The sequence below is a fragment of the Carica papaya genome, chromosome 3 (assembly GCF_054855325.1).
Source record: "Carica papaya isolate Zhongbai chromosome 3, ASM5485532v1, whole genome shotgun sequence".
Taxonomy (NCBI): domain Eukaryota; kingdom Viridiplantae; phylum Streptophyta; class Magnoliopsida; order Brassicales; family Caricaceae; genus Carica; species Carica papaya.
Window position 1 is genome coordinate 6139482 of NC_142311.1, and position 288358 is coordinate 6427839.

A 288358-nucleotide genomic window follows, 5' to 3' on the forward strand; every position below is an offset into this window, starting at 1 on the left:
GAATTCAGCCAAACTTGCATCGGTCCCTGCGATAAAACAACCCTAGGGCCCTCGGTGGGCAAAAAAATCACGAAAAATTGAGACTTACCGGCGGCGGTGCTCTCGGGTGCGGCGGCTCCTTCGGTGTGAGTCGCGTTTTGATGTTTGGCTCCGATCAACCTGTAAAGAAAAAAACGGTGATCACAGTGGTATAAAATTTGCATCGAACGGAGGCTTGGAAGTGCCTCATCGAAGGCAAAAACAGAGGGGAGTTGCGGCGACGCCGCACTAGCGGCTAGGGTTTTGTGGTCACGTGTGGGTGAGGTTATTTATACCTTTTGCCTTTTAATCTCAACCATCTATCAAGATTAAATATGGACCATCCGATTGCGATTTAATTGGGATTAAATCTGGACCGTCCATCGCGATGCGATCTGGGCCGTCCGTGCCTGATTGAATCTGGGCCGTCCTTATACGTAAATCTGGGCCGTCCGTGCGCGTGGGAATGGATCTGGATCATCCGATCGCGCGCATGCAGATCGCCCCCGTGGCCCGTCCCGTGTCAGTGTTTTTTTGCTACGCGGTGTGTTCTGGTTGGCCGGGGCTACTGACGTGGCTGCTGAAATGGCACAATTTTACTAAATTACATTTTGATCCCCTGGTTTCTGATTTTCTTTTCAAAAACACCCCCATAATCCAAATTTTCACATTTTTTTCTCAAAATCAATTTCAATTAAATCGAAATAATATTTTTACCTAATTTTATCATTATTATTATTTTTATTTTTATTAATTTAAATTAAATTAAATTAAAATCTAAGAAATTCAAATACAAAAAAAAAGAAAAATAAATAAAAATAAAAATAATATAAAAAAATATTTTGGGTGTGACATAATAAATGATTAATTATAATTTTAATTAGATTATGGGTGTTTTTATATTTCCCAAATTAATAAAATTAACTTTAATTAATGCACTTAAAACATATTGAATTGGGACATCAGCTGGTACCTCCGCTGTCAAGGTCAAAGTCAATGCTCTGTTTTGTTCCCAAGCTCCAATATGTGATTAAAAAAAAAAACAAAAGAAAACGAAATAAAAGCTTATTAAAAACAAGTTGTTTCTTCTGAATTTATAAAATTGACTCTTAGTTTATAGTCAAGTAACAGTTTAATATTCTTCTAGCTACATGTTAGTTGGTTCCAAATTATTTTATTATATGTATTTTGTTAAATCACATTGGGTCAACCCAAAGTACTAATTACTTAAATATATATATGTGACATCTCATATATATATATATATATATATAAATGTACGTAGGCACCAATATAAAGTTAACTTCTTATACATTGAATACAAGCATTTGAAACTTCTAAAAATATATATTCTGTGTAATTTTATCAATACATGTAAAAAAAAAAAAAACAGGACATCTTCATAACATAATAATATAATTTAAAGTATTGAACCAATTGACGGGGCCAAAAAAAAGTTCTAAAAAATTATTGACCACTCAAAAATCTAGTCATTTTTTATGTACCAATTTTGAAATGTCTCAATGGCCCTGTCTTAATGAAACAATTAAACAGCTAAACAAATGACAAGTTGTATTTTATGACTAGAAAAAATTATTAAAAAATATTAATAATTTTTAAATACCTATTATAAATACAATTAAAATTTTTATACACAATCATTTACATCTTAACATAGTAAACATATTTGTTGATAATTTTTTAGTAAATTTTAAATATTAAATAAATTCTTGGACCTAACAAAATCGAACCTATAAAACTTGTGGTGAGAATTTTTTAAAAATATTCTTTAAATTTTATTAAAATTTATAATTTTTAAAAATATTTATAATAAATAAATTTCAAGTAAATTATGCAACATATCTCATTTTGTATGCTGTATATTATTTTATAGTATCATATTATTTTATATTATATTTGATTTATTTTGTTTATAGTTTATCACATTATGTAAGTTGATAATTTTTATATTTTATTATTTACTTATTTGTAATCATATTTTATTTGTGTATTTATTTAATAATTTTTTTACAAAATATATTATATAGAAGTGTTTAAATTTCAATTTGAACTAATAAACACCCATTTGTATAATTTTTTTAATTAAATAAAAATAAATATATTTCAAATTCCTTTACACGATTTATGAAAATATAATATGTTCATAAATATAAAATGTATTTAAATAAATATAATTTTAAAAAATAATATAAAATTTTCATGAACACATTAAAAATTTATATATTTTATTAATTACAAAAAATTTAATATTATAAACGATAGTACAACATACAATTTTTGAATTGTAACCCAAAAAAAAAAAAGACATGCAATGCGTTAAACGGATTCGGTAGGAACTGTAAATTTTTAAAAAATTAATTGAATTTGAATACAGTTCACTTGAACTTCTACAAGCTCAAACACTAGACACGAAGCGCTCAGTCAGTTTCTCCAGTGCTGTAGTGTATATATACATCACCGTCATAGTGTCACTCTATAATGGTGACAAACAATAGCATTTGATTTTTCTTTATCCAGTTCTCGTTTGTACCTTTAATCATTTCTGTTCCTGCATACTGGCGGGAATAAGAAGCGAACGAACATCTCAAAACCCTGGATAAGAAACCCTAGAAATCTCTGTCTCTCGTGTAAATGATACATAATTTAATGAGAATAAGTAAAAAAAATTGAAGAGATTTCCTTCGTATAACACACAGAATGTACTGGTTAACTTCCAGAAACGTGGTCGTTGCCTTACCCAGGTGGCGTTCCCTTGCTCTGCTGGTTCGTCCGCGCATATCTGTTCGCGGATACTCGTCATTCGTTCCCTCTCCATATCTACCGTAATCCTTCTCTTTTTCTACTCTGCTCATACAAGAGTATACATGCGTGTCTGGATATCTGTGTATAAATATGCTCTGTATTTATAATGCATGCTGTAATACCTCGTCTCTAATCTCTGACTTCATTAATTTTTTGTTCTCGGTTTTCTTAGTTCCTTTCACAGTGAGAGCGGGAGTGAACTTGTTAAATGTGGTTATTATTCCATATTTAGTTGTTGATGTCCTACTTTGTAGTACTAATAGCTGCAGGCACTCTGAAAGGATTTATTGTTTCAAAGATAGGAAGATTTTGAAAGGAACCACAAAGGCTAGGAAACTTAAAGCATCAAATGATATTTTAGATGATAAAGATCTTGCCCACTTAGCATGGTGGAAGGAGGTATGCTAGTTAATATGCCGACAAGTTTTTGTGTAGTTACTCTCTAGATTCTCGTCTTAATCTTTAAATTTAATTTCAATCTGGAAGTCTTATATTTGCCATTTTTCTCTTTGGGTTTCTAGAGGTTGCAGATGTGCAGGAAACCTTCAACTGTTCAACTGGTTAAAAGGCTTGTCTATTCAAATTTGCTTGGTTTGGATGTAAATCTGAAAAGTGGGAGGTGAGATCATTTTTGTCTTGGGACAATTCTTCTTGTGAAAGCTTGTTTTTTCCTTTTCTCAAAAGCTGGATTTGTTAACTTTTTTCCCCTGATTTTGAACTCAAGATGTTTAATATTATCCTGTCTTAATCCATTTGTTTAAATGCCTCTAGAGGCACTTAATTATATGCAGTGTTGTTATGGGCATTGTTCAAGGTTCCAAGTTTTGTTTCTTTGCCATCTTCTTTGCTGCGTAATAGAGCATAGCTACATGAAGTTCTTGTATGAGTATTGTTCTTGCCTTTTGGGGATTCTGGCACTGTATGACAGTTAACCAAAACTGTCAGGTTCATCAGTCACAGAATCACTCTGAATGTCCCATAGAATTCGGCAGACAATTGAAGGCTTTTTCTGGCTGCTATTGGACTTTGCCAATAAGGTTGGAGTTTTAGGAGGACAAAGTCATCAACTTTAAATCTCTTTTTAGGACAATATGAATCTGCGTACTGCTTGAATTTGTTCTCTGCAGCCAGTATATATTCCTTCAACATCTTTGTCATCTTCTTCTTTTATCTAAAAAAATTTCTCCAGTTTACGAGGCAGTGTGTACATCATCTAATTGTCCAAAAAGTGGGGTGGTGAACAGCCATTAAGGCTTTGAAGGAGACATTCTAAAACTTGGGTGGTGAGTGCAATTGTACCAACATTTTGCCAAAGCTCAACAATTTTGCCCACAAGTGAGGTTTTTTGAAGGTTATACATCTCAAATAATTCTCCTCGCACTAGTTAAGTCTCTATATTTGACCATCCACCTGTGGGTGTTTAAGACGTGCCTACCTAAAGTTGAGTCCCCAACAACTTAACAAATTCGTTCTAGATTAGGTTTGTAAAATTGTCCCGATTATAGACTATATAGAGAGGCATAACATGTAGCTGATAAATGTTATCTAAAAACAACTTGGCTATCTTAACAGCACCAAAAGGATGAGTCAAGGTCATGAAGAGACTATAGTTGGCAGACTTATCCACCACAACCAAATAGTACCTTTACATTAAGATTTAGGTTGTTGTTTCATGAAATCCATAGACATACGAACTCAAGTTTGATTACGTATTGATAATAGTTTCAACATTCTGGGAGAATAGATGTTTCTTAAGTTGTATATTTGACAAGTATCACATGTAGAACTGTTCCATGACTTAAAAGAAGTGCTATTTGATTTGGTGACAGGTGTTAAGAATGATTGATTGTGTATTTTATTGAATATTACAACCTAATATATATAGGTTTCTGTTGACTAGCATAGTTTATTATTTAATTATTTTAATTTATTATTGTAATGTAATCAGGATTCTATGAGAGTAATTATCTCATATAATTAAAATTTTATTAGAATAAGAATTTTTCTATTAGTAGATTAGGAATTCTATAAATATTATAAGTGTAACAACATAAAGGGTGTGAGAAAATAAAATTAATATTTTTTCTCTCCAAAAACAATATAGTATCAGAGTCAAATAAAATTATTTTAGAGTTCTAATTTCAGGATTTTTTTAAATTCTAAAATAGCACAATATATTGGGTTGGTACCCATTTATCTATATTTACTTTCATTACCACCCCAGACAGATCCAGAGAGAGAATCGGTGGCCGCGTCTCACCAAAAGACCAACCAGCAGCGGTTGCTAATCAGTTTCTGCTTTCCGGCTTCAACTTCCTGGTTGCCAATCAACTTGCTTCGGTTCTGCCTTCCACCAGATCGCTTCACCTCCATTCCAGATCTGGTTGGGTAACAAGACAGCTGATCCCGCCCAACCAGGCAGAGGAAGACGGCTTTGCGCGCGACGGAGAGGCAGATCGGTGCGGACGGGTGTCAGATTTGGTCTGTTTGGAGAGCGAAGGAGCTGCACACGGCTGAAAAAGAAGGCAGAGTCGTGCGCAACCTGTTCTGCGTGCGACATAGATGAAGATCGGCGCGCGACGGCCAGATTAGAGCGTCAGCACATCGGGTCTGTCCGGGAAAGAGGAGTTACGTGTTTTTTCCGGTGCGATTTCATCAGATCCATGTCAGATCTGATAGGCGTAAGCTTTTGTGCTGATTCCCAGAATATTTCGGTGGCACATGGTGGCCGGCGGTGTGTGAGAGTTCCTATAGTGCTCCAGTTGAGCCCGAGCCGTTTTTTAGCCGAGCCGAGCCAAGCCAAACTGTTGCCTGACAGATCTGATTCTAGTTTGCAGCACTTTTTTTGACATTGGAAAACTTTAAGATGACTCTTCAAAACTTTGTTTACAAGTTAAACATGTGTAATATCCCTGCACCAACTTGACAGGGAGTGTTGACTAGCATAATTTATTATTTAATTATTTTAATTCATTATGATGATGTAATTAGGATTTTATGAGAGTAATTATTTTATATAATTAGAATTTTATTAGAATAAGAATTTTCCTATCAATAGGTTAAGAAATCTATATATACCCTATATGTAACAACATAAAGGGTGTGAAAAAATAAAATTAATACTTTTTCTCTCCAAAATAAACAGTTTCTAAATAGACAATTAATTATGTAGGATGTATTTTATCCTTATATTCTTTAACTTAATTTATGTAAAATACACTACCTTTAAGCTTTATCTCAAGCTGGGAAATAGATATTGTCTATCCCCACTTGCCAATGATAGTTTGGAGTGTTGAACTACTCAACTATTTAGTTAACACATCTGCTAGATATGAACTGGTAGACATGTATGGAGTACATATTAGGTCAATTTTAAGTTTCTCTTTAATAAAGTATATGTCAGCTCAAATATATTTGGTCCGGTCATGTTGTACCGAATTATGTGCAACACTTATAGTTGACTTGTTGTTACATATAGGTGCATAGAGTTGTCACACATAATTCTCAAATCTTCTAAAATTCTTCTTATCCATAGTAATTTATATACTTCTTGGATCATTGCTCGAACATTTGATTTTGCACTGGATTTAGCTACTACATTTTGTTTTTTACTCCTCAAGGTAACTAGGTTACTCTCAAAGAAAGTACAGTAACTTGAGGTATATCTTCTCTCTACCATTGATCTTGCATAATCTACATTCGTATAAACTTCTAGACGCAACTTATCTCTCTTCCTGAACAAGTTAATGCAATACTGTGTGGGCTATTTGTAACGCACTTCGTCTATTTAAAAAAAAAAAATTGTAAACGTACTTCTTTAGGGTTGTGCATGAGTTGACTTATAACACTTACTGTATAAGCGATGTCTGGTCTTGTGTAAGACATGCATATCAGTCTTCCAATTAATCTTTAGTACATCTTCTTATCCACTGGTGTATTTTTTTATCCTACTCCCAATTTATGATTAGGCTCAATAGGAATACTAGTTAGTTTACATGCTAGCTTGCTAGTATCTTTTAATAAGTAATGAATATACTTCTATTGAGAGATAAAGATTCCGAATTTTAAGTGGATTGACTTCAATTCCAAGAAAATATTTTAACTTACCTAACCCTTTAATTTCAAATTCTCTTGCCAAATATTGCTTTAGCATCAATTTTTTTCTCATCATTTCTTATTACAAAATACTATCAACATATATTAGGAAAATTGTAACTCCCTTATCTCTGAGTGCTTGATGAACATAGTGTAATCTTTTGAGCTTGCTTATATCCTAAGCTTATCATCATTCTTGCCAATCTGCCAAACCTTACTCTTGACAATTGTTTGAGTCTATAGAGTGCTTTCTTCAATTTATACACTTTGTTTGATCCTATTTTTCTGCAAAAGCTGGTGAAATCTCCATGTGGATATTTTTTTCTTCCAAGTTTTCATGCAGGAATATGTTTTTCACATCGAATTGTTGTAGTGCCAATCAAAGTAGGCAGGTAAGGGTAACACAATACGCATTGTGTTCATCTTGGCTATTGGTGTCAATATTTTTTGATAATCTATCTCATAAATATGTTTATAGCTCTTTCCATCAGTCTTATTTTATATCTCTCGATTGTCCAATCTGCCTTGTATTTGATTGTAAAAACCCACTTGCATCCTACATTTTCTTTTTCCTTTGAGTAAGTCCACTACTTCTCATGTTTGGTTTTTGTCTAGTGTATGCATCTCTACTTTCGTAGTACTTTTTCGTTTTCCATAAGAAATGTCTTAAATACGGTGCTAGAAATAGACTCAACATTCAAAATTGTAAGGAAATTTTATGGTACTGTGAGCACTTATCAAATGACACAAATTGTGAGATAAGGTAAAGAGGAAGTTTATTGCATTTCATGGTATCTTTATGAAATTAAGTAGGTATATCATTATTAAACTGTATAGGTTTTGTGGGACTTACCTCAGTTTTAGAATCAAAGTCGGATACTTGGATAGGCTTAGACTCAGAACTTGGATTTTTCCTCCTCATACGCACTTGAGTGAACCTAGGGTCGGGTATGGTCTCTTGAGTGCGTGAGTTTTCTGGTGGGTCCTAAGACTTTCTTGTAGTACTGGTACTTGGGTGTGTGACAAAAACCATAAGATAAAGTCAGTGAAAAAATTTATATTCTTATCTTTCAATATAGGCAACCCTAAGGATATGGTGAGTTGAAATATGATTTTTGTTCAATGACGGTAACATTTGCAGATATATAATTTTTGTGTAGGTGGATGATATCATTTATATCCCTTTTGAGAGGAGTACACCACAAACACATATTTCAAGGTTCAGGGATCAAGTTTCTTTTTTTGATGGAATAAGTATTGTAGAAATATTGTTTATTTATTGTGTAAACTCTGGATATAGAATGAGGATATATATGAGTTGAATTCCTAAATTATAGTTGCAAATTATGCACTCAATATCTTTAGGTATTAAAGAAGGAAACAACAACTAATTAAGAGATATTCTCTTTTCTTTATAATTAGAAACTGATCATTACTGAATCCCACTAATTTTTACATTTAATCATACTCTCCCTCAAGTTGGGTGGTAGATGTTAAACATTCCCAACTTGCTCTTCATATTTTCGTAGCTTGCTTTTGAAAGTGTCTTTGTCAAAATATATGCTATTTGGCGGCTAGATGGAGTATACATGAGTCTGACTGTTCTTCTTTCAAGTTTCTCTTTGATGAAGTGACAGTCTATCTCTATGTGTTTCGTTCAGTCATGTTGAATAAGATTCTTTGCAGTACTTATGACAGCTTTATGATCACATAAAATTGTTGTAGTGGGATTTAATGTAATTCCAAGTTCTTTGAGTATTCTTTGGAGCAATTGCCTTGAATTCTTCCTCTGCACTACTTCTTGCCACTATGGACTGCTTTTTGCTTCACCAAGTTACCAAGTTTCCCTACATATAAGAACACTACTCGGTAGTTGATCTTCGATCAGTTAAGGATCCTGCCCAATCCGCATAAGTGAATACCTCAACTTCCCTACTTGAGGTTTTTTTTAAAGTAAAGCCCTCTACTCGGACTTTTCTTGAGATACTGTAAAATTCTGTATACAGCCTTCATGTGTCTGTTAGTTGGATTGTTCATGTAGGGACTTACCATGCTAACAGAGAAACCAATATCATGCCTTGTGTGAGTTAAGTAGATCAACTTTCCCTCTAATCTTTGGTACCTGTCTTTATCAGTCGGAGGACTTCAGTATCTTCATTAATCTTGTCCACATGGTCCATAGGCATGTTTACTGGCTTATATCCTAGCATTCCAGTTTCTTGGAGCATATCAAGGACATACTTTCTTTGTGTGACCAAATTCCCTCTTTGGTTCGGCCAACTTCCATGTCGAGAAAGTATCTGAGTTGTCCAAGATCTTTGATTTTAAATTTTCTTGTTAGCAATTTCTTGAGATTCTCTATCCCTTTTTTATTGTTTTATGTGATTATAATATCATCAACATAAACAATGAATAAAACCAATTTACTTTCTTCGGAATGCTTTACAAACAATGTGCGATTTGCTTGACATTGGGTGAATCCATGCTTTTTTACAATTTTGGTTAGTCGATCAAACCAGACCCTAGGTGACTGTCTTAGGCCGCATAAAGACTTTCTCAACTTGCACACTTTTCTTGCATTTTCTGGTGTTTCCATACCAAGTAGAATTTTCATGTAGACTTCCTCTTCTGGTTCTCCATTTAGGAATGCATTTTTGACATCAAGTTGGTGAAGATTCTAATCCAAGTTTACTGCTACTGATAGTAACATTCTAATGGAGTTGAGTTTTGTTATTGGTGCACATATTTCTTTATAATCAATCCCATATGATTGAGTGAACCCCTTAGCTACTAGTCGTGCTTTGTACCTATTTTTGCTTCCATCCGGATTATGCTTTATGGTGAATATCCATTTGCATCCAATAAGTCTCTTATCCTCTGGCAGTTCCGAGAATTCCTGTATCTCATTTTTCTCAAAGTCTTGTATTTCTTCTTGAACAGCAGATTTCCATTCGGGTTGTTGAAGTGCTTCTTGGATGTTGGATTAGATACGATTGTCTTCGAGGAAAGTAATGAATGCCTGAAAATTTTGTGAAAGTTTTCTATAATACACATGATTACTGATTGGATGCGTAGTACAAGATCTTACTCCTTTCCTTAAAGCAATAGGTTGATTAAGATCATCCGGGTCCTTACTGGAGTTTAGATCATGAATCATGTTACCTTGTTGTAAATCTAGGTTGCTTGAATCTTGGTCCAATTCTTGGTTTTGTTAAGGTGGTGTGCTGTCCTCTTGCTCCTTTTGAGGAGGTTTTGTAACGGTCCGAACCCCAATGTCGTTGGGTACGGACGTTAACATAATATTTCTAACTAGTAGAACAAATAAATATTAAATATGCACTGAAACTACCCTTTAATACATATCTCTTGTGACTGGATAATTATTTGTTTATAAATAATTGAGAAATTTAAATTAATTTACAATATTAAAATAAAACTAATAAAGTTTTTTTCGTCATCTTCCATTGATCTTGAACTTATTTCTCATATTCTCTAACTTGGATGAAAGTGAATTGGGGTGAGATTCACGAGTTCAGTAAGAAAAAAGATTTTATAACGGAGACTTACATACATTCATTCACGTAATATATAAAATGGAATAATATTTATAATCAAGAAAATGTCAAATAAAGTATCTCAATCAAAATACACAGCAAAACAAATTATATCACGAAGCATATTCTAATCCTCGCTCTTCTGATCTAATTCTTCTTTTTATTGTAAATCACATTTATACTCGGATATCACATCTACACTTGAAATATCACAATACACTTAGATATCATATTTAAGGTTTCATCGCGCGATGCCGTTTATATCTTTATTGAGGAGAAGCGAAAAGGATCCCCCAATCGCATGGATAGGACACACAATCTCACATTAGCCACAACAGTTACGTTTGCTATATGAACCACACACTCACAAATATCTATCCACGTTTGGAATAGGTTTCAAACACTCTCCATGTGTAGGTTCACCATACCCCCTGAACTTCAGCCACACACGCACCCTCCCCTTCTCGATTAAGACTAAACAAGTAGGTATTTAGGATCTTTACGCTCTACACTCTTTCTGAATCTCTTTCATTTTTAATTCACTTATTTCATCCTAAGGTTTTAATTTCTATGCATAATTAAACACAAATACACACACACAGACACACACATATAGACACACGTGATACACGATATCATCACGCACATCAGTGCTATATATTTCAAATCACTTTCTGAATCATCTTGTAGCAGATCACACAACAAGCACCAGATATTCAGATTTTTCGCACAACTATACTAGATCACATAGCAAGTACAATGCACCGTACATCTGCACCAGATCACATAACAAGTGCAGTGCACCCAAATTCTACATGTACACACACTGATTATACATTTGACATGTATAACATATGTACACATATTAATACATACATATATATTACAATACATACATGTATTGTCACTACATGTCTCAAACATAATATATGTTTATATTTACACAAACAATCTTTACCGATACACATACACGTTCGTACTTAAACACATATACACAATCACACACAACATACCATACATTTACAAAAACATGTAATTTATGTATTCGTACGGAATACACACATTCTTACCTATGGTATGATCAAGAAAGTTTTAGGAATCCTTTTTGACTCGATCTATAATTCTCTTGGAAATTCGGATATCATTTGGATAATTTTTCTCGTTTATAATAGAAAACACATATTAAATTATGAATAATTTTGAAAATTATATTACGTGAAATGAAGAATGGATTTTACCTTGGAACACGCGGTCCCGGTCGCCAATGTCACCGAAAATGCCAGACACTGATGATCGAATCAGCGCGCGTTGTTGCATGCGGCGCACCAACATCATATTTGGTCGCACCCTTTCATTTTTCTTAATTTTTTTTCTCTTTTCTTTTCTTTCGTTTTTTTCTTTTATTCCTTTTTTTTTCTTTTTTTTTCCTTCCTTTTTCCTTTTTTTTTTCTTTTTCCTTCCTCTTCCTCGTGGCCTTTCCCTCTCCTCTTCTTTTTCCTTTTTCTTTTTTTTTCTTCCTCTTCTTTTTCTTCTCTTCTTTTTTTTTCCTTTCTTCTCTTCTTCTTCTTCTTCTTTTTTCTTTTCCTTTCTTCTTCTTCTTCTTCTTTTTCTTTCTCTCTCTACCCCATCGCGTCTGTTCTCTCTTGCTCTTCTTTCTTTCTCCTTCGGTTGCAGCGCCGCGCAACACCACGCGACTTATCTCTCTCGGCCATCGATGCCGCTAGATCATTTTCCTCCTCTCACAGTCGCGTCTCTCTCTCTCCTCGTTCTCTCCTCTCTTTCTCACTCTACCTGACCATGATTCTTCTCTCCCATCTTCTCCTATTTTTTCTTCCTTCTTTCTTTTTCTGGTAATTAATTATATATATACATATATTTATATATTATATATATGGCCACGTGTTTCCTTCTTCTGCTCCCAGAGTACACTTTGGGTTCTTTACTTATTTATTTTTGTTTAATTATATATATATATATACACATATATGTATATATATATATACTCTACATGTTTTGCTTTTTTTTTTTCCTTTTTTCTTTTGTACCCAGATGGACACCAGCTGGGTATTACAGGTTTCTCTCTCATTGAATAGACCATTACCTCTTTATTGCCTTGTGTAGTTGATTCGGAAGTGATAGGAGGAAAATTATTTTCAAGATTTTCAGGGATAAGAAGAGTAGTTTGTGGAGGCAGTGATAATCTCGAAGGAGAGGTGGTGTTGGTTTTGACTTCCCAAACATGGAATTCATTTGTGGAGCAGTTCTCTCTTTAAATTGCTTTTTTGGGAAAGAAGGGTTGATTTTCAAAAAAGGTGACATCCATGGAGGTGTAAAATTTCTTAGTTGTAGGAGAGTAACATTTGTATCCTTTTTAGTTTGATAAGTTACCTAAACAGATGCATTTAGTAGCTTTTGGATTGAGTTTACTACGTTGGGACTTATGAATGTGAACAAATGCAGTACACCCGAATACCTTGACTTAGATAGATGAGTTTATTCGAATGGATGGATATGTAATGAGAAGAACTTGAGATAGAGTTTTGAATTTGAGGATTTTAAAGGGCATTCTGTTGATCAAATAGGTTGCTGTAGGTACTGCTTCATTCTAGAATTGTTTTGGCACGTTTGAAGCTATCATGAGTGACCTTGTCACTTCCATTAAATGTTTATTTTTCTTTTCTGCAACTCCATTTTGCTGTGGAGTATCAATGCACGAAATTTGATGAACGATACCATTTTCCAACAGATATGACTCGAGCATGAGGTGTTAGTATTCTCGAGCATTGTCTGTTCAAAGGACTTGAATTTTTGCCTGGAATTGTACCTGAATCATCTTGTTAAAGTTTTCAAATGTTTCTTTTATTTCTGATTTCTCTTTCATGACCAATACCTAAGTTACTCGTGTATGGTCATCAACAAAGGTGACAAACCACCTAGAACTGGTAAACTTGTTGATTTTGGAGGCTCCCCAAACATCACTGTGTACAAGAAAATGGATGAGATGATTTGTAAGGTTGAGTGGAATAGGAATTGCAGATGTGTTTGGACAACTGACATATTTCGTATTGAAATTTTTTAGAACTTTTATTGAATAATGATGGATATAATTTTTCTAGATACAAGAAGTTTGGTTGGCCTAATCGATCGTGTCATAACATAACAACACTATCTGATTGGGTGCTAGGGCTGTCAACTACACAAGTGGTTTTCATTGATAGTTTTTGAATGTCCTCAACTCTTAAGAGATAAAGTCCAACGCACACCTCAGCATTACCAATCCTCTTTCTAGAGTTCAGGTCTTGAAATTCACACATGTGTGGAAGAAATTTAGTAACACAATTAAGATCCTGTGTTAGTTTACTTATAAATAAAAGTTGGAATCCAATTTCGGTACATAGAATACAGAGTGAAGGGTAATATCCTTAGAAATAATGACAGAACTTGTACCAACTACCCTTAAAAGGGTTCCATCGGCAATTCGAATAGAGAAATTATTATGGCAGAGTGTATATTTATGAAAAACCATGAGGTTTCTGGTCATGTGATCTGATGCTCCGGAATCCACTATCCATGTAGTGTGATTTTCCTGTCTAATGTTGAGGGCATGAGAAAAAAATATCTTTCTAGGCTACATATGCAGTACTACTAGTTGCTCCGGAGGATTGTAGAGTCTGTTGGAACATTTTTTGCAGCGCCTCCAGTTGTTCTTTGCTAAATGGACTAGAATTTGTGCCTGCTGCAGTACCACTTGAGCTCATGTTAGGTTTGTCTTCTTCAGCTATAGCAGTGTAGCCTCGACCTCCTTGGTTTTGTTGTGATCGAGAAGGTTTCCAACTAGCAAGTTTACCGTGTAGATGCCAGCAAGTTTCTTTTGTGTGTCCAGGTTTCTTGCAATGGTTGCATCATGAATGATTCTTCTTTATTTGGTTGTTATTGTTGAATTGAGTTCCTTGTATAGCTAGAGCTGAGTTCTCAAATTTTTTTGAAGAGTTTTGTATTCCCAACATAACTTTTTATCTGTTTTCTTCTCTGCGAATTTAAGAAAACTTTTCTCTAACATTAGGTAATGACTTAATACTTAAAACTCTTCCATGTATCTCATCCAGATTCTTATTGAGGCCAAGTAATAATTTGTAGATATGTTCCTTTTCAACAATCTTCTTGTACAGGAGTTGATCTTCGAGACACCTCCACACCACTTCTTCATAAACATCAAGTTGTTGCCAATATTTTTTAAGGATGTTAAAATATTCAGTAATAGTTGAATCTCCTTGCCGAATGTCATGGAGAATGATCTTGATTTCGAAAATCGCAGAAGTATTGTCGATGTTGGAGTTGGTCTTTCTGGCTACATCGCATATCTCTTTTGCTGTGCCATAATACATGAAGTTTTCTCCTATGTCATTGATCATAGAATTAATTAGCCAAGATATCACCATACTATTTTTGAGTTTGGTTCGGTGTCATGCATCATTTTCCTTTGGCTGAGCAGCGACTCCCGTAAGGTACCCTTCTTTGCTTTTACCGCAGATGAATAATCAGACATACTGTGTCCATTGAACAAAATTTTGCCCATTGAGTTTATAACCGGGTATGGGAAGAATGATGCCTTATGTGACGCTGGTATTGTCGGAGTGGACTGCTTCAGGTCCGAAGGTTACCTTCAAGATTGAACCTTCCGTTCTACTTGCCATGAGTGAGAGAAAATTTCTTCCCTTCCTCTTTTTTTTTTTTAGTGGTTCAGATCTACAACTCTGATACTATGTAGAAATATTATTTATTTCTTGTGTAAATTCTGGATACAAAATGAGAGTATATATACAAATTGAAATTCTAATAGTCGCAAGTTATGCAATAAATATTTATAGGTATTACAAAAGGAAATAACAACTAATTAAAAGATATTCTCTCTTAAAATCAGAAACTAATCGTGACTAAATCCCACTAGTTTTGACATTTAATTGTGATCTTATGTTTTCATAATCTGAATCCTACTGATCTTGGCATTTAATCATAATTCCATATTTCCACAAGTATGAATGGAGGCTACATATCCAAACATTCGACGGATAAGATGGTTTGTGACACTTCTAGATAAAACTTGGAGAGTGCTTCTAAGTCTCCAAGTTTTGATCCAGTACCCAGGAGATGAATGGTTCCTTTTGAGGGTTGTCAGAGTTAATTGAGATTAGCTCAAATAATCTTTGCCTATGAAGTGATAAGCAGTTGGGCAGAGGTGCCCGGACGACTGAGCAAAGGTGCGGCAAAGGAGCTGCGACTGGCTTTGCGCGACAGAGGACCTTGGTATAGGCAATCCCACAGCCAAGGCAGAGGTACGAGGTGCATAGGAGCTGCAACTGGCTGTGCACGTGGCTGTTTATGTGTGACAGAGGAGGCTGGGTGCATTGTTGAGCTGAACAGAAGATGTAAAAGTGTGGTTCTGGCGGCTAGTGGTTGAGTGACTCCTTCTGGCTGCTTTTAGCTGTGTGCGTTGAGGGTTAGGGCTGGCTATGAAGGACAACTTTTGATGGAGATTCCCAGTTTTGTGGTGGCCGACAACTGCAGTGTGGTGGCAGAAATGAAGGCTGACCTCCCTTAGGGTTTTCTTGTTTTGGCAATGAAAGCCAAATTGAGTTTATTAAAGATTTAGGTTTTTTGAATCTAGGGCTTTAACTACCATGCTAAGAATAGTTAATTGTATATTTCATTGAATATCACGGAACTATATACAACTCGTATAGAATAGAAAGAAAATAGATAATTAATTACATATAATACATTTTACCCATTTATTATTTAACCTAATTTATATAAAATACACTCTCTTTAGTGATAGGTTCCTTTAATGCCTGAATGACTCTTCCGAGCTGAGTCATGGCAAGATGGCAAAAGTTGTTGCCTCAATTATAATTTTTTCTCAGTATACACTCTGCCTTTATACCTCAGTATCCCTTTAGAAAGAGAGTAAGGAGGCTTGGACCCGGGGCTAATAGATAGAGCAGTGATTAAATGTTCTACCATTTCATCCTCTTCATAGCTGTCGGAAATTTCTAGGATCCAACTCAAAATGCTTTTGGAAACCACCAATCTCATTTCTCCTTCTCCCTTTGCTATTTGATTCTCTTCTTTTAGACAATGCAACAACAACATTGTTCTCTATCCTCTTCTTGTACTAGACCTTGTAATCCAATCCCATGGATTTAATGATACCTCTCTGCTAGACTAAGGAGTGAACCTGCTAGTCTAATAAAACTTGATGCTTTGTTGGTCTATTCGGATCACAGAGGTTGAGTTTTCCAAATAATGCCTCTATTTGATATAAAGTATGGCCACAATATCTTTTCCCTTAATTGATAATGCCTGATTTCTTTCACTAAGAGCCTTGCTAATGTAAGCTATACACCTCCCATCTACTTTGATACTGCTCCAATGTTCATGCCACACATTTGCCTCCAACACAGATAGTAGATTCTCCAATTTAGGTGATACTAGCACCAGAGTGGAAAATACAACTTTTTTAAACCTTTCAATGCTAGTTAGCTTCCTCTGCTTTTCTGAACCGCCCACCTTCACAAATTTTCTATAATATCTTATTAACCCAAGGAAAGCTCGAAGAGCTTTCATATTAAAAGGCCTAGGCTGAGAAGTCACTACAAATTTTCTATAATATCTTATTAACCCAAGGAAAGCTCGAAGAGCTTTCATATTAAAAGGCCTAGGCTGAGAAGTCACTGGCTTCAGCTTACTTGGCTATGTACTGACTTTTTTGGCTTTGATTATATACCTTCAATACTCAATTTTGTGATTACGCAGAGGTACACTTGACTGTGTTGCAACAGTTGCATGGACTTTAACACCTCTAGTACTAGTATCTCTAAATAGAACTCCATGAAATGCATTGGCCAAGATCTCATCAAAGAATATAGTTGCAGATTTTTTCAAATAGGACTTGGAAATGTGAATTCTTTGGTTAGCCCAAAAGGCATAACCTTGAGTTCATAATGTCCCGATCTTGAATGCTGTTTTGAACATATCCCTCAGTTTCACATGGATCAAATGGTATTGATCTATGATCAATCTTGACAAAAATTATAGCTCTATTCTGTTCATAAAATAGATCATCAATAATGGTATATGACTTGAAAATGTGAATTCTCAATGGTGATGTATTGTGTGCCCTATAATCAACACAAAATCAGAGATCATGTTTTTGACCTGCACTCCCTAATCTGCATCGAACCTGATTCAATCCCTTTTTTTTTTGTTAAATGATGGTTTGGATCAAAGTGAGTTTGGATTGGCGGATAAATAGGTGCTGAGCAGGGTAGGTTCGGGTTTGGGTTATCAAAATCCACATGAACCCTACCCGGTATATATATATAAATATTTAAATACAAATCATTATATATATATTTGTATGTATATTTATTTAAAAATTGCATATTTGTATGTATATTAATATTAATATAATATTATGATCTAGTCGGATATGGGTTGGATAACCCGCAAACTGACTCGGTTGAAAAATAAAAAAATTATATAAACTTGCTTTGGTTCGGTGCGGGTTTGGGTTCATATTTTTAGAAGTGAGTCGGGTTTGGGTATGGTGAAACTTTTTAGAAAACCTACTATGATTTGGTTAGATGATAGAGGTCTCCAATATTTAGCATTCAGATGATTTGGTTCTCATTTTTAACTTTTGAAAGTGACAGTAACTGTAGGCTCTCAAGTTGTTCGAGGAGGAATACTATGGTTATGAGACCTTGCAGGTGGTAGCTTTTGGGGAGTGCTTGAAGCACTCTGACAAATTTTTCGAAGAGCTTTCTTAGAGTGATTCCTCAGCTTCTGCTGATGATGTTCAACTGATAACTTACTTTATTGAACATAATGGCCTCATGTGCAATAATGCACTGGGATGTTCAGGCATTCTTTCAGAATAATTCATTGATAGTTCCTCTACCATACTTCTCAAGGCCTCCCCCCAAAAAAAAACTATACCATAACAGTGTAGTTCAATAAGCTTGAAAGTGTAGTTGAATGGATCTCCCTGCATTTCCTAGTTCAATCCAACAAATTTCAGCTTACTGTGTGGCCATTTGCCGCCGTTGTTATATGGTTTTGTTTCAACTAATCTTCCATAAATTTGCCTTGGCATCCTTTCATTTATAGAAGTATGTGACCTCTGACTATTAATCAAAACGATGACGGGTTTGTGTTTAATAAAATCTTTTATCTGGATAATTTTAGCTTCATTATGCCCCTTCATTGCAATGACATTGTACTTTTGTCCTCAGCTGCAATTAAAATTTCACTAACAAACACAATAATCTTTCAAGTCATAAAGTGATAAATAAGATATCATTCATATGAGAATTGATTAGAATTTAGGATTATCTTAATTATACTATTATAGTTATTTGAGATACTGAATTCTAGGGTGTTTTGCTAAAAAGTAAATTAGAACATAAACCGGGAAATATTGACTACACTAATTATGCAACTTTTTTAGTTGAAATTCCACTGAAGAAAATATGTCAATTTCACCTATGCCTGGACTGCAAAGAGTACTGAAAGCATGTGTTTAACTTTTATAATTCATGCGATGGTAGAACTCCCAATTGCACAATGATCTATGTTTTCCGTCTAATTAACATCTCAATATTCCTCAACTTGTAAATACTATATTTTCAGACCTATTTTATGTTAATTCATACTGAGATTATTAAGTTAGGTGGAATCCTTTAATGTTAAATCTCTTACTCGATTACAATTTAAACTGATCACACAAATTTCCTAAGTTCCTTCTCTGTTAGTATTATTCCATTCATGGTATAGTATTATTCCATTCATGGTATATTTTATATGTCACTTAAATAGTTTTCCCATTCAAGGATCAATCTAGCATTGAAAAGCTTATTTACGCATAGCTTTCTATTGACACATCACTATGAGCATATACACAATCAAATAACTAAAAATCATTAAAAACAACAGAATATATCCATCATTTACGATAATAAATTAACCTTTAGTCAATTGATTAAAACTTAAAGCATAGGGTTTAGATTCATCTATGCCTTACACAACAAATTACTCCATACTACAATTTAACAAACCAAGCGCGAAATGAATGAGTGCGCCATTGGTGCATTGCTCTGGCAAGTTTCTGCAATCGATTATCTCTTTAGCCACAAAATTCACTACTCATTTCCCCTCTCCCTTTCAACTTGTGTGTTTCACCTTTTTTCTCTTTGGTGAATGATCAAAGCATGACAACAGAGTAAGAAAACTGTCCAATACTCCAACCAACTAATCCATTAATCACATATTTGTTCCAGAGGAGCATCCTTCTTGATCGATATCTCAGCTTATTAAGTCTTGATGAAGACATGCCATGTAGAGAGTTTGACATAAAAATTTCTTTTTGGGGCAAATACTGTATCATTAATTGTTTTCAAGAAGAAAACTAGGGGATCTTGTCTCCAAATACCATCAATAGGATGTCACTGAAAATAAACATCTGCGCCTTAATAGATTTTTGTTTATTGCAGTCTAAAGGAAGGAACGTTGAATTGGGAGATGTTGCAGTTCAAGTCAAGGTTTCCACGTGAAGTCTTACTCTGCAGAGTATGTCACAAATCTTGTTTTTTTGGTCTTATTAATGTCTTTTTTAGGTCATTGTATAAAAGTTTATGCTCCTCAACCAATGTTTGGATCATCTAGAAGGAAAAAACAGAAGTTTTTGAAGGCATTTGTTCTTGTTCGGTAGCATTAGAGATTACTAGTTGTTGACTATGTATACCATGTTTAAGTTTTGACCTCCCCTTGATGGAGGAAACGTTATTGACTTTGCTTGGTACTTTTATGAGAAAAAGGTTCTTGAAAAAACTTCTTTGAGTTGCAGTTATTAAAAGCTTCTTTTTGCAAAAAAATAGTCAGTATTATATAAATTTGTTTGATAAAGTATCATGCAAAATATTTGTGTTTGGTAACAATACATGTGAAAGTATAATGGTAGTAAGATTAATATAAATGTATTGTATTTAAGGAGAACTTTTACTCTTTGAGAAGTTGAGATATATTTAGAAAAATTGTAGAAAAATTGTATGCTTTTATTGAGTAATCTGATTTGTAGTTGCTTACCTTGAAAGCAAATTTTGTTGCTTTGATGAAGCAATCATGTGATTGCTTTTCTAGAGCAGCCAGATTTGCCTTTTCCAACTGAAATTTTTTTGGAAAAAGGATTAAAAGTGCATCAATAAATACAAAATCTTTGAAAGCAAGATAGTCCTTGAAAGAATAAAAAACAACTCAAAAAGCTTTACCAAATGGAGCCATTGTTTAATTCTCTTTTCTAAATTCCCTTGTACATCAGTGGTGGCGCCTCCTTAGTGCCTTATGAGTGTGCTTCTTTTTCTTCTAATTCCTCTTTGAAAATCACAGGTTTATTTCAGCCACTTTTTTCGTCATAAGAACATTTCGCTTCACTTTTGGACTTCATTCTCAAACACACTGGTTTGTTTCTTTATCATCTTTATGTGAATGATGATTTGTTGCAGTTGATTTGTGGTTGCAGGTTGGCGATTTTTATGAAGCTATTGGCATAGATGCTTGCGTTCTTGTTGAATATGCTGGTTTAAATCCCTTTGGTGGTTTGCGATCAGAGAGTATTCCTAGAGCTGGCTGTCCTGTCATGGTATTAGACTCAAAATGTCCACTTTATTCTTCTTTAGGTTTACTTTATTTTGCATTTTGTGTTCAAGGGTTTTGCGCCTTTGAGTGTTTAAGAATTGGCTTAGCAACCATGCAAGTGCAATAATTGTGTCCTCATTTTTGTTTAATGTTCATTTTAACTTTTGTTGTGAGTTATCTACATTGATCCCATTTGTCACCCAGCAAGGTCCTCATGTTTCTTGAAATTTCCGTTTCTTTAGACACTTAAATTACATAGAGACCTTTGATTTAATGGCTTTATTTGCCATGCTTGAGTCCTTTTCCTTGAGCTTTTTGACCTGGAATCCTGGTTGCACAATTTTCTCTACTTACTCCTTTTGGAAGGTGAAAATTCCCTCAAAGAGAGTCTTTATGTGGACCGCAATACTTAATACTAATAACTTGCTTAAGAGGCAACAAAGCTATTTTATATGTGATGTGCTATAGGGATTTGGAGATTAATAGTCATTTGCTTTTGCATTATAAGGTGCCTTCTCGGATTTGAATTTATTTACCCCCTTAGACTTGTATTTGCTTGCTTGCTTTGGGTGAGAGTTGGAATTGCCGACTGAGTGTTGAGGGGTTCCTATCTTATCTTTGAGGGGTTATGTTAAGAATAAAGGGCTTAAAATGCTTTATAGAGGGGAAATCTTTGGTAGGCTTTGGAGTCTCTGTCTAGGCATAATGCTATAATTTTTTATCAATATGTTGTCAGGAACCTGTGACACATACTCACCGTAACTTAGAAAATCAAAGGAAAAGATGAAGAGTTAGATAGAAAAGAGAGATAGAATGCTGAGAAAGACATAGAAAGAGAGTGAGAGACTGTAGTGAGAGGTGAGAAAGAAGAACACTGAGAGAGAGTAAAAAAGTGAGACTGAATATTGTATGAAAAGAGACTTGATAGATTACTTGCCATTTTCAAATTTACAATGAGAGGCTTAAATACATGAAGAGATACATGAAACCATTTCCACATATCACCAATCGACCAGCATGGAAGCCGAAGGGATACAGAGACACCTGAGGTTCACCGAATGAAGGTGGAAGAAGAGTCGGGTTCTAAGAACTAAGGTTTTGGGTGGGTTAAATACCCCTCTAGTGATCATGACATGTATCTTCCATAATTCCATGGATGCAAACCACGTAGCCCTCATTCTTTTTGGGCAAGAAGCCGATTAGCTTCTCTACCTCGACGCATGTAAACCTTTACGGGTTTGAATTGCTTGCATACGGTTTCATTCTTCTCCTTTTGCTCTCTTGCAGATCCCATGTTCCTCTACTCATTTTCTTCTGTCTGCAATCGGTTCTCAACAATTCCCTCCATTTGTGAATTAACACTGCCATCAAAGTTAAGGTAAGGAAACTGTTGGGATATATAAGCGACATTCTCCCTCGTTCTTTCTTTTGCTCCTCTCCATTTGATCAGCCACTGTTCTTCAATCTTGCCCGGCCAACTTTGCAGGATTACATGATTCTTAGTAAATAATTCCAAACTTATTGTAAGAGTGTGGGATCCATTACATTCATCATAATGAATAGTGCTTTCAACTTCAGAGTCTTCTATAACATGATTACCATATTCATCAAATATCTCCCCCATCAATGGTTTAACCGCAACAACCCAAAAGCTAGTGATTCTTTAGTGTTGGTGACCGACAAAAAGATTCCAGTTTAATTTCACAGGGAATGGAAACTGAGACCAACTCATCTTCTTGTTATATCACCAAGGTTGCAGCATGACTTGGTCGGATCTTTATCTAAGTCTTTGCTACGAATTAGTATACTCTTGATTATTACAGTTGATTTCTCATATGAAAGCTTAGCCTTCACTTTGTCTATCTCAAGACATAAACTCTTCTTTGTAATAACTTTGGTTCTTCTTGTAGTGGCGGATGATGCTCGTTCTTGGGCATTATGAGAGTTAGTAAGATAGGTTCTTATAGTCTTTTTCACCTTAGCATGCTAGACTTCAGTTATAGTCTCTAGACCTCTTGATATAACACTACAAATGTGGCAAACATAACCTAGATCATCTTCCAAGACAAACGAATGATCACAATCCTCTCCATCCGCGTGCATTTCTTCATCAGTTGAAGGATCTTCAACAATGTCTTTGAGAGTATGTTGTAGTCTTTTTATGATCTATAATTTTCCTCTCTCCAGTTGGTAATAATGTCTTAGTGGGAACATGCTTTATTCATGTCTTGCAACTTTGCTCCCGAATGAAGAAGGAAAATGTATGAACATCAATTTCTTCAAATTACTTTAGGAACCTACCCCCAATGCAAGCTTCTTTCTGAATCTTTATATTTTACCCATCATGACATCCTCTTCCTCTTAAAGATCCTACACGCCCTAAAATGCCATGCTTTTTCCTGTCCCGAGGGTATATGACAAGAACCTATTCAATATCACAAGAACTAATCCTCATGTCGAGGTTATCATGCTGCCATCAAATCCTTTTTTAATACCCTCTTTTTGGTTGTGAGAAATTTATTTGTCCTCCAAATTTATGATCTTCGATGTTTATATATTTCTCTTTTTCAACTGATTTACTATATGAGTTTTTTCCTTTTTCTTCTGGAATATTAAACTCTTGAGGGTATTTCGTGTATCTCCTATTCCAGATTTTAGCATTTTTTCTTCAAAAATTAGAATATTGATTTTCGGGATGGTTTCTAGTTAGGTTACCCTTCAACCCTGGGCCACTACTGGCCCTAACTTCTCTAAACTTAGGGTTTGGCAACATTCCTCTATGTATATTCAAAACAAATGCAGAGGAACTTACTTTTGTGGGTGTTTCGCTTAGCCGCTCGCCACCTTACAATAGTTTGTTGAGTTGCTCCAACTGTATTATGTTCCCTGATTAAGGATCGAGTCACCGAGCAATTAACAATAAAGTTGTCTTCTATTAAAGCGTTAACACCCTTATTCTTATTGCGAGAACGACTTTTTTTGTGAAAATAAATTACAGCTCATCAAAGGGAGCTACTACCTTGGATCTCGTTAAAGAGAGCTCCAACCTTGTAGTTTAAAATAATATTCTGATTTGTCTTTATTCATATCAAGCATACCCTTTTATATAGAGGTTATAATTCTTATTTAGAAATGTTAATTTAATTTGAAATCTAAATCTAATTAGAAATATTTTATTAAGATATTTTAAATCCTACGCTATTTAGCAATCAAGTACTAATAGAAAATATATATATTATTTAGGAATTTAATACTAATTAGGATTTCAATTATTTAGAAATCTAATACTAATTAGAATTCTATATGTAATTAAATGTCAATTTTCTATTCTTGCTGTGCCTTCTATATTTGCATTCATAACATTACTCCACCCTAATTTTCAAGCTTGTCCTCGACCTTGAATTGTGGATGTAGTTGCCTTGTTGGTATTTTTTTGTTGCTCAGAACCAGCGTCGCGTTCAATCTCGAGGAAAACAATTGTTTACATTGGTGATCCGGAACAAATGATTCATCGCAGTTATAACACAACCCATTCAGTCTCCTTTATGTCATCTCTGTTCTTGTTAGTTTCTTTATAAATGGAGAGGAAGTGCTATCAGATTGTGTCGTGAAATTGCTGTCCTGTGGTGTTTTCTGAACTGAATTGTTAGGCTTGGTAATGGATTGAAAATGATTATTATAATTGTGTTATGTCATACCCCACAATTGTTGTTTCCTTTCAAAAGCTTTGGCCATGCTCATTGTATGCATAAGAATGGTGGGTGATTGCATCTCGACTTCTACCCTGATTGAATCTACTAGACCCGCAGTAAACATGTCAACTTGCTAGTCTTGCCGTAATTTATGGGCACAGACAAAGAGTCTCTGAAGCTGTCATATATAGTCATCCACTGTGTTTGTTTGTTTTAGGTTGATTAGCTTTTCTAATGAATTGTTTTGCTGCGGTGGACCAAACTACAATGTACATAGTTCAACAAATTGACCCCATGACATCCCTGTCTCCTCATGTTGCAGTTTGTAGTACCAAAGTTGTGCATCGCCTAACAAGTGAAAGACTGCTAATCTAGCCTTATCGTTGTTAGCCGTTCTTTGATCAATAAAAAATTGTTCGCAATGATGGAGCCAAGCTAACGGGTTGTCTGATCTATCGTAGGTAGGAAAATCAAGTTTTGTATAATAAGGAATCCATCCGTTGTTATGGGAATTGATCCTGGATTCTTCGTGCCCTGGTTTAGTGTGTCACCTATCTCTCCTTGATTTTGATTTGAACTACTGTTGTCAGTTTTTACGTTATCAATTTTTTCTTTTTTTTGGAATGGAGCGGTTCGGCTGAGAAGAAGTTATAATTGTTGCGTGATTTGACGCAAACTTTCTTTTGTTGGAGTTTCAGAAGCCATCATATGAGATTTTAGATTCCGCAACTCTTAACATAAGCTTTGGTCGCCTATGGTGCCTTGCTCTGATACCAAATTATTATGTTTTCTGATTCAGAATCGAGTCACCGAGGGTTAACAATAAAATTGTCTTTTAGTAAAAGGTTAACATCTTTGTTCTTATTAGGAGAGCGACCTGTTTTGTAAAAATAAATTATAACTCATCAAAGAGAGTTGCTAACTTGAATCTTGTTAAAGAGAGTTCCAATTTTATAGTTTAAAATAATATTTTGACTTATTTTTATTAATATCAAGCATACCCATTTATGCAGAGATTACAATTCTTATTTAGGAATGCTAATTTAATTTGAAATTTAAATCTAATTAGCAATATTTTACTAAAATATTAGAAACCTTACATTGTTTGGAATTAAGTACTAATTGAAAAAATATATATATATTATTTAGAAATTTAATACTAATTAGAAATTTAACTATTTAACATTCTAATACTAATTAGGATTTCATGTTTAATTGAACGTTAATTTTCTATTTTTGTTGCGTTTTCTATATTCGCATCAATAACAAACTGCTGATGGAAAAGGGCCATCTTTTGGTCAATTAAGGATTGGGTTTGTTGCTGGGAATGATACACCTCGGACATTAAATTCGAGAGCCGCTGGTCCACTTTACACACATTTTCTGGTAGGGTTTACACTTTCTAAGGTTCAGGCCTCACAACTTTTCCTTTGTTCTTTATCATAACCACGAAACTTGGAAGGGTCTCCTTGGAATCAATTTGCTCTGATTTCAAGTTGTTAAGAACCCATGACATGTACTCGCAGTAACTAAGAAAATCAAAGGGAAAGAATAAATTAGATAGAAAAGAGAAACAAAATGTTGAGAAGGACAGAGAAGGAGAGTGAGAGAGAGAGAGACCATAGAGAGAGGTGAGAAAGAAGAAAACCGAGAGAGAGTAAGAAAGAGAGACTGAAGTTTGTATGAAAAGATACTTGATAGGTTACTTGCGATTTTCAAGTTTAGAATGAAAGGCTTAAATACATAAAAAGATACATGAACCATTTCCATAGATTGCCAAATGGCCACCATGGAAGCCGAAGAGATAGAGAAACCCAAGGTTCACCAAATGAAGGTGGAAGAAGAATCAACTTTTGAGAACTATGGTTTTGAGGAGGTTAAGTACTTCTCTAGTGATCATGACACGTGTCTCCCAGGATTCTATGGATGCAAGCCACGTAGCTTTCATTTTTTTTTTGGGGCGGGGGGGGGGGGGGGGGGGGGGGGGGGCGAAGCCAATTTGCTTCTCTGCCCCGAGGCATGTAAACCCTTACGGGTTTGGATTCCCTGTGTTCGGTTTCATTCTTCTCCTTCTTCTCCCCTTCCAATCCTGTGTTCCCGTGCTTGTTTTCTTCTCTCTGCAATCAGTTCTCAATATGTGTTAATACTGCATAAGTTGCTTGAGATAGAATGATTTGGGATAGTACCCATTAAACATGCTAGGATGCGGGCTTCTTTTAGCAGTTTGTCTTGTCTATTTTTGGTAAGGAATTAGAAGGTTTTCTTACATTAAATTTGGTCGTCCTTTCCACTTTACTTTAATTTCTTTATGGTTTTATTTCTTTTCTCTTTTTGCTTGTGGAGAATACTTTATCTCCTATTTCTTTCTTTGTTAAATATCCTCTATTTGTGTTATCTCTCTCTCTTAATAATAATCTTCATCTTTTGAGGAAAAAACTTTCAACATTGCACTCATTTTCTTTAGCAGCTGAACAATTGCAGAGGGTATTTCTTCAAGGATGTTTAGCCAACTAACATAACAAGAACCTTAATGCGTGGACTAAATTGCCTAATTTGCTATTGGTTAATTCTCGTATTCCTTATTTAGGTGTCCTTAAAGTTCCTAAACTCATGTCAATGAAGAAACTATTGTGATTTTATGCCATATCGAAAGGGCATCCATAACTGCATTTTCAGTATTCTTTTTTCCTGTTTATTTTGAGCTTTTTTCTCACTTCATGTTCTCTTTAACATCATCTTTTGGAGAGGGTTTATCTTCATTTACCTTTTCAACAGGAAGTACATCTTGGTAATGATTCCTGGAAGTAATTGATTTGTGATTTTAAATGGTCAAGATGACTTCAATATTGTACATGCTTTCTTTTTCCTCTCTGCAATATTTTCTGTAAACGTACTTAGTTGATTATAGTTGAAAATGTTTGTCTGTTCTCTTTGATATTTAGTGCTTATTGGGTTTTGATTAAATGTCTTTTTGTAGAATCTTCGACAAACTTTGGATGATCTGACACGTAATGGCTATTCAGTGGTAAGTACAATAATAATTGAAAATGTGACAATTATGTAATCAATTGTGCATATATGCATGTGCATGTGCTAACATGCACTTGTAATGCATCATGTTTCTTCTTATTTCTCTTCACAGTGTATTTCGTTCGATATGTACATGAGATCAAGACTTTTGGCCTTTGCATTTCTGGTCATTGAAATTCTTACTGTCTGTTTGCTCATACAATTTATTGGTAATTGGAAAGAACACTTAGGTGACGGGTCATTCTTTGTTGAGTTGTAAACCGTAACCAACAACTGGAAGATCATTCGTGGAAATCTTTGGCCTTGAAAGAGGCCTTTCTTCTGTCTACTCTATTGCTAGGTTTAGAGAGGGAAGAGTTTTAGATTTTTTTTGAGGTGTACAATAGTGGAATTCTTTGAAGTTCCCTCTCTTTTGAAACCTTAAGGATTGGGAGATAAATAACTTAATTTCATGTCTTGTCAAGATAGATCTTACTCGTAACCAGTTAGATTTCACTAATATTCTTGTTTTGCTCTTTATGGATGGAGGGTTTTATCGTCAGATCCTATTATACAACCACCTGATGTTGCTGGATGAGATCTTGGATTGTTTACCTTGGAGACAAGAATGGAAAACTATAATAGCATAGAGATTTCTTTTACTTGGGAGGAAATATGGGGAAATTGTAACTATTAACCATCTTATGAGAAAAGGTGGAATTTCAGTAAATGAGTGTTCTCGTGGCATACTCAAAGTGAATAATCTTCTTCTATGATATCCTCAATTGGGAAGGCTTTCGGATTTTCTTTTCATGTCTTGAACCTCAGTTGGATTGTTAATGTCTAGGAATGGTTATTTCCATTGTCATTGCAGTCCAAATATGATGAATATTATCTTTCATGTCTATGCCATGCATGTGCTTTGTCTACATCATAAAGTTGAGAGAAGACTCAAATGTATCATTGTTATTACTATATTTAAAATGGAGACAAAAAAAGTGGAAAAATGGCCTTATATTGAGGCTCTTTCTTTAGAGATCCAAAAAAAAATGTTTCTTTTTGTGAGTAGTAAGTATTGCACCTACACTTTTTATCACCTTTGCTTAAAAATCCTAATTGGAAAAGAAAACCACATGGAGGCACAGGGTCATGGTGAAGAACTGAAAGTAACATGATGTAAATGTTTTAGCATATAGTTCACAAACTATTTCTTTTTTACCATTACATTTTTCTTGGTTGTGGGCTTCTTTCGTGTATTTACTTATGGACAAGCACATATCACGGTTGGCTATTTTGTTGATACATATATTTCCAATCTTTTTAGTGCATAGTGGAGGAGGTTCAGGGTCCAACACAAGCTCGTGCGCGTAAAGGTCGATTTATATCTGGGTAATCAAATGCCTTGACTCCTTTTTAATTTCTTTGTTGTTCTAACATGTTAATGTCTTGTGTTCTTCTAGTTGAATGTTAGTAAAGTGCTTCCTTGTCACATGGAAAAAGGACAAAGTTTCTCATTGGGTGAAGTTATGTTCTTGATAATTGTGCACAAAGTTCTTTGTTGATACTTCTATATAACAAAGATTGGTAATATATAGGTTTTTTTTTTGAAATAAAAAGTAGGATGTATATATATTAACAAGGTACCAAAGCGGAGGTACCACCCATTTATAAAAAATTTACAAAAGAGTTAGTGTATTAATGACATCTTCAAAATCCTTAATTCTAATTTTATCATAACCTAACAAAATGGTTTCAAAATAATGCATCCATCTATCCCTTAATCTATACAGCTCACAATCTTTACTCTCAAAAGCTCTAACATTAATCTTTCTCCAAAGAATCTGAAAAATAGTCAATGGAACTAGATTAGCAATGTTCCTTTTTATACTTAATCTTTCCCATCTTACGAACTGAACCTGCCATTACCCAATTGACTTCCAGTAGGCCGTACACCGTGCACCATAAGTTGTACGCAGTAGATGATTACAAGATTCATCAGCCTTCAAGCAGAGATAACAACCATTAATAAAAATCTGACATCTTTTTTTAAGTTTATCAATAGTAAGAATCTTCTCCCAACATGCCTCCCATGCAAAAAAAAGCAACCCACGGAGGTACCTTGATTTTCTAGATTTGCTTATGAGGAAAATTCAAAGAGCCTTCTGCAGTGCCATCCACCAAAAATCTATAATAAGAACTGACAGTGAAAACCTCTTTCTTTTCTAAATTCCAGACCAGTTGATCAGATGAAGGGTTAACCTACTGTGAAGCTAAGGTCTTAAACATGTCCTCCTATTCACTGATTTTTCAGTCATTTAAATTTCTTACCACATTGATCGACCATTCAATATTCTCATTAATTATCCAATATGCATCTTCAATCAACAAATTCCTGAATCGAGCAATGCCAAAAATTCTCGAAAATCTTCTCTTGAGACATCCCTCGTTAAGCCAATTATCGAGCCATAATATAATCTTATTACCTCTACCGAGTTTCCAATGGGTACTTAGTTTGAACTGTGACCATTATATTAAGATTTTCCTCCACCAAACTATGCCCATCCACGTTAGAAGGTCTAATGCCCCCACTGGCTAGATTGGGATCTCCCCATCGAGAATCCACAATCTTTCTCCACAATCTATTCTTCTCAGTCATGTACCTCCAAAGCCATTTATCTTGGAGAGCTTCATTCATTTTCATCTTGGATTTAATGCCAAGGCCACCAAGCATGATGGTTTTTTAATGCCCCCCCAAATTCACCAAATGATACTTATGTTTCCTATCATCATTCCCCCAAAGAAATCAACATTGAATTGTTTTCAATTTCTTTGCAATTTTTACGAGAATTGTAAGAGTTGAAAGGTAGTAAATGAGGAGGTCGGCCATTGTGCTTTTGATTAAAGTAAATCTGCCACCCTTAGAAAAGAAGTTACGCTTTCAACCTGCAAGCTTTTTTCGAAACAGCTCAAGGACCGGTTTCCAAGATGTAAGCTCTTTATATTTGGCAAGCAAATCCCAAGATATTTAATAGGGAGCATAATTGCTTTACACCTCAACATATTAGCAAACATACCTGCATCCTTATTGCCACCAATTCTAACAAATTTTGATTTGTCAAGATTGATTTTTAGATCAAACACAACCTGGAAGCATAATAGAACATATTTTAGGTTCAACAAATTCCTCACATCAGGCTGGCAAAAAATTAGCGTGTCATCAACAAAAAATAGGTGAGAAACCTCAGTACAATGATTCTGTCTACCCGCCAAGACCTCTTTCACAAGCTGGAGGTCAATAGTCTTGCATAACCACCCGTTAAAGGCCTTCATAACGATGATAAATAACAAGTGAGACAGTGGATCACCCTGTCTTAATCCTCTGGTAGCATTAAAAAACTCAGATGGTCCACCATTTACCAAGACCGCAAAAGAGGCGATGGACATGCGCAATTTCATCTAGCCCTGCTATTTCTGCCAAAAACCCATTCTTTTTAACATATATTTAACGAAATTCCAACTCACATGACCATAAGCTTTCTCCATATCCAACTTACATACCAAACCATCATTTTCCCTAGCCATCAGGTCATCAACAGTTTCATTTGCAGCCATCATAGCGTTCAACATTTGTCTGCCTTCGACAAAAGCATGTTGGCACTCCCCAATAACCTCCCCAAGCACCCTAGAAAAGCTTTTAGCCAACACCTTAGCTATAAGCTTATATATGCATCCTAACAAACTAATAGGTCTGAGTTCTTTGAACTTTCTAGGGCTTCTCTTTTTAGGGATAAAGACAATAAAGGTGGAATTGAGAAATTTAACAAATTTATCCGAATTGTGCAATTCCTTAAAGAGATCCATCACATCATCTCCATTAATTACTAGAAAGTCGTAAGAAACTTCATATTGAATCCATCGGGGCCAGGGGCCTTATTGTCATTGCATGATTTTAGACAGTCCGTCACTTCATCCTCAGAAAAAATGGCTTCCAACAACAGGTTGCTACCCTCGGATACATTTTTAAATTGTAAGCCATCTAGATTAGGCCAATGGCAAGCCTCATCTTCATAAAGTTTGGAGAAATGACATCTAGCCGCCTCCCTTAGCTCAACATCACCCGTGACCTTATCATCGCACCAGATTTCATCAATAAAGTTGCAACCTCTCATGTGGGGAGCTAGAACATTAAAATATTTGGCATTGCAGTCACCTCCAGAGAGCCACCTTTCCCTAAACTTTTGTCTCCAAGTGATTTCCTCTGCCTTCAGGAATGAAGCCAACTGTAACTTCAATGCACCCCTCTTATCACGCTTCTCACTGTTCAACCCATTTGTCTCATCTCTAGAATCTAGGTCATTGATCTTGGACATGATTGGATCATATTTAGATTTTTCCTTCTCCCGCTCCACCTTGGTCCAAATCTTGATTTCCTTCTTTAACTCCTTCAGCTTATAAGCTATTCTGTAACTGGTGCAACCATAGATTGCACAGCTCCTCTATTTATCTTCTACCAAAACCTTGAAATTCTCATCTTTTAGCCACTTATTGTCCAATTTAAAGGGGACTGGACCCATTGGATGCTCTCTGTCACAAGGCAAATTGGGAGGTGATCCGAAGTGTGGCGAGACAACATTTTTTGTTGAACACCAATAAATTGTACCAAAAAACTGACTGATATAAAAAATATGTCGATCATTAATCTACTCTTTTAGTTGGACCAAGTCTACTCTCCACTTAAAAGTGGAAGATTAATTACACTCATCTTATCCATCACATCTTTGAACTCTTCAACTTTTGCAACCAAAAAAATACTGCCACTCCGCTCCCCCCTTCTCATAACCATATTGAAGTCACCTCCTACAATCTAGTTCGCCCCCCCCCTTCCTTCCCAACCATTTAGCCCTACATTCTTCCAATTCACCCTAAAGTAGCTCTTTCTCCTCTCTACTTTCCCTACAATAGACACCTGAGAAAGCCCATACAAACCCCCCTATTGTTCTTAAAAAGACTGGATAATGTGCACTCCCCTTTTACCACCTCCTCACAAGTCACATAATCTTCCCTCCGTAAAATGACCAGCCCACCAGCCGAGCCCTTGGTGGGAATAACATGCCACCCCATATTCTTTATGCCCCATAGAATTTTAAGCACCTTCTCAGAGCAGATTTTCAGTTTCGTTTTTTGCAGGCATACAACAAGTTTCCATTTTTGGAGATACCCCCTTATGATAAACATTTTACATTGGTTATTAATACTCCTTACATTTCAAAAAATTATTTTTTCAATCATTGACACAACAATTTCATCCTCCCTGAAGCCTTAACTTCCTTCCTTCTGCTGTCATAATTAATGGTAGACTCTAGCCTTTTCAACTCTCTCGGTATGCCACCACTCTGTTTTTTCTTCCATTTGATACAAAATCTCTATTTCTTTTTTTCAATATTTTTTCAATTTCAAAAAAGAAAAGATAGGAAAGATTTTTCATACATTCAAGCGAGACACCCATCACCTTGTTGAACTTTTGAATGTTTTGCATGACCCAAAGGGAGCACCCATCCACTTCTTCGTCCACCACCTTGATGCCTTCAAGACTTAGTTGCAAGATCTCTTCTATTTCTAGATTAGACACTGAAGCAAGAGCTTGAACATCCTCATCGATCATCACCATCTCAAGCTTCTTTGCATGCTCCTCTTCACAATGCTCTTCGGTCTGAAAGTTCCCCTCATGCTCAAACTCATCCCTTGAAGAAAACACTGAGCAACAATCCTCCTCTTCACGGTTAATCGTACTCAACTGATCAATTTGAACATCACTCTCAGCTTCATCCGCATCGAAATCCTTCTCTTTCTGCTTGATTTTTGTCACTCCTTTTTTGTCTTTCGTCTCAAAAACCACAGGAAAAAAATCTCCACTTTCTTTTATCCCCGAAGTTTCACCACGGGTCGGGTTAAAGAAACTCGGTTCCCTCATTTCTCTTGGGTGTAGGTCCTTGGAATGATGCACCACCAGGCCTGGGTCCACAACCCATTTTTCTTTTCCTTTCCACTCGAATTTTTTTTTTCTTAGCGACTGATCCACTTCTTCTGTGTTTATTGCAGCCCAAATCAAGAACACTTCCATTTTCTTTCAGCCTAACTCTATTATTCACCTTTGAGAATTTAAAATTACCTTTATGCCCCTCTTCTTTTCGGATCTGATCCGCTGCGCTGACCCTACCCATATTGCCAGCAGGTTTGTTTTGCCCTACTTGATTCTTCCCTTCCTCCTCAGCTTGCAGAGCCGCTGCGTAGGTCTAAGTGTTGCCCACTTCAACCGTGAACTGAATCAACACTTCACAATGAGGACATCTGATTGAGACATTCCACGGCTTTTTTGGAAGACTCGAATGCAAAATGGGGGTGGAAGAAATGTCCTTACACTACTGGCTCCATTTCTAGGCACTTTGACTTGTCTGTTCGCAAGTTCAAAGACTGCCACCACTAATTTCCACCAACCTTTCCCCTAATATCTGCCAGGAAAGAAGATTCGTTTCACCTGGCGGTCGTTTTGTACCATTAGCGCTAGGTACTCACCCTTTCTGTTCTTCTCGAACGCAAGCCATAATTCATAGTTTCTCTTAACCAAGTGTTTAGCCGAAACCCTCGGCTTCCTTCACCAGCAGAACTCATCGAGCGCATCGAGAAACCACCTAAACTCATCTCTATTGAGGAAGATTGATCTTTTGAAACCTCAATCATTTTCACATATTCTCGAGCATTTTGCTTTGCGACCCTCACAGACCAAATGGAAAGATTTGCTTTCGATAGTAGGAATCCTTCTCCCGAATGTACTCATGAATAATCTTATGTGGTATACGGACTCCTAACTGAAAACCACTTCCCAGATTACACATGACTACTTAATTAACATCTTAGACTTTATTCTTCATGAATTTGAGTTTGGAAATTTGGCGCAATGATTTGTAAAAGATTAATGAGTTGTTTCTCCATGTGACTTAGTGAATTCAGCCCATTTGTTTCATGGCTCTTCAAGTTCGGCTCAAACCTTTCTTCTTCACTGATCCATTCTTGAACATAAGATTGAAAGGCTTGCTTGAGTTCTTGGCTTGTGACCTAGTGAGTGGCCCACATGACATAGTAATATCTGTCCCATATGGTTCATGTGCATCTTGAGTTGTATTCAAACTATGCACATCTCCTTGAACACGTGCTCCATTATGCTTTGTGTCTTGATCTCCATCAAAGTTACTCTAGGTCAAGCATTAATTTTCCTACTTAGGTAGCCTATTTACCTTAGGGGTAGGGTAATTCTGGTACAGGCGTGTTTATCCAGCTTATTACTCTAATTTTTATCCTTTTTATATTACCTAACAAGTTAATAAAGAGAATAGGGGGATAATAAGAAGATTTATTACTCTTTAGCCTCATTGCAATTTATTGGGTTTCCACTGGGCGGTGAGAGCTGAACTCTTTGCCTGAGAAGGGAGTACTTGTATTAACAAGAGTTATAGTCTAATTCCGCTTACTATTTTCTGGGTAATTTGGAAAGAAAAAAACAATAGAGCGTTTGAGGGTATCAAGGTGAATTTTGCTACTATCAAGGACAAATGGTTGCACTTTTTTGTTTCTATTATTTTAGAACACAACCTTGATAGCCTAGAGAATTTAGGATCCATTATAAATATTCTTATTGAATTGTAAATTTCCTCATTTTGTACATGGGTGGCACTCTCTTAACGCCTTTCAATTCATACCATACTTTTATCTCAAAAAAAATAAGAAGATTTATTCGGTTTACAGCCGGGAAGGAGAACAAAGGATCATCTAGTGAGTTGGGAGATGTGTTGTCAATCCAAAGGTTCAGGAGGGTTAGGGATTAAAAAACTTATATCTAAAAGCATATCACTATTGACTAAATGACTCTGGACTTCTCATAGGAACCAAATCTTTCTGTGGCTTAGGGTGTTAAACAACATCCACAGGTCCGATTCAGTTCTGTTCAAAACCCTACCCCTTTCTGTGCGCCGCTCAGGAGAGATGAACAGAAAAGAAGAAGACTGAAGATGATTTTATTCTGAATATCGATGATTACAACGCATAGAGAAGTGGTCCATTTGTAGGCAGTAAGTGAAAGAGGTGAACTGTTACACAGGTGAAAGCAGCCCGGATCTGGTGAACACAGCAGCGATCTCGCGATCATTCTGATCTTGTTAGGGTTTGATTCAGTCAAACTCTAACCCTAATCTTCCAAGAGGTTGTGTTAACGATTTTGTCCCTCCGTGGGTGTTTTTCCCTTTTCACCCCTCCTGTAGTGAGCGACTAAGGGTGACTTGACATGTATTATTTCCTAAATGTCTGTATAGAAGCACAAGTTTCTTGGTTGACAAAATATAAATTTTATCAAGATGAAAGGGCTTGTTCGTTTGTTTCCCTTCGACACAATTCTTGGTATTGGGAATTGAAAGTGAATGCTTAGTACGTTACTAAGTTTGTATATCATTGTGCAGTCTTTGTTCCTATTTTTCTTAGAACTCTTAACATCCATTGCTTGCTCTGACTTGTTTTTTTAAGTATTCAGGCATGCACATCCGGGGAGTCCTTATGTATTTGGGCTTGTTGGGGTTGATCACGATCTTGACTTTCCAGAACCAATGCCTGTAGTTGGTATGAAGAGTATGCATAATTTATATATATTATGTGTATATATATAGACATATGATGATTGTTTCAATAACCAGCCTTTAAAAGAGCAATGTGTATAAACTTTATTCAACATGTTCTGTTGGATTTCTTAATTATGCTCTCATTTTCGTATACAGCCCATGTTACTGACTGCAGTTGCCTTTTTGCATACTGGTTATATATTTGTTAGAGAATAGGAATATTTCCATTATAGTCTTTTTCTATATGCTTAAGAGTCCTATATAGATAGGTTCTATTGTGTTGATATCTTTCTCCAATTATAATTTTAGTTTTCTTTCCTTTTCCTTTTGATTTTTAAGCTTCTCTATAAAGGCGTGTACTATTTCTTCGACATAATAACAAGAACAATATTTCAGTTTATTCTTTTAGTAGTATTATATTTCACTAGGTATAATTTGATGTTTAGGGATTTTACTCATTGGTATCTAGCAAGTGCTCTTAGTTCTTGGATGGGTTGTTGTGACCTTTAGCCACCTACTGGGGTTTCATTTTTTTATCAAGAAAAAGCTACCAGCTTTAATATGTTGGGCTGTTTAAGATATCTTGACATGACTTTCTTTGTGGTGATAGCTTGCTGGTAATGCATCTGGCCATGTCAAAATTGGAAATAAACTGAAGATCCCCACTGTCACGTAGGCGCTTGTGGCCTGTGTTCATATAAAATATATGCTGACCTGGCAATTTCATATTCTATAAATAATAAATAATTTTGCTTTTAATAGTTTAAACTTTTAGAAAAATCAGTCATACGATCAAATTATTTCTCATAGAGCCAAGACATCTAGGAACAGATTTCTGATTGCTGCTCAAATTTGTTAGTTTTTTTGATAGAAAAAAATGTTATTAGGAATGAGAAGGAAATATTACAAATACAGTGGGTAAGATATCTTACCAAAAGGGATACTAGTAAAAACAGAATAGCATAAGAAACATAAATAACAATGCAGGGGACAAAATGGAGCCATGGGTGACCACATGATTTTTACTTCCCAATTCCTGTGGAGGACAGTAAGAGAGATGTCAGAGAAGTTTCCATGTACCTTGTCCCATAGGGAATGCAGAAAAGTCACCTCTCCTGTATTATATCATCTGTGGGAAGGATTGATTATCAAATATCCATGGTTTCTTTCTAACCTTGTCCATAGATCTGTGGGGACAAGGATTCTTGCCATAAAATAACAGATTGAATAATATTCTATGAGCTTACCAAATTGAAGAGTACATATTTTAGTTGCTAATATATATTGCACATCAACCAACTGGAAATCTAATTACATCAAATGGGCATATGATTCATATTTTGAAAAAATAACATAAGATTGAGTTTGGTCCAAATTCTAATTTCATGGAATTAGAATGAGAATACAATACAAATGTGATAGAAATTTGAATTGAAGATAGGAATAAAAAAATTCAGGGTTGTGGAATTGAAGGTAAAAGTGAAGTTTATTTAATCATGCATCAAATGTGCAAAGTATGACGATTGCCTTCTACACATTAAACTAATAAGATCTGGGAACTGATTTTGGATGTGATTGGTTAACATAAAGGAATATTTCATGTATAACACTAGTTCTATCTGATAGCTTACCAGTGAACTTCCCATGCATCAGTTGTCTTCTCTCCTCTTTTTCCTCGGCAAAAAGGTGTAATTGAGTGCAAAGGCTTTTTTTTTTTCTTCTTTCTCTTTGTGTGTCTTTGTATCTATCTATCTTTATATGCATGGAATTGTATTTTTTGGAATCATATTTAAGAGAAACTCCTGTGTTACGAGTGGTATTCTCTCTAATTAATTCTTTTCAAAATGACTTGCTACTTTCTGAAAATCATGGGAAGCGTTTAACAACTGGAAATCCTTGTGCAGAATTGGTACTGTTGTGAAGAATGCATATGTATGGACTTCCATTTACAAGAAAAAGTGATTTACAGCTGCTTTTCAATATGTTAATTGTACATTAAGCTCTTTTTTTTTGGATTAAAAAAGTTAATAAGCTTTGACTTTGTATAGGATAATTGGAGTTATTGATTTACTGGATATAAGTTCTTGTTATCTACCTTCCTTTTCCTATGGAATAATGTTGTCTTCCTTTCCTCTAACTACTGGTTATATCAATAGTTTGCTTTTATTGGTTGCTTATTCATGAATTTTGGTAGAATACAGCATCATCTTGTGCTTGATGTTATGATTTTTTTCGCATAAAAGAGAAGATACTATTTTTTTTTATAGAAAAAAGAAGAAACATTGGAAAATAGAAGATACAAATATGGAGGATTAGGTGATGGGGAAGGTATTATTAGAAAGCAGAAAGTTGTTGCAATAAGATGGAGAGAATAAGGTATCCTCCTGTAAAAACAGGTAATGAAAAAGAAACAATGGAGTAGTACTAAGACCAAATAGCGACTCAATCCCTGTGCAAGACAACCTTTGTTTCATTTGCTACTTGACTTAGATAATTTACTCATAAACAACACCGTATAATATCTGTACATCATTCCATTTGGATTATATACTTTGTTGGCATATACTACTAACTTCAACTTCATGTACTGAGCTAATTTTAGTGATACTGATAAGTTTTAACTTCTGTTAAATGTCTCTTGAATTTCTAGGAATATCTCGGTCAGCAAGTGGGTATTCTCTGACTTCAGTATTTGAGACTATGAAGACATATTCTTTAGAGGATGGTCTTACTGAAGAAGCGTTAGTTACGAAGCTTCGTACTTGTCAGTGCCACCATCTATTTCTGCATACATCCTTGAGACAAAATGCATCAGGTTTAAATGTTATCCTTGTTTATGTTTGATGCTTTGTTTTTTTTTTTTCAAATATCAGGAAGTAAGTCATCTAATCTGTATCACGGTTGTGTCCATAACTGGAGACATGGTATGCATTTGCCAAATATTTGTTGATAAGCTACAAAAAAAAAAAAAAATTAAACAAAGGGTGATGAAGCGGGTATGTAATTGTTGTACAGGGAATTTGCAGGTAGAACACCAAAAAAAGCGAAATAAACATAAAAGTGAGGTATACACAAGTGAAACATTGTAAAGAAAAATGCACATAAAAATAAAACACAAATCCTGGGGAGAACTAAGGGAACTATTTTTGTGAGGTATACGCAGGAGCCTCAATAGTCTATAGTAGAAATTCATTGATTCTACCTTCATCCATCCCCTCTTTGCGCTACTTCTTAATTTGGCCTTCTATACCTTCATATTTTGAACTTCTCTAAAGCTAGTCTTACCATCCATCATTACCTCTCTCCAACTTTTGTTGATCTTGTCATAGAAACCATTAACTTTTAACTATTTACCCTCGAACCTGAAGGGATAAGGATTCCAATTAATCCCATGGGAGACTAAGCAATTGAGGAAGTGACTAGAGATGGTTCGTTACATGAGTTTTTAGCACAAACAAGTTATTTGTAATTGGCAGGAAATCAACACCAAAACTTATCAATTCTTGAACAAACTGGGTTGGGTCTCTGATTGGATCAAGTCCATTTACCTCCCACTAGAGGTAAATTTAGTCGTTCAAGCCTGTCAATGGTCTTCTTAAGCTCTTTAGCACAATACCTCGAGAAATGTTGTTCGGATCTTTCTTATCTACTCAAACGATATTGAAATCCCTCTCCACAATCCATGAGAGGTCCCATTTTTGTGTACATACATCTAAATCCTTCAACAACCAACTCCTGTCTCTTCCTTCATCTCTGTTTTATCCACTAGTAAACACCCACCTTCACCCATTTATACGATTATCAAACAGGCACGAAATAGAGTATCCCTCCAACAATACTTTCTCACATTTAAGAACCACATTATTCCATAGAACCAGAATCCCTCGAGATAACCTCCTAGCTGGTAGGTCTTGCCAGCTGATCTCCTTAGTCTTCCAAAGGCTTCGAGTATCCTGTTTGAGATGAATTCCATTTTAGATTCTTGAAGGTAAATTATATTAGGTTTCCATCTATTCATATAAATTCTAATTACCTGTTTCTTTTTATGATCATTTATGCCCCTAACATTCTAAGAGATTATGCGACCAAACATGTATTAAGCATCCCCACACACCCTTTTTCCCTTCTTTTCCCCATTTCACGAATTGCCATGGTTGATACTTGATTGCAACCTTCTCAACTCCCTATAGCCTTCAATGCCAATCTGTTTTTAACTTTAGATTTTAACTTCTCCCCTCTCACCTTCTCTTTCTTTTTTTTCTCTATCTTTTTAAAAAGTGTCATAGCCTGCTCCTCTAAACCGTCGTAAGTGACCTTGAGCATGCTACTATTCAGCTGGATATTTTGGAGTACCCATCTAGAGTTTTTTTCTTCAATCAAGTCCCTGATTTTCTACCCCACCTCTTCCTCCACCATTACCTCCCCCAGCTCTGTTGTCCTTTCATCCCACCTAGCCGTTTCTACAGCCACTTCACATTCTAACAGGACAACCATTAGTGGCTAATGGAACCCCCTTCATCCTTCTTGTTCGCGTCATCCCAGTCAAAATGACTTCAGCTTCTACCACAGTCTCCTTGCCCAACCCTTCCTCTTCCTGAGCACTGCTAGTCTCCCCCTCTTCTCTGTTAACCTCTCCATCGCCAAACTTCATGATATGACCAAGCACATTAAATTGGATTGACACTTTATCAAAAAGAAGTTAGATAGTGGCTTGATCTATACGCCCTAGATGTCCACCAACTCTCAACTTGCTGATGTACTCATCAAAGGCTTGAGCAATTGAGGTATTTCTGACAATATATTAGTAAGTTGAGAATGGACAATATTTATTCAGTAGTTTGAAGGGGAGTGTTGGAAAGTAGTATCATGTATAGATACTTGTTTTCTTTTTTATGTATATTATTAGTCTCCTAAACAGAGAAGTAAATTAAATTAGTGTTTCCCAAGTGTAACTGAATCAAGATTTGTGATTAGATTATGATTTCCTTTCTTTTGTTCCTAAAGTTATATATGATGGACACTATTATTCAATAAAATCACAACATTTTATTTTTCTCACCCTTACTATTTGATTTTCAGTTATGAAGGTAAGGGTTGTACAGAATTAACATGAAAACCACGATTGTGTTTTCTGGTTATATGGAGTATAAGACATCTATGCCACAAATCCCTTATGATATTTTGTTACCATGCTGTTCCATCAACAAATGCCCTTTTATTTGTTCAATTAAAATGCAAAGTCTTTTGCAACTCTTCACTCTATTAGAGGTGTTTTTCCTAGGAACTTGCCGTTGGGGAGAATTTGGTGAAGGAGGTCTGTTGTGGGGAGAATGTAGTGCTAGAAATTTTGAGTGGATTGAGGGGAATCCTGTCACTGAACTTCTATTCAAGGTGCACATTTCAAAATGAGGTTGCATTGCTCACAGAATTAAGCTTGTGCTTTCTATCTGTATTTTTTGAAATATGTAGTCTTTATTCCTGCAATTTTCCAGGTGAAGGAACTCTATGGTCTTGATGATGAAGTTTCGTTTAGAAATGTTACTGTGCCTTCAGAAAACAGGCCACGTCCTTTGCACCTTGGAACAGCAACTCAAATTGGTTGGTTTTGTTTCCCTTAGACATTGATATTTAACTCTATGTATCATAAAGCCATAAGCATAACTGCTATGTGTGTGTGCTTGCAGGTGCCATTCCAACAGAAGGAATACCTTGTTTATTGAAGGTTTTGCTTCCCCAAAATTGCTCTGGCCTACCAGTACTGTAAGAGATCTTTTTAGCGGAAAATATATTTTTGCACTATGATGATTGAGTGAATTAATTTGTCCTTTGTCCTTTTCTTTTTTTGGTTTTCTAAAATTTCATTTAGTTATGACTCAACAAATCACAAGACATGATCCTTTTCATTTTTCCTTTTGATCTCTTGATATTCATCATGAAAATGCTAGTTATCTTTTTCTAATATTAATGCTACTTGTTAATATTGAAATGAAAGTGAAGAATGGGAGGAAACTTGGGGAATGGTTCTTTTTTTTTTTCTGCAATATAAGCAAACTGTTGAAATGTATTAAACAGGAGCATTAAGGGAATGATGGTTGAAGGACACTCACATGTGCATCAATAATCTTGTGTATGCGTCATGTGCAAACACAGATTTATCTTTATTTTGGCAAATTTGTGATTTTTTTTTTATTTGTACTGGCTGATGTAACCTTTTGAAGTAATCTCAAAGTTGCATCATGTAGCTTTTGAGGTCAAAATTATTTAGAGTTGTATATCAAAAAGTTTTCCTAACTATGAGTGGTTGCTGAAATAAAAGTGTAAACTACCATTGCTGTTTCCCCCTTTTTGATAGCAAAAGGAATATTGGGTTGTAAAAATATGGTCATTGAACTCTCCTTTCTCTTATTATCAGTCAGTTCTCCTAGAAGGCCATATAGAATCCAGATGGAAAATGCCGAAAGAAAAATATGGAATTTTTGCTCTTGGAGTATACTATTTATATTCTTTTATGTGAAAGTTCATGTGGTATGTGGTCAAATCGTGACATATAATGAGGTGTCATCAATCAGCATCAAATTAAAGAACTTGTATAATGCTCAAGCAATAGTATACAATTGTTTTTCTCTCTCACTCTCTTTCTTTTTTCTGTGTTAATCTTTAGGTATATTCGGGATCTTCTTCTCAATCCTCCGGCTTATGAGATTGCATTGACGATTCAAGGTGGCTTTGAAATATATGTCCTATTGATTCATCATTTGGTTTCGGGATCATAGAGTATTCATGATTTATTCAATATAACCTGTAAATTTAACAAAATTAAAATCTTATTGGCTTTGTTAGGAGTTGAATTTTCATACAGACATGATTATGTTATTTTAATTCTTTATGCATGTTGGCGACTTTTGGACCTCCAAGGGTCATGATAAGAATTTTGTCTTCCTTTCTAAAACTTAGCCCGCCTTTTTTTTTCCTCCTGTGGTCTAAGTAACATTTTGTTATGGTACTTTCTAAGCAACATTTAACAATGATACTTTTGTTAAAACTTGCAGCACCGGGATATAGACTTTCCATCATTAGTTAAATACTTTATAATTTTTAACAATTTCACCATGCTAGGAACATAATTTATTCATTGAAAAAGAGTCATTACTAATTTCACCAAAAGAAAAAAGACACTACTTTCACCATACAACTTTTTTCATTCTCATGAAAATCTGTTATGATCTTTTCTCTTTATGTCATACGAACAATAACTTTTCTTTTTCTCTACTCTTGGAAACATGATAATCTAGGTATTTATTAACATGTGAAACAATAATCAAGAAGTATATCTGTTAACTAGGGAGGATCAAGATGATCATCATCTAAGTATGGATTTTAAATTCACTGTCACAGAGTGTGCAATCAATGTTTCTGGTTTCTTTTTTCATCAATTAGCAAATAATTAATACACACTGAGAGGAGCAAGAGAGGAAGCTACAAATGGCAGGGTTGTATAACAGAAAATGCCACTAGTTTTCATCTTCATTAAGAATTAGCTATTTCATGATTTTTGGATATCATATATGGTTCTTTTCTTTTGTTTTCCCTTTGATCCATAAAATAGTTTTTGCTCAAATTTTGCAATATGGTGTATTTTTTTGTGCAGCTACATGCAAACTCATGAGCAAAGTGAAGTGCTCAATTCCGGAGTTTACTTGTGTTTCATCTGCAAAGGTTATATTCCAATTGCTTTATGAATATTTTACTCGCTAAAAAACTATGCATCTAAAGTATTGTTTCTTTGTTTTTGTGCCTGAATTTGCTCTGAAAGTAATATTTCTTTGTTTTTGTGTCTGAATTTGTTTTGTAGTTGCAAAAGGAATCATTTTTAGAAGACTGTTGCTAAGTATATCTTTAATGTTTATAGTAACAAATGCATTCATGAAAAAAAAGTGTAATATTCCTGAATTTGTTTTAGTTCAAGTATTGCTGGATGGCTCCACTTTATCACCTGTTCCTATTGTGGACAAAGGTAGAGATAAAACAAATGAATGTGACAAAGGAAAGTGTTTACCAAGAGACTCCTAAACATTGCGCTGGCATATGGAAAGCTATTTGTATCATCCTCTGGTGATCGACATCATGACATATCGCTATCTCCCTTCTGCTTCTCACACAGATGATGCTCCTCCACCATTGCCTTTCCAGACCCATCTTCCTGTTATGCTCTGCAAACAGAAATTGAAAACCCTTCCACATTTCATTAATTTCCTCCTGCAATGCTCTTCTTGGCCGATCTCCTCATAGCTCCCTTCTTGCTCTAACTCCATAGTCAAAGGAAGAAGCTTATGTTGCCGAACTGTCATCTTCAGATTCCATCTCATCACTCTCTTCTTCCCCCATTCTGGAGTTAAAGGAAATCACATGTTTCTCTCTTCTCTCCATCTTTGTGTGAACCTAGGCCCTTAAGGTTCATCCTGTTTTTGATTCGTTTCCCATAGCCGTGTGGTTTGTGAGTAGATGATGGTTTGGCTTGGAGACCAGCAACTTTCTGTGTGAAGGAGGCAGTTAGAGATGATTGTGATTCAGCAATGATGATGGACTTCAGCTGTCCCTAAACCATGCGTGGCTGAGCCACAGTTTCGCTTGCATTGCCAGTTTCACTCCTCTGCTTCTGTTCCTCGTCGACCCATTCGGGTATCTCTTTCCTGGGTTGCCAAACCATTCTGCAGTGATTTCTCCTCTAGGCTCAATGGTGAGCAGCAATTGGGTTTCCGGCATTGGTAACTTTTGGGCCATGTAGGTGGCTGATTAAATGTGGGCTGTTTTTGGGCCCCAGGCTGAAAAGGGCAGCTTCCTTATCACTTCTTACCAAACTTTGCTGACTTGTTCCTGGGGCCCATAATACCCTTCTGTTTCCCAACTTATTGACAGTTAGTTGGAGATACAATTTTAAAAGTTGCTGATTTTTCTCCCAAAATCCTCCCCCACCAATCCTCCTGCTTGGAATCGCAGTAGATTTTCTGGCAATATTCCCACTCCTTTGAAAATTGAAAGAAATTGAACCTCTCCCTGATTGCCCCTCCCTGGCGTGGTGTAGCTGGCTACAGCTGTGTTAACAGCTGTTTTTTATTTCCTGAAACCTTCTTTTCTGTATGCTTTTCAGCAACTGGTGGCTCCCTGCTCCTTCCCCGACCAGTCCTCTCCAGATTCTCCAGTTCTGCCACCATTGCTTGCCATCCAGCTGCTCCTCTGTCCTCTGGAATGTAAACTCTATCGGGTATCTGGGCTCCCAAGTACCTGATCAGCAGCAGAATTCTACCCTCTTATTATGTTGTATTTCTGCAAAGAAGTATCCATTCTCCGCTCTACAAATTGGATATAGTAGATAATATGTTCATCCAATGAAGTAACTGTAATTGCATCCAAATTGGGCTTCCGGTGCGTAAGTTGAATATCAAACAATTGCTTTCCTACTCTTTCTTCAGTCCGCACTTGACCGGTCAGCACTTGCCCCTAATTCCGACTCACCCTGGACACCGTCCGCTCTATTTGGAAGTCCCTCCATAATCCTTCCTTAATTACCATTTTAGGCTGTCAGTAGGATTACTAGACAATAGTCAACTGAAACTATCAGTAGCTGTTGCTGTGATTATAGTAATTCATCTGGTATGAGGTGAAGATAACTTGCACATGAGATGTCTAGCTGTTGACGTTATTGTTTCCATTATTATCAAGCAATTTAACTTGCACATAAGATGTCTAGCAGTCAACATTACTGTTGCCATTATCTGGCAGTTTTATTTTTCCTGCAACTAACATATTCTGGTAAGAATCATTATTTTCTTTTCTAGCAGTCGACATTGCTGTTGCCATTATATCAGGCAGTTTTAATTGTCCTGCAAGTAACAGATTCTAGTAAGAATCATTATTTTCTTTTCTTTTTTAGAAAGAACAAACATGATATTACATCAAAATTTCTCTTTTCTATTCATATTCCCATGGTTGACATAAACCTTAGGCTATTAATTCATGCCTCCATATCTCATTACTAGGCATCTCTCTGTTTGTGCAGCTGGTGAAGCTACTTGAGCAGAGGGAGGCCAATCATGTGGAGTTCTGCAGAATTAAAAGTGTTCTTGATGAAATATTGCACATGTATAAGCAACCGGAGCTCAATGAAATTTTGAGATCATTGATGGACCCTACATGGGTGGCAACTGGCTTGAAAATTGATTTTGAGAAATTAGTAAGTGGTGACATGGTTTTATTTTGTATCATTTCATAGTTTGTTGAGTTCTTCATTTCCTTATTGACTTTAAAGGATTATACATTCTCCCTCACAAGATTAAGGAAAAAGAGCTTTGGTCTGCCGCGCTGCATGTGTAAGTTTTAAGCAAGTAGTCTTAGAGACATCGACACATATTATCTTAAATATTCTAGCATAGCTAGCCAGGAAGAAACGGTGAGAAAGTTCTAGCCAGAAATGTACTGCTAAGTATCAGTTCTCAGTGGCCCAGAACTCAGACTGGCTTTTATGTCTTATTTTTGCAATCATAAATCTGTGTAGCCCATAAATCTGTGTAGCTGTATCTAGATTGTAAATGTGATTAAACATATATTATTTTGAAGAACCCTGTGCTGAATATTGACTCCGAACATAGGTTAAGATTGGTGCTATATCTTTTCTAAATTTCCTTTTCATCCTCTAGGTCTTTCATCATCATTGCCTTAACTGATTGAATTTCACAATTTCCTTGTTATTTTGGTCTGTATTTGTCAGAGACTATTTGTTCAAAAGTGAGAGGAGGCCTGATGTACTTTTGTAGTTCCCAACAACATCATTGCTTCAAAATGTTTGATTTCATTTCTTTCTTGCTATGTACGGGAAGATGCTGTTTTTTAGCTTTTTATTAGCTTATACGGAACTCTCTCCTTCCATCATTAGATATGGTGTTTACCATGCTGTACAGAGAAGTAAATATATGCTATTCCACTTGTTTGTTGGTGTTTTCTGAAATTACTTCTATTAATATTTATTTCTTTCTCCATGATGATTTATAACTTCTGAATTAATTTAATTCTCTTAATTTACTCCAGGTTGAGGAATGTGAATGGGCTTCAGGTAGGATAGGCGAAATGATCATTGTAGATGATGATAGTGATCAAAAACTAAGCTCCTATGATAATATTCCAAATGAATTTTTTGAGGATATGGAGTCCTCGTGGAAAGGCCGTGTGAAGAGGATTCATATAGAGGAAGAATTTCTAGCTGTAGAACAGGCAGCTGGAGCCTTATCTTTAGCAGTAAGCTTCTGAAATTAAATTCTTTTTTTATTGCTTCTCAGTTCCATGCTTTAGTTGCATTGTGCAACATATCTTGGAGGACTCGGCTGTTTCTTAGGGTCCATTCTGTACATTTCACTTATAATTGAGTTTTCTTCAGTGTAGTAAACAATTTATTTGCTCTTCGGGTTTGTATGCTTGTTCTTGCATGCATCATTGTTTAGGTATACAATGTTTCTTCAGGTGCATGAGGATTTTCTCCCTATTATTTCAAGAATAAGGGCCATGACAGCACCACTTGGTGGCCCAAAGGGAGAAATATTATATGCCCGAGAGCATGAGGCTGTTTGGTTCAAGGGAAAACGGTTTGCCCCATCAGTATGGGCAGGTACTCCTGGGGAAGAACAAATTAAGCAACTTAGACCAGCTTTGGATTCAAAAGGTAGAAAGGTCGGAGAGGAATGGTTTAGCACTGTGAAAGTGGAGGATGCTTTAATGAGGTATGCTATTCAGTACAATGCTGTGGGAGTTTTTTATAATAATTTTTATGTTTCTTTTATAAGTATGTGATGTTTCTGCTGTTCTTGATGGTAGATTGACGTTTTAAAAAAGATATATAGATGTTTATATGGTAATGTCTTCAGCAATATTTTTTTTCTTACTATTCCAGGTACCATGAGGCAAGTGAAAAGGTAAAAGCAAGAGCATTGGAGCTGTTGAGAGGACTTTCGACTGAGTTGCAAACTAAGATCAATATTCTTGTTTTTGCTTCCATGCTGCTTGTCATTGCAAAAGCGTTATTTTCTCATGTGAGGTAAAAGATAAGTTATCACATTTCCTGAGAAGAATCTGTTATGCAAAATATGATCTTGTCTATTATGTAATTAACATGGCTCCTGTTAATTGATTAAGGTACATAAATTTTCTAGTTGTATATTTTCCATTTTCTGCTGCAAGCTCTAGTAGTATTGTTTCAGCTGAGAAAAGAACACTTTGGACTAAAGTGTTTGATACATTCAATTTATGTTTGGTTACTATTTCCACAGTGTAATGTTTGAGGCACACTAGCATTCAGGGGGAGAGACCATGAATAAGGGCAAAATCTGTGGAGAAAAATTGTATTTTTTATTGAATAGTTACAAAATATTATACACATATTTACGGTGTCATCATAGCTTCATAAAAGGAAACCTAATTATTTTGGAATCCCATGATAATGGGATATTCCACCACAATAGGATCCTAAAAAAATAATTTAGGTTCTATATATTACACAAAAGGAAAAAAAATATATGAACTTTCCTTTTCAAACACTCTCCCTCAAGGTGGTGCATATATGTTCTTCAATTCCTAGCTTGGTAACAATATTCTGAAACATTGGGCTACTCAGTCCTTTAGTAAGCACATCAATCAGTTAACCATGGGTTGGTCAAAATGGTGAATTGATCAGTCAGCTCTCCGATTTTTCTTTGATGATGTGTCTATCGACTTCAATGTACTTCATTCGGTCATATTGTGTTAGATTGTGGACTATGTTAATAACACACATTATCACAATAGAGTCTTTATGCACCATCCCATTTAACCTTCGAATCTTCAAGGATGATCTTTATCCATAGTAGTCCACAGAAGTTCTGAACCATTGCCCTAAATTATATTTCTACAGTTGACTGTGCTACCATATTTTTCTTTTTACCCTACAAGTTACCAGATTAACACCAAGAGAGATATATTATCTAGAGATTGGTCTAATACCAATGGTTGATCCTGCATAATCAACATCTGCGTAGACCTCAATAATTGGACCTTTGTTTCTTTTGAAAAGAATATCTTTCCCTGGTGTGCCTTTAAGGTAGCAATACTTGTTAGTTGCTTGTAAGTGGACTTCTCTTGGATTATGCATAAACTGGCTGATCACACTTAAAGCATAGATTATATCTGGTCGTGTCTGAGATAAATAAATAAGCTTTCCAACTAGATGTTGTACATTTCTTTGTCTATCTCTGCATCATCTTCTGCCTTTCCTAACTTTTGGATTTGAGTCCATTGGGTACTTGTTGGTTTGTAACCTGTCTTGTCTGTTTCTTTAAGCAGATTAGGAACATACTTCTGATGAGAGATGAAAATGCCCTGTTTAGAGTGAGTTATCTCAATGCCAAGAAAGTATTTTAACTTTATAGTGTCTTGATCTCGAACTCTTTGGCTAGACACTAATTTAGTCATTGTCTCTATGCATCATCATCTACTGTTACTATTATGTCCTCTACATAAACTGGGGAGTTATGACTTTTCCTGAAGATGAGTGCTTGATGAACAATTTATAATCTCCTTGTTCTGCTTGTATCCCGTTGCTATCATTACTCTTGCAAATTTGTCAAACCATGCTTGTGGTGATTGCTTAAGTCCGCAGAAGGCCTTCGTAAGTTTAGACACTGTATGACCACCTCTGTTTGTCCATCTGTCTGTAGGTGGTAGGCGTAGCTGAAAGCAAGCTTAGTTTTGGATAGGCCAAAAAGTTATTTCCAAACCAAACATGTGAAAGTGACATTTTCCTTGGTAACAATGGACTCAGAGAGTTGGTGTAGTTTCAAAACAGAGTCAAAGAATAGATGAGTCACATTTACAGCCTTGTAGCATGTGCCAAAGGAAGTAGCATACTTACAAAATGGATCAATCACTACCAGAAGAATTGTCTTCCTATGGGATGGGGGAAGTCCCTCGATGAAAGCCATTGTCTGCCCATATTTGAACTGTTACGGTCAAAGGTTTTAGTAAGCTGGTAGGTTGTAATTACTCAATTTTATTGTATTGGCACGCCAAACAAGTCTTCACAAGGTCTTGCACTTGTCACTTTTGGCCCTTCCAGTGGAAATTTCCTTACAATTCATTTTAGTGTTCCTTGATATCCTTCATGACCCTGGTTATGAAAAGGTTGGTAGGAGATAAACTCGCTTCTTTTAGAAAACCAATCTATCATTCACAGACCATAAATCCCGTCTCTTGTTTGGACCTTGTCTCTTATCTTTTATAAGGTTTGTGATGAAATAATTTCTTTTCTAACATCTTCAAGAATGTCCAATGGAGGCATTGCTATTACAGTGACCTTTGCTGCATCTTCGAACGAGAAAGGGCATCTGCTACAATATTTTTCTTAGCCGCATGGTATTGCATCGTGAAACCAGAGTCCATCAGTTTGCTCCATCAATGTTGTTGCGGTAAGGTGACAATTTGTTTGAATAGACATTTTAAACTATGACGGTCTGTTCTTATCACGAAATGTCTGCCCCAGAGATATAGCCATCAATGCCACACAACTTAAGCGAGACCCACCAACTCCTTTTCATATGCCAGAAATTTGTGGTGTCTTAATGCTAATACTTTGCTGAAGAAGACTATAGGTCACCTTCCTTGTTGCAAAACTGCTCCTATGCTATAATCCTAGGCATAACACTCCACAATGAAAGGTTTGACAAGTCAGGGAAGGCAAGAACCAAAGTCGAGGTTATAGCTTTCTTTAATTGTTTAAAGGTTGCAGATGCTTCTAGGGTCCGTAAATGAATTCTTGCAAAACATGCTACTAAGGGTCCTGCAATTACTCAATATTTTCTATGAATTTCCGGTAGTAACCGGTTAATCATAGGAATCCTTATTGACGTTTGGTAGTCATTGGTTTCGGCCATTGCAACTTATCTTAAAATTTTAAAGTGTCAGCTGCTGCCCCTTCTTAAGAATTGTCTGTCTGAGGTATGAGACCTGTGTTTGGCCATAAAAACACTTGGATTGCCTAAGGAATAGTCACTGCCTTTCCAATAGTGAGAAAACTGCTCTCAAGTTTCCCAAGTGTTCCATCAGTGTTTTTCTATAAATAAAGATATCACCAAATAAGATCAAGAAAACTTACAAAATTATAGCTGGAAAACTTTATTCATCAGAGCTTGGAGGATAAAAGTTGCATTAGTAAATCCAAATGACATGATCAAAAAATCTATAGTGGCCATGCCATGTGCGAAAGCCTTTTTATCAAATCATTAGAGTATATTTGAATTTGATGATAGCCTGAACAAAGGTCCAATTTAGAGAAGAACTTGGCTCCATGCAGTTCCTCAAGTAATTCAACAATCATTAATATTGGAAATTTATCCTTGATAATCTTTTGGTTCAAGGCTTGACAATCCACAAACAACCTCTATATTCAATCTGTCTTCTTTAAGGGAATACTGATTGACTAGGCCGGATAATTGTTTGTCCCATCATCTCGTCTATTTGCCAATCGATCTCATCTTTTTTAGATGTGGATAACAGTAGGATATAACCACCATCCGATTAGAATTGCCTTCCAACACAATTTTATGATTGCGGGTGGATTGTGGAGGTAACTTACTGGGTGTGCCAAATGGTCCAAAGCTCTGTCAGTAATTGTTGTAGGTCAATTTGTTGGCATTGAGCAAATGAGAGTGCTGCAACTCTCATGCCCCATTGGCATTTATGACATTGGATTCTCTGCAGTTCTATGAGGCCTCATTGCTGTTTAAAAGACATTTTCATGACAACAAAGTCCCACAGGCCACAGTGTTCAGAGGCAATTTACTCTGAGAACTGCCCCGAAACCACTCAAGGGGGAAACAAATTGATCTACACATAAAGAGGTGTTCTCTAGTGCAACTTTAAACTTTCCTATATAATCTCGGCCATTCTACTCGCTTTTCATTAGCCACCATTACTCAGAGATGTTCATGTGTCTCCATTTATAGAGAGAGTTGGTGGACTACTAACGTCAATGAAGCAATGGGTGCTATCAAAATCAACAAGGACTAGCATGGGAAGTCCAGTGATACTAACTTTAAACTTTCTCCTACAGGATGATCTCTTCTCCTTGATATGTACTTCTTTTGCTTCTTTTTTGGTCTTAAAGGAGGATACCTTATTCTCCATGCTTGTCTTCTTCTCCTTTTCCTAATAATAATTTTTTTTCTATTCAAAGAAAAAAAAATAACTATCTTGATAGTGTAACTTGAGTTTATTCAGATTAGTTTGGGTTTGCATCCACTTAAACAGATCATTTATGGTATTTATTTGGGGAATATCGTAACCCTATCTCCTGATGAGTTATTCATGGCCTGGTTCTATAAATTTATTATTTATGTGCTTTATGCTTTAAGTTGATGCTGTTGCAACTCAGGAGAGTGAATTGAGGCATTTACTAAAGATATAGATGCATCTAAATTGAACAAACTTGTGTGGTTAAGTATTTCCTATCCTTGGGCTGTCCAGGGCCTCAAGCCAAATCCATTTTATGTCATTGCCCTCCATATACGAGCTTTCCTGAAAATAATATCACTATCATCTTATTTAGTGGAGTTCTTTTAATTTTTTTGTAATTCTCTCTTCTTTAATTTGTAAAACTTCTTGTACTTGATGTCATATCTGGTCTAGATTAACAATAGCTCTTTACTGTTCTTTGAACAGTATTCTAATTTTGAGTGCCATTGGTGTTTTACAGTGAGGGAAGAAGAAGGAAATGGGTTTTTCCTACCCTTGCAGGGTTCAGTTTGTCTGAGGTAGTATATACCTAATCGATTTATACCTTATCTTGCTAATATGATTTATTTCCTTTTTTTTCAACAAAGTTAATTTTAGTCAAAAGTTTCACTTCCATTTTTTGCATAATTTTCTTAGGAGTACCCTCTATATTAGAATACGTAAATTGGATTTTGAATCCGTTGTTCAGAACTTCTATTTTGTCAATTTCCTATGAAATTTTAACTTTTTGCATTTTGCATTGGGTTGTTGTTTACGAAGATAAGATGAACAAAAAAATATACCAACTTTTTTACTGTATCAACTTTATTTTCGTTAGAAATTCTTGTATGGTCCAGCCCAGGCATGAGTTCTTGCATGTTTAATTATGTAAATCTAAATGGTTCAGTGAATCCATGTCTCATGCATCTTAGGGTTGTTGGGGTCCTGTTATTATATGTTTATTTGTATGTCTACTCATTTTGATGTGCCGAGTGCAGGATGCAAAATTATTAGAAGAAACCAGGATGAAGATAATTGGCTTATCACCTTACTGGTTTGATGAAGCAGAAGGCAGTGCTGTGCATAACACAGTCGATATGCAATCATTATTTCTTTTAACAGGACCTAATGGGGGTGGTAAATCAAGTTTTCTTCGATCAATTTGTGCTGTTTCATTACTTGGAATATGTGGATTTATGGTTCCTGCCAAGTCAGCCTTGATTCCCCCCTTTGATTCTATCATGCTTCACATGAAATCATATGATAGTCCCGCTGATGGAAAAAGCTCGTTTCAGGTAGGTTACTGTTGTTTTCTCCTTTATGCTAAGGTTCAACCGTGTATATATTCACATGGCACAAAGGGGCATCATTCTTTGCAAAAATATAATTTCATAGTTGTTAGACTTGGATTGGAGCTTGATCTAGTCTAGGCTCTGAATCATGGATCCATGAACTAAACAGTGAGTTAAGTAGTGAAACTGTAGGAATAATAGCCAATTATTTAAGTTAAATTTATTATTTTATTAATTAATATTTTTGGGGAAACATAATTAATATATGTATGTATTGTTTTCTTTTATAACAGATTGTAGCTCTAGAATTAGGTTAAGTTAGTCAGCTTCCTATTTTGTTAGGATGTCCCATAAATCATGGGATACAAAATATCAATTTCCTTTTCTGTAGTTAGGCTTACTGTATATATATGTAAGTTTTGTGTATTATGCATAATAATAAGACATCAAAATTTTCCACCTGATATCAGAGCTGGCCACCTTCATTTCCAGCTGCGCGCACAGACCAGCCACACACGGAGCAAATAAGGCTGTCTTGGAAACCCGAAATATATTACACTATCATCTACTAAATCTTCTTTGGAAACCTGAAGTATTTCATAAATTAACATTTTCCAAGTTCTCTCCTGGAAGGATTTAGCAAGATATCTTAGTCTCCGTCATTGTGATCACACCCTTCTTGTTTTTAATATATCTTTTTTCTATTAGAAAAGATATACTCCGCAATAAATTGAGATTGTTGGTACTTTATTTTTTCTATCTATTAGAGGATTTGAATCCTATTATATGTCGAAAGAAAAAGTAACAAAAACTTCAGTTCAACAACTTTCTTTGTTGTGCAATATGATCTTTACATTTGATTAATCTGGGTATTTATATTTGCTATTTAGTATGATAACTTTTGACTATTTAGTATGATTACTAAAACTTCATTTTTAATTTGAATTTGGCGAACATATTACTAAACCATTGCTTGTGATCCATATGAGAGAGTATTTTTACTTAGTGGTTTAAAAATACTTGAGACCAAAATGACGTACCATTTTCTAACCTACCTCCTTTCAAATGATACGTATGAGTCTTGACTTGTTCTGAGAATCTTTGCCTAATTTGGGATCGCTATGAACATGTGTTACATTTCCTTGTTTCCTTTGGAGATGCTTAAACTTGTAAACTGTACTGTTGTGGAGGTTAAACCATTTCATCAGTGTCTTTTCTCTTTTAAATTTTGGCTGCTATTAGAACCCTTTTTTGTTGTTTTTTTTCTCTTTCTTTCATGACGAGTTTAGTTTTGCAACTTGTCATTTCCAACAACCCCCAGTTCGATATTCTTTTTTTTTAAATGATTCAAGCTGCTTAGTCTCTGGTACAACATGCTGTTCCTTCACTTTCTCACATGCATTGTTTGTAGATTAGTCAAGTTTGTAATTAAATTACTTCTTCACAATGATGAAAAAGTATATAAACAGAAGTGCAGTGTAGCACAATTTCTACATTTATATTTTAATCATATAGTGAATACATTCAGAATTTCTTCAGTTGGATCATGCTTGCTTTAATATCTCAGGTAGAGATGTCCGAGATTCGATCTATTATCACTCAAGTGTCTTCAAGAAGCCTTGTACTTGTGGATGAAATTTGCAGAGGGACAGAAACAGCAAAGGGGACATGTATTGCTGGTAGCATTGTTGAGACTCTTGATAAAATTGGTTGTCTGGGTATTGTATCCACACACCTGCATGGAATTTTTGATTTGCCTCTTACTGTCCAGAATGTGGCACATAAAGCCATGGGAACGGAGTATGTTGATGGACATACCAAGCCAACTTGGAAATTGATAGATGGGATTTGCAAAGAAAGCCTCGCATTTGAAACAGCTAAAAAGGAAGGCATTTCTGAGGTGATAATCCAAAGAGCTGAAGACCTTTACATGTCAGTTTATGGGAAAGAAGCATTTTCTGGAAGAATCCGTACAGTGGAAAGTACAAGTGTTTGTGGCAGTGATAAGACCCTTCTCTTAAGTAGAACCAGAGCTGGATCTGTCTGCCAGGAGACTGAATCAAACACAGCCAAAACCTTACAGGAGATAGAGAATGCAATAACCATGATATGTCAAAAGAAGATGGTTGAGCTTTACAAACTTGAAAAAATGTCAGAACCTGCTGCTGTACACTGTTTTGCAATTGCTGCCAGGGAACAACCACCTCCATCGACAATAGGTGCTTCTTGTGTATATGTAATGTTGAGACCTGACAAGCGGCTATATGTTGGACAGGTACTTATTTGGAGAACGGACTCCCTTTCTTCTCTTTATTACACATTCCACCTCATCAGTAAGTCATAAAATTACATGAGCAACTATGCTTCCCAAATACAGAGATGAATGTATATTTCACTCATGTTAGTAAGATTGCTTCGTTAAACCTTTATACAGCATTTCATTTATTGTCATTGAAGCTGGCTTCATGTTTTTAACTCAAAACTTTGAGTGTTGTCATGACAGAGTGATGACCTTGAGGGCCGAGTTCGTGCACATCGATCAAAGGAAGGGATGCAGAGTGCCGCTTTCCTTTATTTTGTGGTTCCCGGCAAGAGCATGGCCTGCCAACTGGAAACTCTCCTCATCAACCAACTCCCTTATCAAGGCTACCTGCTAGCCAACTTAGCTGATGGTAAGCATAGGAACTTTGGCACATCCAACCTATCAGTGGATGTTATGAGTGTTCATTAATTCCCCTGTAACAGTTAACCCTATTTACCTAGAGGTTGAAGAAACCAAAACGGGCTACCATCCTCATAATTTTTAACATGTATATAATTCTTAGGTGAGTAGTAGTTAGTTAGTAAATTTAAATATCAAGTGAAGCAGCAATTTTGTTTTCGATGTCGTTGCTCCGATACAGTGTTTCAGCAGAAGGCAAAACTTGTTGTCCATGTAAATTAAGTTGTATTTGTTTTATAATCATTGGCATAATCAAGCTCTATCTGTAAATCCCACCTGCGTGTTTATACAGCAAATTGCCAATTGCAATCCCTGTATTCATTTTCAACTTAGCAGTACTAATTTCCAAAAGCTGTGATATATTCTCTTTTAAGGAATAAGTAGATTTGGTTTATCAAATTGAAAAAAAAAAATTATTAAAAGAAAGAATTTCAAATTGTTGGCTGCTATGATGTTTTTTTGCAAATAATCTGTGTTATTACATAAGGGTAATATTTTATGTTATGTGAGTAGATGTACAGCACATATTTAAACTTTGCTATATTTTTGAAGTATAAAACTATATAATTTAAATCTTGATGAAAAATGATGTCTTATTTAAAATTAAATTTTACTTAGTCCATTGAAAGTTGTATTATAAGTTATAAAATATAGTATATAGTTACATAAAATTAATATTTTACATATAAATAATCGTTCGTCACTAACATATTATATATTTATATTTCTTTATTTTTTTTATAAAATTAAAATTTATTTGATTATCAAAGTTGTATATATGCAATTTACCATATTTATGGTATAGCCACAAATATTATGAATTCTAGATTATAAATTCCATTATAAAAGCATTAAAGAATTGTATTATTATTTTTTTGAAACTTGCCTCTGTCACTTTGATTCTCCTATTTCACAAATTAGGCATATTTTTACGAGGTAGTTTTATTGTATTAACAATAACAAAAAAAAAAGTCTTAACATCAATGATTAAAATATAATTTTTGAACTATAGAATTAAAATTCTTTTCTAACTTATAGAAAAGCTTCAAAACGTTTTTCTTTATTTTTTTTATATATATAGTAAAAATTATTTTGTATTACTTGGTTAATTGAAAAATAATTTAAAACACATAATACTATTAAAATTAATAGAAAATTAAAAGTAATTTTTACAACATGCTTCTTCTATAACAAGCTTCGTATTCCAAATTCTCTTATTATTATCCATTTGATTTAAACAAAACAAATTAATTATTTTATTAAGTTTATTAATATCAAACTCTTTTAATTTACTTACAAATTAAAAACATAAGGAATTTTTATCAAAAATTTTAAAATCATATTATAACATTACAAATTAAAATAATTTTTTATATTTACAAATCAGTTTTAACAAAAAAAAAATAATTTAATACCTAATTTTAATATTACTACAAATTATCCTTGATCTAAAAGAATAATTTAGCCATAAGTGAAGATTATGTGATAACAATGTAGCGCCCGGATCGAGAAAAAAAAAAGCAAGCCACGTCGGCAGCCACGTCAGCAGGCCCGGTCAGCAGTCTCGGCCAACCGGGACCTGCCACGTGGCAAAACCACGTCGTTCCAAAAAGGGCCACGTTGGCGATCCGCGTGGGCGCGATCGGACGGCCCAGATCAAGCGTGCGATCGGACGGTCCAGATTTAAACGCACGGACGGCCCAGATTTAATAAAAAACGGACGGCCCAGATTAAAACAAAATGGACGGCTGAGATCAAAAGGCAAGGGGTTATAAATAGAACTCCCACACTAGACCACAAACCCTAGCCGCCTGCCGCTCGCCGGAGAAGACGAACCAGAAGCCGGCCGCCGCCACCCGCCGCCGCACCGGAGGAACTTCCGACCGCCGATCGAGGTAAATTTCGTACCCCCGACTCGTTTTTCCACGCTGATTCCTCCTGTGGCCAAATCGGAGCCAAAATCCCGGCCAAACGGTCGGAATGCACGGTCGAAGCCCAGCGGCGCCGCCGCGCCCTTCTCGGTTTTTGCCTCCGATGAGGCCCTTCCCGGCCTCCGTTTAATGCAAATTTTATATCACCGTGATCACCACTCTTTTCTCTACAGGTTGACCGGAGCCGAATCACCAAAACACGAACCTCGCCGGAGAGCCGCCGCACCCGAGAGCGCCGCCGCCAGTAAACTCCGTTTTTCCGTGATTTTTTGGCCCCCCGAAGGCCCTAGAGTTGTTTTCTCGCAGGGACCGATGCGAGTGTGGCCGAATTCGGCCGGAAACGGCCGAAAACAGCCAACCCGAGGCGAATTGCCGCCGCCAGCGGCGACGCCGTCGCCGGAGCACGGCGGAGCCACCGTGCCGGAGTTGCGATTTGGGCCGAAAGGGGCCCTGGGCCAAATTTGGGATTTTTTTGGAACACGTGCAGGTACTAGTAGTGCGTTTCAGTTCCCCGAGGAAAATTTAGGGAAAATTAGGGACAGCCTGTAGGCGCACTGTGAAGCCGTGTTCGGACCCCGAAACGAGTAAGGACCCCTCACCCTATTTCCTATCACGGTTTTAAAGTTCAATAAATGATAAAACGGTATTTCATGAATCAACGAATGTGTGAAATTGCTTAAGGTCGCTAATGGAGTCCGAGTCCAGTGTATTTGTCGGTTAACTGTTATTTGGCCTGTTTTACAGTCTTCAATGCAGCATGAGGTTCGATGTTTTTATTTTATAGTTTCGTGTGCATATTGTACTGTTTTATTGATTATGGATTGAATGACTGGGGTGTTGATACTATATGTTGTCTGTTTGGCATAAATTATCGTTTAGCTTGTTTGTATGTGATTGAAAATGCTGACTGAGGGAAAAGGCGAATGAAAGATTATGTGAATGGAAATTGTATAATGTGTTCAGCCTGACTAGATATCCTGGGAGATTGTGGACGGACCGGGTCCGTAGGGAACCCTACCGGGATTGTGGTCTCCCATACCGGACGGGGTATGGAGATCTTATGTGTTTTGGCGCCCATACCGGACGGGGTATGGGGACGGCCCGTTTCACCCTCATACCGGACGGGGTAATGAGGTCTATGGTTTGGCGCCCATACCGGACGGGGTATAGGGACGGTCCTGGAATATGATCTCAAGTGTTAAGGATTAACGGGTAGCGGGACCCTTATGGATCCCCATGGATACTAGTGGGCTGGTGAATTAGGAAAATATGTTGTGAAACTATTGAATTACGAAGAGTGTGATAGGTATTATGTTATACAGTTCATATATATGTTTTCATGATGATGATGATGTTATTGCTTTCGTATATTGTTTTTATGAATTTCACCGAGGTAAGTAAATGGTAAAGGTTTTATTTTCGATAAAAGGATTTGTTGTAAATTATGCTCCATTGGTCTTTTTGTGTTTTCTACCCACCTTTACCTCCGTGACGGTGAGATATCGTGATGTCTTTACTGGGCTAGTGTAGCTCATTCCTTATTTAATCATTTCAGATCAAGAGGACATCGTTCCCGAGCCGCTTCCGCAGGAGGACGACGAAGGGGACGCCTAAGGACTCCATAGTCACATTCGTAGTTTTTACTTTCAAGTTTCTCCTTTAGGTAGTTTAATCTTTTATATTTTGTGAGCACGTTTTGGTCTTAGTGTAAGGGATGTTATTCAAATTTTGACTTCGCTTCTGCATTTGATATTTATAATACAAATTCCATTATGAATTACCGGGGCTGTTACAAACAATATGTAATACTTGGGTCCAAAATTTAGTGCGTGATTAATTTTAACATTAAAAAATGTATGAGAATCTATTTTTGAAATTAATAAATTTTAATTTAATGCAGAATTATAGAAAAAATAGGTTGAAAATTAAATTGAAAATAATTTTGAAAAAAAGATGTGAAAATTCGGGTTCAGATGGTGTTTTTGAAAAAAAAAAATCGGAAACTAGGGGTCATAACGCAATTAAGAAAAATTTTGCCACGTAGGACTGCTCAGTCAGTAGTCTCAACGAACCGGAGTGCATCGCGTGACAAGACACGCTAACTTGGTGCCATGCGAGAGGCCATACTAGCGATCCGCGTGTCCCGCGATCGGACGACCCAGAAGTGTTCATGCGCGTGTGGACGATCTGGATCTGTTACCTCCTCAGGTGTGATCGGACGGTTGCGATCAAACACAATGAACGGTTCAGATTCATTGCTTCTTTAAATGCGATCAGACAATCGAGATCAAATCACGATGAACAGTCTACATTTATTTTCTCTTTAAACGCAATTGGACGGTTGAGATCAAATGCGATGAACGAAGCAGATTAACATGAGATGGGTATAAATATTTCGTATCATACTGAATCCAAACCCTATCCGTCAGCCTCCCGTCAGAGAAGAAGAACCAATTGTCGGAGAAAGGAGTCGACCGTCGATTGCCGTAGCACCGGAGCCACCTCCGACCGTCCAAAAAAATAAAAATTCTCTTATCTGCTCGGAATTTGATTCTGAGCAACTCCATGGCCAAAACAGAGCAAAAAGAACAACGAGTGAGCCAGAAACTGCAGGTAACGCCCTGTGGAGCCATCACGGGCAAAACCCACAGCTGCATCTGATGAGCCCCTTCCCGTTTCCCATTTTGTGTGATTTTTTCACTATTGTGTTCACCGTTTTGTTTTTTACAGGTTGACCGAAAAAAAATGCCCAGTTGCGAAGATGAGTTGGCAGAGCCATCGCATCGAAAAATTCCACCACCGGTTGGTTTTCATTTTTTGAGTTTTTTGGCCAACCGAAGGCCCCTAATGTGTTTTTTTGCAGGGATTGGTATAAAAACGGCTAAAACTAGTTGAAAACAGCCAGACCGAGGGAAACACTGTTGCAGGGGGCGGTGCCGTCGTTGGAGCATGGCGGTGTCGCCATGCCGGAACCCATAAATTGGCCGAAAAAAGATTTTTAACACCAATTTTGGATTTTGGGAGTATTTTTAAGTATGTAAAACGTGTTTTAATCTCCGTAGAAAAATTCAGAAAATCTAGGGACTACTAGTAGGAGCAGTAGAAAGTTTGGTGTTTCGAACACCGATTCGGGTAAGAATCCATCACCTTATTCTCCGTTATGGAATTAAAGCTTAATAATCGATAATATAGTATTTGTATAATTTAAAAAATTTTGAGAATAGTTACAGGTTCTTAATGGAGGCGGAACCGGTTAGTTATTTATTTGTTTGTCATGTGTAACTGATTGTTTGCTTTTACAGCTTCAAATACATAAAAATATACTAGAATGGTTAAACGATTCAGTTGTGATTCCTTGATGTATATTTATTGATTGTCTTGTGTGATTTACGGTTAATTTATGAAATTAAAAATTAATATGCAAATAAAAAATTGGTTGGTTATGTGAATTAATGAATGGTAAGTTTTACTGGATATCTTGGGAGATGGTAAATAGATCGAGTACATAGAGAACCCTACTGTGAACGTTGCCTCATACCGGACGGGGTATGAGGACGGTCGGTTAATTGACAATATTGGATATTGGTTCACGTGTAATAAGATGTTGCTATGGATACCCAGAGATACTAGTAGATAAATAAAAAAGAAAAATTGTTGTTCTTCTTCACTTGAATATGATATTAAAATGTTATTTGAGTTACTGTCTCTATAGGTCTATTTTAAAAATTTTACAACGATAAATATATGTAATAAATGATTTCCCTTATAATAAATGAATTTACTTAAATTAAGAACTTCATTAATTGTTTTTATGATTATTACCAACCTTCAGTTTCTGTATTGGTGAGTAGTGTGATATTATTACTAAGCTAGTATAGCTTACCATTTCATTAACTATTTCAGATAAAGAGGATCAAGACTCAAATTTCGATCAACAAGAGGGTTGTAAATAGTTCACCACTAGTACTACCTTCAAAAACTAGTGAAGGTCATCCTAGAATGCTCAATATATTACCTTTTGTTTATTTTTTTTATTTTTATTTGTTCTTTTAGAATGGATATTCTCCTAACCCTATTGGGTATTTTAAATTATTATGTAAGGAATGTAAACCTTAAACTCTATTACTTCGCTTCCACATTTAATTTATGACTTTATTTTCTTTTAAGTTCCGTGCCTTTACAGTTGGCATCAGAGCTAGGTTAGACCTCCCATCAATGACAGAGCTTAAAACTTCACTTAGCAAGATGCAGAAGCCAACCCAGACGTGATACAAGGTACGTACACTACCTGTAATAATCTTGTACATGTTTTGATTGATATTGGTGTCTCACATTCATTTGTCTCACATGCTTTTACGCTAGACTTGAATGTATTACATGAAAGACTTAATTCTGTATTGTTTATATCTACTCCTGTGAGTAGAACACTACTAGAGGAGGTTATATATAGAGCCTGTATAATAGATATAGCAGATAAAAAATTGAGTGTAAACCTAATAGAGATCGACACAGGGGACTTTGATGTAATCTTAGGAATGAACTGGCTACCGTCATATCATACCACCGTAGATTATTTTAACAACAAACTTATATTCAACCTTCCTAATGAATAACCATTTACAAATTAATAAAATTCTTAAAACATTATTCTCTCATAGTAATTTTCCTATTATCCTAAGAAAGAAATTTGTATTTAAGAAATTCTAGTAGTATGAGAATTCTAGAATGTGTTTCCTGATGAACTATCCAGATTGCTAGTGGATAGAGAAGTTGAATTCACCATAGATCTTCAGTCAGACACCCAGCCTATCTCGGTTTTTTCTTACCGTATGAGTCGTGTTGAAATGGAAGAGTTGATAAAACAAATCAATGAATTACATTATAGTGGGTTCATCCGACATAGTGTACCCCCTTGGGGTGCTGGAGTTACATTTGCAAGAAAGAGAGATGAGACGTTAAAGTTATATATTGACTATAGAGGATTAAACAGGGTCACGATCAAGAACAAGTACCCCATCCCCAAGATCGATGACCTTTTTGATCAGTTGCAGGATGCTCAGATCTTCTCCAAAATAGACATGCGTTCAAGTTACTATCAGGTAAAGATCAAGATAGAAGACATTCCCAAAATAGATTTCCGAACTAGGTATAGACACTATGAGTTCCTGGTCATGCCATTTGGACTAACCAATGCCTCTTCTTAGCTCAAGAAATTTCTTTTAAGCACTCTCATAGGTCTGGGCTAACCTCTAGATGCACTTTGAAAATGGATCTTATTCAGGCTTTTGACTCAGTGAACTGGAGCTTTTTTTTTAATATTCTGCTTGCTTTGGGCTTTCCTGGGAAGTTTGTAAACTTGGTGAAGTCTTGTATCACTACAACAAGGCTTTCTCTTGGAGATAGAGGATTTTCTGGGTGATTTTCCTGCACCAGCCATATTTATCGATTTGATGAACATATTTTTTAGACACTTTCTAGATCAGTTCGTCATTGTATTTATCAATAATATCCTGATCTATTCAAAAAGTAGAGAGGAACACACTCACCATCTGACTTAGGTTTTGCAGGTTCTAAGAGAAAAAAAAATGTATGCAAAGTTGAGTAAGTGTGGGTTCTATCTTGAGCAGATTACCTTTTTAAGGCATATCATATCAAAGGATAGAGTGTCAGTGAACCCCGAAAAAGTTGAAACAGTGCTCAATTGGGAGAAATTGACATCGGTCAAGGAGATTCATAGTTTTTTAGGGATGGCAGGTTATTACTACAGGTTTGTGGAAGGAGTTTCTAGCCTAACTGCTCATTTGACTCGGCTCACAAAGAAGAACGTCAAGTTTGAGTGGAACGAGGACTATGAAATGAGCTTTTCAGAACTAAAGAAGCGGTTGACTATTGCACCTGTATTGGCCTTGCTGAGTAGGATAGGTGGATATACAGTTTATAGTGATGCCTCTTACCTGAGGTTGGATTGTGTTCTGATGCAGCATGGGACGGTCATAACCTATGGGTCTAGACAGTTGAAAAGTTATGAGAAAAACTACTCCACCCATGACTTATAACTTGCAGCGATTATCTACGCTTTGAAGACTATCTGCTATTACTTGTATGAGGAGACTTTTCAAATTTATACCAACCATAAGAGCTTGAAACACATATTCACTCAAAAAGATTTCAACATGCATAAGAGACGATAGATAAAACTCCTCAAGAACTACGATTACAACATTTTGTATCACTCGGGTAAAAGTAACGTGGTAGCCGCCGCACTCAGCAGAAAAAATGCATGTATGTTAGCTCACCTAGTGATTTTAGAATACAGGGTAATAGGGGCCGCACAACAGGTACAACTTCAGGATCTAGAGAGAGTTACATACTTGACCAACCGAACTGTTCAACTTGAGTTGATTCAGAGAATAAATGAAGCTCAATCCGCCAATTCCACCCTAGCAGCCCTCAGGAAAGATGCAGAATAGGGAGTAAATTCAAAATTTCGAGTCTCTACCAATGAGTTACTCAGATTTTAGAATAAAGTGTGTGTTCCATGTGACAATAAGCTGAAAAGGGACATCATGACAGAGCCTCATAGCTCAAAGTTTATCATGCATCTCGGAAGCACTAAGATATATCAAAGTATGCGATCCTGATTTTGGTGGAACGAAATGAAAAGAGAGGTGACCGACTTTGTTTTCAAGTGTTTAGTATGTCAGCAAGTCAAGATAGAGTCTCAACTCCTAGGCGGGCTACTTCAGCCATTACCGATTATGGAGTAGAAATGGGAATACATCACAATGGATTTCATGACAGGATTGCCTAGGGCATGCTCAGAACATAATATCGTTTGGGTAATTGTTGACTGGCTCACCAAGTCTTCTCACTTCTTAGCCATCAAGATGATTGACCATTTTGATAAGTTAGCAAGAATGTATATCTAGGAGATAGTCAGGTTACATAGAGTGTCAGTAACAGTAGTATCCGACAGGGACCCTAGGTTCACTTCTAACTGGTCTAGTTTTCAGCAAAACATGAGAACGAAAACTGTCTATTAGTACTGTATTCCACCCTCAGACCAATGTACAATCAGAAAGGATAATCCACACACTGGAGGATATGCCCCAAGTTTGTATTCTTGATTTCGGAGGCTATTAGGATGATCATTTATCCTTAATAGAGTTCGCCTACAATAACAACTATCAAACAAGTATCAGTATGGCTCCGTACTAGATATTATATGGCCGCCCATGCAGATCACCGATCTGTTGGGAAGAGGTGGATGATAAGAAATCGTTCGGCCGAGATCTTGTAGAGGAGACTATAGCCAAAATAGTTAAGATCATAACGAATATCTAGACGGCTTAGAGCAGACAGAAGAGCTATGATGACACTCGGAGGAGGGATTTGGAATTTGAGAAAGGTGATCGAGTGTTCCTTAAGGTCACTCATTTCAAAAAAATTAGTAGGTTTGACAAGAGGGGAAAACTAAATTTCTAATTTATTGAGCCATTTGAGATTTTAGACAAAATTGGTATTGCCACCTACAGACTAGCACTGCCTCCAGAACTATATAGAGTCCATAATGTGTTTCATGTCTCCATCTTACGCAAGTACAACTCAGACTACTCTCACATTTTGGCCCATAAGTCCCTTTCACTACAGGAGGATCTATCCTATGAGGAGATACTGGTGGACATTATAGACTGAAAGAGTAGAGTACTCCGCAACCGAAAAATTTTCTTTGTTAAGGCCCTATGACAGAATCACACATAGAAAGGGACCACATGGGAGTTAGAATCAGACTTCAGATCCCAGTATCCTCAACTGTTTGATTGAGTAAGAGGGAGATAAATTTAAGGGACCAAATTTCTCTTAAGGAGGGGAGAGTTGTAATACACGGTCTCAGAATTTGGTTTGGGATTAATTTTAACATTAAAAAATGCATAAAAATCTATTCTTAAAATTAATAAATTTTAATTTAATTTGAAATTATGAAAAAAATAGGTTGAAGATAAAATTAAAAATAATTTTGAGGAAAATGGGTGAAAATTTGGATTCGGATGGTGTGTTTGAAAGAAAAATAAAAAACTGAGGGTCTGAATACAATTAAGGAAAACTTTACCATGTAGGATCATCCAGTCAGCAGTCTAGACGAACCGGAGCATGCCGCATGGCAATACGTGCTGACTCGGTGCCATGCTGGCGATCCGTGTGCCTCACGATTGGACGACCTAGAAGTGTTATCACGCAGGTGGACAGTCTGGATTCGTTCCCTCCTTAAGCACGATCGGACAGTCGCGATCAAACGCGATGAACAGTCTAGATTCGTTCTTTCTTTAAATACGATCGAACGGTCGAGATCAAATCGCGATGAATGGTCTAAATTTATTTATTATTTAAATGTGATCGGATGATCGAGATCAAACGCGATGAACGGCCTAGATTAACGCGAGACAGGTATAAATATTTTACATCATACTGAACCCAAATCCTAACCGCCAGCCTTCCACTAAAGAAAAAGAACCAGTCGCCAGAGAAGGGAGCCGACCGTCGACTGACGCCACACTAGAGCCACCTCTGACCGCTAAAAGAGGTAAAAATTCTCTTATCAGCTTGAAATTTGAATCTGGGCAATCCCATAGTAAAATCGGAGCAAAAAGAACGACGGGTGAGTCAAAAATCGCAAGCAAAGCCTGAAAGAGCCGTCACGACAAAACCAGCAACTGTTTCCGATGAGTCCCTTCCCGTTTTTCGTTTTGTGCAATTTTTTCACTTTCGTATTTACCGTTCTGTTTTCTATAAGTTGACAAAAAAAAACACCCAATCGCGAAGGTGAGCTGACGGAGCCGCCGAAAAATTCCACCACCGGTAGATTTCTATTTTTAAATTTTTTTTCAACCAACCAAGACCTCCTAACGTGTTTTCTCGTAGGGATGGGTATAAGACCTACTGAAACTGGCCAAAACTAGCCAAAAATGGTCAAGCTGAGGCAAACCGCCATGCTGGATCCCCAAAATTGGCCGGAAAATGATTTTTAACCTCGATTTTTTATTTTTTTGGTATTTTGAGGTACGTGAAGCGTGTTTTAATCTCCACAGAAAAATTCAGAAAACCCAAGGACCGCTAATAGGCGCAGTAGAAAGTTCAGTGTTTCGAACACAGATTCAAGTAAGAATCCATCACCTTATTTTCTATTATGGAATTGAAGTTTAATAATCGATAATATAATATTTGTATAATTTAGAAAATTTTGAGAATAATTACAGGTTACTAATAGAGGCAAAACCGGTTAGTTATTTATTTATTGATCCTGTGTAATTGATTGTTTGCTTGCTTTTACATCTTCAAATACATGAGAATATACTGAAATGGTTAAATAATTCAGTTGTGCTTTCTTGATGTATATTTATTGATTGTCTTGCATGATTTACGGTTAATTTATGAAATTAAAAATTAATATGCAAACGAAAAATTGCTTAATTATATGAATTAATGAATGATAGTTTTAATGGATGTCTTAGGAGATGGTGGATTGACTGGATACATAGGGAACCCTACCGTGAATCATACCGGACGGAGTATTGAAGAATAGTATTTTTGGCGCTTATACCGGACGGGATATGAGGACAGCCCGATTCACCCTCATATCAGACAGGATATTGAGGGATGATATTTTTGGCACTCATACCGGACGGGGTATGGGGACAGCCAGTTAGTTGACAATGTTGAATATTGGTTCACGCGTAGTGAGATATTCCTATGGATCCCTAGGGATACCAGTAAGCAAATAAAAAAGGAAAATTGTTGTTCTTACTCACTTGAATATAAGATTAGAATATTATTTGAGTTATTGTCTCTATACATCGATTTTGAAAATCTTACAACAGTAAATATATGCAATAAATGGTTTTCCTTATGATAAATAAATTTACTTAAATTAATAACTCCATTGGTTATTTTTATGATTTTTACCAATTTTCAGTTTCTATATCGGTGAATAGTGTGATATTTTTACTGGGATAGTGCAGCTCACCCTTTCATTAACTATTTCAGGTCAAGAAGATTAAGACTCAGATTTCGATCAATAAGAGGGTTGTGAATAGTTCACCACCCGGACTCCCTTCAAAAGCTAGTTAAGATCGTCCTAAAATGCTCAGTATATTATCTTTTGTTTATTTCTTTGATTTTCATTTATTCTTTTAGAAGGAACATTCTCGTAGTTCTATTGAGCATTTTAAATTATTGTGTAAGGAATTTAAACCCTAAACTCTATTATTTCACTTCCGCATTTAATTTATAACTTTATTTCCTTTTAAATTACAGGCTTTTACACAATACACATTCCTTTGCTCATTTTGAACATTCTATTCTAGAGCATTACTCAAATCAAATTTGAGCTAGCACAAGATAAAAATGTGATCTTTAACGTTCTGTCTCTTTTAATGATATAGTGGAGAATGTAACAAATAAAAATTTCGATATATTGAGATTCCAACAAATCAAATATTTAATGTAAAGTTCGAAATATTCCAATGAATATTTTTGAATGAAATGAGAAATATAACAAAATTAAACTTTGCACACAATTGAAAAAAATTCAGGAGATTATGAAAAATTTATAAATAGATACAGAAAAAAAAAATTAAATTGAAAATAATTTCTCAGGGAACAAATAAAAATTAAAAAATTCCCGACACGGCAGCAACTGAGGTATCTCAAGAAGCCAATCGACGTGGAACACGCGGCAGGCTAGTCCAAAACGACGGGTCTGGTCACGCGACGTGTGAATCGCATGGCCGAGAATTAAAGTTTTTTTGAACGGTCCAGATCTCATCTTGCAATGTATGGCCACGATTTAATTTTGTATTCCATATAAAGGGCACTGTTGTTTTGACAAAAAAGAAAGAGGAATGAGAGAAAGGGAACCAGAAGAGAGAGAGAGGCTGTCGGTGAAAGGAGAGAGTGGTACAGAGGAAAATCGGGGATTGAACAGGGAGGTCGACGAAGGAAGATATTGGCGGAAGTCGAGAGTCTAGGGTAGAGGAGACAGTGCGAGGAGCGTCGCTACAGCCAACATCCTCAGTCGAAATCAAGAGTAAGTTAAATTTGATCCTCACACCCGAATTAGAAATTATGTGCATTTGATCTTCTTGCATTAAATGAGATCTGTTCGTGGCAGAATTATGATGAGAAATTCTTGGTGTATCAAAATCTGTAGATTCATTTTCATACAGGAAGAGAATTATAGGAGTATGCATAATAGAGAGGATAGGACTTCTGGAAAGGATAGGGTCTGGTAGGATATGGAAATTACTTAGGGAGACGATGGATGGATGAAAAGAGGACTAAATTCTCAAGTCGATCTGTTGAGTGGAAACTGGGAGAGTAATATCTATTAGACACTACAGATGAGGGAATTTGTATCAAATAGGGAGTTTAAGCGATGGAGCCTAGCTATGGTAAAATAGCTAGATTAAACTAGGGGATTCTGTTAGGAAGAAGGTCAGCCAGAAGGAAACCATTAATAGAACTGTAGGAGGAAGACATAGGGAGAGAAAGAAACAATACGGGATTTATGCTAAACATAAAAGGGAAATTGGAAACCCAGATCTGACAGCTAGAGAGAAAAGAAGATGAGAATATGAAAATTTAGAAACTGGGAATGAATGTAAGAAGGGAAGTAGGAAATCCAGGGAAAATGGTGGAATGACAGAGTTGGGATAGTGTTTGCTTGAGCATAACTGAAACTGGAAGGAAAATAACAGAGAGGGAACTAAATTAATGTAACTAAAATTGCAGACCACAGTATTTAAAAATAGAGGATGAACATTGTGCATTGTAGGGAAAAGTCACGTGTGTGCGTGGGTGGCCAGAATTTGGTCGAAAAGCGTATGTTAGTTCCTTATGTACCATTTGTGGTGTGTTTCAGGTGCCTGGTGCAATGCCTGGTGTGCTCCAGTCTTGGGGTTGTGTGTGTGTGTGTGTGGCCTGCTTGTTTGGGTCGAAGGGTGAAACCTGAATGGTTTATGTTGTGCTTACTGTATGCTGCAGAATATCCCAGATGAGATGTGTGTGGCGTGGTCTCTCTAGACCGCTGGGTATGGACTTGCTTGAGTGATTTCTTAAAACTCTCTAGTATGGGAGAGGGCGAGCAGAATGTTCAGTTGTATTTTATTGGTGTGTGAATTGAAGGATGATGACCAGAACTTAAGTGATTTCTTAAATCTTTCCAGTAAGGGGGAGGGTGAATAGAAAGTTCTGTTGTATTTTATTGAGTGTTTGGTAAAGGGGTGTGGAGTAGAAATTAGTGAATTTTTGGTATAATTTTGATATTGTTTAATTGAAGGATGATGATAAGAAACAAGGTATGGATGGGATTTAAAAGAGTCTGAAATGATAAATGAAATGAGTGTGGGAAATTGAAGAAACTAAAATGCAGTATAGAATGTTGGGAATGTAAGGTGCTTGAGAGTTGGGTGTGCTAATTTCCATTCGTTTGGTTTGATTTTCAAATCTTATTTACTGGACATGTGTAGCTCATTATCTTATTATTACAGATCAGGTAAAGCAAGAGCAAGAGCAAGATGTACAGGAGACAGGCCACACTACTTTAGGTGTGCAGCAGTAAATTTTATTGCTGAAATTCTACTATACATGGAAATGATGCATGCACACTTGAGACAGGGGTAGGATTTTTCTTCTCTGGTAGACTTGGTGTTGAAATTTTAGCAGATAGTGGATGTATAGGTATCTATCTTTCATACATGCAATGGAAATTCCCTTATGGATTTGCTCATGGATGTATTTCTACAAACTGTAGGACATGTGAATGAGAAAGCTTGTGAATAACACCTTGCCTCTCACCTAGGATACGTGTTACATAGAATCTTGGGAACCCAATTCTCAATCTTCAGGTCTTAGATCTGGAAAATGGACAAGGTTGTGGAGGCAGTGGAGATGACAAAGAGGGAATGGGGAGAGACATACGTGAAGACCGAGGAACACATAAAAGCAATCCAAGATTATGGGAAATCAATAAATAGAGAGGGAGGAGAGAAGAATTCACTTCAGAGATTGAATGGGCTAGCCCAAGATGGCTTGGCTCTCCTTAATTCTTTGGAGTTCAACTTTGATCTTCTCGCTCCACAGCTCCCTTCCGATGAACAAGTGCAATCTGCTCAGTCGTTGCTTCAATCTTGGAAGGATCAATCCCACAGGTCTTAAAACATTTTCTCTATCTGTGTGAATTCGTGTGTGTTTCTTTTTTCGTTTTGCTACTTTGCTGTAAAAGTGGGAAAACTAAGTCTGCCGGTCATCTGTCTTTTTTTTTAATCTCAAATGCAACCGAAATGAGGGAAAATTGCATCTATTACTAATTTATCTTATGTTATTGAGTTTCTGACACAATATTTTGTTAATTGGGCTTCTTAGAAATAAAGTGAAATTTTGGTTTGAAGAAACATTAGGGGTATGAATCTCTTATTGTGTCAATGTGTCTGTTCATGAAAGAATGGAACAGGGGACAATGAAATTTAGTTTTATTAGTCTATAAATTGAAAGTGATTCATTTGAAAAATAATTATTTTTTTGTAGGATTGAGAACATAAAATTTAATGTATTTTGTGGGATTCAATTGAAGCTTATATTTTTCACTGTCTAGAATCAATCTCAAGCCTTTTTCTCCCTTGGCTCTCAAGTTTATTTACAAATAATATCGAATTTGATGGAATTTAAAATAAAGTCAGACTTCTTTAAAACTGAAGTTTAGCATAATTCTAAGTTTATGATTTTATTTTTATTAAAAGAATAATTCTAAATAAAAAAACCAATTTTTGCAAATGAACCTAATATCTTCCTCACATTTCTTTTGAGTCAATCAATCAGAGATCTTAATTCATATTTGTTTGAATTTTATTTCTTATCTCTGATGCCGGTATAAATTTGTGCACAGTTTGCGATTGAATCTAAGGAATGCTAATTTGCAAGCAAAGGCTAACATGAGGAAAACTGCTCAGGAAGAGGTACTGATCTTTATAAAATGTAGACTTGAGTGATTTAAATGTTACTAGTCCTATTTGCTACCTGAAAATGTTTCCTATCTCTTGTTTGTTTTATACCATTCTTTTGCTGCAATTATTTAAAATTATTACCTGGTTCTTGAACAAACTGGATTTTTCTTTCCGTTAACTGCTTGATATCTGGGCACTAAACTTTTTTTTCACTCAAGAAATATTAAATTATGGTTTTGTTTTAAAAACTTATGCGAATGACTTTAGGAAAATTGCTTTGATGGTTGCAGAGAGAACTTCTATTGGGTGGTGGTGGGGAGTCTACAATTCGCAGGCGTAACTTACAGTATGTATCTCTCTGTAAATTCAGCTAGATGTATGCTTTTACATCCCCATTGTTAGTTCAGTGATAATATGTGGGGTAATTTCTTTCTCTGACTAGGTTTTTTAATTAAATTCTTTCACTTAATCGATATAATTATCTTTGTTTTAAGGACTAAGGCTGGAATTTCATTAGCTGCAGAAAGTATAACGGATAGCCTTCGTCGCACCCGTCAGTTGATGGTTCAGGTTAGTAAAGATGCTCTTATGTCTGCAATAGTTTATGCCAGTGTTTCTCTTTATGACATCTTTGCACCTGGGCCTATAATGAGGTTTCTTGGATGTGTGCGTACAGGAGGTGGAGAGAAGTGCAAGCACACTCATGACTTTCGGTACTTTTCTATCTCAATCCTCCAAGGATTGTGCTGCTTTAGCATTAAATCTGTGAAGAATGTCAGATGTGTATTTTTTTGAATTTTATAGTAATATATATTAGTTTTCTGGAATTACATTAGTTACACAAGGCGTGTTTTATCCTAATGCTCTTTAAACCTAATTACGTACTTATTTTTAACATTATTGATAACTAACTATAACTAACTAAGAGCTATGAGGTTTCAATACTTGACCAGCGGGGAAATTTTTCATTTTCTGGATAATGTTGTCTTTACACATTACAAGAGCATTTTATATTATCCTTGACCTGAAATCCTGAATAGAGAATATGTTCAGTAAACTAGAGTACTTCCTTTGAATGATGCAAATCAGTGGAAGGCTGATTGATCATTGGTATCACATAATAATTGAAAATAAAGACATGATGCGAGTTCATCAAGAATCATGTTGTTACAGAATACTTCCTTTAGAGGAATGTGATATCTTGCTGCACGATAATACCCAAGAGCAAGATCGATTGGGAAAGAAAGCTAAAAACAATATTAGCATGACTCTTCTGCATTTGATGAGCAAAAGCAGTTCATGTTTTATTTTTCGTCGTAACTGATATAACTCTTTGAGGATATCGTATTCTCCCTTTTTTTTTCTCTTGTACGAATAAAGCTTCTTTTTTATTAAAAAAAGGTAGTTTAGAGGAGCCAAGTTTAATGTGATAATATTTATGACTTGCAGAGGAATCTACTGGAGTTTTGAAGAAGGCAGAAAGTGAATACAAGGGACACCGCTCATTGCTGATGCGAACACGAAATTTACTTTCCACAATGCAACGTCAAGACATTATTGATAGGTATGGAAGAGGAGTCCATAATTTTACATATCCTCTACTTGGTGGCTAATCTAATTATGAGACTAATGTTGGTTTTATGTGGATAGGGTGATTCTCATAGTGGGATTTCTCTTGTTCTCCTGTGCTGTTCTGTATGTTGTTTCCAAGCGTATTGGGATATTGACACTACAGAGGAAGGTTACTGCTGCCCTAAAGGCTGGAATGGCAAGTAAAGCAGGGATTGGACAAGGAGCTGCTGAAGGTGGTAGGGATCCTCGCCGAATCCCTGATAACATAGTTAGGGAATTGGAGGTTCCTCTGGGACAACCCATGCATGATGAACTTTGAAGCTCTATTATCTGTGCAAAATTAGGGTTTTGTAAGCTTTTCTGTGAGAAACTAGCAATAGATATTTGCGGCTTTTCTCATCGTTAATATGTTTTACATGTAAATCATTCTGGTGAAATGCAGATTCTCTTTTCTGAATAGCCTGAGTCTCAAGTAAAGGAACTATAACCGAAGAAAAAATGTTGATTACTACTTCTATTCCATTGTCATATGGGTTGCTGAAATATCTACATCTATGGATTGTAAGTGGAAAAAGCATACACATGGACTGTTCATAGCTAGAAAGGAAAAGAGAACAGATAATCAGGTTCACCGAGTCTGTCAATTTTCACATTTAGCATGTTCATGTGGTCAAATTATTGCACAGCAGGAAATGATGAAGATTGGAATTCAAGTGTGACTAAGCCAGTAGCCAGAAGTTCTTGTGGGTTTTAGTATTGAGAAGATAGCCTCCATTCTGACCCTTTTTTTGTACCGCAACACAAGTGCACTTGCTGTTCTCAATCAAATATTCTGCTGTGTCTACTCCTCTTGCCCCTCTTGAACCTCCCGGCAGCCTAGATCTGTTGGCACACGGATAAGCCATTGATTAATTGGCAGATTATTTCATATTTAATCTTTTTAGTAGGTTTCTACATATTAACCTAAGGGACTAGGTGGTTTAGCTGATAAAATTTCAAGTATATTTTGCACAATATTTGAAGCTTGCTCACCATCTATCTGATTTACCCACATTAGATGCATCTCATTTCTTTTTAATGTGGCCAAACAAAAAAGAAAAAGTTACTTGGGTAATGAAATGGCTGACCCTAGTAATGCAGAGGCAAAAGTCCGTCGTTGGCCTATAATGATAACATCCACACCAAGTGTGCCGCTCCTAAGAAGAATGGCAGCAGCCTTGCTGCTCTCCGTCTCCATCCTCTCTACACGCACCCGCATCTTTGGCTGAGCCATCTCGCATATACGCTTCATTTGCTCAAGAAAGTTCACATTTTCTCCAGGAATATTAACTCCTTCCATAGATGATGATGAAGGGGGTCCATACGATCCAGAAGATGAAGATAATCTGAGAAAACTCTGAAACGTGTTCTTCCATGAATTTGGGTTCATGACATGGACTAGAATGAGCTCATCTTGATCCAACACGGCGTGGGAGAGGGCGTATTGGAGTGCTGCTGCCGATTCCCTAGTTGGGTCTGCTACGACCATAACCTTGCGAGCCGGTGGGTTGCCACCACTTTCCATGTCCCGTGGCAGCGGCTATGGTATGCAGCGATAGAAACACCCGCTGACCAAGAGACACGAAAAGCTTGGTAAGGTGTTTGAGAAAAATGGCAAGAAATATTTGTGATGGTGTGATATTGATAATGATATTGTCATCTCTCTCTCTCTCTCTCTCTCTCTCTCTCTCCCCTAATTGATGTTTATCACCAACAAACATTAACTGCTGATGAAGTGTTTGTTAGCTTTCATTTTGTGATCCACAGAGAAGAGATTTGTAGGCTTTGTGCTATATTTGGGTGGTGACATGGTTGGTTCGTAGTAAACTTTGCCAAATTTAGTGTCTTGCTAGTTTTATCCAACAAGACTTGGTCAATTTCCCATTACCGCGTCCTGCACAAGCCTGGTTCTCCTGGATTTCAAATCCATTTTGGATATTTCTAGTCCAAGTCTGTATCGTGTTTCAAATCATGTTGATTCCAGATTGACTGGGTAAATAGGTTTGTTTTCATATTATACATATAGAACAGATACCGAAAAATAAATCATAGACTTTGAATTTAATTATTCAAGTTACTTTAACATTTAATTTAGTCTTAGTTTCAACAAAAATTTAAGTAAAAATAAAAAAAATATCAAGTAAAAGTTAGACTTGGACTTGATTTTGACACAAAAAGAATAACCCTAGATATTTCTAATTATTTTGCTAAAATACGGATTTATAAAGAATGAATTATAACGGTTAATTTCACCATGATAGTATGTTTAAGAGAAACTTTTACTCTGATAATATAAATGTAAAAATTTAACTTCTCGTATAAATTAATATATTCAAGAAAATTTCCTTATGGATCAAAGTCATAGTCATAGTCTGACTTTATAATTGAAAGATTTTTTTCTTTTATACAACTAATTTGTAATTAGCTCTCTATCAAAGCTCTATTTAGTTTTTCAATTTAATTATATATATATATATATATTAAATATTATGAATAAAAATTTAATAAAATAAAAAATTTAATTATAAATTTTTATTTATATTTTATGTCTATTAAATTCACATCCAAGTGGTAAATAAAGCTCAATCAATTAAAAATTTAAACTAAAATATCCTTTAATAAATAATAATATTTAAAATTATATTATAGAAAAGAATAACAATTTTTTTCATTTTACCAAAATTTCCTGATTTTTTATTTTTGTCAAACTTTTTAACAACTTGCTAGATTAAAAAAAATCAAAAACAAAATCAAGTATCCAAATACTTTTTTGCCTTAAAATATTATGAGCTAAAAATTTGTTAGTGCTTAAAGCTTTACAAACTTGAAAGCACTGAAAGAGAATAGATTAATCTAAGCACCTCAATCTTGTGATGTTTGATTTATTTCGTGTTAGCTTGAAGAAGATTCATACAAAAGAACACGTATATATATATATATATATATATATATATATATTGGAGATATACACATATAATCGTGAAAAACTTCTGTAACATTATTATCATCAAAAGGAAGAAGGCAGACCAAACTTAAAAATAGCAAGTACTGTTACGAAGTGCAAAATTTAAAGACCAGCCGGGTGCACAGGTATAGTCATCTTCGTGAAACTTATGGTGCCTTGAGTTGAGTCTTCGAAGCCAACTTGAACTAACAAAAATGAAGTATTACCAAAAGAAAATGTACAGAACGTTATAGAAGATCACCAAGTCTTGGAAGCCAGATCACTCTTCCATGGTTTATGTTTTTGGTTATATGGAGTTCAGCCAACCAAGATTTCTGCAAGCTAGTCACCCACATAAATATGCTTCTACCTATAGCCATACAAGACATTTGGTGGATGACCTCCGCAAAAACTCTAGCTTTCCGACTCCCCATCGAACATAAATCCTTACACCACCCCAAAATTGAAACCTTTCACCAAGATTTAGCTCATCATTTGCCAAAATCCATGCACCTAAAAGTTGCAGAAATGTGGGATCCATGTGCAGAAAATATCCAAAAGAATTTTCAGCCTTTTGCATTCAGTTTCTCCATAAGTATCTTATTTAGAAGCCCCGGATTTGCCTTGCCCTTTGACATTTTCATTACCTTCATACAGTTGACACGCTCGTCAGAAGAGCCAAAGCAATTAGTAACTTTTTCTCTTTGGAAGAAAGATGGAACTAATTAGAAACCAAAAACAAAAAAAGAAAAGGGAAAAGCTGCAAAGAAGCTTTTCTCCTGAAAGCCTGCAACATCATACCTGGCCAGCAAAAAAACCTTGTAGCTTAGTTTTTCCTCCACGATACTGTTCCAGCTGCTTTGGATTATCTGAAATCACCTTATCTACCATTGTTTCAATCTCGGCAGGATCTGTTATCTGCGATATCCAGAGCATGTTGTGTTGTGTTCAAGCCATTTGAATTTGTTACAGAAAGCATGGTAGAGGACATTCTCTAGCTTTCGTCATTGAAGTATAAAATGACTGGAACCTATAACAATGCTTGGTTTGGCTTGTATAGAAGCCCAAATATGATCATGCTTTGTATCTATCATGATCTCCATTTTTTGTGAATCTTAAATCTTGACGAAAGTCCAGTAATGAATGCAGACCAATTATATCTTTTCATTTAACTAGCTACTCAATCCATCTATAAAATGCAGTAATAAGAATATTATTCACATATTGCATTCAGGACAGATGTTCAAAATATTTTAGCAGTCAATGACAAATACTCTCGACATTCAGTATTTAATATTTCTTCTCTCGCTTTTCTTCTAAAACCAAAGTACAGACTGAGATTGCATCATATAACTTGAGATTATCAGAACAGATCCAACAAAAACAGTTCTTTAATTATTCCCCATTAGTTATTCTAGATGAACTTTTGCAAAATGTGCAACTTACCTGAACCAGATCTTTTTCTTTAATCAGTCCCTTGACAGTTCCACCTTTGGCTAACAGCTCAAACAGTATCTGTCAAAAAAGAAAATCTTGAATGAAATTTTGTGAGATAAATGTAATCATTGAAAATGTAGCAAGAGAGTGCATATAACTTGACTTGCACAAGAAACAGAGCAACACTGAGCAATAATGACCACCTCTCAAATAGACAAATCATAAATTAATTTATCATTTACTTTTTTTATAAGGAAAGAAAATTCATCAGGACACAGCAAGGAGTGCAGCTGCCCATAGTATAAGAAAGTATTAATATGATCGACAAAGTCTTCCTATCATCTTCTTATCCCCATAAAAAAAGAAATATTCTTCATGCTCTACTGAAAGTCTAATGAAACAAAATCGTCTAAGCAAAAAAACTCAAAATTTAGAGCCTTCCATCCGTGATACTCCTAAATTAGCCAAGTATAAACTATGCAAAGGTCACAATTCTTTATAATTCCTTCTTTTTTAATGAAAAGCACAAAATTCTTCATAGGCCTGCATGCCATACAGCTGTATACTAGGGAACTTTGGATGCTATGCCACTTTACAGAACAACCATTTTTATTTGTGTTTCCTATATGTATTTAACTTGGATCTACAAGAGATTGCAGGTCATAATTCATCATACTTTTTCTTTTTTAAGAAAAAACAAAACATAATTGCTCATGCTTAATCTAAGGCCTGCATGCTATACATCTATGTACTACGAAACTTGGATGCTCAGACACTTTCCATAACATATGTTTTATTTGTATTCCCTCTATGTATTTAATTTACATCTTTAAAAGAGCTTGCATCAACTATGCAGCCTTTCAAAGCCAAGTTAGAAGGGAGACAAGTTTAGAATCAAGTATTTAAAGAAAATCATTTTATTAAGCTGGTAAAGGCCACATGAGTATACCATAAAGAATCAGAGAAGAAATGCGAATTATATAACTTGTGAATAGCATCAGCAATGGAAATAAACTTAACCTCTTTTCCAATCTTTCCACTAATGGTTCCACCCTTTATAGAAGCAATCAGTTCAGCTAATTCATAGGGAGTAAGCTTGATTTCATTTATAGACAGCTTCTCATTTTTCATGTAGGCAGCAATATCACCCATTATCCAATTGGCAGCCAGCTTCACTTCAGCACCCTTTGAAACAGTTGTGTCAAAGTATTCTGCAACCTAAGATGTGTAGCAATCTATCACGATCCCATTATGAACTAATACGATAAACAAAAAGATTAGCCAATGGTCTTGTGCATTTGTGATACCTTAAAAGCATGAGTCACACAGCCTGGAGGCTAACCACATTAAAAGGTAACCCTATATTGAGAGAGCACTTTCCGGCAAGTGGTAGAATCATGGAAACCTAGCATCGCTAAGGCAGAAAACTGATAATATAGATTATCCTAGAGGTTTTTAACTTCATCCACTTAACCTTCAGTATTCTTAATGATTAAACACACACTCTATTTAGATTGAGAAAAGTGGAGGAAAAAGAAAGGAAATGACGTTCAGCATCTTTTTCTTTTCTTGAATAAAAAATAATAATTCGTAACCTTATGTTTCGATTGAGGGAAGTGTTGTGAAAGGAAAGGAAAAGAATGAATTTTCACCTTTCAACCTCTTGTTTTGTAAAAAAAGAAGAGATAATGAGCAGGAAACTGAGCATCCCTCCATTTTTTTTACTTTTAATTTTTCTATTCCTCCAAAGTGGGAGAAAGAGAGAAAAAAGAAAAACACTTCAAAAATTTTGAAGAGAAAATTTGCACATTATCCTTATCTCCTAACTTTTTATTCTATGAATAAAATGTATCATTGACTATTTTCTTATTACAAATTTTCTCCATTCTTTCATAAAGTTAAATTAAACAAAATGTTACAATCTTTTCTTTACTTTTTTAACTTTTAGCTATTCAAATCAGGGAAATACTCTTCATTTCCATTCCTTTAAAATCACTCCTTTCCTTTCCTTTGATTTACTCTCCTATTACTTTTCTAATTTTTACTAATTACCTTTCATTTATTAAGATTCCTTTACTGATTTTACACATGTCATGCCACTAATACAAACACACAAGACTGCATTAAGTACTTACATTTATGTCATTTGCAAGGAAAAGTACATCCTGCATGCTTAGGCCCATCTTCTCATACCTCCGACGCTTAGTTTCTGGCAGTTCTGGCAAAGAGTTACTGATGCTATCGATGTAATCTTTAGTGAGAATAACTTCTGGGAGGTCTGGTTCCGGGAAGTATCGATAATCAGAAAGTCCTTCCTTTTTCCGCATTGTAATTGTTTTCTAAGCAGTATGAAAAAGGTACATGGAAGAGATTAGTAGCCATGGAGTTGACAAGTGACCCATATCCAATATCCTTTTTTACCAGAACAAATCGCAGAAGCTAAACACCTGAGTGCTCTCTTCCCAAAGTCGAGTTTCTTGTATAATTTTATCACCTTGCCCCTGACTATGGAGAAGCGTCTGTCTTGATATCTCAAAATCAATGGCTCTGTTAATTGAGGAAAATGAGTTCAAATTCTTTATCTCAACCTGTCAGTAAAGAATAGAATAATTCATCAGCTATTAAAAAAATATGTCGTCTGTAAGCATCTTGAAATCACATTAAACCAAGAAAATTATAATTACTGCATCTTGCACGTAAATGTGATTCAGGATAGATCCATCATTCTGCACCTTCAAATGAAGTCCTGATTGCAAGAAAATATTTTGGTACAAATCTAGTCAGTCACCCGGGAGGTATCAGAAGGAGTAGCGATGCAACTTTAGCTGCCTGCTTTTTCTTCTCCTTAACTCCCTATGATTGCTACATCCTTGAAAAGTAGGAATGTCAAGACTACTCTGGTGGATCTCCTCTAGACAGCTTCGATATCCAGATTTTCAACACAAAGATGGTTTCTTATGATTGAGAAACTCAAAAGAAATAAAAACACATCCTACTATGAAATTACTCATCAAAGGACTGCCTATGAAATTTCTTGTTCCCAACCGTATAAGTTCACATATAACTATTTTACTTCTATTATTTAATCATAATGTACTAATGAAGTTTGCTAAAACAACAATGAAAATGCAGACAGTAAATCTAATGCTATGTCGCTATGCAAGTCAATGAACCTTCCACCATAGAATTTTGAATATTAAACTTTGAATTCCAAAGCATTCTAATAAGAAGCAACTAACAGTTTGTCTTTTTTGGTGAGGAAAAGAGCATGTATTAAAAGCATGCCACCTGCATGCTGCCCCTATACAAAGCAAGAACTAAGAAATAAAAACCAAAAGATCAACAAAGGTTCTGAGATCATCCCCAGAAATGATAGGATGATCTCTAAACAAAAAACTAAAGGTCTGAAACCAGTAGTCTCTAATATTAACAAAAGAAGAAACTTTGTAGTAAAAAATTATATTGTTCCTTTTCTTGAGAAGAAACGCCATGTAACTCGCATGGTAACCAGTAGTTTGAAAGGAAACAGATTCTTCCTATTTTTGCCAGTAGAAATACCATTCTAAGCATAGATTTTATCCAATACAGGGCTGTAGCAAGAGAGGAGTCTCATAATCTTCTCACATTAGGACACTGAAGAATAAGGTGATTAGGGGATTCATTCTCCCACAAGCAAAGTGGACAACCGTTAAGGATATGATCCTATTGTCGAGAAAGAACGTTGGCTACAATATTCTTCCTCCCAACTCGATATTCTACGGCAAAATCAAACACCAATAACTTGCTAACCCAACGTTGTTGAGGCAAATTGATTGCTGCTCCAACAGAAACTTAAGACTATAATGGTCTATTTTGATTTGGAACTGTTGGCCCCATAAATAAGGCCGCCAACGTCGAATGACCTTCACCAATCCGATCAGTTCTTTTTCATAAGCAAGTAGTGTCTTATGGCGAATAGCTAAAGGTCGACTGGAAAAAGTAATCGGTCTACCTTGCTGTTTCAGGACAGCTCAATGCACAAATCAGAAACATCAGATTCAATAATGAAAAGGCAGGACAAATCAGGAAGAGCCAACACCGGAGTATAAGACATGGTCTCCTTAAGAATGTCAAAAGTAGCACGAGTTTCATCAATCTATTGAATTCTTGAGCATGTTTGTTAAAGGAGCAATAACTCCATAATTGTGAATAAGTTTACGGTAGTAATCAGTCAAACCTAAAATAACTCTCAAAGCCCTAATGGAAGAAGGCAATGGATATTGATGCATGGTTGAAATCTTTATCATTATCCACGAAAACTCCTTTTTGAGAAATAACATGGCCCAACTAAGCAATTGAAGTTTGACCCTTCAAACATTTAGCCTTCTTGAGGAATAGAGCCTTGCTGTATAGATAATACAGTCTGAAGGAGTTGGAGATGTTCTACCCAAGACTTACTAGAAACCAAAGAGAAAACCAAAGAGAAAAAAGAAGAGAGAGGAAAATCTTTTGCTTCTAGCTTAATAAGGTTTTGGATCCAGTCATATTTAATCCCCTCAAGAATAGAAATTATTACATGAAAAGGAATTGTTACCTTTGTACCAAACTCTAATTGCCCAGTTGGTCGTACAGAAACATTTACATCACAGCGAAGGGAGCCTTCTTGCATATTGCCATTACTCACCCCCAAATACCGAACCAACCTCTGTAATTCTGCAGCATACTCTGTAGCTTCCAATCCATTTCTCATATCAGGTTCGGAAACAATTTCAAGCAAGGGAACCCCTGCTCTATTCAAATCAACCTGCAAAGGACAACAAATAATAGAAACATCTTAGGCATAAATGGAAGTTACCAGATTAAACCCTATAACTGCAAGTGAAAATAATGAATATAAATAGATCCCAGTTTTTACAATACCATTATTCATGTATAAAGAAACTCAATCATAAAGCATTGACTTGTTAGCACTTGAAATTTGATAAACCATGGAAGAGAGCAATCAGACATATAAGAAGGTGGGATTATTTTTTCCCCAAAGAAAAAGAAAGGACATATTTGCATTAGCAAAGACAAATACAGTGAAAAAGAGTGATTTCCTGGGAGTAATCCTCGTCTCCTGAATGAAGTAGCTTCCCTGCATCTTCCTCCATGTGAACCCTGGTGATGCCAAATCTCCTGTGGCCGCCACCAAACTCAACTGGAAGATCTATATCAATGTGACCACCAGCTGCAATTGGGATATCAAACTGAGATATTTGATAACCCTTTGGGAGATCTGGGTAAAAGTACTGCTTCCTATCAAACTTTGAGTTCAAGGAGAGTTTGCAATTGAGTGCAAGGCCCAATTTCACAGCATGCTCAATAACTTTTGAGTTCAAAACTGGCAGGGCACCGGGCAATCCCATGCAAATGGGGCAAATACTGGTATTTGGTTGAGACCCGTAATTGTAAGGGCAGCCACAAAAGGCCTTGGTGACCGTAGAGAGCTGGACATGGGTTTCTATGCCGATTATTGCTTCGTAGTCAGTCATGATCTTATCCAGTGTTTTATTCTGGGTCTGTGGAGAAACTTTGATTGGTGAAGGCTGTCGCTTTTCTTGAGTGGCTGTCTGGCTTTGCGAGCTCTTCATTGTACAATACGAAACACGGGCATTTCTACCAATCAATGCCATTCGGCAAAGCGAAAATGGACTGGATTGAAGGGTTCTAAACAATGGAGTAGCCATTTTATCGGCTCTCTACTCCAATTTTTATATATACACAACCAGCACCACTGCTTCTGCGGAACATCAAAAAAGAAATGGGATAAATCTAGTATTTTGATTTATATTCTACGTTTAATACTAAAAGAAGTGAAAACCCATATGATATGGGTAAATAAAAATCGCATAAATGACAAGTTTTGAAGCAAGCCCAGAAAGTTCAACTATCAGAGCGTGAAATATTTGGTCAGAAACAAGATAAGCCACTGATAATAAGTGAATTTCAACACAAAACGCAGAAAGAAAAAAAAAAAAGAAAAAAGCGTAAAAATTACAAACAAGAACCAATTGAATTTAATGATGTTTATGTTTCAAGAAGCCGACCCTACGGAGACAAGAACTCGAAGCTATACAATTTCGTTAGCAAGAAAGGAGGTATAAAAGAGAATGAAATATACTTACCTGATTCTGGTTATTGTATGGGTGGGAAGGAAAACTCGAACGAGTAAGATGCTGAATAACCTACCAACGGTCACCGTCATCCACATCCTATTTTAAAAAACCAAAGGTAGGGCAGAATGAATGTTCTTTTATAACTTTTGATCAGATTGAGAAACTGGTGGGCGTGCCGGAGTGGTTATCGGGCATGACTAGAAATCATGTGGGCTCTGCCCGCGCAGGTTCGAATCCTGCCGCCCACGTTTTAGTTAATATGATGCTGATTATTTCTGCATGAATAAAACAAGAAGGAAAAAGCTGCTTTTCTTGTCCCTATTTTTTCTAACAATAAAGGCCTAAATTTCAACTCCATACCAAAATCTTTAGAAACCATTTTATAATTAAAACATGAAAAATATTAATTATAACTAAATTTTGATTTTGTTTTTTTTTTTAAAAAAATTTCTTGTATCGATATCAAAAAATACAACATTCATTCTGTAAGAACAGTTAACAATAATTATTTTAATCTATTATTTGATATGGTATAAGTTAAAATCAATCATATGTTATTAATTAATAAACTATTATATTTTAAATTATTTATGTAAAAATAAGGACAAAAAAATTATGCACGATGTCGAAATGTAGATAATGATATCTTCTATAAATTACTATATGTTTTACCTAACATTATAATTAAACTAGTTCTACATATTTTAGCATTTCAATAGAATTAAATATAACTAAAAATAAGTAATTAATTATATTTTTCTTTCAAAATTAAATTTTTACAATAACTATTTTAATTTATTTTTTAATACGATATTAACTCACTAAAAATATTTAATTTTGATAACAAAATACTAATACAGATATACCCATTTTAAACCTATCCTATGTCACCATCTCATAAATATATATATATATATATATATATATATATATATATATATTAGAGTATCAACTCAGAAGTAATCTGATTTTTGTCATAATTATTTCAATAGGTGAATTAACATTATATCCAAATCAGAATTAATCAGATTCTTTGAGGCCTATATAATAAATCCCTCATCTTCTACTTCATGGTGCCATATAGAGCTCATACATTATTACAAAACACCAACCATGGAAATAACGCCAAGGAGACAATAGCTAACATTGTGATAGCACCTAGTCCAGGCATGGGCCACTTAATCCCCCTCATAGAATTAGCCGAACTCCTCATCTCGAACCATGGCTTACAAGTCACGTTCATTTTACCCAGTGATGGATCGCCCATGAACGCCCAAAAACGCATCTTTCAATCCTTACCCACTTTCATTTCCGCCATCTTTCTCCCTCCTCTGTGCTTAAATGACTTGCCTAAGAACACCCAGATCGAGACTCGGATCACGACGTGCCTGACTCGCTCTTTCAAAGTTTTAGGAGAGTCATTAAAAGTCCTTACTGAGTCAACCCGGGTTGTCGCACTCGTTGTCGACCTTTTGGGGTCGGAAATAATGAGCGTGGGTAAAGAATTCGGCGTCCCTTCTTACATTTACTTTCCTTCAACAGCAATGCTACTATCTATGGTTCTTTATTTACAAAAGCTTGACCAAAAGCATTTGTGCGAATACAAAGATTTACCCCAACCAGTCATCTTCCCCGGGTATACTGTTCCACTTCATGGTATAGATTTTCCAGACCCTTTGCACTATAGAAAAAGCCCTGCTTACAAAGATATTTTAAACTGGAGCAGACGCTACCTAGTAGCAGCGGGGATTATGATCAATAGCTTCCTCGAGTTGGAAACGAAGACGTTTAAGGCATTGATGGAAGAAGAACCTGATGTTCCTCCGATTTATCCTGTTGGACCAATAGTACGAACCGGTTCGAGCAATGAGGTTGATGGATCTGGGTGCTTGAAATGGTTAGGAGAACAACCGAGCGAATCCGTTCTTTTCGTGTCTTTCGGCCAGTGGTGGCACTCTAACTCAAAAGCAACTCACTGAGTTAGCGTTCGGACTAGAAATGAGCGAGCAAAGATTCATCTGGGTTGTTCGGAGTCCAAATCGAAAAAACTAAAAACGGTAACTTTTTCATCCAAGAAGATGAAGATAGAGTAGATTTCCATTTCCTGCCAGATGGGTTCGCGGAGAGGACCAAAGGGTCCGGTCTCGTGGTGTCATCATGGGCTCCCCAGGCTGAGATACTGAGTCATGGCTCAACCGGTGGATTCTTGACACACTGCGGATGGAACTCGACACTGGAGAGCATTGTTAATGGAGTCCCGTTGATTGCATGGCCGTTGTACGCAGAGCAGAGGATGAATGCAGTGCTGCTGGCAGATGATTTGAAGGTAGCATTTCGAGTTAGAGAGAAGGAAGAAGGTATAGTGGTTCGTGAGGATATTTCAAGATACGCGAGAGAAATAATGGAAGGAGAAGAAGGGAAAATGGTTAGGAAGAAGATGAGAGACTTGAAGGATTCGGCGTTAAAGGCTTTGAGCCAAGATGGATCATCCACCAAGTCTCTTGCCAAAGTTGTAGAGACCTGGAAGAAGCTGGAACAGTAGTAGTAATAATCAGAAAGTAAAAGTAATTTTCTGTTAATTGTTTTATCAGAAAAATAATGCATCTTCTTCTTTTAGAGTAAAACGGAGACAATACTCCAAAGCTATAAATTCAGTATTTATATCTTTTTAACAAATTCAAATTCAATTTAAACTATTAGTAGAATGTAATTTACATTTTTATGTGATATATAATAATTATTTATTATAATATTAAAATATTACAATATTTATCATTCAAAAGATCAAAGAAAATGCAGGTTATAATCACATAGCAACACTATCTTGAAGTCACCAAACAATGTTAATTATCAAAGCATCATTAGTTCAACAACATTTTCAACTTAATTACCAGTATTCAGATATTTAATTTCAATTTGTTCGTAATGTGCGGTTAGAGTATGTTGAAGTGCAATCATAATATACGAGATCTAAATATATATGTGATTATATATGAGATTATAGTATATTAATGTGCAATCATGATAAAGATTCAACTTAATTTAAAATTTATATACATATTATTAAAATAACTGTCACAATGAAACATATAATAGTTTAATTTAATTTTTTAAATAAGTTTGTTAATATTTTAATATATATATATATAAGTTGATTTTAAGTCTTGGATTTCAAAAACATCAATGAATCAAAATTTACATTTTAGATTTTAGAAGATGTTTTTTTTTTTTTCTTTATAGGTTAAAGGAGTTCTTTCTAAATTTCCATTCTTTTTTAATTATTTTCTATATTTAATTAAATATTTCCAAAAATATAAAAATTTGTTTAAATTTAAAATATTTTTAATTATATTAATAACTTTATCTAAATCTTAAATCTTATTTGAGTTTTTCCTTTAAAGCTATTTCTTTTTAGGAGATGTAATCTTCTCATAAATAAATTTATAGTGGTTTTTACATGTGTGTGTATATATAAACACATATATTTTACCACTGTTTTTTGATACGATATAATCCTATATCCATCAATTATAAAATTTATATTGTGTAAGATAGCACTGTATTATTTTGGATTAGAATTTAATAATTTCTTATTTTCTGCAAAACCATGTAAATTAATACCTTAAGCACATAACTAAATAATTTAAACCATAAATCTTAAAAAGAATTTAGATATATAAATAAATTAATTCAATCATCAAGACCTTACTCCCATAAGCAAAAAATTAGCTGTTATTTCACATGGGCATCTGCTAATTTTTTTTGGTTTTAAGTATTACTTCTAATGTTTTGTGTTTGATGGTCTCTCTTTTGTTGTCTGATGAGTTAAGAGAATTTGTGTGTTTCTGCATAGGGTTATTAGATTTTCATTTGTTTAGTGTAGGGAATTTTTGTGTTCGGAATTTTGATTTTGATGTGTAAATAAGTTATTCTGAGGTTTGAATTAGAGTGATATATATATCTATATGGGTTGACACTTATGTAGCCAAAACTGGAGGATTTTTCTTCCTTTACATTTTCTTGTGCTTTAATTGACTGTGTTTGCATTAATTGAGAATCAAGGTAGAGCAAAATTCGTGTTCTTCTTAGAGCTTAAGAATGTATATATGTTTCATCCTATTGAACAAGTCAGTCATCTCTCATGTCTAGTTTTTTTTCGGGTGTTTGTATTTCAATATTCATGAAATTTTTTTATTTTTAACAGTATAATACCTTAAAACAATGTTTAGAGATAAATTTGATATCTAAACTGTAAAGGTTCAGAACTTAAAAGGAAATAAAATCATAAATTAAGTGCGAAAACGAAATAATAGAGTTTAAGATTTACATTCCTTACTCAATAATTTAGAATACAAAATAAGGTTAAAAGAATAATCATTCTAAAAGAACAAATAAAAATTAAGAAAATAAATAAAAAGTAATATGCTTAGCATTTTATGGTGACATTTACTAACTTTTGAAGGGAGTCCGGGTGGTGAACTTATTCACAACCCTCTTATTGATCGAGATCTGGGTCTTGATCTTCTTGATCTGAAATAATTAATGAAAGGGTAAGCTAAACTAACCAAATAAGAATATCACACTACTCACCGATATAAAAATTGAAAGTTGGCAAAAATCATAAAAATAACTAATAAAACTCTTAATTTAAGTAAATTCATTTATCATTAAAAAAAAATTATTTGTTACATATATTTACCGTTGTGAGATTTCCAAAATCGACCTATAGAAATAATAACTAAAATAACATTCCAATCTTATTTTCAAGTGAGCAATAACAAACATTTTTTCTTTTTATTTGTCTACTGGTATCCTTAAGGGCCCATAAGGATGTTTCACTACGCGTAAACTAATATCCAAGATTGTCAACTAACCAGCCGTCCCCATATCCCGTCCGATATGAGCACTAAAAATATCATCTCTCACTACCTCGTCCGGTATAAAGGTGAATCGGGTCGTCTTCATACCCCGTCTGGTATGAGTGTCAAAAATATCATTACTCGATACCCCGTCTAGTATGAGACAACGTTCACGGTAGGGTCCTTATGTACCCGATCCGTCCACCATCTCTTAGGATATATAGTAAGACTACCATTCATTAATTCAAATGACCAAAAAAATTTACATTTGTATATTAATTAATAAATTTTACAAATCAACCGTAAATCATGAAAGATAAGCAACATATATATCAAGGAAGTACAACTAAATCATTCAACTATTCTAGTATATCATCATGTATTTAAAGCTGTAAATTCAACAATCAGTTACACAGGATAACAAATAAATAACTAACCGATTTCGGCTCCATTAGTAACCTGTAATTGCTCTCAAAGTTTTCTAATTTACACAAAATATTATATTATCGGTTATTAAGTTTCAATTCTATAACAGAGAATAAGGTGATGGATTCTTACCCGAATCGGTGTCCGAAACACCGAACTTTCTACTGCGCCTACTAGCGGTTCTCGGATTTCCTGAATTGGTGATTAAAACACGTTTCACGTACCTAAAAATATCTCAAAAAGTCCAAAATCAGTGTTAAAATTTTTTTTTGCCAATTTCAGAATTCTAACACACAGCACAGCCGTGTTTCAGCGATAACACCACCATCCGTGGCGGTGGTTTGCCTCGACCTGGCCGTTCTTGGCATGTTTTGGCATGTTTCGGCCGATTTTATACCCATCCCTGCAAGAAAACACGTTATGGGACATTTCTTGGTCGAAAAAAGTCAAAAAAACAAAAAACCTACTGGCGGTAGAATTTTTCGGCACGGTGGTTTCACCAGCTCACCTTTGCAGCTGGGTATTTTTTTTTGTCAATGTGTAAAAGACAGAACGATGAACACAATGATTGAAAAATCGCACAAAACAGGAAACAGGAAAGGGCTCATCGGAGGCAGTTGCAGGTTTTGCCCGCAACGGCGCTACCAGACTTTGTCCGCAGTTTTTAGCTCCTCTGTCATTCTTTTTGCTCCGATTTGGCTATGGAGGTGCTCGGAATCAAATTCCGAGCGGATAGGAGAATGTTTACCTTTTTTGGCGGTCGGAGGTGGCTCCGATATGGCGCCGAGTCAGCTTCTTTCTCCGACGACTAGTTTTTCTTCTCCGATGGAAGGCTGGCAACTAGGGTTTGAGTTCAGTGTGATGCGAAATATTTATGTTTATCTTGCATAAATCTGGGCTGTTCATCGCGTTTAATCAAGATCTTATGATCGCGTTTAAAGAGGAAATAAATTTGAACCATTCATTACGATTTGATCTTAACCGTCTGATCACGTTTAAAGAGAGAATGAATTTGAACTGTTCATTATACTTAATCGCGACCGTCCGATCACACCTGAGGAGGGAACGGATCCGAACCATTCACGCGCGCGGGAACACTTCTGGGCCGTCCGATCGCAAGGCATGCGGATCGCCAATGTGGCCTCTTGTGTGACACCAAGTCAGCTTGCCTTGCCATGCGGCACACTCCGGTTCGTCGAGATTGCTGACTGGGCGGTCCTACGTGATAGAATTTTTTTAATTACGTTTTAACCCCCAATTTCTGATTTTACTTTCAAAAACACCATCTGAACCTAAATTTTCACCAATTTTTCCTAAAATTATTTTCAATTTCATCATCAACCTATTTTTTTCTAATTCCACATTAAATTAAATTTTATTAATTTCAAAATTAGATTTTTATAAATTTTTAAAATTTTAAAATTAATATCGAACTAAATTCTGGATTCGGGTATTACACAAACTTGTAAGAAAAATTTTATGAAACTGTGAATATTTATCAAATGATACAAATTGTGAGACATAATAAAGAGAATGTTTAGTACGTACTTTGGTTCTTTTACGAATTGTAATAGAAATATTGTTACTAGACTATGTAGAAATTTCATAATTACTCAATCTCAAAATTCATATCGAATTCTTAAATCTATTTCGGCTCAGAAGTCAAATTTTTTCTCCTTATATATAATAGAGTGACTCTGAAGTCAGATATAATTTCTTAAATTGGTGGATTCTCGAGAATAAACAATTAATAACAAATATGGCATAAGGATAGTTTCACCTTTATATTGTTTTGAAAATATTAAAAATGTCACTAGAGACAATTTGAAATTGATTTGTCTTCCAAAAAAGTAGAATATTTTAAAAAATGTATAAGAAATTTTTTGTGGTGTATTTTGAAATATTAATAATATAATCTTAAAATGTTAGTCAATTTTGAAAAAGTTGTTTTGACAAAATACTTTTTTTTTTATAACTTTGGTAAAAATTTAAGATATACTTTTTCTAATATCATTAATATTCAAATGATATTTAACTCAAAATTTGTTGTTGTTCGTGCTAGAACTAAATACATAAATCAATCACATGTAACGTTAAAATTGTAGTTTTCTTTGTGTTTTGAGTTTTGTTCTACTAAATCACTTTTGATATTATATCGGCCTCTAAAATCAATATTCTTTATGTATATAGAGATGATTCTTCAAATCGTATCTACTATTATACAAATAAATTAAATCATAAAATTTTTTACTTTTTATATTTCTCCAATGTGTAAATTTTGGTTTCAAAAATAATTTTAAGAGTTATTTTTCACAATTCTAACGAGGATAAGCAATTTGAAAATAATTTATTCTTTGGCCTTCAATTGTTTGTTTTCTTGTTGATACCCTGTTCTTAATTTGTTCATCTTGCTTGAGTTAAATATTTCATACTAACTCAACAACTCACAACACATTGTTAGTAGAAAGTGAATTCATGCAATTTGTCAATATTAACTACATTTTGTTCAAACACATATACGTTCCTTAATCTATCGTACATAAAATCGTATGTCATATATTTTTTTCGTTTATACTGAGTCAAATTAATTTCAAATATTTTGACTTTTCATTAGAATTTTCTTCCATTAAATGAAGTTTATAATATTGGTTAGAGAATAAATAATTGTTAGATTATATTCTTTCAACTTAAATTTTCATAATAATTTATTTAATATGGTATCAACTAGCCAAGAGCATTTAATTCAAATATCAAAACTTTATAAAAGTTAATGAGTCAAATGTTATGCCCTGTCCCATATCGTGTGTATAGCATTAACTGAAAATATATATGAATTTTAGAATATTAGATCATAAGGAAGAATTTGATTTTTATAATATTTATTTCAATATCTTATCTTATATTTAATATTTGATTTTATAGAATTTTATATTTAAATTATTAGTTTGTTAATGCGACTACACTAAATAAATCATATTTGTCTTAATAAATTATAATATTTGCGTACAAAAAAAATATGACATAATATTTAAAAAATTAAAAAGAGTTGTCCAAGCTTGGTACATACAAACCTGTTTTAACAAAAAAAAAATTTCCTTGGAACCTATGTATTCCTCAATTTATCATATACAAAATTTTTTATCTCAGACTATTTTTGGTTTAGAGGGAGTCAAATTAGTTTTAGACACTATAACATTTCAATAGAATTTTTTCATATTAAATAAAATAAAGAATGCTACTTGAAAAAATAAATAATTGATTATATGTTTTCTTTTAAATTTAAATTTTTATAATAATTATTTTAATTATGATTTAATATGATATCAACCCACTAAAAATATTTAGATCTGATATAAATTTAAAGACTCTGAACTTATCCTCTATCATCATCTCAGAAATATATATACATATATATATATAGAGAGAGAGAGAGAGAGAAAGAGAAAAAGATAGGAAGAGTATCAACTCATAAATAATCTGATTTTTAAGAGTTCTATATAATCAGAAAGAATCTGATTCGTCATAATTATTTCAATAGGTGAATTAACATTATATCCAAATCAGAATTAATCAGATTCTTTAAGGCCTATATAATCAATCCCTCATCTCCTACTTCACCGGCGCCATATAGAGCTCATACATTATTACAAAACACCAACCATGGAGAACGCCAAGGAGACAGTAGCTAACATTGTGATAGTGCCTAGTCCAGGCATGGGCCACTTGATCCCACTCATAGAATTAGCCAAACTCCTCGTCTCCAACCACGGCTTACAAGTCACATTCATTTTACTCAGTGATGGGTCGCCCATGAACTCCCAAAAACGACTATTCCAATCCTTACCCACTTCCATTTCTGCCATCTTTCTCCCTCCTCTGTGCTTAAATGATTTGCCTGCGAATACCCAGATCGAGACTCGGATCATGACGTGCCTGACTCGGTCTTTCAAAGCTTTTAGAGAGTCATTCAAAGTCCTTACTGAGTCAACCCGGGTTGTCGCACTCGTTGTCGACCTTCTCGGGCCGGAATATATGGATGTGGGTAAAGAATTTGAGGTCCCCTCTTATATATACTTTACTACAGCAGCAATGTTACTTTCGATGATTATTTATTTACCAATGCTTGACGAAAAGTATTCATGTCAGTTCAAAGATTTACCTGAACCAGTCATCTTGCCTGGGTGTACTCCACTTCATGGTACAGATTTTCCAGACTCGATTCAAAATAGAAAAAGCCCTATGTACAGAGAATTTGTAAAATGGAGCAGACGCTCCTTACTAGCGACAGGGATGATGGTCAATAGCTTCTTCGAGTTGGAAACGAAGACGTTTAAGGCATTTATGGAAGAACCAGATGTTCCTCCAATTTATCCAATTGGACCAATGGTACGCACCGGTTCGAGCAATGAGGTTGATGAGTCTGGCTGCTTGAAATGGTTAGGAGAACAACCGAGCGAATCGGTGCTTTTCGTGTGTTTCGGCAGTGGGGGCACGCTAACTCAAAAGCAACTCACTGAGTTAGCGTTCGGACTAGAAATGAGCGAGCAAAGATTCATCTGGGTTGTTCGGAATCCAAACGAAAAAGCTAAACACGGTAGCTATTTCATCGACGACGATGAAAATGGAGTAGATTTCCATTTCCTGCCAGATGGGTTCGTGGAGAGGACAAAAGGGTCGGGTCTAGTTGTGTCATCATGGGCGCCCCAGGTTGAAATACTGAGTCATGGCTCAACCGGTGGATTCTTGACACACTGCGGATGGAACTCGACACTGGAGAGCATTGTTAATGGAGTCCCGTTGATTGCATGGCCGTTGTACGCAGAGCAGAGGATGAATGCAGTGCTGCTGGCAGATGATTTGAAGGTAGCATTTCGAGTTAGAGAGAACGAAGAAGGTATAGTGGTGCGTGAGGATATTTCAAGATACGCGAGAGAAATAATGGAAGGAGAAGAAGGGAAAATGGTAAGGAAGAAGATGAGAGAGTTCAAGGATTCGGCGTTAAATGCTTTGAGCCAAGATGGATCATCCACCAAGTCTCTTGCCAAAGTTGTAGAGACCTGGAAGAAGCTGGAACAGTAGTAGTAATAATTTAGAAAGTAATTTTCTGTCAATTTTACTTTATTAGAAAAATAATGTATCTTTCTCTTTTAGACAAATAAGGAGACATTTCTAGAAATTGTAAATTTAATATTTATATTTTGTACTCATTTTGATTTATGAATTTAAATTAAATTTTAAATTATCAATACCGTGTGATTTGAACTTTTATACGAAGTTTAATAATTATTTAATAGAACATTCGATATTACAATACTCAGCCATTCAAATCTTTGATGAAATTGTATGTCACAATCGGAGAACAACACTAGCCTGAAGTCATCAAACTCATATACTTTGATATCTTAATTTATAGTGTCACAAAATTTAATTATCATAAAGTTTAAGATCATACTAGCCTGAAATTACTGAGCTCTACATGCTTTAATATTGCTTTTAATGTCAAAGTTCATAGCACCAATAGTTTGACAATATCTTCGACTTGATTGCCAATCTTCAAATCTTTAAGTCCAATTTATTGACAGTGTATAATTTAAATATTTATATAAAACTTAAAATGTAACGGCCCCAAAAATTTAAAAGAAAAATGCATATATAATTTGAGTGCGGAAGCGAAATAAATGTTAAGGTCAACATTTCTTACACAATAGTTCAAAAGTATTAACAAACATTACGAAACAAATTTTTTGAAAGAAATACGAAAATATAAAAAATAAAGAAAATTATGAAGTATATAGGATCTACTCGTAGCCTTCTTGTGGATCGGGTTCGAGAACTGGGTCTTTCTGATCTGAAATGGTTAAATAAGGGGTGAGGTACACTAGCCAAGTAAAGACATCACAATATATCGCCGTCACAGAAGTAAAAGTTGGTAGAAAACCAAAACAACTAATAGAGCACTAAATTTTAAACAAATTCATTTATCAATAATCAAATCATTTACCGTCCACTTACCGCAGTGAGATTTATAAAAACAACCTATGGAAATAATAACATTATAAATATCATGAATTCATATAAAATATATAACATAACACATATTATACTTTTATATTCAAATCATCAAACAACAATTGTCATTTTTTATCAGCCTATTAGTATCTATGGGGATCCATAGGAGTGTCTCCGCTATACGTGAACCATTTCCATTAACAATCTTAATTCTAGGGCCGTCCCCATACCCCGTCCGGTATGAGCGTCAAGGCATTAAACCTCAATACCCCGTCCGATATGAGGGTGAAGCGGGCCGTCTCCATACCCTATCCGGTATGAGCACCGAATGACCAAGTCTCTATACTCCGTCCGGTATAAGACAACGTTCACAGTAGGGTTCCCTATAAACCCGGTTCGTTCACCATCTCCCAAGATATTTAGTGAGGTTGTCACCTTATCTATTTATTAGATCACATCCCTTTCCTGTTTATTCTTAATCTTAGTTATCAAATTAAACACAATCACATAAACAATGAACATGTACCCGGTAATACAATCATATATTAATTTTCAAAATCACACAGTGGTCAAGTAATACAGTAATACATGCATTTAAAACTCTAAGACCAGATACCATCATGCCTTTAAACTGTAAAATAAATCAACAAGAATTAACAAAGAACAATGTCCGATTTCGGGCTCCATTAGTAATCTGTAATTAATTATGTATATTTATCTAACTTGTACAAAATACCGTATTATTATTTATTCAAACTTCACATCTATGATAGGAAATAGGGTGAGGGGTTCTTACCTAATTTGACGCCAAAAACTAGATGGTTACTGCGCCTACGGACGGTCCTTGGATTCCCTGAATTTTTCTTCGGGAACTGAAATGCACTACGGTACCTACAAGTGTCCCAAATAAACCCAAAAATCAGACCCATGGCCCACTCAGCCAATTTCAGAATTTCAGCGACAGTGGTCCACCTCGGTCGGCTATTTTCGGCCGATTTTGCATCGATCCCTAGGAAATAACATGTTAAAGGGTCTCTATTGGCCAAAAAATATAAAAAATTAAAACTTACCGGTGGCGAGGCTCTCTAGTGCGGCGGCTCCTCCGACTCACGTTGCGGTTGGGTGTTTTGCTCCAGTCAATCTGTAGAGAAGGACAAGGTGATCACAACAGTGAAAAAATTACACATAATGAGAATCGGGAAGGGCCTCATCGGAGGCGTTTTGTGAAATTCCCTGCGGCAGCGCTGCCAGACTTCACTGGTATTTTTTGGCTAATTAACCGATCTTTTTGCTCCGATATGGCCATGGGTGAGCTTAAAATTAAATTTTGAGCAAAATAGAAAGTTTTTACCTTTTTCGACAGTCGGAAAGGGTTCCAGTACGGCGGCGGATGGCGGCGGCTCCTTCCCTGCGGCTAGATCTTCTTCTCCGGCGAAGAGTTCTGGCGGCTAGGGTTAGGGTTTGGGTGCGAATGAGAGTTATTTATATCCGTCCGCTTTTGATCTAGACCGTCTATCGCGTTTGATCTGGACCATCCGATCACGATTAAATAGGAAGTGAATCTGGACCGTTCATCGCGATCTAATCTGGACCGTCCATCGTGATCTAATCTAAACTGTCTATCGCGATCTAATATGGACCGTCTGATTGCGTTTGAATCTGGTCTTTTGATTGCGTTTGGGAGGGAGCACATCTAGGCCGTCCGTGCGTGCGGGAATAGACCGGGGCCGTTCGATCGTGTTTGGGAGGGTGCGCATCCAGGTCGTCCGTGCGCGCAGGAATGGACTTGTGTCGTTCGATCGCGGGCACGCGGATCGACCACGTGGCTCCCCGCATGGCACCGCATTAGTGTCCGTTGCCACGTGACACGTCCTGCTTCGTCGAGGCTATTGATTGGACATCTTATGTGGTAATTTTTTTTTAAATTATGTTTTGACCCATAATTTCCAAATTTTCTTTCAAAAATATTCTCAGAACCCAAATTTTTACCATTTTTCCTCAAAATTGCTTTCAATTTCATCCTCCATCAATTTTACTTCCTTTTTTACTCTAAATTAAAATTAAAAATTGAAAAGAAATTATATTTATAAATAAATCTTAAATTACATTAAAATTAAATTTAGGGTATTACACAGACTCAATTTTGTAATCGGACGAGATATCATTCTCTTATTTTATTTAGGTTAAAAAATATATTTAACAATAATTATAAAGTAGAAATCAATAAATTAAACATAAAATTATAAGCGTTGTTTTTTCTTTTCCCACTCTTTATATAATCACTATTTTATTTTAAACTAATGTAAAGGTCCGAAACTTAAAAAATAATAAAGTTATGAATTAAATGCGAAAGTGAAATAATAGAGTTTAGGATTTACATACCTTACACATTAATTTAGAATGTCCAGTAGGGTTACGAGAATATTCTTTCTAAAAGCACAAACAAAAATCAAAGAAATAAGCAAAATGCAATATGTTGAGCATTCTATAACGACATTTACTAGCTTTTGAAGGGAGTTCAGGTGATAAACTATTCACAACCCTCTTATTGATCGATATCTGGGTCTTGGTCCTCTTGATCTAAAATAATTAATGAAAGTGTGAGCTACACTAATTTAGTAAGAATATAACACTACTCACTGATAGAGAAACTGAAGATTGGTAAAAATTATAAAAACAACTAATAGAGCTCTTGATTTAAGTAAATTCATTTATCATAAGAAAAATATTTTATTGCATATATTTACCGTTGCGAGATTTTCAAAATCGACCTATAGAGATAATAACTCAAATAACATTTCAATCTCATATTCAAGTGAGTAAGAACAATAACATTTCCTTTTTATTTACCTATTGGTATCTCTGGGGGCCTATAGAGATGTCTCACTATGCGTGAACCAATATCTAACATTGTCAACTAATCGGTCATCCTCATACTCCGTCCGGTATGAGCGCCAAAAATATCATTCATCAATATCTTGTCCGGTATGAGGGTGAATCGGGTCGTCCCCATACCCCGTCCGATATGAGCGAAAAACGTACTATTTTTCGATACCCCATCCAGTATTAAACAACTTTCACAGTAGAATTCTCTATGTACCCATTCCATCTACTATCTCTCAAGATATCCAGTAAGACTATCATTTATTAATTCACATTACTAAATAATTTTTTGTTTGCATATTAATTTTTAAATTTTACAAATTAATCGTAAATCACGTAAGATAAGCAATATATATATCAAGGAAGCACAATTGAATCATTTAACCATTACAGTATATCATCATGTATTTAAAACTATAAATTCAACAATCAGTTACAAAGGACAAAAAATAAATGACTAACCGATTTTGTCTCTATTAGTAATCTATAATTATTCTTATAGTTTTATAATTTAGACAAAATACCATATTATCGATTATTAAACTTCAATTCTATAACAGAAAATAAGGTGAGAGATTCTTACCTGAATCAGTATTCAAAATACTGAACTTTCTGCTGTGCCTACTAGCGGTTCCCAAGTTTCATGAATTTTCCTACAGAGATTAAAACACACTTCATGTACTTAAAAATACCTCCAAAACTCGAAAATTGGTATTAAAAACTTTTTTCAGCCAATTTCGAAATTCTTACACAGCAACACCACCGTGCTCCAGCGATGACATCGTCGTCTGCGGTGGCAGTTCGCCTTAGTTTAGCCGTTTTTTGTCAGTTTTGGCTAGTTTCGAACGGTTTTATACTCATCCATGTGAGAAACTACGTTAGAGGGCTTTGGTTTGCCGAAAAAAGTCAAAAAATAGAAACTTACTAGCGGCAGAATTTTTCAGTGCAGTGGCTCCATCGGCTCACCTTCGCGGCTAGGCATTTTTCTTCGGTCAACCCGTAGAAAACAGAACAGTGAACACAATGGTGAAAAAATCACATGAAACGAAAAATGCGAAGGAGCTCATCGGAGGAGGTTTCGGGTTTGACTCGCGACAGCCCCATCAGGTTTTGCCTGCGGTTTTTTGTTCACCCGCCATTTTTTTGCTTCAATTTGGACATAAGGGTGCTCGGAATCAAATTCTGAACAGATAGGAGAATTTTTTTATCTTTTTTGGCCGTCGGAGGTGACTCCAACGCGGCGACGGATGGCTCTGTTCTACGACGATTGGTTCTTTTTCTCCAGTGGGAGGTTGATAGCTAGGGTTTGGGTTCGGTGTGATGCGAGATATTTATATTTGTCTTGCATTAATATAGATCGTTCATCGCATTTGATCTCGACCGTCCGATCGCGTTTAAAGAATAAATAAATCTAAATCGTTGATCGTGATTTAATCTCGACTGTACGATCGTATTTAAAAAAAAAACGAATATATACTGTTCATCACGTTTAATTACGACCGTCCAATTGGGCCTGAGGATGGAACGGATCCGGGCCGTCCACGCACGCGAGAATACTTCCGGACCGTCCGATCGCGGGACACGGAGATCGCCAGCATGGCCTCCCTCGTGGTACCGAGTTAGTGTGTCTTGCCACGCGACACACTCCAGTTCGTCGGGGTTGCTGACTGGGCAGTCCTACATGGTAAATTTTTTTTTAATTGTATTTTGACCCTCAGTTTCTGATTTTTCTTTCAAAAACATCATCTAAACCCAAATTTTCACCCATTTTTTCCAAAATTATTTTCAATTTCATCATCAACCTATTTTTTTTTCCCTAATTTTACATTAAATAAAAATTTATTAATTTCAAAACTAGAATTTTATGCATTTTTAAATTTTAAAATTAATTTCGGACCAAATTTCGGGACCGGGTATTACACTAAGCTCTAATTTGTTCCAAACTTCTCTTCTTTCATATAAAAATTTGATATGACCTTCATCTAATATAATCACAATTTATCTCTAAAATAGTTTAAATATTTTATCAAGATCTAAAATTTTAATTTATTTATTTATACATCTAAAGTTTTTTAAGATTATTTTATAAATAATTTTTTTATACTTTAAATTGTTGAAAATATTTGGTTATGTGTTTAGGATATTAATTTAAATGGTTTTTCAGAAAAAAAAAGTTAGAAAAAATAAATTAATAAATTATAATTCAAAATAATATAGTGCTATCTTACACAATATATACACTATGAATTTGATAATTGATGGATATAAGACTAAATCGTATCAAAAAAGAGTTCTCAAACATATATATATATAAACAAGTATAAATTTATGTATGGAAGATTACAATCCCTTAAAAGAAATAACTTTAGAGTAAAAATCAAATAAGCTTTAAGATTTAGATAATTTTGATAATATATTCAAAAAAATTTAAAATTTAAAATTTAAATTAAGTTATGTATTTTTTAAATTTTTTGAAATTATTTAATTATATATTTTAAAAAATAAATTTAAAAAGAATAGAATTTTGAACGAACTCCTTTTACCTTAAAAGGAAAAAAAAAAAACCATCTTGTAAGATCTAAGATGTACATTTTGATTCATTTATGTTTTTGAATTTTATACTTAAATTAATTTATATATGTATTTAAAATGTTAAAAAGCTTATTTCAAAAATTAGATTATAATATGTTTTTTTACGACAGTTATTTTAATAATATGTATATAAATTTTAAATTAGATTGAATTTTTATCATGATTATAAATTAAGATACTCTAATCTCATATTTAATTTTTAAATTTCATATAAATATTTAAGTTATACATTACCAATAAATTGAATTTAAATATTTAAAAATTTGTAACTAAGTTCAAAATTTTGAGGAACTAATGGTGCTTTAATCGTTGACATTAAAGATAATATTAAAGCATATACAACTCAGTAATTTCATACTAATATGATCTTGAACTGTGTAATAATTGAATTTATGATATTGCAGATTAATGATATAAGTATGTGAATTTGGTGATTTCAAACTAGTGTTATTGTATGATTATGATATATAGTTTCATAAAAAATTTGAATGGTGAACATTATAATAATTTAATATAATATTAAATAATTATTACATTTAATATAAAATTTTAAATTAAACTTTCAATTTGTAAGAGGTACTAACTTAAGTGCGAAAATGTAATTATTGAATTTAAAACTTTTGAGTCCTCCTGTCTGCTTTTTACTAAAAGAAAAGGATACTACTGTTCCAGCTTCTTCCAGGTCTCTACAACTTTGGCAAGAGACTTGGTGGATGATCCATCTTTGCTCAAAGCCTTTAGCGCTGAATCCTTGAATTCTCTCATCTTCCTCCTAACCATTTTCCCTTCTTCTCCTTCCATTATTTCTCTCGCGTATCTTGAAATATCCTCACGCACCACTATACCTTCTTCGTTCTCTCTAACTCGAAATGCTACCTTCAAATCATCTGCCAGCAGCACTGCATTCATCCTCTGCTCTGCGTACAACGGCCATGCAATCAACGGGACGCCATTAACAATGCTCTCCAGTGTCGAGTTCCATCCGCAGTGTGTCAAGAATCCACCGGTTGAGCCATGACTCAGTATTTCAACCTGGGGAGCCCATGATGACACCACTAGACCCGATCCTTTGGTCCTCTCCACGAACCCATCAGGCAGGAAATGGAAATCTACTCCATCTTCATCGTCGTCGATGAAATAGCTACCGTGTTTAGCTTTTTCGTTGGGATTCCGAACGACCCAGATGAATCTCTGCTCGCTCATTTCTAGTCCTAACGCTAACTCAGTGAGTTGCTTTTGAGTTAGCGTGCCACCACTGCCGAAACACACGAAAAGCACCGATTCGCTCGGTTGTTCTCCTAACCATTTCAAGCACCCAGACCCATCAACCTCATTGCTCGAACCGGTGCGTACTATTGGTCCAACTGGATAAATGGGAGGAACATCTGGTTCTTCTTCTATCAATGCCTTAAACGTCTTCGTCTCCAACTCGAAGAAGCTATTGACTATAATCCCCGTTGCTAGTAAGTAGCGTCCGCTCCAGTTTACAAATTCTTTGTAAACAGCACTTTTTCTACAATGAAACGGGTCTGGAAAATCTATACCATGAAGTGGAACAGTACACCCAGGGAAGATGACTGGTTCAGGTATCTCTTTGTACTCACACGAATACTTTTGGTCAAGCTTTGGTAAATAAAAAACCGTTGATAGGACCATTGCATTTGAAGGAAAGTATATATACGAAGGGACCCCAAATTCTTTACCCATACCTATTATTTCCGAGCCGAAAAGGTCGACAACCAGCGCGACTACCCGGGTTGACTCAGTAAGGACTTCTAATGACTCTCCTAAAGCTTTGAAAGACCGAGTCAAGCACGTCATGATCCGAGCCTCGATCTGGGTATTCTCAGGCAAGTCATTTAAGCACAGAGGAGGGAGAAAGATGGCAGAAATGGAAGTGGGTAAGGATTCAAATAGGCGTTTTTGGGAGTTCATGGGCAATCCGTCACTGGGTAAAATGAATGTGACTTGTAAGCCGTGGTTGGAGACGAGGAGTTTGGCTAATTCTATAAGTGGGATTAAGTGGCCAATGCCTGGACTGGGCACCATCACAATGTTAGCTATTGTCTCCTTGGCGTTCTCCATAGTTGGTGTTTGTTAATGAAGTGTGAGTTCTATATGGCACTATGAAGTTGAAGATGAGGGATTTATTATATAGGCCTCGAAGAAGAATCTGATTACTTCTGATTTGGATACAATGTTGATTCATATATTGAAATAATTATGACAAAAATCAGATTCTTTCTGATTGTATAGAAATCCAAAAATCTAATTATTTCTAAGTTGATACCACATACATACATATGTATATACTTTTGAGATAATGATAGGGGATAGGTTTAGAATCAGTGAATCTATAATTAGCATTTTGCTATCATAATTAAATGTTTTTAGCAGATTCTACCATATTAAATAAACTAAAATAATTTTGTATATGAAGAATTTAGGAATATATATATGTATCAAGGAAAAAATTGTTAAACAAGCTTTAGATGTATATCAAGGTTGGACACCTCTTCTTAATTTTTTTTTTAAGAGCTAAATTATGTTTCTTTTTTCGTACATAAATATGTTGACTTATTGATACCAATTTAATTTAATTATCGCAACTGTATTAATAAACTAATAAATTAAATACAGAGTTATACTGAATCAAATATTATAAACCTGATAACTATTAGCTTCTATTAATTACATAGCACATTTTTTGGAGGTCAAATCAGTTTTCAAATTGTCTCTAGTTACTTTTTTAACGTTCTACCTATAAATATTATTTCTCACATATTTAAAAAATAAAGGGACATTAAATATAAACTTGTAATCTAAAAAGAAAAACTCTTCTTCATTCTTTTGAGCCTTCATTGAGCTCCTAAATATGTTGTTCATTTGCATATCTACTATTGAAGAGAAAAACTGTAATTTCTTTGTTCTTACTCTTTTGGGGCTTTGTAAGAAAGGTTTGTGAAAACTTTGTTTCGGGAGAATATAAGAGAAATGTGAGTTTGGTACCTTAATAAACAAATCATAATGTTTAGTGGAATACCATTAAAAGATGATTTGATATTTTAATAGACAAACTACAGTATTTGATGTAATATGAGTAATAGATAAACTTAACACCTTTGTAAACAAGTAACAGTGGTTGAGAGAATATGAATGATTGATGAGCTAGGTACTATAATCAATTAACTTGTTGTAATACTTTAAAGAAAATAGTGAAAACTAAAGTGATTGGCTTGAGAAAGAAAACATATGCACAATGTCGTGTCTAAACTCCTATAAAAAAGTTTGCCTCTCTTTATTATCCTCTTTAGTTTAATTTATTATATATCATTATATAATATCACATTACTATACATGTCACACATACACATAAAATTAATTATCAGTATTCTCAATTGTTTTCATTTATATATATCTTTTTTATTTTTAGAGAGTACTTAATTAACAGAAATGTACTTCACTAACTCCTAAATATTCATATACAATTAAATAGTGAAGGTTAATATATTTAAAGTAGTTCTTCTATTCTAGTCCGAAAGTTAAGAGAGAAAAGGATTTGAGAAATGTACTTAAAATCTTCAAAATTTATAATGCAAATTTACCTCCTTTTTGGGTTGTCTTAGATTTCATATCAACAAATAATATTAGATTTATGTCTTTTATTTATGATTTAAATTTACAGAGTAAAACATCTCATGGTAACACGACTAAATGAAGATCAATCTTCTAATAGGTCTCACTTGTTTAATGGAAACCATTACAACTATTGAAAGAATAAGACGAAAATATTTATCGAAGGCTTTGATTATGGTTTCTGAAAAATCATTATAAATTAACTACATATTCTCACTTGTTCCCTAATAAAAAGGCTTGAAGAAAGAAAAGAGGAGCAAATACATTGAATATGCTAAAAAATATTGTAGTGTTCTTGAAAGATAATCCGAGTCTCCATGTCATTGGTGCATCCATTCTTGAAGAAGAATGACTTGGTGAATAGCAAAACAAGAAGGAGAAATGGGTTTTATTAAATCATCTTGGGTTGGAGTCAATACATAATCAAATCCTCAACTTCATAGCCACAAAATTATTATGTGATTCTTTAAAATTCTATGAGGTAATAAATAATCATCTTCATAAAGTTTATATTATACCGTTCTCAATTAATTTTTTTATACTAAGTAATTTTTTTTTATCTGAAAGAATTGTATTCGAATGACTTTTACTACTCTAACATTCCTCCCCCACAATTTTATCTTTTTTCTTTTCTACTTCTAAGCATTTTGCCTTGAAATAAGAAATTATATTGATACTTAATATGAAAAAGATCTCCTAACCAAAAAAAAAAAAAAAAAAGTAAACAGAAATGATGAATAAAAAGCAGGTCTTATTTTTTCTTTAGTTACTTCTTAAACGGGGAGGTCCTCTCTATACACTTGAGCTCTTCTTCAGCTAATCAATTCTATTAGTAATGAGACTAAATTTTGTATATGAAAGAATTTTCTTAAAATACTTGGCATACAAAAGATAAATTGGGAAAGTTATAATATAAATTTTGACAAAAATGACTATTTATTACCTTACAGAATTTTCATGATCCACTTACCAACCTTGCGTCTACGAAATTGGGCTGTCTGGATCTAGTTATGCTTTGACTCCAACCCAAGACGATGCAATAAAACCCTTTTCTCCTTCTTCTTGTTCTGCTACTCACTGAGTCAATTTTCCTCAAGAATGGATGCACAACAAGCATGGAGACTCAGATTATCTTTCAAGAACGCTACAATATTTTTGAGCATATTGAATGTGTTTGCTCTTCTTTTCTTTCTTCAGGGCTTTCTCTCTTCCGCCTCCTCTCGCAACACTCTCTCCTCTGACCAACCCACTTCAGGCTCGTTACCTTACTTTCTTCAGTCTTCAAGACCTTACTCCATATGCAAAAAATTAGCTGTTATTTCACATGGGAATCTGCTAAATCTTTTGTTTTTAAGTATTACTGCTATGTTATGTGTTTGATGGTCTCTCTTTTGCTGTTTAATGAATTGGGAGAATTTATGTGTTTCTGCATAGGGTTATTGTTTGGTGGAATAGATGTTCGTTTGTTTAGTGTAGGGAATTTTGTGTGGGGAATGTTGATTTTGATGTGTAAATTCAGTTATTTTGAGGTTTGGATTAGAGTGATATGTATCTATATATATGGATTGACACTTACCTAGACAAAACTGGAGGCTTTTTTTAGTGTTTTGGTTACCATGTTCGGATTATTTGAGCTCCAAACTAGAACAGAATTACAGGCATATATAGGCTTCTCCCAAATGTTTCTTCTGCTATATGAATATGAAACTAAACTTTAGATACCTTTACTATTTTTCACTATGTTTGGAACAAAGGATCTCCACGTTTTATGTGGAATTTGTTTGCAGATCCACATTTTTATTATTAGTGTGGATTTGCAATTGAGTTCATTTGTTCCGAACATATTCCTGTTTAGAGTTCTTAGATTCATCATTTAGCATTGAAAGTCTAAAACCACAAGCACCCAGAAGCTGAGACTGTTTGTTTCTCATTGTTAATAGTTCACAATGTTGTAGATGGTAAGTGAGCTAAATAGGAAATTAAAGGTCATCTTTGAAGGCAGTGCTCTATAATGATTGAGAAGACATCTTTTACAATATTATGATCTCAAGCTTAAACATCTAGTATTTTGTGCAATTATTTTCCTTCCTTTTCTTCAGGAAATAAATCTATAACAGTTATATAAAAATCCTGACCTTTTGGGATATCTTGAATCCTATTCTTAGTTCTTTGGATTTCCCTCTGTTCGGAAAATAACTTATTGTTGTTTGTCCATGGATGTAAGCGAAAAGTAAGCTGTATGTTTAGTTTGTTAGTCTTTCCTGTATTGCTTTCATTCTCGTCCAAATCCTAACCTCCTATTATGACAAAAGAATCAATTGTTTTTTTTTTTCATTTATTGTATTTTCATTTTCTTTCTTTACCCTTTTGCTGTGTTTCAAACACCCCTGTATGGGCTCTCAACTTGCTGGTTTAACTAGAATCCATTCACAATATAAAATGCAGTTCAGCTCAAGTATATCAGAGAGTGTGAAGAAATTCGCCTTGCTATGCAACCTTTGGAACTCATAAAAAGAGTGAGCACACTGTCTTATACATTTAAAAAAGACAAAGCAGACATCACACTGTTCTATTAGCATACTTTATCTATGCATTCCAGATGTATCAGAAATTTTTAATTAATAATCAGAATGGTGATCTGTCTAAAACTCAATGTATCCTTCCTTGTTGTTTGGAGATTAGGAGTTAGAGTTTGATGAATTGTGTTTGAACAGGAGTTTGATACACCTAATCTCATTGATGATAAGGTCATCTCATGCACAATTATTTTCCATCAACTGATAAAAGTGATGGAATCCTGGAAGTTCATGATACTCCATGTATTTGCTCTGTAGTTGAATCTTTGCCCCTTTTCAGGTGAGGGAAATCCAGCAAGAGAAATATGTGGAACAAGAAACAGACCAGCAGAATGAAGCAAAACAAACTGCAGCAATTGATCTTTCTAAAAGGCTGAAGGATTTCCGCTCCCTTAATGATGCTGCCAGTTTGAAAGGTAACTGAATAAGACTTTTACTTTCCTTAAATATTGTTGCTAGTGATGCTTTTTGGTATAATAAGCTTATATTAAATGTTGGCTTTTTTTAGCGTTTGTGATTCCAGTCCTGCTTATGGGCTTAACACATCTGTTACTATCTGCATCATAGCTTCAAGGATTCTTGTATCAATTTTATCTCAAATATTTGAGCTTAATAAGCATCCTATATAATTATGTCACTTCCACTTCCTTTGGACAGAGAGTCCTTTTTGGCCTCATTATGAATCAAGGCTTGTTTATTAAATGCTACCTCCGGCTATGTAAATGATTTCATGCTCTGACTGCAAAATATTTCCTATTTTTTGTGAGAAGCGAAGATTTCTTATGTTTATCAGTGTTATATGTTAGATATCTCTATACTGTGGAGCAGGGCCGTGAACCCTCTTTTGGAATATTTCTTTGAATTTTTTCTTTTTCTTAAGTTTCTTAATAGATTTTCATGGATTTTTTGGCTCTCACTTGTTTTGGTTTCTGTTTTTACCTTAGGAATCATATTAAATTTTTAGCAAATTCTTTAGTAATGATGTATGGGGAAAAACCATCTTTGACATAAGGAGTTCTTGTTGCTGTGCAGATTGTTAATAGTTAAATTAATAGCAATCATTTACCCCTTCCTCTTATTGTTACTTTTAAACCCCGGAAGCATCTCTAAGTTCTCATCATGAGGTTGTTTGCTTCTTGCTTCTTCATCTGTCTCCAGTTACTGATATTTAGCACCCATTTCAAGAATATATCCGTGGAAAATTTTTAAATTGGAGAAGATGGCAAGAAAAAATTTAATTAAATAATTTGTTTGTTGAACTTTCTGTCTTCTTGTAATCCTTGTTGGGTTATTTGTTGAGCTTGTGGTTTTCTTGTAATTCTTGTTGGGTTATTTTCATTTTAAGAAAAGTTGCTTCATCCACTTCTTCAGCTGTAGAAGAGTGGCGAAGAAGGAAGATGGAGCGAGACAGGCAACGGCAACTTGAGAGAAATGGTACCACTGCATCTCTCTAAAAATTTAGTGCTGCTGATACTTAAATGAGGTGGAACAGAACTGATTGCTGATGCAAGGAGTTGTCTTGGATACATTCTCATAGTATGTGTATATTACAGAAACTCAGTTTATAGTAAAATCTAGAGGTTTTATGCAAGTTAGAAGTTTATAGTCAGATGTTTATGCTTTCGCTTATAGAACAGGCTCAAGCCTTTAATTTTATTGATGTAACCAGAATACAGCATCTTTATTTACCTGTTCTTGATACATCGAGTAGAAATTTGGTATATTCTACAAGTTTGTAAGGTCTTTCATGCGTTTCTTCTTTCTTAGAATCAGATTGTTTCTCTACATGATACTTAACCTTCTTTATGAAAATGCAGGGGGGGGTAAAAAAGAAAGAGCTGACACTTTAGACAACACACTGAAATTTTATTTTTGTATTACAGTAAGAAAAGTTTGTGATTTTTCTAGTTTGAAATTATATTTCAACGTAATCTGTGCAGATAATTTTTAAAATGTGTGTGTGTGTGTGTGTATACATGTAATCATCAAGGTAGATGACATAGGATGTAAACAAATTAAATCATTGTTTCCATTTATTTGAGTATCGTAATTACAGTTTTCTTGTCATAGAATTGAAAATAATATACTTTTAAAATCACAGACGTTTTTGTTTCAAAAGAAGCTGTTTTGACAACTAAATATTTTTTTCTTTAATACATGACAATTAAAAATAAATACTCAAAATCTTGAAATATTCTAAATAAGTTTGGTTCAAAATATCTTAAGACATATATATTATCTACACCCTGGAAAGTTGCAGGCGCAGTAAACATGACAAATTTTCAGCTGGCAGGGTAAGTTTTTCATGACTGACTTCATCCAGGAAATGCAATAAGGATGAGTGTTTAATGATCTATACTGCTTGGCTTCAGTATCCACTACCGCAGCAGCTGCAGCAGACGGCCTTCCGAACTGCTTATTTAAACCATTTCTCTCCCTCCAACAATGACTTAAATTTTAGGAGGAAAAAAGAAAGGCATACCTACCAGGAAAAAGAACCAAAATATTAAAAAATAAAAAGAAATTCAAAAGACAGATATGTACATTTCTGCATTTCCAGCATCATGTTATTTGCATGGAGCTTACATGGTGCCAACTCCTCATTCCTTGTTTGATGCTGAATCTCCGAGAATCATTCTCCGGGAATCAGAATCAAACCTCCTTGCTCATCCCCATTTTTTTGAAGAAACAATTTACAGCTGAAACTTACATTTTTCATACAAATTCCTGTACACAATTGTCTACTCCAGTCAAATTCAGTATTTACAAAATGAAAGTACAGGATTCACGCAGTCTGCATGTAAGCTTTCAAAACCTCACAGCAAGTTCAGCAACCGATCGCAACAGACTGATGGTTACAACGGCTTCATCTACATTTCTGAAATGGGGTATTAATGTCAAAAGGTCAGTGATATCACCATAGTACTCGAGCTGATTTCCATCTTACACCATTCATTTCCCGTTTCTCTTCACCTTTTTGAAGCTTTTTGTAGCATGAGCTAAAAGCAACAAAACAAGGTGATAAAACCACTACAGCAAAGCTGTCATCAATGCCACTTTAATCATGTCTTAGTAAATTTGTAGCAATTACTTGTAACAGACGAGATGAGGCCAAAAATTAAGATAATCAGGCCAGTAATATGTTCTGGCGTGTCAATTCCCACCTGCAAGGAAAAAGATTCCTTAGCTATAATGAGATGCAACTATAAGACTGCTAGAAACTAAAGGCAAGTAACAGTTCACCAAATGTTTACTACCACTTCACATTCTTTTAAAACATGAAAAAACAATTGCAAAAAGTGTGAAGATAGTTAAATGTGTATTTTATTGAATATTAAACCCTATATATCCAAGTTTTTTAAAATAGAAAAAATAAACCATTAATTATATTAATTATATATGGTATGTTTTACTCTAATGCTCTTTAACCTAATGACAAACTCTCTTTAACACTCCCCCTCAAATTGATAGATAAATATTGTTCATCCTCAGCTTGCTAATAATAGTGCGCATGTTAGATTGTTTGACTTTTAATCAACACATTTGCAAGCTAAGAGCTAGTCGGCATATACAGGTACATTCGCCGTCTATTTTTTCTTTGATGAAATGTTTGCCAACTTCAATATATTTGGCTCCATCATGTTGCACCCGGTTATGGGCAATGCTTACGGCCAATTTATTTTCACAGTATACGTACATGAAGTTGTTCTCATGCGATTTTTAGATCTTCTAAAATTCTCTTTAACTATAGTAATTCACATACTCTTTGAGCTATTGCTTGAAATTCTAATTTTGCAATCAACCTTACAACTACATTTTGCTTCTTACTCCTCCACATATCCACGTTACTCCTAAAGAAGATACAATAACTCGTAATAGGTCTTCTATCCACCATTGATTCTATGTAGTCTACATCCGTATAGACTTCTATGAGTAATTTGTCATTCTTTCTAAATATTATCATCTCTCATATGACCATTTTAGGTAATGCAACACTCTATAGGTTGTCTGTAAGTATACTTCTTTATGGTTGTGCATGAACTGACTTATGACACTTAATTCCGTAGGTTATTTCAAAAATAAAATACTTAATGGCGTAGGTGATATCAGATCTTGTATGTAACAAGTATATCAGTCTCCCAACTAATCTCTAACACATTTTCTTATCTCCTAACTTATCATCTTCTATCTGTCCTAGTTTATGATTGAAATCTTTAGGAGTACTAACTGACTTACATGCTAGTTTGTTTATACCTCTTAATAAGTCATGAAAGTATTTCTGGGAGATAAAGATCCTTATTTTAAGCGGGCGACTTCAACTCTCAGAAAGTACTTTCAATTACCTAATTTCTTGATTTTGAATTCTCTAATTAAACATCACTTAAACGTCAATTTACCTTTTTCATCATTCCTTTGTTATAATAATATCATTAACAGTTACTAAGAGCGCGATAAATCCCCTTATCTCAAAATTCTTGATAAATAAAGTGCGGTCTCCTTGAGTTGCTTGTCTCCCAAGCCTGTCATTGCCCTTGAAAATCTACAAAACTATGTTCTAGGCGATTGTTTAAATACATAAAATGTCTTCTTCAATTCACAAACTTTATACGGTCCTACCCTCTGTTATAGTTGCTAATCAAAATAAGTAGCTAAAGATAGCAAGATCCACACCGTGTTCATGTGGCAGTAAGTATAGTTCTTGAGAACATATGTAGCAGTAAGAACGTTTCACCTTAATATTGTTTTGGGATATGATTTTAAAATATAAAAACTCTATCGGTCAACAAGAAGGTAACAATTCTGACGTTCCGCCACTTTGTTCTATTGTGGAGTGTAGAAGTATGACCATTCATGGATAATCTCCTTTTAGTGGAAAAATGAGGAGATTGTGTGATTAGAAAAGTATTTTACATTATAAGTGTGAAATCATTTTATATGAATTCTAAATTGGGTTTTTACCATTTTGCAAAAATGGGGCATTATGTGGCTACCATCTGATTTGGATTTTGAGTACAAAAATCTATGTAATATTAGTGCAATCACCAATAAACTACACAAACAATCGAGCCCAAGAAATATTGAGAATATGAGATAACTTCCAAATATCACTATGGATTAAAGAAAATGGAATCATACTTCTTTTATTGTTGTTAGAAAATTGCACATGCTTATGTTTGGCTAACTCACATAAATCGCTACGTGAATTCCCATATCAAAATTTTTAAATAACAGAGAAAACATAACATTTGAAATGAAAAAGAATGGATGGCCAAGAAATTTATGGTAGAGCCAGAACTTGTGTGGTTAGGGTTGGTGGAAATAGCAAAAAGAGTTCACCATATGTATCAAAGTAATATAATCTGTTTCTAATCTCAGTACGTCCAATCATTTACCCGAGTTCTAATGAAGTTAGAAAGAGAAAAAAAGAATGTTACCTTGCAATTCAAATTTTGTGATAATTTGATGGCTAACACAAGATTTGTACATAGTTTAAGAACATGCAACACATTTTTAAGAACAGGTAGGACTCAGCTTGATGTGGTCCTTCCTAGCAATGTGCCTAGAGAATCATCCATCGTGATTATTGTCCTACTACTGGGGCATGACACATACATATAAAAGTATTTAAAAGTATTTGTCACATTATCAGTGGCCCTGAATCTACTATCTATGAGTTTCTAAACGGTCGATATAATACATTAAAACCATGCAAGAAAAAAGATATGTCTGAGTGTTTCATCTAACCTGTACCTGTGGATTTCTAAAGATCTTCTAATCTGCTTTACAATCATTTTATCTCAGCCTTAAATTCCCTGAGATCACTAATTTGGTCTTCCCCCTTCTGATGGGCCATATAGGCTATCTATGAGACTTTTGTAGAGTGCTCTGTAACAACAATCCTTGCTTGAGGTATTGAGTTTGTCATGGAGTTCCAAACATTTAGTTTTGGTGGCTGACATTTTGCAAAAAGTACACCAAATATTATTCCTATTATTGACAATGAGCTTGAAATTTCCTGCTTGGCTTAGCTCCTTTATCTGTTGGCATGGGTTGGGGCCTTTGGAGATTAGTGTTGAGCTGGTGGTTGACCTAAATTCTAATATGATCTCTCCTACTCTCTTCTGCTAATACAATAGTAATTGCCTCATTTCGTAATGATATTTCGTCTTTACTTAAGATTTGAATCCGTACTTGATCAAACTCCTGTTTGAGACTTGCCAAAAACTTATAAGCCCGATATTTATCCACAAACTATTTTAGGCAGGCTGCATTCTTACTGCAGCCTATTGTGAGACCCCAATACAGACCCAATTATTGTCACCAACCTTTCAACATGTTAGAACATTTAATGACTAACCTGCTTTCTTACTTTATGCACTATATCTTAACATTCAAGTCATAAATTTGAACTGCATCTTTGATTTTAGAATTGATTTCCCTAATTGCATCCCCTCCTCCTTTGGTGGTAGACAATAACAAAACTGTTTTACTTATCTCTTGCTACATAGAGTCCTGAAGCGCGCTTCCTCATCCCATGCGTCAAAGATGGGATCCCTTGATTTTGGTCCAGCGGCTAAGCTTTTCTTTTCTCTTGAGAGAGATCCAAATCAATTGCAACCAACTCAAGGGTCCTTCCTAGTAAAGCAATAAGCAGCCTAGATTGGCTGAAATTCGGTGTTGTATTGGGTAAGGTTTCCCATGTGAGAATTTATTCATGTACTTTGGATGTAATCTCCAACATATTTAAGAGTTGTACGACAATTAAGGCTAAAAGGTCACGGGAAAAATGTTACCAGTAAACAAAGCAGTTGTGTCTTGGACAGAAGCACCACCTAGAGCGATTGAGCAGGACAGAACCTGGACAGGACTTAGACGCGCATAGCAGGATTAGTCATGTGTTGGTCTGTAATAATTGAAAAAAAAAAAAAAAAGAGGAAAAGGGGAGGGAAACGATGCCGTTTTAAAGAGGAGAAAACAACGTCGTTTTGCAGATGGGAGAAAACGACGTCCTTTTGAAAAAGAAAAAACGACATCGTTATGCAAGGGGGAATACGACGCCGTTTTGAGGAAACTGGTGGGATATAAATAGGGGGCGGGGAAGGAAGGAAAAAAAAAGGAAAGAAAAAGAAAAAAAAGGACAAAGAACAGAGGAAGAAGGGGGCAGGAAAGAGAAAGAGGAGAGGAAGGAAGGTTCCAGAAGGAGAGAGAAGGGAAGTGGAGCGAAGAGAAGAGGAGACCGCGGAAGGTGATAGCGCGATCGACAGGAAGAAGGAAGAAGGAAGATGGAAATGGGAGGTACGGTAATATATTTCAAATACGTGTGTTGATTTGAGATTTGAAATGTGGATGAGAAATTTGAAGGTGTGGTGTGTGTTTGTGAATACTTACGGAGGTGGCAGTGTACGGAGGAGGCGGTGTAGGGTAAGTGTGGGCGATAAGGCGTGTGGAAGGAAGTTGGCCGCGTGAGAACCGCGGGAGGAGAGAGAAAGAAGGTGACGGTGCGGGGGAGGTCCGAGAGAGATGGAGGAGTGTGGAGTGAGTGGAGGCCAGGAGAGAGAGAGGTTGGCAGTGCGAGTGGAATCCGAGAGAGAGGTAAGGGTGGGGAGTGAGTGGAGGCCGAGAGAGAGAGAGAGGTTGGCGGTGTGAGTGGAGTCCGAGAGTGAGGTAAGGATGTGGAGTGAGTGGAGGCCGGGAGAGAGAGAAGGGTTGGCGGTGTGAGTGGAGGCCGAGAGAGAAGTAGGGGTGTGGAGTGAGTGGAGGCCGAGAGAGAGAAAGATGTGCGATGTTAGTGAGTGGTGTGAGAGGGAGCTGGATTGTGTGAGCGACGCGGGAGGAGAGAGAAAGATGTAGTGGCTATGAGGACGAAGTCCGAGAGAGAGGTAGGGAGGTGAAGTGAGTGAAAGCCGGGGGAGGGAAGGATCCGCGGCGGGAGTGAGGTACATGAGGGAGTGGAGTGGGATTGCTGGAGCCTTGGGGTGTAGGCAGTGTAAGTAGAGTCCGTGGCGGCAGGGGAAAGACGGCGTGAGTGGGGACTCCTAGAGTATGTCGTAGGTAGGGGGCAAAGAGGAGCAGTGGGAGAGAATGATCAGCGTGTGTGTGCGTGGCCCGTTAGGGGTCGGTAGGGGGACGATGGTTGCCGAGGTTGGTGACGAAAGTGAATGAAACTGGTATGCGTGCGTGGCCTGGTAGAGGTCGAGAGGTAGCTGATGGTCGCCGATGTTGGTGACGGGAGAGAATGATCAGAGTGTGTGTGTGTGGCCTGGTAGGGGTCGATAGGTGGTTAATGGTCGCCGATGTTGGTGACGGGAGAGAATGATCGGAGTGTGTGTGTGGCCCGATAGGGGTCGGTAAGTGGATGATGGTCGCCGATGTTGGTACGAAAGTGAATGAAAATAGTGTGCGTGCGTAGCCCAGTGGGGGTCGAGAGGTGGTTAATGGTCGCTGATGTTGGTGACGGGAGAGAATGATCGGAGTGTGTGCATGTGGCCCGATAGGGGTCGGTAGGTGGATGATGGTCGCCGATGTTGGTGACAAAAGTGAATGAAAATAGTGTGCATGCGTGGCCCAATGGGGGTCGATAAGTGGTTAATGGTCGTCGATCTTGGTGGTGGGGGGCATCACTGGCACGCCTGGGGTGGCGTTGGGGGACGGAAACCAAGGGTATGTAGGACTGTGGGATACCGGGGGGGGTACTTGGGTTAAGTAGTGAACCGGTGGTAGAGGCATGGGGTTTTATATTGTTGCATCTCACACCTGTGTTTTGATATTTACTGTACTGTGTTAAATGAACTCACTCTTTACTCTTTACAGATGATGTAGGAACAGAGTCCGGATCGAAGTTGCTGGCGTCCGAACCTAGTGTGTAAAATAACAGGATAAAGATTTTCGTTTCTTTTGGCAGAATAGAATGTGTAACAATTGATGGCAGCATAGATATTGAGTACGGTTGTATTGTATGAGATGTCTTGTGCATGATAGTAGGTTTATCTGAATCATTGAATAAGGGATCGTGATAGTGTTTCCTTGTGCATGACCGATTAATTATGGAATTAGTTGTTTGGTTGATTACGCCCTAAACGTGAAAAGAAGGAAAAAAAAAAATGGGCGTTACATGATCTTTGCACAGCTGCTGGTGTGCAACCAAGGAGGCTAGGTGCATGGCTATAACAGGGTTGCCCAAGCAGGGACTGTGCAGGTGTAGGCTTGCCGTTCTTAATGACTGGCGACTGGAGACTGGCAGCTGAGCAATTCCTTTTTGTTGCTTCTGGCCATGAGGTTTTTGCAGCTAGGGCCAGTTATGAAGGTCATCTTGTGTTGGAGATGGTCAGTCTGTGGTGGTTAGCAGTTAGAGATGTAACACCCAATAATTTCTTTTATTTTTATTTTTTATTTTTAAATATAGTTATTTATTTATTTAATTTATTTAAAATTATTTTATTTTATTTTATTTTAATAAAAAAAGAATAAAAAATTTGTTAAGAATTAAATTAAAAAAAAAATTTGGAAAAAATTGGTGAAATTTTGAATTTTGGGAATATTTTTGAAAGAAAAATCGAAAACCAGTAGTCAAAACGCAATTTAGAAAAATTGCGCCACGTCAAATGCTCGATCAGTAGCCCCGACCAACCAGGACGCGTCAGGTGGCAGAGGCGTTGACGTGAGAGGCCACGTGGGCAATCCGCGTGCGCGCGATCGAACGACTGAGGTCCGTTCCCGCGCGCACGGACGACCTAGATTGAAATCGCGCGCGGACAGACCAGATTAAATCGCGATGAACAGTGCAGATTCACTCCCTATTTAATCGCGATCGGACGGTCCAAATAAAAAACGATGGACGGCCCAGATCAAAAGTGGATGGGTATAAATAACCCCATCTGCACCCAAACCCTTACCTTAGCCGCCAGAACCCCTCGCCAGAGAAGACAACCCAGCCGTCGGGGAGCCGACCGCCGCCACCTACCGCAGCACCAGAGCAATTTCCGACTGCCAAACGAGGTAAAAATTTTACCCTTTGCTCAAAATTTAATTTTAAACACACCCATGATCAAATCGGAGCAAAAAGACCGGCTGATTGGCCGAAAAACGCTGGCAAAGCCCGCGGGGTATTTCGAAAAACGCCTCCGATAAAGCCCTCACCGATTCTCGTTCGATGTGATTTTTCCACCGTTGTGATCACCGTTTCCTTCTCAACAAGTTGACCGAAGCAAAACACCCAATCGCAACGTGAGCAGGAGGAGCCGCGACACTGGAGAGCCCCGCCACCGGTGAGTTTCGATTTTCTACGTTTTTTCGGCCAACCGAGAGCCCTAAGTGTGTTTTCTCGCAGGAACTTATGCAAATTTGGCTGAGTTCGGCCAAAAACAGCCAACCCAAGACGGATCGTCGTGCTGGATTTTCGAAATTGGCCGAGTAGGCCCTGGAACTGACTTTTGGGTTTATTTGGGACATTTATAGGTACCGTAAGCGCGTTTCAATTCCGAAAAAAAAATTAGAGAACTCAGCGACCGTTCGTAGGCGCAGTAAACCATTTAGTTTTTTCAGCGTCAAATCAAGTAAGGACCTCTCACCCTATTTCCTATCATAAATTTGAAGTTTGAATAAATAATAATACGGTCTTTTGTACAAATTAAATATGTGTATAATTAATTACGGATTGCTAATGGAGCCTGAATCGGACATTATTTTCTGTTGATTTCTGTTGATTTATTTTACAATCTAAAAGCATGATGGTATCTGGTTTATCTTCTTTATAGTTTAAATGCATGTATTACTGTCTTACTTGATCACTATTTGATTTTGCGATTTAAGATATGATTGCATCATCATATGCATGTTCATTTGTTTATGTATTATGTTTGATTTGGTAACGGGAACTAAGGGAAAACAAGAAATGGGTGTGATCAAATAAAACAGATAAGACGACAGCCTCACTAGATATCCTGAGAGATGGTGGACGGACCGGGTTCATATGAAATTCTACCGTGAACCTTGTCTCATACCGGACGGGGTAGAGAGACTTGTCATTTGGGCGCTCATACCAGACGGAGTATGGAGACGGTCCACTTCACCCTCATACCGGATGGGGTATTGAGGTTTAATATCTTGGTGCACATACCGGACGGGGTATGGGGACGGCTCTGTAATTAAGACTATTAAAAAAGATTGTTCACGTGTAGCGAGAACACCCCTATGGATCCCCATGGATACTAGTGGGTTGGTGAAACGAGAAATGGTTATGATTTAGTTATTGTTAATGAATATAAATTTATGATATGTTCTATGTTACGGATTGTGCATGAAATTATGATATGTATGATGTTATTGTCTCTATAGGTTATTTTCATAAATTCCACAATGGTAAGTGAATTGTAAATGATTTTACGATTGATAAACAAATTTGTTAAATTTAGTGCTCCATTAGTTGTTTTGATTTTCTATCAACCTTTACTTCTGTGCTGGTGTTATAGTGTGATATCCTTACTGAACTAGCGTAACTCACCCCTTATTTAACCATTTCAGATCAAGAGAACCTGATTTCCGAGTACGATCCAGTAGATGCTAGATACTTTGTATTTTCTTTTACTTTTCTCATTTCTTGTGTTTCTTTCAGAGAATTCATTCCGTTATATTTGTTTAGTACTTTTAAGTTATTATGTAAAGGATGTAAACCTTAACCTTTTATTTCGCTTCCGCACTTAAATTATTATATATTTCTGTTTGGATTTCCGGGGTCGTTATAAGAGAAGTGGTGGTTGTGTGACCTAGATCGGGTTGGAGGCAAACACATGACAGGGGACAGGTGCGGTTGGACTACATGACTGCAGGTGCGGCTGGACTGTGCGACAATAGGACTGGTAGAGGCGAGCCACCAATCTGATGGTATAGGAGGCCGCTGTTGGTTGCAGGAGAAGTCATCGCAGCTTGTGGCTCTGTTTTCTCTGGTTGATGTCCATGATGAAAGCCCACTTGACTGTTGAAAATCATAGGTTGTGGTGGCCAGCTATAAAAACGTTGGACTCTGATCTTTAGAGGTTCTCTCATTTCGGCAATAAAAACTTAATAGGGTTTGTAAAAGAGTTTATGATTTCTTAACTTAGAGTTCTGATACTACATGAAAAATAGTTAAATGTGTATTTTATTAAATATTATAGTTTTATATATATATATATATATATATATATATAAGTTTTCTAAAATAGAAAAGGAAATGGATCATTAATCACATAGGGTGTATTTTACTTTAATACTCTTTAACCTAATTACATACTCCCTTTAACCTAATTATATACTCTCTTTAATAAAAAGAAATGTTTGTCAAATGACCACTTGGTAGCTTTTGAGAACCAAAACATAAGATTTTCAATTACTCAAGCATCCAACCACAGTTGACAGCATTGAACTTAAGGTGAACATGAACTATGCCCACAAATAAATAAGACAAATACATCAAAACTATCAAGTGACCCATGAACGTGATGCTATATTTTTGAAATGAAGTTTACTTGTGAATTCATTTGGAAATCCAAACATTTTAAGCATGCGCAAAAATTTCTTGCATAAATGATGAAATTTAAATCGAATATACTAGGAGTTATATTTTTATCATTTTGTAAGAGTTTTCCATCATATCGTAGTTAAAATCGCTGTAGTTCTCCAATTAAATTCCATAAATGAAGTTTGTTTTTTCCTAACATATCCTAAATGTGAAAAAACCTCCAAACTGCTCACTGCATTTAACACGGAACTGTTTCTTGAGGCCTGCCTTGAGAAGCAGCCAAGAATGCCCTGGCAAGCTTCTAATGAGAAAAAATCATGCACAAATTGTGAACAACCATTTACAAGTGGCAAATAGCCAACAAAGGAGATAATTTTAACCTACAATAATCATGAATATGAGACTGCAAATTGCTTCCAAGGAAGTGACCATCAAAGATCAGCGAGAAAATTAAGAGGGAGAAAAAAACAAAAATTTGTAAACATCTAGATAAACATCTTGCACTTAAACATGAAGCATTTTTTTTTTTTTGATGAAAGTGAGTGAGTATATTTATTAAGGACGCCAAGGAAGCGTAACCCATGTACACGTAGAAAGGAACACTTGAACATTAAGCATGGGCAGTGCCCTACAACCCTTTTTTTTTTTTTTTGAGATTAAAAGAATGAAACTAATAAAAAGACACCAAGGGGATGTTGCCCATTTACAAAATATTTACATCACAGTTAAAGTATCAATGATTTTTCCAAAATCATCCCATCTATATAAGTCATGATCCAAAATCAAAGAACCAAAGACGTGTATCTATTTATTTCTAATTTTTTCTAACTCCCTCTCACACTTATCAAAAGCTCTACTATTCCTTCCTTCCCAAGCTACCCAAAATATAGTTAATGGAATAAGAGTTATAAATTTATTCTTTGTACATATCCCACCAAACCCATAACTCATCCCTCATTGACCCTGCTATAACCCAATTAATCTCAAGAAGGCCGCAACCATTGTTGATATGCTATATACCACCGGGCACCATAGGAGAATGTGGTTACAAATCTCACAGTCTTTCTTACATAAGTAGCATCCATTGACCATAGTTTTACCCATTCTCATAAGATTATCAATAGTTAGAATACATTCTCTTCCCACTTCCCAAGCAAAGAAAGTAATTCTAGGTGATACCTTCGCCTTCCATAAGTAGCATCCATTGATCATAGTTTTACCCATTCTCATAAGATTATCAATAGTTAGAATACATTCTCTTCCCGCTTCCCAAGCAAAGAAAGTAATTCTAGGTGGTACCTTCGCCTTCCAAATCTGTCTCGCAGGGAACTGGTCCAACCCCACCCCCTCCTTTCTCATCAAGTAGTTATAATAAGATTTAACAGTGAAATCCCCTTCCTTCCTGAGCTTCCACCCACACATGTCTCTGTTGTCACTCATCTGCATACTGGATAGAATCTGTGGCATCTCCTCATATTCCCCAACCTCCCAATCATTAAGGTTTCTAGACACGTGCACATGCCATTCTCTTCTCCCACTCATCCCACATATTCCTCCTCAACCACCATGTTCTTATCTTGTGCAATAGCAAAGATCCTTGGGAATTGGCTTTGAGGCTATCCCTACCAATCCATTCATTTTTCCGTAACGAAATTTTATTACCCCTACCCACCTTCCAATGAATGCATTCCTGGAATTTTTATCTCCCCATACCAATCTTCCTCCATAGTCCTAGACCATGAGGTCTCACTGCCTCTCTATCAATCCCTCATCTATCATCACCTCTCCATCTAGCATCAAATTTTTTAAAAGACGAGTGTAACACGAAAACTTCTTAGGAGGTCAGCCATTCTAGTAATACTTGCCCCCAAGCAACTATCGTTCATTCAAAAATTATAATTATTAAATTTTAATTTCCTTATTCTGAAGTATTGAATGGAAATTTGTGCCTCACAACATTTTTTTGGTAAAACTACCTCACCATATGTGGAGCTATTACTAGCTATCTATGGTTATCATATTGCTATGTTTGACTCTACTTTGCTGCCATCTTCGACTATCATTTCCTGCAATCTTTTGTAATCAACGGTTGATGCAGATAATTATCCACGGTTGCAACCATTGACCATTATTTGCTGCCATCTTTTGTTATCCATGGTTTCTGTCATTGAATACTTTTTGCTAACATCTTTAGCTATCTACAGTTGCTGCATGATTGCCTATCACCTTATGTCACATGTTAATCAATATTTGACAAAAGCAATTGATATTCAACAAATGGAGATTGACGATAACAGTAATCATGAATACTCAAAAACAGCAAATAAAACGGCAACCATGGATAGCCGAAAATGGCAACGAACTATAATAATATGGGACAACCAAGAACTATGGCTACCCAAAGACAAAAATAAGTGATAGCTCTATGTAAAAATCTTGCATCCATAGATAGCTACACATTCTGGTGCCACAGAACCCCCTTATTTGATATATCAATTTTAATCTTAAAGCTACTCTCTACTCATTGAGCCAGAAAAGAGAACTGCCCTCTACTTATAAAATTTGAAAATCATCAAATAGAAACATTTTAAAAGACAATGAAGCCATCCACTCAGCCCCAACAGAAACAGACAAAATGCTACAACAAAAATGGTAAACATCAAGGATAGGAACATAAATATCTAAAGCAAGAAAATACTTCATGACAACTCGGATCCTTCTTAAAACAACTAACTCATAAAGAACAAATGCATAATCAATAGAAAGATTAAAACAAATCCCAGAAAATTAAGAATTTTAGAGAACAAAGATGAAATATTGCACTAATAAGGTTACAAAACCCAAAGTCCATTAAATTGTATGATCGAAGCACTTCTGCCATGCTATTGGTCTTTCTTTGCACTAAACATTTGGGAGAACATATGCCATTATGTTCATTGATTGATCTTTCGACACCAAATATGTGATATCACATATCCCAAATAAAAATTTGTTTGGGAAAAGAAATTGGTATAATTCGTGACTTGATGATTCCACCAGCACAAAACAATTACGATCTGGAAATCAAAGGCGCCTCCCAGAATAGTTTTTTTTTTGCTTGGGAGGCTAGCTGGGAGAGCATATTGACCATTAATAAACTGACGACTAGAGACCAGATTTTGGTTAACAGGTGTTATTTATGCATGAAAGCGGCGGAATCTTGCAATCACACCCTCCTATGGTGCTCTGCAGCTTATTGTGGAGCATGATCTATGGACTATTGGGGATCCATTGGGTGATGGCGGGGAATGTCAAAGAGGAGATTTGCGCGTGGGATGGGGTAGGCATGAAAAGAGAGATCGCAAAATTGATTCACTTGATTATTTTCTGAGTCATTTGGAAAGAAAGAAACTTAGGAGCTTTTGAGGATAATGAGGTAGGGGCTTATAGGTTGAGAGATAGATGGTACCATTATTTTGGATGTATTGTGTTGGGACATAACATTATTAAGGATGAGAATTTTGGAAACATTATTGACACCCAAACTCATTTGTAAATATTTTGTACATGGGTGATACCTTCTTGATACCTTATTAATACATACTTCACACTTTTTATTTCAAAAGAAAAAGCACAAAACAATTACAATTTTCGGAGATGAATCCCAATATTGTAAATGACATCAAAGCCAACTCAAAGTCACTACTACCATGCTGCATGTGTTGACTTTGTATTCGTGTTCTGTAGGTCTAATGAGACAAATCATTGCAATTTATAACTTAAAGGCCTAAAGAGCTACAGCCCTTTAGAATTGTAGCTCTAAGCCAAGTCTTTCAAGTAGAGTTAGTGACGCCCTAATTGATGCAGAATGGGTCAGGTTCAGATTTTAACCTACTGTAGCAATAGAACTCTTATCGTTCAGAGTTAAAAGCACACACAAACCAAGGAGTAGACAAAATCAATCACACATGCATGCACATATAGATAGATAAACATTTACCGTTTATACGCTTAACAATAAGGAACCAAATATCCACTCACTGTCCAACTAACATTTGGTTAAGATAATTGTATCTCAAAGAAGAAAACTTTCCTAAAAATTGCATAATGATGTGTACCAAAGCACAATGATTATTCATCATTACTTGGGGGGTTCATGTGAACTCCTTATCCTTTATTGGGAGCTTTTTAGTGAACAGAAAGCTCTAAATAAGAAGCACAACTCAACAAGTTGTCAATTGGTACCCGTGTTTAGGAGTTGCATCATTAGATTAGATTTATCGTTCAAGTAGATGAATAAGTTGTAATCCGGTTTATTTGGGTAACATCCTCTAGGTGCTCTCATTAATAATGTATTTTCTTGTAAAAATTTATAAACTACATATCTTACAAAAGCATTACGTCTTAATTAACAATGTTCCAACCATTAAAAAAATTGACTATTTTTCTTAAGCTTGACTAGCTAATGATAAGCTCTCATGGATTTTATTTGTAAGAAATTCATAAGTTGCGCATCCAATGTGCCTTTGTAACAAAATCAAATAAACACAGGACTTCATAACTTGTGTAAAGAAATCAAGAGAGATAAATCAATCACACATATAAACATTTTTTTTAAAAGAACAATGACACAAACAAATATATACCGCCATATTAGATATATATATTACAAATTATAAGCTGAATTATCAAAGTACCAAAGTATCCATTTAATATCCAACTAATTTTCAGTGAGGCACTTGTAACCCAAAGGAAGAAACCTAGCACAAAATTATGTAATATAGGAGTGCCAGACAAAATGATGATTCATCATTACTTGGACGTATCACGCACACCCCCAGCCCTTTATTGGAAGCTTGTAGAGCTCTAAACATGAGCCATGAATAACTCAACAAGTGCAGTCAATAGCTACTACAATTTATGAGTTACATAATTCAATTGTTAGATTTAGATTTATCACATAAGTAGGTGAACAGGTAGTAATGTGGTCCGATAGCATCCTCTTGCCGCTCTTATTAGTAAGATATTTTGATAAAATTTATCAAGTAGGTATCTTACAATAAGCACCACTTCTCATTTGAACAATATTTTAAGCATAAAAACATATGCATTATTTTTCTACGGTTTGACTCACCAATTACCAGTTTTCACAGATACGTGATTTCTAACGAATTCTATGTTGCACCTTCAATATGGCATTAGAAAAAAAACCAGATAAGCCACAGGACTTCATGATAAATGCGTGCACAGACCAAGGCATAAACAAATCAATACCGCACATAAGGACATATATAGATAGACATTTTACAATTTATAAGCTCAATTACTAAAGAACCAACATAGCAATTTAAAGTCCAACTAATTTTTGGAAAGGCACTTGGACCCCAAAGGAAGAACCTTTCCCAAGGAAAGGCTCAGCTCGGCCCTAGGTGCTTACTACACACTATCGGCTTGTTAATATGCAGGTTTTTTTAGCACAGAACTAAATATCACATTCTGTTTCAAGACTATTCAGAAAATCCAAATGATTTTCCTGCTAAGTTTAATCACCACAGCCCCAGTCAGTATATCTAATTGAAATCAGTGTTTCTTTTCTTTCCTACTAAAACCATGCTTCAAAAAGAAAAGAAGATACATTTTACACAAATATCCAATTGCTGTTGCTTAGAATCCAACATAACATGTCAGATCAAGAAGTAAATTTTGTTAGACTTCAAATATTTCAAAATCATATTTCCCAATTTAACCAAGAAGAGTTTATGATGGCTTTTCTCAACAAAACTATTACCTACCCAGAAGAACACCAGCACAAAATCAAGATGATCAGATGTTGGTCTCAATTCCAAAATCATAGTATGCAGAATTAGAAAGAAGGTGAAAGCTTCGTTTTGTGTGCTATTGGAGTTGCCATTTTCACAAATACAGTCTTGCTTTTAGAAAATCAGTATTTGGTGATGCATTTATTAAGTGTCTCTTCCTAAACATTTCAATTGAAAAAAATGCATTAGCTGCTTTAAGAAAGCAACTAAGCTTATGAATTTGCTTTCAGAGAAAGCAAAAAAGACATTAATAAGTTTTTATTAATTACCAAACATATCAAAAAATTTTGGAAAAAAAAAATTAAATAAGATTTTTTGAAAAAAAAAATTGCATGAAATAAATGTAAATGCATTTGATATTTTAAGAAAGAAAATTTTTTTCTTAAATGCAACACAACTATATGAACAATATTCTGACTGTATCTACAAAGGCATAGTTACATTTAAATAATTAAGTTCGGTGATTGATTTAACTAAAAGCTTAAGCTGATAAAAAGCAATCTAGGCCTCATTATTTATATTCTTTTTTTTTAAAATAGCTTATCATTTATATTCGTAACAAGTTCCCTCACATTTAACCCTGCTAGACTAAGAGTATGGACCACTATAAGCCACCATAACTTGTGCAAAATAATAAAGTTGGGTAGCAACCAAGATTTGGATTCTAAATTTTAATCGAAATATTCATTAATTACATTTGATAGCTAATTTTCCTCCAAGTTTAAATTGATACTGAATCAGCCTAGCTGTACTATTTCCATTCTTGATAGTTGCCAAACAGAAGAATTAGGTACAACATGTTCAACAACATCTAATAGGAGACAGGTCCCAAACACCTTTGTTTTTTGACATAAGGTTTCCAAACACTGTACTTGCTTTTAACAGCGAGACCTTCTAGTCATGATAACTAGAAACAAACATTTTTCTGTAAAAACTTTTCTCTCTCAGCACAACCAAATAGAGCAAAAAGATGGACCCAAGTATAGGCCTTTACCTCCCATGGAGCCCTTTTGTGAATATTGAAAGATGAAAAAGCAATTCTAATGTCTTGTCTGCTCTAAGAACTAAATCTAACTAAAGAAATTATCTTCGCGAAAAGATATATCATAGTCCACATGTTAAGTTATCAAAGGCCCATATACATAAATTGGAATAGACACAAATACCATGCGCACATGTAAGTATGTGTATAAATGTGTACGTCCTCAGCATGTGCATGGGCACATAACAAATTTCTCATGAGGTTTGTACCCCTTCCCACAGTACTACGAAACCTTAGAGATGAAAATCGAGAATTGGACAATCTATCAACCAAACCCCAAAGGCCAGCTTAGTAAGACACAACCAGAGCTTCAGTCTCAAGAAAACAAGAAACATAGGAAGCTATTCCTCGACCTCTTTTGTAGCTATTGTCAATGGCTGTACTTCAGAGTTCTTCAAAGCACCTAGGGGCTTCAGGCAAGCAAACCTTTTCTCCTCCCTATTTCATTATCATTATGGAAGCGATACGCAGGCTGATTTCTCAGGCTAAAGAGCTCCAGATTCACTTAGTGGCTTAAGCGATCAGAGAACATGTCACTTGGGAGCTTGGGAGGCAGTGAAGCAACATTTCTCTTATGGAGGCTTGGTATCAGATCTCTTATCCTGTTCAATAAAGCACTTCCTAAGAAGTGGTTGTGGAGATTCATAATAGAGGAGAGTAATTTTGGTAGAGGGTGATCTGGGCCAAATTTGGGTTGGATGAGGGGTTGGCAGACTAAGCCTCTAAGAGCGCCATAGAGCATGAGGCTTTGGAAGAGTATCAGTACCAACAAGAATAAGCTCCACTTTATCCAGATGAGGGTTTTTTCTTGGAGGATGAAGTTTTGAAGAGATTGGTTGATGTAGAACTAATAATGGAGAATAATCGTTTTGGGAATGTTTTTTTTTTTTTAATGTAAAACAGTCAAAAAATGCATTAAAGAATCAATAGTACCAACGAATACCACCCATGTACAAAATATTTACAAGTTTGTCAAAATATCAACAATATACCCAAAATCCTCCACCCTTATGATGTCGCAACCCAGGAAAAGGGACCCAAAATAATGAAATCAGCCATCTCTAAAATAGCCAATCTCCCTTTCCACCTCATCAAATACCCTCCTATTTCTCTCTTTCCATAAAAGCCAAAAAATTGTCAAAGGGATTAGATTAGCAGACTTTTCCTTCTACAAACATTCCCCTAATACAATAATTCCTCCCTCACAGTTCCAGCAATAACCCAATTAATCCGAAGCAAGCCATAGACCATGGACAACAAACTATAGGCAATCGGACACCTAAGCAAAATATGATTACAAGATTCCACATCTTGTTTGCATAAGTAACATCTATTCACCCAATTCCGCCCCTCCTCATCAACTTGTCAGTGGTCAAGATACATTCTCTTCCCATCTCCCATGCAAAAAAAAGCAATCCTTGGAGAAGCTTTGGTCTTCAAAACCTGCTTAACAGGAAACACTATGCCATCCACAGCCCCCTTATTTATTATTTGATTGTATAAGGACTTCACCGTGAACCTGCCATCCTTGGTAAAGCTTCCACACAATCTGAGCACCATTCGAGTTCAAGTGGACATTAGTAAGCCGAGAAAGCAGTTCTTCATATTTCTCAATCTCCCAATCATTAAGACTTCTGGACACATTAATCGACCACTCTCTACTAGCTTCATCCCCCTCATAAGCTTCCTTGATGATCATAATCTTATTCCGAGCAATGGCAAAAATCTATGGAAACAGGACCTTTAGGCTCCCATCCCCCAACCAATTGAAGGAAATGATTTCCTTCTACAAATTGTTTTGGGAAATTTAACACTAAATGGAATAGGAAATTTCAATTTCCTTTTTACACAAAGAAATAGGAAATTTAATTTCTTTTTATAGTAAAAATAAAGTTCTGGAAAGTTTTTATAATCAAAGAAATAGGAAGATTTCCTATCTTCCTAATTCCTTCTATCTAACCTATTTTCCTATTTTAGTTTTTCTTTGATAACAATAAAAGAAAATAGGAGGATTTCCTAGTTTCCTTCTATTTAATTTATTTCCTATTTTAGTTTTCCTTTAGTTTATAACAAAAGGAAATAGGAAGATTTCCTAATTTCTTTCTATTTCACTTATTTTCTATTCTATAAGCTTTCTATATTTCCTATTTGGGTTTTATTTTGGTGCCTAATAAATAAGATAGCTTAGCATAGTCATTAGGTAGAGTATTCATGATTATTATTTATACATTGATATAGCGTTTTGACTATCGAGATCCAAGATCTCCGAGTTTTATTCTTAATAAAAGTTCTCTAAATTTATATTCAAGCTTTCTTTGCTCCACATCATGGGGTGTATTGTCTGCTTTGTCCTCGAGAAAAGAGGTGCATGCAAGTGAGTCCGACTCAACTGGTCATGTGGTCAAAGAATTGGACCTTGTTACCCCATTGTTCTCTCAAAAGCAAATAAGAGGAAGCTATTCAAATTCACTTGAGGCTTGAGGTATGATATAGTGGGTTTTACATGATAAAATTTATTATCCACACATAAGTAGTCTTTCATATAGTTGCGGCCTGTAAGCAATTTCTTGTTGGATATATTAATCTTCCCAACATTATCCTCACAATAACAGATATAATCCGAGCCAACAGCCAACCAGGACTGAAACTTCATCGAACTCCAGTTTAAGCAGATCATGTAAACATAAGTATCAAGGACTAAACTCTCTCATACCAAAATGATTCATTTAAGAAACTGTCATGGTTCCAAAACCTGAAGCTAACCTGGTTAACACATGGTGACACATATAAACACGTTTAACCCATTTATTTGATCATTTCTACCAGGCTAGTCAAGTTAAACCCAAATTCTGGTTTACCAAACCCAAATCAAACCTGACACATTTGTCCTGTTTACTTGTTTCGCATAAAAGATAAAGGAAATAAGAATACTACAAATCATGATTCAACCAACACAGTTAAAAACGAAATATATATCAACTACAATTCACAAAATGAATTACTAAAATATTTCAGACATAAATATACCACGAAAATATTAATATTATTATCTAGTTTATCAATGTCATATAGCAGGAGAATAAACAGCACCCGCAAGCTTAGCTAATAGTAGGTGCATCTCTCAATTACCCCTCCCTGCACAGTTTCCTATAAAAAAATAAAAAGAAAAGATTACTATAATGAGCTTAGACGAATTGCTATGTACTGTATCATTTGCTTAACCTACTTAAACTCATTTACAGAGAAGGTTAACACTTGCTCAATTGTCAACAGTTAAGTAAGATTCTTATTCTGTCGAAATAAATTGGACTCCTTTATCCCTCAAACTCATTTATACCGAAACCCAAATCTGCTGAATTTTGTATCTAAATAAGCCGTGTAATCATGTCATGTCGAACTTCTTCAGCATAACTGCCAACCTAATTGCCAACTTATACAAGTACTACCAGGTGAACACATTTTAAGTACACGATTATTTCGATTGTATAAATAATATGCTACATAAACTTTCTCCTTGATATGAAATAAATCTTAAGCATAACTACTACTGGAAATTTTCATCCACATTGATGTTTCCGCGTTCCAAAACCCTCACAAGCGATCAAACTTAAGCGAGCAAACTCTAATCCAAATTCCAATTTTCCTTTTTTTTTTTTTTAATAATCCAATCCAAATTCCAATAAACCCATTTTTGATGTGATCTTAGTACAGCAATCATTGAAGACAAACAACTAAAAGAATTATTCAAGCAATCTTTGTAAAATTAATTATGGCCACTATAGCTTCTTTTTTTTTTTTAATAAAAGAAGATTCAAACTATAGCTGTCACAAATATCCTATCATAAAAGAAGAATACAGTGGTAGACTCCAACAATACATAGAGAGGAGGTGAAGATACCTATAACAGATTTCTTTTCCCTTGGAAGAAACTACAATGAATCTAAAAGGGCTTCATTTTTCATATTATTTTAATAATCAAGACATGAATGTTATATGCACGCAAATTAAAAACCATAAAGCATTCATAAAGCATAAGTGCCAAATACATTAATAACAAAAGCAACGGTGTATAATACGACACCTAAATTTTTTGCTCTAACAGAAATTCCAAACGTCCTATTCTCTGAAATATGCTTGACTATTTGGAAACTAAACTACAGAATTGCATAAGTAAATAACATTCCAATAACAGAGAACTAATGGATACAATGTTAAATGGTACAAGTTACTATAACTAATCAAAAGTAATTATGGAATCAAAATAAGATACGATGTTAAATGGTACAAGTTACTATAAATAACCAGAAGTAATACGGAATCAAAATTTTGGGCTTACCTCGAAACATCACATCCCAACTCTGCGTTAAAACATGTCTAACTATAACACCACTTCAGAGTGACTTAGTTGCAGATGGAGAGCTTTCCGGTACATTCATCAGGAACCCCATAATCAAGGCTAAGCTCCCTTAGGGGAGGGATGTTCTCCATTGCAAAAAGCATAAGATGAGGAAACATCAGGTTATTGTGATCATGCAACACAAACTGCACCAAGACATTGGGTGTAGAACTATGGCTTATATAACAAGCAACATTTCTCATTCGTGATACATCCATCGCAAAATCCAAAGGTGGAATTGAGGGATACGATGGACGTGTATAATCAGAAAAAACCTGAGATAAATCCCCCCACTCTGCCCATTTTTCAGAAAATCGATTAGGATAAACCAAATTATCACCATTCATTGTGAAGATTTGGGATTGCTCCCTTGTCAAAGCAACCCCCGCATATTCACATATAAAAGAACCAGCTGGTATTAAGTCCAAGGATCTAACTCCCCAACCTGTTTCCCGTGATCTAAACACCTCCAATCTACTTCTCAAGCCCCTCTGACTTACACGATTGCGGCAATTTGGCGGACACTGACAGGATGCTCCACATTCAAATATTACTGGCTTCCCTCTCATCAAAAGACCATTATAATCATAAGCAAGTTCACCCCCATTCTTAGCAGCACAAAAGCAACTGTCATTACAACCTGAAACACAGTTACATCCAGTTCCACTCCCTTGACTAAATACAATTGGTGGAAAAACGGACTTCACAAGATATTCGTAAAACAATGGTTCTTGATCACTATCAATGTCATTAAAAAGAAAGACTGGAAGACTCTCCTTCTTATTGGAGATATCGAGGCTAAGATAACCCACTGGTCTGACCGAAATTGGCCTAATCCTAAGCGTCTGAGCAAACTTCATTATTGCACTACCCATCTCTGGTTGCCCATCCATTCTCAAAAGTTTATACTTATAAACACCGAATCCAGATTTTCCAACATCAAACCAACAATCAACAATCTTATACAAACCATCGTAGACATAAACCTTATTGGTAACACTATTTTCATACTTGATCCCTCTGATCACTCTTACTTCAATACCGTAATGCAAGCTCCTCTCCAATGCAAGATTTCCGCCTTCCAGCTTCTGGTGCTCGCATTGTTTAGAAAACTTGTCTTGTCCACCATGACCAGTATATATAATCATATCTCCTGCATCCTCATCGTCCTCGTACCCACCTGAAACGATAATGCTGGTTGCAATGGGCTCTCCATTCGAGCTCTTGCTCCCGGGCAGATAGTCAATTCCAGCCTGAGCTTGACCGTGCAATCCAACCACACACAATTCCATCCGAAAGAAGAACAAATCCCCAATTTCCACACCAGGAATCGAACCAACTATCCTCTTATCGCGATTTAGCCAGAGCCCACGGTCTCTCATCATAGTGGCTGACCTCAGATCCCCACGAGACCGCCTCCTGAACCCGATTCCTCGCCGGTTCTCTTGTTCCACGATTGAAAGGATTCGAAGTGATTCGTAAAGCATCCTCGTTCTCCTCACCACTTCTCGAAAATATGTCCTGTCTTTCAAGGTCAAGTTCGTTACCCGCACGAGCTCTGTAGATCTCGGGGTTTTGCGGCGGGAAACAACGACCTGGTTTAGCCGATCATCGTCAGGTACAGGGACGATTGCGCGGGAATCCGGCTCGATAACCTGAACGTCGGAGTATTGCTGGAATCGTTCAGCGAAGGCAGTGCGGAAGAGCTCCGAAAGGCGGTAGAACTCGGAGTAGACTGTCTCTTCGGCGGAGGAGATAGTAGAAGCAGCCGGGGTGGAGGGAGATGGAGATGGAGATGGAGATGGAGATGGAGATGGAGATGGAGATAGAGGGGTAATTTGGGGATTAGAGAAGAAGATAGGGACTGAATTAGGAAAGAAAGACGAGAGTGGTTCTTGGTAGCTCTGAGACTGGTGAGGGATTTCGTCGACTGGCTCAGACTTGGGCTCAATTTTGGGTGTTAACAGTGTTGGAATTGTGGTGGTAGTTGTAATGGCGGAGGTGGTAGAGTTGTCTGGGAATAGATTGAGGTCTTGAAACGGGATAATGGAGCCCATTTTCTAAAACAGAGAGAGAGAGAGAGAGAGAGAGAGAAAGACGAACTGGCTCCTTAAAGCTGGAGGAACATGAAACTAAGCGGTTCGGATTACTGGTTAGGGTTTTGCAGAGAGGGTTTTTCTTCTGTCTGCTTCTTCAAGAAATTTTCATGGCGAATTTGTGAAGAAGGAGACGAACAAGAGAGAGAGAGAGAGAGAGAGGGAGAGAGCGAGCGACATGAATAACGAAAGAACCGAGGAGAAACAGTGTTGTAAAATTTCAAAGTGATATGACCGAAATGCCCTCCAATTTGGCTTCAAATTTTTCGAAATAAGGAAATAAGACACTTCACGTAACGCTTTCCAGCATCACATAGTTAAAGATGTGGGTCCCCGCCGTAACCAATAGTAAACTGCCACGTATGTTAATATATAAGGTCAGTTGTTTGATTAATCCTCGCTTGCATGTAATGTAACATCCAGAATGGATAAAACACATAGAATTTGTATTATACATACACAAATTATAATTCCAAAAAAAAAAAAAAAAAAAATTAAGATTTAATTTCTCACATGTTATAAATAAAATTAAGATCCGTCACATCACGTATTAACACCGCTAACAATTAAGAACTATAATGTAAATTTTTTAAAAGTACAAAAAAAAATAATATAAAAATTAATTTAAATATTTTAAGATAGTATAAAAATAAAATTAGCATTTCAGTCTCGAATTTAACAATTAAATCAACGCTGTCTATGATAATAATTACCCTTAAAAACATAACATAATGTCATTATTCTAATTATTTTAATTTATACCATAAAAAAAAGGCAGTCTAATAATTCAAATTATTATGTTATATTTAAATTCATAAATATTACTTGATTTTTAGTAAAATCAGTTACTAGTCTCACACTATATTAGTAAGAAATTATAGTAATTAAATTTAATTTAATTTTAGTAAAATATAATTTTATTTTTTTAAAAAAATAATATTATCTGATAATTAAATTTTTTTCTAATTAAATTAGCCATAAACTGTCCTTTTATTAATATATATATATATATATATGTACATGTAAAAGTTTATGAACTTTTTGCCTACCAAGAAAAGCAGCACGCGCGCATCATTGTTGTTGTTGCTGCGAATAGTTATAATTTTATTGTATAGTTAGATTATATTGAATTTTATAATTAATATATATTTTGTAAAGACAAAAGTTATATTCATTTTTAACTATTATCCAGAAGACGTAAATTAAATTCATTTTAATTATTTTTAAAAATTATTAACAAATCAAGAATTATAAACTTTATTACTATCATTTTCCAAAAATAAATTATTAATTTTTTTCACAGAAATAATATACTGTTATTTTAACTAATTTTATATTTCATATTTTTTAAATAATAAGACATTTTTACATTAAAAATGATTAGCTTCTGAATTATCATTAAAATAATTTATTTAAATAATAAAAATATATACAAAAATTATTTTTATTACTTAAAAATATTTTTTTACCATATTCTCCCGTGGAAGAAAAAGAATTTAAATTATTTAGATGATCAATTTTTTAAATAAATATAACAATAATTTAAAAAGTATCAAACAAAGTTTTTCAAATAATCATGTTTAATACGATTACTAATTCATTTACTAATATTTTAAAAATATGTACAAAAGATTAATAAATGAAATAATAATTGATATTAAATATATCAAACCACTTCATAAAAAAAATTAATTATACATTATGAGAGAAAGTTAATTATTTATAAAATGAATTTAGTGCATATATATAAAAAATTATTTTTAAAAAAAAAATAATAATTTTGATACATGAATGTAACAAAAAATTTCAAAATAATTTATTACATGTATGTAATCAATTATTTTTATGATTGATTCGATAAAAATATATTTGTTTTCAAAATTAATTTATCATGCATGCAAATTTAATTATTTTTAAAATTAATACAATTCGTCGTCGTTTGCGCATATTTATCATACCATAATTTTTAGTCAGAACTAATATTAAATTTTGATTCATAAATAAATAATAAACATAAAGTAATAAAGAATCATGGTTGGTATTATTGCTGTTATTATTGTTAATCTTATTAGTTTCATTATTGCCATTGGTATTAGAAAGAAAAAAAAGGGAAAAACAAAAAATAGAAAAAGAGAAGAAAAGAAGAAAGTATGAACAAAAATTCTTTAAATTAACTATTGTAAACAAACAAATTGTATAATTAAAATTTAAATATGCAAACAAAAAAATATCTTATAGAATAATCAATTTATAGATTTAATGAATAACGTGGTAAAAATTTTAGTTTCTATTATTCAATGAGTTTATGATGCAATAGACAAATTATTTAAGATTAAAATATTAACTTGGTCTATATATTATTTGTAACGCCCGAAAGATTTAGAAAATTTGTTATTTTATTATTAAATATTTTTATTAAGTTAAAAAAAAAAGCGTGTCACGTCAGCAGACCCAGTCAGCAGTCCTGGCCAACCAGGACCTACCACGTGGCAAGACCACGTCGACCGGGGACGAGCCACGTTGGCGATCCGCGTACGCGCGATCGGACGGCTTAGATCAAGCGTGTGCACGACGGCCCAGATGCAATCGCACGGACGGCTCAGATTAAATCAAAAACGGACGGCTGAGATCAAAAGGCAAAAGGGTATAAATAGAACCCCCACACCTGACCACAAAAACCCTAGTCGCCTGCCCTCGCCGGAGAAGACGAACCAGACGCCGGAGAAGCCGGCCGCCGCCGCACTGGGGAGATTTTCGACCGCCGATCGAGGAAAATTTCATACCTCCGACTCGTTTTTCCACGCTGATTTTCCCTGTGGCGAAATCGGAGCTAAAATCCCGGCCAAACGGCTGGAAAACACGGCCGAAACCCAGCGGCACCGCCGCGCCCCTCCTCGATTTTTGCCTCCGATGAGGCCCTTCCCGGCCTCCGTTTGATGCAATTTTTATATCACCGTGATCACCATTCTTTTCTCTACAGGTTGATCGGAGCCGAATCACCAAAACACGAACCTCACCGGAGAGTCGCCGCACCCGAGAGCACCGCCGCCGGTAAGCTTCAGTTTTCTGTAATTTTTTGGCCCCCCGAGGGCCCTAGGGTTGTTTTATCGCAAGGACCGATGCAAGTGTGGCCGAATTCGGCCGGAAACGGCCAACCCGAGGCGAATCGCCGCTGCAAGCGACGACGCCGTCGCCGGAGCACGGCAGAGCCGCCGTGCCGGAATTGCGATATTGGCTAAAAATGAGCCCTGGGCCTAATTTGGGATTTTTTGGAACACGTGCAGGTATCGGTAGTGCGTTTCAGTTCCCTGGAAAAAATTTATGAAAAATTATGGACAGCCTGTAAGCGCACTATGAAGCCGTGTTCGGACCCCGAAACGAGTAAGAACCCCTCACCCTATTTCCTATCACGGTATTAAAGTTCAATAATGATAAAATAGTATTTCTTGAATCAACGAATGTGTGAAATTGCTTAAGGTCGCTAATGGAGCCCGAGTCTAGTGTGTTGTCGGTTAATTGTTATTTGGCATATTGTACAGTTTTAAATGCAGTATGAGGTCTGATGTTTTCATTTCATAATTTCGCGTGCATATTTTACTGTTTTATTGATTATGGGTTGAATGACTGAGAAACCGATGATGTATGTTGTCTTGTTTGGCATAAATTACTGTTTGCTTGTTTGTATGTAAATTGATGATGCTGACTGAGGAAAATGAGAATGAAAGATTATGTAAATTGATAATTGTATAATGTGGTCAGCCTGACTAGATATCCTGGGAAATGGTGGACGGACCGGGTCCGTAGGGAACCCTACCGGGATTGTAGTCTCTTATACCAGACGGGGTATGGAGACCTTATGTGTTTTGGCGCCCATACCGGACGGGGTATGGGGACGGCCCGTTTCACCCTCACACCGGACAGGGTAATGAGGTTTATAGTTTTGGCGCCCATACTGGACGGGGTATGGGGACGGCCCTGGAATCTGATTTCAAGTGCTAAGGGTTAACGGGTAGCAGGACCCCTATGGCTACTAGTGGGCTGGTAAATGAGGAAAATATGTTGCGTAATGATTGAATTACAAAAGACGTGATAAGTATTACGTTATACAGTTTATATGATTTCATGATGATGATAATGTTATTGCTTTCGTATATTGTTTTATGAATTTCACCGAGGTAAGTGGATGGTAAAGGATTTATTATTGATAAAAGGATTTGTTGTAAATTATGCTCCATTGGTCTTTTTGTGTTTTCTACCCACCTTTACCTCCGTGACGGTGAGATATCGTGATGTCTTTACTGGGCTAGTGTAGCTCATTCCTTATTTAATCATTTCAGATCATGAAGACATTGTTCCCGAGCCCGTTCCGCAGGAGGACGACGAAGGGGACGCCTAAAGACTCCATAGTCATATTCATAGCTTTTGCTTTCGAGTTTCTCCTTTAGTTAGTTTGATCTTTTATATTTTGTGAGCACGTTTTTGGTTTTAGTGTAAGGGATGTTAATCAAAATTTTGACTTCGCTTCCGCATTTGATATTTTTAATACACATTTCATTTTAAATTTCCGGGGTCTCTACATTATTTTATAATATTCAAATGGGCATCTGTATTAATTTTTATATATTAATTTTAATGACTATACTTTTAAAAATTTTCTAATTTAATTTATTATTATTAATTTTTACTAATACTGTTGTTACTTAAAATATTATATGGATTGAAATTAATTATATATCACATTCTAATTGCATCATTATCCACATTAAATATTATGTATTTAATGACGTGACATATAAAATGACAGAGTTTAAATTTTTAAAAGATACAATGAATGCAACGATATAATTAAATATAATTATCATTAAAATTCATTTAGAAAACTGATCTCATTGAAATATTTTAATGATAATATACCAAATGCATGAATGACTTACAAATTAAAAAAGCTTTCGCCTTACTCTTTCATAGTTCCAAAAATTATCCTAGAAATGGACTTTTTTACCAAAAAGAAATTTATTATTACGAGTAATAAATGATACTTTCTTAATTTACGAAGACAATCATTTTTTCTATTTAAAATTAGTTCATTCGATTTTGTAGGTCACTCATAAAAATTCTTAAATAATATTAATATGAATCATCATAGGCTTATGTATGATAAGACTATTCATAAATTATACCTCACAAAATATGATACTTATATAAATACCAACAGATTATTCCACATGATACTCATAATAAGTTCCCACATAGGTTTAACTCTAAAGAATGCAAACCTTATAATTCATTTCAAAAGCCCATTTAATACCCTAAATAGAAGATGCACATTGTGAATTTAATTTTTCCTAAATAATATTTTGGATAACTTGGAAAAATAGGTATTAACTAAATATTATAAGGTACATGTTTTTGTACTTTAAAGACGTGCGTCCTACATATTCTCCTAGTAGAGTATTCATGTAAAGATTGGTAGAGAATGTTCTCCTCGAAACCACACTAAGTCCTACAAATCTAATAGAATAAAAGAGCAAAATGCACATAAAGAAAATAATGAAATAAGTGAAGCAAAAAAGGTAAAGAAAACAACATAAACAAATGAATAACAATCAGTAAAAACACAAAAGCAAACATTTGCGCTTAGTCCCAAAATAAACACATAAATTTTAATCAAAATAATAATTAACACTAATAATTTCCAATCAAAATTTAATTGCATCTCTAATAAAGTCGTCAATTTATTACGTTTACGATGTAGGGTAAAACTTGAAAGGAGTTATCAATTATTCTATTTGAAGCAAGATCATGGAATAATTATCACACTGGTCATTTCATCAAATATTCTTGAGTAAAATAATACAAGATAGAAAGGTGTAAAGCACTTTAAATAGCACATGACATAAATTCATTTTGTATATTGATTTGATTTACTCTTAATACGGAATATTTATCATTTGGGGTATGAATTTTAGAAGAATTATGAGTTGGGCAGAGAGAGAGAGAGAGAGAGAGAGAGAGAGAGAGAGAGAGAGAGAGAGAGAGAGAGAGAGAGAGAGAGAGAGAGAGAGAGAGAGAGAGAGAGAGAAGAGAATCGAGAAGTATTTTGATGAAATAAACTTTAAAATAAAATGTATTACTTTAAAGAAAATAAAAAAATCTATTTCAATATTGAATAAAGAAGTACTATTTCAATATAGAATAAACTTCAAAATACAATTTTATTAATCAAATATATAGGTAAGTTTACATATAAGCTTAATTATAAAAATAGTTCCTAACTTTTTACTTGTTATTGGACATTTTATTTTATTTTTTTTAAAAATTAGTCATTTAATTAACTTTGATGTCGAAACAAATAAATTTCTAAACATATCATCAATTATGTACTTACTAGCATCGATGTACTTCAAATAAAATCCTATCCAAGTTTAAAGCATCCAAACATATTTTCTAACTAACTTTGATTTTCTGCATAATAAAAACCTTTAACAACAACAAGAGAAACAACTAAAAAATTGAATATCAATTGAAAAGAAAACAAAAGTAAAAAGTTATTTTTAAAACGAAGCTATATATATATATATTATATTATATTATATTATATGAGTTCGAGGGCACTATTTTAAATTGCCAATGATAGTCTTACATAATTCATTTGTAGGTGTGACGTTAGTGATGAATTTCATTTATAGAATGATAATTAAATAGAAATAATTGTATTATTTTTTTGAAATTCATAAATTTTAGTAATTAATTGAAGCTTATGCACCATTAACAATACAATTATCCTTTTAATCAAAACATATATAGAGATATTATCTAATTCAAATTTAAACATTTGCATAGAATAATGACATACCATAAAAGAAGATTAGATATTTTGAAATAATACGGAAAATAACTTTTTATTATAAAAAAGTTTAAATCGAACTTTATATTATTTTTAATAAAAATATAATTAATTTTTTTTTAAATAAATATTTATCATTAACGTTGTGTCTAATTCTATTAAATAAACATTTACGTGATAAAAAATATATCCGTGTGAGTACTAATTTTTTTTTTTAAAAAAGTTTATATTTAATTTATAATTATTTAAATATAAAAAAAATAAGAGAAAGAAAGAAAAAGAGTGAATATGAGTTTGCCATTTATCACACTGTTAATATTTTTAAAACCTAGTGCCCAAGTAAACACTGTTATCTGCTATGTGAATATTTGTATAATAATATTAGATATGGTGTTAAGTAATAAGAGTTTATTAGTATAAAATTTTAAAAAAAAATTCAAGTTATATTTAAGTTAAAAAGAAAACGAGTGAATACAAAATGATTTAAACTACATGAATTTTTTTAATATATTATCTTAATAATTTCTTCAAAAAGGACAACAATGCAACAAAAGAGAAAAGAAAAGAGTATTTACAAGTATAAAACAAGCATCATCAAATTGGCATGGTTAGCAGACTCGGGAGATTAGATGAGAACGACCAGGCACAGACGTGTATAGTAATTATATATTCTCTCTCTTCTCTGAGATACTGTAACAATCTATCATGCACCGTTCCTATCTAAGCTTCGAGATTCCAATAGACAAAGACAGAACAAGTTTTAATACCCAAACGACAGGACGAGTGTCCTACCACCTGTAACCTACACTGCCTTATTGGCTTACACGTATACACTGCATATACACTTTGCTACTCTATATAGACTCCCTGCTAATACCCTGGAACTACCATTGTTGGGTTTTTTTATGTTAGAATAATACACATAAGATCTCAAGATACCAGGAGACTGAAGCCGGGGTTAGGTTTGGATCGATCATGGCTCGAACTGTGGGGAGGAACGTAGCAGCTCCATTGCTGTTCATAAACTTGATCATGTATGTTATTGTCGTAGCTTTTGCTAGTTGGTGTCTTAACAGGTTCATCAATAACCAAACTTACCATCCCAGTAAGTCTCTCATCTAAATCACCTTCATGCTCTATTGTTTATACACAGCATATATATGCATCTACATGTGTATATACGTAGTGATGAGAGGATGGACATTCAGGTTTTGGAGGAAATGGTGCAACCATGTTCTTCTTGATATTCTCTATACTGGCTGGAGTTCTGGGTGTAATCTCAAAGCTGGCTGGAGCGAATCACATCAGTGCTTGGAGGAATGATAGCCTTGCTTCTGCTGCATCATCTTCTCTGGTTGCCTGGGCTGTCACTGCACTAGCCTTTGGGTAATTAGTTTAATTATTAAGTTGATGGGAAATACATATGTACATGTATATAGATATACTTATCTATGTATATTTACCTAAAATATGAACATGGCAGGTTGGCTTGCAAGGAGATACACTTAGGAGGGCATAGAGGATGGAGACTAAGAGTAGTGGAGGCATTTATAATAATTTTAACCTTCAGCCAACTGCTGTACCTTATGTTGCTTCATGCTGGCATGTTTAGCAGCAGATATGGACCTGGATACAGAGACAACTATGGCACGTCAGCCGCCACGGCCGAGCCGGTGCACAAGGAGGGTGGCGGTGTGGTTACTGGTTCTAGGGTTTGAAGAAATGGATATTTGAATTTGACTAGTACTAGAATAATGTATGTCTTTTTCCTTTGTGATTTTCATCAGTAGTCAGCTGTGTTTTATGATTTTGGACTAATTTGGAACGTGTGTTACTGTTGGTCCATTGTACTCTATATATATGTCACCCCTTTGTGTAATTGGGGAAGATGGTGTATGGTTAATGTAATGTGTATGTAATGACTTTGTGGCTCTGCTGATTGGTTTTAATCTTAAGCAGTTAGCATCATCATCTTCTAAGTAGCTTTTCTCTTGGATAATACGTATACATATACGCTTATGCAATTGTATGTATGCATATTGGCATGGATGGGTAATATAAGTATTTTGGTTATCAAAAAGAGTCTTGTTTCCATCAAGTGACTAATCTGATTCAATTCTGCATAATGTAGTTCTCAAAATATTTGATATATTCTCGTAGCCCAACTTTAGCTTTATAGTTGATATGTTCAGCATGATGAGACTACCGGTAGTTATCTTCTTGGTAAGAAAATGTTGTTTTGAAACCTACGGCTACAATGGAGGTGTCTAAATATCTGTTCCTGCCAGAGCCAATAATCACCAAAGAGGCTAGAGACAGAATGAGCACGCTAAAATTTCAAACCATCAATATATGAGCAGTTCGCTAAAGAGGCGAAAAAAGAAACGATACCCTGTTTTCCATGCTTAAAGATCTTTTGCCTAACGTATTCCAGTAGAAACCAAAGGCAATAATTGAACCTACTGATGTTCAACGTACGAACGAACAAGATACACAACTTGTTAATATGTTGATTTCACATTATTGGCAGGATTTATACTCCTAAACAACTGTGTTTTGTTTTGCTAGTTAACAAGGTTGACCAAGTGAAAAGTTTGCTCAAGTGTAGACCTAACTTTCATTCTTTCCTTTGGGAAGAGCTTTCCTTCCTCTTCGATCTATGTAGCCCTTTTTTGTAGTAACTTAAAAAAAAAAAAAAAAAAAAAAGAGGGGGAAAACGACACCGTTTAGAAGAAGAAAAAACGGGGTTGTTTTGAAAGTAAAAAAACGACGTCATTTTGAAAGGGAAAAACGGCGTTGTTTTGAAAATAAAAAAACGACGTCATTTTGAAAGGGAAAAAATAACATCGTAACCCTTTTTTGTAGTAACTTAAAAAAAAAAAAAAAAAGAGGAGGAAAACGACACCGTTTTGAAGAGAGGAAAACGGCGTTGTTTTGAAAGTAAAAAAACGACGTCATTTTGAAAGGAAAAAAACAACATCGTTTTGAAGAAGCTGGTGGGATATAAATAGGGGATAGAGAAGGAAAGAAAAAGGAAAAAGGAAAAAAAAAAAAAAAAAACAGAGAAAAACAGAGAAGGAAGAGAGCAAGAAGGAGAAAGAAGAGAGGAAGGAAGGTTCCAGAAAGAGAGAGAAGGGAATCGGAGCGGAGAGGAGTGAGATGGGAGAGAGAAGGATACCGCGGACGGTGATAGCGCGATCGGCAAGAGGAAGGAAGATGGAAATGGGAGGTACGGTAAAGATTCAACTTCATGTGTGGCTTTAGGATTGGAATGCTGATGAGAGATTTGGTTTAGTTAGATGTGTAGTGTTTATTTGTGAGTGCATATGGAGGTAGCGGTGTATGGAAGAGGCCGTGTAGGGAGTGAGTGTGCGGTGTGAGTGAGGTATGTGGGAGGAAGTAGGTCCGCGTGAGCACCGCGGGAGGAGAGAGAAGGAGGATGGCGGTGTGAGTGAGGTCCGAGAGAGAGGTAGGGATGCGGAGTGAGTAGAAGTCGGGTGAGAGAAGGATTTGTGGTGTGAGTGAGGTGTGTGAGAGAGAGCCAGTCTATGTGAGCATCACGGGGGAGAGAGAAGGAGGATGGCGGTGGGAGTGAGGTCCGAGAGAGAGGTAGGGATGCGGAGTGAGTTAAGGCCGGGAGAGAGAAGGATTTGCAGTGTGAGTGAGGTCTATGAGGGAGAGGAGTGTGATTGTTAGGGGCCTTGCGAGAGAGAGTAGGTTCGGGGAGCATCGAGGGAGGAGAGAGAAGGAGTAGGTGGAGTGAGTGAAGTCGGTAATGGAGTGAGTGTGCAGTGTGAGTGAGGTTCGTGAGGGAGAGGAGTGTGATTGCTGGGGCTTTGTGAGAGAGTAGGACCGGGTGAGCACCAAGGGGGAGAGAGAGAAGGAGTAGGCAGTGTGAGTGAAGTCTGTGACGGAGAGGGAATGCGGTGTGAGTGAGGTCCGTGAGGGGGAGGAGTGTGGTTGTTGAGATTGGTGAGAGAGAGCAGATTTGTGTGGGCATGCCTGTAGGAGACTGCGGAAGGTGAAAGAAGGAGGAACGCGGTGTGAGTGGGAACACTTAGAGTGTGCCGCAGGAAGAGGGAGAACGAGGAGAAGTGGGAGGTTGGGATTAGTGCAAGCAGAAGAAAGGAAAACGAGGTGGGGAGTAGAGGTATGCTGGGAAATTAGAGAGTAGGAAAGGGAGACCTGAGGAGCGTGCATGGTGGGAATTACATATAGGTTGTCGTGCCTTAGTGGTCGGCAAGGGAAATTTCCAGTTGTGTGCACGTTAAATATTACTGGATACACTATAGGGGGAACGCCGACATTGGTGGTTACGAGTAGAGAGAGTAGGTTGGCCACCGATAGTGGTGTTAGTCGGGAGATCCCGACGGACAGGGGGCTAGGTCGCCGATATTGGTGACGGGAGAGAATGATAACTGTGTGTGTGTTTGACCCATTAGAGGTCGAGAGGTGGCTAATGGTCGCCGATGTTGGTGACGGAAGAGAATGATAACTGTGTGTGTGTGTGTGGCCCATTAGAGGTCGAGAGGTGGCTAATGGTCGCCGATGTTGGTGACAGGAAAGAATGATAATTGTGTGTGTGTGTGTGGCCCATTAGAGATCGAGAGGTGGCTAATGGTCGCCGATATTGGTGACGGGAGAGAATGATCATTGTGTGTGTGTGTGGCCTGTTAGGGGTCGGTAGGTGGATGATGGTCGCCGATGTTGGTGACGAGAGTGAATGATAATGGTGCGCGTGCGTGGCCTGGTGGGGGTCGAGAGGCGGATGGTGGTCGCCGATTTTGGTAGTGGGTGACAATGTTGGTACGCTTAGGGTGACGTTGGGGGACGGTCACCCTTGATAGGTATGATCGTTGAGATACCGGGATGAGCTTTAGCCCTGAGTAGTCTCATGGTAATAGTAAGATGGGGCTTGGGTTAAGTAATGAAATATTGGTAAAAGTATGAAGTTTTATATTGTTGCATCTCATACCTATAACTTGATTATTACTGTACTGAGTTATATGGACTCATTATTTATTCTTTACAGATGAAATAGGAACGGAGTCCGAATTGAAGTTGTTGGTGTCCGAACCTAGCGTATAGAGCAACAAGATAAAGATTTTCCTTTGATTTGACAGAATTGAGTGTGTAAAAGTTGATAATAGTGTAAATAGTGAGTACGGTTGAATTGTATGCGATGTCTCGTGCATGATTGTAGGTTTATCTTAACTTTGAATATGAAATCGTGATAGTATTCCTATGTGCATGACTGATTTGATTATGGAATTGGTTGTTTTAATTACGCCATTAGAAGTGAAAAGAGAAAAAAAAAGAAAAACAAAACGGGACGTTACATTTTTGGTGCATGGAGAATGATTCCAGTACTGATATTTATCCATGTAAGTGGGAGGAAGGCACTAGACTTACCACTACTATGAGGAATTTTAATAATTTTACTCGAGACTGGCAGTTTAGGGACCTACTTTCTAATGCTTGTTTTACATGTTTGCAAATAGAGGTAGGATTATGTCTTTTTGATTAGACCAGTTCTTAGCGTCTAATGGTTGGGAGCATATTCTTGACTTAGTGCAAGAAGTCCTTCCTTGTCATTATGGTGTTAGGGTGGTTGAGATGGGATACTACTCCACCTCAGTTTGAGAATATGTCGTTGCACCTTTTAAGGGTGACATCTATGAGTGGTGGAATGAGATTGAGATGGATGGATGGGAGAATTTTTTATTTATGAACAATCTCTAATACCTGAGAGGTAAATTAAAGGTTTGGAATTAGGTATTCTGGGATATTGGAATCAAGAAGAAAGATATTCTCGATGAATATATTTACTCTATAAAATTGAAATATAATCATCCATAAAAGTTTTGAATTGCTTGAACTGTCAAAAATGAATTACTTGTATGGAAAATGATAAGCAAAAAGAACAAAAAATTCAGACTAGTTCTTCTTACTATTTTATGAGATATTTGGAAAGAAAAGAACAATAAAGCTTTTAAGAGAAAGAAGACAACTTTAGCAATATTTTGAATAAAGTTGGTTTCATATTTTTGACTTCATTGTACTAGAACATAGCATCATCCATTATGACGATTTAGGGTCAATTGTAAATATGTTAATTGACTTATAAATATTTTTGTACATAAGGTGGTGCCCTATTTCAATATATTACTACACTTTTATCTAAAACTAAATAAAACTAAAAACCCATTTTGTATGCACGATGGTATGTAAAATCGCTTGTAAACTTAAATTGTGATCACATTTTGCAAAAATATACCTAAAAATAAGATACTAACAATACACTCGTCATATACAAATTGCTAATCATCATCCAATTTTGTTTTAAGTAAAAAGTATAGTATGTATTATTTATTACAATCACCAAAAAGATGCCAACTCATGTACAAAATTATTTACATATTAACCAACATATCGATAATCTTACCTAAATCCTCCATAGAGTACAAAGATTGACTGATAAGCAAAAAACCTAGGGTCTTGATCCATCTAACTCTACCCCTATCGAGATTTTCTTTCATTCCTTCAAAAGTTCTTCTGTTTCTTTCTTTCCACACTACCAAAAAAATTAATAAGCGAGTTTGCAGAACATAAGAATGAAACCCTAACATTTAAAATGTTGATTTATGTTTTTAATTAAAATAGACATAAATATTTAGTAGATAAACAAACATTCTGGCGAGTTTTCAATTCAAAAAGTGTTAGGCTCAAATTCAATATGCGTTTGATTATTTGGATTTTAACTAAACTGAGCTAGAACTAAGCTTTGATAAGCCAAGCCCGACATGTTTGATATTCAGCTGGCTCATCCTCATTTCTACTTAAAAAGCACTGTCAATACCTGGCTTATCTCACTTTTGAGATCAACTTAGTTTTCTCAATAGAAGTTCTTTCCAAATGATACTTTTCTGTATTGATGTTCCACTTTTATTAAAAATGAACTATACAAAACAAATTATGAGAAGTCACCACCACTCCAGATCATGGTGGATTTAGGACACAAACTACAATTGGTCATGCATAGAGATTGAGCATGCAAAATTAAAGCACAATAAAAATGTGTCAGACATCTATCCTACAGTTGAGATCCTAAATACGGGCTTGTAAAACAGTTATATCTACCTGCATCTGTGTACAAATCAAATCAAATTACAAAATGGCCGGAGGGGCTATATTTTAAAATAAGTAAAAAGGAAAGATCAAACCAAAAATGGAAGCTTGGAAACTCATAGCTTCAAGAAAAAAAAGTCCCCTTTACAAAAAGCCTACAGTTCGAACTGCTAAGAGCAACCAATAATTGCAATCGACTAATTCACCACAAAACAGGGATATGCATCACTTCTCATCTAATAACAATGCTGCTGCAAATTCAGGCAAATTTCATAGCTGGCGGACCCAAGCCAATCTTTAAAACCCATGAAAACAATCATCCTATTGACAAGCTTAAATAAAGCCAAGGAAGATAACAAGCGGAAATGTAGAGCAATACAAAAAATTTGGCCATAAATTCTCATAGATGAAGTCCGAAGATTACAATCCTTTAAGAACCTCAACATCCTATCAAGGGAGAAAACATACTAGAATGAAATGAAAAATAAATGTTCAATAGGTCACATACTCAGGTTTGCAGGCACTCAATGCTGTTAAATACGCATGATTAAGAAAAAAAAAAAAAAAAAACTCAAAACTAGAAAAATATGCGCAAGGTTACAGAAGGTCAATTCGACTTACAATAACTAAACAAAAAACCTAGAAATACATGCAAGCTAAACAGTAAAACACATCAACGACAGACAGCTGGTAAAGAGAAGTAAATTTTACGACTAGCTTTCTTAGTAAAATCACGAAGCACCAGTAACAGTTCGAAGTTCAAACAGTGGCCACAGAAACACACTAACAGAAAAATCAAGAGCTTTTTTCTTTGAGTAAGAGAGTTAATTATTCTACCCAATGGTACTCAAAAAAGATAAAAAAAATTACACCCAATCTCAAACATGTCAGATAGCATGAATATGAAACTGAATTGCAAAAAGCAAGGACCTAAACTGATTTCAACCCTTCATAATCCTGTCATTTCATGCAATTTTGAACCAATCTGTCCATTCATACTCAATGCTCCATTCAATAGTATAAAAAAGACGAAAAATAAACGTTATGTATTATCCCTCTTCTCAAAGGAAGAAATTAACAAAACAAAATAATTTATTTCAAAACCAAATATCTAACAAAGAGAAAACAAATGTTACATTGTCTACCAAAACATGAGTAATTAGAAGAGAAGAAAGAGATACAATTACCTGAAGAGAGGAGAGTGGCTTCAATGGTTGGCGCAGTTGCGTGCCTGAGCTACACTGTTTTGAGATGCCGACACCTAAGCTGTGGCTGAAAGTGAGACTCGCGGATTCAGAGGAGAAGAACCCGCATAAATGCTTGCGACAAACCGCTGAACTGAAGCGCGCCTGAATCTGAAACAAGACAGTTGGCCCAGATAGTTGAGCTTGCTTTGATTATGCAATAACATGATGAGACAGAGAGAAGAAGAGTGATTCGAATAACGAGGAGGAAGAAAGAAGATGCTGAGAATGGATCCCGCCGGGTCAAATGAGAAAGAAGAAGAGCTTCTTGGACCAAGCAAGAGTGGGTTTAGTTCTTTAGTAATGGGCTTCGGCCTTAAAATGTATATGGAGTGAGTTTCATTTGGTATGGGCCTCACAATATAAGTTTCCCTTGAGATTTTTTTTTTTAAAATTGTTTTTAATTGTTACAATTAAAAATTTATTATCAGGAAAAGTAATTATACTGTTTGATAAAATAATTTTTATAAATTACTAAAACTAAAATATTTTTTTAATATGTACCAAGTAAAATATATATCATATGTTTTTAATTTATAAAAAATATGTTGTGTAATTAAAATAGATTGGGATGAGTTTTTCAATGACAAACCTAAACCCAACTTAAATTGGTCTAAGGTAAAAATAATTCTACCCAATTCGACTCAAGTTGTGTTTTTTTTAATAGAAAAAAGTAATTAAGATGACGAGAAATTTGGTTTCAAACTTCAATTCGAACATGAGATGTAACGATCCGTAATCTTAAAAGAAAATAAATTATCAATTGAATGCAGAAGCGAAACAATAAATTAGGCTTAACATTTCTTACACAATAATTAAGGATACCCAATAGAGATACGAGAATGATTGTAACAACTACGTAAAGTTTTTATTTTTATTTTTTTATTATTAATAAATATAAAAGTTTTAGGTAGGTGTTACAATAACCATTCTAAAAAAATAACTAATAATTAAAGAAATACAAGAAAAGTAAACAAATTAAACGTTCTACTCGCAACCCTCTTGTGGATCGGGCTATGAATCTTAGTCTTCTTGATCTAAAATGATTAATGAAAGAGTGAGTTACACTACCATAGTAAAAATATTACGCTACTCACCGACACATAATGAAAGTTAGTAGAAATCATAAATACAACTAATAAATCTCTTAATTTAAATGCAATTTTTTTAGCATAAATAAAATCATTTATTACATGTTTACCGTATCGAGATTTTCAAAACTGATTTATAAGTCAATAACGTAAACAATATCATAATTTCATATTCAATCAGTTGGAACAATAACTTTCTAATTTATCAGTCTACTGGTATCCATTGGGGTACATAGAAAAATCTCCACTACGCTTGAACCCTTTTCAACATTTTCAACTAACGGGCCGTTCCCATATCCCGTGCAGTATGAGCGCCAAAAAATAACATTCTCAATATTACGTCTGGAAAAAGGGTGAAACGGGTCATCCCCATACCCCGTTTGGTATGAGCGTCAAATTACCAATCATCGATACCCCATTCGATATGTGACAACGTTTAAGGTAGGGTTCCCTATATACCAGGTCCGTCCACCATATCCCAAGATATCCAGTAAAGTTCTTATTCATCCCTTTACTTAATCAAATGATTTTTCATATACATTTAATTTTCAATTTTTAATTAATTATAAATCATGTAAAACAAACAATACATGCACCAAAAAAACACAATCAAATTATCAAACCAATTTCAGAGTATTATCATGCATTCGAAACTGTAAAATCAATCAATCAGTGAAACATGACAAATAGTAATAAGTAACCGGTTCTGCCTCCATTAGTAACATTTAATTATCGATATTTCTAAATTACGTAAAATATTATATTATTCATAATTAAATTTCAATTCCATAACCGGGAATAAAAAGGGAGATTTTTATGCAAATTGATGTTTGAGATACTATGTAACGACCCCGAAAATCTAAAAAGAAATATATAATAATTTAAATGCGAAAACAAAATAAAAGGTTAAGGTTTACATCCCGTACACAATAATTTAAAAATACTAAACAAATATCACGGAATGAATCATCTGAAAGAAACATGGGAAATAGAAAAAGTAAAGAAAAATATAAAGTATCTAGCATCTACTCGTAATTTTCTTGCGGATCGGGCTCGGGAATCAGATCCTCTTGATCTGAAATGGTTAAATAAGGGATGAGCTACACTAGCCCAATAAGGACATCACACTACATCACAGGCACAGAAATAAAGATTGGTAAAAAATAAAAAATAACTAATGGAGCATCAATATATTTATTTAAAATAAAACCATTTTCCCTTTTACTTACCATTGGGAAATTTATGAAAATAAATTATAGAAGCAATAATACCATACAAATCATAACTTCATGCACGATCAGCAACATAAAACATATCATAAATTCACATTTATTAACAATAACTAAATCGTAACCGTTTCTCGTTTCACCAGCCTACTAGTATCCATAGGGATTCATAGGGGTGTCTCCGCTACACGTGAACCTTTTCCCTTAACATTCTTAATTTTATAGCCGTCCTCATACCCCGTCCGGTATGAGCACCAATATATTAAACTTCAATACCCCGTCCGGTATGAGAGTAAAGCAGACCGTCCTCATACCTCGTCCAGTATGAGCATCAAATGACTAAGTCTCCATACCCCGTCCGGTATGAGACAACGTTCACGGTAGGGTTCTCTATGAACCCAGTTCGTCCACCATCTCCCAGAATATCTCGTGAGGCTGTCGTCTTATCAATTTTATTAGATCACACCCTTTTTCTGTTTTTTCTTAGTCCCCGTTACCAAATCAAACATAATCAAATAAACAAATGAACATGCATCCGGTAATGCAATCATATCTTAAATCCCAAAATCAAATAGTGATCAAGTAACACAGTAATACATGCATTTAAACCATAAAGTAGATAAACCAGATACCATCATGCTTTTAGACTGTAAAATAAATCAACAGAAATCAACAGAACATAATGTCTGGTTCAAGCTCCATTAGTAATCAGTAATTAATTATGCACATTTATTTAATTTGTACAAAATACCATATTATTATTTATTCAAACTTCAATTTTATGATATGAAATAGGGTGAGGGATCCTTACCTGATTTGACGTCGGAAAGTTAAATGGCTTACTGGCGGCCCCTGGGTTCCCTGAATTTTTCTTCGGGAACTGAAACGCGCTTACGGTACCTACAAATGTCCCAAATAATCCAAAAATCAGTCCCAGGACCTACTCAGCCAATTTCGAAAATTCGGCATGGTGGCTTTGCTGTACTCCGGCGATGGTGTCGCAACTTGCAGCGGCGATCCGCCTCGGGTTGGCTGTTTTCAGCCATTTTTGGCCGAATTCAGCCAGATTTGAATCAGTTCCTATGAAAAAACACATTTAGGGCCATCGGTTGGCCGAAAAAATATAAAAAATCGAAACTCACCGGCGGCGGGATTCTCCGGTGTGGCGTCTCCTCTGGCTCAAGTTGCGGTCGGGTGTTTTGCTCCGGTCAATCTGTAGAGAAGGAAACAACGATCACAAGGTGGAAAAATTATGTAAAATGAAAATCGAGAAGGGCCTCATCGGAGGTGATTTGTGAAATTTCCTGCGACGGTGCCGTCTGACTTTGGTGGCATTTCTCGGCCAATTAGCCAGTTCTTTCACACCGATTTGGCCATGGGTGGGTTTAAAATTGAATTTCGTGCAATAGGAGAAATTTTTACCTCTTTTAGCGGTCGAAAAAGGTTCTGGTGCGGCGATGGTTGGCTCCCCGGCGGCTGGACTGTATTCTCCGGCGAGGGATCCTAGCGGCTAGGGTTAGGGTTTGGGTGCGGATGAGGTTATCTATACCCATCCACTTTTGATATGGGTATTCCATCACTTTTGATCTGGACCGTTCATCGCGATTTAATCTGGACCGTCCATGCGCGATTCAATCTGGGTTGTCCGTGTGCAATTCAATCTGGGCCGTCCGTGCGTAATTTTAATCTGGGTCGTGCGTGAGTGTGAGAACGGACCTCAACCATTCGATCGCGCGCACGCAGATCGCCCACGTGGCTCCCCCCCACGTGGCCTCCCGCATCAGCGCCTCCGCTACCTGGTGCGTCCTAGTTGGTCGGGGCTGCTGACCGGGCATATGACGTGGCGCAATTTTTTTAAATTGTGTTTTAACCTCTGGTTTTTTATTTTTCTTTCAAAAATACCATTAGAACCCAAATTTTTACCATTTTTTCTCAAAATTATTTTCAATTTAATACTCAACTAATTTTTCACCTTTTTTATAATAATAATAATTATTATTTCATTAAAATAAAATAAAATAAAATAAAATAAATTGAAATAAATTCAATTAATAAATAATTGTATTTATAAAAAAAATAAAATAAAAAAAAAATAAAAAAAATGAAATGTTGGGTGTTACAACTCTCCCCCCTTAAAAGAAATTTGGTACTCAAATTTGTCTCACTCTCAATCGAACAGATTAGGATACTGAGCTCTAAAGTCTAATTCTAGCTCCCATGTAGCCTCATTTGGTGTGTGGTTCTGCCATATGACCTTTACAAAAGAAATTTTTTGGTTGCGAAGTAATCTACTCTTTCGATCCACAATGCCAACTAGTACTTCCTCGTAGGATAAATCCTCCTGAAGTGGAAGAGGCTCGTGGGCTAGGACATGAGAGAGATTCGGGTTGTACTTGTATAGCATAGACATATAAAACACATTATGGACCTTAAAAAGTTTTGGAGGCAGTGCTAATCTATAGGCAGCGGTACCAATCTTATCTAAGACTTCAAATGGTCCAATAAATCGAAGGTTTAGTTTCTCCCTTCTGTCAAAGCTACTGATTCCCTTAAAATGAGTGACCTTAAGGAATACCTGGTCGCATTCCTCAAAATCTAAATCTCTCCTCCCGGTGTCCGCATAACTCTTCTGCCTGCTCTGAGCCGTCTGAATATTCTTCATGATCTTAACTATTTTGGATGTAGTCTCCTCTACCAGCTCTGGGCCGAAGAGTTTTCTATTGCCTACTTCTTCCCCACAAATCAGCGATCTGCATGGGCGCCCATATAACATCTCATACGGAGCCATTCCAATACTCGTTTGGTAGTTGTTGTTGTATGTGAAATCTATCAGGGGTAGATGGTCATCCCAATGACCCCCGGAGTAAAGGACACAAGCTCAGAGTATATCCTCAAGTGTACAGATTGTCCTTTCTGACCGTCCATCAGTCTGAGGGTGGAATGCAGTACTGAAGGACAGTTTTGTTCTCATGACTTGCTGAAAACTACTCCTAAACCGAGAAGTGAACCTGGGATCCCTATCGGACACCACTGTCACTGAGACTCTATGCAATCTGACTACTTTCCGGATATACATTCTTGCTAACTTGTCCAAAGGATCAATCATTCTGATAGCTAAAAAATGAAAAGACTTGGTAAGCTGGTCGATAATTACCCAGAGGTATCATGTTCTAAGCGTGCCTTAGGTAATCCTGTCACGAAGTCTATGATGATATGTTCGAACTTCCATTTTGGGATTGGTAATGGTTGAAGTAGCCCGTCTGGCGCTGATTCTTTACCTTGACCTACTGACATGCCAAATACTTAGAAACAAAGTCAGCTATATCTCTTTTCATTCCGTTCCAACCAAATTGGGGTCGTATACTTTGATACATTTTATTGCTTCCGGGATGCATGACAAACTTTAAGTTATGGGTCTCTGTCATGATGTCTCTCTTTAACTCACTGTTACCTGAAACACACACCCTGTCCTAGAATCGGAGTAACCCATCAGCAGAGACTCGAAATTCTGAGCTAACTCTTTGTTCTGTATCTTTTTTCTATGGCTACTAGGCTGAAATCAGCTGACTGAGTTTCCCTTATTATCTGGATTAACTCAAACTGAACGGTTAGATGACCCAAACATGTGACTCTCCTCAAGTGCTGAACCCGAACCTGTTGTATGGCCCCAATCTACCTGCATTCTGAAACCATCAAATGGGCTAATATACCTACACTTTTTCTGCTGAGTACATCGGCTATCACGTTGCCCTTACCCGGATGATACGCATGTTGAGATTTTTTTGAGTGAATATGTGTTTCAAACTATTGTGATCGGTATAGATCTAAAATGACTGTCCATATAAATAATGGCGCCAAGTCTTTAAAGCGTGTATGATTGCGGCAAGCTCTAAGTCATTGGTAAGATAGTTTTTTTCATGACTCTTTAACTGTCTAAACCCATAGGCTATAACCTTTCCATGCTGTATTAAAACACAATCCAGGCCTAGATAGGAGAAATCACTGTAAACTGTATATCCCCCCGATCACATCGGTAAGGCTAGCACAGGTGCAGTAGTCAGCCGCTTCTTTAGTTATGAAAAACCTCTTTCACAGTACTTATTCCACTCAAACTTGACATTTTTCTTTGTGAACTGGGTCAGGGGAGCAGATAGACTAGAAAATCCTTCAACAAACCTGCGGTAATAGCCAACCATTCCCAGAAAGTTACAGATCTTTTTAACTGATGTTAATTTCTCTCAGCCAAGCACCGCTTCAACCTTTTCAAGGTTCACTGATACTCCATCCTTTGATATAATGTGTCCAAGGAAGGTGATATATTCAAGCCAAAGTTCACACTTACTCAACTTGCTATACAGCTTCTTTCTTCTGAGAACTTGCAAAACTTGAGCTAGATGGTGAACATGTTCCTCTCCGCTTTTTGAATAAACCAAAATGTCATCGATGAACACGATAACAAATTGATCTAAGAATTGTGTGAAAACCCTGTTCATCAGATCTATGAAGATGGCTGGGGCATTGGTTAGCCCAAATAGCGTGATCAGGAACTCATAGTGTCCGTACCTAGTTCGAAAAACTACCTTGGGGATGTCTTCTGTCCTGATTTTCACCTGATGGTAACCTGAACGTAAGTCTATTTTGGAGAAGACCTGCGCACCCTACAACTGATCGAAGAGGGCATCAATTCTGGGAAGGGGATACTTGTTCTTGATTGTGACTTTGTTCAATCCTCTATAATCAATACATAGTTTCAACGTTCAATCTCCCTTTCTGGCAAAAAAGACTCTAGCACCCCAAGGGGACACTATATCTGATAAAACTGCTATCCTGCAATTCAGTGATCTGTTTCCTCACTTCCTCTATCTCGACGCGGCTTATGTGGTAAGGAGTAACCGAAATACGCTGGGTGCTTAGTTGTAGGTTTATGGTGAATTCGACTTCCCTGTCCACTGGCAGTTCGGGTAGTTCATTTGAAAATATATCTGGGAAGTCTCGGACTACCAAAATCTCTTGAATACAATTCTCTTTCTTGGGTTTGCATAGTTAGAAAAAATAATAGGGTTAAAGTACTCGACGAATAAGAAAGCTTTCCATCAAGGAATAAGTACTAAATTATTTTATTAATTTGTAAATGTCTCCTCATTAGGAGGATTGAATACAACCTTCTTATTAAAATAATCTACGATGGTGTGATACGCCGCTAGCCAATTCTTTCCTAAAATTAGATCAAAATCCCCTGTGTCTAATTCTATTATGTCAACATTCAATTCTCTATCTGCTATCTCTACGACACAAACCCTGTAGACAACTTCTCCCAATAGTGTTATACTCTCAGCAGTAGACACAAATAATATATAATCAAGTTTATCAGGTAATACATTAAATTTGAATGTAAAAACATGTGAAACAAATGAATGTGATACACGGGTGTCAATCAAAATATGAGCAAGATAGTTATAGATACTGTACATACCCTGTACCACGTCTGGGTTGGCTTCAACATCCTGCTATGTGAGATTGTAAGCCCTGCCTTGTATAGGAGGTCTGTCCTGATTCTGGTTCCTTAGGCACTCTCAAGCATAATATTGGGCACTACCACATATGCAACAGGTGTTGTTGAGGCGGTAGCAGGGTCGGTCCCCCTGATCCCCGTCGCAATGCTGACAGATCTTACCACGTCCTGCCATTGGAGCCTGAGGGGGAGCCTGGATCACTGACTTGAGCCTCTTGTTCTGTTGGACAGACACAGTAGGTGCTGCTCAGTGGGGTGGAGCTGAGGGTCTGAGGTTCCCTGCTGCCTGAGGGAGGGTGTGGAAGCTCCTCTCCACCAGTTGTGCCTTGGCCAGAACGGCAGAATAACTCCTGAGCTCCAGCACGAACAAATACTGCCTGATCTCTGGGCGGAGGCCCCACTAGAACCTCCTACCCTTCATGCCCTTATCTAACAACGTCTCAGAGGAGTATCGGTCCAACTCTAGGAACGTATGAGCATATTCTGACATAGTCATGTTCCCCTGGACCAAGTGGACGAACTCCATCTCCTTCAGATGTTAAAGATGCTCTTGGAGGTACTCTGCATGAAAGGTTGCTACGAACTGTTCCCAAGTAACTGGAACAGGCAGGGTAGTCTGTTTGAGTTCCCACCAGCGGTTTGCTTCTCCCACTAGCACGTAGGTAGCAAGGGTGACCTTCTGCTCAGAAATCACCCCTAGGGTCTTGAAGACCTTCTCTGTCTCTGCCATTCTGTACTCAACATCTTCAAAAGATGATCCCCCTGCAAAAGTAGATGAGTTTAGTCTCTTGTACTTCTTTATGTAGCCCAGGTCAATCATGGGAGGAACTGGGTCTCGTGCAAAAGGGACTAGGCTAGGCTGATGATAGACTGGGGGGCCCTGTGGTGGTACTTACTGATACAGTGGGGGCACCGGATTGTACTGTGGCGGTACCGGGCGATACTGTGGCTGTGGCACCAGATCACACTGCGGTGGTGCCAGGTGGTACTGTGGAGGAGCAGGATCGTACCAGGGTGGCTCAGGATCATCTCGCTCTAGTGGTGGCTCAACTTGTGGCAGCGGGGGAGAGCCAGGTAGCTCCCTCCTCTCCCCTCAGCCCTGCTGGGCGGCAATGAGCCTCTCCAGCATCTCAAATATCCTGTCAATATTTTCCCTAAGCGAATCATCCCGGGTTGCTCAATTTAGTGGGGATCTTCCTCTCCTCATCTCTCTGTACCTGCATTTCATAAGTAAAGGTTGAGTGATAATATATTGGTTTGGTGTTTCTCTAAGTATTATTGTGTAAGGAATGGGTCCGAGAAACGCGGCTCTGATACCAATTGTAACGATCCCGAAAATCCAAAAAGAAATATATAATAATTTAAGTGTGGAAGTGAAATAAAAGGTTATGGTTTACATCCTTTACACAATAACTTAAAAGTACTAAACAAACATCACGGAATGGATCCTCTGAAAGAAATATGGGAAACAGGAAAAGTAAAGAGAAATATAAAGTATCTAGTATCTACTCGCAATTTTCTTACGGATCGAGCTTGGGAACTACGTCCTCTTGATATGAAATAGTTAAAAAATGGGTGAGCTACACTACCCCAGTAAAGACATCACACTATATCACCGGCACAGAAAAAAAGATTGGTAGAAAATAAAAAACAACAAATGAAGCATTAGATTTAAACAAATACATTTATTTAAAATAAATTATTTTCCTTTTTACTTACCATTGTGAAATTTATGAAAATAAATTATAGAAACAATAATACCGTACAGGTCATAACTTCATGCACGATCAGTAACATAGAACATATCATAAATTCACATTTATTAACAATAAGTAAATCGTAACTGTTTTTCATTTCACCAGCCTACTAATATCTATGATGATCCATAGGAGTATCCCCGCTACACGTGAACCCTTTCCTTTAATATTCTTAATTTCATAGCCATCCTCGTACCCTGTCCAGTATGAGCACCAAGACATTAAACCTCAATACCTCGTCCGGTATGAGGGTGAAACGGGCAGTCCCCATACCCCGTCTGCTATGAGACAACGTTCACAGTAAGGTTCTCTATGAATCCAGCTCGTCTATTATCTCGCAGGATATTTAGTGAGGCTGTCGTCTTATCTATTTTATTGGATCACACCTCTTTCCTGTTTTTCCTCAGTCCCTGTTACTAAATCAAACGTAATCAAATAAACAAATAAACATGTATCTGGTAATGCAATCATATCATAAATCCCAAAATCAAATAATGATCAAGTAAGACAGTAATACATGTATTTAAACCATAAAGTAGATAAATCAGATACCATCATTTAGGAAATAGGGTGAGGGGTCCTTACCTGATTTGACACCGGAAAGCTAAATGGTTTACTGCACCTATGGGCGGTCCTTGGGTTCCCTGAATTTTTCTTCGGGAAGTGAAACATACTTACGGTACCTACAAATATCCCAAATAACCCAAAAATCAGTCCCAGGGCCTACTCAACTAATTTCAAAAATCTAGCACGGCGGCTTCGCCGTGCTCCGGCGACGGTGCCCCCACTTACAGCGGCGATTTACCTCGGGTTAGCTGTTTTCGACCGAATTTAGCCAAATTTGCATCAGTTCCTGTGAGAAAACACACTTAGGGCCCTCGGTTGGCCCAAAAAACGTAGAAAACTGAAACTCACCAGCGACAGGGATCTCGGTGCAGCGGCTCCTCTGGCTCACATTGCGGTTGAGTGTTTTACTCCAGTCAACCTGTTGAGAATGAAACGGTGATCACAACAGTGGATTTTGGCCGGTTTTATACCCATTCATACAAGAAAATATGTTAAAGGGCATCGGTTAGCTGAAAAAGGTCGAAAAATTGAAGCTTACCAGTGGCAGAATTTTTTGATGCTGCAGCTCCACCAGCTCACCTTTCCAGTTGGGTGTTTTGCTTCGGTCAACTTGTAAAAAATAGAATGATGATTACAATTGTGAAAAAATTATACGAAACGGGAATCGGAAAGGCTCTCATAAGAGACGATTTTTATTTTTTTTTGCGACGGCACCACTTGGCTTTACCTACGGTTTCCAGCTCATCCGCCAGTTCTTTTACTCCAATTTGCCCATGGGGGTGTCTAAAATTGAATTTTAAGTGAATGAAATTTTTCTTACCTCTTTTGGCGGTCAGAAGTGGCTCCGGTGTGGCAGCGGTCAGCTCCCTTCCCGGTGACTATCTTTTTTTCTTTTGCGGGGGGTCTAGCGGGTAGGGTTAGGGTTTGGTGTGAAGAGGGGTATTTATGTCTGTCTCCTTTTGATATGAACCATCAAATCGCGTTTAAATAAGAAGTGAATTTAGACCGTTTATCACGTTTAATCGCGACCGTCCGGTCGCGTCTGATGGGGAAACGGATCCGGACTGTTCACGCGCACGAGAACAAATCTGGACCATCCAATCACGGGCACGCGAGTCGCCATCATGCCCTCTCACGTGGCACTGCGTCAATGTGTCTTGCCATGTGGCACGCTTCGGTTTGTCGGGACTGCTGACTGGGCGTCCTACGTTGTACAATTTTTTAAATTATGTTTTGATTCCCAGTTTTCGATTTTTCTTACAAATATACATTCAAAACCCTAATTTTCACTCATTTCTCCCAAAATTATTTTCAATTTTCTTATCTACCTATTTTTTTTCCTAATTTTACATTAAATAATAATATATAAAATTAAAAATTAAATTTTATACATAAATTTTGAATTTTACAAATTAATTTCAAGTATTACGTAAGAAGTACATCATGCTAATGTGCTTTGGATGATTCACATTTTAAGGTCATACGCTGATGAACACATTGAACTATCTATATGGTTGAGGGCCCTCATAGGTAGAATTATGCAATTATCAGGGGCGTACTCTACCATTAAGCTAATAACTCGTCATGTGGGCCTTCTATTGAGAGCTCGCTATGCCAAGCCAAAAGTGAGAGAAACCTCATCCCTTTCTTTCTTTTTTATGCCCCCATGCCCTCCCGTATGGTGGTGACATAGGGGAGAGGGAGGGGTAAAAGAGAATCCTATCAGTTTGTTCTAATTTGAATAATTAGCTCGGATCTATTGAGTCCATTTTATCGTTAAACTTTTGCATTACCAAGTAGTTGTTTTTTTTTACTAACTACTGTAAATTACTCAATTCACAATTTTATTTGTGCAATAAAAATACTTTTAGTCTAGAACAGGTTAACAAGAACGTGGAATTTGTTTGCTAATAATTCTTTTGAAAGAATTCTCATGATTAGAATAAATTATTAGATTTCATGAAATTCGATTGAATTATATTTTATTTTTATATGCTCTATTATCTAACTTTTGTTTTTATTAGGCTACAGTTTATATATACACACACATTTAACCATATTTTATACTATTATATAAACAGTTATATGATAGTTAGTTTTATATGCATACTACATAAATCGTCACATATTATAGTCCTTCAGTATATTATACAGTGCATAATTTGTAATAAACTAAGAATTAAATTTTATTTTCGTATTTAGAAAATTAAAACAATCAACTAAATAAATAATCATTATATATATATATTATCGTATTAAATTTAAAATTATTTTAAAAATTAAAAAAAAAAACTAATATTTATTAATTTTCAATTTTAATTACTTGTATATATATAATTATTTTAAAGAATGAGAAATTAATGTGTGAAATTCTGATTTTACTTTACATAATACATTAGATTAGGAAATTAATTACATTACATCAGCAAAAAACAGTAGTAAATGAAGAAGTTGACGTCAACAATAATAATAACAATGTTTGACAAGGTGTTCTTCCACTTCGAAGAAATGATGAGAAACTCCCGAATAATTTATTTAGTACTGCGGTAGGTCTACTTTGATCTTACTTCATCTTCACGTTCACCTTTTCTCTTAATACCAACCCAAAAAAAAAAATTTCCTACCCTTCAACAGTTTTTGTTCACTATATGTATGTATATACTTATATATATGTTATATATCTATATATTTATGTGTATGCATGCATGCATGCATGCTAGTTTTTAAACATCACTAACCAATTACATGGAAGGATTAATTGGTGTTTAATGTGCATGCACGGCAGACACGAGCTAGGCTCGTCACGTACGATTAGAGATAAAAACTTCATTTTAGATATGTACACGTTCGTATGTATACATTAACGTGTACGTTCGTATGTATACAATGTATAGTATTGTATGAGCTTATGTATGCACATATATATATATATATGTATGTTCGTTGCATGATTGATTTAGAAATTAAAAAGAAGAGCAATATGGAAATTGAAGAGGATAGATTATTTCCTGTCGCTTTTGGGTTATACAGCAAACAAGCATTAAACAGAAAAGGAGGATGATGGGAATATTTGCCTACCCAAATCGAAACACACGAGGGCAATACATAAAAATTAAATGAGAAATAGACAAATTAAGGTAGTAGAGTTTGATTATAGTGTTGACCAATTACATATAATCTCTTTAGATATATATATACACAGAGAGAGAGAGAGATAGAGAGAGAGAGAGAGAGAGAGAGAGTCGTGGGTCAAAAAGTCAGGGTAGAAAGGGTTTGTGGGGGGTGGTCAAAGTGAAGAAAAGCACTTGTTGTTAATTGAATTGGGACTTGTAATTTGATAGATTTAGGACGATAAAAAGAACAATAAACTATTATTGTGTCTTTAGTTTTTTCTTGTTTGTTTATTGAAATATTTAGAGTGATTATCATATCATGAGTTGGCTAAGTGAGAAAAAAAAAAGCAGATAACTTCTGATTTAGTCGGCGTAGTGCCCAACAGCCCAAGTGATTATGGGAATGGGATAAGATTGATGGACAAGTTTGGCTCATCATTATATATACATATATATACACACTATTATTAAAGTGTATGATGTGATTATTATTATTTTTTTGAGCTAATGACGCAATATTTGATGTTTTATTATTTTTATGACTAGTTTGCTCTAATTTGTGATCTTCTTCGTTATTATTAATGCAGGAATTTTTTTAAAAAATAAATGTGGATCTAAAATATATCCATAATGAAACAAAGAGAATAAATAAGTAAACGGAAATATTTTTAAATTTATAACAAAAGAAATTTATATATTCTACCATAAATTTTTTAAGTTAATACCTTGATCTTTTAAACTTTTTATACTCTCTTGTGTAGTAATAATGTGATAAAAAAAATATATAAACGTAGAATTTAAGAATCATGACCGTTTATTTGTAACCTTAAATTTTTGTTATTTTAAATTTTATCCATCACAAAATTAAAAATTACGTTATATAAAATAAAATTCACACTTTAATTTGATGCATTAAAATTTAAAATATTTATAACCGTACTAAATTACTTAAACAAATCTAATTAAATTTGATAACCTTTTATGCACAATAAACTCCTATATAAATTTACACGATTGATTAAAACTCAATAATTATTTTTTTATCAAACATAAAATTAAAATTTATAAAAAAAAAATGGTAATTTATTTTCGCAATAACTAATAACAAAATCTTCTAACAAAAATATATAAAAATATAAATACAACTTAAACTTACAATGTTTTATAAAAAAAAAAAATCAATTATTTAACCAACTAATATCTTAATATTTTACCAATATAGAAAATGAGTTATTTTTAAAATACAAACATGTTAGTAAAATCACAAGTAGCTAATTTTCACAAAACAACTAAGACTTATTTTGAAATGCATAAACCCACAATTGATTAAAATTTTAACCCTAAATTTACCAATCAAGCTTTCTTGTGGAAGGTGAAAAATGGTAAAACTCAGAAAGTGGTTTGAAGGTATTTCGGCTTATGATGACTTCCACTCATCTTAAACAATGCATTAAATTTTTTTACCACACATCTATAACCTATACTAACTATGCATAGTGGTACATATGATATATATATATATATATAAATATTATTGTTAATCTCATATTCACAAATTTAGGGTCTTAAGGATTACTTCACAATTACACAATTAAAATTAAAATTTTACTAATTTAGGTAAAATTTAAAATATATTATTTTAGTTTCACTTAAAATTATTTAAAGGGTTAGTTTTTATTTTTTTATTTTAATAAAAAATGTGTATTTTATAATAGTAAAAATTATGGTTTTCTATATAAACTTCACCAATATTTAACTATATATATATATATAGTCTAAATTCCCAAAAAGCCTAGTGATAGGGGTAGGCCGGTCAAAGTCTTTAAACATATATTAATATCGTGTTAATGTTGGAAGGTAATTAATTATATAATTAAAACTAGTTGTCATAATTTTCGTTTTGAAATTCAATTGCAATTGCAATTGCAAAGATCTATCCTTGGGATATGTACTTGCATTTACAAGATTTTGTTAGGCACAAATAACGTTTAAAATCTAAAAATCATAATGTAAAACACGTTTATGCTAATTAATTAGGTTAAAGAAATTAATACGGCCACAATCACAACCCAAAATCCCCAACCAAACTAAATCAAGACAAACTTAATGTTTATGCGGACCATCTTATTTATATTTGAAGACATATAAAGAATTATAGAAATCAAAATTATTTTTTGATCAGTAAGTCTCCAAAAAGTTGGAATGTATATGATCATAATTATGTAGAAGATACACTAAGGTTAATTTTTTGTTTTGTATTTCATACACATATACAAAAATCTTACTTCTATCGGTTCGCAATAACGAGAAAACAGTCATTAAGTAATCGTGAATAAACTTCAACAGTTAACATAGTAACTTATGATGAAGATTTCCTTTTGCTTCCTCTTGAACAGACCATGCTCAATCTTCCGTTTTCACATCCTAAGATCATAGCTGGTATCACCGTCTTCAATAAAAGGAGTAGGTAAAATTTATTTTTGGTAGAAAGAAGAGACTTTGGTGACTAATTATTGAAAAAACTTTTCTATGTTTATGACTTCAAATATTGAGATGATAATACTCAACTAGTTTTCTTATGGTTAAATAACTTGAATTTAATAATGATTTATAATTATTTTCATATAAAAAGTTTTTATGCTTAATTGAATAAAGTTTTACATATAATACATTTGAACTCGAGAGCTTGAGAGAATTTTGAGATGAATTGACTGATTAATTTTTTATCTAGCCTTTACATATATATATATTTTTAAATAAAAGTTAAATTGTCTACTGGATTAGGATGATAGTAAGATGGATTTTATACAATAAAGAGAGTGATACAAAATATATAACACCCAAGTAATTTAATTTTTATCTTACTATTTTTATTTTTATTTATTTGATTTTTTTTGATTTTTAATTAATTTAATTTGATTTAATTTAATTTAATAAAAATAATAATAATGATAAAATTGGGTAAAAATATTATTTGGATTTAATTGAAATTGATTTTGAGAAAAAATGGGTGAAAATTTGGATTCTGGGGGTGTTTTTGAAAAGAAAATCAGAAACCGGGGGTCAAAACGCAATTTAGAAAAGTTGTGCCACGTTAGCACCCACCTCAACGGCCCGGTCAGCAGCTCCGGCAAACCAGGACACGCCGCATGGCAAGGAAACGCTGACCAGGGGACGGGCCACGTGGGTGATCTGCGTGCGTGCGATCGGACGGTCCAGATCCGTTCCCGCGTGCACGGACAACCCAGATCAAACATGCGCACGGACGGCCCAGATTTACGCGTACGGACGACCCAGATTGCCTCGCGATGGACGGTCCAGATTTAATCTCAATTAAATCGCGATCGGACAGTTCAGATTTAATCTTGATGGACGGTTGAGATTAAAAGGCAAAGAGTATAAATAACCCCACCCACACCTGACCACAAAACCCTAGCCGCCAGTGCCTCGCCGGAGAAGAAGAACCAGACGCCGGATGAGCCGGTCGACGCCACCCGCCGCCGCGCCGAGGAAGTTTTCGACCACCGATCGAGGTAAATTTTCTCCTCCTGGCTCGTTTTTCGATGCTGAGTCTGCCTATGGCCAAACCGGAGCCAAACCATCGGCCAAACGGTCGGAAAACCTAGCCAAAGTCCAGCGGCGCCGCTGCGTCCCCCCTCTGTTTTTGCCTCCAATGAGGCCCTTCTCAAACTCCGTTCGATGCAAATTTTATACCACTATGATCACCGTTCTTTTCTCTACAGGTTGATCGGAGCAAAACATCAAAACGCGACTCACGTCGGAGGAGCCGCCGCACCCGAGAGCATCGCCGCCAGTAAGTTTCAGTTTTTCGTAATTTTTTTGTCCCACCGAGGGCCCTGAGGTTGTTTTATCGCAGGGACCGATGCAAGTGTGGCCGAATTCGGCCGAAAACGGCCAACCCGAGGCGAATCGCCGCCGCAAGTGTGGTCTCGTATGCATGAACTATGGTTTCTTTTATTATGGTTTGTATTATGGTGAACCCGGTACTGTATTATCTTATTTGGTGTCAATTACTGGTTTACATGTTGTGTATGATTAGATGATTGAGATTAAGGAAAAAGGTAAAAATATTATGGGAATTGATAAGTGGAAAATGTGGACAGCCTGACTAGATATCCTGAGAGATGGTGGACGGACCGGGTCCGTAGGGAACCCTACCGGGAACGTGGTCTCTCATACCGGACGGGGTATGGAGACCTTATGTGTTTTGGCGCCCATACCGGACGGGGTATGGGGACGACCCGTTTCACCCTCATACCGGACACCATGGTTTTGGCGCCCATACCGGACGGGGTATGGGGACGACCCTGGAATCATGTTGTAAATGTTAATGATTCACGTGTAGCGGGGACCGCCTTTGGATCCCCAGGGATACTAGTAGGCTGGTAAAATAGGAAATGTATTTTCTGATGATTGAAATGTAAAGGTATGATATATGTTATGTTATAAAATGTATATGGTTTCATGATATTATAAGGTTATTGTTTTCATATGTTGTTTTCATAGATCTCACCGAGATAAGTGGACAGTAAAGGTGTAACACCCAAAATAATTTTTTCTATTTTATTATTATTATTTATTTAATTTAATTTAAATTAATCTTTGTGAATATAAAAATATTAATAATGATAAAATTGGGTAAAAATATTATTTGAATTTAATTGAAATTAATTTTGGAAAAAAAGGGTGAAAATTTGGATTCTGGAGGTATTTTTGAAAAGAAATTCAGAAACCGATGGTCAAAACGCAATTTAGAAAAATTGTGCCCCGTCAGCACCACGTTAGCAGCCACGTCAGCAGCCAAGTCAGAAGTCTTGGCCAACCGGGACCTGCCGCGTGGCAAGGCCACGCCGACCCGGGAACGGGCCACGTGGGCGAACCGCGTGCGCGCGATCGGACGGCCCAGATGCGTCCCCGCGCGCACGGACGGCGCAGATTCAATCAAGTACGGACGACCCAGATTTAATCGCGATGGACGGCCCAGATTTAATCCAAATTAAATCGTGATCGAACGGTCCAAATTAAATCAAGATGGACGGCTGTGATTAAAAGGCAAATGGTATAAATAAACCCCCCACACCTGACCACAAAAACCCTAGCCACCAGCCCTCGCCGGAGAAGACGAACTAGACACTGGAGGAGCCCGCCGCCGCCACCCACCGCCGCACCGATGAGTTTTCCGACTGCCGATCGAGGTAAATTTCATACCCCCGGCTCGTTTTTCAATGCTGAGTTCCCTTGTGGCCAAATCGGAGTCAAACTCCCAGCCAAACGGCCGAAAAACACGACCGAAACCTAGCGGCGCCGTCGCGCCCCTCCTCGGTTTTTGCCTCCGATGAGGCCCTTCCCAGCCTCCGTTTGATACAATTTTTATATCACCGTGATCACCATTCTTTTCTCTACAGGTTGATCGGAGCCAAATCACCAAAACACGAACCACGCCGGAGAGCCGCCGCATCCGAGAGCACCGCCGCCGGTAAGCTTCGATTTTTCGTAATTTTTTGGCCCCCCGAGGGCCCTAGGGTTGTTTTATTGCAGGGACCGATGTAAGTGTGGCTGAATTCGACCGAAAACGGCCAACCCGAGGTGAATCGTCGCCGCAAGCAGCGACGCCGTCGCCGGAACACGGCGGAGCCGCCGTGCCGGAATTGCGATATTGGCCGAAAGGGGCCCTAGGTCTGATTCTGAGATTTTTGGGACACGTGCAGGTACCGGTAGCATGTTTCAGTTTTTGAGAAAAAAAATTCAGGAAAATTAGGGATAACTCGCAGGCGCTCGGAAAAGCCTATTTCGGATCCCGAAAACAAGTAAGGATTCCTCACCCTATTTCCTATCACAGTATTAGAGTGCAATAAATGATAAAATGGTATTTCATGAATCAATAGCTGTGTGAAATTGTTTAAGGTTGCTAATGGAGCCCGAGTCTAGTGTATTTGTCGGTCAGTTATTGTTTGTTCTATTTTACAGTTTTAAATGCAGTATGATGTCTGATATTTTTATTTCATAGTTTCGTGTGCATGTATAACTGTTTTATTGATTATGGACTGAATGACTGAGAAACCGATGTTGTGTGTTGTTTTGTTGACATGAACTACTGGTTTGCATGTTTGTGTGTGACTTGATGATGGTGACTAAAGAAAAAGGGATAAAAGGTTATGTGAATTGGCAAACAGATAATGTGGACAGCCTGACTAGGTATCCTGGGAGATGGTGGACGGACCGGATCCGTAAGGAACCCTACCGGAAATGTGGTCTCTCATACCGGACGGGGTATGGAGATCTTATGTGTTTTGGCGCCCATACCGGATGGGGTATTGAGGTTCATGGTTTTGGCGCCCATACCAAACGGGGTATGGGGACGGCCCTGGAATTATGTTATAAATGTTAAGGGTTCACGGGTAGCGGGACCTCTATGGATCCCCATGGATACTAGTAGGCTGGTAAAGAGGAATTATACTGTTTAAAGATTGAAATGCAAACGCGTGATAAATGTTGTATTATAAAGTCTATGTGATAACGTGATGATGATAATGTGTTGCTTGTGTATTGTTTTATGGATCTCACCCAGGTAAATGGAAAGTAAACGTTTTTATGAACAAATGGGTTTATTACAAATTATGCTCCATTGGTCGTTTTTGTTTTCTACCCACCCTTACTCCTGTGGCAGTGAGGTAGAGTGATGTCTTTACTGGGCTAGTGTAGCTCACTCCTTACTTAACCATTTCAGATCAGGAAGACGTGGTTCCCGAGCCCGTTCCGCAGGAAGACGGCGAAGGGGACGCCTAAAGATCTCATAGTTATAATTGTAGTTCTTACTTTCGAACATTTATTTTAATTAGTTTATTCCCTCATTTGTTGAACACGTTTTGGTATTGCGTAAGGGATGTTAATTGCAATGTTTAATACGCTTTCGCAAATTCATATTATTTATCTATATATATGCCTTTCCAATATTAAATTTTTCCGGGGCTGTTACAAAAGGTTTTTATGTTAATAAACGAGTTCGTTATAAATTATGTTCCATTTGTCATTTTTGTTTTCTACCCACCTTTACTTCCGTGACGGTGAGATAGTATGATGTCTTTACTGGGCTGGTGTAGCTCATCCCTTATCTAACCATTTTAGATCAGGAAGACGTTGTTCTTGAGCTTATTTCGCAGGAAGACGGCGAAGGGGACGCCTAAAGACTTTATAGTTATATTTATAGTTTTAATTTTAAATATCTCTTTTAGTTAGTTTGTTCCTTCATGTTTTGAGTACGTTTTGATTATTGTGTAAGGGATGTTAATCAAAATTTTTATTACGCTTCCGCATTTGAGATTTTTAATACATATATTTCATTTAAATTTCCGGGACCGTTACAAAATACGATAATAACATATTAAGTTCGTATTTTATCTTGAAATAAGTACTCAATAGTTTAATTAATTGACTTGTTTACTGAGATAATATATACGAGTAGAGGATTTAACTCAATGATAAAATATTGAAGAGCCCAAAATTTTAATATAAGTCCAACAAATAGGGAACATTTAATTATTACATTTTAAGATTGAGTGATCTTTCATTATTAATAATATTTGAATAAAGTTGGTTAATAACAAATTTCTATGGTGTATATATTATAAAAGAATACTTCAAAAATATTTTAAGAAATTTACATATACTAATATTTTGTATAACTAAAAAGAATACTTATCTTAAAAGCAAATTTTTACAAGAGAGTTTTAGCCACATGCCTCTCTTTTTTACAAGTGCTTTATATATTAATTATTATTTATTTGGAAGTGAACGATTTCAAATCACCATAAAATGCAAGACATTTGCCATAGATTCTTATTTAATTAAATCCAATATACCAAGTGATTCTCCTATCTCCCATCCATGATAATATATATATATATATACATATCTTAGGATTAAAATTAATTAATTATATGTAAATATATATTTAATTAAATAAAAATAATAAAAAATTAAAAGAACTAATTATTTAGGCATTATAGTTATTACTATACAAGCCCAACAAAAAGTACCCGTATAAAAATGTTCACCTAATGTTATTTATATAAATAAATTATATAATAATCAGTATATTCGACAGCTTAAATTCTTAGAACAACTCTAATTAATTAATTATCATAATATATAAAGAGATAAAAATGGTATTTAGTCTTAATTAATTAGAGTGGTGTCCTAATTGCTATAAGCCTGAAGTTTGGAAGGGCATGCGACTTGCATGGATACCCCACAGTCTAAATCAATTGCTTTCAAGCGACTAATCACATAATTTTTCACCATTAATTATTAATTAATTTATATTTATGTAATCGTATATAATTAAGATCTTGGGAATCATTCTAAGTTTAGTCATTAAATCTCACTAATTAATTTCACCCACATAAATTTATATTATCACCAACCATTGGCTCTTTACCTAGCTAGTGATCGTGTGACTCATCCGAAACTATACTCTAATTTAATTTAAACAACCAATTACTATAACTTACTATCTATACATATATACGTATGTATACGTATATATATATATTCTCTATAGAGAGTGTAATTCAAAATATATACATACCATAAATTTCAATACATAATATATGTTCTTCTTAAAATTGTAGTCTTGTACGAAATTCTAATGACTCATTTATGTTTTGTTCGAGAAAAAATTATTTGTTATATTAATTTAACCGGACATAGTTTATGATTAAAATTAAAATTCTAATATGCGATAATAACGCAAAGGTTTCTAGAAACCTCCTATTAAGGATGACACATAACGCTACCTTTTAATATTTAAAGAGATAATTATTTTTAATTAGTCTAATTAATTAATTAATTAATTAATTAATCAATTAATAAAGATTAGTGTTTATGCTTTTCCTCGTAACCCCACAGCATCCATGGAGCTTTATGAACCTAATCTGCAACGAAAAGACACCTAAACCATGAGACTTCCAACACAATTGCTTATACAATTATATATGTATGTGTGTGTATATACATATATTATTAAAAGGGTAAAGCTTAGCTGTTAATAAAACAAGTTAATTAATTTAAAATTTTCTAATTACTTTTCCTAAAATATGAAAAATCCGTACAAAACACGGATTATTAGTATCTAATCGACTTTAATAAACTAATCAAAGGTAGATGGTGGGGTGATGTATGGAGGTTCACATTTTCCCGTGCTACATAAAATATATTTTGTTATTTATTATTACAATATGAAGAGGCAAAGTCACGGGAATTGATTTGATTTTATATAAGAATTATTTTACTTTTTTAAATATAACATATTATATATATATATATGATTTGTGTTAAAAATTATATACTTATATATGATTTAATAAATAACATGATAAACGAAGATAGACAACTGCGTGACAAAAAATATAAAAGTTTAATTTTGAAAAGAACACAACTTTTTTTTTGTCTTTAATGTTTCATAGTTAATAATTACTAGATTCTTTTTCTTTTGTGATTATTGTCTTGATAAAGGTTATTAGTTAATCTATTCCCCACTTATTCAAAATCATTATAATCATTAGACAATACTAATAGATAAATTAATTTATGAATTCAATAAACACAAGATCTCTAAACAAAAGTAATTAAAAATATAATAAAAAAAAGTTACGAAGTACTTTGGTTATACTCTACTATCTTCTTTTCTAATCCATGCTACTTTAATTGATAAAATTTAAGTTATTTATTAGTTCATCTTAAAACATCACTTGATGCATATAGAGTTTTTTTCAATCAGTTAGTTAACTTTTTATTCAATTTATGTTATGTCAATTAATATTTTATATAAAAATAGAGTAGAAATAGTAATCAAGAGAAGCACTCACTGATTAGGGGGAACAATCCACGGTTAGGATTAATCTTATTATGATGGGTCGTCCTAAAGTTTAAGGCCATGAGATCAATTTTATAGTGATGTCACTTTATTATGGGTAGTCCATGTTACCTTTTTTTTTTTTTCTTATAAAATGAAAAGAGTATTCTACAAAAATTTTAAAAGTAAAAAAAGATATAATTTGCATAGGGTTCTACTTATCGGGAAACAAAAAAAAAGAGTTAAGAAATGGTTCAAATCTCTTAAGCTTAAGATTTCAAAACATCAAATAATTAGTGAATTAAAACTCAGATGCATTTTATTAGTAATGCAAGATCAGAAAAACCCTTGTATTAATTTCTTTGACACTTTTTAGAAAGATGAAACTTTATATAATCATATTATCAGATTGTGTAATCATAATAAGTATTACAAATTAAATAAAAAGTTACGAACCAATATTTTAATAACATAATTGATATAAATATACATATCTAAAAATTACATTAGTTAGCCAAATTTTTTTGTTTAAATTTAGTAAGATAATTGTGTAAAAGGGAGATAATCGAAATTACTATTATCTTTGTTCTTGCTTTTTTTTTTTTTTTTTTTTTTCAATTTTTAATTTTATTGTCTACGTTGATTAACAAATTATAACATTAAACTTATATTGTTACTCAATTAAATTTTTTTTTTTTTAATAAAAAAATCAACATAACATATTTTGGGTATTCCATATCACCGGGAGATGAAACATGCATGCACCTAAAAGTGCATTAAAAAAAAATGAAAGAGAGAGAGAGAGGAGTAGGTGTCCCGCGGGTGACGTACAAAAATCACCTAGAAATTAAAGCGAAATAATTTAAGTAGAGCTTGATCCTCAATATGGAATCCAATACATATTTAATACAGATTTTAATGAACTCATAAATCTGCTCGAACAAGTAAGCAAATAACAGTTGTTTAATTCCCATTGGTTGTCCAGAAATTCAGTATAAACCCATTGGCTGCCTTGTAGTTTTCAAGTAAAGAAAAATCCACCATCCCACTTAATTAATTGGTTTAATTTAACTTAAACAAAATTCGTAGTGTCCCGACGCTCTAAGCCCTCCCTATGCGGTATACGTGGCTTAAGCCCACGAGTCCTCTCATTACTCTCTGTCTCCCTTTTAATCTCAACAAATATATTCTCTATTGGGTTTGATCTTCTCTCATTACGACATGTCACCCCATTTCTTAACACTCTTTTCTCATCTTTCTTCCTGTTCGTCTTCAATTATATATATATATAATCAAAGTTCATAATAATATTTTATAATTCGATTATGCTTACGACATTTAATTTTTTTAATAAAGAGAAAGAGTAGAACGGGTATTAATCAATTATAAGATTCCTAATAACTCACCGAGACACATCCAAATTAATCGATATAACTTAATTAAAAACTAATGGATTAAATTGTAACTCAACTGAATCGAATATTATAAATTAGTCGCAGTTAATCTATACTTATAATAAAAAAAATGTATAATTTAAATTATAACTATTATTTATAAATTAAATATATAATTGAAGTGATACAACACAATGCAAACTCAAATTCTACGTTCCACTAACATTTCCATATAAAAAGAAATAATAGTTTAGATTATATGAACTGCAGTTGTAGTCTAGGAGTAGTGGTAAAATGGTCATTTAAGAAAAAAAAAAGATGATGGTGTCATAGAGATCACCCGTAGCTAGCACAGTACAAGTACAATATGGACGATATATTTGAAAGTGACCTTTAATTGATATATATATATATATATATATATTACAAAAAAAAAGTGTTATAAAAAGAGGGGTTGAGTTGAGTTGAGTTGAGTTGAGTTGAGTTGAGATATAAATAAAGGGAAGTAAGGGAGATTTAAGGCCAAAGTCCCACAAGATTTGGAGCAAAGGCTATTGGGAATTAAGGTTATAAGAGATGTCTTGGGGAGTGATGGGTTGGGGTGTGATAGAAGAGGGTTGGAGAAAGGGTCCTTGGACTGCTGAAGAAGATCGCTTGCTCATTGATTATGTCAGGTTGCATGGTGAAGGCAGATGGAACTCTGTTGCTAGATTAGCTGGTAATTAATTTTCTATTCTTTTACTATATCTATATCTATACCTTATATATATATATATATACTATTGCTTGATTTAAGTGTTTTTTTTTTTTTAAAAAAGAAAAACTTGATTTGGGAAGTACGTTTTCTTTCTTGGGTACTTTTTTAATTCCTTGATACCTATCCACAGATTGTATCATTTAATATAAATCAAGACTGACTAACTAATTAGCATATACATATATGTATGTATGTATGTACACGTTTCTTTTTTCTGTTGAATGCTTATAATAAATTTGTTCATAGTTTCTTTTGTTCGTGTAAGTACAGGATTGAAAAGGAATGGGAAAAGCTGTAGACTTAGGTGGGTTAATTACTTGAGGCCAGACCTTAAGAGAGGCCAGATTACACCTCACGAAGAGAACATCATATTGGAGCTTCATGCTAGGTGGGGGAACAGGTAAATTAATTAATTATCATACATACATACATACATATCTCAAACTATTTTTAAGTAGTTATAGTAAATAGTTTCATTGATTAGTGAGATCTAAATTCTGACGAAATTGATCAGATGGTCTACAATAGCTCGAAGTTTGCCAGGAAGAACAGATAACGAGATCAAGAATTACTGGAGAACCCATTTCAAAAAAAAGACCAAAGGATCTCCTGACAACTCAAGTAAAGTCAATAAACGTATGCTGAAACGTCAACAATTTCATCACCACCAACAACAACTGCAACATCAACAGCAACACTGTTTACAAGATAATCAAGTCGAGATGAAAAAAATGGTACCACTACTCGATGAAAATGAGCAAAAAGTGCCATATTTTCCTCAAATGACAACTAGTTTTTATTCCCATACAACACCAGTCGATCAGCAAGAACAAGGGTTTAATTACTTGAATCCTACTACGGTGGTGAATGGCAGTGTTTGTGAGGTGAACAATGATGATTTACTCTGGGATGGACTGTGGAACTTGGATGATGTTCATGTCAATTTTGGTGGTGCACCAAAACCCACTTTCCACAATCTGGTCACTCCCTTTTGTTAATTTTAATTATTAACATAAAATTATTTATATGTTTAAGCCTGAGTTTTGTAGTTTATTAAGTGAGAATGGTCCTTGAAAGAGGAGCTTCCTTTTGATGATGATGCCCTAAGGGGTAAACAATTTGGGTTGTTTTTTTTTTTCCCCTATATGAATCTAGGTTAAGCTTATAATCATCAACACCTTCAATATGTATCCAATTCTAATAAATAAAAAGTGAAACAATTTTCCATATATATATATATATATATTTCTTCCTCAACTCATATATTCACATTTATTATTATTTTTTCTTTATTATTTATCAAATACATTCAAATTTAATATTTTTTATTTATCATTTTTCTCCCTTAGAATTACTTAAACTTTTAAAATTTTAATAGAATTCGTTCAGTTTATGGTACCAAATTTGAGATATTAGTTTCAAATATCTCATTCCGCATATTTGTATAATTTAATTAAAATATATATATATATATATGCTTTCTCTATTAATTATTTAAATTTAATACTTAATAAATTTTTATTATGTACATGATAATTTAGTAAAATTTTCATTATTTATTTATTATACAAGTTACTTAACATATAATTTTCTTATCAGATAGAATATAATATATATATTTTTTTCTACAATCTCTATCACTATAAATATATATATATAATTTTTTAAATATTTTATTAAAAATTTAATTTCGTTATAAAAATCTCAATCGGTATAAAAATTTATCTAGATAACTATCGAGATTACTGTCATTTTAAATCAGAAGATCGTTGAAATTTTCTTTCTAACTCTGATTCTTTATCTATAAGTGAAATCTAAAAATACAAATATCTAGATCAACGAATTGTATTTATTTAAATTTTTACTCTTTAATATAAATATATATTGTTTAAAGAATTTAACCCATGCCATTATATTAACCTTATGTTGCTTCCAACATCTTCACCAACCAAAAGATATTTTTAATCAAGATAGAAGAGAGGAACACTTGGCTCCACAAGAGAGGACTGTGCCACTTAGTTTTAGAGAATAAATTTGGCACATCATCCAAATTAAAGTGGACTGACTTGTTACAATATTATATATACATACATACATATATATATATATATTGCATTTCAAGATTATAAAATTAATAAAAGAGACTAATTAATTGATTTTGATTTCCACATATGCGTGCATAATTAGAATATGAGACTTTTTTAGTTGCTTTAAAAAAATTAAAAGAGAGATGATCCAAGTTTTGATCTTGACACGGGTAAATAAAGTATGTATGCACTTTAATTACTTAATTATCACAAAACGACAACACGAATTTTTGAAAAAAAAAAATTAAAGAATTTAATAATAAATTTTATAAAATAGGTAGCTAAATAGGGTTTGAATCATCATTAACAAAAATATTAATATAATAAAGAGAAAGATTATTAATGAATTAAGCATTTGATCATTATTAAGTGTACTTGCAAAACTTATTAATATACAATTATCATAAAAGTACCTTTGTTAGATGTTCGTTTTAACAAAGTACAAAGATAATGCTTGAAATTTTGAACTAGATTCTACATATATATATATATATATATATATACTAATTTGTGTTTTATTTCTTATTATTTTCTTGTTTATTTAGATTAATTAACTTGTCAACATATGTAAATTAAAATTATGATATCAGTTTGAGAATCGTTTGGCATTTGTCTTATTTGAAACTCCTAAATTATATGTACATACATAATATATATATATATAAATATATATATATATATTTATATTCTAACTTCTTATCTATTGATGTTGGGTGCAAACCACGCATGAATATGAACTATGTTATCTTCCTCCTTAAAGTTGTGCATATATATATATATGTGTGTGTGTGTGTATACTTTTTTGGTTAAATTATTGAGTTCCAGTTCCTTTTAAACTTAAAACTTATAAAAAAATGGCTTAATATGTAATTTACAATGCATTATTATCTACAGTCCATCATAAATAAGTGAACAAATTTTGAACATGACACGTTCTTGACCAGATCCCAAGCAAGAGTGTCATCTTCAAAACAAGAAAGAAAAAGGGAACTCCAACAGTGTGAATGAAAAATGAGAGAAATTCAGAAGAAATGGAAATTAATGAAAATTCCTAAGAGGGAAGGGGTCTGATCTGATATTGGGGTCGGTGAATTGAAATAGCAACTAAAAATATTTTCAGTTTCAAGTATAACTAAAATGAAATAGAAAGATTTAGCTGAAGATGTTACAAGTAGCTAATCTGTATGAATGATAGTATAAGAACAAAGAATTGTAGTTTAGAAATCCATCTTTATTGTATAAGCTGTTTCACTCTCAATTCATGGTCTTTTTCTTGTTCTCTTCACGCAGAACCTTTAACTTCACAACTTACTGTCGTTTCGCTTCCCTTGCTGACCTAGATTCGCCCCTCGCTCTCCTCCGTCTTCTTCAGTTCTCCGCTCATCGTCAATCTCTGCAACTCACTAAGCAATGCCACGCCCAGATCAGCGTTCTTGGATTCAGTCAAAACCCATTTTTGACCTCAAAACTCATCTCTGCTTTTGCCGTCTGTGGCAGTCCAGCTGAGTCAAAACTCGTTTTTGAATCGGTCCAACACCAAACTGTATATCTATGGAACTCATTAATCAATGGGTATGTTAAAAATCTCGGGTATGATGATGCCTTTGGATTATTTAACGAAATGTGTCGCGGGAGCGTATTGCCTGATGATTTTACGCTTGCGACGATATTGAAGGCTTGTGGTGATATTGAAAATCTGGAGGCTGGGAAATTGGCTCACGGAAAAAGTGTACGACTTGGTTTTGTGTCAGATACAGTTGTTGCTAATTCTCTCTTGTCAATGTATTCAAAGTGTAGAGAATTTGGGAACACCCGGAATCTGTTCGATGAAATGCCGTACAGAAACGTGAGCTCTTGGAATGTGCTTATTTCGGCGTATGCGAATTTGGTAAATGGTGATTTTAATGAGGACCCGTGGGAGGTTGTTAAAGTCATGCAAACAGGTGGGGTTAAACCTGATGCTTTCACTGTTTCTAGTCTTCTATCATTGTGTACTGTGGATATTGAGAAATGTGATTATGGGAAGGAGCTTCATTGTTATGCTTTGAGAAATAGATTGGTTTTGGCAGTCACTTCAGATGTTTATCTGGGCTCTTGTTTGATTGACATGTATTCAAGGAGCGGTAGAGTTGTACTGAGTAGAAGGGTCTTTGATCAAATGGAGAGTAGAAATATTTATGCTTGGACGGCAATGATAGGCGGGTATGCGCAGAATGGAATTTTGGATGAAGCATTGGTTCTTTTCCGTGAAATGCTGGTTAGGGATAGGATAGTGCCAAACAAAGTTTCCCTCGTGAGTGTTCTTCCTGCTTGTAGTTCCCTGGCTGGTTTATTGGGTGGAAAACAAATTCATGGTTTTGCTATAAGGAAGAACTTGAACCATGATGTGGCTCTCTGCAATGCTTTGATGGACATGTATGCCAAATCTGGCGGCTTGAATTACGCAAGCCATATCTTTGAAGATGGTTCTTTTAGTAAAGATGCAGTCTCTTGGAGTACAATGATTTCAGGATTTGGACTTCATGGCATGGGGGAGAAAGCTATTCTTTTGTATGATCAAATGCTTGAACTTGGGAATAAACCAGACATGATAACAGTAATTGGGGTTCTTTCAGCTTGTGGCAGGTCTGGGTTGGTGAAAGAAGGCCTTAGGATATATAACTCGGCAATATGTAAATATAGCATTAAGCCCACATCTGAGATCTGTGCTTGTGTTGTTGACATGTTAGGTCGATCAGGCCACCTTCATCAAGCATTGGCTTTTATCAATAAAATGCCTGTGGAAGCTGGACCAAGTGTCTGGGGAGCTCTTGTTAGTTCTTCACTAATACATGGGAACTATGCTATGCAGGATCTGGCATATAGGTTCCTCATTCAAGTAGAACCCAGAAATCCTTCAAATTATGTAGCAATCTCGAATTTACATGCCTCTTCTAGAAAATGGGATGCTGTAGCTGAAGTGAGGACAATGATGCACCAAAAGGGTTTAAAGAAGGCACCTGGTTGCAGTTGGATTAGTGTCAATGGGAAGACTCATTGTTTTTATGTTGCTGATCAATTGCATTCTCAGTCCAATTCGATATATAAGATGCTGGATGACCTTTTATTAGTGATGAAGAGAGCTGGTTATTCCCGATTATTTTGAGGATTAGATATGTCCCTGGATTTTGAAGATCGATAATAGAAATATGCGGCAGCATTCATAGGTTGAGTTGCAGATTAATCTTCTAAGGTTGAGTTTTTTTCGGTGATTTGCTAATTATGGTTCTTCCAATCTGATACTGTTGTTGATTTCAGGTAGGGTAGCTAAACAGAAACTAACCCTGAATATAAAAATATATATATGTATATGTGTTTATATGTATATATGTGTCTCTCTAACAATAAAACTTCAAAGGCAGCATTATGCCATCACGTTATTGTGGAAGTGTTATCACCAAAAAGAGAAGGAGAAGAATAAAATCAGCAGAAAGTGTGTGATGCAGAGATAGGTAGACGCAGAATTTCTGACTTAAAGGAAATGACAATCTATTTTTGGTATTCTTAAACGTCAAGCACTTTATCATTTACGGATTTGCTGATACGTAGACATTGCAAGTATACATGACAATTTTCAGGGTCTACACCAGCCAAATCTGCACCAAAACTTAGCTTAGGGCGAACACCATTAGGAGAATATCCATCCTTTGCTTGACGAAGCGTTAAGGCCATCTTTACCACTGTACTGGGCATGTGATCATAAAAGGCCATTTAAGAAAAAAAAGTTCAGAAGGTAGTTGAGATGTCCAAATTCAAATCAAAAGCATCCCTCATCTGATGCTAATGATCTGCATTCTGCAAAGGCTGACACCAACTTTTGGAGCTCATGTTTGGATAGTTTTAAGAAAAGAAAACAAATTTCAAATGATTCCACCATCTCCTCCTTCAACACCTCTATCTCCACTTAAAGATTGTTGCAATGGAATCATATAACTCTCGCTATCTCTGTGCTTCAGACTCTCTTTCTCTGCGGTAAACATAAACTGAACCAAACACCACTCTCCCAACTCGTCTATTTCTTCTACTTCTTCTACTCATACCTTGCCTCCTCTCCTTCTCAACTACAGGTTTAAACCAGGGAACATGGTGGATCCACACTAAGGGCACCAAAGCTGCAAGGAACTGTATCAATATTCCCACAGGCAAACTTGAGAAATCACTAGATGTTATTCCGAGCAGGGAAGCTAATCCAACACCTAGAAACCCACTGATAACTGATGATAGACACAAGGCTGATGCTAGAAAGGAGGTGAGAGATCCTTCACATCCCTTTGGACATAAACTAGCCAACAGTGTTGAAAAAGGAAGTAGCTTAAATTGTGCTAGAGTTTCTGCTAAACCTGAAAAACAGAGTGCAAAGAGCTCATTGGAAATTCCTAGCCCAACATTGATCTGCCTCACCAGAACAAGATCAAGGAGGAGGGAGGATGCATACAAAACCTGCACTGCACCAATCAGTTTCCTCATAGGGAGTCTTTTCCAGTACCGATCGTAAAGTACAGTCATACAAAGGAGAATCACCTGGCCAATTACTCTTGACATGCCGAAAACAGAAGGATCAAGGTGAAGACCCTGAGTTTGATAGCAGAAGACTGAACCTGACAGAATAGGGACTATGGCAATGGATGCAACAATCCAAGTAAGAGGTTGCAAGATGCTGTCCTCCTTAATTGCCAGCATAAGACTAGACAGCTGTTTCCTTACACTTTCTGAAATCAATTTCCTTCCAGGATTTTCTTCTGATGACCTTAAACCAAGGGACTCTTCTCTTGATGATAATGAAATTGCAAACTGAAGAGATAGCATAAGTGAAAATATGAGAAACATAGTCCTTGGTTCTGTTTTAAGTAAGCAATATCCACCCAGTAAGTTCCCTAAAATGCCACCGACTGCTAAAGCCATGAATGCATAGGACTGGAGGCCACCGATGCCATGTTTCTGGCCATACTCTGCTACAAGAGCATCCTTTGCAACTTCTGTAATGGATGCACCCATGTTACTAAGCAAAACACAAGCCATAAGGGTAGGAAGGGCTTTGCCTGCTGCTGGGATTAAAGCCAATGGCCCCCATGATAGAACCTGCAAAAGGACTGAGAAATTCTTGTTATATCAGAGTCATTCCTTGGATTGATAAATTTATTTGATCTATCATTTCTTGATGTGTACACTGGCCTAGGGTCTAATTCTAATCGTAGTTCTTGAAATTCTAAATATTGCGTTTCTCGTAAAAATTAAACATAATCACAAAATACTTAATTCATATTTTTAGACATCTAAAAATATAAATAATTAATGTTACTATCAACTTGAGCATTGGTAAAAGAGACAAGATCTTAGAAAGAATCAGAAATTTTTGTAATAAGAAAGTATCATGTTTATAAATGAATAAAAAATTAGAAACTTAGTGAATTGAACTCAACTCAACCAAGTTATTCCGGGAATCTGAAATATGAAGCTTCCTTCACTTTTCATAGTCTAAGCAAGAGACATTGATAAAGTAGGAAAAAAAGCAGGCAAGGAAAACCAGCTTAAGGGGAAAAAATAGGAATGCGGGAATTGCATAGAGAGCATCAAAATGCAGCATCCAAACTCGTTGAAACAAAACCATGTATGCAACAAAGCTGATTCTGAATCTACAGAAACAAAATCTCTAGAATAATAACTTGTGAATGAATAAATATATCACAGTACCTCCAACGGAAATATAAGGTATTCTATGAGCACCACCTATGTAAGTAGTATCAGAGAGGAGACCATAGAGGGGTTTGGCCACCATGGGAAGATTACCAGAATGCTGAACCAGCTGCAATGTTGAAGGACGAAGGCTAAGGTTATGAGCCATGTGAAAGTTGAGAGCCAGCCATGGAAAGCACCTAAAACCTTGTACCCAATATCCAAATCCACACAAAACAAACATCTGTTCATTCCCCACATCAAACAACCCTTTCTTCTTATTCTTGTTCTTATTCTGACCGCCGTTGGATACAATTATGGGGTTTAGGGTTTTAGGGTGGTGAGTGTTGGCGTTGTGCCGGCGAGTAGTGCAGACAACAGGCGGTATCCATGACTTCTTTAGAAAAGATGGTGTCATGGGTTTTGTGAAAATAGGGTACTTTTCCACGGAAATTGACCGGTAAGAGCTCATTATTTTCAGCACTTGAAATTAAAATTCAGACAGAAGGACTTGGTTTTGATAATCAAAAAAATGGAACTTCAGGCTCTATCTCCTCTTTATCTATCTATCTATGTACAGGTATATATATGTATACAAATGGAGCTTCATCAGCACATAAACCCACGAATCATAATACATTATACGAATAAAAAGAAGAGAAACCCATTTAAACACAAACCCAGTCAAATTCATTCCTCATCGAACAAGAAAGAATTTTAAAATATACGTATATTTTGTATATATACAGAGAGAAAGAGAGAGAGAGATCTAGAAGAATGTAGGGAAGGGAGGTAACTGTTGCAATCTCAATTCTCAATCAGAGGGTCAGTCTCATAGATCCTAAAATATGTTTGCTTATATTTGTTGTTTCGTATCGTGGGTCCCACCTATCTCGTGCCACGTGGAGACCGCAGGTAGCTGAGGTATGTGATGTGGGCCCTACGCAATCGCGTTTATGACCGTTGAATCTTTTTCTATTATGATCTTGTCTGTAGAGAAGACAAGATCCATCATCCGTCACTTCACCCATAAACTATGGACGGCTCTAAATTGCTGCCAGCATATTCTATTAATTTCTACATTCAAAATTAGTAATAATCTATTTTTTAATTCAAAGGAGGTGTTACTCATTTTTAAGCAAATATTATTTAAAATCAAATTAAGTAATATAATGAAAAGTAAATTATTTGATTAAATAACATGAGAGCAATAATATAAAATATGTTATGATATTTAGTTGATCACTTAGTAATAAATTATAAAAATTTTCATAATAACACAAATTTATTTATTATAATAATTTAAATTATAAAAGTCTGAAACTAAAAAAAAATATTTATTATATAAATGCAGAAGCGAATAATAAAATTAGAATTTACATTCTTTACATAATAAATTAAAATCTTTAATAGAGTTATGAGAATGTCTATTTTATATTGGTTTATAAAAAAAAAATAAACGATAATTATAAATAAATAAATAGATATTCTAAAGGATAACCTCCACTAGCACTTAAAGGGAGTCTGAGAGGTGAACTACTCACAACTCTATTGCTGATCGGAATCCGGATATTGTTCTTCCTGATCTAAAATATTAATAAAAGAGTGAGCTACACTAACCTAATAAGAATATCATACTAATCACTTATACGGAAAACTAAATGTTGGTAAAAATTATAAAACAACTAATAGAGCCATTGATTTAAGTAAATATATTTAACTCTAAAACGTTTTATTCCATACTTACCATTACGGATTTTTCTAAAAATAACTTATGAAGATAAATAACCAAGTAACATTTTAGTTTCGTGCATAAGATTAATAATTCTTCCTTTTAACCTACTTATTGGGACCCTTGGGGGTCCATCGAAATATCTCCTTACTCGTGAACTCAGCATATAGATTGACAATGAACCTAGTTGTTCCCATACATCGTCTGGTAATGGGTGCCAATAATACCGTCGCGTTGATACTCTGTCCGGTATGATGGTGAATTATATCTCTAAAATCTTTCCGGTATGGGACTTCTCAGCTTTGTCTGACTAAGGTATTATTCACAATAGGGTTCTTTATGTACTGGTTCCGTTCATCCTTTCCAGGGATGCCCAGTAAGTTTTCATATATATAGATTCTCATCATCCAAACAACCACAAATCACATACTAACACCTCATTCCGTATTTAAATATTAACTTAAAAGACATCTAAGCAAGCAACATAGTTTATCATAACTGAATAACCAAATAACCAAATAACCAAATAAATAAATAAACAATATAGGGGAAACTAAATAGAACAGATAATCGAGAACACAATATAAACTATCAATTTAATGCACATAAATATATAGTAAATATTTTAAGCAATACAAGAGAAAATGACAAAAAACTAAGGCAATTGTACACTGACCGATTTCGATTCTACTAGTGACTTATAATTATTATTAGAATTTTTTTTTTAATTTTTACAAAAAATTAAATTATTGATTATTAAACCTCAATTTACCGTAACAGAAAATAGGATGATGGATCTTTATCGAGATCGGTATTTTGAAACATTTTGTTACCCACTATGCGTCCTGGAGGACATAGGGTTTTTCCAAATTTTTCTTGCAGGAATCAAAATACTCGTCACATACCCAAAAATAATCCAAAAATCCAAAATTAGTGTTTAAAATACATTATGGCCAATTTTAGGGTTCTGGCACGGCGGCACCGCCGTGCTCTAGCGCTAGCTCCGCTGCCCACGATGGCAGTTTGACTCGACTAGGCCGGTTTTTTTTCCTTTTTTGCCAATTTTAATTGGTTTTACACATATCCCTGCAAAAAAACAACATTAAAAAGCCTCAATTTGCAAGAAAATAAAAAAAAAAACTGAACCTACCGGCAGGGGGAGCGGGATCTCTGGGTACGGTGGCTCCCCTGGTTCTCCTTCGCGGCTGGGGTTTCTCCTTCGACTAAGCTACACATAAAGGAATTGTGAACACAATGGTCAAAGAATCGTGTGAAACGAGAAATAAGAATGACCTTATTGGAGGGGTTTTAGGATTTTTGTCGCGGCAGCTTTGCCGGGATTTGCTCGCACTTTTTGGTTCACCTGCCATCCCTTTTGCTCCGATATGGTCACAAGAAAACTTAGAATCAAATTTCGAGCATGAAGGAATTTTTTTTACCTTTTTTAGCAGTTGGTGGTGGTTCCGATGCAGCGGCGGTAAGGGTTCGACCTCCTTCTCTGGTGTTTGGTTCTTCTTTCTCGGCGAAGGCAAAGTGACTAGAGTAGGGTTCTCTGAAATGCGATGCTTAAATACCCATTCTGTGTTGATCTGCACTGTTTGTTCTGAGAGACGTGGCCCTCTCACATTTGTTGGATTTATACTATTCAGGAAATGAATTTGGGTCGCACGATCAGACTAAATCTGACTGTTCGATCGTACCTAAAGAGGAAACACATATGAGCCGTTCACACATGGGTGATGAGATCTGGACTGTCAGATTGTTGGGCACGCGGATCGGTCACATGACTTCCCACGTAGTGCCATTGTCAGCAGGGTTGTCATGCGGCGTGTTCTGGTTCACCGGGGCTGCTGACTGGGTTGTCCTACATGGTCGAACCTTTTTTTTGTATTTTAATCCCTTATTTTTAATTTTTCTTTCAAAAATACCACGTGAATTCAAATTTTTACCCTTTTTTTTCTTAAATTACTTTCAATTTCATCCATAATTCATTTTTTTCAAAAAATTCAATAAATTTAAATTAAAATAAATAAAATTATTTATTAAAATATTTTTTAAAAATAAGAAAAATCGTCCTGGACCGATTTTTAGGTCCAAATATTACAACTCTCCCCCTACAAAAATTTGGTCTCTCAAATTTGTCACTCTCTGTCTTAGTTAAACAATTGAGGGTACTGTTCTTTGAAGTTTGATTCTAGCTCACAAGTGGTTTTTTCTTGTGTGTGATTTTGTCATAGGACTTTGACGAAAAGAATATGTCTGTGACGAAGCACTCTACTCTTTCGGTCCATAATATATACCAATACCTACTCATAGGATAAATCTTCATAGAGTGAAAGGGGCTTGTAGGATAAGATATGTGAGTAGTTCGGGTTGTACTTGCATAGCATGGATACATGAAACATATTATGAACTTTTGATAGCTCTGTAGGTAGTGCTAGTATGTAGATGAACGCACTAATCATGTCTAAGATTTCAAATGGCCAAATGAACCGGAGATTCAATTTTTCTCTCTTTCCAAACTTGTTGATTCTCTTAAAAGGAGTCACCTTAAGAGACACTCGATCACCTTTCTCAAATTCCAAATTCCTCATTCGGGTGTCTGCATAACTCTTTTGTTTGCTCTGAGTTGTCTGGATATTTTTCCTGATTTTGACTATTTTGACTGTAGTCTCCTCTACAAAATCCGAGTCAAATAATTTTCTATTGTCCATCTCTTCCCAACAGATCGGTAACCTACAGGGTCGGTCATGTAATATCTCAAACGGGGTCATGCTGATGCTTGCTTGATATCTGTTATTGTAGGTAAACTCTATCAAAGGTAGGTGATCATCCCAATGACCCTGAAATCTAAAACACAAGCTCAGAGCATATTCTCCAGTGTACGAATCATACTCTCTAATTATTTATCAGTTTGATGCTGAATTGCAATTTAAGGGATAGTTTCGTTCACATGGCTTGTTTGAAGATTAGACCAAAACCAAAAAGTGAACTTGGGGTCTCTATCGAATACCACTGTCACTGAGACTTCATGTAACCTGATTATCTCCCAGATATAAACTTTTGCTATCTTGTTTAAGGAATCGGTCATCTTGATAGTCAGGAAGTTAGAGGACTTGGTGAGTCGGTCGACAATTACATAGATAACATCATGCCTTGAGCGTGCCTTTGGCAACACGAAATCTATTATAATATGATACTCATTTCTATTCCAGGATCAATAATGGCTTAAGTAGCCTATCTGGGCGTTGATGCTCTACTTTAACTTGTTGATAGACGAGACATTTGGAAATAAAGTTGGTTATATCTCTTTTTATACCGCTCGACCAAAACTGAGATCGCATACTTTGATACATCTCAGTACTACCGGGATGTATGACGAACTTTGAGTTATAAGCCTCTGTTATGATGTCCTTTTTTAGTTCACTATCATATGAAACACATACAATGTTCGGAAATCTGAGCAACCCATCGGTAGAAACTCAAAATTCTGGATTTACTTCATATTCTGCATTCTTCCTAAGAGCTATTAGGGTAGAATCGGTTGATTGAGCTTCCTTTATTCTCTGGATCAATTTGGGTTGAATAATTAGGTGAGCCAAATATGTAACTCTCTTCAAGTCTTGAAGTCATATATGTTGTACAACCCTTATTATCCTGCATTCAGAAACTATTAAGTGAGCCAACATACTTGCACTTTTTCTACTGAGCGCATCAGCTACCACATTACCCTTGTCTGGTTGATACAAAATATTGTATCGTAGTCCTTGATGAGCTTTATCCAATACTTCTGACATATGTTGAGATCTTTTTGAGTGAATATATACTTTAAGATCTTATGTCAGTATAAATATCAAAAGTCTCCTTATACAAGTAGTGGCGCCAAGTCTTTAAGGTGTAGATAATGACAGCAAGTTCTAAGTCGTAGGTGAGGTAATTCTTCTCATGACACTTCAACTATCTGGACCCATAGACTATGACCTTCCCATGCTGCATGAAAATACAACCAACCCCAGGTAGGAGGCATTACTATATATTGTGTCTCCATCTATCCCACTCGGTAAAACTAACACGGATGCAGTAGTCAATTGCTTCTTTAATTTTGTAAAGTTCTTTTCGCAATTCTCATTCCATTCAAATTTAATATTCTTCTTTATGAGTCGGGTAAAAGGAGCGGGTAGGTTAAAAAATCCTTCTATAAATATACGGTAATTACCTGTCATTCGCAGAAAGCTACGATTCTTCTTAACATAGGTTAATTTGTCCAGACCAAGTACTGCCTCAATTTTTTTAGGGTTCACTGATACTTTATTTCTTGAAATAATTTGCACTACGAAGGTAGTTTGCTCGAGTCAGAACTCACACTTATTCAATTTTACATACATTTTTTTTCTTTGAGAATCTATAAAACCTGAGCCAGGTTTGAGCATGTTCCTCTCTACTCTTTGAATAGATCAAGATATCATTGATAAACACAATGATAAACTGATTCAGGAATTGTCTGAAAATATTGTTCATCAAGTCCATAAAAATGACTGGTGCATTGGCTAACCAAAATGGCATTATTAGGAACTCATAGTATCTGTACTTGGTTCTAAAAGTTGTCTTGAGAATGCCTTCTGTCCTTATCTTTACCTGATGATAACTTGAACGCAAGTCTATTTTGGAAAAAACCTGGGCACTCTGCAATTGGTAAAAAAGATCAATTCTGATGAGGGAGTACTTGTTCTTGATCGTAATTCTGTTCAATCCCATGTAGTCAATACATAATCTCAACATCTTATCTCTTTTTCTCACAAATATGGCTCCAGCACCCCAAAGAGATACATTATATCGGATGAACCCACTATTTTGCAATTCATTGATCTGTTTTCTCAACTCTTTTATCTCAATAGGACTCATACGGTAAGGAGCAACCGAGATAGACTGAGTGTCAGGCTAAAAATCTATGATGAACTCAACTTCTCTGTCCACTGATAATTTGGATAGTTTATCAGGAATATATCCAAGAAGTCTAGGACTATTGGAATCTCTTGAATATAAACTTCTTTATTAGGTTTGACTAATGTATAGCAGACAATCGAGTTAAAATACGATGTAATAAAGAAATTACCATGAATGAATAATATTTAAAACTTTTATTAACTTGTAAATGACTCTTCATTAGTAGGGTTGAATACAAGTTTCTTGTAGAAATAATTTACGGTGACATGATATGCCGCTAACTGGTTTATTTCCATAATTACATCAAAGTCCTCCATGTTAATCTTCCAGATCCACACTCAATTTCTTATCTGCTATGTTTATGATATAAGTTTTGTATATAACCTTCCCTAGTAGTATTCTATTTTCAAGAGTAAACACAAACAATACAGAATCAAGTTTCTCAGATAATACATTCAAATTTTTTGTAAAAGCATGTGAGACAACCGAATGTGAAACACCAGTATTAATCAAAACATATACATGGTGATTACAGATAGTGTACGTACCCTGTATCATGTTTGGGTTGGCTTCAGCATCCTGCTAGGTGAGGTTGTAAACTCTACCCTCGATAGGAAGTCTACCCTGATTCCGATTTCACGGGCACTCTCTCGCGTAGTGTTGGGCACTCCCACATATGCAGCAGGTATTGTTGACACAATAGCAAGGTTGGTCCCCATGATCCATACTACAGTGCTACCAAGTCTTACCGCGTCTTGTTGTTGGAGCCTGAGGAGGAGCTTGAGTAGTGGTCTAGGCCTCTTGTTCTGTTGAACTGGTACAGTAGGTGCTGGTCTACAGTGTGAAACTAGGGTTCTGGGATTCTTCACTGCGGAGAGAATATACAAAGGTTCCTGTACACTAGTTGTGCATTGGGCAGAATGGCTGAGTAGGTGCTGAGCTCAAATACATATAGCTGTTGTTTGATCTCAAGACGAAGGCCGCACTCGAACTTCCTTGCATTTCTTCCTTCATTCATCATACACTCATAAAATAATAGTCAAACTCTAAAAACTTACAGGCATACTTTGACATAGTTATATCATTCTGGACTAGATGTGTAAACTCAATTTTTTCCAACACCGAAAATGTTCTGGAAGGTACTCTGCATTGAATACCATCAAAAATTGTTCTCAAGTGACTGGAACCGGCAGAGTTTTCTGCTTGAGCTGCCACCAGCGACCTACTTATCTCATGAGGATGTAGATGGCAAGTACAACCTTATATTCAGGACCCACCCCAAACGTCACGAAGATCTTATCTGTCTCAGCTAATTAATACTCGACATCTTCGAAAGAGGATCCCCCTACAAAGATAGATAGATTTAGTCTTTCTTACCTTTCAATGTAGCTTGGGTATATCATGAATGGAAATAGATCCAGTGGAAGAGGGACTAAATTATATTTGGGAGGGACCAGGTACACCAGATTGTACTGTGGCAGTACTAGATGATACGGTGGAGGAGAAAGGTTGTACTGGGGTGGCTCTGGATATTTCCGCCGCAAGGGAGGCTCAAACTGTATGTAGCGGGGGAGGGTCAGACAACTCCCTTCTTTTTTCCGGGTCTACTGGGTAGAAATGAGTCTCTCCAGCATCTCTCGATTAACATTCTCTCGAAGTGAACCATCCTAGGCTACTCGGTTTAGTGGGGTCTTCCTCTCCTTATATTCTTGTACCTACATTTCACAAAGAAATGTTAAACGATAGTTCATATTTGGTATTTTTAAGTCTTTGTGTGATGAATGATTACAAGGAACGCAACTATGATACCAATTGTAAAGGCTTAAAACTAAAAGAACAAGATTTATTATCTAAATGTGAAAAGGAATTATAAAGTTAGAGTTTACATTCCTCACACAGTAAATTAGAATATCCAATAAGGTTACGAAAATATCTCTTCTACATTGGTTCATAAAAAAGTCAAACGATAATTAAAAATAAATAAATAAATATCCTAGGAGTTAACGTCCACTAACACTTGAACAGAGTTCGGGATGTGAACTAGTCATAACCCTCTTATTGATCTAGATCTGGATCTTGGTCTTCCTGATATGAAATGATTAATAAAAAGGTAAGGTAAACTAACCCAGTAAGAATATCACACTAATCATTGATATAAAAAATCGAATATTGGTAAAATTCACAAAACAACTAATGAAGCCATTGATTTAAGTAAATATGTTTAACTCTAAAATATTTTATTCCATACTTACCATTACGGATTTTTTCGAAAATAACACATGAAGACAAATAACCAAGTGATATTTTAGTTTCGTGCATAAGATCAGTAATTCTTCATTCTAACCTATTTACTGGGACACTTGAGGATCTATAGGGATATTCTCTTACTCGTGAACCTAATATCTAAATTGATAATTAATCCAGCCGTCCCATATCCCGTACAGTAATTGGCGCCAATCATACTGTCGTCTCAATACCCTATCCGAATGAAGTAATATTCACAATAGAGTTCTCTATGTACCAAGTCCGTCCACCATTTCTGGGGGTTCTCAGCAAGTTTTGATATATATAGATTGTCATTATCCAAACAACCACCAATGGCATACCAACACCTCATTCTGTATTTACAGATGAACCTAAAAGGCATCTAAGCAAGAAACATAGTTTGTAATAACTAGGTAACCAAATACCCAAATAAATAAATAAACAATACATGGAAAACCAAATAAACCAGATAATCAGGGACACAATTCAAACTAGTAATTTAATCCACATAAATCAATAGTAAGCATTTTAAGCAATATAAGAGAAAATAATAGTAAACTAGAGTAATCGTACACTGACCAGTTTCGCCTCCACTAGTAATCTGTAATTATTATTAAGATTTTTTTAATTTTTATAAAACATGAAATTATTAATTATTAAGTCTCAATTTACCGTAAAAGAGAATATGGTAAGGGATTCTTACCCCGAATGGTGTTTTGAAACGTTGTGCTACCCACTACACCTTCTAGCGGACCTTGGATTTTTTTGAATTTTTTTTGCGTGAATTGAAATACTCGTCACATACCCAAAAATTCAAAATCAATGTTGAAAATTCATTTCGACTAATTTTAGGGTTCTGGCATGACGGCACCGCCGTGCTCCAACGTCGGCTCTGCTGCCCACGACGGTCGTTCAACTTGGCCTGGCCAATTTTAGCGAGTTTCGATCAATTTTACACGTATCCCTATAAAAAAAGTAGTTAGAAAGCCTTGGTTGACTAGAAAAACTAAAAACTGAACCTACCGGCGGGAGAGTCTTCGGGTGTGATGGCTCTACCGGTTCTCCTTCGCAGCTGGAGTTTTTCCTTTGGCTAATTTGCATAGAAAGGAACGACGAGCATAATGGTTAAAGAATTGTATGAAATAGGAAACGAGAAAGGGCTACTCGGAGGGATTTTAAAGTTTTGGCCGTGGTGGCTCTGCAAGGCTTTACTTGCAGTTTTTGGCTCACCCACTATCCCTTTTACTCCTATATGGCCATTGGGAGACTCGAAATCAAATTCCAATCGGAAGGAGAAAATTTTATCTTTTTTTGCGGTCGCTGGTGGCTCTGGTGCAGCGGCAGCTGGGAGTCAGCCTCATTCTCTCACGTTTGGTTCTTCTTCTCCAACAAAGGCAGGGTGACTAGGCTTAAGGTTTCCTGGAATGTGATGCTTAAATACCCTTCCTGTGTCGATCTAAAACGTTTGTTCCAGGAGACGTGACCCTATCTCGTCCATTGTATCTATCATATTCGGGGAATAGATGTGGGCTAAATGATCAAATTGATTTTAACTGTTCGATTGCGTCTAAAGAGGGAATGCATTTAGGTCGTTCATGCGTGCAGGGTGAGATGTGAGCTGTTGGATCGCTGGGCACGTGAATCACTTGGATGGCTTCCTGCGTAGTGCCGGTATTTGTAGGGTTGTCATGCGACGTGTTCTTGTTCATCGAGGCTACTGATTGGGCTCTCCTTTATGGTTAAACTCGTTTTTTTTGTATTTTAACCTTTTGTTTCCAATATTTCTTTCAAAAATAGTTTAATACCCTTAATTAATTTAAAATGTTTTAAATTAGTGTGTAAATGTACTTTCTAAATTTTTATTTAATGTATAAAATTTAATTTTTAACTTTTTAAAATATTAATTACTGAAAAATTGAAGAAAATTAAATGGATGATGAAATTGAAAATAATTTTGGAAAAAATGGATGAAAATTTGGGTTATATGAGTATTTTTGAAAGAAAATTCAGAAACTGGAGGTCAAAATATAATTTAGAAAAATTGTATCACGTAGGACTCCCAGTCAGCAACTTGACAAACCAGAACGTGCCGTGCATCAAGGGATGCTGATGCAGTGCCACGGGGGCGATCTGCGTGCCTGCAACTGGACGGTCAAGATTCATTCATGCGCGCACGGACGGTTTGGATCCTTTTCCTCCCTAGAGCGATCGGACGGTTAGATTTAAACGCGATGAATGGTGTAGATCTACCTCCTAATTAAACGTGATCAGACGGAGTAGATCAAATCACAATGAACGGTCCAGATTCACTTCCTATTTAATCGCGATCGGACGTGTAGCGCCCAGAAAAGGGGTCGGAAAAAAAAAAAAAAGCCACGTCGGCAGCCACGTCAGCAGGCTCGGTCAGCAGTCCCGGCCAACCGGGACCTGCCACGTGGCAAGATCACGTCGTTCCGAAACGGGCCACGTTGGTGATCCGCGTAGGCGCGATCGTACGGCCCAGATGCAATCGCACGGACGGCCCAGATTCAATCAAAAACGGACGGCCCAGATTAAAACAAAATGGACGGCTGAGATCAAAAGGCAAAGGGTTATAAATAGAACCCCCACACCAGACCACAAACCCTAGTCGCCTGCCGCTCGCCGGAGAAGACGAACCAGAAGCCGGCCGCCGCCACCCGCCGCCGCACCGGGGAAATTTCTGACCGCCGATCGAGGTAAATTTCATACCCCCGACTCGTTTTTCCACGCTGATTCCTCCTGTGGCCAAATCGGAGCCAAAATCCCGGCCAAACGGCCGGAATACACGGCCGAAGCCCAGCGGCGTCGCCGCATCCCTTCTCGGTTTTTGCCTCCGATGAGGCCCTTCCCGGCCTCCATTTGATGCAATTTTTATATCACCATGATCACCATTCTTTTCTCTATAAGTTGACCAGAGCCGAATCACCAAAATACGAACCTCACCGGAGAGCCGCCGCACCCAAGATGGTGGACGGACCGGGTCCGTAGGGAACCCTACCGGGATTGTGGTCTCCCATACCGGACGGGGTATGGAGATCTTATGTGTTTTGGTGCCCATACCGGACGGGGTATGGGGACGGCCCATTTCACCCTCATACCGGACGGGGTAATGAGGTCTATGGTTTGGCGCCCATACCGGACGGGGTATGGGGACGGCCCTGGAATGGATTTCAAGTGTTAAGGATTAATGGGTAGCGGGACCCCTATGGATCCCCATGGATACTAGTGGGCTGGTGAATTAGGAAAATATATTGTGTAACGATTGAATTACGAAAAGTTTGATAAGTATTATGTTATACAGTTCATATATATGTTTTCATGATGATGATGATGTTATTGCTTTCGTATATTGTTTTATGAATTTCACCGAGGTAAGTGAATGGTAAAGGTTTTATTATTAATAAAAGGATTTGTTGTAAATTATGCTCCATTGGTCTTTTTGTGTTTTCTACCCACCTTTACCTCCGTGACGGTGAGATATCGTGATGTCTTTACTGGGCTAGTGTAGCTCATTCCTTATTTAATCATTTCAGATCAAGAGGACATCGTTCCCGAGTCGGTTCCGCAGGAGGACGACGAAGGGGACGCCTAAAGACTCCCTAGTCACATTCGTAGTTTTTTTTAGTTTCAAGTTTCTCTTTTAGGTAGTTTAATCTTTTATATTTTATGAGCACGTTTTTGGTTTTAGTGTAAGGGATGTTATTCAAATTTTGACTTCGCTTCCGCATTTGATATTTATAATATGATTTCCATTTTAAATTTCCGGGGCTGCTACAGGACGTTTCAGATCAAACGCCATAGACGACCAAGATTAAAAGGAGACCCCCTCCCTCCAGTGCACCGGAGCAGAAGACCTAGCCGCAAGAAAGAAAGTCGACCGCCACCGCTATCGTGCCAGAGCCACTTTCGACCGCTAAAGAAGATAAAAAAAAATTTTTTACTCGAAATTTGATTTTAAACACCCTCATTGCCAAATCAGAGCAAAAAAAAACAAGTGGATTGACCAGAAACTGCAGGTAAAATCCAACACCGCCGCCACGAAAAAATACAAAAAAACCTTTGATTCGGACATTTTCGATTCCCGTTCTACGCAATCCTTTCATCATTATTATCACTCTTTCCTTTTCTACAAGTTGATCGAAGCAAAACACTTAATTGTAAAGGTGAGACGGCAGAGCAATATACCAGAAAATCCCGCCACTGGTAAGTTTTGATTTTCTGATTTTTTTCAAACAACTGAGGCTCCTCAATGTGTTTTCTCGCAGGGATTGATACAAAAACGGCCGAATTTGGCTAAAAACGGCTGAAAACAGTTGACTCAAGGCAAACCACTGCTGCGGACGGGGGTGCTATTGCCGGAGAACAACAGAGCCGCTGTGCTGGAGTTCTGGAATTGGCCAAAAAGGATTTCTAACACTGATTTTGGATTTTTTGGGGATATTTCTAGGTACTTAAAATGTGTTTTAATCTCTGAAGAAAAATTTAGGATACCCAGAAACCGCCAGTAGGCGCAGTCAACAAGTTTAGCAGTTCGAATATTAATTAAAGTGAGAATCTCTCACCTTATTCCCAGTTATAGAATTGAAGTCTAATTAATAATAGTAATACGATATTTTGGGCAGTTTAGAAAATATCAATAATTAATTACATGTCAGTAATAGAGGCAGAATGAAAAATTACTCACTATTAATTCTGTTGAGTTATTTTACAATTTGCATGCATGATAATACCTGATTGATTGATCTTATAGTTTGAATGCATGTATTGCTTGCTTATTGTGATTATGATTGAATTTATAAGCTGAAAATTAAAGGAAGTCAGAAAACTGTTAATTAAGTGCACGAATGAAACAACAGCCTTACTGAATATCCTGTGAGATGGTGGGTGGACCAGGTACTTAATCCCTACTGTGAACGTTGCTTCATATCGGACGGGGTCTCGAGGTTTGGTAATTTGACGCTCATACCAAACGGTATATGGGGATGAACCGTTAATTGAAAATATTAAAGAAAATGATTCACGCATTGTGGAGACATCCTTATGAACCCCCATAGATACCAGTAGGCTGGTAAAAGAGAAAATTGTTGTTCTGACCTGTAGCGCCCGGACCGAGGGGAAAAAAAAAAAAAGCCACGTCGGCAGCCACGTCAGCAGGCCCGGTCAGCAGTCCCGGCCAACCGGGGCCTGCCACGTGGCAAGACCACGTCGCTCCTGAACGGGCCACGTTGGCGATCCCCGTGGGCGCGATCGGACGGCCCAGATTTAATCGCACGGACGGCCCAGATTTAATCAAAAACAGACGGTCCAGATTAAAACAAAATGGACGGCTGAGATCAAAGGGCAAGGGGTTATAAATAGAACCCCCACACCAGACCACAAACCCTAGCCGCCTGCCGCTCGCCGAAGAAGACGAACCAGAGGCCGACTGCCGCCACCCGCCGCCGCACCGGGGAAATTTTCGACCGCCGATCGAGGTAAATTTCATACCCCCGACTCGTTTTTCCACGCTGATTCCTCCTATGGCCAAATCGAAGCCAAAATCCCGGCCAAACGGCCGGAATACGCGGCCGAAGACCAGCGGCGCCGCCGCGCCCCCTCTCGATTTTTGCCTCCGACGAGGCCCTTCCCGGCCTCGGTTTGATGCAATTTTTATATCACCGTGATCACCATTCTTTTCTCTACAGGTTGACCGGAGCCGAATCACCAAAACACGAACCTCACCGGAGAGCCGCCACACCCGAGAGCGCCGCCGCCGGTAAGCTCCGTTTTTTCGTGATTTTTTGGCCCCCCGAGGGCCCTAGGGTTGTTTTCTCACAGGGACCGATGCGAGTGTGGCCGAATTCGGTCGAAAACAGCCAACCCGAGGCGACTCGCCGGCGCCAGCGGCGGCGCCGTCGCCGGAGCACGGCGGAGCCGCCGTGCCGGAGTTGCGATTTGGGCCAAAAGAGGCCCTGGGCCTAATTTGGGTTTTTTTTGGAACACGTGCAGGTACCGTTAGTGTGTTTCAGTTCCCCGGAAAAAATTCAGGGAAAATTAAGGACGGCCTGTAGGCGCACTGTGAATCGTATTTGGATCCCGAAAACAAGTAAGGACCCCTCACCCTATTTCCTATCACGGTATTAAAGTTCAAAATGATAAAACGGTATTTCTTGAATTAACGCATGTGTGAAATTGCTTAAGGTTGCTAATGGAGCCCGAGTCTAGTGTGATTTATGATTTACTGTTATTTGGCCTGTTTTACAGCTTTAAATGCATTATGAGGTTTGATGTGTTCATTTTATAGTTTCGAGTGCATATATTACTGTTTTATTTATTTATGGGTTGAAAGACTGAAGAACTGATACTGTATGTTGTCTGTTTGGCATGAATTACGATTTGCTTTCTTAAATGTGAATTGATGATGCTTATTGAGGAAAAGAAAAATGAAAGATTGTGTAAACTGATAATTGTATGATGGGGTTAGCCTGACTAGATATCTTGGGAGATGGTGGACGGACCGGGTCCGTAGGGAACCCTACCGAGATTGTGGTCTCACATGCCGGACGGGGTATGGAGATCTTATGGTTTTGGCGCCCATACCGGACGGGGTATGGGGACGGCCCGTTTCACCCTCATACCGGACGGGGTATTGAGGTTTATGGTTTGACGCCCATACCGGACGGGGTATGGGGATGGCCTGTTTCACCCTCATACCGGACGGGGTATTGAGGTTTATGGTTTTGGCGCCCATACCAGACGGGGTATGGGGACGACCCTGGAAACCGATTATGAATGTTAAAGGTTAACGGGTAGCGGGACCCCTATGGACCCCCATGGATACTAGTAGGCTGGTAAATGAGAAAATGATATGTTGTATAATGATTGAATTACAAAAGGCGTGATAAGTGCTATGTTTTACAGCTTATATTATTCCATGTTTGTGATAATGTTATTGTTTTCTTATATTGCTTCATGAATTCCACCGAAGTAAGTGGATGGTAAAGGTTTTATCATAAATAAAAAAGGATTTGTTGTAAATCATGCTCCATTGGTCTTTTGTGTTTTTCTACCCACCTTTACCTCCGTGACGGTGAGATATCGTGATGTTCTTACTGGGCTAGTGTAGCTCACTCCTTATTTAACCATTTCAGATCAGGAAGACATGGTTCCCGAGCCCGTTCCGCAGGAGGACGACGAAGGGGATGCCTAGAGACTCTGTAGTCATACTCATAGTTTTATTTTCGAGTTTCTCTCTTAGTTAGTTTAATCTTTTATACTTTAAGTATGTTTTTGGTTTTCGTGTAAGGGATGTTAACTGAAATTTTGATCTCGCTTCCGCAAATAATATTTATAATATAATTTCCATTTTTTGAATTACCGGGGCTGCTACATGACCGATTGTGTATGAAATTATAATATGCTATGTCATTGCTTCTATAAGTTTTTTTTTGTAAATCTCACTACGGTAAGTAGACGGTAAATGATTTTATTTATGATAAACGATTTTGCTAAATTAAGAGCTCTATTAGTTGTTTTTATAATTTCTACCAACATTTATTTATGTATCGGTGAGTAGCGTGATATTCTTACTGGGCTAGTGTAGCTCATTATTTCATTAAGAATTTCATATCAAGAGTACTAGGATCTAGAGCCTGATCTACAAGAGGATTGCAAGTAGAACATTCAGTTGATTACTTTTAATTTATTTTATTGGTTATTAATTGTTCTTTTAGAATGGTTATTCCCGTAAATCCTATTTGGTACTTTCAGTTATTGTATAAAAAATATAAATCTGAACTATTTATATCGCTTTCGTACTAAATTTATAATTTATTTCTTTTGGAATTTCCAGGGTCGTTACAAATACCTACCGAATTCAAAATTTCACTCATTTTTTTTAAATTGCTTTCAATTTCGTACCTAATTTATTTTTCTAAAAAAATTTCAATAAATTTAAATTAAAATAAATAAAATTACTTATTAAAATGTTTTTAAAAAAATAAAAAAAAAATCATCATAAACCAATTTTCGGACCCGGGTATTACATAAATAATATTAAATATTTTAAAAAAAGGTTTATTAATAATTTAATTATTGTAAAATATTATATTTGTTTAATTATTTTATTAAATATAAATTACCACCTTAAATAACTGCTATCTACATTTTTAATAATTTGTAATAAATAGAAAAATATCATAATAGATTATCACTAAATTTCCTTTAAAAGTATTAATAAAATATAACACAAGTTATAAAATATTAATAAATACAAAATTAGTAAACTTTCTCATTAAAAATGTTATTCACATTATACAACACAAGTTATAACATTTGTTTTTATTTTATGGATTCACCTTTAAAATAAGTATAATATTTTAAAATAATTAAATATTAAAATATTTAATATTATTTAAATTACTATAATAATTAAACTTATATTATTGTGAAATTTTTTTATTATTTATTACTAAGCGATCAACTAAATATCATAACATATTTTATATTATTGATTTCACATTAAATATCATTATTTTACAAATAACTCATTTGCTAAATGATTAAAAGGTTATAGCTTCTATTCAAGTCTTATATTTTCGTAATATGTGGGTATCACATAATTTCTAAGATATATGTATTCTTATTAAAATATATAATTAAACTACTCGTACCAATCAATTTAAAATAAAAATTCAATTTTTCTACTAATTTACAATTTTAATCCTCACTTTTGATTTTATTTTCAAAATAGTTTCTTACCTTAAAAAGCTTAAAATTAAAACGTCAATTTTTCAAATATATTTTGGACATAATCACTCTAGTGAAAAGATTATTATTCAATTTACACTAATATGATATGATATTTGTAAAAAAATAATAATAAAACTATAAAATATACAATTGACTAAGTAAATTATATTGTTTTTTTGTTGCTTTAAAGTTGCAAATCTACTTCTATCCATTAGTTCGTGCTATTTCACATTATGGCATAAGATGTAGCGCCCGGGAAAAGTGAAAAAAAAGGGGGCGCGCCACGTCAGCAGCCACGTCAGCAGACCCAGTCAGCAGTCTTGGCCAACCAGGACCTGCCACATGGCAAAACCACGTCGACCGGGGACGGGCCACGTTGGCGATCCGCGTGCGGGCGATCGGACGGCCCAGATCAATTGTGCGCACGGACAGCCCAGATTTAATCGCACGGACGGCCCAGATTTAATCAAAATGGACGGCTGAGATCAAAAGGCAAAAGGGTATAAATAAGACCCCCACACCAGACCCCAAACCCTAGCCGCCTGCCCTCGCCGGAGAAGACGAACCAGAAGCCGGCCGCTGCCACCCGCCGCCGCACCGGAGGGATTTTCGACCGCCGATCGAGGTAAATTTCATACCCCCGACTCGTTTTTCCACGCTGATTTCCCCAGTGGCCAAATCGGAGCCAAAATCCTGGCCAAACGGCCGAAAAACACGGCCGAAAGCCAGCGGCGCCGCCGCGCCCCTCCTCGGTTTTTGCCTCTGATGAGCCCCTTCCCGGCCTCTGTTTAATGCAATTTTTATATCACCGTGATCACCATTCTTTTCTCTACAGGTTGATCGGAGCCGAATCACCAAAACACGAACTTCACCGGAGAGCCACTGCACCCGAGAGCACCGCCGCCGGTAAGCTTCGGTTTTCCATAAATTTTCAGCCCCCCGAGGGCCGTAGGGTTGTTTTATCGCAGGAACCAATGCGAGTGTGGTCGAATTCGACCGGAAACGGCCGAAAACGGCCAACCCAAGGCGAACCGCCGCCGTGCCTGAGTTGCGATATTGGCCGAAAGGGGGCCCTGGGCCTAATTTGGGATTTTTTGGAACACGTGCAGGTACTAGTAGTGCGTTTCAATTCCCCGGGAAAATTTCAGGGAAAATTGGGGACAGCCTGTAGGCGCACTGTGAAGCCGTGTTCGGACCCCGAAACGTGTAAGGACCCCTCACCCTATTTCCTATCACGGTCTTAAAGTTCAATAAATGATAAAACGGTATTTCATGAATCAACGAATGTGTGAAATTGCTTAAGGTCGCTAATGGAGCCCGAGTCTAGTGTGTTTGTCGATTAACTGTTATTTGGCCTGTTTTACAGTTTTAAATGCAGCATGAGGTTTGATGTTTTCATTTTAAAGTTTCGTGTGCATATTTTACTATTTTACTGACTATGGATTGAATGATTGGGATATTGATACTGTATGTTGTCTGTTTGCCATAAATTATCGTCTTGCTTGTTTGTATGTGTATTGATAATGCTGACTGCGGGAAAAAGAGAATGAAAGATTATGTAAATGGGTAATTGTATAATGTGGTCAGCCTGACTAGATATCCTGGGAGATGGTGGACGGACCGGGTCCGTAGGGAACCCTACTGGGATTGTGGTCTCCCATACCGGACGGGGTATGGAGATCTTATGTATTTTGGTGCCCATACCGGACGGGGTATGGGGACAGCCCGTTTCACCCTCATACCGGACGGGGTAATGAGGTTTATGGTTTTGGCGCCCATACCGGACGGGGTATGAGGACGACCCTGGAATATGATTTCAAGTGTTAAGGGTTAACGGGTAGCAGGACCCCTATGGATCCCCATGGATACTAGTGGGCTGGTAAATGAGGAAAATATATTGTGTAACGATTGAATTTCGAAAGGCTTGATAAGTATTACGTTATACAGTTTATACATGATTTCATGATTATAATGATGTTATAGTTTTCGTATATTGTCTTATGAATTTCACCGGGTAAGTGAATGGTAAAGGTTTTATTGATAAAAGATTTTGTTGTAAATTATGCTCCATTGGTCTTTTTGTGTTTTCTACCCACCTTTACCTCCGTGACGGTGGATATCGTGATGTCCTTACTGGGCTAGTGTAGCTCATTCCTTATTTAATCATTTCAGATCAAGAAGACATTGTTTCCGAGCCGGTTCCGCAGGAGGACGACGAAGGGGACACCTAAAGACTCCATAGTCATATTTGTAGCTTTTACTTTCAAGTTTCTCCTTTAGGTAGTTTAATCTTTTATATTGTGAGCACGTTTTTGGTTTTAGTGTAAGGGATGTTAATCGAATTTTTGACTTCGCTTTCGCATTTGATATTTTTAATATACATTCCATTATGAATTTCCGGGGTTGTTACATAAGATTTTTGAGTTTCTTCATTTTAATAAGATTTCAATTGAAGTTATATTTTTTTATACTGTTTCGGAGTGAGATTTATGTAATTGTTAATATTTATTATAATTTATGAAGACTTTAAATTATGATTCAAATTAAAAATTAAATAACAATATATGTATTGGACTTGATGGATAGTCTCACTTTAACATATGCTTATTGTTTGATAATATTAAAAAAAAAAAACCAACATATATAAATTTAATACATATTGTTTGCTTTCAATTTCTTCATGGTTAAAATTATTATAAGAGACAAAGAAACTCGTGAATTAATGATTCTTAATTTTATTTTATAATTAAGAATTAATTTTTCTAATAATTTGCTGCTAAATAATGTTAATTAAGAATAAATAAATGAAAAAAATTAAAAAAATATTGAATGCTGAAGTTACTAAAAGATAAAAAAGTTAAAATTTTCAAATTTACGATAATAAAAGACTCACATTATTTGGGAAGTTGTAATATAAGTGAAAAGTTGGGGTTTAATTTTAAACCTTTATAAAGGTTAAGGACTACTTGGAAAATAAGATCAAAAGTTGAGGACTAAGTTGTAAATTAATCCAGTTTTCCTCTGGAACCCCAACGCGCCTCCGTTCTCCCCCTACCGCTTCGTTACTGAAACCGAAATCGAAGCAACGATTATCAGTCTATCTATTTCTCATTCACGGTTTCTTTTATTCTCACAGAGCAGCGGCAGCGCCGACGACAATAGAATCATCGGTCCCGAGGTTAGTCCCGAAACTTGAAGCCCTAACCCTATTTTCAGTTTTTTTTATCTTCATCTTCTCAAATCAACACATTTTTCAATCGTCATGGCTGCTCCAATCTCACTCTCAGGACACTGATATCATCGACCGGAAGCGGGCAGTGGCACCGGCGTGCCTTGTGCCAACTCTATAAACATGTATTGTAGAAGAAGCAGAAGCATGAATTAAATTTAACGAAATTTAAATAGAATGTTAGCCATCTTAGAAGTCTACACCACCAGATGCGTGCCTTCCCCTCACCATCCGGTACTATTTCTTGAATCCAAATTTTCTCATATTTATGATTTATGGTTAAGCAGAATTGTTGGTGATTTATGATTTATGTATAAAGGGAGCTTTTGTTTTGCTTGTTTATTTGATTTATATTATAGTTCTTATATCTTAGCTATGATTATGCGGAAGATGCATCCAACGTATTACCATAGATCTTGGCTTCTTGACCAGATTGGATCATATATTAACATTTGGATGCCGAAGATTGACACTTTTTTGAACCAGTCACTGTATTGTCAAAATGATAATACAATTTAAATGTTGATGGTGAAATATCAAATCTTAATTGCCTGAACAACCTGTCATGCAAGTCAAGACTAAAGAGAGCAAATTATCCGTAGCTTTTTTTAGAAAATGTTTCCATAAATGTGCCAGCTACTATGCATCCGAGTAAATGTCTAGTGGTGTAATGCTATTCTGTTTTTGCTCTTTCTTGTTCAGCAAATGTCATTCTTGAAGCTTTTCTAAACCAGTTCAGAAGTATATCGGGTATTGAAATTGCAGTCATTATTGGTGAGTTCTGCTAGCTGAAACAGCAGTGGTATTCTGTTACTGTACCTTATATAGCAGAACAAATTGATTCATCCTATCTGATAACAATGACAGAAATATTAAATTATGAAGCTTGCAGACAGCTATCTCAGATGTTCTTGGCAGTAATTTTCTTTCATAGTTCCGAATATGTCTTGGCAGTTGCAGTTCATGGAAGATCAAAAGTTAATCTTCAGTCACTTCTGATAAGCAAATATTATATTATTGCAATGGTTTCCTCATTGCTAGAGTACTTTATTGAAATTATTTTCTTTTCGGGGTTGAAGGAGTACTGGTGGATTAGCAACTTTGGACTTCTGATGGTTATAATTGGGGAAATAATCCGGAAAATGGCAATAATAACAGCTGGTCAGTCATTTACACACCTTATCAAGGTACACCATGAGGAGTCACACAAACTTATTACTCATGGAGTTTATAGATTTATGCGCCATCCAAGCTATTGTGGTTTCTTCGTCTGGTCTGTTGGCACTCAGGTAATGTTGTGTAATCCCTTGTCAACAATTGTGTTTGCACTTGTCGTGTGGCGCTTCTTTGCAAAACGAATACCATACGAAGAATATTTTCTGAGACGGTTCTTTGGATCTGAATATGAGATATATGCCCAATATGTTCCTTCTGGAGTGCCCTTTGTGAAGTGAAGAGCTGCAGTCCCTTTGTGTTCACAGTTGAACATCAATTAGAGTAATGATTTTGAAGCTTATCTATAGATGAACAGGCAAGTGCTACCAGGATTATTACGGATTTATTAATCTTCATTCAATGTGGTATATTATTGTCGGGAGTGTACCGCAGACATGATTGATAGGATGACACCAAGTTATAATCCCATTTGGAGGACGGGTATTTCTGATGACACATAATGGTATTAATTTTATGATCGTTCTTGTATGTGTACTTGGATGGGGAAGAACTGTTTTTGTGGCTCAAGATGTTGGATGAGTGGTGAGCTGGGTTTTTGCCACGAAAATTCTTACTGGATTTGACCATTTATCATCTTTTTTTCCAGTATTTAGTTTGCTGTTGTATGTTTCATATGTAGAAACCTCTAAATTCTACGGAGGAATACAATTCAATAAGTTAATTGTGGTAATGTATTTTTATTTTGTTTGACCTCATTTCTTTCTTTAGTAATGATCACAGTCTTCTCAGATTTGCGAATTGTACTGCTTGATTGTTGTGAGGGTTGGATTGTTGCGAATATGCTGAAAATATTAACAAAATAATTTTCTTTTAGATTAAATTTAAGGATCAGAGCACTATGATACCAATTTTCTGTAAGTGATTTTAATATAAAAAGTAATATTATGTTTAATTGATTCACTATAAATTGGACAATCAAGATTGAAATAATAAAAATTGTAGAACAATAAAAAAATAAACTGTGATAATTTTTTATTTTAAAAGTATTATATTAGTAAATTAATAAGACAAATTTAATAGAATACACTAGTTAAAAATATTATTAACTTTTTATAAAAATATTTATTGTTTCCTACAGAATATATTATTTTTTAACAAGCAAATTTTATTTATGTGCTATTTTTAGTTATTTAAAAAAAAAGTAATTTACAAATATTTATGTATTAAATATTTATTATTTATACAAAATTTATAATTCAAATAAAATTATACTATGTAAACATTGTATTTCTAATACAAGATAAGGTCAAAATGTTTGTAAAGAAAAAAAAAAAAGGTTTAAAACATGTATTGGAAATCCTACTGTTTTAAGAGAAGTAAAAAAGAAAATAACCGTTGACCACAGAAAATATAAACTCGCCCACCGTGGGGCTCGAACCCACGACCACAAGGTTAAGAGCCTTGCGCTCTACCTACTGAGCTAGACGGGCTATTGGTTTCGATGGATTATCAGATAAACCAAAGACGACTGGTGTCACAAAATTGGCGCTCAAATCCGTTAGAATCAAACAAAAACGAACTGCTCTCCTTCGTAATCTGACGATAACCAAGGGAATCCATTTTATAAGTCTCCTCTTCTCTCCTTCTACATTTTCCCCAGTCTTCTTCTCCAAGTAAAGAAAAAAATAAATAAAAGCTACAGAGTGAAAGATCCTGTGCTTTAAGATCTTTGAAGCAATGACTCAATATGAAAATAAGAATGAGTTGGTAGTAGGCAATCTTCAAGAAAATGTGGATTTATCCCTCCTCCGCATCAACAGCTATAATGCCGCCGCATCGTATCCTCCCTGCTCCTCTTGTGGCTGCAACTTCTCCTGCGCCGTCTCCTCAGTCTCCAACGCCGGCGCCCCAGCCTCCACCCCCACCACCACCATGAAGCGCTCATCCCCTGAATCCTCCCTTTCCACTCAACCCAAATCCAAGAAACTCTTCTCACATCAAGAAGACGCCAACCTATCCCCTCTTGGCTTCTCCAAGATTTCCCTTCCCTTCGCTTCATTCTCTAACCCCACCCACACCCTCAACCCCTCCACCCCCGTTCTTCATCGTTCCATTTCAGATCCTTATCCCTCCTACCTCGATCCTTCATGTGGACACGGATCAGGTGAACCGACACAGTCACCTATAGAGAATCCAAGAATAGAAGCTAGCAATCAGGAGACAGCTCCCGTGGCCTTCTCTGCGCCAAAGGGAAGTGGGCCTTCTGCATTGCCACCACTGCCGCCCTCTCTGAGGAGATCCGCGTCCGACCCGAACCCGTCGCCCGCTAACACATTTTCCATGGGAAAAGATTCCATCAAGGAGGAGAGTCCCGATACTAAGGTAAATTACTTTGATTCTTGTTCCATTATGATGTGATTCTTTGTCGTACACATGGTGTTTTCAATTTTTCAGTCAAAGATTTGGCAAGAACCTTCTTCTTGGAGCTGCTCCAACATAATTGTGCTTTATATAATTGGTGGATTTTTCTTTCTTTTTTTTGTTGTGTGAAAGATTTAAGGAGTTAAAATTTGGTAATGGCAGAGGCTGAGGAGAATGAAGGAACGCATGAAGCAGATGAGTAAATGGTGCAAGAAAGTGCTGCAAGATAGTGAAGATGCTGGTCCTGAACAGACACATGAGGTTTGACTTCCACTGATTAGTTTCTTGTCTTGGTTAAGTTGATATTTGTGAATGACTGAAACCTTTAGACGTGATGTTGAGTTGAATTATGAAAGTAGTGAGTGGTTGCAGGATAATCTTGAATCAGAATCTGAAGAAGCTGTGAGTGTGGAGAAAGTTGGAGAGAGTTTGATTGTTCACTTCAAATGTCCCTGCAGCAAAGCGTATCAAATCCTTCTCTCTGGAGGGAACTGTTATTACAAGCTCATGTAGTGATTTCAGTACTTATGAAAATTCACAGGAAAACCCCATGTGGTTGGAATGGATAATCCACCAACCAGTGATTTTAGTCGTAGACAAGATAGTTTGTTGTTTGATTGTACTGTAGCAATAGAAAAGATGGAAGACATGGAAGTATATTAGTGGAAAGAACCAGTCATGTATGGTGTTGAGTGTAATGTTTGTCTGCTTCAAGTGTTGGGCAATGGCTTTCATGTAACCTGAAAATCATTTGCAATGATAGGAAAATCATTTACGTGGACCAAGTTTTTCCAAGCACAGTCTATGAATAGGTATTTCTGTTCACTTTTTGGGATATTAAGAGCAGGTTTATGTTTTCATAAACCTGAGGATTTCTTGAGGATTACATCGAAAAGATGGAAGTCACAAAAGGATTACTTGAGGATGCGATCCCAAAAGCTTATTCCTAGAGATCTTAGCTAGTTTGTTGAACTTGTAATGCAAGTAACTCTATGACTATGAGTCTACTAAATGAATTTCACTTGTACTTTCAGTCACACCATTCCTCTGATCCATTCTGATCCTCAACATTTCACTGTCACTAACCCTTCCCACACCAGCAAGAATGTTTGACATAAGCACTCAATCCCCTCCATAACCTCTCTCCATCTCCAATAACTTCCGGTAACTCTATCACCTATATCATCCTTACCTTGCAACCTCCCTGCCCTTCCCAGTGCGTCTATTAGACAACCATAATGCTTAATGCCCGGTAAAACTTGACCTTTTGCTAACCATCTTCTGGAAAAACTTGAGCCCCGTTCAATCAGTCCTCCATGACTATAACCATCCAGGAGACTTAAAAATGTTACTTGATTTGGCTTGAGACCGTTTTTCTCCATACTTGCAAATCAATCTACAGCTTCTTTCCCCATTCCATGCATTGCAAACCCGGAAATCATAGATGTCCGTGTAAACAAATTTCTCCTTTGATGATATTTCCTCAAAGAATCTTGACGCACTCACTATGCATCCACATTTAGCATGGGCATCTATTAGTGCAGTCATAACACGAATATCAAATGCATTAAAGCCTCTTTTCTCCCCATAACCGTGAACCAACTGGCACATTTTAAGATCTCCCTTACTGAAAATGGCCAGGACTGTAATCTCACTGGGTTTTATACCTTCAAAAACAACCATTCTTCAAAACAGAGCTATAGCTTCATCAAACTTGTTCATCCTCATATACCCGTCAATGATACCCGTCTACGACATAACAGTCCTATCGAGCAGCTCTTCAAAAAGACTACGCGTCATTTCAAGCTCATCCCATTCAATTAAACCAGTGATCATAGCATTCTACGTGACCGAGTTCCTCTCAGGCATTTCATAGAAACTTTCCTTGCATCAACCAAATCTCCACAAGCTGTGTACATATCGACCAAAAAAGTTTGTACATAGATATGAAACTGAAAACCCACTTTCATTGTCGAAGCACGCACCTGTCTTCCCAAGATGGAGCAGCATAGAAAAGCATTGGCTTTTATAAGGAAAGCACAAGTAGAGGTATCAAAGGACTGAGTCGGAGAAGCGTGAAAGTTAAGATGGACATGCTGTTGTCCATGTTTAAAAAGCAAAAAAGCTTCTTGGGGCTTTTCGTTGAGGGCATAGGATTCAAGCAGAGAGTTGAAGAGTAGCAGAGAGTTGGGGAGATGGTCTAGGGAGCCAGAGATGAGAAAGTGAGTGTGGAGCTGTTGGGTGGCTTGTTGAGTTAGCAAGTTTTTGTGTAAGAGAGATAGGCATGTTTCTGCTGCATTGCCAACGCTGTCTTTTGGAAGATTGTGAGAGATGGAAGAATGGAGGAATCGCTTAGGATTTTTTCTAAAGATAATAATAGAAACTTATATTTAAAATATGAAAAGTATAATGAATTTCAAGAAAACATAAACCTGCCTTTATATCCCAAAAAGAGAATAGAAACACCTATTCATAAAACTGTGCCTGGCAAACCTTGGTTGCAGTTCCATGGAAATGATTTTCTTTTTCACTTGCAAATGAATTTCAGCTTACATGAAAGCCATTGCCCAGTACTTGAAGCAGACAAACAAAATTGCACTCAAAACACCATACATGACTGCTTCCTTTCACTAACATACTTCCATTCTTTCATCTTTTCTACTGCTACGTTACAATCAAACAACAAACTACCTTTTCTACTACTAAAATCACTTGTTGAAGAATAATCCATACCAATCACATGGGTTTTTTTCTGTGATTCTCAAAAGTACTAATATCACAACACGAGCTTGTAATAACGTTTCCCCTCCAGAGAAGAAGGATTTGATATAAGCTTTGCTGCAGTGATATTTGAAGTGGACAATCAAACTCTCTCCAAGTTTCACCTCACTCACAGCTTCTTCAAATTCCGCTTCAAAATTATCCTGCAACACCCACTACTTCCATAATTCAACCCAACATCACGTCTAAGCATTTCAATCTCTTACAAATATCAACTTAACCAAGACAAGAGGCTAATCAGTGGAAGTCAGACCTCATGGGTCTGTTCAGGACAAGCATCCTCACTATCTTGCAGCACTTTGTTGCACCATTTACTCATCAGCTTCAAGCGTTCCTTCATTCTCCTCAGACTGAGGAGACGGTGCAGGAGCCGGCGCAGCCACAAGAGGTGCAGGGAGGAGGCGATGGGGCGGCATTATAATTCTAATGGATTTTAGCGCCAAATTTGGTGATGCAGATAAAATTTCTCTGAGGAAGATATAACAAGGAAAATTGTTATTCAATTTTCACCTTGAATTAGTCTTTACAAATTACAATTAACTGTAAAGCTATTGTACAACTAATTAATTTTTTTAAAAAAATATTAATAATTACTACATTCATCTTACATAAACCTCACTTCATGAAAACATAAAAAAAAAAAAAATTCAACTCGAATCAAAACACATATTTTATAAATTACGTGGGAATATAAAATCTAAATGGAAGGTTTAATCTTTTATAACATAAAAGGAGTATTAATCTTGTAGTTAATTAGTAATTAGTAGTATAATGACATTTAACACGAAAATAATAATATAAAATGTATTATGATATTTAGTCGATCATTTAATAATAGATAATTAAAATTTTTCATAATACTAAAAAATAATAATTATAATAGGTTTAAATAGTATTAGACATTTTAAAGAAAATATTCTAAAATTTTAATTATTTTAAAATATTATATTTATTTAATTATTTTATTAAATATAAATTATTAGTTCGAATAATTACTACTTAAATTTCTAATAATTTGTACCATACAAATACTAGATTTTGTATTAATTTTGGATGGTTATTCTCTAATTTTCTTGATGTGATTATTCAAGAATGATTGAATTTTGCTGGAGAGATATTACATTCTCTTAAGTCATGACTTTTTGATTTATGAGTTAGCTTGACAGTTTTTAATTTAATAAGATTATATAAATATTTATAATAAAAAAATATAATTACTTACGTAATTTAAAATAATTAACCAATTAATATCTTAAATAAAACATCAATATACAATTAACTAAAATAATAATAATAAAATAAAAAATCGTAAAAGAAAGAGACATAAGATTTTCCGTAAAAAAATTTATAATAAATATGAAAAAATTATAAACTAAATTCCGAATCAAATTTATTATAAAAAAAAAAAAACAAATCGATATTTGGCCCACTAGTCCAAGAGAAACAAATTACCCTAGCTAATCGAGTACTTAAGTAAAATAATGTACTAAAAAAAAGCCTTACCTTTGTTTTATAACCTAATAGGGAATTGAATTTTTACCGTGTCCAAACAAGCACATTTAACCTCCAGAAGCCAGGAGCCGTCAGCTCCCGTTGGCTCAACTCTCTGTCTGACTCTCTTGTTCGTAGATTCTGTTTCTAGCGTCATTTCTCATCTGACACAGCAAAGGCTTTATCAGAACTTCGCTATACAATTATTATTGGAGTTCCTCAAATTTTGCTATACGGGAGGGGGGGACAAAGTATCTCACCCACCCAGATTCCCTCTGCTCATAAATCTTTCATCTAAGCAATGCGTCTTTCACATCACAAATATTCATCTTTACCCAACTCAGTCACATTTTCCAGATTCAATCTTCGTCCCCACAACCCTATTCTTGACACACTCTCTCTTTCCATTCCCCATCCCAAATCACTCACTCACAAGCCTGAACTATTGTCAATGAACCAACCCATTTCCTCCACTTACCCTCTCGCTTCAAATCACGATTCTCTTTCAGTTCTTGTTACTTCTTCCGATGACATTAATGGTGGTGGTCAAGTTGATAAAACCACGAGGTCTGAGAAATTTCTAGAAACTGGAGAAGGTGGTAAGGAAAAAAGTTTCTGGGGTGCAGTTGGTTTGATCATTGGCACTGCAGTAGGGCCTGGTATGCTGGGTCTGCCTGCTGCAACCTTAAAATCTGGCCCACTTCCAGCAACCATTGCAATAGTTCTTTCTTGGGTTTATGTTATCTCCTCAATCATTCTTGTTGCAGAGCTCAGTTTTGCAGCCATGGAGGAAGATGCTGTGGCAGAGGTGAGCTTCACCGGCCTTGCAACCAAAGCATTAGGGAATGACTTTGGTGCTTTTGTTTCAGTCGTTTATGCTTGCTTGAGTTTTGCTTTGTTAGTGGCTTGTGTTTCAGGCATTGGTTCAATTGTTTCTCAGTGGTTTCCATGGATGAATCTAGTTTTGGCCCATTCCTTGTTTCCTCTGGCAGCTGGAATTGTGATTATGTTCTTCCCATTTAAGTTCATTGATGCTGCAAACCGACTGTTGTGTGTTCTCATGCTTTTCTCCATAACTTCACTTGTAGCCATTGGAATATTTATATCAAGAGCTAATCTGTTGGGTTCCTTTGCCCGTGCATCATGGAGTATCTCATTGATTTTGCCTGCTATTCCTGTTACCGTTCTCACATTAGGCTTCCATGTTATCACACCATTCATTTGCAAGATTGCTGGAAACTCTGTATCTGAGGCTAGGAAAGCTATACTAGTTGGTGGAGTTGTTCCGTTGATTATGGTTCTATCGTGGAATTTGATTATTTTAGGGCTTGCAGGGACCAACCCAGCCACCACCTCCTCTGACCCCATATCCCTCTTGCTTTCTGTAAATCCTTATGCTTTGTCAGCTGTTCAAGGCTTCGCATTCTCTGCCCTGGCCACAAGCTTGATAGGATATGCTGTTAGCTTCCCAAAACAACTTATGGATACCTTGAAACAGATATTTGAGAAATGTGAAATTTCTAATGAAAATGGAAAAGGAAAAGTTGGGTTTGCAGTTTATTCTGCTGGGAACCGTGAAATTGGCAATGTAGGGAAGATTTCATATAACGACAACAAGGCGTTTACTGCCTCAGATGTAAAGCTGACACCAAACCTTAGATTTGATTCTATTGAAATGTTTGTAATGCCTCTTCTGCTGGGTGTTCCAGCTGTTATTGCACCTTTCTTTCGCTCGACTTTTTCAAGAGCTCTGGATTTTGCTGGGGTTTATGCCAATTGTTTTTTGTTTGGTATCCTTCCTCCAGCTATGGCATATATACAGCAATCTAGGAAGAAGCTCAGGTATTCCCATCAATTCTTAGGCACCTATCTAGTCTATCTAGCTCTTCTAAAAGTCTTGTTCTAATGAATTTATGATGGAACATTGGCTGCATCTAAAAGAGTTGGTTGGGTTTTGCAGGAAGTCCATTCTACCGGGAGGAAATGTTACACTCTTGCTATTGTTTAGCATCGCCATTGCCCTGGGAATTTGGCATTAGGTGGCTATTTTTGTGCAGTATGTTTTCTCTGCAGGCTAGTTTTGGCAATCACAATATTCTCCAATATATACTTGAATAAATTAATTAACCCAAAGATCCTTCAAGTCTATGGTATCTAGTTTGTTGTAATTCTGAATTCCCAATTCATTTTCAAATTCTTAATTAATAAGAATTGAAACTTGCATGGAGGTATGCTAGATAGAATATGCATGTATATAAGCTGTAATTCATCAGTTAAGGTCTGTTTGAGTTACTGTCCAACAACTTCACGTCCTTTTCTACTGAATGACTGTATATGAAGATTCATTCGTAATACCCTTAAATTTACCATCTTTAAATTTGTCTCTTGTACTGATGTTGATGACTGATTTCAAAAACAATACAAAATTGACTAATCATATTTGCAGTGAAGAATATCCCAAGACCACCATAGGCAAGATCATATTCCCAAATCATTTTAGATTCTGATCCAGAATCGGGCAACTTGGAGAAGATTATCCCACATCTTGATTCTTGAAGGGGGAAAACCATAAATAATCCCCTGATTTCATGATATTGCATTATCACCAAGTGACTGCAATTCATTACATACCAATACAAAATATCAATACCAAGTGCTGAAGAGAAGCTATAAGCATACAGACTTCCATTCAAGAAATTCCACGAGACATTGAAGATTCTTACAAAATCAGAATCAAGTGTGCTATATTTCCTACTAGATTTACAGTGAAATAAGAAATTAAAATCACCAGTTCTATCTGGTCAATAAGAATCCAAGCAAAACGTTTCTATCCTCAAATTTGTGTACAACTGATGGTGTAGTATAGTGGGTGCTCAGCCATAAGAAGCAGGTACCATAAGAGATTCTTTTCTTTTTTTCTTTTAAGGGCATCAGAAGCTTGGCAGCTCGACTGATAAGCACCATATCCACAGTATCTACCATACATATTATCTATAGATACACCATCCGGAAGGGGGTGGAAGAAATGATCTAGGTGATGAGAAATGGAATTAGAGTTGGGTCTCATCCAAAGAATTTTCTTGAAAGAGACAAATCAGAGAATTTCTGTGTATCAAAGCATATCACTAAAGTTCCTGTGAAGTTAAAGCAAAAACCGAACACTGATTGGCACACTAGCTGAAGTGGGTACCAGAAAGAAGAAAGATATGTAAAGAAGAATTATAACATGGGGACAGAGTGCTAAAGTGATATACTAGCCTTCATAACCTATATCTACTTTGGGAGAAGGATTAATAATCTTCAGCAGGAATATTTGAAATGAGAAATCATAGCCTCTCCAACTTTCTCCAGTCTCAAGCTGCAATACCACGTGTTATATTGGCAACACAACTTTGATAATTTAAATCATATCATATCTAAAGAATACAACTTTTTAGTATTAGCAATCCAGATTTCATACCTAGTGAATGGAAGACCAAAGATTCAGAATTGGTTTTCTTTCTCAGAGTTTCTCGAAAATCAAACAATATGCCAATAAAGGTAACCTTGCAAGGAAGGTTAAACCTTTACTATAATATAGTTTTCTACAGGAACAAGCATCTTTATTATCGTGCAACACCTTTCCCCCACAAGCCAGTGACTCATCTGCTTCATGTGTGAGTTCATTCTCCTCAGCCTGTGGCATCACCAAGCAATTTACAGCATGCAAATTCGTCAATAGTTAATCCCTTCATCACTTAAAATAAATCCAAAAATGCTTGCAAACATCAAAATATTGAAAATTACGTTGGATCAATCATCTAAGCTTGCATTAATCCAAGCAGCTCCAAGAAGAAATTTCTTAGACTATGTTTAAAGCTGTTAAAGAATGTACTTTATATATAAATAGGATTATATTAGGTTAAAAGGTACTAAAATAAAATACACCATTTGTAGTTATTGTAACTTTACTTTTTCTTATCCCTAAAACTTGTATATATAAGGACGTAATATTCCCTGAGAATACAACTCAATTATTCATGACAAAAACCAATCCAGAAATGATGTAGAGTTCATGAGCAAATCCAAATTTAGTATTTAGTTTATCTAAAAGAAAGTATAAATTGTATTAGGATGATAAAATTTTAATATAAGGAACTCCAAGTGAAATTGGAGCAATATATTTCAAAATTCAACAAAATTGATGAAATTATGATATATTGTTACAATCCCATATGGAATTCCATTTCATGATTTTAGATAGTAATCTCATTATCTTCTAGTTAAAATAAGTGTGAGATTTAGTAATGAATTCTACATAAATTTTAGAATTATTCTTAGCATAGCCTAACTAAAATGAGGATAATATCGAAATCTGACCTGGAATTTGAAAGACTTGTTAGGCTCATAGTAACAACAGAAATCACAGTAACCTGTAGTCACAGTGTTAAAGCACTAATCTTCAGATTAGGATGAGAATCATACCACACCTTATTATTGAGATTCTCCTTGATGCAATCATTTAAGAAAGTTGGCTGCCATGCCATTTGTAGTCATCTGTGACTCTTGAATCATATTAAAGCCACAAAAGGAATACTTGAAGATGCGACTTGAAAAGCTTATTCCTAGCAATCTCAGCCAGTTTGTTAAACTTGTAATGCAAGTAACTCTGTGTCTACGAGTCTACTAAATCAATTTCACTTGTAGGTCCAGTCATACCAAACTCTGCCCCGGAATTTTGTAAGCATTCCTTTGATCCATTGTGATCCTCAATCTCTCGCTGTCCCTAAACCTCCCAACACCAGCAAGAATGTTTGACATAAGCACATAATCCCCTCCATAACTTCTCTCCATCTCCAATAACTTCTGTGTAACTCTTTCACCCATCTCAACATTACCATGAAAACTACAAGCACCCAAAAGTATTCTCCAAATCACAACATTAGCAATGTTATCAGGAACTTCCAGAGCCAGCTTTTCTGCTTCTTCTAACCTCCCTGCCCTTCCCAACACATCTATTAGACACCCATAATGCTTAATGTCCGGTAAAACTTGACCTTCGATAACCATCTTCTGGAAAAACTTGAGCCCCACTTCAACCAGTCCTCCATGACTACAAGCATCCAAGACACTTAAAAATGTTACTCGATTTGGCTTGAGACCATTTTTCTCCATCCTTGCAAAGCAATCTACAGCTTCTTTCCCCATTCCATGCATTGCAAACCCGGAAATCATCGATGTCCATGTAACCAAATTTCTTATCTTTGATGATATTTCCTCAAAGAATCTTGATGCACTCACTATGCATCCGCATTTAGCATAGGCATCAATTAGTGCATTCATAACACGAATATCAAATGCATTAAAGCCTCTTTTCTCCTCGTAACCATGAACTGACTGGCACATTTTAAGATCTCCCTTACTGAAAATGGCTGGTAAAATGGCCAGGATTGTAATTTCACTAGGTTTTATACCTTCAAAAACAACCATTCTTCGAAACAAAGTTATAGCTTCATCAAACTTATTCATCCTCGTATAACCATCAATGATACCCGTCCACGACACAACAGTCCTATCCGGCATCTCTTCAAAAAGACTACGCGCCATTTCAAGCTCACCCCATTTAACTAAACCAGTGATCATAGCATTCCACGTGACCGAGTTCCTCTCAGGCATTTCATAGAACACTTTCCTTGCATCAACCAAATCTCCGCAAGCTGCGTACATATCGACCAAAAAAGTTTGTACATAGATATGAAACTGAAAACCCACTTTCATTGTTGAAGCATGCAACTGTCTTCCCAAGATGGAGCAGCATAAAAAAGCACTGGCTTTTATAAGGAAAGCGTAAGTAAAGGTATCAAAGGACTGAGTCGGGGAAGCGGGAACGTGAAGATGGACATGTCGCTGTCGATGTTTAAAAAACAAACAAGCTTCTTGGGGCTTTTCGTTGTGGACATAGGATCGAAGCAGAGAGTTGAAGAGTAGCAAGGAGTTGGGGAGATGGTCTAGGGAGCCAGAGATGAGAAAGTGAGTGTGGAGCTGTTGGGTGGTTTTGTGAGTCAGCAAGTTTTTGTGTAAGAGAGAAAGGTATGTTTCTGGTGCATTGCCAATTTTATCTTTTGGAAGATTGTAAGAGATAGAAGAATGGAGGAATCGTGGAGGAGTTGCAGAGAACGAGGTAAAGGGAGGTCTTGCCAACCTCCCCATAACTTCGCAACTTTGGGAGGGGAGTGACGAAGGGAATATTTGGGGCATGAAGAACTTCAGTAAAAAAGAAAAAGGAAAACAGAAAAAAAAAAAAAAAGAGAATATCTATTTATTTATTAATTATTAAACTATTTTTCTTATTTAAACTGTTAAAATTTTATCTTCATTTATTTTTAGTACCCTTTTTTTAATTTTCAGATATTACTACTTTTTTTTTTCTCTTACTTTCCACACTTTACTCCTATTTTTGTTATTATTCTATCCAAATAAAATGAAATATTTTATTTTGTAATTTATTTCTACTAATGTAATGACTCGGATCTAAAAAGAAAATAAATTATGAATTGAATGCGGAACCAAAACAATAAAGTTAGTATTTACATTCCTTACATAATAATTCGAATTACCTAATAGGGTTACGAAAACGACCATTTTAAAAAAATAATAAAAAATTAAAAAAATAAATGAAAAGTAAACAATTAGGCATCATATTCACAATTATCTTAGGCATCAAAATTTGGATATTGGTTCTTCTGATCTGAAATGGTTAATGAAAGAGTGAGGTATATTAACCCAGTAAGAATGTTACACAACTCACAGATATTGAAATGAATGTTGGTAAAAATTATGAAAACAACTAACGGATCTCTTAATTTAAGTAAATTCATTTATCATAAATAAAATCATTTACTGCATACTTACCGTTAGGAGATTTTTAAAACTGACATATAGAGGCAATAACATAACCAACATCTTAATCTCATATTCAATCAGTCAAAATAACAATTTTCTCTTTTATCTGTTTACTGTTATCCATGAGAGTCCATAGGAATGTTTCTATTATTCAACATTTTTAACTAACCGGCTGTCCCCATACTCCGTCCGGTATGAACACCAAAAATATCATTTCTCAATACCTCATCCTGTATGAGGGTGAAACAGGTCATCCTCATACCTCGTCTAGTATGAGCGCTAAAATACCAATTCTCGATACCCCGTCTGGTATGAGGCAACGTTCACAGTAGAGTTTCTTATGTACCCGATCTGTCTACCATATATTAGAATATCCAGTAAGGCTACCATTTATTCATTCAATAAATCAAGCAATTTCTCGTTTACATCTAATTTTCAGTTTCACAATTTAACTATAAATCACACAAAACAAGAAATACATGCATCAAGGAAATACAAGCGAATCATCTTACCAATTCTAGTGTATAATCATGCATTCGAAATTATAAAATCAAACAATCAGTTAAAACAGCACAAATAGTAATGAATAACCAATTCCGACTCCATTAGTAATTTATAATTAATTATCAGAGTTTTCTAAGTTTTACAAAATATTATATTATCGATAATTAAACTTCAATTCCATAATATATAATAAGGTGAGAGATTCTTACTCGAATCAGTGTTCAAAATGCTAAATTTTTAGTTGCACCTACTGCGGTCTCCGGGTTCCCTAAATTTTCGTTTGGAGATTAAAACACGCTTCGAGTACCTAGAAATAGCCTAAAAAATCTAAAATCAGTGTTAGAAATCCTTTCCGACCAATTTCAAAATTTTGGCACAGCGGCATCGCCGTGCTCCGGCGACGGCACTGTCGCTCGCAGCGGTGATTTGCCCGTACTAGCTATTTTCGGTCAGTTTTGGCCGATTTCGGCAGGTTTGATACTCATCTCTGCAAGAAAACATGTTAAGGGGTCTCGGTTGGCCGAAAAAAGTCAGAAAATAAAAACTCACCGGTGGCGAGATTTTTCGGTGCGGCGACTCTACCAGCTCACCTTCACAGTTGGGTGTTTTGCTTCAGTCAACCTGTAGAAAAAGAAATTGTGATTATAATTGTGAAAAAATTACACGAAATGAAAATCAGGAAGGGGCTCATCAGAAGCAATTTTTAGTTTTTTCTACTTATCCGCAGTTTTCGACTCATCCATCGGTCCTTTGGCTCTGATTTGGCCATGCGTGTGTTCAAAATTAAATTTCAAGTGACTGGGATAATTTTTACCTTTTTTGGCGGTCGGAGGTAGCTCCGACGTGACGGCAGAAGGTGATTGGCTCCCTTCCCGGTGACTGGTTCTTCTTCTCTGGTGGGGGTGCTGGCAGCTAAGGTTAAGGTTTGGTGTGAAGTGAGGTATATATATCTATCTCCCTTTAATCTGAACCATCTATCGCGTTTGATCTTAATCGTCCGATTGCATTTAATGAAGAAATGAATATGAACCGTTCATCGCGATTTGATCTTAACCGTATGATCGCGTTTAAAGAAAAAATGAATCTGCACCGTTCATTGTATTTGATCGCGACCGTCCGATCGTACCTGAGGAGGGAACGGATCCGACAGTCTACACGCGTAGGAACAAATCTAGACCGTCCGATTGCGAGTACACGGATTACCAGCGTGGCCTTCTGCATGGCACCGCGCCAGCATGCCTGTCACACAGCAAGCTCCGGTTCGTCGGGGCTGCTGACTGAACGGTCATACGTTGAACATTTTTCTTAAATTATATTTTAACCCTCAGTTTTTTATTTTTCTTTCAAAAACAGCATCAGAATCCAAATTTTCACCCATTTTTTCAAAAAATTATTTTCAATTTCATCATCCATCCATTTTTTCCTAATTTTTACATTAAATAAAATTCATAAATTAAAAAATTATATTTTATACATTAATTTTAAATTTTTAAAATTAATTCTCGGTATTACAACTAATTTCATCATATTCTTTAGTTAATCATCTTATAATATCTTTCTCAAACTTTGTCCTATAACGTCCAAAATTACCAAAACCTAAAAATGATAAATACTTCAAAAAAAAAATTGAATGTGTTAATTTCTACTAACACATATAATATAATTGAAATGGTGTGAAATTTGCAGCCCTTAACTTGATTAACTCAAGAATAATAGAAGATAAAACATAGTAAGAACTTAAAAAGAATTATGTTATCCAAAAGATTATTTTTTTAATAGATTTTTAATAATTCGACTGTGTATAGTATGATTTGTGGTGATAATGTTTTATTTATCAAGATGCTATACCCATACTATTTCATCGTATGAAAATGTATTTTGAATTTGACAAATATTTTATTAATAATTATAAATTTATAAAATATCTAACATTTTGATAAATTAAATTAATTTTGTAAAAACTCAGAACTTTAAGGGAAATGAATTCATAAAATTAACTACGAAAGCGATTAATAGAGTTAAAGTTTACATTCCTTACATAATAATTTAGAATGCCTAATAGAATTACGAGAATATCCCTTTTGAAAGACAAACGGTAATTAAAAAATAAAAAGAAGAGCGAATACAAAAGTACTATAGGACAACCTTTACTAGCCCTTGAAGGAGTTCGGGTGGTGAACTACTCACAACCCTCTTGCTGATTGGGATCTGAATCCTGATTCTCTTTATCTGAAATGGTTAATGAAAAGGTAATTTACACTAGCCTAGTAAGAATATCACATTAATCACATATACGAAAAATCGAAGATTGGTAAAAATCAAAAAAATAACTAATGGAGCCATTTCTTTATTTAAATACCTTAAAACTTGAAGACGTTTGTCTGATACTTACCTTAATGAGTTTTCCAAAAATAACCTGTGAAGACCCATATCCATATTACTTTTTAATTTCACGTATAAGAGAACAAGATATAATAATTTTCATTTCTTATCCGCTTACTGGTACCCCTAAGGGTTCATAGGGATGTCCATCTCTACTCGTGAACCCAATATCCAATTTTAAAATTAACCATTCGTCCTCATACCCTGTCCGGTAACGGGCGCCAAATATTCATTTGCCTCAATACTCCGTCCAAAATGAGAGTGAACTATATCTCCCAAACTTTTCTGATAAGGGACTTCCCAACTTCATCCGACTGAAATAACATTCACGGTAGGATTTCCTATGCACCAGACTTGTCTACCCTTTCTCTTAAGTAACTAGCAAGTCTTTTACATACAAATTTTCATCAACAAACAATCAACAAACGCATACCAATATATCATATCATATTCACATATCAATTAAACTATATTTATACCGACGGTATATAACCAAAACAACCATATAAGTTGATAAGACTATTAAACTATAAATTAATAATATGTACTATATGAAAATCAAGCAAGTATGATAGTACAAGAAAATAAATAAGAAATTAAGACAATTGTGATGTAATCGGTTTCGCCTCCAGTAGTAACATGTAATTATTTTTAAGATTTTTTAATTTTTCATAAAAAAATACAAAATTATATATCGTTAAGCCTCAATTTACCTTAACGGAGAATAGAGTGAGGATTCTTACATGAATTGGTATTTCGAGATGTCGAGCTGTCTACTACACCTCCTAACGAGTATCAGATTTGTAACACCCAAATTATTATTTTTTATTTTTGTATTTGAATTTTAGTTTAATTTTTTATATATTTAATTTATAAGATTTTAATTTAATTTAATTTAATTTAATTTAATGAAAATAAAAGTAATAATAATGATAAAATAGGGTAAAATTATTTTTTGGATTTAATTGAAATTGATTTTGGAAAAAAAGGATGAAAATTTGGATTCTGTGGGTGTTTTTGAAAAGAAAATCGAAAATTGGAGGTCAAAACGCAATTTGAAAAAGTTGTGCCACGTCAGCAGCCCCCGCCAACCAAGATACGCCACGTGGCAAGGAACGCTGACACGGGATGGGCCACGTGGGCGATCCACGTGCGCACAATCAGACGGTCCAGATCAAATGTCCGCACGGAAGGCCCAGATCTCACGCGTACGGACGGCCCAGATCGCATCGCGATGGACGGCCCAGATTTAATCCCAAATAAATGACGATCAGACGGTTCAGATTAAATCTTGATGGACAGTTGAGATTAAAAGGGGAAGGGTATAAATAACCTCACCCACACCCGACCACAAAACCCTAATCACCAGTGCCTCGCCGGATAAGAAGAACCTGATGCCGGAGGAGCCGGCCGCCGCCGCACCGGAGAATTTTTCGATCGTCAATCGAGGTAAATTTTCTTCTCCTGGCTCGTTTTTCGATGTTGAATCCGCCTATGGCCAAACCGGAGCCAAACCACCGGTCAATCGGCCGAAAAACCCCGCCGAAGTCCAGCGGCGCCGCTGCGACTTCCCTTTGTTTTTGCCTCCGATGAGGCCCTTCCCGGTCTCCGTTTGATGCAATTTTTATACCATTGTGATCACCGTCCTTTTCTCTGCAGGTTGACCGGAGCAAAATATCAAAACACAACTTGCGCCGGAGAAGCCGTCGCACCCGAGAGCACCGCTGCCGGTAAGTCTCGGTTTTTTGTGATTTTTTGGCCCACCGAGGGCCCTAGGGTTGTTTTATCGCAGGGATCGATGCAAGTTTAGACGAATTCGGATCGCCGCCGAAGGCGGCGGCACCGTCGCCGGAGCACGGCGGCTCCGCCGTGCCGGAATTTCGATATTGGCCGAAAGAGGCCCTAAGTCTGATTTGTGATTTTTTTTTGGACACGTGCAGGTACCGGTAGTGCGTTTCAGTTTCCCGGTAAAAAAATTCAAGAAATTTAGGGACAGCCCGTAGGCGCACTGTAGAGCCGATTTCAGACCCGAAATAAGTAAGGATCTCTCACCCTACCTCTTATCACGACATTAAAGCTTAATAAATAATTAATCGGTATTTTGTGACTTTATAGATATGTATAATTGATTGAGGTTGCCAATGGAGCCCGAATCTGATACATTATTGTCAGTTGTTGTTTGATCTATTTTTCAGTATTAAATGCAGTATGATATTTGATGTATTTATTTTATGGTCTCGTATGCATGAATCATAGTTTTTTTTATTATGGTTTGTATTATGGTGAACCCGATACTGTGTTGTCTTGTTTGGTGTTAATTACTGGTTTACATGTTCGTGTATAATTGGATGATTGAGACCAAGAAAAAGGGTAAAAAGGTTATGTGAATTGATAAATGGATAATGTGGATAGCCTGACTAGATATCCTGGGAGATGGTGGACGGACCGGGTCCGTAGGGAACCCTACCGGGAACGTGGTCTGTCATACCGGACGGGGTATGGAGACCTTATGTGTTTTGGCGCCTATACCGGATGGGGTATGGGGACGGCCAGTTTCACCCTCATACCAGACGGAGTATTTAGGTTTATGGTTTTAGTGCCCATACCGGACGGGGTATGGGGACGGCCCTGGAATCAGGTTATTAATGTTAATGGTTCACGCGTAGGGGGGACCCCCTATGGATCCCCATGGATACAAGTAGGCTGGTAAAAGAGGAAATTTATGTCTGATTATTGAAGTGCAAAGTATGACGTGTTCTGTTACAAAGTCGATATGATTTTATGATGGTTATGATGTTATTGTTTTCATATGTTATTTTCATGAATCTCACCGAGGTAATTGGACAGTAAATGTTTTTATGTTAATAAATGAGTTTGTTATAGATTATGCTCCATTAGTTGTTTTTGTTTTCTACCGACCTTTACTCCTGTGACAGTGAGATAGTGTGATGTCTTTACTGGGGTAGTGTAGCTCATTCTTTATTTAACCATTTCAGATCAGGAAAAAGGAGTTCCCGAGCCCGTTCCACAGGAAGACAGCGAGTTAGACACCTAAAGACTTTATAGTTCTATTTATAGTTTTTGTTTCGAGTATCTCTTTTAATTAGCTTATTCTTTCATGTTTTGAGTACGTTTTAAGTTATTGTGTAAGGGATGTTAATCAAAATTTTTATTACGCTTCCGCATTTAAGATTTTTAATACATACATCTTCATTTAAATTTCGGGGCCGTTACCGTTGGTATCAGAGCTGCGTTCATCGGACCCATCCCTTGCACAATAATGCTTAGAGAAATACTCACCGATAAATCGTTACTCAACTCTTCAGTGTGAAATGCAAGTGTAAAGAAATGAGGAGAGGAAGACTCCCACTAAACCAAGTAGCTGGGGATGATTCGCTCTGGGAAGATGTGGACAGAATATTCGAGATGCTGGAAAGGATCATGGTCGCCCAACAAGGTCGAGAGGAGAGAAGGGAGTTACCCGAACTTCCCCCACTACCACGGGTTGAGCCACCGCTACAGCAAGCGGATCTGGAGCCACCTCGGCACAAGCCCGCTCCACCACAGTACCACCCGACACAACCGCTGCAGTATGAACCAGTGCCCCAGCTAACGTACTGCCCAGCACCGCCACAGTACAATCTGGTGCCCCCACCATATCAGCAACTGCCACCACAGGGCCCCCCCAGTCTATCCCCAGCCAGGCTCAATCCCTCTTCTACGGGATCCAGCTTCTTACTTGATCGACCCGGGCTACATAGAGAGGTACAGGAGACTAAACCTTTCCATTTTTGTAAGGGGATCCTCTTTTGAAGATGCCCAGTACTGGCTGGCGGAGACAGAGAGAGCTTTCAAGACCTTGGGAGTGGTTCCTGAGCTAAGAGTTGCCTTTGCTTCCTACATGCTGGTAGGGGAAGCAGGTCGTTGGTGGGAAATCAAGCAGATCACCCTGCCTACACCAGTCACTTGGGAGTAGTTCTTAGCAGCCTTCCATGCAGAGTATCTCCCTGAGCACATCCGACACCTAAAAGAGATGGAGTTTGTTCAACTGATCCAGGGAAACATGACAGTATCGGAATATGCTCGTAAGTTTCTAGAGCTGGGCCGATACTCCCCAGAGACATTGATAGATAAGGGCTGAAAGGCCAGGAGATTCCAGTGGGGCCTCCGCCCGGAGATCAGGCAACACTTGTTGGTGCTGAAGCTCAAGACATATTTAGCAGTTCTAGCAAAGGCACAGATCATAGAAGGGAGCTTCAACACCCGCCCTCAGCCAGCGGGGAGTTCCCGACCCTCAGCTCCGTTCTGCAGGCCAGCACCTACTGCGCCTGCCCAACCAAATAAGAGGCCCATACCAGCCATCCAGGCCCTTCCTCAGGCACAAGGGGCAGCACATGGAAAAATCTGTCAGCACTGCGACAGAGATCACGGGGACCGACCATGCTACCGCCTCAACAACACCTGTCGCATATGTGGCAGTGCCCAGCATTATGCAAGAGAATGCCCGAGAAACCAAAATCAAGGTAGGCCTCCTATCCAGGGCAGAGCTTACAACCTTACCCAGCGGGATGCCGACGCCGACCCGAATGTGGTACATGGTATGTATATTATCTGTGATCATATTGCTCATGTTTTATTTGACACTGGTGCATCGCATTCCTTTGTTTCACATGTTTTTGCTTCCAAAATTAATGTATCGCCTGATAAACTTGATTCATTGTTGTTTGTCTCTACTGCTGGGGGTGAAACACTACTAGGAAAAGTTATCTATAGGGCTTGTGCCGTGGAGATAGCAAATAGAAAACTGAGTGTAGACCTGATAGGGTTAGATACAGGGAATTTTGATGTAATCTTAGGAATGGATTGGCTAGCGGCGCATCACGCTACCATAGATTGCTTTAACAAGAAAGTTTTATTTAATCCTCCTAACGAGGAGCCATTTACAAATTAATAAAATCATTTAGTACTTATTCCTTGATGGCAACTTTTCTTAACTTCTAGTGCCTTGATCTTGCTATTTTCTCTGACTAGGCAAACCCAAGAAAAAAATTTGTATTCAACATATCCCGGTAGTCCGAGACTTCCAGATGTGTTTCTGGACGAACTGCACGGTCTGCCAGTGGACAGGGAAGTCAAGTTCACTATAGACCTACAGCCAGGTACCCAGCCCATTTCGGTTGCTCCTTACCGCATGAGCCGCAGTGAGATGGAAGAGCTGAGGAAACAAATCACTGAATTACAAGACAGTGATTTTATTAGACACAGTGTGTCCCCTTGGGGTGCCGGAGTCACTTTTACAAGGAAGGGAGATGGAACGTTGAGACTGTGTATTGATTACAGAGGGTTGAACAAGGTTACAATTAAGAATAAATATCCCCTTCCCCGGATTGATGACCTCTTCAATCAGCTGCAGGGTGCACAGGTCTTCTCTAAAATAGACCTGCGATCAAGTTACCATCAGGTGAAAATAAGAACAGAAGACATCCCCAAGACGGCCTTCCGAATTAGGTACAGACACTATGAGTTCGTGATCATACCATTTGGGCTAACCAATGCCCCAGCAATCTTTATGGATCTGATGAACAGGGTCTTCAGAGAGTTCTTGGATCAATTTGTCATCGTATTCATCGATGATATCTTAGTCTACTCAAAAAATAGAGAAGAACATGCTCACCATCTTGCCCAAGTTCTGCAGGTCCTTAGAGAAAAGAAGTTATATGCAAAGTTGAGCAAGTGTGGATTCTGGCTTGAGCAGACCGCCTTCCTAGGACATATCATATCAAAGGAAGGGGTATCAGTGAATCCCGAGAAGGTTAAAGCGGTACTTGGCTGGGAGAATCTGACATCAGTTAAGGAAATCTGTAGCTTCCTGGGGATGGCAAGTTATTACCGCAGGTTCGTTGAAGGATTCTCCAGTCTAGCAGCTCCTCTAACCCGACTCACAAAGAAGAATGTCAAGTTTGAGTGGAATGAGGACTACGAAAGAAGTTTTTCAGAATTAAAGGAGCGGCTGACCACTACACTTGTACTGGCTTTACCGAGTGGATCGGGGGGATATACATTTTATAGTGATACCTCCTATCTAGGCCTGGGTTGTGTCCTGATACAGCATGGGAAGGTTATAGCTTATGGGTCCAGATAGTTAAAGAATCATGAGAAGAATTACCCCACCCATGACTTGAAACTTGCCGCAATCATACACGCCTTAAAAACTTGGCGCCTATATGGAGAGACCTTCCATATTTATACCGATCATAAGAGTCTGAAGCACATATTCACTCAAAAGGATCTCAACATGCGTCAGAGAAGGTGGATGAAACTCCTTAAAGACTATGATTGTGATATCTTGTGTCATCCGGGTAAGGGCAACGTGGTGGCAGATGCCCTCAGCAGGAAAAATGCAGGTATCTTAGCCCATTTAATGGTTTTAGAACGCAGGAAAATTGAGGCCACACAACAGGTTCAGCTTCAGAACCTGAAGAGAGTCGCATGTTTGGGCCGTATGACCGTCCAGCCCGAGTTAATACAAAAAATAAGGGAAGCCCAGTCAGTCGATCCCGCCCTAGTAACCCACAAGAGTGATGCATAACAGGGAGCGAGCTCAGAATTCTGAATCTCTAACGATGGGTTACTCTGATTCCAGGACAGGGTGTGTGTCCCAGAAGACAGTGAGTTAAAGAGAGACATCATGACAGAGTCCCATAGCTCCAAGTTTGCCATGTATCCCAGAAGCACCAAAATGTACCAAAGTATGCGACCCCAGTTTTTGTGGAATGGGATGAAGAGGGACATAGCTGACTTTGTATCTAAATGCTTGGTATGTCAGCAGGTCAAGGCAGAGCATCAATGTCTAGGCGGATTACTTCAGCCTTTACCGATCCCGAAGTGGAAGTGAGAACATATCGTCATGGACTTCGTAACGGGATTACCCAAGGCACGTTAAGGGCATGACGCCATCTGGGTAATTGTTGACCGGCTTACCAAGTCTTCCCACTTCCTAGCCATCAGGATGACCGATCCCTTGGACAAGTTGACAGAAATGTATATCCGGGAAATAGTCAGATTGCATAGAATTCCAGTGACAGTAGTATCCGACAGGAATCCCAGGTTCACTTTTCGATTTTGGAGTAGCTTTCAGCAAGCTTTAGGAATAAAGTTGTCTCTTAGTACTGCCTTCCATCCCCAGACTGATGGACAATCAGAAATGACAATTCGTACACTTGAGGATATGCTCCGAACTTGTGTCCTTGACTCTAGGGGCCATTGGGACGACCATCTACCCCTGATAGAGTTTGCCTACAACAACAGCTACCAAGCAAGCATCGGCATGGCTCCATATGAGGCGTTATATGGGTGCCCGTGCAGATCACCGATTTGTTGGGAAGAAGTGAGTGATAGAAGATTATTCGGCCCAGAGTTGGTAGAGAAAACCACGTCCAAAATAGTTAAAATCAGAAAGAACATTCAGACAGCTCAGAGTAGGCAGAAGAGTTATACAGATACCCGGAGGAGAGACCTAGCATTTGAGAAAGGCGACTGGGTATTTCTTAAGGTCACTCCTTTCAAGGGAATTAGTAGGTTCGGCAGGAGGGAAAAATTAAACCCCCGATTTATTGGACCTTTTGAAATCTTAGACAGGATTGGTACTGCTGCCTACAGACTAGCACTGCCTCCAGAGCTCTCCAGAGTCCACAATGTGTTCCACGTATCCATGCTATGTAAGTACAACCTGGACCCCTCTCATGTCTTGGCTCATGAATCGTTTCCACTCCAAGAGAACTTATCTTACGAAGAAGTACCAGTTGGCATCACGGACCGAAAGAGCAGAATACTCCGCAACCGGAAAATATCATTTGTAAAGATCGTGTGGCAGAACCACACGCCCAGGGAGGCTACCTGGGAGCTAGAATCATATTTTAGAGCCCAATATCCCCATTTATTCGACCAAGAGTAAGAGGCAAATTTGGGGGACCAAATTTCTTTAAGGGGGGGAGAGTTGTAATACCCAAATTATTATTTTATATTTTCGTATTTGAATTTTAGTTTAATTTTTTATATATTTAATTTATAAGATTTTAATTCAATTTAATTTAATTTAATTTAATTTACATAATAATAATGATAAAATAGGGTAAAATTATTTTTTGGATTTAATTGAAATTGATTTTTGGAAAAAAGGGTGAAAATTTGGATTCTGGGGGTGTTTTTGAAAGAAAATCGAAAACCGGAGGTCAAAAGGCAATTTAAAAAAGTTGTGCCCCGTCAGCAGCCCTGGCCAACCAAGACACGCCGCGTGGCAAGGAACACTGACACGAGATGGGCCACGTGGGCGATCCGCGTGCGCACGATCAGACGGCCCAGATCCGTTCCTGCGCGCACGTACGGCCCAGATCAAATGTGCGCACGGATGGCCCAGATTCAATCATGCACGAATGGCCCAGATTTAATCTCAAATAAATCACGATCGAACGGTTCAGATTAAATCTTGATGGACAGTTGAGATTAAAAGGGGAAGGGTATAAATAACCTCACCCACACCCGACCATAAAACCCTAGCCGCTAGTGCCTTGCCGGAGAAGAAGAACCAGACGCCGGAAGAACCGGCCGCCGCCACCCGCCGCTACACCGAAGAATTTTTTGACCGCCAATCGAGGTAAATTTTCTCCCCCTGGCTCGTTTTTCGATGTTGAATCCGCCTATGATCAAATTGGAGCCAAACCACCGGCCAATCGGCCGGAAAATCCCGCCGAAATCCAGTGGCACCGCCGCGACTTCCCTCTGTTTTTGCCTCCGATGACGCCCTTCCCGGTCTCCGTTCGATGCAATTTTTATATCACTGTGATCCCCGTCCTTTTCTCTACAGGTTGACCGGAGCAAAACATCAAAATGCGACTCGCGCCGGAGAAGCCGCCGCACTCGAGAGCACCGCCGCTGGTAAGTCTCGATTTTTTGGCCCACCGAGGGCCCTAGGGTTGTTTTATCACAGGGACCAATGCAAGTTTGGCCGAATTCGGCCAAAAACGGCAAAAAATGGCCAACCCGAGGCGGATCGCCATCGCCGGAGCGCGGCGGAGCCGCCGTGCCGAAATTTCGATATTGGCCGAAAGGGGCCCTAGGTCTGATTTGGGATTTCTTTTGGGACACGTGCAGGTACCGGTACTGCGTTTCAGTTTTCAGGTAAAAAAATTTAGAAATTTTAGGGACAGCCCGTAGGCGCACCGTAAAGCCGATTTCAGACCCCGAAATAAGTAAGGATCTCTCACCCTATCTCCTATCACGGCATTAAAGCTTAGTAAATAATTAATCGGTATTTTGTGACTTTATAGATATGTATAATTGATTGAGGTTGCCAATGGAGCCCAAATCTGATACATTATTGGTCAATTGTTGTTTGATCCATTTTTCACTATTAAATGTAGTATAATATTTGATGTATTTATTTTATGGTCTCGTATGCATGAATCATGATTTTTTTTGTTATGATTTGTATTATGGTGAACCCGATATTGTGTTATCTTGTTTGGTGTCAATTACTGGTTTACATGTTTGTGTATGATTGTATGATTGAGACCAAGGAAAATGGCGAAAATATTATGTGAATTGATAAATGGATAATGTGGGCAGCCTGACTAGATATCCTGGGAGATGGTGGAAAACAATTTAGGTAAGAATCCCTCCCCTTATTCTTTGTTATGGAATTGAAGATTAATAATCGATAATATGGTATTTGTATAATTTAAAAAACTTTAAGAATAATTACATATTACTAATGGAGCTGAAACCGGTTAGTTATTCATTTCTTTGTCCTATGTAACTAATTATTTAGTTATGTGAATTAATGAATTGTAGTCTTACTAAATATCATGGGAGATGGTGGACGGATCGAATACATAGGGAACGCTATCGTAAACGTTTTCTCATACCAGAAAAAGTATGGGGACGACCTGATTCGCCTTTATATCGAATAAGGTATTGAGGGATAATATTTTTGGCGCTCATACCAGATGGGGTACGGAGACAGCCGGTTAGTTGACAATGTTAGATATTGGTTCACACGTAATGGGACATCCCTATGGACCTCTAGGAATACTAATAGGCAAAAAAAAAAATTGTTGTTCTTGCTCACTTGAATATGATATTATAATGTTATTTGAGTTATTATCCCTATAGGTCGATTTTGAAAATCTCACAATAGTGAATATATGCAATAAACAGTTTTCTTTATGATAAATGAATTTACTTAAATCAAGATGTCTATTGGTTATTTTTATGATTTTTACCAATCTTCAGTTTCTATATCGGTGAGTAGTGTTATATTCTTACTAGTTTAGTGTAGCTCACCATTTCATTAATTATTTCATATCATGAGGATCAAGATCCAGATCCCGATTAACAAGAGAGTTGTGAATAGTTCACCACCCGGACTCCCTTCAAAAGCTAGTGAAGATCGTCTTAGAATACTCAGTTATTTGTCTTTTGTTTATTTATTTGATTTTTGTTTGTTATTTTACAAGAGATCTCATAGCCCTATTGGACATTCTAAATTATTGTGTAAAGAATGTAAACCCTAAACTCTATTATTTCACTTCCGTATTTAATTTATGACTTTATTTTCTTTTAAGTTCCGGGTCTTTACAGGTGTCTGGGCAGTCATACGTGGCCGAACTTTCTCTTTTTGTACTTTAACTACTGTTTCTAATTTTTCTTTCAAAGACATTTATCGAACCTAAATTTTTACCGTTTTAAAAAAAAATTATTTTCAATCTCGTCTCTAATTTATTTTTTATCAAAATTTCACTTAAATAAAAATAAAATAAATAGATTAATTATTTTAAATTAATAATTTAATAATAAAAAATTATTTCAAATCGTTTTTCGAATCCGAGTATTACAAATTTAACATAATTCTCATATCTTATAAAGAAGTCAAATTAACATAATCTGTAAACTAATTATGCGCTTTTTTCAAAAGTGATAAATGAGAAATGGTGTACTCGTGAAGTTCACCATTTGTTAGTACTCATCTAAATATGTTTAGGGTGTAGTGAAATCCATGGAGTTCGTTGGTACCTACCACGATATTGGTTTGTGTACCCATGGAGTTGGTTGGTACCTTTCATTGACAGGGTTTGTGTATCCATGATGCTCATGTGTACGTATCATGACTAGAATTTGTGTATCTATGGAGTTTGTATACTTATTTATACAAATGAGATTTGTGTATCATTTAAGCAATGGTGAAAGCGTGAAAATTTGTTAACATGGAAAAATATGTTTAAGTTACCATTTAATTATGGTAAAAGTTTTAAAAGATTAAGTGCCCTTCATGTTTTATTGATTAATGGCTGTAATTTATTATTTTTAAGTTTAAAAATTATTTTTATTGAAATTATTTCAGTATATTTATTTTATTTCGATAAATTTATGAAAAACATACTCTTTAAATTATGCATTTTAAGATTTCAATTGCTAGTTAGTTGTGGTGCTCTAGTTACTGAGATTGTGAAATCTCACCTCATATTTTCACATCCATTTCAGGTAACAACTTTATAAGGCACAAAGTACTATAAAATTAAATGTGAAGTTGCATTAGTGCAATAATTTAAAAGTTTATATAGTCTTATAATTATTAAATTATGGTAGTCTCGTATTAAAATCAATTTGTAAAGAGATGTAACGCTTCCTAAATGTTGTGGAAGTAATATAATTAATATTTTATAATTTTTATTTTGAAAAATTCGAGTGTGAGTGTATCTAAGCATTAGAGTCCCTATATTAGTGATTATAATAATAAAGATGGAGTTCAAAAGCAAAATATCTGGTTAGAAAAGTAATTTTCTTTTAAAGATAATTAGTAGAATTATATATATGTAATATAAAAATATAATGTATTTTATGAAAACATAAACATGCCCTTAGTATCCCAAAAAGAGAATAAAAACACCTATTCATAAACTATGCATGGCAAAACTTGGTTGCAGTTCCATGTAAATTATTTTCTTTTTTACTTTTAAATGATTTTCAGGTTACATGAAAGTCATTGCCCAACACTTACATCAAACAAACACAATTGCACTCAACACCATACATGGCAGAGGTTGAGAAGAATTAAGGAAATGAAGCTGATGAGTAAATGGTGCAACATGGAGTTTGATTGTTGCACTCAACACCATACATGACTGCTCTTTTCACAAACATACTTCTATGTCTTCCATCTTTTCTGCTACTAAAATCACTGGCTAGTGGATAATCCATTCCAACCACATGGGTTTTCTCTGTAATTCTCAAAAGTACTAAAATCACTACATGAGCTTGTAATAACAATGCCCTCTAGAGAGAAGGATTTGATAAGCTTTGCTGTAGGGACATTTGAAGTGAACAATTAAACTCTCTCCAAGTTTCTCCACACTCACAGCTTCTTCAAATTATGCTTCAAGATTATCCTGCAACACCCACCACTTTCATAATTCAACTCAAAATCAACTTAACCAATACAAGAGGCTAATCAGTGGGCCTCATGTGTCTGTTCAGGACAAGCATCTTCACCATCTTGAAGCACTTTGTTGCACCATTTACTCATCTGCTTCATGTGTTCCTTCACTCTCCTTAGCCTCTGCCATTACCAAATTTTAACCTCTTAGATCATATTCACACAAAAAAAAAATCCACCTATTATATAAAACACAATTATGTTGGAGTAGCTCTAAGAAGAAAGTTCTTGCCAGACGTTTGACTAAAAATTGAAAACACCATGTATACGACCAAGAATTCACATCATGATGAGACAAGAATCAAAGTAATTAACTTTACAATCGAGATTCTCCTCCTTGATGAAATCACTACTCATCGAAGATGTCTTAGCGGGTGACAGATTCGGGTCAGACACCGATCTCATCAGAAAGGGTGGCAATGGCGGGAATGCAGAAGGCCCACTTCCCTTCGGCATAGAGAAGGTTGCGGGAGCTATCTCGTTATTACTAGCTTCTATTCTTGGATTCTCAGGGGGGGACTTTATCCAATTATCTAATTCGTGTCCACATGAAGGATACAGATGTTGGAGATATAAGTGTTGTGATCACGATCCAATTATTCGTGTAATATATTGAATACATTATTATTTGATAATTTATTTTAATATATGATATGTTTAATTTATGTAATAAAGTTCTTAATTAAATTTGTAAGTTTTACATCAAAATGTGGATCTTGATAATGAGAGTAAAACCTTTTATAATTTAATTTAAAATATTCTTAGTCGTTGGATCATAAAAATGGGACATTAATGATCCGGTAAAACTAATATATATGTGATAGTTTTTATAATATAAAGATTAATTAATCTCATTAATTAAATCATATACATAGATGATGCATATGGAGATATGATCATTAAACTGACCAAATTGAGAATTTCTAATAGTTAATATTATCTTAAACTATCAATAAAGTATTCTCTTATTTTAATAAGATGTAAGAATTTTCTTAGACCTGAGATCATCATGGTAATTGATAAGTCATTTATTATACTTTGATTATGCATACTTATATTCATAGAACTGTGGTTGAAAGAATATTGAGTGTGATTAAATTCTTGTAAAATTAATGATTGGTCAAGACGGAATATGTTAACTTGGGTAATAAGTTTAAACTCTATGTTATTATTTATTATAATAACTAAATTAAGACATTGGGCAGAATAGTTGAATGAAAGAAGAAAATAGTTTCTAATGTCATTCATTAGTCAATTATAATTGACATGAAATATAGTTGGCTATCTATTGAGATTTGACGGTTAAACCATATCCTAGGATTAATGCAGAGCAATAATAACGGAAAGAAATATTAAATATTTTTTTAACAGATTTTTTAGAGTAATTGTACATTTCATACTATCCGGTCGTTGAACAGTGCTGTTATATGCCAACCTTAATTAGTAAATTAGTTTGACCAATTTTTACCGGTTTAGTGTTGAACCTATGGGGTCGCACACTAATAAAAATTTTGATTTTTGCTAAATAGATTAATTATTTTAATTATTTGAGAATTAAATTAGACAATTTAATTTAATCAAATAAATAAATTTTTTAGTCTAGATGGAATATTATTATATTTTTTACTAGCTCCGAAAATATAATTAATATTTTAGATAAATTGAATTTTTCTATTTTTAAAATAGAAAATTAATATTTATATTTTGGTTATTATATTATTAATGTAATAATATAATATGTGGGTTATTATAATAACTGAGATTATTATAAAATTTAATTTAAAATTAAATTAGTTTATAAAATTATTTTGTTAAATAATAATAATTAAAAAGAATAAACATATATATATGAGATATATATATAAATATTTCCGTGTTATAAAGAAAAAGAAAGTGGGGTTTTTGAAGAGTGAGAGAAAAGAATTAAAAATCAGCTGTACATTAAAAAGAAATATCGGTGAATTTTCTGTTAAGATTTTATTAAAAATATTTAACATATTGTTCTATCGGTATGTTTCATTAATCAAAGAATTGAATAATAAATATTAATTTTGATAGGAATACGTATAGAGTTTTCATATTTTCGGATAATTTTAATTTAAGAATTCACTGTCACATATATTTTAAATTTAATTTTTAATTTATAATATAATTTATAAGCACAAATATTAAATTATTATTTTTATATTTTTTTACGTTTTATTCACATATTATAATCTATCCACATATAGGAGGAGTAAGGATCTGAAATGGAACGACGAAGAACGGGGGTGGAGCGGTTGAGGGTGTGAGCGGGATTAGAGAATGAAGCCAAGGGAAGGTAAATCTCGGAGAAGCCATGAAGGGATAGGTTGGAGTCTTGTTGTTGTGAGAAGAGTTTCTTGGGTTTGGGTTGAGTGGAAAGGGAGGATTCAGGGGATGGGCGCTTCATGGTGCTGGTGGGGGTGGAGGCAGGGGCGCTGTCGTTGGAGACCGAGGAGACGGTGGAGGAGAAGCTGCAGCCACAAGAGGTCCAGGGAGAATGCGATACAGCGCGTTATATCTGTTGATGTGGAGGAGGGATAAATCCACATTTTCTTGAAGGTCTTCTTCTTGGTATTCATTGTTATTTTCATAACGAATCATTGTTTCAAAGATCGTCAGGTCAAGATCTTTCTCTCCAAAGCTTTGTTGCTTTTCTTTTTTTGGAGGAGAAGACTGGGGAAAATGCAGAAGAGGGAGAACAGAGGAGGCTTATGAAATGGATTCCTTTTGAGGAGGGAGAAGGCGGTTTCTGGTTAAGGGTAGGGACATTTTTATTGTATATTCAATGGTTGACTTTGGAGACATGAGCCCGTCTAGCTCAGTCGGTAGAGCGCAAGGCTCTTAACCTTGTGGTCGTGGGTTCGAGCCCCACGGTGGGCGAGTTTATGTTTTCAGTGGTCGATTTTAATTTTCTTTTTTACTTCTCTTAAAACAGTAGGATTTCCAATACAAGTTTTAATCCTTTTTTTTTTCTTTACAAATATTTTGACCTTATCTTGTATTAGAAATACAATGTTTACATAGTATAATTTTATTTGTGTTATAAATTTTATATAAATAATAAATATTTAATACAGAAGTATTTATAAATTACTTTTTTAAATAAATAAAAGTAGCACTAAATAAAAATTTATAATTTTAAATAAAAATTACTCGTTAAAAAATAATATATTCTGTAGGAAACAATAAATATTTTTATAGAAAGTTAATAATATTCTTAACTAGTGTATTCTATTAAATTTGTCTTATTAATTTACTAATATAATACTTTTAAAATAAAAAATTATCATAATTTATTATTAATAATTCTAATTTATTTTTACCTATAAATTATTTAAATATTTTTAATTAACAATTAAAGACTGAATTAGAATGATCACTTATATTCAATGAAACATATAAAATAATTAAATGAAATTTTATTTTTTTATTATTCTACAATTTTTATTATTTTAATCTTTATTATCCAATTTATAGTAAATTAATTAAACATAATATTACTTTTTATATTAAAATCACTTTTATAAATTTTAGAGAACATCATAGTGCTCCCATATTTAAATCTAATATAAAAAAAAATTATTTCATTAATGTTTTTAGCAACTCCCAATTAACAAGAATAATTGTAAACCTAAAAAAAGGTAGATTTTAAGAATTTATCTTTTATAGCTTATAAACTTAAAATTTCGGATCAATAATATTAAAATAAATATTTTACTAACTTTTTTTAGTCAATCACAACGATCAGGCAATACAATTTACAAATATAATAAGACTCAAATCATTACTAGATAAAAAAAATAAAGTAAAGTGAAGTAAAAAGACAATTCCGCAATTAACTCATTGAATTGTTCTCCTTTATAGGATTTAGGAGTTTTTTCTCGTATGAGTCACGTAAAAATAAACTAAATGTTAAAAAAAAAAATGACAAATAGTCAAATTCAATCAAAATTTTGTGTAGAAAAAATCTTAATTCACCACTTATTACAATATTTTGAATCATAAAAATAACTTTTTACCATTGAAGATACTATACTAGAATAATCACAAAATTAATAATATTATGCGTCGTAAGAAGTACATATCATTTATATGATATTATAACTTGAAGAAGTAAGTTAATAAAATATCATCCTATTAATTATATCTGCAGTACATTCTTAATAATAATTAAAGTAGTTGATAATATTTTTTAAAAATTATTTATTGTTTTGAATATATTATTTTTTAACAATAAAACAAAACAAAACATTAAGATTAAGTACAATGATTTATAGTTTAATTTGTATAGACTTTAAATGATAATTCAAAATAAAATTTAAATAATATGTATTGATAACTTAATTTTTTTTAATATAAATTTTTAAGTACTATTATGAAATATTAAATTATTTCAGTTGATAGATAATCTCACATTAACATATGTTTATTATTTCGATAATATAAAAAAACTAACATATATAAATTTAACAAATGTCATTTACTTCCAACTAGTTATGCCATAAAATTAAGATACCTATATAAATTAGTGGTTCTCAACTTTGTAAGTTTTGCCTCATTTTTCTATATATTTTTAAATTTTTTTATTAATCATATTAAGCTTTATAATTAAAAATTAATTTTTCTCATATTTTGCTAGTAAATATTAATTACAAATAAACAAATAAAAAAAAAACATTTAGTACTAAAATTTCTTAAAAAACTAAAAAAATATAGTAAGATCTATAAAATTACGTGTATAAAAGCGAGAGGTAAACCGCTTAATTTTTTTTTTTAATACAACATAATACATATTTACTTTTATACTAAACACAAATTAAACCTCCATTTTGGCGAAAATAGAGAAGTATCATATGAATCAAATGCTGGATGCACCTAACTATTTCTTTTAGTTCTATAGCTTCTCTACTAATGTGATATTATTTGGGAAGTTGCAATATAATTGAAAAAGTTGAGGTTCAATTTTAAACCTTTATAAAGTTAAGGACTACTTAGAAAATAAGATCCAAAGTTGAGGACTAAGTTGTAAATTAATCCAGTTCTTCTGTTGCTCCCGACGGGCCTCCCTTCTTCACCCTTCGCTTTGCTACTAAAACCAAAAACATAGCACGCTTATCAGTCTCTCTACTCATTCACGGTTTCTCTTATATTCTCACAGAGCAGCGGCGGCGCCCACGACAATAGAATCATCGTTCCGAGGTTAGTTCTCGAAACTGGAAGTCCTAACCTTATTTCAGCTTTTGTATCTTCATCTTCTCAAATCAACACATTCTTCAATCTCCATGGCTACTTTCATCGACTCTGAGGTCACTGATATCAGCGACAGGCAGCGGGCAGTCACACTGCCGTGCCTTTTGCCTTCACCTGGACTCGATACGCGATTTCTACCCCGTTCTCTGCTTTTCCTCTTCAACGTTATATAATCTCCGCTCTCTTGCACTTTGCTTTTGCAAGTCATGCTTGCATTCCAAACTTATAGGCATCTATGTGATTTATTTGTATGATTTTTTTTGGAGAAACATTAGTTGTATGATTTTCAGGTTTTGAATTCCTAACCCCTGTTTATTTTCTTGTAAAGAAGATGAAGCTTGTGCATGTGTATACAATAGAATATTTGATTACAAAATTGTTTTCTGGTCATCTAAGCAAAGAAGACTTGATTTTGCAATTTTGAAAAGCAAATTGGTCAAATATAATTCTCTCTTGTAGTTTATGTATTTATTCTTTGTTGCTGTTATTGGTCTAATCAGTGTGTGCTCGCTTCCTTTGCAGCCATGGCCGCCGCAGAATCGCCAGAAGAACGAGAAACTGTTCCTTCTCAATTATCAAAGAAAACCAAAACTCAAAAGAGAAAGATAACTCATCGCGACTCAGAACGGGATCGATTTGACTCACTTACTTGGAACTCTTCTCTCTCTGTTAATGAGGATAACGAACATTTCTCTTCTCTCTTCATTGGCTCCGGTGAACTCGACGGAGGTAAGGTTTCTCGCTGTTTATTTCTCAAGAAAGCTAGACATGCACAGACCCCGCATAAAAGAAGAATAACACATTTGATTTTTTTTTTTTGCTTGTTTCAGTTTGTTTCTTTTAATTTATTCCTCAGGATCTTTTGGTATGGAGAATAGGTGACTACTTATGCATACAAATTTTCTTTTGGAGCTGTAATGGGGGAATGGGACTCATCTCTTAAGCGGTTTTTGTGTCTTATGTGGGGTTTAGGGTACTTTAATTGCAAAGGTTACTTTAATTTCAAAGGTCGACTGTTATTCCAATAAATTGGATTGTTCTACGTACTTTAAGGGGAAATAGTTATACATTAGCTTTTAGTTGTTTCAAAACTATTTTATGCTCTTTACCATATATTGAAGTTTAGGGTACTTTAATTTCAAAGGTCGAGTGTTATTCCAATAAATTGGATTGTTATACGTACTTTAAGGGAAAATAGTTATACATTAGCTTTTAGTTGTTTCAAAACTATTTTATGCCCTTTACCATAAATTGAAGTTAGAACATAAATACTTTTATTTAGGAGCCAAACAAAGTTGGGTTTCTGGGCCTTCGATATATGAGTTTGTTTGTTAGGTTATGTTTTCAACTCTTTGTTAGGAAAGAGAGTTTGATTTTGGAACTTTTAAGGTCATTTTCTGATAGCTTATGTTCTTTACAAAGTTCATGGAATGTGTTATCCAATTTTAGTTTGTTGGTTGTTTGTGACTTTTATTCTCTCAATTGATGTTCTCATGGTTATGTTCTAAATTTTATATCATTCCTGTTTTGTCATTTTTATTAAAATTTGCAGGTTTTCTTTCACTTGAAGAAATTGATGAAGCCGATTATAGTTTAGAATTTCCTAAATCTGAAAGGGAAAAGCCAAGCAAAATACCAAAATCAAAGAAACAGAAGCATGGTGAAGATGGTGATAAGAGAGTTGCTGAGGTGGTTAATGGTGGCATAACAGAGAAAGATGGAAAGGAAGAAAATTTGAAGACTAAGAAGAAAAAAAAGAAGAAGAAGAAGGAAAAGGAATCACGAAAGAAAAAGAAATCTTCATCGAGTAAATGCTTCATACTTTTAAGATCTTTTTCATGTCAAATTCATCTTAATCAACTTTTTTGGATCAATTTTACTTTCTTGGAAAAGTTATCATTGTTTAGTTTGAAAAGGAATTGGGAGGCTATTAGGTCTTGAGTCCTTTCTTTTATTTTCTGATCTTATTTTGTTTTCTTTTTTCCCTCTCATATGAGGATGCTTTGTTCTTTCTTATTATTTATTTATTTTATCATAAATATTACATTTTTACAAAAACATTTAGCTATTTGTGGCCCTAGGCATTGTTCATTTCTTTTGGAACATATATCTATTTAATCCTAATGATTTGATGTTGTTTAACGTCCTTAGCCTTTTATATTTTAGCAAAGGAAATTCTTTTGCTACATAACTTCTTCATATGTGAAATGTCACAACTGCTTTGGTAATTAGTGAAGTCGATATCCATCTGTGTTTACTTTGATTTCCATCTTTTATTAGTGAAATTTATTGCCATATGTTCTTTTTTTTTCTTTCAATCTTTTCATTGTATTTTGCAATTTAGAGATCTATTAAAGTACATATCATATGATTTCTTGTGAACTTACAGACAAGTAAACTTGGTTTGATGAACTATGTTTATCATATACCTTTAGCTAATATGTTTATCCCATGTCATTGTCTTTGGTTTGTTCATTTGTTTAGAAGGATATTCCTCTCTCTTTCTCTCCCTCCTCCCTCCCCAAAGTAGCCATTGGCTTGCCTCTGGACTGTGGGTTGAAGTCTCCTCACAGCATCCCTCCTTTCTTGTTCTTAGCATCCATGAGGTTCTTCTCTCCTAGGAAGCTCCTAGTGATAGATGGAAGTCTTTTAAGATAGTCTTAAAGGGAAAGTTGACAGTAGTTCGAGGCTCACAAAAATTGCTTTCGTTTGATTTGTAGGTTTGATGGCTATTTTAGTCACTTAGTGATTCCTTCTGCATGAAGGTATACTATCTAGGGTGATGAAGAGCTTTCGATGTGTTTGGGGAGAAAGGAAATAGGGAATTCTCTGGAGTTTAGTTTAGTGAATGCTGGAGGTTCTTGCAGAATGTTACTTCTTGAACATACATAGATGAGTTATGGCGCTTAATGCCGTGGCATGGATTTCTTGGTTGGATTTTCAAAAAGGAAAGAATAAAATGTCATGGGCATCAATTTGTGTACATCCTTCCTTAGTGAGTAAAGCTCCTTCTTTGCTTAAAGCAGATTGATTGGAGAGTGTGTTGCTTTGCATGAGTTTGATTGTCCCCCTTGTGGTGTTGTGGTTGTGGTTAAGGTTACAATGGTGACACCTTAACAATCTATGCTAAGGCCCTTTCAGCATCTAGTGCAGTCCGTAATGTTAGAGTCATCCCCGATTAAAAATACAAATAGAGAAAGAGGCATCAAAGAGGCAGAAGTCCTAAGTGACAACGACAACCCGTTAAGTCTTCCTTTTAGCTGATTGGGACTGTGGCTCCTCTTTACTCATTAAGCCCAAGTATTTGGCTGCTTGAGAGACCTTAGTGGCGAATAGTTTCTAAGACATTTTTGGAGATCCCATATTTCTTCATTTTCCTCTTATGCTGTTTAATGTTGTCACACAAGTTTTCTTGGAGTTGCTTTGAGTTGTCTGAAGCAAATGGATGTGAGTTGGTTTTCAATTTATAAACTGCTGAAGGTGCTATTTCTGATCTAGGGGCTACAACAACCCCCTCATGCAGCTTATCTCTATTTGCTGAGCTCTTTGAAGAATTAGTTGGGTGTAGAAGTTGAATGTTCTGCCAAGATATTTAGGGTTGTGAAATGTTGTAATGAATTTCTTGGAGAGACTAATGGATCTTCTGTTCTTGTCTACCCTACTAAAGTTGGCCCCTTGCTTGCTTTCTGACTGGGTGTTGTTAAAAGTGAAATTTGAGCCACTTTTTGGGTATTTGGTTGACTGGTTTGAAGATCAAGTTATGGACCTATAAGAGCCATTTAATGGCAAGCCATCTTTGATTGAAGTGTTGGTCAAACGTCACCTACTCCTACAACAAAGAATAGTGGTGGAAGATGAAGTGGTAGGGAATTGAGGCACTTGGAGTTTTCTGTTAATAATTACAAAGAGGAACACCAACCTAGAGTGGAATGCTGGAAAAGTTTGATGAAAATTTTATGATAATTAACAAAATCATTTCATGGAATGTGAGAGGACTAAATGGTGTGGGTTAGAGAAGTTCCATCAAAAGCATGTTGAAGTGAGGTGTGGACATAATTGGCCATTAAGAAACAGAAGAAAGAATTATGGGATGGGCTGGGTTATGTAGAAAGAAAAAATATTTAATGATTATCCCTATTACTGTTTTTTGGATTGTTTGAAAAGTGAGGAATGCTAGAGCTTTGAAGGGGTTGAAAAGGATTTTTCTATCATTAGGTATAGATGGATATACATTTTTGGTTCTATTATTTTGGGTAATGACATTGATGGATTTGAGGATCTTGGCAATGTCATGGATCATTTGATTGGGCTGTAAATGAGGTGTAAATGGGTGGTACCTCTTTGGTACCTATAAATTTACAATACTTTTATTTCCAAAAAAAAAAAAGGAAACAGAAGAAGGAATCTATAGTGATTTGACCTCTCAGTGTCTTAAACTAAACAGAGACTTTTGTTTGTGTTTTTGAGAAGGAAAAGAAATTCATTCACAAGAATGATGACGACTTGGTTCGATTCATTAAGTATTTCATTGATGTGGCAGCAATCTTTTATGATGAGGACTTGGAGATCTTGGTTGATATTGATGCCTAACCTTTTGTAAATGTATATGGGCAGCAACTTGTTGGTGCCTCTTGATGATATTGTCCTTTTCATTCAAAAAAAGAAACTCACCTGCAAGGCACAAGGGGTTGGTGTTCATGTTGAAAGATTTACTCAAAAGTATTGGACAAAATAGCTATGGGGTCCTCTAGATAGGGGAGAGTGGCATTTAAAACAAGGTTTGGAACCGCTTTTTTATTGTTTGATATTGAGGAGAGCAAATGCCTGCCCTTAAAAGCTCTTCGACTATTTATGTCTTTTCTTCCATGAGACCCAAAAACTTGTTAACAGTATGAGAGACAAGCCTCTTTTTAGAAGCTTCCTTTTTTGTTATTTAATATTCTTAGCCTGTTAACAAGTTTTTGGGTCTCATGGAAGAAAAGACATAAATAGTCGAAGAGCTTTTAAGGGCAGGCATTTGCTCTCCTCAATATCAAACAATAAAAAAGCGGTTCCAAACCTAGAAGCTTCCTTTTTTGTTACTTAATATTCTTAGCCTGTTAAAGAGCCCAACTTGCATGTTCTATTCTGTTGGCTTTATGATTCTTTTTAGAAACTTGCTCTTTTGTTACTTAATATTGTTAGCTTGTTTATGAGCCTAACTTGCATTTATATTTTGTTACTTAATATCATTAGCTTGTTTAAGAGCCCAACTTGCATTTTCTAATTTGTTGCCTTTATGATGGTGTATTTTTTTTTAGTGATAAGGTGCTTGGTTCTGCAGAGTAATTCTAGATCAATGTGATCATTATTCTTGTTATAATTTGTTAATAGATTATTGCTAGACTAGGATTTGCTTGTGATTATCTTCAGGAATCAGTTGGAAGGTTGGGAAAGGGAACAACATCTTGTTTGGATAGATGATTGGGTTAAAGGGGGAAGGTTCAATACTCAATTTTCTAAGATCTATGCTATTGCACAGTCAAAGAATATCACTGTTGAATAAGGTGGGGAGGGAAGTAGGGAATGGACCATCTATGTAATTAGAAACCTCAATGACTGGGAAATTGAAGAGTATGAGACATTGCTCAGGTCACTTGTTACAGCGAACTTGAATGAGAACAGAGGTATCAACCACTCTGGAAACTTAAGAAGAAAGGTGTATTCACGGTCAAATCCTCCTATAATTACCTGGTTAAAAATAATGAGGAAGAAGATATCAAGTTTATGGCTAAGCAGATGTCTCCTAGAGTACCTTTTTTTTTTTGCGTGGGAGGCGGGAAGAGAGTGCATTTTGACCATTGATAAACTAATAAGGAGGGGAAGAATTCTAGTAAATGGTTGCTTTCTGTGCAAAAGTGAAGTAGAGTCATGTAATCATATTCTTTTATGGTGTCTGGTGGTCTATAATCTATGGACTATGGTCTATGGCTTGTTGGGTATTAGCTAGTTTATTGCAGGCATGGTGAGAGATGAATTATGGGCTTGGGAAGGATTCAACAAGGGGAGGAAAATTGTAATATGGAAAGAAAGAAACTGTAGAGCTTTTGAGGGAATTGAAGGGGAGATAACTAAGGTTAGGGATAGATGGTCGCACTATACGAGCTTTTTGATCTTAGGACTTGATATTGATAAGGTGGAGGATTTTGGGACTTTTATAGATATACTTACTGACTTGTAAATATTCTTGTACATGGGTGACATCCCTTTGTTACCATTGATTTAATATATACAGTTTATACTTTTTATTTAAAAACATTATCTTCAGCAGACTTTGATTATTTTCTCTAGTTGTTAAATGTTTAATTGTTGAACTTAGTTTACTTTGTTCAAGATGAATGTTTTTTTAGTGTTGTAGAGAGGGATTGGACCTGGGGCCCTTAGCTCACTTATGAGCATTTATGCCAATTGAACCAACTTGTTTTTAGGTTCTGATATGGATGATTGGTCTTTGTTATTAAAAGATTTGAGGATATCTTGATCATGAAACTTCGATGAGACTAAAAAAAGACATTTTCTTGCTAATTATGCCCTGTTATTGTAGTCAACAGTGAGAAGGATGAAAACAGAGACGAATTTGTTGATGAAGATGAAGCTGCATTTCGGCTCGAATTTAGTGCGTGGAATGAGTTAAGACTCCATCCTCAAATTATGAAATCAATATGCAGGTTGGGATTTAAGGAACCTACACCAATACAGAGAGCTTGCATTCCTGCTGCAGCTCATCAAGGAAAGGTTAGAAAAGATTTTTCTAATTTATGCTGCATTTTGAATAAAAATGTCTCACCATGGTTGTTTTACCTTGGTAGGATGTTGTTGGGGCTGCAGAGACTGGGTCGGGGAAAACTCTTGCTTTTGGTTTGCCCATCCTACAACGATTTTTGGAAGAACAAGAAAAGGTTAACAAAATGGTTGTGGAGAAAGGGGATGGAGTGGAAAAAAACACTCTAAAAGGCCATTTACGTGCACTTGTAATCACTCCTACAAGAGAATTGGCACTTCAGGTTTGTACTTATATTTTGTCAATTGCTTTTATTTGTTCCCTGTGCTTGAGTTCTCGCGTTGAACTGCATTTTTAAATTAGTTTGCTCAGACCTAAATGATCAACGTGGATAGGTTTTGCTTTTTGTTATTTTGCATATAGTTAAGGTGAACATAATACATGCTAAACATTTTTACTTACGGAAGTGGAAGCATGCTAGAAATTAGGAGGCATGCCATTAATTAGAATGCAAAGGAACTAAAGAGATGGAATTTTCTTTTCCTTGCACCATTTACATCCATCGGAGAAGGTATAACCAAAACTCCTTGGCAAAGTCATCATAAACTTTTTCTACGTCAAACTTACATAACATCCTTGAATAAACCCTCTTCTTAGCTGCCTCAACCACTTCATAAGCCATTAGCATGCATAAACGATTTGTCTTCTCCACAAAGGCTAATTTTTCACTAAAATGCTGCCCACCTCCTTGCTTAGTCTAAGAGCTAGAACCATCCCATTTAATTTGCATATGCAGCTAACCAAGATGATAGCCCTAAAGCGCTTCACATCATTTGCCTTGTGAGATTTCAATATAAGGAAAAACAAAGCAAGGACTACGCTTGCTACAAATTTACCATTAATGAAAAACTTACGACTACGCTTGCTACAAATTTACCATTAATGAAAAACTTACCAAAGAGACCATTTTAACCAGGTTCCAATTTTTTTTAAGGGTTGGCACAAATGTTCTAGTCATGGAGAGGGTTGAGGCCGGAGGATCCTCTATCCCCTTTCATCTTTACCCAAGTGGTGAATATGTTGAGTAGGATATTGTATAGAGCAAATGAGCGAAATAAAGTGAAGGGATTAGTGGTGGGGAAAGATAGGATATAGGTTTCACACTTTTTCTTTGGAAATAATAGAGAAGTATTATTAATAATATATCAAGTTGGTACATCCATATACAATGATTTACATGTCAATCAAAAAGTCAAAAACATCCCCAAAATCCTCGATCTCCTTGATATCATGGCCCAAAAACATACAGCCAAATGTGTGGAGCGAAGTATCCCTAATACTCACAAAATCCTTCTCAATGCTCTCAAAAGCTCTCAAATTTCTCTCCTTCCACACCACCAAAAATATAGAAAGTGGAATTAACCGTAATAGTTTTTTCTTTTTACACACACCCTCCCAAACCCATAATTCCTCCTCACACTTCCAGCAATTGCACAATTCAGCCCCATCATACCATAAACCATGGACCAAATGCTATAAAAAATAGGACACCATAACAGAATGTGATTACAAGACTCTTCAGCATTTTTACACAAATAACATCTGTTAACCATAATGTTACTCCTTCTCCTCAGCATAACAATAGTCAAAATACTTTCTCGAACAGCTTCCCAAGCAAAAAAGCCACTCTAGGTGGAACATGAAATCTCCAAATCTGCTTATACGGAATTCTGGCCTCATCCCCACCACCTTTATTAGTTAAAAAATTATAGAATGATTTTACAGAGGAAGTGCCCGACTTGTACGGAGTCCACAGCCTTTCATCCCTTTGATTACCCATTCTGATCCCAGCCAAACATTTCAACAGATTGCAATAATCCTCCACCTCCCAATCTTGCAAATTCCTGCAAACCCGCACACTCCAATCCCCACCCACACCAGACTCCACATAACTTTTATCCATATCCTGAGCAATTACAAAAATAGAAGGAAAACGGTTCTTCAATTTGCAGTCACCCAATCAAACATCCTTCCAAAATTTGATGCACTCACTGTTACCCACCTTCCATCTAAGGCAATCAGCGAAAATGTTATAATCCCCACAAATCTTCTTCCACAAGCTCAGCTCGTGAGGTTTACCCGAATTATTAAACATATCCCCACCTCCTTCCATCCCCCATCTGGCCTCCACAACTCTCCTCCACAGCTTTCCTTCCTCTCTAGTGTATGGCCATAACCATTTTCCTTGTAAAGCAGAATTTAAATCTCTGATAGACCTTAGACCAAGGCCCCCATCCCAAATAGGTTTTTTCACTTCCTCCCACTTTACCAAATGTTAATTTCTCTTCCATTCCATGTCACCCCACACAAAATGGCACTGGATTTTTTCAACTTTTGTGGCAATGCTGGCAGGAATAGTGAGCATCAATAAATAGTATATTGGTAAATTTGCCAAGGTAATCTTGATCAATGTGAGACGCCCACCTTTGGATAAAAACTTTCTTTTCCAGCCTGCAAGTCTCCTCTCACACATTTCCAAAATAGGATTCCAAGAAGCTACATCCTTATATTTAGCACCAGGAGGAAGACCCAAATACTTGATAGGCAGAACCGCAACTTTGCACCCTAACACCCCAGCCAAAGCATTTTCATCGCTCCTATCCCCAATTCTAACCAACTCAGATTTCCCCATGTTAATTATCAAACCAGAAACCAGTTGAAAACATATTAATATGCATCGTAAATGCAACAAAGACAACAGATCAGGTTTGCAGACGATGAGAGCATCATCAGCAAAAAATAAATGGGAAACCAACACCTCAGATTTCCCCATGTTAATTCTCAAACTAGAAACCAGTTGAAAACATATTAATATGCATCGTAAATGCAACAAAGACAACAGATCAGGTTTGCAGACGATGAGAGCACCATCAGCAAAAAATAAATGGGAAACCGACACCTCAGCCTCCCTCCTGCCCACAGATACACCTTTAAACAGATTTAGATCACCAGCCCTGTCCAGCAGCCTGCTAAAAGCTTCCATCACCGTGATAAAGAGCAAAAGGGAGAGTGGATCCCCTTGGCGCAACCCCCTGGACGCCTTAAAGAAAGAGGAAGGACCTCCATTCACCATAACAGCAAAAGAAACAGTAGGTATGTATGATCTGATCTGCATCCTCCGTTTACTGCCAAATCCTAGCCTTTCAAGCATATAAATCACAAAATTGCAGCTGACATGATCAGAGACCTTCTCCATGTCAAGTTTACATAACACACATTCACTCTTTTTTCCCACCAAGTCATCCACAATCTCATTAGCCACCAGCACCGCATCAAGGATTTGCCTACCTTCCATAAACACATTTTGACTTTACCCAATGACCTCCCCTAATACCGTACTCATCCTCCTTGGAAATAAATTTATAGATACATCCAACAAGACTGATCGGCTGAAATTCCTTTATATCATTTGCACCCTCAGTCTTAGGGATTAGAACAATGAACGTGGCATTGGTAGCCTTAACAAATGATCCCACTTAATGAAATTTGTCAAAAACATCCATCACCTCCCAAAACTCCTGCACAAATTTCATGTTGAATCTGTCAGGACCCGGCGTCTTATCACCATTGCAGTCCATAAGGCAGCCATACACCTCTTCCTCAGTGAATCTCTCCTCAATCTCCTCCCGACTAACAGCCTTTAACTGTTTAAAATCCAAGTTATCCAGCTTAGGTCTGCACCTTTTCTTTTCTTTATACAACTGGTGAAAGTAATCCCTCACTTTTTCCCTGATTTCTGAATTGCCACTAACTACCATTCCATCAATTTTAATCTCTTCCACAAAGTTACATTTCCTTCTATAATTAGCCAAGCAATGAAAATACTTGGTGTTACGTTCCCCATCTTTGAGCCATTTTTCCCTAACTTTTTGCCTCCAAGATATTGCTTCAAGGTTCATGTTGTGAGTCAACTCCTTTTTCACAGCTTCTCTTCTTTCCCTCTCTGCAGCACACAAATGCCCCTCCATCTCCCTCAAGTCCAGCTCAGCAAGCTCATTGATATAAGCCCTAGTGTTCTCCTTTAACTTGTCACCAACCTCCTTAGTCCATATTTTTATCTCATTCTTCAACGTCTTAAGTTTTGAGGCAAGTCTGAAACTGGTGGTACCCTGAATCTGCAAGTCATTCCAACACATTTCCACCATGTACCTGAAACCTTCCGTTTTCAACCACTTATTGTCAAATCTAAACGGCACCGATCCTCGGCTAATACCGTCAGAGATAAGGCAGATGGGAAAGTGGTCAGAAATTATGCCCTAGAAAACCTTTTGACTTAGGCCTGGAGACTGTCTGAACATCTCATATGAGATTAAGAATCTGTCAATTCTCGACTACGAAAGCATCTCCCTAGAAGTAGACCAAGTTAACTTTCCACCCACTAGTGGAAGATTCACCAAATTTAATCTGTCCACCACCTCCCTAAACTCCTCAACTTCCCCATTAAAGTTACCCCCACCCGGACGTTCACTACTACTCAATATCATGTTAAAATCACCCCCTACTATCCATTTATCACCCCACTGCTTTATATAGACCTCTAACTTATCCCACAATAAGCCCCTATCCACCTTATTACCACGACAGTAGACCCCGATGAATGCTCACTCCACACCTGTGCCATTGATCTCAAAAAGATAAGACAAGAAAACTCTACTTTTCACAATACTTTTACAATTAAATTTGTCCCCTTTCCACGCAATTAAAATTCTCCTAGCCACACCCACAGTTGGAAGACAACACCATTCAATATTGGCTTCAGGCCATAAATTAACAACAATCGCCTACTCCATGTCCTCCATTTTTGTTTTTTGAAGACAAATGATATCCGGCTTCCATCTCTGTAAACAGCCCCTAATTTCCCCTATTTTCTTTTTATCATTTAGACTCTTCACATTCCAAGATGTAATTTTCCCGATCATTAATTCAATTTCGGAATCACTCCTTCCCCCCTCCTTTCTCTTCTCCTTCTTACCCTCATAGTTAATCGAACATTGCAACCTCTTTAGTTCTTTACTACCCCTCTTAGTCTGTCTCCTACTTGCTTTTACATAAAATTTTTTTCCGGACTCACTCCCCATATACATATTTTTAATCTCCTGAATAAGAGTAAGTATTCTATCTTCCAGACCCAAAAAGGTAACACCAAACAATTTGCTTACCTCGATAAAGTTCTTCAAGATCCATTCAGAGTACTGTTGTTCCAGACTCCCCAACACAACATGATCTATGAAGACCTGCACCTTCAGGTCATCCTCTCTTCGAATTGGTGTCACTTCCATGTTTCAATTGCATCATCTTCTCTGAGCTCCACATCAATAAGGAACAACTCGTCATCAAAGCAAAGGCCTATGATCCGACATCTCTAATTCAGATAAGGAAGATTCATTGATTTCACAATCAGCTGCTTCCATCACTGATAAATAGAGATCGTTACTCTTATTTCCCTGATCATTTTCCTTATTAGCCACAATCTCTGTTGATTTCGCTTTGTTCCCCTCACATTCAGAGTACACACAAACCCTAGATTCTTTTTCTCCCGACCTTTTTTCTTTTCTGTTTGATTTGACGTCTCCCCTCCTTCCTTTAATTTTAATCTGGTCAGGCAGGACCTCACTCTAACCAGTCTCTAGATTATTTTGCGTTCTTTGCAGCCCACAGGTCTACTAGGCCCATGTTGGTCCACCCACTTCCCTTTCTTGGCCCAAAAAAATCTTTTACTATCAACTCGCCCCAGGTTATCTTTTCCATCTGTTCCAAAATGTTTCAAACATCCATTTTCCCGCGTGCCACCTGTCACGTGATTGCTGACATTGTAAATTTGAATTTTGGATTGTACCTGACCTAGTTCCCCTGACCCGACAATTAGCATCTGCCCTACCCGCTTTGGACTCGACATTCGCAGAATGTCCGCAAACAAGGACATTTTTGCCGGCTCCACCTTGACCACTAACTCCAAACTACACCCCGGACACTTACCTGTTGTGCATGCCATTGGATCCTGGACAGTCACATGTTCCAAGTTGCTCAACTTCTTTTTTGTCACCCACTCCGAAGGCACAAGCTTAACTCCGATCGCCTAATGGATAGCCTCCATCAGTTGTCACCACCCATCTGCCTTTAACCCCTCCAGCAAAAAAAACTGGTTTATCCGTCCTTTTGGGCCCTCCTTTCCTTCCGCGAACACCAGAAACCGTCCTAGACTATTGCTACTTAGCTCAATCGAAAGAGTCCTCCATTTGCTCCTTCGGTTCTAGCTCCGCGGCCCTTCCAACTTGTTCTTTCATGAAATATTGAATTAATCACTTCACATCCTCATCGTAAAAAAGATTGACTTCTGAAATCCCTTCCCGTTTTCATACACGTGGATAGCCTTGCCCTCCCCTACCACGTCGAACGATTTGTGTTCTATCGTTAAAAATCTTCTTTGTCCTACAACCATTTCTCAAATGTAGATGCCGCCGCCGTGAGGGCGGCGACACGGATACGCTCACTCTGTCTTGCTCTTTATCTCTCTCTGTCTCTCTCTCTCTACCATCAATTGACATTATACAACCAGTTTATCGTTAGGTTTCACACTTATAGTTTACTAATGACAATTTTTTTTTTCTGCAACATGATGATAGATGAATTAGAGAAGCACTCACTCTTATAAGTTTTTGAACATATCTTAGAACTAAAAATCAATTTGAGAAAAAAGTGGTATCTTAGGAACTAATGCGGATGGCCAGATTGTTGTGAGTCTAGTGGAGTGAATAGGGTGTGCTAAGATTAGTTGGTCTTTGATATAGCAAACAGTTCCCTTAGGGTGTAATCTGACAAGCAATAATTTTTGGGAGGGGGTGGAGAATAAAGTGGCTAAGAGGTTACAAAGTTGGAAAGGATAACTTTTTTCTTTAGGAGGTAGAGTAACTTGATTTAGGCATTTGTCTAGTACACAACTTTATATCTTATCCTTATTTTGGATACTTCCAATGGTAGTAGATAAAATTGAGAGACAAATGAGGAAATTTTTATGGAAGGAATGAGTTATTGTGATCAGAACCACATAGTGAAATGGAAAGTGTGTTGTAAGTCCAAAAGCGGGGGAGTTGTGACTTGAGAATCTTATAACAAAGAACTTATCCTTATTGGCAAATGGATTTAGTGTTTCCAATGGGAACCAAGTTCTTTATGGCATAGAGTGAGAAATAGTATCTATAAAATGGTAGGGAAGAGGGAGATGCCATAGCAAGTCGATCCATATCCCACTATAGCACTTGGAAATCCTTCTCCTAGACAATTCCTTTGTTTTTGTCCTAACCATATTGCATATAGGAGGTGGATCAAGAGTAGTGTTCTAGAAAGACACCTGTGTGGGAGATCAATCTTTAGCTTCTTAGTTCACTTGTTTGTTTAACCTATCATCTAAACATGATATCCCAATCTCGCAATTCATATCCACTAGTGGAGGGTGCATTGCTTGGAACTTCCCTGTCACCCATAACTGACAGACATTGAGACTCTTGAATTGGAAAATATATTGGGATTGTTGGATCTGGTTCACCTGTCTTCCCAGCCTGACACGCAAAAACTGGTATTTGGAATCATCATGGATATACATTTGCAAATCTTTTTTCCAAATGAAATCTGTTAAGCCAATTTCACATTGCTAAAGTGTTTTGGAAAGCATCTGTTCCATCAAAGGTAAAGGTGTTTAATTGGCAGCTATGCATTAGACACTCAGTACCAACAAGATGCTATAAGTCTGTCATCCTCACCGCCTCTCCATCTTCAGATATTTGTGTCATGTACTTCAGAAGAGTAAATCTCATTCCCGTTTATTCCTTCATTGTCAGATAGCTTGCAAGATGTAGACAAGATTGCTCAATGTGTTTGGACTTAAATGGGTCACTCCTCCTATAGTTGAGATTTTCCTCTAGGTACACCTAAAGAGTGACAGGGTAAGGAAGGAAGTGAAACCATTATAAAGAGATGTCAACTTCTCCAGCTTATGGACATTATGGCTTTCAAGGAACTGAAGAATATTTAATGATAGACATACTTCTTCTTGTGAACTATGAGAGAGAACGACTTTTTGGCAATCTTATGGGCCAATGCATGCAGATATTTCTCTGGGATAGCAATTTCTGATCTTCATCAGAATTGGGAGCTATAATCTTTACTCATTAACAACTCATATATTTTGTTAATTTATGTTGTGTTAATGGGTTTTCTTGTTTTCATTGACATCAGTCGGAGAATGTCTTATTCCCCTCTCTGTACGGTGGCTTTATTGTTATTACATTTAGATAAAGAGATAACTGAATCAGACCTGACATGAGGAACCCAAATTTCATTAGTATCTTAATCTTTTTTTTTTCCAAAAAAGATGAAAATCTTAATAAGTAGAAGGTAAATAATCGAATGTCCTTAAAAACTCGATATTTGAAGGAGTGGAAAACCAACTAACTTGAAATCATTACAACCTGAGAATTGGATGATTTGATAACGCAAATGGCACAAAGCCTGATGCTTGCTGAGTTGAACCCAAGTAAAACTAGTTAATTGCTATCTATAACAAAACTTGGATGCTTACAATTTTCTTATCAGCGCAAAGGAAATAACTGATTTGAAAAATAGTCCTGGCCTTTCTTGTTTGGTTTCCAGAGATGGGGGGCTTCACATATCTCAATCAAGTAAAATTGGAATTATTGGTGCACGGTCAAAATGCTTGCAATTGATTATGGCCATTGTACTTCATTATGTTCAGTTTTAACTTGAATGCTCCATGGGTTGTTTTCTTTTACTTTTGACAGGTTACTGATCATCTTAAGGAAGTGGCCAAGGGCATCAATGTTAGAGTAGTTCCTATTGTTGGGGGGATGTCAACTGAGAAGCAGGAAAGACTTTTAAATGCAAGGCCTGAGATAATTGTTGGAACTCCAGGGAGGTTATGGGAACTTATGTCCAAAGGAGAAAAGCATCTTGTTGAGGTTAGTATTGATGCAATTGAATGTTTCCATGCAGTCTGAGTCAGCATTACTTGAGAACTCTAGCCAGAAATTATAACTATATATGTTTATTCATTTGTTGTTTTTAGTTATGAACTACATGTACTATATCATGCCAAATTTTATGGTGTATTCTTTAGAGACCTTACAGAAATGCTGAAGAAAGAGTGCATGCGGTTGTCCTGTTAGTTACCTCTTAGACTGTTTCCAGTTTTTACTTGTTAACTTATTATTCATCTTATTCTCTAGTTTCTCCATAGTGATGTCTTATAAAATTTATGGTTGGGAAATATTTTGGCTTGCAGTGAGTGTACTTCTGGGAGAATAGTAACAGAGGAAAATTCTGAACATATCACAAAAAGAAAATTGTATGTTGGGATGACATGAATGAAATATCATCATTAGGAAGCCTATGATCTGTACACTATTGAACTCAGGTATCATAAGTCTCATGTAACATTATCTAGTTTTGTGTGCGTGACATGTGCATAGTCTTATGATGTATAATAGCTTAATCCTGGTTGAATAGGAATTGGTCTGGCAGTCGTAGATTGGAATTATATTTCAAACTGCATTGTGACCTGTAATATGTAAACTCAGCTTAAACTTAAGTAATCACGGTTCTTTATTGACCAAGGCGTCTAATTTTTTTAAGGTGCTGTCTTTATCTATATTTATATTTTTTTAAAAATAGAAAGTATAATGTATCAGTGCTGCCTTTATCTATTATGCAAAGGAACTAGGAGCCTATTCTATATTGATGTATGCTCTATCTGATTTGTTTTGTGCTTTATTTTCTTTCATTTAGATGACTATGCTTAAATAATAACATAGATGAAGATTATTTCCTTGCTTATGTATTAAAGTATAGACGTTTGACTTTAGTCCTCTGTCTCGGTTAATCTGCATGGATAAATATCTGGTCTGGTTATTATCAAGAAACACATTAAGCTTATGTTTGGAAGAAATCCAAAATTTTGATGTAGTTCATTTGCGATTTCATACTTATTTTAACTAGAATATTGTAGAAATTCTAGATAAAATGGTATAGAGTGATATCATATGGAATTCCATGTGGAATTGGAATATCCATTTTAAAATCCATAAAAATTGATGAAATTTGGAATACTTTGTTCCAATTCCACACGAAATTCTATATGAGGTTAACTTTTTGTGATTCTAATACAATTTATATACTCTAAATTAAATGTAGATTTTCAAATGAATTCCACAATATTCTAGATCTTTTCCATACATATCCTGTTTGTTGTTTTTTCTCCCTCTTGGAAGTATCACCAAGTTACCATCATTATGCAAGTCTGAAAAAAAAAAGGATCACCTCTTACAGTACTGTTGCCTCAGCACCAAATTAAAGGTTTCTGCCACTGAAGAAGACTATTATCGCTTTCGCTGATGGCGTTTGTAGCATAATTTTATACCACACTGTATAGAATTCAAATTCCTTTACATTGATTCCACAAGTTGATATCCCACTACTACTTTTTTATGTGCAGGCTTTTTCTCATCAAGATCTCATCTTACATTTTTCCTCTCATTCTGCAGTTACATTCATTGTCTTTCTTTGTACTGGATGAGGCAGATCGCATGATTGAAAATGGACATTTTCGTGAATTGCAATCAATAATTGACATGCTTCCTATGGCCAATGGCTCTACTGAAGGTCAATCTCAATATACAGAGAATTGTGTGACAGTCTCGAACTTGTCAAGAAAAAAACGACAAACATTTGTCTTTTCAGCCACTATAGCACTGTCTGCTGATTTCCGTAAAAAGCTAAAGCGTGGTTCTCTAAAATCAAAAGAATCAATGTCTGAGGGGGTGAATTCTATAGAAAATCTTTCAGAACGAGCTGGAATGAGAGCTAATGTTGCCATTGTTGATCTGACAACTGCATCGATTTTGGCACATAAACTTGAAGAGTCATTTATTGAGTATGTTTTTTTCCTCTCATTTCATCTATTTCTTCAAACTAGTTTGTCAGGGAAAGACGACATGATTAGATAAGCAATTTAGTGATCTTAACGAATGATAATGTTGTTGACGTGCTTCATACAGAGGAAAAAAAAAGTCAAACCAGTCATCAGGCAAGCTTGAGATTTGAAAAAAAAAAAAAAGAGAGGACATTTTTATCTAACCATTTAGTTATCTTAAGGAACGATACTATTTTAGACATGCTTCATAGCATGGAAAAAAAGAGTTGAATTTATTTATAAAAAAAAAAAGAAAAAAAGAGTTGAACCAGTCATCAGACAGATGTATTGGAGAACATTAACTTTTTGAGTTCTTCTCTTTTGAGTCACATACCTTTTTCTTGATGGAAAAACAAGAATATTAGTCACAAGAGAACAGTAGGCTGTGGCCAGCTCTTCAATTCTCTAGTACTTTCTCGAAATTTACCCATAGAATGGATAATGGAAGTAAAGCCAAAACCACTCTCCACTCCTTCAAACCAGCTGCTTGTTACTGCAAAAGATACCTACTACTCCTAAGTTTGTTTCCTTATTTATTTGCACATATAATTATGTGTTCTCTCAGTGTTTTTGTATTGTAAGGAAGAAAGAAAATATATATTTGACATCTAGTTTGGCTCAGACAACATAAACAGTACAAAATAGGAGTTTGCCTCTTTCTTATTTGGCTTAGAAGATGACTGTAGGATACATTTCCTGCTTTTTTTTCATGTTATCGTTGTTCTTTCAATTTTCTTTTCTACTATCTTCCTTTTTCCATCAAAAAAGAATTTTCCTATTAGTAGAAGTTACATCAAGATGAAAGAATATTACCGAATGTAGGGGAACGATACCTGCAAATGTAAAGCGCATGGTTTTGACAAAAATGTTATTTTTATAAAAATGGAAGTTACTTTTTCATATTAGTGAGTTGTTATCCACAAGGTGCCAACAGATTCTGAATTGTCTGTTTCTTGGTCTCCACCTGGTACCATGGCATTGTCCAAAATCTGTTTCTGGTAGTTCTGGCTGATGCCTATCCAACCTGCATAGATATTGACAAGTTAGATGGAGCTACCCAATTTAGATTTAAAAATATATGCTCAAAATGGAGGGGATCGAGGGCTCGTGGACAAGTGGTGGGAGGAGGTGTCTCTAGCGGGGTTATGCTAGCTTCATTTTTGCTACTAAGCTGAAGCATCTCAAAATCAAGCTTAAACAATAGAGTAAAGAAGATAATATGACCTTGAAGAGAGATAATTTTTTAATGAGGTTGAGGTTTTTGGTTGTAAGGAAGGATCTTGGTCTTAGGTCTCCGAAAGGGAAGAGATCTTATGCTGAACTTGAGCTCTCTAATTTATTGATAGTAGAAGAAATTGCTTGGAAGCTGAGATCTAAATCTAGGTGAATTATAGAAAGCTACCGAACACAAGGTATTTCACAGATTGGCTTGTTTCTGTAGGAGTAACCTTGTTTATTCTCTGTCTATGAATGGCTAAGTTTATCCCATGACTTGGGCATAAAAGAGTCTTTTAGAGACTATCTTTATTATGTGTTTGGAGCCAGCTGGTTGGTGTCCTAACCTAGATGGGAATTTATTTATTTTTTAATATCTTGGTTGCCCTAAGAGGATAGGAGTTGGGTTGAGAGGAAATTTGAAGATGAGGAAGTTTTTGCTGCACTATCATTTTGCCAAGGTTACGAAGTCCGTTGTCTTAGTAGCTTTTCAATGGCCTTCTTGCTGAGCAACTAGAGATAAGTTGCTCATTAATATCTTGGTTGGTGTCCTAACCTAGATGGGATTTTTTTTTTTAATATCTTGGTTGCCCTAAGAGGATTGGAGTTGGGTTGAGAGGAAATTTGAAGAGGAAGTTTTCATTGCACTATCATCTTGCCAAGGCTACAAAGTCCATGGTCTTAGTGGCTTGTCAATGGCCTTCTTGCTGAGCAACTAGAGATAAGTTAAACATGACATCATTAATTTGTTCAAGAAGTCTTTATTTTTAAAAAAAATAAAAGAAAAAGATTTTATTTTGAAAGAAGAGAGAAATTACTACAAAGAAAAATAAATCATCCTTAGAGAGAGACAAAAAAATCCAAACCCGAAAAGAAAGGAGAGAGAATGGGAGACCAAAGAAAACAAAAGACTATGTTCATAAAAATATCCCAACTTTTGTGGAGAATGAAAATGCCTATATCACGGAAATGTTCGTGCACCTTGGCCTAGATGGTAGCCAAAAGAGTGACGGTCTCCCATAGATCAGTTTAAGAAGTGTGTTTGTTGTTAAAGATTGAAGGACGAGCTAGCCAAATGCACCAAAGGCCAACAAAGAGGACACCATGCCATAAAGGTAGAGTCTCTTTCCTAAACCTCTTTCTAAAGAGAGATGGGAAGGAAGGATTCCATCATGACGGTGGGGGCCTAATAGTAGCTACATAAATTGAAAAGATTCATCCAAAGCTATGTCATGGTGGGGAAACAAATGTGCATGAGTTTCCCCACTCCTGAAGCACATGACATATATGATATGAGAGAAGCCCTCGTAAGGCAATAGACTTGGAGTAAATCATTAGTGTTAGGCTTACGATCAATAGTAGTCCAAGCAAAAAGCTTTACCTAAGACGAAGCGGGAGCCTTCTAGAAGGATATTTTAGCTATAAAGTTGTTGGTAGGGTAATGGTAAGGAATTGAAAGATGGACTTGAAAGTGAAAGTACTAGAAGGCTCCAGTGTTCTTAACCTTTGATCACATTGGGTGGATAGAGTGATAGGTGCCTAAAGGTTCATTAGAGTTAACATTTCTAAAGTCTCCATGTTGGAAGATCACGAGAAAGGTGAAAATTCCAGGAATACCTTTCATCAGTTGAAGATAAAATAGGAAATATGCACATGGTGTCTAAGATGTACAAGGAGTCTCTTCTTCATGGAAAGTTCTCTAGGTTAATGCCATTTCCATGTCTGATGTGGAATATTTTAGGCCTGTTAACCTTTTTAGATGCATTTACAAGCTTCGGACCAATGACTTTGCTATTAGACTAAGTGAGATTGTTGAAAAAGTATTGGGGGAATGGTCGAGGGGTTCTGGGCATAGTGCCAATGGCTAATGAAATGGTTGAAGTGATTGTCAAGAAACGCGCAAGTGGAATATTGTGTATACCAGATGTAGAGAAAGCATATAACCGTGTTGATTGTAATTTCTTGATTTATTTATTGCTGAGCAAGGGTTTTGGAAGTAAATGTCTACATGGATTTGGGGGTGAATCTTGTCGATCTCATTTGTAGTATTAATTAATTAGAGCCCCTCATTTCTAAAAAGTCATTTGATTACGTCAATTGGGTCCTCTTTATTATGGTCATGAAAGCTTTAGATATAATTATTCCCAAGGCTAGGAGACGAGTTGATTAGATGGATCAAGTGTAGGTGAAGGGGAGAGCTACCCCCCCCTCTTCCTCCAAACTATCATCCAGCATATGTTAGCATTTATCCCTTATTATTTTGCAAACAAGATTTGACAGCTTATCTATATCGAATGCCAACTTCTTTGCTTCTAGGTGGTGATGAGTTTAAAGGATTGATTTATTTAATAGGGGGTCCTCTATGCCAAATGGTTACAAAGGTTTATCAAAGAGGGTAGGAGTTTTTAGAGGAGAATTATTTTTGTTGAGTAGGGTTTCGTATGTGGTACATGGATGAAAAAGTATTTCAGGATTGCTCAAGGTTTTTATTTGTGGAAAGGTATCAGAAAGGAGTGGGTTGTGTTTGTGGAGGATACTTAATTTTAGGCGAGCAATAGCTTCGGAGTGATATTCTAGGATGATTTGAATTTTCTCTCTTGGTAGAAGCAATGATATCAAATGTTTGCTTTTGCGGAGCGGGGGTGTGGATCATTCCCTTCACTCGGAATCTCAATGGCAATGGAGGAACTCATTTGCTTTCTTTCTTCTTTGAATAAATGTTATGTATCACAAAATAATGATGACGACCAACTTGTAATCTCTCACTATTTACCATTGAAACTCATTATTTTGGGCTTATTTTGTTAAGTCATGACATTATTAGTGATGTGGATTTTTAGAATGTCATTGATACGTTAACACGATTGTAAATTTTATATAAATTGGTAGTACTCTTTTTTTGGTATCTTGTATATACTATACACTTTTATCTCAAAAAAAAAAATTATTCACCCTTGAAACAACCAAGATCTCATCCTTGTTAGGTTTCCAGAAACAAGTTTGGAAACACAAAACCTCACCCGAGGAGGCCTTTTTTATATGGGAACCAACTTGGGATTGATTCTTATCATGGACAACTTGAGAAGAAAAGGTTTTCACGTCACCAATAGGTTCCTCTTTTCTTGCATGATAATGAATCCAACCATCTACTCTTATGGTGATGGTGCTCAAAAGGGAGAAGATTACGAAGCTCATTTATAAGCTTGATGGGCATAAATTGAGTTGTGGGTTGCTCTAATTGCTTAGAAATTTGTGTTGGAATGGTATTGGTGTTAACACGAACAAGAAGAAGCTGATTGCTTTCATTCTCTTCATCACCTATTCTATTTTTTGGACTATCTGGAGAGAACATAATAGAAGAGTTTGATGGTCTAGTATCTAATCTTTCAGATCAGAGATAAATAGTTTCAGGATAGATAGTTTCAGGCCTTATATATTTGTTCAAAGGTCGTCTGCTTCATTTATGAGAAGATCTTGAGACCTTTTAGACAATTTGACTGATTCTATTTTGTAAATTTTCCTTCTTTTTGCTCTTTTTTGGCTAAAAAAAGGTGCCAAGGGGGTACTTATTGTGTGGAAGAGCTCACATACAATTAGGTAAAATGAAAAGGTCCAATAGTCTAGTAAGTCTCCCTTATCAATCAGAGAGCATCAGTATTAAGCTTTTTCTAAAAGAGGGTTGCTTTACATACTATATGGGCTGCAGAAGTAACTTCTGACATTAACAAGTTATGGATGCCAAACATGCTAAAATAAGTTCTCATAAAAGATTATTTAACAAGAAGTAACTTTTATAAGAATTCCAAGTCAAATTATGCAAGTAATAACGAATAGAGCATCCAGAATTTCTGGTCCATGTTAGGCTCTTCAATTTTAGTTCCACATTTAGGATTGACGTGCTAGTATGGGTTGCAGATTTGTGTTTGATAAGATGTACATGTGTGGCACTTGATGATCCATAACTAGAAGTTGTGAACTATGATAGTATGAGGATGATAATGAAGGCTCTTATCTCAGAAATTGAGGAATGAAAATGGGGACAATCTGTTCTTGAACATCTAGATCTTGAACTTCTTTATACAACTACCATTTAGACAATTATGTATTACTAATTAGTACAGAACTTTTAGAAAAAAAATGATTCTTTTTTAAGAGATAGAAATTGTTAAGGTTGTTTTGGCTATATATTTTAGAAACTAACCTTGTTATAAGCTCATTAGATTATAGTGTTTTATCCAACAGCAAAGTATTTGGACCCAGTATATAGACTCTTATTGACTAGATTAAAGACTAAAAAGTAATGATTAGGCAGATAGATATTAGTACCCATAGGAGCACTGGCACCTGAGTCTTTATGGCTGGAGTTTTGATCTATCATGATTGCAGTAGGATGCTGGTTTTGATGGACTGATGATTGCAGATGCAGGGAAGAAGATAAAGATGCCTACTTGTATTATATTCTGAGTGTTCATGGACAAGGACGAACAATCATTTTCTGTACATCAATTGCCGCTTTGCGCCATATCTCTGCTATCTTGCGTATTCTTGGAATCAATGTCTGGACATTACATGCCCAGATGCAGCAGCGAGCACGGTTAAAGGTTCATTCTTCTAAAAGTACCTAGTCTGTCAATATCTATATACTTTTTGCATTTGGGTTGGGTTATTTCATTGCATTCATGCCATTTTTTGCTGGATCCTGTCTGTTTATTGCAACCTTGATCTTTCTAAAGCTTGTTTTTGCTCCGACTGTAGGATGTCTTTAAGCATCTGTTCTTAAAAATGAGCTTGTTTTTAAAATACCATTATCTTAGTTCATAGTGTACTAATAACATGCTGTATCCTGTCTCTTTAATCTCTCTAGAACTTGTCTTTGTTCCAACATGTCATTAGTACTATGAGACTGTGTACTTCAAGGGAAGTAATGTAATAAAATGATATTCATGGAAATTTCAAACCCACCATGAAGTGAAAATATTCCATTCCCACTTAATTTTAGTTCTTCTACTTGAAATACCCTCTCATGTACATCTCAAATGACACAAATAGGTTATGACCTCGCTTAGTTCAGCATTGAAAAAGAATAAACTTAGATTTATCCTTCTTTTCAGTTTATTTTCAAATGTAAGATCCCAAACTAGAGGTTAAAATCTTCTGCATGCTCATCTTTTAATGGTGATTCTTCTTTTAAAAAAGATAAAAATTGTATCGAGTACATTGCTGGTGTTATGATGTTCATTTTACAGTTTTCTGTGTTCAAGCTATTGTAGCCAAAAAGGATGAACATTGTTAGGTTTCCATAAGAATATCCAATTGAACTAAAAACACATATTAGAATGCCCGAGAATCCTGATCTGCAAAATGGTGACGTCTGATTTATTTGCACTAATGGTAATCTTTTACCAGAAGATACCCTCATACCCGGATAAGTTATCCCAACAAGCATCCTCCGAACTAAATAGTGTTTCTATGTAATTGCCAGCATACACCTATTTCCTGGTTTCTTTAATTCCTAACAGTTTTATCCTTCCGACTGTCGTTTTACTGCAGGCCATTGATCGTTTTCGTGCAAATGATCATGGGATACTTGTTGCAACTGATGTTGCAGCAAGAGGACTTGATATTCCTGGTGTTCGGAGTGTCATTCACTATCAGCTTCCACATTCAGCAGAAGTAAGTCAAAAATGGGAGGCTTTACCGAGTTTTCTTGAAGTGGAGGAGTTAATGTTGATAAACCTTTGATGTCAGGTTTATGTTCACAGAAGTGGAAGAACTGCCAGGGCTTCTTCAGACGGATGTAGCATTGCATTGATTTCATCGAGGGACACTTCAAAATTTGCCTCTTTGTGCAAATCATTCTCTAAGGTCACTAAAATAGAGTATTTATCCTTTGTAGCATTGGAATTTATTTTTTTGAATAATATACATAAATATATGTATATATATATTATCTTTGTTATAAATCAAAAAAGGGTAAGAGTACTATTGTGAGGGTTGCTAGGAACTTTATTTCAAAAAAAAAGTGAGTGTTGCTAGGAATTAGAATTCATTTTCTACTTGGACAAATCAGTCTTATTATATCAAATTAATTGGGCGTGTTCTTTTTTCTAATTTAGGTACTTTTGATGTGCTTGGTTCTATTTGCAGGAGAGTGTTAAGAGATTTCCTTTAGATAACTCGTACATGCCAGAGGTTATGAAACGATTATCTCTCGCACGTCAAATAGACAAGATATTGCGGAAGGATTCCCAGGTATTCTACATTCTGTCTAATCTTAACTTTATTTTAAAGATAAAAAGGAAGATAATATTAACAAGGCATCAAGAGGGTACCACCTAAACAAAAAAGAGACAATTATATATGAATTTTATATGCCGTCATTTGGAACTGCTGGAGTTGTTTAAAGTGACTTGATGATGGTCTTTGATGAATTTTACCCTGTGAAGATTGGTTTTTGTATGAATTCCACCTTAATCACCTTGGTGCCAAGAAAAGCTAGGTCCCCCAAGTTTTTTTATTTTTGTAGTCGTCTTACATAGTATCTTTAAGGCAATAACTATGGTGCTCTTACTTAGATTGGGAGGAGTTTTGAATGAGTTTATTTTCATTAATCAACATGCCTTTGTTTGGTTTTATTTTTTTTATTCTTTTTGGTGGTGTGGGGGGTGGAGATTCTTATTGCTAATAATGTAATGAAGTATGTTGAGAGATCTAAAGGCAAGAGACTTATCCGTATATTGGATTTTAAAAGGCTTATGATAGAGTCAATTGTGATTTTTTTTCTTTTCGACAGAGTCATGTGTAGGAAGGGTTTCAATGATAGATGCAGGCACTGGATTGGTGGTTGTCTCTCTTTTGTGTATTTTTATTGAATATCAACAAGGAGCCTGAATCTTGGTTTTGTGGCTAAAGGGGGGCTGAGACAAGGCAACCATCTCTCTTTTTTCTCTAATGATGGATATTCTTAGTTGTATGTTATCTTGAAATTGCAAGAGATGTGTGGTGAAAGGTTTGGGTGTCGAAGAACAGTCGGGCCTCTCACTTACAATTTTGGATGGTACCAGTCCTTGTTTTCTTGGATAGTGACCGATCATCAACAATGTTCTCTCTATTACAGGTTCATGAGAGTTATTTGGAATATATATCAATCTCACTAAGAGCGGGCTTGTTGGGATAAATATTGGGTATAACACCGTTTTTAGGCTTGTGCAGTTATTTGGTATGACGTTTAATCTTGGCCTACCTAACTTGGCATCGCTCTTGGTGGCAACACTCAGATTGAGTTGTTTAAGAACCCAATGGTTGGTAGGTGATGTAGGATTTAGTTGGACAATTTCAAGATGACGAATTAGTAAGTAGTGCTGCTTTAGCAAAGTTTAAGATAGAACGAGGAGAGATTCAGAGAAGAGAGGTAAAAGTGGAATAAAGAAAATGAAGAGGTTAAAGAAAGGGAGAGAAACTAAAATTTAGAGAAGGAAATGCTTCAATTCTCTTCCAATAACACTATAATCTTCATTCAATATCTTTATATAGGCAAAGGGGGGCAGGGGGGTGTTTAAAAGAGTCATTAGCAATCTTAAGATCTTGGAGAAGTTGGAGAAGTTGGCAACTAAAAAATGCTGCCTTCTTTAGGTCATACTAAACCTAGCATCTAAAAACTAATAGAAAGTAAGGTGTTGAATCATTTAACCACTAGTACGATGCTGCCTCATTCTAAATAATTCCGAAGTTTAGGTAATATTCGTAAGTTTCCCATATATGCTCTAAATATTTGTTATAAAATATGAGTATACAAATCATTTTATTAGGATAAAAGAAGAAATTTTATTTAAGAAGAGAGGGAAAAGAATACAAAACTAGAGAATTAGGTATCCTCTTCAAATGGACGAAAGAAGAAAAAGTAACTGCAATCGCATAATAGTAGCATCCTAAGAGCTGTATATGATAGCTTCCCAGTTCCAATGGAGTATGGTGAGACAAATGTACAGGTAATCTCCATGTGCCTTTGCTCATAATTCTGCCTTGAAATTTGTCCTTCCCAAAGTTTCATCTGAGGAATTAGTACAGTCATGGAAAATTTGGGATTTATTGTAGCCAAATACATCATAGTCCGGCAAATATTGCTCATTGCCAGAGGTTTAGGTTCTTTCCTCACCCCTACCCCATAAATGTTAGAGCAGATAAATTACTCGACTATAGGGGGCCCCATCCAGTTCAAACTGAACAATTTCGTGGTTGATCCATATCCTCCTGGCTAAGTGGCAACAAACAAATTTGGGAACGGGTCTCACCTCCTCTAAGACACATTACATAGTTGTCTGGAGCCAAGGCACGATGAGAGTGATGGATTTGAAGTATCTCATTTGTGTTAAGCCTTTGATGGCTTTCAATTAAAACACGTACAGAACATTATAGAACACTTCTACTGCTAGAAATATTCCATCTTAACTTGTTATGATTCTGCATTAGTGGGATTTCTAGAGGCTTGAATGTTGGGGGATGATTATTTTCTTGGTTGTGGGGTGTTAAAGAATGAGTAAATTAGGTTAAATAGTATAAGAGTAAAATGCACCCTATGTAATTAATTATAATTAATTGTTTATTTCCTTTTTCGTCTCACAAAACCTATATATAAGGATGTAATATTCAATAAAATATACATCAAACTATTCTTGATATGAAGTTATCTTTACAAATAGTGTGGTGATGTCATACTCTTTTGCTGATTTTAATCCACTGTTCTTAGAGTTCATATTTGCTAAAGAAATTAAAACGGAAATGCTTGCATTAGGGAATTTTTTATATGTTGAGGTTGTAGCGGGACTAAGTGCAATCGTCAGCCATCTGGGGACACTTCCTGTATGAAGACAATTAAATGCTTATATCTCATGTTCGTTCCTTGCTGATTGCATGTTAGAATCTTCTGATAAGTGGTTTAACTGTTAGTTCATGGCAGAACAATATGACCCTAGAATTTATATATTTCAATATAATGAGATTTATACCCTAGAATTTACATAGTTTAATATTATGAGATTTATGTAATAAAAGCTTTATGTACTATTTAGGTCTTTAGCTCATTTGGGAACTATTGAGAATAAGCTTATCATTAGTTTAGTATTTCATTTCTTATTTAGTTAGAAGTCTTATTTGGTCATCTTTTCCTATTTAAAGATTCTAGTGACAATAGGTCATGTAAAAACCCTAAAGATATGCAGGTAGTTCATCATTATCAAGCATACTGCTTATGAAAGAAACTATCTATTTTCTCTCATTGAATCAAGTGTCTTACAATCCAATGATTGTGGCTTGGTAGTTGTGCACAATGTTGTTTGATACATATTGGTTGGTTTTGGTTGCTCATTCTTCTCTGTAGTGTTACTAGTTCAAGTCTACAGGGGGTGCGACAAAAAAAGCTAAGGCTTTATGGAAGAGGGTGCATTGTTTGCGGGATTGTGGACGCTATTATTGGAATGGAATGATGAGATTTTTGGAGATCGTACCTTCCCGATTCAAGTTCTGTTTGTGCGCACTAGATTTCTTGCTTCCTTATAGGCTGATGCCCAAGGAAAATTTACTAATATTTCTTTTTGTTTTTATGTTCTATTGAAACTGTTGGACGATAGTATACTGAGTTTTTTTGTGGGGTTCGGAAGTAATATGTGTTAGAGCTCTCTCATTAGAAGGCTTTGCATTATCTCCAACACTGTACTATGTCTTTCCCTGCCCTTAATAATATTTCTTATTCTGTTTAAAAAAATCCTATAATTGTGCTTGCCACAGTTCTGTGATTGTGGATTGGTTATATCTTTTTTGTTCTCTTCAATTCTCCTGTCTTTCTAACCCCTACTCCATTTTTTCCTATGTATGCTCTATTTTAAAAAAAAAGTCCTTATGTATGTTCCTGGGAGTTGCTTCACTCTTAAGTGTGTTGACCTCTTTTTGCAGGAGAAGGCAATGAAAAGCTGGTTTGAACGAAATGCAGAATCGGTGGAACTATTGGTTGAAAATAATGATAGTGAGGAGGAGAGAGTGAACAATTATAAGAAAAAGAAGATTAGCTCTATGCAATTGAAGAAATTGCAACAGGTCTTATTGTGGAGAAACTCTCTTTATACCCTAAAAATGTCATCAATTGTATAGAATTTGATGCATAGGATAGTTAATTCTCTCGATAAATCTTCTTAGACTTTGAATTTATCTATGAATATTATTTTTTATTTTGGATAACAGGAACTCAATATGTTGATTTCACGTCCATTACAACCAAAGACATTTTCGCATCGTTATTTGGCGGGAGTAAGTTTTTTTCTCTTTTTGGCAGATACTTGCCATTGTAATGTGATTTTTTAATTCTTAACCATGGATGAGTCTCTCTCTCTCTCTCTTCTGGTTATTGAATGTAAGTCATTTAATGCTGCCTTGAAGGAAATATCTGTGGTGTTTTCTGCATAATGAAGAAAGGGTTTTGCAACCGTTTCTCGATCTTTTTTTCTGATGACAAGATATAGTGGCTCTTCAAAGCTTTGTGTAAATCTTAATGGATTAGAGGTCACAATTTGTGGAGTAGAAAACTGAAAATTGATGATAGAACCTTGAACTCTCATTGGGAAGAAATTCTACATGCAGATTTCTAGAGTCTAGGGAGTTAAACAAAGTGGATATGAATAGAATGCTAGTCCCAGAAGGAATTGAGGCAAATGGATATTTATTGTTGTTTTTAGCAGTATGCTATTTAAGTCTAGAATAGAAAGAGAGAAGGTGAGTTGCAAGCACATGGTCCAATACTGTGGAAGCGGTTCTAGGCCCTGTACCACTTTCAAGATATAGGGACAAGCACCATTGCTCATCCATAGAAGCAGCCTTCTGTCTAGCTTTTCGAATTAGTTTGGTGATTAACATCGAGCTACCCATTTGACCAAAAAAATTTTACCCAAGCACGGATTGGGTACCATTTTTTTGGTGTAGGTGAAGGTGGCAGCACAGTAGGTCTATCGATTAAAAATGTAGAAATAACAGGAAGAAGGTACCCAGATCCTACCTGGAAGTTTCGCCAAGTGCTGGCCTCCAAATCCCAAACCCTTTCTTGAGTTGAAAAGAAGTACTCATAATAACGCTAAAAATCTAGACACCTAGACCAATTTGGTCAGGAATACATAACGGACCAAGGAATTGCCTTTACAAACATTGCCAATTCAACAACATTTTTTCCCTTTCTAATTCAAACTTCATTTGACTTTCTGCTCTCCTCTTCTGTCTTTCTACAAAAAAAGGACCTTACTACTACTTTGAGGTGGGAGAACTAAGCACAAACAATGGGTTTGAAGAAGATTTAGTGCGATCCCCATGTTTTTAGCCACTTCATCTGGTACAAGAGAAGGCAGTCCTCGTGCTACCAGCTTCGCTTTCCTTGCACTTTAGTAGATGCAGAACAGTGAGTATGGTGGAGAGAGGGAAGTTGACAACAGTGAGGGTGAAGTCTTAAGATCCAGTTTTCAAATTCTGAGTGGACTCTTAACAATGTTAAGAACGTGGGTATATTGGTGAGGTTCCTTTCAGGGTATGAAAGAACAAGTGCTTGATTTATTTAGAAGACTGGATGAAAGGAATTCAAAAAAAGAGCCTACTTTCTGCACCAGGACAAACAATAGAACACAAAAGAGAAGGGAACCGAGTAGGGATTTGAGGAGATTAGAATGGTCGGTTAATTATGAGAAGGAGCAGAACAAGCCAGTACTCAATGGTGGACTGGACCTGAGATCTTTGGTAGAAAAGAACAAGGTCATGCAGGGCAAGTGGCTGTGGAGGTTTATGAATGAGGATATAGTGTTGTGGAGAAGGGTAATAGCAGTTAAATTTGGAATTGATGAGAGAGGATGGTTCACCAAAGGGGTAACAAGAGACCTCATGGGAAGACTTCGGAAAAAAATTGGTGAAGGCCGAGATGGGTTTCAGGAGTTTGTTAGATGGATGGCGGGAAAGGGAGATAGAGTAAGACCATGGGAGGATAAGTGGTTGGAAAGTGTAACCTCAATGATCAGCACCCTCAGATCTATGCTATACCCTAGAAAAGGGTGCAAAGATCTATGATTTGTTTGTGAATGTGGAAGGAGGTGAGAGGGTATGGCAGGTGTTTGTGTTGAGAAACTTAAATAATTGGGAGATTGGAGAATATAGGAGACAGTTAAACATTTTATCCTGTGGGAATTTGGATGAAAGCAATGATATTCCCTTGTGGTGCATTGCTAAGAACAGGTCTTTCACAGTCAAGCTTGCTACAAGCATTTTTTCAGATATGAAGATAATGATGTAAGATTCCCAATCGAGCAAATTTGGAATGCTAAGGTTCCACCCTGTGTTTTGTTTTTTGCCCGGAGACCAGCAGAGGTTCCATTCTGACTATTGATAATTTGAGGAAGAGGTTAAGATCTTAGTTAACGCTTGTTTTTTGTGTAAGAGGGCAGAAGAGACTTGTAATCATGTTTTGCTTTGGTGCCGCTTATAAGTTTTGGGCTGGGGTTTATGGGTTGTCTGGTATAAGTTGGGTGATGGTGGGACCGGTGCGAGATGAAATTTGGGCATGGAAGGGTGTTAAGGGTAGGAGGAAGCATTTGGATGTAATTCTACTTACTATTTTTGGGTTGTGTGGAATGACAGGAATAGGAGAGCTTTTGAGAGGGTAGATGATGTGGATGGTTTTGACATACTTAAAAGTAGATGATTTTAAACCCTTGATTTTTGGTTAATGGATCATTCTCCTCATTTGATGGGGGAGTCAGGGGACCTTATTGACACTTTGATTGAAATGTAAACTTTTTGTACATGGGTGGCGCCCCCGTGACGTTATTATTAATACTATTCTATAGCCTTGGTATTTCAAGAAAAAAGAAAAACAAGGCTAGCAAATGAATTTTGAGTCTTGTACCATGTAAAGTATCTTAATGAGTTTGTAGAATTATTTCATGGAGTGCCAAATAACCACCGTGCCACCAAGAGGAAAGTGCTAAAAGGGGGCACTAAAGAATTAGGACGGTGATATGATGTCTACCAGAAGTGGAATATGTTAGATACTGTGATTGAAAGATTTTGTGGGGCAAGAGATGTTGGTTGGTTAGACCTTCCTGCAGATGGGATTGTTGGCAGTATCACCATTTATTGGAGAGATAGGCTGGTGTCAGTGATGTCTTGGTCGAGGACACTGGCTTCAAATGAAGTTTTATAGAGTTGTATGGAAAAGGCAAAGGGAAAGAGAGGAATAAATAGTGGGAGGACTCTAAGCAGGCTAATAAGTTCTAAAATGATTTTTGCATTATCGGGGGCGATTTTAATCTACTTCCTTAGAAAAGACCTAGAGGGAGAAGCATGTTTTCTATGTTAAGGAATTTATAGATATTATCTGTAACTTGAATCTCATGGATCTTCCTTCAAAGGGTGGCAGGCAGACTTGGTCTGGTGATAAGGATAATCCCTCATTTTTACACATTGGTAGTTTCTCGATCTCATTTGCTATGGAAGAATCTTTCTCGGGTTAAATGCTATCTAGATTGACCAGGTCCACATTCGACAATTATTCCATTTGTTTGAACCTTAATGCTCTTAGATAGGGGTTGGCTTTGTTCAAATTTGAAAATTTGTGGCTTACGATCGATTTTTCAAAGTTTTGGTCATTAAGTGATTAAAGGAGGAAAACCCTGTGGGCTCTGCCAGTTTCCAGATTTTGTTCAGTTAGCTCATGTTGAAAGAAGGGTGAAATATTGTAGTAAGGAAGGGTTAGGTTCTCAGTGACTCTTGGCGAGATGAATTGTTGGCTACTTTTGAGACTTGGACAAAATGGAGGAGTTTTGTGGTCTGCAAGAGGATGAATGTGAGAAAAAGGATATCACCAAGTTGTTGACCTGGACAAGATAAGTTGGAGGCACTCGAGTGTTACATCATTGAAGGAAGCGATTAGGATACTAATATTTTCCACTTAATGGATGCTATTGAATGTAAAGAACCTAGTAGTACTAGAATATTTCTTATAATTATGAGCGTGGATGCTATTGAATGGTTTGTGCTTGCTTGGGGTTACAGTATGAAGACATATTGCTCTATTATGTGCATTAATTACCATGAAACATCAAAAGCTGAATAATTTAACAATCGTATTTTTTTCCCTGTCATCCAGGCTGGTGTTTCATCCCTTCTGCAGCACCAGTTTGAGGAATTGGCCAGGCACAAATTAGGTGATGGTAGTAGTGGGACAGAAAACAAAAGAAGGAAATTGGCGGTTATTGGTCAGGATTGCATGGAACCTCTTCAGGCTCTTCGAAGTGCTGGCAATGAGGTATGAGTTTAAATTCTTTCTTGTTTTCCTCATTAATTGCTCTTGCCGATGTTAACTCTTTCCTGTCATTATTGTGCTGCTATGTTCAATGTAGGTGAAAAATATTATGATTGTATGTCTTTCTGTTTGTATTGTGCTGATGTGTTGAATATTGGGAAGGAAGTTTAGGATTCTGTCTGGATGCTGATGTCCTTTATATTTCTTTCAAACTATAATAGTTCAGTTTCCAAAATCTGGCGAGTTAATTGGGATTTGGATGATTTCTACATCTTTTTGTCGGAAAATTGACAACAGAGTTTATTGATGACAAAATTATGTTTTGGTATTCAGGGGATGCATGATATTGGCAGAATGAGTGGATGTAGGATGTCTTTTGTTTCATAGTGAGGATTAAGAAAAAGTTGCTAAAACTGGTTATTATTTCTTCCTGTTGATTAAGCAGAAGCTGAACTAGAGGGGAGAAAAACATAGAAATCTTATTTTTCTTCTGGCTTGAATACAGCCTATTATTCATAATACATATATATATATATATGGGATAAAAAAAGTTACTAAAACTGCTTATTCTTTCTTCCTGTTGATTAAGCCGAAGCCGAACCAGAGGGGAGAAAAACATAGAAATTTATCTTCTTTTGCTTTATATACAGCCTATTATTCATAATACACATATATACATATATACAGGATGTCATAATAGGAAATTCTGTCTGCAAGAACAGAAAAGTGCACATAAATGAGAAATATCACAATATTAAACTAGTACCTAGATAGTCAACACTTCCCCTCAAGATGGTGTATATATGCCCCTCATGCCCATCTTGTAAATCAGTCCATCAAAGTTTATTGCTAAGCTCTTGAGTGAAAGCATCAGCAACCTGATTTTCAGAGAATAAAGGAAACATCTCTAGGATACCACAATTTATTTTTTCCTTGATAAACCGCCAATCAATCTTAGTATATTTTGTCTTGTTAACACTTACCAGTCGGGGGTGTTACTGATTGCAGGCTTGTTATTACTATATAATGTTAGACCCTTTCCTTCTAGCATTTCCAATTCCTTCATCAATTTGAAGCCATATCAATAATTGGGTTAATTTGGCTTTAAATTGATGAAGAAAAGGAAATTAAACCCTTCTACTTTTTTTGTTAGTGTAAAACTTCCCAAAATATTTATTGTCTTCATTTATTTTGTATTATATTTCTTATTATTCTCTACTAGTTCTTTGTATTTATCTTATTTTCCTATTTTTTACATTTTCTATTTTAATTTTATTTTCGTACCTACAAATAAGATATTCAAGTTTAGTTGTTTAATAGACTATTTATGATTATTATTCAAATAAATAAATATTGTTTTGATTATAGAGATCAAGATCTCTAAATTTTGGTTCTTAATGAAATTTCTCTAAATTTTATCTTAAAGCTCTTTTTGTCCTATATCAAAATGTTTGTTCCATGTGCTAAGTTTTTGATATTAGTATAGAAGGATAGGAGTAACCTATAATACAAAATCCGTAGGCGGAATTACCTAAAAACACAAACCAGGTCGGACCTTCTGTTCAACACTATTTTTGGGATTTTGAGATTTGAATTTTAGGTGATAGTTATGCTAGTTCTTTTCCTTTCTGTTTTTGTCCTTCCCCCGTAGCTCTTTTGACCTGCCATACCCACCCGCCCTCTTTAGTTGCCAATGAAAAGGATCCAAGTTAATCAATCATCTCCTCCCATTAGAGTTATCTGATAAATCATTGATAAGATTTTTAGGAAAGATGCCATCCTGATTACTTTATTTGTTTTGAGCTGGGAACAGGGCCATATTGGTACCTTTTATTCATTCCCTTCAAAAACAAATTAAAACTAAGCCAAGTAATGAACTTCCTCTTTTATTTTGTGGAGGTGGGAGTTTTGTGCAGTGGAGGGTGGGGGGTCCACTCTTCTTTGTTTTCACACTGTGATACCCTGGAAATTGTTTGGTTAGGGGGGAATCTCTCCCATTTGTTTTTATGCTGTGACACGTTGGAAATTGTGGACAGTATTGTTTGGTTTAGCTTTGGTCACTCATCCTACAGTGGAGTGCTTCATGAGTTCCTGGATACATTGGGAGTGGATTCGGAAGTTGGCCAGACCCCTGTAGAGAGGGATGATTTTCTCGTGGTTATGGATTCTATGGCTTGAAATGTCTTTGACGATTATTTTTGTCCAGCAAGGATTGATGGGAAAGGATGACATTTTTTACCATACTTTAGGCAAAAGCTCATGAGCGATTTCTTGATATTGCCCTATCTGTGCTTCCTAGGAACTGGGACGTGACAGTCTTGTGATCCTCAAGACTAGGGCTATGTGTAGCTTTTGTTTCATTTTTTATGCTATTTGTCTCTTGTTTTTCGTACCTTTTAATTGTAGATTTGAGGAGATATCTTGTTATCTTCTATATAATTATTTGTTTCTTTACTTAAATAGTACTTTTTTTGGCAAAAAGAAAATACTTGTCTTTTTGTAGCAATGTAGTTTACAGCTGAATGTCAGTGAATTGGCTTGCATACATCCAGTGGTGTGTCTGTGTTCTTTATGGTCGTCTACTTCCAACTTTTCATGTATGTCATCGTTGTCTTTGCTCAGGTTATGTATATGAACGAGATGGCAGAAAAGCGTAAAAATATGGAGAATCTGAGGAAGAAAAGAAAAGAGGAGAAGAAACGTATTCTTTTGCTGTCTACTCTTCTTTTTTTCTTAAGAATCCCTTGTCTTCTTTTCCTTCATCCAGCATCTTCTGGAAATACAACATTTCTTATTTCAGTCATTTTCTCTCACAGGTTTGCACGAACAGCGAAGAAAGCAGAAACAAAAACTAAAAAGAGATGAATCATAAAATGGCTTCTTGAGGTGAGGTCACTTCCTGACTGTCATGTAGACTTCTCAAGGTGCTTCTTGTTTTTAAAATATGAACGTAGGAAAAACGAAATACTTATGTATAAGCTTGTTTATTGAATCCAATTCAACCGATAAAGCCGTTCATTTTTCTAAATTGGCTAGAGTTAGTTTTGAACTCTTGGATGAATCTGAAGTTTATGTTGGCATATGCTTATCTAGTTGGTGCGTTGCTAGTTATTTTCCTTCCATTGCTACCCAATAATATGACGATGTTTGAATGTTTCTTTATCAGACTATTGGATTGTAGTTAGATTCCAAAAATCATTTTTCATGATCTCATGATGATTGTTATGTATTTTTAATTACTCTTTGATCGTCAATCAGCAAGTTGCATCCCACAAATTATGCCGGTCAACCGTGATAACTATTGCTTAATGCGTATCTTTTATTGTAGGATTGCATTTATTTTTATATGTATAGCTTAATGTTTAATTATTGAATCCCGTGGTTATACATTTATTATCGTAAAGAATCAAATTAACTAATCTGACATAATTGATCTGCAACTACATTGCTTATTTTGAAAGCAACTGACTATCTCCCCTAATTTCGTGCTGACCATTACTCTTCTTCAGCGTATGAATTAAATTTTTTAATTAAATATTTATATCCTCTGTGGAATTTTTGTAGTTCTTTTCTCTATTTTTTTTTTTTATTCTGAACACCTATTTGAAGATCGGTGCATTCTGAATATTTAGCAAGTTGATACAGAAACAACAGGTTGGCATTTTTTCTTAACAATTATTCTCTGTCTTTGCACATGCAATTATTATATAAAAGGGAAAAAAAAAAAAAAGTGAACTACTGTTTTCTGTTTTATTTTACCTGTATTTGGATTTGGGAATGTGTTCTAGTCATAAAGGGCATTTCGTATGTATATGTTTAAAAATTGACAGTCACCTGCCACCCTTTAATTCTACACCCCATTGCTTCATCACTTTCCTTTTTCCCCTAAATTGTTGTTGTATCATGTAGAAATCTATTTTTATTTATTAAATTCGGACATATTTCTGTAATTTTATACATAATCAACGTTAACCCACCTTCGCTGACATTAAAATCTCTAAATTTTTTTCATTTCTCATCTAATGATTATTAGAAATAATTTTATTGTTTTGAAGGGTAAAGAATTGAGTATTCGACAAGTACATTCTGGTCCTAACCTTCCCTTGTGATTTCCTGATGTTGCTCTACCTACACAAATGCCATTTTCGGATGTGGTCAACGAAGCACATTCCATGAATGATATACTGAAATTTCATTTTCCTTTTGCTTAGCAACATTTTTATTTATTATTATTTTTTTAAAAAAAAACAAAGAATTAAATTCTTCCAATATATTTTTAATGTTAATTATGACTTATAATGTAATCCTAAAAATAGAAAAATATTGAATGAAATTAACAGTGTTGCTAATTACGCCGTTGATGGAAGGAGTTTATAAATCTTACTGGAGAAACTTTCATCCAGTTTATAGAAATTAGATGTTTGTTTGTGGAAAGAAAAACTCAACGAAATTGATCCCAGTCTCAAAAGTTTTCAATTAGCTCAATCCTAGTTTGTATTTTATGTACAAAAACATCAATTAAATCTCTACTTTTAGTAGGATAACAGTTGCCAATTTCCCTGTTTATGACCTACAGGATGTAGAATAATGCAAATGTGTGTGAAAAGAACATATATGCTATTACAGAAATGTGTAATACTGTGGCGATATCTATCACATGATGTCATGGGAAAAAAAAAAACAAAGATGTTTTTAAAAGGGTAATTAGGAAAATATCTTGATGAAGAAAAAATTTCATTTAGAATATTTGTGCTATTATAGAAATATATAAAAACCCAAAGTGATGTCACATGATGTCAGGCAAAACCAAATATTTTTAAAAGGGTAATTAGTAATATATATATATATATATACACACACGTAATTTAAAAAAATAATAATAATTGTGTGAAGACGATTGGTTTTAGAATTCGGCTAAAAATGGCAGAAGTCATTATTGTAGAACAACATCATTTTCCTAACCACCCAAGTGCTAAATATTTTATACAAACAAATACAAATAATTCTTCATTAAAAAAACCAAATACACATTTTGAAAAATATCTTTAGTCCACGTTCATTCCTCGTTTATAAATAATTTATATATACTTTTATGTATCTTAAAATCATGTAATTCAAAGTGGGTTTGAAGAAAACACAACAAGAGTGAGTGTGTGTCTTTTAATTTGTTTTAGTAAAAAAGAAACAACTTTAAGCTTTTAGTGATTGATTTACAATATGGCCAATTAGGATCTGATTTTTTTTTTTTTTTTGATGTTTTTTGATATATCAGCCTGCAGATATAAGACAAGTGTTCATGTGTTGACTATTCTTATAGTCTTCGGCCCAGCTAAGGAGATAAGGTTATATGCATATGTACATACATATATATATATATGTGTGTACACATACAAACACATATGGAAGAATAAGAACTTGGGGCTTTTGAGAGGTTAAAAAATTTCCCACTTTCTCTTTCAACCATAATTCTATCTCCACCGTTACGTGAACCAACTTGCTAACTTGCCTTGTTTTCTTCTAAAAGGAATACATATTTCGTTATTGGTTCTTTTTTTTATTTTTTGGTTCAATAATCAGCTTTTATATTTATATATGTTAAAATACCAATCACGTGTAAAATTTCATGCTTTTAGACAATACAAGTAAGACGCTTATAATTAATACATATATAACGGAAATTTATCACGTGATATTTTTATTTATTTTTTTAAAAAAGTTTGCACTTAGTATAAGTTTAGAATTAAAAGAATAAAACTAATATGAAAAATATAATAATAATTGTCTATAAATTTTTATTCAAAAAAATAATATGCATATATAATTGATAAAATTAAATTAAAAATATATACTACTTGTATAGTTAAATTTGTTTATTGATTATGAATTCTAAAATTATACATTACATAATTTTTTTATAATTTTACATTTTTATTAAAAATGATTTGTTTCTATAAGATTTTTATTTACGTATATTATTTTTATATAATTATAAAGAAATCTTTTTGATTTCATAGTACAAATTAAACCATTTGTTTTTTATTAACTAATCTTCCAAAACCTTACAATGAAAGTGGCATGATGCATCCCTATCAACTTTAATTATTGTGCATATAATATCTCAATTCTATAACATATGTATATACACAAAATATATAAATTTTAATCAAAGGAAAAAAAAAACCAAGGTTAAGAAATGTGATTCTACTATCTAACAAAAAAGTGGATGAAATATATAATGATGATTCTTAATGGACCCACATGAATATAATGATACAATATCAATTAATATACCACTATCTTAATTATGTCATACCATGTATTTATAACATTTTGAAAAACTACTCCAAGAAATCTTATAATAATATTTGATAGAACTTCAATAGTTTAAAAGCTAAGTGTATATATATATGAGAAAATGAATAAAAATATTATAATTATTCTTGTTAACACTTTTATTAAATAAAAAAGCTAAGAAGATTGGAAAAAGCATTAAATCACTTCTTACATTCTATTATATGAATAATTTAGAAAAAATTGCATGATTTATTTTACTTTTTAAATTAAAACTTTTTATTTATTTTACTATTATGTTAACTAAAGAATATATATTTTATGAATAGATTAGAAAATAAAAATTATGAAACACTTTTGTGTAATCAAATATGAAATGATACAAAATTCTTGTAAAATCTGAAAATTCACATTTACTATAATACTCGGGCTCGAAAATCAGCCCGAGATGATTTTTCTTATTTTAAAAACATATTTAAATAAGTAATTTTATTTATTTTAATTTAGTTTTATTGAATTTTTTGAGAAAAATAAATTATGGACGAAATTGAAAGCAATTTTGAAGAAAATGAGTGAAATTTTGAATTTGGGGGTTATTTTTGAAAGAAAAATTAAAAACAACGGGTTAAAATGCAAAAAAAAAGAGTCCAACCACGTAAGACGGCCCAGTCAGCAGTCCTGGCGAACTGGAGTACGCCGCATAGCAACCCCGCTGACATCGGCACCACGCAAGAAGCCACGCGAGCGATTCGCATGCCCAGCGATCCAACTGTCCAGATCTCATCCCACGCGTGTGAACGTTACAGATGCGTTCTCTCTTTAGACGGGATCAGATGGACGAGATGGATCGTAATGGACGGCTCGAATTCATCCACACCATTAGTCTAAATGGAAAACCATCAAATAGTTTTCCTCACTCCACGTCGATGCAAAAAGACAGCTCAGATCGAAGTGGAGAGGATATTTAAACTCCTCTTCGCAGGGGAACCCAACCCAACTCTAGCCGCCAGCCCCCCACTAAAGAAGAAGAACCCGATGTCGGAGAAGAAGGACGCTCCCCCGGCCACCGCCGCACCGGAGCCACTGCCGACTATCAAAAAAGATAATTTTTTTCCATTCAGCTCAGAAAAATCATGGGCAAAGCCCAGCGAAGCTGCCGCAGCCAAAATCCTAAAACCTCTCCGATGCCCCCTTCCTGTTTCCCGTTTCACACGATTCTTTGGCTATTATGTTCATTGTCCATTTCTGTGCAGGTTAGTCGAATGAGAAACCCCAGCTGCGAAGAAGAACCGGAGGAGCCGCCGCACCGAGAGACCCCTACCCAGACCGGTAGGTTTGGTTTTTTGATTTTTCTAGTCAACTGAGACTTCCTAACGTGTTTCTTTGCTGGGGTACATGTAAAACTGGATAAAACTGGTCAGGCTGAGGCGAACCACCGTTGTACCGAAATCTTAAAATTGGCCAAAAAGGATTTCGATAGCGATTTTGAGTTTTTGGAGTATTTTTAAGTATATGACAAGTATTTTGATTCTTGTAGGAAAAATTCAGGAAAACTCATGGCTCGCCAAGAAGCGTAGTGGATAATATAGTGTTTCAAAACACTGATCCCAGTAAGGATTCCTCACCCTATTCTCTGTTACGATAAATTGAGATTTAATAATTAATAATCCCATATTTTGTGAAAAGTAGAAAAATCTTAAAATAATTATAGGTCACTAATAAAGGCAAAACTGGTCAGTGTATGATTGTTCTAGTTTACTATTCATTTTTTCCTATGTTGCTTAAGATATTTACTATTACATTGTGTGCATTAAATTGTTAGTTTAAATTATGTTCTCGATTATTTGGTTTACTTGGGTTCTCCTGTAGTGATTATTTAATTATATGATTACTTGGTTATTTGGTTATGTAAATTGTATCGCTTGCTTCGATGTCGTTTAAATTGATCTATGAATGTGTAATATGCGATTAATGGTTGTTTAGACGATGAAAATCTATGTATATGAAAGCTTACGGGGTGCCTTGGGAAAGGGTGGATGGACACGATACATAGAAAATTCTACTGTGAATATTACCTCAGTCGGACGGGGCTGAGAAGTTCCTTACCATAAGGGTTTGGGAAAAATAGTTCACCTCATACAAGACGGGGTATCGAGGGAATGACATGTTGACGCCCATCACAGGACGGGATATGGGGATGGTCAGATTAATTATCAAATCGATATACTAGGTTCACGAGTAGAGGGATATTCCTATGGACCCATAAGGGTTCCAGTAAGTAGGTTAAAATATAAATGCCTGAAACTTAAAAGAAAATAAAATCATAAATTAAGTGCAAAAGCGAAATAATAGAGTTTATGGTTTATATTCCTTACACAATAATTTAGAATGCCCAATAAGGCTACGGGAATGACCCTTCTAAAAGAATAAATAAAAATTAAAGAAATAAATAAAAGGCAATATGTTGCGCATTCTATGAGGACCTTCACTAGCTTTTAAAGGGAGTTCAGGTGGTGAACTATTCACAACCCTCTTATTGATCGGGATTTGGGTCTTAGTCCTCTTGATCTGAAATAGTTAATGAGATGGTGAGTTACACTAGCCTAGTAAGAGTATCACACTACTCACTGATACAGAAACTGAAAGTTTGTAAAAATCATAAAAACAACCAATGGAGCTTTTGATTTAAGTAAATTCATTTATCATAAGGAAAACCATTTATTGCATATATTTACTATTGTGAGATTTCATAAATCGACCTATAGAGATATAATAACTCGAATAACATTCCAATCTCATTTTTAATTGAGTAATAGCAACCACTTTCCATTTTTATTTGTCCACTGGTATCCCTGGAGCCCATAAGGATGTCCCACTATGCGTGAACCAATATCCAATAGTATCAACTAACCGGCTGTTCCATATCCCGCCTAGTATGAGTGCCAAAAATACCATTCTTCAATACCCCGTCTGATATGAGAGTGAATCAGATCGTCTCCATACCCCGTCCGATATGAGCGCCAAAAATACTATTCCTCGACAACCGGCCGGTATGAGACAACATTCACGATAGGGTTCCCTATGTACCCGATTCGTCCACCATCTCCCAAGATATCTAGTAAGGCTACCATTCATTAATTCACATGACCAATCAATTTTTCGTTTTCATATTAATTTTTAATTTTAAAAATCAACCATAAATCACGCAAGACAAGCAATATATATATCAAAGAAATACAACTGAATCATTCAACTATTCCAGTACATCATCACGTATTTAATGTTATAAATTCAACAATCAGTTAAACAGAACAAGTAAATAACTAACTAGTTCCGATTCTATCAGTAACCTCTAATTATTCTCAAAGTTTTCTAAATTATAAGAAATACTATATTATCGATTATTAAGCTTCAATTCCATAACAGAGAATAAGGTGATGAATTCCTATCCGAATCGGTGTCTGAAATACCGAACTTTCTACTGTACCTACTAGCGATCCTCGGGTTTCTTAAATTTTCCTGCAGAGATTAAAACACACTTTACGTACCTAAAAATATCCCAAAAAATTCAAAATTTGTATTAAAAACCTTTTTCGACCAATTTTGAAATTATGGCACGCGACATCGTCGTGCTCCGGCAACAGCATTGCCTTTCACGGCGGTGGTTTGCCTTTGCCTTCGCCTGACCATTTTTTCAGTTTTACCCTGTTTCAGCCGGTTTTATACCCATCCCTGTGAGAAAACACGTTAGGAAGCCTCAGTTGGTCAACAAAAGTAAAAAAAAAAAATAAACTTACCAGTGGTGAAATTTTTCGGTATAGCGGCTTCACCAGCTCACCTTTGCGACTGGGTATTTTTCTTCGATCAACTTCTAGAAAATAAAACGATGAACACAACGATAGAAAAATCATATAAAACGCGAAATAAGAAGGGGCTCATTGGAGGCAATTACAGGTTTTGCCCGCGTCAGCACCGCCGGGCTTCACCACAGTTTCTGACTCATTTGTCGTTCCTTTTTCTCCGATTTGGACATAGGGGTGCTCGGAATCAAATTCTGAGCGGAGAGAGAATTTTTACTTTTTCTGGCGGTCGGAGGTGGCTCTGGCACGACGGTGGGTGGTGGTCGACTCCCTTTTCCAGTGACTAGTTTTTATTCTCTGGCGGGGGGCTGGCGGCTAGGGTTTGGGTTCAGTGTAATGCAAGATATTTATATCCATCTCGCGTTAATGTAGACCCTTCATCACACTTGATTTCGACCGTCTGATCGCATTTAAAGAGAAAATAAATCTGGACTGTTCATCGTGATTTGATCTCGACCGTACGATTACATTTAAAGAAGTAACGAATCTGAACTATTCATTGCGTTTAATCGTGACTGGTTGATTACGCCTGATGATGGAACAGATCCGGACCGTCCACGCGTGCGGGAACGCTTTCAGGCCGTCCGATCGCGGGACAGACGGATTGCCAGCATGGCCTCCCACGTGGCACCGAGTCAGCGTGCCTTACCAGGCGATACACTCCAGTTGATCGAGACTACTGACTGGGCAGTCCCACGTGATGCTATTTTTTTTAATTGCATTCTGAACTCTAGTTTTCGATTTTTCTTTCAAAAATACCCTCCAAATCTAAATTTTCACTCATTTTTCCCAAAATTATTTTCAATATCGTCCTCAACCTATTTTTTCTACAATTCCACATTAAATTAAATTTTACTAATTTTAAAATTAAATTTTTATACATTATTTAAATTTTAAAATTAATCTCATGCAAAATTTCGAGCCCGGTTATTACAACTTTTCCCTTTTAGAAAAAATTTGATCCTTCAAATTTACCTCCCTCTCCCTCAATCAAATAGTTGGGGATACTGGGTTTTGAAGTCTGGTTCTAACTCCTATGTGACCTCTCTCTGTGTGTGATTCTACCATAGGACCTTAACGAAGGAAATTTTCTAGTTGCGAAATACTTTGCTCTTCCGGTCTACAATGCCCACCAGTACCTCCTCATAGGACAAATCTTCCTGGAATGAAAGGAGATCATGGGCCAAGATGTGAGAGGAGTCCGAGTTGTACTTGCGTAGCATGTACACATAAAACACATTATGGACTCTAGATAGTTCTGGAGATAATGTCAATTTATAGGCGGCAGTACCAATTCTGTCTAAAATTTTAAATGGTCCAATAATCTGGGGATTTAGTTTCTCCCTCATGTCAAACCTATTGATTCCCTTAAAAGGAGTGACCTTAAAGAACACTCAATCACTATTCTCAAATTCCAAATCCCTCATTCGGGTGTTTGCATAGCTCTTCTACCTGTTTTGAGCCGTCTGGATGTTCTTTTTTATCTTAACTATTTTAGCTGTAGTCTCCACTACATGATCTAGATCGAATAATTTTCTATCACCCACCTCTTCTTAACAGATCGATGATCTGTATAGGCGGCCATATAACGCCTCGTACAGAACTATACCGATACTTGTTTGGTAGCTGTTATTGTAGGCGAACTCTATTAAAGGTAAATAATCATCCAAATGGCCCCTGAAATCAAGAACACAAGCTCGGAGTATATCCACCAGTGTGTGGATCGTGCTTTGTGATTGTCCATCGGTTTGATGGTGAAATAATGTACTAAAAGATAGTTTTGTTCCCGTAGCTTGCTAAAAACTAGATCAGAAACGAGAAGTGAACCTAGGATCCTTGTAAGATACTATTGTCACTAGCACTCCATTTAACCTAACTATTTCCTATATGTACATTCTGCTAGCTTGTCTAAGGGATCAGTCATCTTGATGGCCAAGAAGTGAGAGAATTTGGCAAACCAGTCAACAATTACCCAGATGGCATCATGTTACGAGCTTGCCCTAGGTAATCCTATCACGAAATCTATTATGATGTGTTTCCACTTTCACTCCCGAATTTGTAATGGTTGAAGTAGCCCGTTTGGGTGTTGATGTTCTGCCTTAACCTGCTAACACACTAGACACTTGGAAACAAAGTCGACTACCTCTCTTTTCATCCCATTCCACCAAAATCGGGGTCGCACACTTTGATATATCTTAATACTTCCAGGATGTATGACAAAGCTTGAGCTATGAGCCTCTGTCATGATGTCTCTTTTCAGTTCACTGTCATATAGAATATATACCTTGTCCTGAAATCTAAGAAACCCATCGGTAGAGACTTAAATTATGAATTTACTCCCTGTTCTGCATCTTTCTTGAGGGCTGCTAGGGTGGAATCGACAAATTGAGTTTCCTTTATTCTCCGAATCAACTCAGGTTGAACAGTCAGGTGGGTCAAGTATATAATTTTCTTTAGGTCTTGAAGTCTTACCTGTTGTGCGACCCTTATTACCTTGCATTCTGAAATCATTAGATGAGCTAATATAACTGCATTTTTTCTACTGAGTGCATCGGCTACCACGTTACCCTTACTCGGGTGATACAAAATGTTACAATCGTAGTATTTGAGGAGTTCTATCCATTGTCTCTGACGCTGTTGAGATCTTTTTAAGTGAATATGTATTTTAAGCTCTTATGATCGGTATATATATAAAACATCTCCTCATACAAGTAATGGCGCCAAGTTCTAAGTCATGGGTGGGGTGGTTTTTCTCATGACTCTTCAACTACCTTGACCTATAGGCTATGACCTTCTCATGTTGCATCAGAACACAGTCCAGCCCTAGGTATGAGGCATCACTATAAACTGTTTATCCATTTGTCCCACTCGGCAAGGCCAATACAGGTGTAGTAGTCAATCGTTTCTTTAGTTTTAAAAAGCCCATTTCACAGTTCTCATTCTACTCAAACTTGAGGTTCTTCTATGTGAGTCGGGTCAAAGGAGCAGCTAGGCTAAAAAATCTTTTCACAAACTTGTGGTAATAACCTGTCATCCCTAGAAAGCTACGAATCTCCGTGATCAATATCAATTTCTCTCAATCGAGCACTGCTTCAACTTTTTCGGAGTTCACTGACACTCCATCTCTTGATATGATGTACCCTAAGAAGGTAGTTTGCTCGAGCTAAAACCCACACTTACTCAACTTTGCATATAATTCCTTTTCTCTAAGGACCTACAAAACTTGAGTCAGATGGTGAGCGTGTTCCTCTATGTTTTTTTTAATAAACTAAAATACCATCGATAAATATAATGACGAACTAATCTAGGAATTGTATAAAAATCTTATTCATTAAATCCATAAATATGACTGGTGCATTGGTTAGCCCAAATGACATGACCAGAAACTCATAGTGTCCGTACTTAGTTCGAAAAACTATTTTAGGAATGTCTTATATCTTGATCTTTACCTGATGGTAACCTAAACGCACGTCTATTTTAGAGAAAACCTGGGCACCCTACAATTGATCAAAAAGGTATTTGATCATGGGAAACAGATACTTGTTCTTAATCATGACCCTGTTCAATCCCTTGTAATCAATACATAACTTTAATATCCCATCCTCCTTCCTTGTAAATGCGACTCCAGCACCCTAAGGGAACACACTATGTCAGATGAACCCATAATCCTGCAATTCATTGATCTGTTTTCTCAACTCTTTCATCTTAACACGACTCATGTGGTAAGGGGCAACCGAGATAGGCTAGGTGTGTAGCTGAAGATTTATGGTGAATTCAACTTCTCTGTCTACTGGCAGTCTGAGTAGTTCATCCGAAAATACATCCGGGAAGTTTTAGATTACCGAAATCTCTTAAATGTAAATTTCTTTCTTAGGTTTGCCTAGTTAGAGAAAATAGACGAGTTAAAGCACTTGGTAATAGAAAAATTGTCATGAGGGAATAATATTTAAAGAATTTTATTAATTTGTAAATGACTCTTCATCAGGAGAGTTGAATACAAGTTTCTTATAAAAATAATCTACCCACTAGCCAGTTCATTTATAGGATTACATCAAAGTCCCCCGTATCAATCTCTTTCAGGTCAACACTCAATTTCTTATCTGCTATATCCATGATACAGGCTCTGTATATAACTTCTCCTAATAGTGTCTTACTCTCAAGAGTAGACACAAACAATATAAAATCAAGTTTTTCAGGTAATACATTCAAGTTTGGTGTAAAAGCATATGAGACAAATGAATGTGATGCATCAGTATCAATCAAAACATGTGCAAGATGATTATAGATAGTGTACGTATCTTGTATACATCTAGGTTGGCTTATGCATCCTGTTGAGTGAGATTATAAGTTCTGCTCTAAATAGGAGGTCTGGCCTGGTTCTAATTCCTTAGGCACTCTCTCGCGTAATGCTAAGAACTCCCACATCTATGGAAAATATTGTTGAGGAGATAGCATGGTCAGTCCCCATGATCCTTGCCATAGTGCTGGTAAGTCCTACGACGTCCTGTTTTCGGAATATGAGAATGAGCCTGAATCACTGGCCTAGGTCTCTTGTTCTGCTGAACAAGTGCAATGAGTGCTGGTCTGCAATGTGAAACTGGGGGCCTGAGGTTCCCTACTGCTGGAGGAAAAATGTGAAGGTTTCTCTCCACTAGCTGTGCCTTGGCCAGAACGGCTGAGTAAGTACTGAGCTCGAACACATACAGCTGCTATCTAATCTCAGGACGGAGGCCCTACTCGAACTTTCTTACCCTTCTGCCTTCATCCATCATGCTCTCAGGGAAATACCGGCCCAACTCTAGAAAATTTCAGACATATTCTGATACAGTCATATAACCTTGGACCAGGTGTGCAAACTCCATTTCTTTTAGATGTCGGAGATGCTCTGGGAGGTACTCTGCATTAAAGGTCATCAGGAACTGTTCCCAAGTGACTGAAACAGGCAGAGTGGCCTACTTGAGTTGCCACCAGTGACCTGCCTCTCCCACCAGCATGTAGGTGGCGAGTATAACTCTCTATTCGGAAACCACTCCAAGAGTCATGAAAGTCTTCTCTGTCTCAACTAACCAGTACTCGGCCTCTTCAAAGGAGAATGCCCTTGCAAAAGTAGATTAGTTTAGTAATTTATACCTTTCAATGTTGTCTGGATCCATTATAGGTAGAACTGGGTCCCGTGGAAGAGGGATTAGATTGTGCTTGAGAGGGACCAGATGACCCTGTGGTGGCATTGGATGATATGGTGGAGGCACCAAATTATATTCTGGTGGTGCCGGGTGATGAGATTAGGGCATCAGATCATACTATGGTGGTGTCAGGTGATGTGATTAGGGCACCGAACCATACTGTGGTGGTGTCGGGTGATGCGATTGAGGCACTGGACCATACTGTAGTGGTGTCCATAGTACTGTAAAGGAGCAGGGTCATACTAGAGTGGCTCAGGATCCTCTTGCTGCAGGGGTGACTTAAACTGTGGCAATGGTGGAGGGTCAAGTAGCTCCCTCCTTTCCTCCCGAGCCTACTGGACAATGATAAGTCTCTCCAACATTTCAAATAGTCGGTCAACATATTCTCAAAGCGAACCCTCTTGGGTTGCTCAGTTTAGTGGTGTCTTTCTCTCCTCATCTATCTATACCTGCATTTCACAATAAATGGTTAAGTGATAATTCATTTTTTTGGTATTGCCTTAAGTCTTTGTGTAAGGAATAATTCTGAGGAACGTAGCTCTAATACCAACTATAAAGATCTGGAACTTAAAAAATAAAATAAAGTTATAAATTAAGTGTGAAAGCGAAATAATAGATTTTAAGTTTTACATTCCTTACATAATAATTTAGAATGCCCAATAAGGCTACGAGAATGACTATTCTAAAAGAATAAACAAAAATCAAAGAAATAAATAAAAGGCAATATGTTGAATATTCTATGACGACTTTCACTAGCTTTTGAAGGGAGTCCGGGTGATGAACTATTTACAACCCTCTTATTGATCAGGATTTAGGTCTTGGTCCTCTAGATCTGAAATAATTAATGAGATGGTGAGTTACATTATCCTAGTAAGAATATCACACTACTGACCGATACAAAAACTGAAGGTTGGTAAAAATCTTAAAAACAACCAATTTAGCTATTGATTTAAGTAAATTCATTTATCATAAGGAAAACCATTTATTGCATATATTTACTATTGCGAATTCCATAAATCGACCTAGAGAGATACAATAACTCGAATAACATTCCAATCTCATTTTCAATTGAGCAATAACAATCACTTTCTATTTTTATTTGCCTACTGGTATTCCTAGGGGCTCATAAAAATGTCCTACTACGCGTGAACCAATATCCAATATTGTCAACTAACCGGTCATCTCCATACCCCGTCCGGTATGAGGCAACGTTCACGGTAGGGTTCCCTATGTACCCGATCGTCCACCGTCTCCCAGGATATCCAGTAAGGCTACCATTCATTAATTCACATAACCAATCAATTTTCTGTTTGCATATTAATTTATAATTTCACAAATCAA

At 35.9% G+C, this 288358-nt stretch overlaps 16 protein-coding genes, 2 long non-coding RNA genes, 3 other non-coding genes and 4 pseudogenes across 40 annotated transcripts; 15 read left to right on the forward strand and 10 right to left on the reverse strand.

The window, feature by feature from the left end:
- The first annotated feature begins 2426 nt into the window (after positions 1–2426).
- MSH1 (MUTL protein homolog 1) lies at positions 2427–57143 on the forward strand. Of its 6 annotated transcripts, none has more exons than XM_088215306.1 (22): positions 2427–2861; positions 3096–3240; positions 3363–3460; positions 20042–20117; positions 21067–21186; positions 27852–27899; positions 29208–29272; positions 36462–36547; positions 39197–39361; positions 41828–41937; positions 42039–42144; positions 42231–42306; positions 43208–43266; positions 44195–44262; positions 46604–46777; positions 47629–47835; positions 48058–48314; positions 48485–48628; positions 53315–53372; positions 53832–54128; positions 55693–56400; positions 56629–57143. In XM_088215306.1, the coding sequence occupies exons 1-22, from the start codon at positions 2737–2739 to the stop codon at positions 56854–56856; spliced, it is 3420 nt and encodes a 1139-aa protein (XP_088071432.1). In that variant the 5' UTR covers positions 2427–2736; the 3' UTR covers positions 56857–57143. The 6 variants fall into 6 exon arrangements, 5 of the variants coding, with proteins under 5 accessions (XP_088071432.1, XP_088071433.1, XP_088071434.1 ...); XM_088215307.1 differs by having other exon boundaries at positions 3105–3240; XM_088215308.1 differs by having other exon boundaries at positions 3111–3240.
- A 12508-nt stretch (positions 57144–69651) lies between these two features.
- ATSEC20 (Sec20 family protein) lies at positions 69652–74806 on the forward strand. 5 transcript variants are annotated; one of them, XM_088215311.1, is made up of 10 exons: positions 69652–69861; positions 70696–70864; positions 71324–71452; positions 71587–71983; positions 72718–72787; positions 73066–73121; positions 73270–73345; positions 73452–73488; positions 74225–74339; positions 74426–74806. In XM_088215311.1, exons 4-10 carry the CDS (start codon positions 71697–71699, stop codon positions 74664–74666), a joined length of 882 nt encoding a protein of 293 aa, XP_088071437.1. In that variant the 5' UTR covers positions 69652–69861; positions 70696–70864; positions 71324–71452; positions 71587–71696; the 3' UTR covers positions 74667–74806. The 5 variants fall into 5 exon arrangements, with proteins under 5 accessions (XP_088071437.1, XP_088071439.1, XP_088071436.1 ...); XM_088215313.1 differs by having other exon boundaries at positions 71324–71380; XM_088215310.1 differs by lacking the exon at positions 70696–70864.
- A 25-nt stretch (positions 74807–74831) lies between these two features.
- LOC110813962 (Adenine nucleotide alpha hydrolases-like superfamily protein) lies at positions 74832–76271 on the reverse strand. The gene is made up of 2 exons (XM_022041258.2): positions 75475–76271; positions 74832–75229 (listed from the first exon to the last, which is right to left on the reverse strand). Exons 1-2 carry the CDS (start codon positions 75909–75911, stop codon positions 75067–75069), a joined length of 600 nt encoding a protein of 199 aa, XP_021896950.1. The 5' UTR covers positions 75912–76271; the 3' UTR covers positions 74832–75066.
- Positions 76272–77360: 1089 nt separating this feature from the next.
- GATB (GLU-ADT subunit B) lies at positions 77361–85065 on the reverse strand. Of its 2 annotated transcripts, XM_088215316.1 has the most exons (9): positions 84914–85065; positions 83845–84528; positions 83341–83549; positions 81215–81355; positions 80903–81106; positions 79788–79985; positions 78777–78845; positions 78132–78248; positions 77361–77977 (listed from the first exon to the last, which is right to left on the reverse strand). In XM_088215316.1, the coding sequence occupies exons 2-9, from the start codon at positions 84473–84475 to the stop codon at positions 77897–77899; spliced, it is 1650 nt and encodes a 549-aa protein (XP_088071442.1). In that variant the 5' UTR covers positions 84476–84528; positions 84914–85065; the 3' UTR covers positions 77361–77896. The 2 variants fall into 2 exon arrangements, with proteins under 2 accessions (XP_088071442.1, XP_088071443.1); XM_088215317.1 differs by lacking the exon at positions 84914–85065 and having other exon boundaries at positions 83341–83550; positions 83827–84034.
- Positions 85066–85070: 5 nt separating this feature from the next.
- Positions 85071–85152, forward strand: TRNAS-AGA (transfer RNA serine (anticodon AGA)). Its single transcript has one exon. It is a non-coding gene; the product is annotated as a tRNA-Ser (tRNA).
- An 822-nt stretch (positions 85153–85974) lies between these two features.
- Positions 85975–87534, forward strand: LOC110813933 (hydroquinone glucosyltransferase pseudogene; annotated as a pseudogene).
- A 6235-nt stretch (positions 87535–93769) lies between these two features.
- Positions 93770–95435, forward strand: LOC110813992 (hydroquinone glucosyltransferase-like). The gene is made up of 2 exons (XM_022041292.2): positions 93770–94227; positions 94336–95435. The coding sequence occupies exons 1-2, from the start codon at positions 93850–93852 to the stop codon at positions 95266–95268; spliced, it is 1311 nt and encodes a 436-aa protein (XP_021896984.2). The 5' UTR covers positions 93770–93849; the 3' UTR covers positions 95269–95435.
- Positions 95436–102274: 6839 nt separating this feature from the next.
- Positions 102275–103842, reverse strand: LOC110813934 (hydroquinone glucosyltransferase pseudogene; annotated as a pseudogene).
- A 2411-nt stretch (positions 103843–106253) lies between these two features.
- Positions 106254–109616, forward strand: LOC110814020 (uncharacterized). Its single transcript, XM_022041332.2, has 4 exons — positions 106254–106564; positions 107755–107825; positions 108166–108301; positions 109257–109616. Exons 1-4 carry the CDS (start codon positions 106408–106410, stop codon positions 109337–109339), a joined length of 447 nt encoding a protein of 148 aa, XP_021897024.1. The 5' UTR covers positions 106254–106407; the 3' UTR covers positions 109340–109616.
- A 276-nt stretch (positions 109617–109892) lies between these two features.
- LOC110813985 (histone-lysine N-methyltransferase family member SUVH2-like) lies at positions 109893–133923 on the reverse strand. 2 transcript variants are annotated; one of them, XM_088215318.1, is made up of 3 exons: positions 131558–133922; positions 110472–111049; positions 109893–110367 (listed from the first exon to the last, which is right to left on the reverse strand). In XM_088215318.1, exon 1 carries the CDS (start codon positions 133672–133674, stop codon positions 131623–131625), a length of 2052 nt encoding a protein of 683 aa, XP_088071444.1. In that variant the 5' UTR covers positions 133675–133922; the 3' UTR covers positions 109893–110367; positions 110472–111049; positions 131558–131622. The 2 variants fall into 2 exon arrangements, with proteins under 2 accessions (XP_088071444.1, XP_021911745.2); XM_022056053.2 differs by lacking the exons at positions 109893–110367; positions 110472–111049 and adding an exon at positions 130251–130368 and having other exon boundaries at positions 131558–133923.
- On the forward strand, positions 111045–120029 carry LOC148266639 (uncharacterized). Its single transcript, XR_015817654.1, has 2 exons — positions 111045–111459; positions 119406–120029. It is a non-coding gene; the product is annotated as an uncharacterized LOC148266639 (long non-coding RNA).
- A 7262-nt stretch (positions 133924–141185) lies between the features above and the next one.
- Positions 141186–149271, reverse strand: LOC148266640 (uncharacterized). Of its 2 annotated transcripts, none has more exons than XR_015817655.1 (2): positions 148876–149271; positions 141186–141930 (listed from the first exon to the last, which is right to left on the reverse strand). It is a non-coding gene; the product is annotated as an uncharacterized LOC148266640 (long non-coding RNA). The 2 variants fall into 2 exon arrangements; XR_015817656.1 differs by lacking the exon at positions 141186–141930 and adding an exon at positions 146870–147134.
- LOC110813994 (AWPM-19-like family protein) lies at positions 141533–142528 on the forward strand. The gene is made up of 3 exons (XM_022041294.2): positions 141533–141665; positions 141769–141946; positions 142044–142528. Exons 1-3 carry the CDS (start codon positions 141536–141538, stop codon positions 142276–142278), a joined length of 543 nt encoding a protein of 180 aa, XP_021896986.1. The 5' UTR covers positions 141533–141535; the 3' UTR covers positions 142279–142528.
- Positions 149272–173928: 24657 nt separating the features above from the next.
- MYB305 (myb domain protein 305) lies at positions 173929–175452 on the forward strand. Its single transcript, XM_022041308.2, has 3 exons — positions 173929–174184; positions 174494–174623; positions 174738–175452. Exons 1-3 carry the CDS (start codon positions 174043–174045, stop codon positions 175219–175221), a joined length of 756 nt encoding a protein of 251 aa, XP_021897000.2. The 5' UTR covers positions 173929–174042; the 3' UTR covers positions 175222–175452.
- Positions 175453–177571: 2119 nt separating this feature from the next.
- LOC110813967 (pentatricopeptide repeat-containing protein At3g12770-like) lies at positions 177572–179521 on the forward strand. The gene has a single exon (XM_022041265.2). It carries the CDS (start codon positions 177572–177574, stop codon positions 179453–179455), a length of 1884 nt encoding a protein of 627 aa, XP_021896957.2. The 3' UTR covers positions 179456–179521.
- A 292-nt stretch (positions 179522–179813) lies between these two features.
- Positions 179814–182840, reverse strand: LOC110813968 (putative folate-biopterin transporter 8, chloroplastic). Of its 2 annotated transcripts, none has more exons than XM_022041268.2 (2): positions 182137–182840; positions 179814–181439 (listed from the first exon to the last, which is right to left on the reverse strand). In XM_022041268.2, the coding sequence occupies exons 1-2, from the start codon at positions 182492–182494 to the stop codon at positions 180289–180291; spliced, it is 1509 nt and encodes a 502-aa protein (XP_021896960.2). In that variant the 5' UTR covers positions 182495–182840; the 3' UTR covers positions 179814–180288. The 2 variants fall into 2 exon arrangements, with proteins under 2 accessions (XP_021896960.2, XP_021896959.2); XM_022041267.2 differs by having other exon boundaries at positions 182041–182840.
- A 19886-nt stretch (positions 182841–202726) lies between these two features.
- LOC110814012 (protein-S-isoprenylcysteine O-methyltransferase B-like) lies at positions 202727–204874 on the forward strand. 4 transcript variants are annotated; one of them, XM_088215320.1, is made up of 4 exons: positions 202727–202892; positions 203002–203177; positions 203646–203920; positions 204023–204874. In XM_088215320.1, the coding sequence occupies exons 3-4, from the start codon at positions 203804–203806 to the stop codon at positions 204395–204397; spliced, it is 492 nt and encodes a 163-aa protein (XP_088071446.1). In that variant the 5' UTR covers positions 202727–202892; positions 203002–203177; positions 203646–203803; the 3' UTR covers positions 204398–204874. The 4 variants fall into 4 exon arrangements, with proteins under 4 accessions (XP_088071446.1, XP_021897013.1, XP_021897012.1 ...); XM_022041321.2 differs by having other exon boundaries at positions 202729–202892; positions 203646–203717; positions 203829–204874; XM_022041320.2 differs by having other exon boundaries at positions 202730–202892; positions 203646–203717; positions 203811–204874.
- A 662-nt stretch (positions 204875–205536) lies between these two features.
- On the reverse strand, positions 205537–205609 carry TRNAK-CUU (transfer RNA lysine (anticodon CUU)). The gene has a single exon. It is a non-coding gene; the product is annotated as a tRNA-Lys (tRNA).
- Positions 205610–205690: 81 nt separating this feature from the next.
- Positions 205691–207416, forward strand: LOC110813935 (uncharacterized). The gene is made up of 3 exons (XM_022041226.2): positions 205691–206501; positions 206703–206801; positions 206913–207416. The coding sequence occupies exons 1-3, from the start codon at positions 205857–205859 to the stop codon at positions 207051–207053; spliced, it is 885 nt and encodes a 294-aa protein (XP_021896918.2). The 5' UTR covers positions 205691–205856; the 3' UTR covers positions 207054–207416.
- A 120-nt stretch (positions 207417–207536) lies between these two features.
- On the reverse strand, positions 207537–209155 carry LOC110813936 (pentatricopeptide repeat-containing protein At1g09220, mitochondrial pseudogene; annotated as a pseudogene).
- A 1609-nt stretch (positions 209156–210764) lies between these two features.
- LOC110813981 (Tryptophan/tyrosine permease) lies at positions 210765–213174 on the forward strand. The gene is made up of 2 exons (XM_022041281.2): positions 210765–212654; positions 212773–213174. Exons 1-2 carry the CDS (start codon positions 211114–211116, stop codon positions 212849–212851), a joined length of 1620 nt encoding a protein of 539 aa, XP_021896973.2. The 5' UTR covers positions 210765–211113; the 3' UTR covers positions 212852–213174.
- Positions 213175–213469: 295 nt separating this feature from the next.
- Positions 213470–217078, reverse strand: LOC110813982 (Pentatricopeptide repeat (PPR) superfamily protein). 3 transcript variants are annotated; one of them, XM_088215322.1, is made up of 3 exons: positions 215282–217078; positions 214273–214488; positions 213470–214170 (listed from the first exon to the last, which is right to left on the reverse strand). In XM_088215322.1, exon 1 carries the CDS (start codon positions 217047–217049, stop codon positions 215505–215507), a length of 1545 nt encoding a protein of 514 aa, XP_088071448.1. In that variant the 5' UTR covers positions 217050–217078; the 3' UTR covers positions 213470–214170; positions 214273–214488; positions 215282–215504. The 3 variants fall into 3 exon arrangements, with proteins under 3 accessions (XP_088071448.1, XP_088071449.1, XP_021896974.2); XM_088215323.1 differs by having other exon boundaries at positions 215277–217078; XM_022041282.2 differs by having other exon boundaries at positions 215172–217078.
- Positions 217079–233083: 16005 nt separating this feature from the next.
- Positions 233084–236080, reverse strand: LOC148266641 (uncharacterized; annotated as a pseudogene).
- On the forward strand, positions 235902–235974 carry TRNAK-CUU (transfer RNA lysine (anticodon CUU)). Its single transcript has one exon. It is a non-coding gene; the product is annotated as a tRNA-Lys (tRNA).
- A 2060-nt stretch (positions 236081–238140) lies between the features above and the next one.
- On the forward strand, positions 238141–276044 carry LOC110811489 (P-loop containing nucleoside triphosphate hydrolases superfamily protein). 2 transcript variants are annotated; one of them, XM_088215325.1, is made up of 17 exons: positions 238141–238293; positions 238867–239073; positions 239897–240151; positions 244928–245118; positions 245193–245387; positions 253960–254136; positions 255718–256106; positions 261781–261961; positions 262911–263033; positions 263109–263225; positions 263508–263612; positions 267309–267449; positions 267594–267659; positions 271528–271686; positions 274306–274384; positions 274500–274569; positions 275739–276044. In XM_088215325.1, exons 2-16 carry the CDS (start codon positions 238869–238871, stop codon positions 274553–274555), a joined length of 2439 nt encoding a protein of 812 aa, XP_088071451.1. In that variant the 5' UTR covers positions 238141–238293; positions 238867–238868; the 3' UTR covers positions 274556–274569; positions 275739–276044. The 2 variants fall into 2 exon arrangements, with proteins under 2 accessions (XP_088071451.1, XP_088071450.1); XM_088215324.1 differs by lacking the exon at positions 275739–276044 and having other exon boundaries at positions 274500–274841.
- Positions 276045–288358: the final 12314 nt, after the last annotated feature.

Excerpts from the sequence above, each read along its gene's own strand:
- MSH1 (XM_088215305.1), top strand. The coding sequence starts at position 2,932 with ATGCTCTGTATTTATAATGCATGCTGTAATACCTCGTCTCTAATCTCT. Across the intron at positions 39,362-41,827 it reads CTTGAGACAAAATGCATCAG|GAACTTGCCGTTGGGGAGAA; the intron begins GTTTAAATGTTA and ends TGTTTTTCCTAG. Across the intron at positions 47,836-48,057 it reads CTGGAGCCTTATCTTTAGCA|GTGCATGAGGATTTTCTCCC; the intron begins GTAAGCTTCTGA and ends ATGTTTCTTCAG.
- ATSEC20 (XM_088215311.1), top strand. The coding sequence starts at position 71,697 with ATGGACAAGGTTGTGGAGGCAGTGGAGATGACAAAGAGGGAATGGGGA. Across the intron at positions 73,122-73,269 it reads ATTCGCAGGCGTAACTTACA|GACTAAGGCTGGAATTTCAT; the intron begins GTATGTATCTCT and ends CTTTGTTTTAAG. Across the intron at positions 73,346-73,451 it reads CCCGTCAGTTGATGGTTCAG|GAGGTGGAGAGAAGTGCAAG; the intron begins GTTAGTAAAGAT and ends GTGTGCGTACAG.
- LOC110813962 (XM_022041258.2), bottom strand. The coding sequence starts at position 75,911 with ATGGAAAGTGGTGGCAACCCACCGGCTCGCAAGGTTATGGTCGTAGCA. Across the intron at positions 75,230-75,474 it reads TTTGCCTCTGCATTACTAGG|ATCTAGGCTGCCGGGAGGTT; the intron begins GTCAGCCATTTC and ends GTGTGCCAACAG.
- GATB (XM_088215316.1), bottom strand. The coding sequence starts at position 84,475 with ATGGCTACTCCATTGTTTAGAACCCTTCAATCCAGTCCATTTTCGCTT. Across the intron at positions 83,550-83,844 it reads AGACGAGGATTACTCCCAGG|TTGATTTGAATAGAGCAGGG; the intron begins AAATCACTCTTT and ends GTCCTTTGCAGG. Across the intron at positions 79,986-80,902 it reads TCCTTGCAAATGACATAAAT|GTTGCAGAATACTTTGACAC; the intron begins GTAAGTACTTAA and ends TACACATCTTAG.
- LOC110813992 (XM_022041292.2), top strand. The coding sequence starts at position 93,850 with ATGGAGAACGCCAAGGAGACAGTAGCTAACATTGTGATAGTGCCTAGT. Across the intron at positions 94,228-94,335 it reads TCGGGCCGGAATATATGGAT|TTCAAAGATTTACCTGAACC; the intron begins GTGGGTAAAGAA and ends TATTCATGTCAG.
- LOC110814020 (XM_022041332.2), top strand. The coding sequence starts at position 106,408 with ATGGATGCACAACAAGCATGGAGACTCAGATTATCTTTCAAGAACGCT. Across the intron at positions 107,826-108,165 it reads CTTTGGAACTCATAAAAAGA|GTGAGGGAAATCCAGCAAGA; the intron begins GTGAGCACACTG and ends GCCCCTTTTCAG. Across the intron at positions 108,302-109,256 it reads TGATGCTGCCAGTTTGAAAG|CTGTAGAAGAGTGGCGAAGA; the intron begins GTAACTGAATAA and ends CCACTTCTTCAG.
- LOC110813985 (XM_088215318.1), bottom strand. The coding sequence starts at position 133,674 with ATGGGCTCCATTATCCCGTTTCAAGACCTCAATCTATTCCCAGACAAC.
- LOC110813994 (XM_022041294.2), top strand. The coding sequence starts at position 141,536 with ATGGCTCGAACTGTGGGGAGGAACGTAGCAGCTCCATTGCTGTTCATA. Across the intron at positions 141,666-141,768 it reads TAACCAAACTTACCATCCCA|GTTTTGGAGGAAATGGTGCA; the intron begins GTAAGTCTCTCA and ends ATGGACATTCAG. Across the intron at positions 141,947-142,043 it reads GTCACTGCACTAGCCTTTGG|GTTGGCTTGCAAGGAGATAC; the intron begins GTAATTAGTTTA and ends TGAACATGGCAG.
- MYB305 (XM_022041308.2), top strand. The coding sequence starts at position 174,043 with ATGTCTTGGGGAGTGATGGGTTGGGGTGTGATAGAAGAGGGTTGGAGA. Across the intron at positions 174,185-174,493 it reads CTCTGTTGCTAGATTAGCTG|GATTGAAAAGGAATGGGAAA; the intron begins GTAATTAATTTT and ends GTGTAAGTACAG. Across the intron at positions 174,624-174,737 it reads CATGCTAGGTGGGGGAACAG|ATGGTCTACAATAGCTCGAA; the intron begins GTAAATTAATTA and ends GAAATTGATCAG.
- LOC110813967 (XM_022041265.2), top strand. The coding sequence starts at position 177,572 with ATGGTCTTTTTCTTGTTCTCTTCACGCAGAACCTTTAACTTCACAACT.
- LOC110813968 (XM_022041267.2), bottom strand. The coding sequence starts at position 182,494 with ATGAGCTCTTACCGGTCAATTTCCGTGGAAAAGTACCCTATTTTCACA. Across the intron at positions 181,440-182,040 it reads ACCTTATATTTCCGTTGGAG|TCCTTTTGCAGGTTCTATCA; the intron begins GTACTGTGATAT and ends AGAATTTCTCAG.
- LOC110814012 (XM_022041320.2), top strand. The coding sequence starts at position 203,153 with ATGCGTGCCTTCCCCTCACCATCCG. Across the intron at positions 203,178-203,645 it reads TGCCTTCCCCTCACCATCCG|CAAATGTCATTCTTGAAGCT; the intron begins GTACTATTTCTT and ends TTTCTTGTTCAG. Across the intron at positions 203,718-203,810 it reads TGAAATTGCAGTCATTATTG|AAATATTAAATTATGAAGCT; the intron begins GTGAGTTCTGCT and ends TAACAATGACAG.
- LOC110813935 (XM_022041226.2), top strand. The coding sequence starts at position 205,857 with ATGACTCAATATGAAAATAAGAATGAGTTGGTAGTAGGCAATCTTCAA. Across the intron at positions 206,502-206,702 it reads AGGAGAGTCCCGATACTAAG|AGGCTGAGGAGAATGAAGGA; the intron begins GTAAATTACTTT and ends TGGTAATGGCAG. Across the intron at positions 206,802-206,912 it reads GTCCTGAACAGACACATGAG|GATAATCTTGAATCAGAATC; the intron begins GTTTGACTTCCA and ends GAGTGGTTGCAG.
- LOC110813981 (XM_022041281.2), top strand. The coding sequence starts at position 211,114 with ATGCGTCTTTCACATCACAAATATTCATCTTTACCCAACTCAGTCACA. Across the intron at positions 212,655-212,772 it reads CAATCTAGGAAGAAGCTCAG|GAAGTCCATTCTACCGGGAG; the intron begins GTATTCCCATCA and ends TGGGTTTTGCAG.
- LOC110813982 (XM_088215322.1), bottom strand. The coding sequence starts at position 217,049 with ATGCCCCAAATATTCCCTTCGTCACTCCCCTCCCAAAGTTGCGAAGTT.
- LOC110811489 (XM_088215325.1), top strand. The coding sequence starts at position 238,869 with ATGGCCGCCGCAGAATCGCCAGAAGAACGAGAAACTGTTCCTTCTCAA. Across the intron at positions 263,034-263,108 it reads AGCTTCCACATTCAGCAGAA|GTTTATGTTCACAGAAGTGG; the intron begins GTAAGTCAAAAA and ends CTTTGATGTCAG. Across the intron at positions 274,385-274,499 it reads AAGAAAAGAGGAGAAGAAAC|GTTTGCACGAACAGCGAAGA; the intron begins GTATTCTTTTGC and ends TTTCTCTCACAG.